Genomic DNA, 243,793 nt, shown 5'->3' on the forward strand with positions numbered 1-243,793 from the left:
GGAATGTGTGCTTCCTGTCCTACATTAGTATCTGTCATCTGAAGAATCTGGTTCCCAAAATAGCATTTGTGCTCCCCATCCCTCTAACTCCCTCTAACTTCATGCTATTTGGGTCTATAGATTCCAGTTTCCAGAAGGGAATGCTCTCACCAGAGGATAGAGCAGGGGTCGGGAACCTATGGCTCGCGAGCCAGATGTGGCTCTTTTGATGGCTGCATCCAGCTCGCAGACAAGTCTTTAATAAAATAATAACGTTAAAAATATAAAACATTTTCATGTATTACAATCCATTCATTTCCTACTGCTCATGTTCATGGTTGCAGGTGGCTGGAGCCAATCACAGCTGTCCTCCAGAACAACACCAAATTTTTATTGGATACTGTGTAACATACATGGGTCGTTGTATGGCTCTCAAGGAATTACATTTTAAAATATGTGGCGTTCATGGCTCTCTCAGCCAAAAAGGTTCCCAACTCTTGGGATAGAGTACGGGTCTCATTACAGTTTAAGCTACAGCTTTCTGCCAAGTCACTTCATGTTGCTCAGCACAAAAGACCAGAAGTCAGGAAAAGAAGTCACCATTTTAGCAGGTCTGGGATCCCGATCATTAGGATGAGGATGTCACATTACTAGAGGCAGGAAAGAATACATTTAGAGCCCATCTGGCCACAAGGATGCTTCTTGGTATTTTTCTGTACTCGCTTGATGGTAAGTGGACTAGAAAATAGCCATGGCCCAAGATGGGCATGGAGACCAGGTGTGCCAGCTAGACCAGGGGAGGTACAGACTAAGGGTGAGGGGACTCTAGGACGTGTGGCAGAGGAAGGACCTGAGGAGTATCTGTCCAGCCCTGAGACAGCTGCAGTGGTGAGAACTGTAGTTTATCTCACTGACCTTTTTCTTATATGTTTCCCACGGAAACCCAGAATCCTAGTCCACTGAACTGAGATAGGATGAACTTCCTCTGTGAAACCAGTGTGTCCTAGTGCTACTTGGGTGAGTTGTGGTGGGAACTGTGGTGGGCTACCCAGCTCCCCCACAACTGAGCATGCTCGCTCCTATAGCTTTGGGGAGCATTGGCTGCTGTTCCTCTGCAATGAATGACTCTCTGGGGGTTTCCATCAACAGAGAGAGTTCTCTTACCTCTGTTTGATGCAGGGGTAAAAGAGGCCTGATTCCCTTGCCTCATTCAGGACAACCCATGCAGCCATCTGAGCAGCAGAGGTCCTCCTCCGCAGCCTCTGTTACAGCCACGCAGGTGACTTCCTCCTCTGCCCAGCTGTGCCTTCTCCATTTGCTCATCAGTGATATTCCTGAGATCAGGTACCAAAACAGCTCCTGCAGCTCAGGGTCGGTATTCTTGTGCCTCTGACCTGAGACAACAGCTAACATCTATGGGATGCTTATTATGGGCTAAACACTTTGCACATGTTAACTCATTCAGTGCTCACCAAAAAATAATATTATCCCCTTGTGACAGATGAGGATCATTAGCTTTACAAAGGGTTAAATGTCTTATGTGAAGCCTAATATGATGATATAAAAATTAGTGTTAAGACAAATATATATGTTAGGTTAAGCCAGTGGTTCTCAAACTTTTTGAAGTCAGAGCACATTTAAAATCCTACAAATAACTGTAGACACACTCTATACAAATTTCTGAGAAATATGTTATAATAATTAAGTCAAATATTAAAGAAAAAATATAAAGTCCAAGAGTGCTTTTATGGTAATTAATGAAATAAATACGACAAAATTAAATTTATTATGACATTAAAAAATATTTTTATGTTACATTTTTTGAGTTATGCTTTTTATAATTTGTAAAAAAGAGGGGTTAAAAAATTAAAAAACAACAAAAAAGTTATCTTTTTATATCTATAGATACATTCTCAGTAAGATTTAGTAAATTCGACAGGTTCCGGCGTGAATGCGTTGTTTTTTCATTCTTGTGTTTATGAGAAACATGAGCCTGATGTGTCCTAGCAATTTCTTCAATGTTTGGGCATATATTTGAAAGACAAACTCTCATTTCCTTGTCAACACATTGAAGAATTCCTCTCTTTTTATTCTTAATTGTGTTTAGTACAGAAAACCCCCACCATACGTATCATCTTAATTTTACACCAAACAAAGGATAGAAGAAACTTGCCTCCAGTCTTTCCAGGGAACATGGGGGGCGTAGTATAAACAATCCAGTACTACAGTTTAACTTTTGCAACCTAATCAGGCAAGCAGACTATCAGCTTACAGCTAATTCCCCACACTTCTGTCCCCCAAAAGTCTAAACTCCAAAGACCCTGTTTGTTTTTTGGTCCCCAACAGGCACATATTTCTCTGGAATACCATAGGGCGCACCTGGAAATCTTCTAGGGTGCACCAGTGCACCCTGGTGCACACTTTGAGAATCACTGGGTTAATCTCTTAGAGAAATGTGGAATTCTACTGAGGTTTTTATTATCTGTAAATGTATAGGTCCTGGCCAGCTGGCTCAGTGGTAGAGCATCAACACGGCGTGTGGAAATTCCAGGTTCAATTTCCAGCCAGGGCACACAGGAGAAGCGCCCATCTGCTTCTCTACCCTTCCCCCTCTCCTTTCTCTCTATCTCTCTCTTCCCCTCCCACAGCCAAGGCTCCACTGGAGCAAAGTTGCCTAGGTGCTGAGGATGGCTCCATAACCTTTGCCTCAGGCACTGGAATGGCTCTAGTTGCAATGGAGCAACGCCCCAGATTGGCAGAGCATCACCCCCTAGTGGGCTTGCTGGGTGGATCCCAGTTGGGTGCATGAGGGAGTCTGTCTCTCTGCCTCCCTGCTTCTCACTTCAGAAAAATACAAAAAAAAATTGCAAGGGCCAACTGTTCTTATTTTGACCAAATTTCAGTATACAAGTTTAGTAAAAGGTAAATAAACAATGACTAGAAAGATGTTAATATCATATTTATTGACTATAATCTTTGTCCAATATTAATGTTCTTCAAATTTATTTTACCCCAACCCATAGTAAAAAATAGATTTTTCACAGTGACCTGGTATATACAAGTGCATGTGTGTGTATGTATGTATGTATGTATTAAAAACTGAAGCAAGAATTTTCAGTATCCAATACATACCCTCATTAATGTGACACACTCTGGCATTTTCTATTCTATTTGCATGTTTTGAGTTGGTTATTACCTACTATATTAGTTTCATACTAAATGATCATGAAGAACCGTTTGAAAGACACTGCCCAATGCTAAGAATCTTCACATGTATTTACTAATTTAATACTGATACAACCTCTTAAAGAACTTACCATTTTTATCATCCTATATTTTTTCTAAGGAGGCACATGTCTTAACAATTATCCTAGGCACCTACATGTCATAAATAACAGAGCTGGAATTTCAAAGGATTAAAGTACTAAATTGTTTTATATAAGTTTCATCATCTTGGTCAGCATGCAATATGCTTAAAAAGAAGAAAAAAGTGAAGATATGGAGGTGTTCTTGCCATCTATTTTCTTTTGCTTCTTGGACCAGCTTCACTGTCAGTTCCTGGGGTGAGGTCAGCACTGGAAAATCATCCCACACTCAGTGGAGGTGCCAGGAGCTGACAGTAAATGGTAACCGACCGCCGTTCCTTGTGAGAATTTGTGGAATTGAGTTTACGGCTCAGAAAGGCTGATCTTCCTCTGTAGTTAATGTGTTTCCTAATCCCTGTGCAGCAGGACGTGGAGGTAAAAATGGTGTTGTTTCTCATCATTCTAGTTTTAAGCACTGTTTCTTCTGCTCTTTAGAAGTGAAAGAACTATCAAGTCAGTCAATACTGCTATTGACTCTTTTCTGGAAATCAATAAAGTGAGAACATTTGCCCTGATGGAACTTGATGGAACTTAAGCGCTTTATTCACTCTGGAGTCTTACAGATAAATTCAAGCGAACTGTGATACATTCTTCGAGCATACGCTAGCTTTAGTTTGTATTAGCATTTATGGGAAAGGTAAATTTGAGGGACTAAATTTCCTTAATTGGTCCCCAACTTCTTTAACAACACGGTTCTTTTTTTTTAATCTTATTTTTATTAATTTTAATGCAGTGACATTGATAAATCAGGGTACATATGTTCCGAGAAAACATCTCCAAATTATTTTGACCTTTGATTATGTTGCATACCCCTCACTCAAAGTCAAATCGTCCTCCATTACCTTCTATCTGGTTTTCTTTGTGCAACACAGTTCTTATAGGCAACACCCTGATGCATAGAGCATCTTCCTCTGTGAAATTTTTTTTTTGTTTTCTACTATTCTTCAAATGTATATTTTACAGTGAAAAATGTATACCACGGTGGTTAACAAGAGCTCTAATTTATGTTGTTGTTTTTTTCAGTAGAGTGGTGAGGTGAGACAGAAACCAAGTTACAAGAGATCATGTAAGGAAAAAGAAAGAAAATTTAGATCAGTTTTTACAAAAAAAAATCTATAGATTCAATGTTACCTCGGTGAAGACCCAACAGAAATCATGTAAAATTGATAGTTTTTAAAAATTAATTAGAAAAGCAAAAGGCAAGAATAGCCAAGTCATTTCAAAAGATTAAAATTAAGGCCTGTGTTTGTTGGGGAAGGGGGGACAGTCGCTCTAGAACTATTCTTGAACATCAATGTGTTCAATCACCTGGAGAGCTAATGAAGGACACAGAAAGCTGGGGTGTTGACCGAAGTTAAGAAGACCCACACCTCTGTATTTTTACCCAGATTCCCAGGTGACTCTGGTACTCATCAGAATTTGAAAACTATGTAATATAGTTCTGCCAAAGCCAGGCGTTTATGGAGAGGTATTGCTTCCTGAATAAAGAGTCGTAATCTCTCTAGAATACACAACTTGGCTCCTTGCCTCCAGGTCCATTCTGCTTCTCAAGAATGTGGGAAGGAGACCAGGGAGTGCAGCAGCCATTGTGCCACAGTGAGGCAACAAGCCTGGGGGTTAAATGCTGCATCTATGGATGGCAGAGTAGAAATATGAAGAAAGACAGGCTTCCTGGTACTCTCTCTCTGGGTCACCGACCCTGCATGGTCTCCCTCCCAATCGCACAAGACAGATCAACTGCAGTCTGTTGAAGCCATTGCTCAGACAGACGATGATAGAGAAATGCCTTGTGTCCTATAAAACAAAGGGGGGGGCAAAGGGAAGTCTTCACAGGACACTCGGGCATTTGAAAGGTGAGGATCAGCTACCTAGAAGGAAGGAGGATGCAGCAGTCTCAGGGTTAAAGGGATCTGGAGTGAGAATGCTTGAGTCCGTGAGTTTCTGCCATGTACCTGCCTTTGTGTATACAGAGGCAAGTGGTTTAATCCTCCATGCCTCAGTTTCTGCATCTGTTGAGAACAGGTAATTATTGTATCTGCAGCAGAGCGTAGTTGTAAGCGTAAAACAGTATTGCTGGTGATGGTATTAAAACAATACTGTGTCCATATCATACAGCAGGTGCATGTAGGAGTCCCAGGGCTCGGGCTGCTGTTCTAAGACGTCCACTCCCAGAGGGTGATGTACATTGTGCATAACTGGCTGCTATCAGATTTTTCTAGATGGGTCTGTATTAATCAGTTCATTCACCCAGGATTAAAAAGGGCTGATCAAAAAAAAATGTACTTCCTTAGATTTGACTAAGCAATATACAGGTTGGAGTTTTTTGCAGCAATCAGATGCGGGCCGTCGACAGAGACCTGAGTGGAGCTGGTTTTCCTTCCGGTGGTTGTTTATCATCCCGTCCCACGCACCTTCCCTCTCTGTCACCTTCGCTCTGTTATCAGAGGCCTCCTCTTCTATCACCACTGTTCAGGTACTTCCTCTACTTAACTCACTCTGCCTCTCTGGGGCTTCCTTCTGAGGCCACTCCTGAGATTCTGTGACTTTGCTTTAAAATGTACTTGGAATTTTTGTTTGATTCAGGTGTGCAGAGGCCAGCAGGTCGGGGGACCGTTGCCATTGAAAGGAGTTTGCTCTTTACAATTCCCAAGAGAAAAGGGCATGCCACGTGATTCCGGGCCACACGGGGAAGCACCAGGGTGGGTCAGGATGCAGCAGGATGAGGGGAAGGCATGGGCAAAGCCTTGATTGTGGCTTTTGTGGGAAGAAATGGGTGAAGCAGGGTCAGCAGCTCAGGTTTTCCTCGTTTGAATCATTTCTGTGGACTCTGGCCTAGAGAGGCAGTCCCTAGTTGTTTAGCATCTAGCTCTGGGATGATCATCTGATCACTGGGGCACAAAAATATTGCCTCCTGGAGTGTAGAAGTCAGATAGAGGAGGGGGTTAGGAGTATGGCTCTGGGTTGGTTGGTTTGCCTATCAAAGGCATGCTCACAAGAAAGTAACATAATTTCTAGGAATCAGCTCACAGTGGGAGGGACAGCTTTTTCCAGGTCAGTGAGTACCCCCCCCTCCACCCCCAGATATCAAAGTATTATAAGATACAAAAAATAAGAACATGATTAATACAGACTTAGGCTTCAGTTTTTTTGACTTACAGTATTTCAATTATGTTTTAAATTTTCCTCTGTGCCATGTAAAAGTCCAATTCTAATAATCCTGCCGATAGATAAGCTACATACTGTTAAACACCGTTTTTAAAACAAAATTACTCTACTGTTCAGACTGTTTTGGCCAGATGTTGAGGGGTCTTGGTTTCCCCAGCAGCTGCCGGGACTTTCTTCTGTGAGCAGGCAGGCTTAGTCAGCGAAGTCTGACTAGAGAGATACTTTCCACTCTGCATTTAAATAAGGTGATCTGTGGTGCCTACAGCTAGTACAATTAGTCTAATGGATATCATTATTCTGTATCATGCACACGCCCAAATTCTTAGCATCTCACCATCTTGCTCTGAATAGCTCCATCTTCTTTTGAAAGTCATAATGTGTTTTAATAAACGGAATGGGTATGGCAAATATTAGGAGACAAGTATTTTCTCAGCAAAATGCCATAATTTTTTTAAATGCCCTTTAAGCTTCACTTTCTCCAGATTTGTAAGCACCCTGTGACTGTGAAACATGCCTGCCTTGTGTCCTAGTACATAACTCAAGGCTGACACATAGTAGAAACTCAATAAATACTTCATGGAACAATGAATACTGTTGGGGACCAAATAAGTAAACAAGGTATTTTTGCAGTCTGGACAGCGGTGCTGGGCCCAAACCCCACCTCATTTGCCTAGTTAACGAAGAGCTACACCTGATTCTCGTTTGTCTCACCCATGCTCTCCAGAGGAGGCTGGAAGCTAGTTTCTTATTAGGGTAAAGTAGATTTGGAGGGTATGGTGGGGGTTGTCTTTGAGTTGCCTCGGAAACTTAATTGAATTGCTGATGGACCACATTTTTTCTATGAATAAAAGTGGATGTGCTTCTGGGAGCGCGGTATTACGGCTCAGGAACAGTAGAGACTGTTTGCTGTGGCGTCCTCCTGAACCCATATATATATCTTTAAGTCCCTATCATTTATTTCAATTCCATACCTTTTCCCGTTCGAAGATCCCGTAATAGACTCGTCGTGATTGGACCACGACAGAATACTGAAGAACAGAATATAATTCATAATGTAAATAATGAATTAATGTAATGTAAATTAATGTTAGCATGAACATTAGTGTTTTTTTCAGTCTGTGAGGAAGAAATTTTTCTAGAATTCTGTTAAATTGAGTTACTAAAGTTTATGTCTCCATTACCTATAAGCACAGGAAGATATGTCAAGAATAGCCACGTTAACCAATAAAAAACTGTTAACCAATCAGCACTCTTAAATTATTTCTGCGAAACTCCCAAAACTTTCAAATCACAATCCAGTCAAAATTCTCAAATCACAACCACATACTAATTTGATCTTGGTTTGTATGATTTTGTAGTTTGTAAAGTGCTGCTGGAACCCTTGTGGACTCTCTGTAGGACTACAGATTGGTGCAGCCACTATGGAAAACAGCATGGAGGTTCTTCATAAAGTTAAAAATAGAACTACCATACACCCCAGTGACTTCACTTCTGGGTATTCATCTGAAGAAAATGAAGGCACTAATCTGAAAAGATTTATGCACCCCTATGTTTATTGCACCATTATTTACAGTAACCGTGACACAGAAGCAACCTAGGTGTCTATCAATAGATGAATGGATAAAAAGGATGTGGTACGTAGATATGATAAAATATTATACAGCAATTAAATAGGATGAAACTTTGACATTTGTGACAACATGGATGGACCTACATGTTTGTTTTGTTTAGACAAACAAAAACAAATACTGTTTGGTTTCCTGTATTTGTGAAATTTTTAAAAAGTGAATAAACAAAACAAAAGCAGACTCATAGGAAAAAAGACCAAAAGATGGTTGCCAAAGGGGGTGAGGGGGAATGGAGAAGAAGGTGAAGGGGAATATAGTCAATAATGTTGTGATAAGTTTGCACTGTGGCAGATGAGTACGAGGATTAGTGGAGTAATCGACATTGCATAAAGATGTTGAATCACTATATTGTATACCTGAAACTAATATAACAGATGTAATACTGTAGCATCCACCGGGTATGAGAACAAACGTCGGAGACTATCAAGAGTTAAGATGTTACTTTATTGGCCAGTTTAACCTGAGCAGGGGCGAACTCCCGAGATGTCCGGAGACACCGTGCTCACAAGGAGCTGCAAATGGGAGCCGCCCCTAGCGCTCACAGCTAAATCTTTTTATAAGCTAAGCAAGCAAGCCTAATACAGAAGCAGATGTGGCGGTAACCTATTTGCTAAGGGGGCTGCACATAGCATAGCAACAGGGGCTGGGGTCTAGCTCATTGGCGAATTCCAAACATAAACTTCTGATTAGGGTCTTTTAACCAATAGAATGCAAACGTTTGTCTTTTCTTTTTCTTTTTTTTTTTTCTTCTCTCTCAGCCTCCCAGAGTCCCTATCTGTCTCTGCTTCTTGAACAACCTTGGGCATGTTATTCCTAACAGAACAGGAGCAGGACCTGCTTGTAACCCTTAAGTTCCCTGTTCCATTAGTGCCCTGCTTATTTTCTGATCTTCTCTTGGTCCTTACAATACTATATACCAACTATGCTTACACACACAAAAATGACCTCACTTAATCTTCACAACCATCTTTGAAAGGTAATTAGGACAGTCCTCCGTTCCCATCAGCTCAAGCATCTACACAATCATGAGCCCCCAAATTTTGAGCCTCAAAAAAAGATCATCTGAAAGTAAATGGGAATGGGCTCTTTCTTAGGCTGCTGCACTCAGAAATCGCAAAAATGTCTGAAGCAGCTCAAATGATCCTTTCGAGCTCCATCTTATATACATATAAAATAGAAGGCTTTTGCTCTAAAGTTTAAATAATACACACAAACAGCCAGTAAGCGCCAGGACAGTGATTGAAGTTCAAATTACCTGCTTTTTTTTTTCTTCAACCGACCTGGTTGAAAGAAATCTGTCAGATTCCTAATGCAGTAATGAAATTGCTGAACTCAGGTTCCTTGAAGTCTTTGATGTAAGAATTGAGCCGTTTTGTGCCCTTGCTCCCTGTGTGTTTCTCTCCATAGGGATTTCCTGTGGTCCCATGCCCTCAGCTTTTCTCTACCTTCAATAACTTTTGCAAAGCAATCTAATAAAACCCTTCTCTGGCTCTCTGGCCATGAAAACCTTGTTTCACAGCGTTTGCCGGGTTCTGTTGTAAACCCTACGTCCACTGTCAATTTCAAGGATGTCTTTAACAATGGGATTACAAAGTTGCTAAAAGACTAACCATGGGTGACAGAACGAACTAAGGAGCATTTGTATTTACAAAGGCGATGCTACTTCCCAAAGTATAGTCCTACTGGGAGCATCATGTCACCTGGACAGGATTGGAAATGTAAATTCTTGCACTTCACTCCAAACTTAAGTCAGAAACTCAGGAATCTCTAGCTGAACAAGCATCCATGTAATTCGTGTGCACACTAAAGTTAGAGAATCACTATGTTGCATGATAGTGCAATACCTAACATATAATTGGTGTCTATATTAGACTTAGTTCTGCCTTAACAAAGCACCATAGACTGGGTGCCTTCAACAACAGACATTTATTTACTTTGCAGTTCTGGAGGCTGGAAGTCCATAATCAAGATATCAGCAGCTTTGATTTCATTGGGATGTCTCTGTTCTTGTCCTGACATCCTTGCACATGGCCCTTTCTCCCCCTTTATATTGACATCATCTTTTCTCTGTGTGTGTCTGTATGCTAATCTTCTCTTCTTATAAGGACAACAGTCATCCTGAATTATGGCCCCAGCCAATGACCTCATTTAACTTTAATTATTTCTCACATTCTTAGGTACTGGTAATTAGGACTTCAATGTTTGAATCTTGAGGTACACAATTCATCTCATAAGAGTGTCCAATAAATATCAGTTCCATAAATAAATAAAAATAAGATAGGAGAGAGAAACAGAGCCAATTCATTGCAAGGCAAAGACCACAATGCTAATCTAACTACTTCTAAATGTGGGCTTTATCTACTGGGTCAGTGGACAGAGAATGGTAGTTATTATCAAAAGTGCTCAGTATTATTTGAAAAATTTTGTACCAAATCATGTGATTTTACTTTGTATTAACTAATCTGTTTGCTATGAAATCTAGAGTTAGATACTTGCATTGAGCAATACTTGGCATACTTGCATTGAGCAGGTCAGGTTGATAGTTGGCATCATCATTTTAGTGCCCAAATTCAGCATAGCAATGACAGAATGGAGGCTAAAAGGGGCCTCTCTCTATTTGGTATCCTTCCTCTCACAACGTCAAGCAATGGGAGCTGCTTTGCAAGATTCATGTATAGCCAGAAACAGATACAAAAAATAAAAGTGGGAATCTAATACATTATCTCTTTTTTGATGTAACAAAGTCTACTATTTAGGGTTTGTGCTTAATTAATAAACTCTGATTTTGGAATATTTAATAATTCTATTTTGTCATATTTGTCCAAATGTGTCCAGTAGAGGAATTGAGGGTACATTAGTCTAAAAGAGACAATGTTGCAAACATATATTATACTTGATGTTGCATTAGCAATCTCCCATTCTGGAATTGTTCATGATAAAGTTATATTCTTGGAATTTTCCAGCATATTCTCCACCATTTATGTTGGAAACATATCTTTTCTCCTTGAATATAAAGAATCATTCTATGTTTTTGTGGCACTAATATCTTGAATATTTTCATATTTTGTAAAGAAGGAGGGCAAGTGTGAAAATGATCACTATTTTTATTTATTTTTTTATTTATTTATTTCTGAAGTGAGAAACAGGGAGGCAGAGAGACAGACTCTCACATGTGCCCAACCGGGATCCACCTGGCATGCCCACCAGGGGGCGATGCTATGCCCATGTGGGCCATTGCTCCGTTGCAACTGGAGCCATTCTAGCGCCTAAGGTGGAGGCCATGCAGCCATCCTCAACACATGGGGCCAACTCTGCTTCAATGGAACCTTGGCTGTGGGAGGAGAAGAGAGAAAGGAGAGGGGGGAGGGGGGAGAAGCAGATGGGCACTTCTCCTGTGTGTCCTGGACAGGAATTGAACCCAGGACTTCCACTTGCCAGACCAATGCTCTACGACTGAGCCAACTGGTCAGGGCGCCAATCGGTCAGGGCCATGATCATTATTTTAAAAAATTAAGGTAAAAGTAGTAAATGTCACACTATAATCCCAAAATTTGATCTGAGATGGCTTCAAAGAAAGAAAGTAACATCATCATTAGCAAATTCCCTAGGCAGAAGCTCTGACATATCACCTTTGATTAAATCTAATGCATCACATGTTCTCCGTAACTAGATCTGACAGATAGTTCCCATGGCATATCAGCCCAGAACCATTCAAATACTGCTAGCAGTGCAGCTTGCCTCTCTGAATTCAGGGCACCAATTTTCTCAAACAAGAAGGATAAAAGGTTTTCTGATTCTCCCTAGGAATTCCTGAAAAAGAACCATAGCATCCCAGAGGGGAAAGGGACATTGATGTTCCCACTTAATTGGGAGTTCCCTCTACACTATCCCTAACAAGCTGTCACTAGTCTGTGCTTGCACACTTCCTATGATAAGGCAATTGCCGCCTTAGCAGGATCCCATTGGAACCCTTTCTGCGCTATAGGGCAGCCCTAAGCTGCTGACTCTCTCACAAATTATAAATCAGATACTTGAACTCCATGGTCAGAATATTTAATGTCTTCCCTCTGAGTTAAAACCAAAAAATAAAAATAAAATAAAATCTCTAAATACCCCCAATAAAGAAACATAATTATGATACAATAGAAAATTTTAAATGAAAACAAATCTCTGTCTTGAACCTATGCCTTTTCATGCTATTGCCTTTGTTCTCTTCTATTATAACATCAAGTTTCCAGAAAAGAATACTGTACACTTAGTTTTACTTCCTTACTTTCCATTCATTTTGGAGGCAAAATTGAGTTTCCACCCCTCCAACAACACTGAAAACATTATCATCAGTCTTATTACTCTACAATTTCAAAACATTCTGAACACTTTTGATAACTCATTTTTTTTTTAAATTCCCTTCTCTCTTGTGTTTTTCCTGACACAATTCTTTATTTATCCTTACTCATATCTCCAGTTAATCCATTAAAGTACCTTTTTTTTGGACTGAAATTGCCTGTTCACTCCTTAATACTTACCCAAATGTAATCTTCTCTGTTTTCTTCTTATTTTTAAGAAGAAAATGGCCTTCAGGATATCTGTAAACCCCCTAAAATTGTACACAAAACTTTGTATCTTATACATGTGCATATTTCTAAAACTAAGTATATACTAAACTCTTAAAAGCTTCTTGAAATGAAGTTCTACATTGTTCTTTGACATTCCCTGCCCCTAGTATGCATCACTAGGTAGCCCCATTGATGTTTCACAAGTGCTTCAAACAGAACAGTACAAAGGCACATCACAATGTTACTGCCACTACTCAGTTTGCCTCTCGTACTTTATCTGCTGCCTTTATGAATTTTGAGTATAAACCAGGACTAATGCATAGTCCCTCCCCCTTACTCTCCAAATCCACTCCACTTGATGATGAAGTCCTCTCAAGTGGATTCCTTTAACATCTTCAGACTTCACCTCCTCTCATACCTACACAATTGTTTTAGTTCAGGATGCCATCATTCCTCAAGTCAATTACTCTAACAGATTTCTAACTGGTCTCCCTGTCCCAAAACTTACTTTTCTCCAATCCATTCTCTATAGTTCTGGCAAGGGTATGGAGAAATGTTAACCCTTGTACAATGTTGGTAGAAATATAAAATGGTGCAACTACTATGAAAAACAGTATGGAGGTTAAAAATTAAAAATAGACTTACCATATAATCTCACTTCTGGGTAGATAGCCAACAGAATTGAAATCATGATCTTGGAGAGAAATCTGCACCCCCATGTTCATTGCAGCATTATACACAATGGTCAAGAAATGGCAACAGGTCTCAATATCCAGACACGTGGATAATAAAAATGTGGTAGATATACAGTAAGATGCTATTAAGCCTTTAAAGAGAAGGAAATTCTGTTACAGGCAACTACATGGAGAAACCTGGAGGAACTTGTGCTAAGTGAAATAAGCCTGGAGAAATACTGCATGGCTCACTTATATGAGGAGCTCACACAGTAAAACTCAGAAACAGAGAGAGTAGTATGGTGGTTGCCAGGCACTCAGGAAGAGCGAAATGGAGAGTTGCTGTCAATAGATATAGAGTTCCAGTCAAGTACAAACTGGTTAGGCAATAATTGGTGTGAAAATGACTTCACGGTTTCATCTCATTAACATATACAGTGATTGAAAACTACTACAGGAATGTGAGAGTGTGTAAACTGCTATGTTGAATGGTTTGCAAGAAATGTTACTTCATCCAGTTAATCAGAAAACAGTACTCTAGTGCCATAGTTATAGGTCATAATTGGGTTTTTGAGTGGGTTTTGGAATGACGCTGCCTCTGTATGTGTGTTCAGAACACAAAATGAGAAGTATGCTTCTAAAGCATTTTAGAGTCCACAGTGAAGTAATGTTACTACAGTCACAGCAGCACAGCACGTCTCTAGAACTTATTCACCGGGTATTATGTGCCAATTGAACGAGAATATTATAATTTCATGATTATCAATCCCTTACCAAGTTTCATTTAAATGGATGTAAACAAAGATGTCATGAACCAACATGTACACACATCTTTGTACACCTTTCCAGTGATTTCTTTTTGATAAATCTCTTTTAAAAGAGATATTAGAATCAATCTTACAAGTCTTGCATTTTTGATACCTCCCATCATTGCACATATATACTAAAAGTATTTTACGTTTTTTCAAGGACCCACTTGGGTCCCTCTCCTTTCGGGAAGCTTTGTCTGACTACGACTCACAGCTACCCTTCCTTGCACTGAGCCCTGCAGCTTTGGGTTATAAACCTCCGTTTATTGTTCTGTTTCTCCTATTCTAATAGGTTTCATTTTCCAACTCTTGTGTAAACTTCTGGAAATTATGAATATAAATATATTTTCCTTGCTATAAACCAAACACAGTAAGAGTATTAAGACAAAATCAAGCTCAAGTAGAAAGAAAACAAAATTAATCTAAATCCATCTTTCTAACTGGCACCATTTGTTTCTATCCCTTTTGCCTTGCTTATTAATGCATTCCCTGGCAAAGGAAAGGTAAAGAAATTTAAAACCTCTAAGACAAAAGGTTATTTTAAAGGTTAACCAATCAATAACAGGCCGAAGTGCCTTTTCTCCCAAGTTTTATCCGCAGCTCCTGGGGAGAGGTCTGTGCTCACAGCCACAGTGGATTGAAAGAGAATGGGGTCTCCCATGCAGCCCCGGAGGGGCCACTTCCCATTGCCGGCCAGGTTTGCTGCCAGGTGAATGTGCACATTGCAGACCGCAGGACTATGAGGAAAGTGTCCCTACCCTGTCAGAGGGATGCGTTTAGTTCAGTTAGCCTGAATCCACGTGCTTTTCTTTTATACGGACAATTTTAAACATTACGCCGGAGGGATAGGTCCTCCAACTTTACTAAAATTCAAGATGCTAAGACTAGTGCTCCCAAGTAGGACATGGAATTGCCATTAATTGAAATGAGGGATTAAACTATTATATCATAAACTTTCAAACATAATATTTAAAAAATAATAATCTTGCTAAATGAATGCATAATGCAGGAGAAAACTATAAAATCCAAATATTGTATCTAAACTAGATTATTATTTAATGTTTTAAGAGTGTTATGCACAAGTCCTTCATTTGTATTTGAAAATGCAAGAATCTCAAATCACATCATTTTTTATTGGATCGACCTTTCAAGTTAAGAAGATTGTGAAATGACATTATTTTTGTCTGTAGTACAGTTTAAAGAAGGTTTGTGTGCTTTTCAGTGGTACAAGCACCCTAGCTGATTGCTTCTACATCCAGGAAATGGTGTATTTAAAGCCCATGGAGACAACTGCTGATAAGCAAAGCTGTTTCCTTGGAAACGTCTAAGCAGCCTCTGACAGCTTGCTGAACATCTGAAATTCACAATTGATCTCGGTGGCCTGTACCTAGACAGCTGACTTGGGAGGAGGGAGGGGTAGACATGGAGCGAAGAGCCCAATCTGTACATTAATTGGGCAGTAAGTTTCTCACTGCCAGTTTTCTTTAAAAACTCTATTCTGGCTTGTTTTATTATATATTTTGGAATACATTCCGTGACTGAGATGTTCTATTTAAAATTGCAAAACTTTAGTTTGGGAAATGATATTTTCTGGCTTATACTTTTAAATTAAATATGACTTGTTATAGCGCCCACTGAGGGTCGAGTCTCTCTGAAGTGTGGAAGCCAGTCAGAGTGCAGTGAGGACAGACCTTGAACATCACCGAAATGGACAACATTGACCACTGTCACCTATCTCCCCTAGAGTAAAAACCGAGGAATTGTTGGCATATTAAAACATGTTTGTTATGTATCTTATTTGCCTGCACTTTATCAAACATTGCCCATTTGTGTCACCAACATTGCAGAGCATGTGAAGAACACAGCCTTCAACCGTGAGTAGATGTGGGCACAGCAGCGTGCAGAAAGCAAGGCTGGGTGACGGCTTTGCCCCATGTTCTAACACAGTGGTCCTCAGAATACTGTCCCAGGACTAGCAGCGTCAGCATCACCCAGTGCAAATTTGCAGGCCTCAACCAAGACTTACTAAATCAGAAACTCTGAATAGTGTCCAGCCATTTGTATTCTAACAAGCCCTCCAGGGAATTCTGATGTAGACTCGATTTTGGGGTGGTTACATACACCTGAATTTTGTCATATGCTGCTGGGATGACTACCTATGGGTTGTTGGACATGTTGATGACCTACACTAAATATTATAGCGGCATCAGAACTATCTTGGCAGGGTATTGAAAAAGAGCTCAGTAGGCTCAGAGCAGTGAGCAAACAAAAGCATATTATTACATGAGCTCAGAGAACCTACAAGCTGTACGATCCTGAGGGAGTGAAAAACAGCAATGACTTCACTGAGTCAATAAGGAATGCATTAATGAGGGGACTCTGGCATTGCTGAGACTCTCAGTAATGTTTGTCCTCAGAAGCCAAGGTCGATGGTAGGATATGTTGCTATGAAACTGGGCTCTCTGCTGTCAAAGAAGCAATGTGGATGATGGTATTTTGAAACATCAGGGACCAGATATTACACTTACTCATCAGAGGCTAGATGCATATAATTAGTTTAACAGGCAGAAGATAGCATGGCGACATGGGGCTCATAGGCCGCTTAGGTTCCTAAGGGCAAGATGAGTTGAGCAGTCAACAAGGACATAGCATGACTTACACAAACCAAACTGATTCAGAGCTGATGAGCTGCTGCTACCTGAAAAAATCATGATCCCTCTTCCACTTCCCAGGCCTGGGCCAGTTTTTGGTTCTAGAGACCATCTGTTGAAGGGGAATCTAGAACCCCTTTAAAGAAAGATTGAATAACCCCACAGAAGGTTAAGATTCCCAAAATATTTCCCCAAAGCTATATCTATCCACTTACAAGGTGAACCATATTAGGGGAAGAACAATAATCAGTTCCTTTGAGGGCTGTTGTATGCAGGACTGGTGACACAAAGGGAACCAAAATGTCATCATAGCCCATGTGTTAAAAATGAAGACATGCAGAAGTAAGCTATGAATAGAGTCTTAGTCCATGTCCACATCATAATAGGTCCAGTAATTCCAAGGTTTGTTCTGTTGTCACATCCTTAGTCCCTGAATGTATAACTGGGTTGGATACTTGTAGTTGCAATACAACCCTCCCAGCAGATCCCAGACCTGCAGAATGACGCTCATCATGATAGCAATGGCCAAACTCTCCACCAAGATAGTAAATCAAAGCAATACCAAATGACAGGTGGATTATCAGAGATTAGTGCCTCTCTCAAAAATTTAAAGGCTTATGCCGTATAGCCTCTGCATAAACACAGGAAATCATGGCAGATGGTTGGGGACTACCATGTGGTAACCTTATTGGAGTTGTGGTGCCAGATGTGATATCTTCACTAGAACAAGCCAACTGGGTCTTTGGCACTGGTATGGCCAATTGATCTGGTAAATATATTATTTTTAATACCATCAGGAAGAGGATCAAAAGAAGTTCTCGCCAGCATAGGTCCATAGCAGTTCACATTCATTGTTTGCCTCAACTGTGTTCCTCCCTCGCTGTCGAAATATCATCTGAAGAGAACTCCATCATCTCAGTCCTGGAGAAAACATCACACTGGTCCATTACAATGTAGCTTTTTTTTTTTATTGACTACAATGTAATAAAAATATAGTAATTTGACCTTAAGATATTTGACAATTAAAATAAAACTGATTCAACAGACATAAATGAATGAGGAAGGATATTCTAAAGGGACAGCTGTGATTGACCCCGTAGTATTGGCTGCCTTCGCTGTGTAAAGAGTCTCACTCTAGTGAACTTAAATGAGACCATTTGAGCTGTGACTTTTCCACTGGAAACTCCAAGAGCCAGTATGGACTACTCTGTGTACTTTTTCTCCCCCTGCCACAAAGATTGGCATCATTCCAGATAGACACTGATCCATCAAGCTGGATCCCAGAGTGAAGGTGAGGTGGAGCAAAGTCATGATGGTCATTGGCCATGAGGGACATTGTTGTCGCAAACCAGAGATCTTGGGTGTCATTTGTTACACTATGTAGCCTAACCTCTCCTGACCAAACTAACATCCTTTTATGATGAAGTTCACAAAGAGCAACAGGAATGAAATGACCAACATAGCCACCATCTAATACGATTATTTCTGATAAAACCAAGGACTTCCTTATATTTCAACTAAAGAGATGATCAATATAAAATTATAACATGCCCTGAATACCTGCTGAAATGATAGATGATGTTGCAAAGTCATTACAAACACAAAGGAGCAGCATTCCTGAAATCTACAGAGTAGAGTTTAGTGGAGATACTGTTAGTTCTTCCAAAAATATGGCTTGGGAAGAAGTTGCTCTGTCCGACTGACGAAGAACATGTACCAATATTTTAAAGGCTTTTCCACTGAGTAGGAAACTGGTTTACCAGGCTCTTATCTGCTGGTGAAATCACTTCTTAAAACCACCTAATTCTGTTTTCTCTGATTATATAGTTTCAATATTACTTTCCAAATTAATATCTATGTTTCCTGTTGCTTACTAGAGAGAGAATGCATTGATGAGTCAATAAGAACATTCTGACTACGTGGAAGTCACATCTCATTACTAAGTTATGATTAGCATTCTGATCATAATGAAGGCAAAGCCTCTTTAAAGGTAGTGAAACACTTTACATATTTGGCTTCTATTCTTTCAGTATCTTCAGTCTTGGCAATCTCATTGCAAACTATTTATTATCTGAGGAAACTCTAAAATTTATGCCTCCAGCACTGACAAATTTTTCATGCTTTGGTCCTGGCTGATGTCTTGTCAATATCTCAAATGCATATAAAGAAATTTCATAAATGGTAAATAGAATGCTTTATCTCCCACGCAAAATCAATCCGACTTTTTTTTGTGTCATTGGCATCAACTCAACTTGATGACAGTCCCTCCCTCCTCTCCCTCCCTTGTTTCCTTTTATTCAAAATAGTAATGCCTCTTTTCCCACTCTTACTCATTTATGTCTGTTAAGTCAGTTTTGTTTTGTTTTTTTTTGTCAAAGATCTTAAGGCCCAATTACTATATTTTGATTACATTGTAGTCAATTAAAAAAAAAAAAAAAAAAAAAAGAGCTGCATTGTAATGGACCAGTGTGGTGTTTTCTCCAGGACTGAGATGATGGAGTTCTCTTCAGATGATATTTCAACAGCGAGGGAGGAACACAGTTGAGGCAAGACAATGAATGTGAACTGATTTCCTGGGTTTATGCAGAGGCTACACGGCATAGCTTTTAAAGTTTTGAAAGTGGTACTAATCTCTGATAATCCACCTGATGTTAGATAATCCCCTTGACCCCTTGCTCAAGCCAGTGACCTTGGGCTTCAAGCCAGTGATCTTTCAAGCCAGTGACCATGGGGTCATGTCTATGATCCCACACTCAAACCAGCAACCTCAGGGTTTTGAACCTGGGTCCTCAGCATCCCAGGCTGATGCTCTATCCACTGTGCTACCACCTGGTCAGGCTCCTGGTCAGGCTCCTGAGCATCTCGAATCAAAACAAACTAACAAATGACCCAATCCTTATGCTTACATCCCAAACTTTCCTTCCCTCATGTCTGCTTATTGTTTTCTTTTATTACTGCTTTCCTATCTTCCACATCTTCTTATTTTAATTCTCTATAAAAACTGCAGTTTCATATGGCAGATTAATTTCACACACTTTTAACCCACTACCACCCCAGCTGCCCAAATCCCACTGAAATGATACTATAAAATAGATTTAAAGAAGAAATTCTCAAGGACAGGGAGGACCACAAAAGAAGTGATAGCAAGATAAGATAAAGCCACAAAATGTGAAAAGTGGGAATTGGATCTGAGTGGCAACAGATTTTCAAAAGGAAGAAATACCGAAATGTAAATGCCTGCAGAGAAGGGGCCAAGCGCAAGTAAATTAATCTTCACTGCAGAACCTCAGAAAAGCCGGGGGACTGAAAACCAGGTGAGAACCAGGTGAGGGCTGGGGCTGGAATATGGGAGATGAGTCGGAAGTCTCTGTTATGAGAAGTTAGGTTCCAGATTCCAGCTCACCCCCTTCTCCTCACCAGTTAGGAGGCCCAGAGGACATGAGTAGTTTGTTACTATGTTGATTTTCTATCTTTAATATTTCTTTTCTATTCATTTGTTTATATAAAACTTCTTTCTTCTAAATCTTTTGAAAGTTACAAACTGTGTTTATTTTTTGCTCACAAATTTTTACCACTAAGGTATTCCCAAACTTTCTTTAACCAATATTCCGAGTTTAACATTAACAGGAACTGAATTGGCCCTGGCAGTTTAGATCAGTGGATAGAGTGTAGGCCTGGTGTGCAGACCCCCTGGGTTCAATCCCCAGTCAGGGAAGACATGAGAAGTGACCATCTGCTTCTCTTCCCCTCTCCCTCCTCCTTCTCTCCCTCTTTCACTTCTGCAGCCAGTGACTCAGTTGGTCCAAACATCAGTCCTGGGCACTGAGGATAGCTCGGTTGTTTTGAGCATCAGCCCTGGACGGGTGTTGCTGGGTGGATCCCAGTCAGGCACATGCAGGAGTCTCTCTCTCTATCACCCCTCCTCTCACTTACAAAAAAAAGAAAAGAAAAAATTCTTTTTTACTATCCACTAAAATAAAGAAGGGATTTTAGCCTATTTTAGTTTCCCCGCCAGAAAAGTTGTTATAACTTAGAACAACTCGGGGTTTAAATTATTTTGGAGGATTATGTTATATAACTTCTGTTTCAAGATTGCATTTGCATCCAGTTTTGCAACCTTGCTGATACCATGAGAATTTACTGAATGATTATAACAAGAAGTTACGTTCATATTATTCCACATTTTTTAAAGTAACACTTATTCATGTTAATGCATATTTCTTTTTAAATCTAATTTTTTTATTAGTTTTATCTCATTGACTCCTAAGCGGTTCTCAGTTGGCAAGCAGGCTGAGCCAGGTGCTGTGCTACTGAGTGTTTGCGGTGCAATCCTTGCGCCCTCTGAGTCTGAGGCAGGAAGAGCCAAGGCTCAGGACCAACACAGGCACTGTCACCATGTCGCAGGCTTCTCCAGGCGAGGGTTTGAGACTGTCACCATGTCGCAGGCTTCTCCAGGCGAGGGTTTGAGACTGTCACCATGTCGCAGGCTTCTCCGGGCGAGGGTTTGAGACTGTCACCATGTCGCAGGCTTCTCCAGGCGAGGGTTTGAGACTGTCACCATGTCGCAGGCTTCTCCGGGCGAGGGTTTGAGACTGTCACCATGTCGCAGGCTTCTCCAGGCGAGGGTTTGAGACTGTCACCATGTCGCAGGCTTCTCCGGGCGAGGGTTTGAGACTGTCACCATGTCGCAGGCTTCTCCAGGCGAGGGTTTGAGACTGTCACCATGTCGCAGGCTTCTCCAGGCGAGGGTTTGAGACTGTCACCATGTCGCAGGCTTCTCCAGGCGAGGGTTTGAGACTGTCACCATGTCGCAGGCTTCTCCAGGCGAGGGTTTGAGACTGTCACCATGTCGCAGGCATCTCCAGGCGAGGGTTTGAGACTGTCACCATGTCGCAGGCTTCTCCAGGCGAGGGTTTGAGACTGTCACCATGTCGCAGGCTTCTCCAGGCGAGGGTTTGAGACTGTCACCATGTCGCAGGCTTCTCCAGGCGAGGGTTTGAGACTGTCACCATGTTGCAGGCTTCTCCAGGCGAGGGTTTGAGACTGAGCACCCACACAACACAATCCTTTCCTAGGATTAAACAATTGCCATTTTAAAGTTCTGTTTTTATTGTGATTTTGCTGAATTCTCTTAGCTCTGGGTGTCTTTACTTCTCCAAGATATTAGCAGTCTAAAATCATAACCACTGATTTTGTTGTTCTCCTAGGGGGAAAAGCAGCTTGGTGTTATTAAATAAAAGGCAAGCTATGGAAAGAATGACTGGCCAGCAGTGTAAATGGAATGGATTTTTTTTAAGTAAATCAAGCTATATATATATTTATATATAATGCACTGAAGACATTTATTTTTAATTTATCATATAATGAATTCTTTTGAACAAGTATCACCAGTCCCTTTTTACATTGTTTCATATATGTAAACATTTAAAAAAATTAACTTATTTTCCAGTTCCCATTGACATACAATATTATATTAGTTTCAGTGATTAAACATTTATATACCTTACAAACTGATTAAACATTTATATACCTTACAAAGTGATTCCTTCCAGTAAGTCTAGTACACATCTGATACCATACATAGTTCTTACATTAGGATTGACTATATTCCCTACACTGTACTTTACATCCCTGTGACTATTTTTATAACTGGAAACTTGTACTTCTTAATCCCTTATTTTTATTACCATTTCCCCAAACTCCTTCCTATCGGGCAACCCTCAGTTGGCTCTCTGTATCTATGAGTTTGTTTCTATTTTGTTTGTTCGTTTATTTTCATGGTAACTTATCTCCAAACCATTGTGTTCTTCTTCTTTTACTATATGTTATATTTTATGAATGAAAAGCATAGTAATTCCTCTAAATAAAAGGACAAAACAATTACATTTACATTCTTAGGTCTTCTCATGGCTAAGTGAGCTTTTCACTACGAAGATAAGAATAAAGCAGATATTGACTTAAGTACATGAAGGGAAAAGAAGTCAGGAGCTAGGGTCTTGGAGGAAGGCATGAGGAGATGAGGGGTGGGGTGGCACATCTGACCCACGTAGTTCAAGAGACACATAAAACAACTCTTGAAGAGGCACCAAAGGCACAGCTATGGAAACTACTCCAAATTAAATGTCACACGTGTCAAACAAGAAAGCTAGGTGTAGGATAGAAAATAAAATATCGAGCCAAAATGACATTGAGACCAAGAAGCTGGGAAGAAGAGTGATAACAGGAGGACAGAGAGGTGTGTTTTAGAATAATCAATGAGAAAAGTTCATCCTAGAAACCCATACGCAGTATGGCTTCATTGATATGTATAAAATATACAACAGTAAGAATCGATTGTTTAGAAACAAAATTACACATGGTAAAACTTAAATAAATGTAAGGGTGATGGGAATTTTGCTTCCAATAACAGTGTATTAAGTAATAGCATATTAGCTATCCCTCTGCTAAGGGTAACTAGAAAAACTAGAAAAAATATAATTTTATATAAAGTTCAGCTTGAAAACTCTGGGCACACTGACAAGGGAAATATTGTGAGAAGATAGAAATTCAGTCAGAAAAATCTCAGCACATGAGCCTTATTTTGATAAGGGACCAGCAAGAAACACATGGCAAATATCAGTGGCATAATCGGTGAATGATCAATGAAGGTACAATTTACAAAGGTGTGGGTAGGATTAAGGGAAACCAGTGAGAAATGAGGACATACCTCAGGACTAACAACAACAGGTTCTCAGGTTGTTATATCAGCGATAACCCTAGAGGGGCAGGTAAAGGGAGTAGTCCCAGAACCTAGAGAGAACCGTAGGGAAGGGCTGCCTGGCCAGAGGTGGTGCTTACATAGAACATAGCTGCTGCTCACTCAGGGGCCAGCAGCAGAGGGGCTGACAGATTAAACTTCCTGACTACGTATTCCCTTCATCTTCCTGTACCCCGAAGGTGCCTCTCATTGTCTAAACCCAGCCAATACCCAGAAGAAAAGGAAGCCCACTCACTGATGCCACTTATAGGGGATGGATCTCTAAAGATACAAAGCAGGGTAGAAAGGAGTGGGAAGTGTGTCTAGTAGGGCAAACACAGAACAGCTAGCACAGTGTAGGGGGCAGAGGTGACAGGGACTGAGAGCTTGGACAAGATTTGAACTGCCTCAAGTGCAAATGGGAGAACAGTTAGAGTTCAGGACCTGCTGGGGAGCTTGTGACAACCCCCATATATTTGGAGTTCTTTCTAGAATGGTTAAATTTTAGAAATGAAGGTGAAACAAAAGGAAGCCACTTCTTGCATGGCTTATATACTAGCTTTGAGTCACCTGGGTGGCCTTGAAAATACAAGTCACTGAAATTGAATTAAGACCCAGAGTAATCCTTGTCTAGGCACCAGGAAAAGCAAGAGTAAATTCCTTCCAGTGTAAGACCACATTATACTAGGCCTCAAATTACTACTATAAACTGTTCTTCCATGTGATGTCAAGCACATAGTCCAAGATAATTGTACACATCAGCAAACTTTTAAAAATGTGTAATAAGAACCAACAGAAATATTAGCCAATAGAAGCAGACCCACAAGCGTTCTAGATATTGAGAATTATCAGGCATTGGCTTTAAACATAAACATACTTAAAACAACCATAAAGAAAAAGAGACGTTTAAAAATAAAAGCTCAGTAGAGAATAGGAAATTCTAAAAATTGAAAAACAACCATATAGAAATCCTAAAACTTAACAATACAATAATTACCATTAAGAGTGGGACTAACAGAAAAATTAGATACAACCGAACCTCACAAATTAGAGGTTCCTTCTTTCCACGTTTTTCCCTTCTTTGTCTCTTCTCCCTCAACTCATGCCTATGACCTACCTGGGGAGTTCCTCTTGACCAAGTAACTGAAGAAGCCTGGTTTACAATTGGGTCTATATATTGTTCTGGTGCCACCCAAAAGTGGGCAGCAACAACGCTACAGTCCCACTGAAGAGCAGCCCTGAAGGACAGTTGCAAAGGAAACCTTCCCCTGGACAGAACTACAGCAGTACTTTATGTCTCTTCTTTGTTTGGGGTGAGAGGTGGTCAATTGTATAGCTCCACATTCATTCACTGGCAGTTGATGATGGCTTTTCTGGTGAGGAACATGAAAAGAATGAGATTTGGAAAGTGGCACCAATAATTCTGGGAAAGAAGTATGTGGATGAACCCCTTAGGATGAGCCCACTGTGAAGATATTTGGACCCTGTGTGATTTCCTGCCAATGGGTTTCCACTGCAGAGTAGGTTTAATCAGGGAGGTAAAATGTCATGTTCGGTGGATGTCAGTCATCTTTCCCAAGACACGTGCTTCCTCTGTGGACCCATGAACAAAGTGGCCACGATGGCAGGGAGAGAGGTCATGTCTGGGCTCAACGAAATGGACTCCACTTACCAAATCTGTCCTAGCTAAAGCTACTCCTGAGTGCCTAATCCATCAAAAGGGGAGTTCAACCCTGAGTACCTGATACGGCAGCATGGAGGGACCAGCCAGTAACCTACTGGCAGATATATTACACTGTAGTGCTTCTGTTATGGAGGGAGCAGGCGTTCATTCTAGACATATACTCTAGATATGGATTGGCCTTCTCGGTCTGTACAGCTACCACCATAACTATCATCCATGGAGCCACAGAATTAGCTGGAAGATGAGATTGCCACCTGGTCATTTGGAGCTTTTTATGCCAATGACCCAACAGGCGTGAAAATGGTAACTCTACTCTTAGAGTGATTGGTTCTAACTTCCAGGGGGAAATCCAGTTGTTTCTACACAACAAAGAAAAGGAAGACTATGTCTAGAAGCAGGGCATCTAATAATACCGCTGTGCCCAATAATGAAGATTCGTGGAAAACTACAGCAACAAACAAGCCAGGGCAGATAGGGATTTGGACCCTTCAGAAATGAGTCATTCCACAGCTGAGGTGCTGGTTGAGGAGAAGGGGGATTATCATGAACAGTGGAAAAGAAAGCCAAACTTCAACTACAAGCTCAGGAACAATTAGAGAAATGAGAACTAGAGAAGTTCTGCATATTTTCTCTCTTCCTGTGACCTGAGTGAATTCATTTGCATTTGCTAACTATTTTCTTCTTGTATGTCTCAGGTCGTGTTTCCCTGACTCGTAATCTTGGCCCACCAAAGGTGGACCAGCTTTGGCCCAGAGCAACCCAAAGCTTTCACCACCAGACGTGGTGAGTTGCAGCCATAGCCTCTGCAACAGATCTGAATTGTAGCTTTGGGTGGGGCGGAGGAGGGTGTCCAAGTTCATTTTTCCTTAGGTTCTATCCCTTAGCTCTAAGATACTCTTTAAAGTTCTCTTTTATTTCTTCTTAGTATATAATATCCTGTTCATAATACTTAATATTAAATCATTGCTATTCAAATTTCTGTGTAATTTCTGTCTCCTGATTGGGCCCAGTTGATACAAAAGCAAATATAATGAAAGTTCCAATTAAAAGACAAAGATTATCGGCCCTGGCCAGTTGGCTCAGTGGTAGAGCGTCGGCCTGGCATGCGGGGGACCCGGGTTTGATTCCCAGCCAGGGCACATAGGAGAAGCGCCCATTTGCTTCTCCACCCCCCCTCCTCTCTGTCTCTCTCTTCCCCTCCCGCAGCCAAGGTTCTATTGGAGCAAAAGATGGCCCGGGTGCTGGGGATGGCTCCTTGGCCTCTGCCCCAGGCGCTAGAGTGGCTCTGGTCGTGATGCCCCGGAGGGGCAGAGCATCGCCCCCTGGTGGGCAGAGCATCGCCCCTGGTGGGCGTGCCGGGTGGATCCCGGTCGGTCGCATGTGGGAGTCTGTCTGACTGTCTCTCCCCGTTTCCAGCTTCAGAAAAATACAAAAAAAAAAAAAAAAAAGACAAAGATTATCAGGCTTAATTTTTAGTGTACTATTTATAAAAAATATTATATATATATATATATATATATATATATATATATATATATAAAACTTAAGAAAACAGAAAGGATGAGAAGACATAAAAATGGCAGAGATACACCATGTAAAAGAAAGCTGGAGTATTCATATCAATAGCAGATAAAGTCAACTTTCAAATAAAAGTCTTTTAAGATAAAATAAAAATATTTTTAGAATTAAGAGGGACACTTCACAATAAGCAAAAATTCAATCCACCAGAAAGATTATACTTTCTATCCACTTAATGACATGGTTTCAAATATATATAAATTAAGTAGACACATAAAAATGTCAGAAGTTTTAACTAACATCTTTCAGGAACTAATAAAACAAGTGTCGAATTTGGTAAGGATATAAAAGACTTAAATACAGAATTAAAAAACCTAATCTAATGGATATATATATATATATATATATACATATTATCTATACACACACCCCATCCAACACCTGCAAAACATACATTCTTTTCAAGAACACACAGAATATTCTCTTTTTTTTAATTTAAGTACAGTTAGCATGTAATAATAGCTCTGTTAGTTTCTATTATATAATCCAGTGATCTGACATTTATATACCTTACGGTGTGATCACCCCACTAATTCTAACATTCTTCTGTCACTATGCAAACTTATCACAATATTGACTATTTTCCCCTTCAACTTTTTCACTCATCCCTTCATCCTCCTCCCCTCTGGCAACCATAAGTGTGTCCTCTGTATCTGCGAGTCTGTTTCTGTTCTGTTCGTTCTGATTTTTTAGATTCCACGTAAGCAAAACCTGACTAGTCTTTCTCTATCTGACTCATTTCACTTGGTATAATACCCTCCAGGTCACAAATAACAAGGTTTCATTCTTTTTTATTGCTGTGTAATATTTCATTAAATATAAATATATACTTATATATTACTCTTTTACCCACAAGATATTCTATTTAACTTACCAAATTCTGGGGCAAAAAGCAAAACTCAAAGCATTCTAAAGTTTCTAAAACACACACAGTATGTTGAATGCCAACTCTATATACATCTGCAGACCTCATGCTGAAATCCAAAGTTGTATATCCAACTGGTAATGGCTGGAGTGGGCTTGTGGGAGCAGGTTGTGGGAGTAGGGAGAACCCTACTCTCTTCAACTCACTTTTAGTGATATCACATTGGTAGCTTAAAATTGGACATGGTGGGAATATTTATACCATGGAAAACAACAAGTCTACCCCCAGAAAAAGAGCTTTCTTCTTTTTAGTTGAGAGCCAGTTGTTAAGCATTACCAGTATACCAGTGTATCCGACCAGTCCTGAACCATCCCCATATGGATGTTGTGATGGCATCTCTACCTGTGTCTAAAACCAAACTCGTTATCTCCCCCCTTCAAGTTTCTGCATCCTGCATCTGTTTTCCAGTTGATGGCTTCACTCACCATCTACTTACATGAACAAAAAACCCAGTATCTGACACTCTCTTTTCTTCACGACCACATTTAAACCAGTCACCAAGTCCTCTAATGTTGATGTTCAAAGTGTGTCTCAAATATATTCCCTTTTCTCCTTTCTTCTGTAGCTTCTGTCACCAAAATAGTATATGATTTGTACATGTGCTTCTCGGGTTGTTATTCAAAATATTTAAAACTAATTATGACTAAGCTTGATTAGTCAGAACCGAAGTCAGCTGCAGGGCAGGACAGGACCCAACCTGTGTCTTCGGCACCAGGTCACAGGGCTGTGGGGCTGGGGACACAGGAGCTCAGGGCAGCGGTTTTTTTAAACAACTGGTAAGGTGTTGTTTATATATTGTAGTACCTTAAAAGCTCTACCAGTGTGAATCAGCCAAATGTTTGTCCTGAGTATGTCATGTATACCATGGAGATATACAGGTGATTTGAAGAGATACAGGTACAAACTTTGAAAAAATAAGATATGCTATGTAAAGTATGTATGATTGTCTCACCACTATGCTGTGCACCTTAAATTAGTGCAAACTAATGTTGAATGTAAACTTTAATTGGAAAATAAAATAAATACAATATATATTTTTAGTACACATTTAAAAAATATTATATGCTGAGGTCAAATTTGAAATATATATATACTTAGTATAAATTAGATAGATAGATGATAGGTGGATGGATGGATAAGATAGATGATAGATAGATAGATAGATAGATAGATAGATAGATAGATAGATAGATAGATAGATGATAGGCAGATAGGTTCCTGACAAACATTAGGAGAATGACAGGATTTTGGAAGTTATGGTCCCCTGCCTCCACTTTCTCCCCATTCCAATTTTTCTCCTTTGGTGCTGCCAGAGAATTTTTTCTAAAAACATATTTGATTCTTCCAATTCTAAAATTTAAATTGTTTGACACTTCTCCCTTGCTTGTGGAACAACACCCGAACTCCTTAACAAAGCAAATGGTGATCTTGCAAATACGGCTTCATGAAGTTACTTCTCCCATCTCACAGAACTTCGACGTGTGTGGCCACGTCCTTTTGAGTCTTGGTTCAGACACTCCCCAGCTGGCAAATGCCAACTTACCATTTAAACCTCAGTGCAAATGTCACTTTTTCTGTGAAGTTTTTCCCCAGTGCTTTACACAGCATGGACGGCATCTCCCCTTCTCTCCTGACACACTATTCACATGGCCATTTGGAAGGCACAGCACAGTGCCCTGAGGACCCCTGTCCTTCCCACTGCCTCTGTTGAGGGAACTTGATTATTGATGAGCAACCCTCTCCCAAAGAATGGGCACAACATATTCAAATTCTGTTAATTATGGCACAATGTAAGCTCTTAGAACAAAGAGAATATGAAATACACAGATCCAATAAGACAAAAAAGTTTATTTCTTTCCCATGCAATGGCCCAGGAATTGTAGACAAGGTCTAAGAGAGTAACTCCACCATTGTCGACATGCAGTCTCCATCTCTGCTTCCCAGTTGCCACTCCCTGTGATCTTCGTGCCTGCTTCCAGCAAGCTGGTGAGAGACAAGAAGAACAAGCGAGCTTCTTCACTGATAGGGCGTCAGGTAGAAGCTGCACAGGCCGCACCCGTTCACAGTTCGTTGTGTAGAACTCAGCCAGATGGCCCTATCTCATCACAGGAGAGCCTCGAGAGTGTAGTCATTACCCGGTCAGCAATGCGCCTCGTAAAAGCTGAAAGCTTCTTTTTTACTAAAGGAAACTGGGAGAAATGGATTGTGGGCATAAGTTATCAGCTGGGGCCTGAAACATGAAACACGCATTTCTCTATTTTACCTCCGGATCAAGCGTAAAGATAGAAGGTTTTATAGGAAAACTGTTGAATTGTTAGCCACAGTAAGGTTTCTGGTTACTCTGGTATTTTGGTCTCTTATGGACTCCTTTATTATTGCCGTTATTGCTACAGTTTATTCTGTAAAACCAGGTTTATATATTATCACAATCTCTCAGCCCACACATAAATCCTGCTATGTTATGGGACCTCTGAACTCTGGTCAGTTTGTGTGTATATTCCTTATTTATATAGATGAAAAAGTAAATTAAGTCAACCTTATTTTTCTTATTTTTGACTCCAATAGTATATACATCTTGCTTCTTCCTACAAATAATCTGTCTTCCAAAATTACAATTATCACATCCCTTTTTTAAAATTGTGTGCATAGCTCTAGAATTATCTACACGTTCTTACCTTAAAATGTTTAGCTGACTCATAACTTTTGCAACTTTACTTCATTTCAGAAAATGAGGCACTAATCCTGAGCAGGAAAGTATTGTAATCAAAGTATGCATTCAATTTTCTAAGCATCACTTATATTTTTCAAGCAGTGCTCTCTTGGGCATAATAATAAAATCTATCCAGCTTTCCATCTGGCTTCAAATTAATAAACATTCGCCTTCTGCACTGAGCAAGACTGCAGAGATGCTAGGGTTAAGCAACCATAATGAGAGACAGTTATGAATTGGAGGTGTTTGGCTTGAAGCAATAATATATTTGCATTTTGAATGAGAGAAAGATACCTTTGTTTTTTCTCTGCTGGGGGTTCTTCTTTCTGGATTACTGAGTATGAATTACTTCTAGAGGTTAAACCTGTCCCTCGGTGAATATTTGAGTATGATTGAGAGCTGCCTCGGTGAACCGGCTACATTAAGCACGTTCTCCAGTGCAAAATTAAATTTAAACTAATCACCTTTCATGATTCTCTGGATAACCACAAACTGCAGGCCTGCATGTCAAAGATGGCAAACCGGTCTCCCAGTGCCACCACCACGCTTTCTGTGCCATATGTCAAAGCAGCTGCCCTGCCCACCCCTGTTCCGCCCCGCCTCCTCGCTTCCGGGATTGGTGGTCAGCAAATTCTCGTGTCACAGAACAAAAGTTACTAATACAGGAGTGTTACCAGGCATCTTCTCATGCAGCCTACTAAGGAGGATTTGCCCTTGTCCCTCTCACTCTGTTTGTGTCTTCCACCACGAAAGGAGGAGCTGTGTGATACAGAAAACGGGTTCAGAGGAAAAGGACAGGCATATGTAGACTTAGGCTAGAAGTCACAGAGGGCATTTTGAAGAAGAAAATATGGGGACACTTGCGGTATATGAAGGCAGTATACGAGACAGGAAATTGGAGATGCTGAGAATTGAGTGGGGATTCTAAGAATCACGATGCTTAGGAAATAGAAGAATACATGGAAAAGACTTGCATTGCTTTGAAATTGTTTTTGTTGGCTGAAAATCTGTCGACTATAAGATCACTGGCACTGAGTGGAGTGGGTACTAGCTTTAAGGCCACATGCCTATTTTTCCTCAGCACCCTATATTACAAGCTTAAAGAGGAAGACCACCAATGTTGACATCATCATTTTTAAATATTTCATCTCCTGATTTCAGTATTCATCACTTTTTAAGTCACATTTTTAGATAACTAAGAGAACAGAGTCTCCCTTTGCTATATTGTATGTGGCGGTGGCATCCATGCTCAGCAACAGTGGCCAAATAGAAAGCAAAGAGTCGGGACCAGGAGAGAATTGGAGAAGCTCCATGCTGGTGGGTGAAGTGAGACCCAACCAGAGGGCAGTTTCACCTTCCTCGCATGATCCAGTGAAGCTCTCCAATATCTCTGCACTCCTTTCGTTTCTTTGTTGTCTCATGTCTGATCTCTGGAGCTCTTTTGAGAAATCCAAGGACTCTTGCAATGGGAACAGAATAGTAGAGCAGGGAAGAAGGACCAGAATTCACGATCAAGCAGAGCTGAGTTCACATGACAACTTGACCATTTGCTTCTTTCCATTGACTTGAAATTGAGAAGCTTTGGTTTTCTTGTCTATAAAATGGGATAATGATACTTACCAATCAGGGGAGATACCATGAATCACAAAGTGAGGATAATGATAGAGTCTGTCACATAGGATTATTTTGAAGATTAAATGAGATAGCAGTGATAAAGCACTTAGGATGATACCCAACCCATAATAAGTCCTAAGTAAAAGTTGATTATCATTAGCACATAATCATGTGGTAGCTTTAAATTTATTGTCTTTCTAAATCACCTTCCAACTCTTCTTTTCTCTCTGCAGCCTGGCCTTCTTCAAGGCCATGTGCTGAACCTAACCTGCCTGCCCAAATTTGTGCTGCTGCATTTCGGTGTGGTCAGAACCCATCTCAACCACCTGAGGCGTCTAAGGCATCATCCCGGATGGTATGTGTCCTGCCCAGCCAACAGTTTCTCACCCACATCTCCCTCGTCTATGTCTGGTCTGAACTCACACCTCTGCCCTGATCCCACTGAGTTTAACCTCTGAGAGATTAAGTTCAGGGTTTAATCAAAACATTTTCCTCCACATTTTAGCTCTGTATTCAGACCCCCTCCCCTCAAAAGAAAAATAAATTAAAACTAATCAAATGTTAACTTTTATCACATAATTTTCTAAAGACTTCTGAGAAGAAAGGAATAGGATTTTTTCCCCCTTAAGTCTGAAATATTTAAGTATTTTAATCTATTGCGTTCACCTTAACCCCGATTAGTTCCCCTGTATCGAGAAAGAGAAACCCACCAGGAAAAAGAGAAAGCAATAAAGCAAATAAATTTCAAAGTCTTACAATGGTCTATCCAGGAATCTTGTGCAATGTGATGCCACCGCCACTGCACAGGCGAGGAAACCGAAGGAGAGAAGGTGACTAAGCCAGCCCACTCGGACGTGACAACCTGGACTGGAAGCCCCAAGTGTCTTCAGAGGTCATTATAGTGCAAAAGGTGCCCAGCTGCAGACCCAGCCCCGCGCGAGGGTTCTTCTCCCCACGTACTTCCTCACTTCCTGTGACACTCACTGAATGTCCACAGCCGCCCAATAACTCTGTGTAGGAAGTCACATTGTATTGTCTCATACTTCCAGATTGAGGCGTTTATTTACCCTCTGGTGTGCCAACAACTTGTGCATTGAGTGCACATGAAAGGCCGGTGTTCTGAGTCATGGCTCAACTCAATTCCATTTACCAAAGTCCCAGAGACTGTTTAAAATCCCTGTTCTGGAGTTGCAACGATGAGAAGACAAGTTCCACGGAAGGACTTGCTAGGGGACAGCTGGAGAGGATCCTGAGCACGGGCTGATCAGCAGCGTTTCTCCATTTCATCTGTAGGATCACAGTGGATCCAAAGCGTCGAGGAGAATCACCAGCGAGCCAACGAGAACATCTCCAAGTGCATGGTCGTGCGACTCGTCCACCTTACACCTGCTTTCCTGCCAAGTGCAGTACCAGCAGATTCCATTCTGAACCAATACTTTGTAGAACAGAGAAGAGAATGGGACTATTTACTTTACCTGGACTGGGCGATTTTGCTTTTAGCATGCTTATTTTATCAGACTATCTTAACATCTTTGCCTGGCCATGTTGTCAGTAAAACCGTTCCTTTGGTTTTTCAGCTGACCAAGGTCTCTGATGGGTGGTCTCATCAGTGCTGCCCACCCAGGTGCCAGACATTGTTATGGGCACCCTTGAGGTTAGTCCCGGCCAGGTGATTTGGTTTGGCCAGTGCGATGTGTGCAGACATGAAGTGGGTCACTTCCAGCCGGAATGTGTAACTGTCTTTGATTGAATCTCCAACTCTGCTTTCTTCCCTGCTGCAGAGGGCTGTCAGCTTCTTAGAGGGTCACCTAAAACCACAGCAGGCGTACAGTGAGCAATAAAGAAACTCCTTTTGTGATATAGCCAAGGGATTTCCAGGCTGTACATTTACATAAAAGCATAGATAAAACAGCCTATCCTAATGCAAGAGGTTGTTACAGTTCTGTTTGTCTTCGGCAGAGAGGAGTGGAAAACTCCAGTGTGTTGGCTGGAACAGGTCAGAAGCCGGCTTGGTTCACAGTATAAGAAGGCCAGAGGAAGGCAGTCAGGACCAGAAGGACAGTTCAGTGGCATCTTCAGTGACCCAGCCTCCTCCCGCCTCCCGACTGTGCGTCTCTGGCTGTGGCATCAACCCCACGTGTCCCCCGCGTCCATGATCCAGGCAAGAAAGAGAGGCGAGGTTTGGTCCATTCCTTTGGGGAGGGGAGCCCTCCTCCGAGGGTTTAGCCTTTGCCTCATTGACTGGAAATGTGTGGTACAGCCAACACTCGCGGCGTGGGGTCTGGGGAGCTGTTTCTAAAGCAGAGGAAGAAAAGGAAAAGGAGGCTTGGGAGGAGCTGGTCCGTTTCCGTGTTTCTGCCACTATGTGATTATGAAGACCGGTGGGCCTTTCTGAGTAGCAACCAGTTGCAGATTGTTTTACGGGAACTAATAGCTCACACAATCAAATTGCAGGTAGAGCATTACGGAAGATACTTTATGTAATAATAAACTTTATGTTATAGCAATATATACACATATCTTCTGTTTTTGTGTGGCTCACCATGCATCCAATATCCTAGGCTCAAGACAAGCATCACAGATTTCCCCGTATGCTTCTAGTTATATTCAATTAAATCATGAACGGGTAAGAACAGGCCTTTCCCCACTGCAACTGCATTCATTTTATTTATTTGCACCAAGTATGGTAGTCTGGTGCAAATTTATGTGAGTGACAATTCTGAATAAGACAAGTGTCTTGTCAGACCCATGAAAACAGAAACCACGTTCTCTGTGCCTTTGGTCACCACCATAACTAATGCCACCCTGTACCAGCTGCATCACCAACGCTGGTGGGCAAGATGGTCAGACGGGTTCGTAAATGGGAATAGAGGCTATAGACTTTAAGATAAAAGAGCAGAATGTCATTTATTTGAATGATTTGTATTATTGCAAAATCTTATGGACATTATTCATAAACAAAGAAAACACATTGTTTCCTTGGTATCCGTGGGGAATTGGTTTCAGGGCCCCTGTCTGAGGATGCTTACGCTCCTTGTATAAAATGATGTAGTATTTGCACATAAACTACGCAGGCATCATCCTGTATACCTTAAATCATCTAGATTACTTATAGTACCTGATACAATGTAAATGCTAAATAAATAATTGTTATACCGATACTGTTTACAGAATAATGACAAGAAAAATGTCTGTACAGAGGCAAACATCATAGGGCTAACTGCATAGTACATATCAACAACACTAGAATATTTTTTTTGGAATATTTTCAATCTGCAGCTGGTTGAATCCAGAAAGCAGAACCATCAGATGTATAGGGCGTATGGAACAACTTCAACAATGCTTATTAAGTGCCAGGCAGGCATTGTTCTAAGTGATTTGCATATATTTATACTAACTCATTTACTTTTTCCAACACCTCTGACCATGTTTTTATGGGTAGGGTTGATTAATCAACCCAACCACATGTCTGAGAACAAGGGAATTTTTATTTCCCAAAGGGGAGTTAAGACTCTGAGTAACAGATGCTTGGGTGGAAGCCAGAAAGTGCCACCACACTCACAGAAAGAGTAACGTCACCAAGACTGAGTCCACATCTTCTGTCTCAGACTAACGAGCCTTCGCTCCATCCTGCAGGCCGCTTCCCGGAACAAAAACATATCTGATGAGTCACTAATACATTACTGTTCTTTCTCATTCATACAGTCAGTATTTCATTCTACTGACATTTATTGAGAAAAATTATTATTGATTTTTTTGTTTTGTTTTTTCATAGATGAGGAAATTGTGCCCCAAAAGCATTTCTCACATGTGGCACAGAGGCTTTTAGAAGAAATTCCTCAGTTTGCTGGAAGCCTCATGTTTTCTACATGCAATTGTTTTGAAGTGACTCCTCCAAACTCAGAGGTATGTGGAACATGCTGTTTACAAATGTGGGATTGATACTCGTCAGATATTAGGGAAAGACCACCATGAGTAGAGAGTCATTATCAGTTCACGCACTAGGCTACATTCAACTTAGCGGATAAAAACCTCCTACATTCTACCTGAAAATGAAACAGCCTCCCAGACTTCCTCTCAGTGTTTCCATGAGAAGCAGCCCTTCCTGTGAACCCCTAGGAGCTACTGCAACTTGCTACACGGCTGGAGAGGGCGGAAGGGGTGCTCCAAGCTCAAGGCATAAGCATGAAGAAGTAGTCTGTCCCTTCCCTCTCCCCTCTTTTTTATACATCTTTTAAAATTCTATTGCCAGGTAAGGAGAAGTGCAATGGGACAAGAATAAAGGGGGGTGGGGAAAAAACAACCTGTTAAATAAGTTTTACCTCTTCCTTTTATTTTCAGACCTTGTTCTTCCACAGTTATTTGTGACATACCTAACATGTAGTAGTCCCTGTTCCGCACAGGTGAACAAAATATGCCCCTGTGAAACCTAAGTTCTAATGGGCTTTATATTCTAGTGATATTTGGGGGAAACTGCCGGAGGTAAAGAGAATAACTGAAAAGCTGTGTTAAGGCTTTTGTGAGTCAAACAAGTTGTCAACAAGGAGTCTTCTCTATCCACGCCCCAACCATCACCTGTAACACGGTGGTATTCTAAGGAAATGGAAACAGTGCATCATAGATGCTGATATAAAAGTGTGCTTCAATGTCAGGAATTTCAAGTTTGGGTGAAGAGAAAATTAGAAATAAGTAGGCTTTTCAGTCCACATTAGGCCAACTCAAGTATTATGTAAAAAATAGTCCAAAGTCAGCAGTCAGAATTGAAGTGTTTTGGAGGAGAAAAAGATCATGTCAGAGATCACAATGGAAAGACGTCACCCAATAACAGAAAGCTAATACTGAATTACATCATGTAAAAATTACATTGATGAATTAGATTTCGGGGGAGTTCTGGCTCACTGTTAGTGTTCCTTAACAGGCTGTGTCTACTCACTGAAAGCTGATCAATTGCTCAGATCCTGTCCAGACCCTGTCAGAATCTTATTTTTGTTTTGAACAAATGCCTCATTCCACAGGGTAATTTAGCGTTATCAGTGAAGGAATTAACCAGATACATCATGGAATTTGTAACGAGCTCAGGAACTCTCGCTTGTAACACCCACAAACAAGACATCAGGTTGGGGTACAGGTTTGCTAATGATCATATGTTATTAATCACAAGGGACACATTTCCCAGATTTTAGAACTAGAAGACAAGAAGCCTTTTAATTTTCATGAAACTCTTTGGTAATAATAATCATCAAATCACTGTAGTTGTCATTATCACTAATGGGTCACTTTTTAAAACTATCACTTTTTAAATCTTCCATTTGATAACAAATATTAGAATCAGAATGATTTTATTTGACTTGTAGGTAATTTGCAAAGTAGTTTTAATGATAAAAAAAATTGTATCTCATCAACAACTAAATAATATGGTTTCATTTAGCCTGAAAAACAGAAAAATAAATGAAGACCCAATAACTATGCAATGCTTATATCCATTGCAGTTGTATAAGTAAAAATGGTGGAAAATAGAGGAAAAATATGCTTACCCCAACTGTACTAACACAACCACTGTCAACATTTCAGTGTAAGCGCTTTCCGTTTTTTTCATCTTCATATTCTACATATCTACCTACATTCAGTGTACATATAAAGTACAGATCCTGTTTTTAATTTACAAACATTATAACATAATCATTTTAAGGAACCTCCATAACAAGCCATACTGCATATTATTTAACAACAATTTTCTTAGTAAATTCTAATTTTTCATAATTATTTAACAATTAGGTTACTCAGCCAAAATACTTTGTACATATGTCCTATCATTTGAATTTTTTAGGAGACATCAGGAAAACTCTGTACAAGAATAATTTCTGGTTTCAAATTCATTCCAACAAATATTTTTCCCAAAAGTCTATATGATATACAGTGCCACCAATAATCATTAGGAATGGTGATTTCACCAAACATTTATTAAAATTATATTATTGATATTATTTAATTTTTTTGTTAATTTACAAAAGAGAAAAATAGTGTCTCTACATCATAAAATACATTTGTTATCAGTGAAAATAAATATGTTCCCATATGTTTATTAGTTGTATTTGCCCCTTTTTATTTTTCTGAAGCTGGAAACGGGGATAGACAGTCAGACAGACTCCCGCATGCACCCGACCGGGATCCACCTGGCACGCCAACCAGGTGCGACGCTCTGCCCACCAGGGGGCGATGCTCTGCCCCTCCCGGGCGTCGCTCTTTTGCTACCAGAACCACTGTAGTGCCTGGGGCAGAGGCCAAGGAGCCATCCCCAGCGCCCGGGCCATCTTTGCTCCAATGGAGCCTCGCTGGGGGAGGGGAAGAGAGAGACAGAGAGGAAGGAGAGGGGGAGGGGTGGAGAAGCAGATGGGCGCTTCTCCTGTGTGCCCTGGCCGGGAATCGAACCCGGGACTTCTGCATGCCAGGCCGACTCTCTACCACTGAGCCAACTGGCCAGGGTCTATTTGCCCCTTTTTAAAAACTAAGATGGAATTGATCATATCGCATTTTAAGAGTTTAGGTGTCCAGGGTTGATTTTCTATATTGTAATATGACTACCACCTTAACGTTAGCCAACACCTCCATCATGTCCAGTAATTATCATTCTTTTTTATAGCAAGAACATTTTATGAATTCTTGCATTAAGTGCTATGCCCACTGATCTATCCCACCCTTAGTGGTTTTACCTTAACCATTCATACAAGTTCTTTTTCTAAAGACAATATTTTCCTGACCATAAACACTTGGCAACATTTTCCTCAGTTTGATGCTTGCCTTTTGGTTTTGAATGCTTTAACACTCAAAAGATTTAGTTCTATGTTTATATAAATCTTTTTATTACAATGTTTGAGTTTTTTTTTAGTAAGTTCTTTATGTTTGCCATTTCTTTCTTTTTTCTTTTTCTTTAAGTGAGAGGAGATGAGATAGAGAGACAGACTCCCCATATGCACCCCAACCAGGATCCATCTGGCAACCCCCGTCTGGGGCTGATGCTCTGCCTATCTGGGGCCATGCTCTCAACCAAGCTATTTTTAGTGTCTGAGGCAGAAGCTTCACGAAGCCATCCTCAGTGCCTGGGGAAACACGCTCAAACCAATCAAGCCATGGCTGCAAGAGGGGGTGGGGGAGAGAGAGAGAGAGAGAAAGAGAGAGAGAGAGAGAGAGATAGAAAGAGAGAGAGACAGAGAGAGAGAGAGAGAGAGAGAGAGAGAGAAGGTAATGAGAAGCAGATGGTCACTTCTCCTGTGTGCCCTGGCCAGGAATCAAACCCAGGACATCCACATGCCAGACTGATGCTCTACCACTGAGCCAGCCAGCCAGAGCCTTTCTTCACATTTCTATAAAATATCATTTTAAACTCTAACTACTTGATTAAGTACAATTGGTGGTTCAGTGGTGCACTTCTCTCTCAGGTCCCATCACTTCCACGTGGCTCACTTCCTCTGCCCTGGGCTTTCTCCCCCTTTTCTTTATACTCTCTGTGCTCTGACCAACCCTTCAATGTTGGTACTTCTCAGAGATCTGCTCTAGCCTTCCTTTCTTTGTCTTGTGCTGCCTGGGCAGTCTTACTTATGCCCATTACTTCAGTTACTCCACTTTGAAATCCACAACTATCTCTTCGGACCCAAATGTCTATGTCAGAAACCCAGGCATCATCTTTGACTCCTTTCTTCCACACATTCTTGACAACCAGATTCTGTCTCCTAATTTAGCTCTGTCTCCTCTCCATCGCCACCACCATTTATTAGTGTTTGCTTTCATCCATACAGTTGCCTCCTTACCGGTCTTCCTGCCTCCATTCTTATCCCTTCCAAAACCTCCTCTTCACATCTAAAGGTGACCTTATTATCAAGCACATCCTATGCTATAATTTCCCTATCCAAAGTCAAATATTCATCAGCAGACCAATAAGTGATTATTACCAAGAATGATGATAAAGTCATGCAAAGGAGGTGCAGAAAGAGGGTTGCTTAACCAAGATTGAGAGGAGGGGTTCAAACCAAGGGAAAGAATTGATAAATAAAAAGAAGTCAGAAGGAGGGAAAGCAAGGAATTAGTCACAGAGGAAGCTGTCAGGATAGGTTCTTCTATCTAATGTGTATTTGAGGAGCTTACGCTGAGCCAGGCATTTTACCTATAATTACCTATTTATTCTTCACAACAGCCATTGAAGGGGGTACTATTATTAGCCCCACCTTAGAAGTGAGGAACCTTAGGAAAGGATATCAGAGACTGTGCCTTTAGGGAGTGGAAAAGCCAAATATTCTAATTCCAAGGTCCATGTTCTTAGACATTATGCAAAACTGCCTCTTTTTGTGTGTGAGAGGGGCGGGGTGGGGGGCATTGACAGGGAGAGAGAGAGAGATTGAAGATTGACATAGAAATGATATTAGGTATCCCAGTTAGATAGGCCATGAATCTGACAGTCAGGAATCCTGGCTATGACCTTACACTATTGTGTTAACTTCGGAATGATGACTAACATTTACATGTCTACATTTCAACATGGATAAAAATGAAGTTATTGGCACTTTCTCTTCTTGCTTCTATTCAGTCAGAAATCACCATATCATTAAAATTAAGTGTTATCAGATCTACTAGCATGGGTATCAGGAATGAGAAAAACTCATCCTCTTTACAAACATTTCAAACATTGTTCAATCTCCAAATGAATGGAGGAAACTTAATTTCCAAAGCCCTTGAGCGCTGCAATTCTTAGCATCTTATGCAACGTTGCTCGAATATGGAATCTGCTGTCTTTCTTCCTCCAGTTTTTAGGTCTACCGGATAACTCAGAGCTTCTGAATCTCATTGTCAAATAATCTAGCCAACTTCAAGAAGCAGTTTAGGGGGCTACAATACAAGTTCCTAAAATGAAGTTCAGGCATCTCAAAGAAAAGGTGTTTCCCACTGGCATTTTTGCCTGCCACCTTAGCTCATCAGTTTAAGGCTTGAACCTGAACCCTGCTGGACACAGACGCTGTCCATGGACTAGCCCCAGGATTACATATAGTCGGCCTCTGCCTCAAAGAGCATCAGTTTAAACCAGTGTGTCTCCCAACCATTAAACATGCTTCTTTTATTGAAATACAAGTTTGTAGAGAAACTTTGCTTCAGGGACAAAGTTAGTTTAAAGGTGTGAGAGTTTTCTTTCCTTCTGGAAGGTATTTTTTAAACTAAACTGACACTCAACCACCTACATTGTTTCTATAGCAATCCCTTATTAACCAAGGTCTCTGAAGTCCAAAAAAAATAATAATAATAAAGAGCCTAAATCCTCAGCCATCAGAAAAATTAAAAATTCTTATATTATATGTGAAGCCACATTTTTCCTGGTTACCCTTGCTTCAGTAATTTAAAATTATTGCTTAGTGATTGAGCATCCCCTTCTAAAGCTATTTTCTGGGAAGAACTGAGATGTGTGCTATGGCTCGAGATACTATATCAACATCTGAGAAGAAGGAAACTATGGATTTGGCTTCTTCTCCTCTCATTTTGGGAATCCATGTGTAGATCTATGGACCATTAATATAACTTATGCCATCGCTTCTCGGCCTTTTGGCTAATATCAAGTGTAGTAACTTATGCCTGCATCCTGTTAGACTTTTGTTTTCCATTGATTGCTATTTACAAAAGAGACCAAAGCAATTTGCAAAAAGGTAATGTCAACAATCTGAAAAGAAATGTCATAAAACAATTGAATGAAAATTAGGGCATTATGTAATAGATCAATATGAAGTATAAAAGCAAAATAAATCTGAGCATTTGGACAAGAAGTTAAAAACATTTAAGAGATGAGAACATAATTTTTCACCCTAAAACCATTATATAACTCATTTCTTAAAAGTGTAAGAGGGGCCCTGGATGGTGACTCAGTGGATAGAGCATTGGCCCAGCAAATGGACATCCCAGGTTCAATTCCTGATCAGGGCACACAGGAGAAGCAACCATCTACCCCTCCTTCCTTCCACCCCCTTTTCTTCCTCTTCCCACAGTCAGTGGCTCATTGGTTCAAGCATGGCCCCAGGCAGTTGGTCCCAGAGCACCAGTCTCAGGCCTAAAAGTAGCTGGGTTGATTCAAGCATCCACAGGGACAGAAGATGCCTAGTGGATCCCCATCAGGGTGCATGCGGGAGTCTGTGTCACTACCTCCCCTCCTCTCACCTAGAAACAAAAGTGTAAGGAAAATAAATACAAGGAGCAAATGTTAGTGACATTAGGCTGTCTTTCAGGATGAGATGACACACAAAGAGGGAGGAAATGAGCCTTTGGAAATCTGTTTATCATGGCCTACATTCACAACCATTTTCAAGAAGCTGCCAAGCACGCTCCATCTGGATGGCCCTCCCTATCCTCAGACCAAGGCAGAAGAGTATCATTTCAAGATTCCAGTTGACGAGGTGGTTCCCTATGGAGCTGGGTTGAAAAGAATTATTAAGCTAAGCCTGGACTCCCTCGGAAAGACCACTAGGATCAATTAGTGGTATCTTCCATAGATACTTAGGGGTGAGGGAGGAGTGATAAAAACATGCAACATATGTGTCAATCTTAGATGTCAAGGCATGTTCGGGGACAGGAGTGGAATGTGTGAACATTCTCATACGTGTCTTCTAGTTTACAACAGCATGCCATCACTGGGGTGTGAAGAACGCAGATACTCCTCTTTACAAGGCAACACCTCATTGCTTTTCAAAGTGCTTGTACTAGCTTGTTCTTTCACTTGCGATGAGGATCTTCCAACATGGGGAAATTTTTCCACATCTAATTGCTATAAGTGATGGAGATAGATTTGGTTACAGGCATATTGTCTCCAAAACGTCTTCTGCTGGCCTGATCTGTGATGACGCAGTGGATAAAGTGTCAATCTGGAACCCTGAGGTTGCTGGTTTGAAACCCTGGGCTTGCCCGGTTAAGGCACATATGGGAGTTGATGCTTTCTGCTCCTCCCCCTCCCCTTCTCTCTCTCTCTCTCTCTCTCTCTCTCTCTCTCTCTGTCTCTCTCTCTCTCTCCCCCCTCCCTCTCTAAAATGAATAAATAAAATCTTTAAAAAAAATCTTCTGCTTACAAATGGATCAACCACAGATGGATATATCTTTACATGACAAGACCTAAAGAAAAGAAACTTGCTAATGAGGTCTTGACTACACTTTAGGATATACCAGAGGTCCAAGTAAAGTTCTAATGGCAAGAGACCAATTTTGAGGTTTATGTTTACAGCTTATCACAGAAAGAACAAGAATTCTGGGTTTGAGGAAAAACTTTGAGCTAACCATCTAGTTAGTGTTGAATGAATCCAGTTTTAGAGAACAAATTGAACCCTGGCCGGTTGGCTCAGTGGTAGAGCGTTGGCCTGGTGTGCAGAGGTCCCAGGTTCCATTCCCGGCCAGGGCACACAGGAGAGGCGCCCATCTGCTTCTCCACCCCTCCCCCTCTCCTTCTTCTCTGTCTCTCTCTTCCCCTCCCGCAGGGAGGCTCCATTGGAGCAAAGATGGCCCCGGCGCTGGGGATGGCTCCTTGGCCTTTGCCCCAGGCGCTAGAGTGGCTCTGGTTGCGACAGAGCAACGCGCCGGAGGGCAGAGCATCGCCCCCTGGTGGGCAGAGCGTCGCCCCATGGTGGGCGTGCCGGGTGGATCCCGGTCGGGCGCATGCGGGAGTCTGTCTGACTGCCTCCCCGTTTCCAGCTTCAGAAAAAAAAAAAAAAAAAAGAGAACAAGTTAGGTACTTTGTACATTAACTACCAGTTTCTACCTTAAAGATTATTTGCTTTGAATGAAGGGGGCTTGGCATGCTTGAGTAGTTTGTGGATAAAGTGAAGCTAGCTAGTGCTCAGAAGAGAGAGGGAAAGCAGGGCTTTCAACTCCTGCTCCAGGAGAGTGTTTCTGATCCGTGGGTTGGGTAGACAGTTGCTCTATTTGAGGATATACTTGTTGGTTTGTTTGTGGTGACGAGCCACCTCTTTTTAGATTTACTAAATACAGTTTTCATCTAGGTCTGCAAGAAACAAGTGAGCTGAGGACATTTAAAAATGTTTTAACCTGAAATACATTAATAACAGACAAAAATGGGAAAGTTATTGACTATATTAATGGCCTCTCACTTATACCTTATATTTATAGATATCAACCTCTGTGTTTTTAAACTGAATCGGGACATTAACATCTCTTGACATTAGAGTAAAAATGAAATTAAACTTTTCTCAAGCCATTCAGTATAGCAGCTGTTTTCTAAATTGCTTCTTTTGTGTTGGTTTGATTTTTAAAATATTGTAACATAGGCTATAAAACATAAAGAACTAGAAATAGGCCTAAGGTGTATGCACTTCCCAAAGATATTAACTCTTCCATCTTAAAATGAGTTCCAAGTTTTGAAAGTAAATTGACACTCTTTATTAATCTCAATCTTGGAGCAACTTTAAAAAATATGTTATCTGGCTGAATTTATTTCATTTCAATTTTAACCTTTTTTTTTTTTTAATTCAGTAAGAGGAAGGGAAGCAGAGGCAGACTTCCACATGCACCGTGACTGGGATCCACCCAGCAAGCCCACTAGGGGGCGATGCTCTGCCCATCTGGGGCATTGCTCCAAAACTGAGCTCTTCTTAATGCCTGAGGTGGAGGCCATGGAGCACCTGGGGCCAACTTGCACCAATAGAGCCATGGCTGTGGGAGTGGGGGGGGGGGAAGAAAAGTGAGAAGGGGAGAAGTGGAGAAGCAGATGGTTGCTTCTCCTGTGTGCCCTGACTGGGAATAGAACCCGGGTACCCACATGCTAGGCTGATGCTCCACCACTAAGCCAACCAGCCAGGGCCTCAATTTTTATCTTTAGTGCAATTCAACTTTACATAAGACTTTGATTTTTACAAAGTAGGCTAGAATTCTTAACCTCTTGCATAGTTTGTAAATTGTTAAATTAAAAAATAATATTCCCTTAATAATTTCTCCTTAAAAGGTAATGTCAGACTGAGGGCTACTATTTAAAGATATGCTTCAAAAGAAACGTCCATAATTTTACTGACCTTTATGGTATCATATTCCCTTGATGTTCAGCCAATTATGTATTGTTTGGTCCAGGGTTGCATTTGTTTTGCTTTAAATGGCATCATTTGGTTTCTTCTCTTCTTAAGTTAGCATCAACAGCTCTTATATCCCCACAACAGCGCGTATATTCTTAGTGTTCGTGTGTGCATATGTCGTGTGTGGGGGGAAACATATAAGTCATCTCTTTCATATTTCAAGTTACTGTTAGAGGCAGGGTCATTACCCACATGTTTAAGTAGCTGGGGGCAGGTTGCACGCAGGCTGCCATAGAGCAGGTCCCAGACCTCAGCCTGCCTGGTGCCCACCTCCGGCTGTCAGTCATTACAGCTCCGCCTCTTCCTTTCACGCCGCTCTCACACAGATGACTCTGCCCCTACTCCTTCGAGCCTGCTGTGTAATTTGTCTTTGGCTTCATACAATTGCGCAGATAGGTTCACTAAAGGGCTTTAATCAGTAAAGTGCTTTTATCTCACACATCTTTTGACCAGTTCCACCAGCCACATGATACCTGACCTATTACAAAGAAAAAAAAAGAAAAAGATGTGAAGAAATCACGATCTAAATCAAAAGCATAGACCTATTCAATAGTTTTGATTCTGTTTCCAATGGCACTCCATTCAGAAGCCAATGATAAACGAGACAGGGTACTCAAGTGGCATGTGGTCATTTGTCACTCATTAGGTAGAACCTGCATCACACCTGTTACCATGAAAAGTTTCAGTTATAGAAAGTGCAATTCTGTTCAGCATGCCCCCTGTAACCTCACAGGGAGCCCTATGTAATGATTCTGAGCCAATAGGGTTGCTTATCAATTAGTAAAGCAAACCACACTCTGAAATGTGTAAACGGTCCTTTAAACTGGGCAGACAGCCCAGGAGTAGAGCTTCTCTGACTTGTTATTACCAGTGCTATTACCATTACCTTTTTCCTTCAACTATTCAGGCTTCCCCCATGCCTGGACTGGGTTCCTGCTGACAGTAAGGTGGAGCGCACTCATTAATCACTTTCTTGTCATTGTACTCTGGCAGGGGGCGGGGAAGGGATGCTCACTACTAAAAATAGAATGCCTTCTCTCTCTCTCTCTCTCTATCTCTGATAAACAGGAGGAAACTCTGTAATGAACATGTTGTCACGTCATGGGAAATTCTTTCTTTAATTGCCTTGGGAAGAAGCATATAACATTGGGGATATGTATCTATATATCATAGACATATAATACTGAAGTTCTAAATAGATACAAAATAACTATGCAATCGTAAACTCTCAGTTATGCTAATAATTTCCACGTCACAGGACACTGAATTTTCTAAGCAATTAACGTTTGGTACAAGAAGGCAGATGTTTGTTTTGATCATTTATGTACGTGAAAATGACCACCTGTGCATGTGTATGTGCACATGGAAACAGTTTTCTCTTCCTACATGTGCTTGCAAAACCTGTCATGCTGGGTCCCTCAGCTTCCAAGGGTTTCTAGAAGATTGTCGTCGCACACAAATCCAACGTAACAATGACATCACCAGGTCTAACATATTTTATAACTGAAATCACTGGTAAGGGCCGTCTAGTCCCAGGTCTCCGTTTTGTAAGTGAGGAGCTGGAAGCACAGGAAAGGACTGTCAGAGAGCTGGGTGTGCTTCCTGACCTGGCTCCTGGTGTCAGTTACGCCCTTGCTTCTGTGTCAGCTCACCTTGGGTAATGTGAGGTCTCATGGGGTGTGGGGGGTTATTCAGTGCTTCCTGATCAATCTTGCAAACCCTGCTCCACTGTACTATTTTAATGAAGGAGTGTTACCCCATTTTTTAGCTGAGTTGGAAAAGTTGGGTTAATTAGAGTAGACTAGTTAGTTAAGAAGAGTAGGGATTGGTATACAGGCTCTCTGACATCTAACATCTAAAAACAAGCAATATTATTCATTTCAAGTGCCTGATGTTTAACTCCATTTTTTTCTATTTTTTTTTCTGTACTTTTTTTTCTGAGGATCTGTAAAAATGACTATGTTTGCCTTCATACAGCTACAAGCTAAGGGCTAAAAGCATATCGGAGAGGCATGAATCTAAAGACACTACTTGGAATACTCCTCAGATGTCCTGTTCGCTCTCCCTGAAGGTCTCTGAGAGTCGTTCTTTCTAAGGCTGCATGCTTAGTGGGGGGATTGTCCTAGGACAAGTCCAATTATCTAATGTAACCAATCCATCCATCACTATCTCTCGACTCTACAAAAGGACATAGTAAAAGCAAACAACACTTATGGTTTTCAATGTAACTGGCCTGTGGATAAAAAGTGTCAGCTAATCAATTTAGTTGATATGTGTATAGGGAGAATGGCTTGAGGGAGGACATCCCGGCCCACTGTGTCACATGGTGAAGTCGTGTGGGACAGACTAGACAATTGCCTGCTATTTATAAGGCCCCATTGTTTTTGCAAATTATTTTCTTTATTTTGTCATCCTTTTATCCACCCTTCCTTTCATATTTTATCTTTTATGGCTGTTCTTTTCCTGCACACAGTATTCTCTTTCATGAAGCAGAGAAACCAAAATCTGGTGTATAAATTAGCCTCTCACGTTACCTACATTAATAGCTTCCCTTTGATGAAATGAACCAAATAGTGATGAATTTGGGAATCTAGGGTACATGGATCTGGGTTTGAGTCCTGATTCTGCCCCGAGTAAGAATAATCTGGGTGACCTGGGATAAGTCATTTGCCCTCCATGAGCCTGTTTTGTTACCTGTAAAACTGACTTCATCAACCAGAGTAATTGCACAACACAAAAAAGAGACTATATGTGACAGTGCTTTAGTAAAATTAAGTTCCATATAAATATTTTTAACACTGTCGGATTTTAATTAGTTTCTAACCTTGTTTCACATGACAAGGTAAAAATCAATGACTATTCCTATAGATTGCACTGTAAGATTTGTGTATTCAAAAAATTTTTGGCAACAATATAATTGAAGATAGGAAATTCTGGCCAAAGTCATGAGAAATGATTTAGTATTTGATCCTAAAACATGTCAATAAAACAAATCACTGTGGCATGGAACTCAATTCGTATCTTTGCTGATTGGTTTGACACAGAGCTGCTGTTACTGTGGAAAGAAGATCTGGCAGAATCGAAGATGAGGGGGAAATGGACCCAAGTGTAAATTGTATTTATAAAGTGTATCTGCCATCAAAACCTAGCTAAACTTCAACTAAGATGCATAGCACTCTCGGTTACACCATCTCATCAGCGCTCCCAGCCACTCGGGGTATTCTTATCTTTGTGTGTCTTATCTGATTGAGCGGAGCAGAAGGAGACGTTGTGTTCTGCTTCCCGCTGCTCTTTCTGACCTAAGTCTCTGGTCCAGGGTTGTCACTGTAAGGGGGCCCAGGCATTTGTCTGAAACATGAGGGTGTGTTTACTCTGTGGAGGGATCCTCAAGAGTCTCTCTAGAATTCATGTTCAAGGAGTTTCCAATCTTTGAACAAAATAAGTATTTTGGGATAGGAGAGTATCAACAAAGGTAAATGGCAGCCCACAGTTCGAAGGGAATGACGGGAGCGAAGTCAGACTTCACTACGATGCAGATTCAAATTCAGGCGCCCCAGCAGTGTGGCAAGGGGAGTGGGGAAGGTAAAAATGACGTTTGTGAAGAGGGAAAACATTGTTCATGTTAAATAAATCTCTCTATGTGTTTTAAATAATAAGTTCCATGAGTCTCCCTTGCCCTCATTATAAAGTTCAAACCCTTGTACAAAGCTTGATTCACTCAACAAGTGTTTACAGAACACTTACTGTGGGCCAGGAAGTGCCGAGACCTCAGCAAACACCGAGCTGCCGGGCCCGGTGCCCAACACCTTTCCTACATCTCACCCGACAGAAAAATTCCACACACCTATAAAGTTCCACAAGAGTCCACTAATTTTTCTGCTTTCATACCTTTGCTCATCCAGGAATGGCTTTCTCCTTCCTTTGAAATCTTTCTCACCGGTCAAAGCTTAGGTCAAAGGCACTGCCTTCGTACAGCCATGGCTAACCCATGAGGCCAACGTCCAAAGCACTTGACTACACCTCTGTCCTAGCCCGTCAGGACTATAACAGAAATACCACAGATTGCGTGCTTTATAAATAACAGAAAGGATCTCTCAGCTTTGGAGGCTGAGAAGGCCAAGATCATGGCATCAGCAAATTGAGTGTCTGGTGAGAACCCACTTTCTTATTTGGCTGTCTTGTTGCTGTGTCCTCACGCTGCAGAGAAACACGGAAACTCTCTGGAACCTTTTCTTTTTTTTCTTTTTTCTTTTCTTTTTTTCATTTTTCCGAAGCTGGAAACAGGGAGGCAGTCAGACAGACTCCCACATGCGCCCGACCGGGATCCACCCGGCATGCCCACCAGGGGGCGATGCTCTGCCCATCTGGGGCGTCGCTCTGTTGCATCCAGAGCCATTCTAGCGCCTGAGGCAGAGGCCACAGAGCCATCCCCAGTGCCAGGGCCATCTTTGATCCAATGGAGCCTCGCTGCAGGAGGGGAAGAGAAAGAGAGGAAGGAGAGGGGGAGGGGTGGAGAAACAGATGGGCACCTCTCCTGTGTGCCCTGGCCGGGAATCGAACCCGGGACTCCTGCACACCAGGCCGACGCTCTACTGCTGAGCCAACAGGCCAGGGCCTCTTTTTTTTTCTTAATAAGGGCACTAATTCCATCCATGGGAGCTCCACCCTCCCAAAGACCTCATCTCCTAAAACTATCACACTGAGGGCTAGGTTTCAACATCTGAATTTAGGATGGATACAAACTTTCAGTCTGTAGCAACCTCTATGATCACTTAATTGATAATCAATTAATAGACCAATTAATTCATTGGGAAGCATGAATAAAGGGAGGGAAAGTACATTCTGGAGATATGTTCACAGAGGATCCAACACTAATACTTAAAAAGACATATTCTTAAATTATGTTAAAATCTCATTTTTTTCCCCTCTGTTATTTTCTTGTATTTATAATAAGCACCTATCCTGGATCCTGGCAATTGGGAGTTCATGGCATAGTTTAAGTTATTATTACTCACTAGGATTCCTCACAAGGGGTAGTTGGTAGGGTTTCTTTCTTTTCTTTTCTTTTTTTCCCCCACTCATTTATTTCTGATTTCCAACTGTAGTGGGAAAAGTGCCTACAAACTGCTGGTGAGTCAGAAACTACACACTCTCTGGTAACATCCGGAAGAAGCCAAATACTGATGGAACACTACCATTTGCAAAATAATTGCTGTGATAGTGCCCAAAACTATGGTTACGTGTTTTGGCTTTGCCCTCTGTTTGGTGAGAAGTTGCTCTCCGTAACGGGCTGGGCTGTCTGCCCAGTCTGTCGCCCACAGACGAATTTCACTTCGCCTCCTCTCGCAGGGAGCACATGAGGCGTGTGCAGCAGCTCTCAGTTTCTGTTTTATAGAGAGCAAGGCGGAGATTTTGCAGAACTCCCAGGCACATTGGGGCAGGAGAGAGTAAAGCCATCGCCTTTAACCTAGATGAGGAGACTCTCTCCTCTGATGTCTTCGCCCCCGTAACTGCATTCCAAAAGAAAACAGAGGCATCAGTCACGGTTCATAAGGAGTCAGTGAAACAGAACCACATGATTTAAGCAGAAAGGGGATGTATTACAGACATTGGGTAGCTTTTGGAATCTCTAGGGGGATCAGGCTTGGAGCCTTGATGGCCAAATAAAATGCTCACTTGGCGGAGGAGCACGGCTCTAACAGACAGACACTCAGCATGTCTGGCATGAGCAACACGGGGCCCTGGATGCGCCTTCAGAACTTCCCCGTCTCCTGGTTCCGGAAGCCATATGTCTCTGGGGCCACCTTCCCTACAGTGGATGCTCTCAGCACCCGCTTCTGCCCATGATGCCTTCCCATTCTGTGCCTTACATGGTTGGCAGCACCTACGTCACATGCTTATGCCATAACTGCAGAAAGGCTGGAAAAGTTTGTTTCTAATATTTTCCATAGGGACCTGCAGACTCGTAAAGTAGGGAACTCTCCACAGTAGGCATCCTCAAAGGTGCCAGACCGCTAAAAAGAATGACAAATGTCCACTCCCTTGGTTTCCAGGCAGAGCTGGAATACCAGCCAACGTTCTAGCTCAGGGAGAGCAGGAAGGTCGGGAGGGAATGGTGCGTTTTCAGTCCTCTGCTTTCACTACGTCATGCCACTTGTTTTAGACTTACTCGCTGAGCGTCCTTGTGCAAGTTAGTCAACATGCTAGTCCAAGCCATCCACCCAGCTGGAGCCCCTGGTTGCATTCTTGCCCTCTAACAGCTCAGTTCCGTGCCCAGGTGAGCTTTTTCAAACACGAATCTGATGATATTATTTCCAAGCTTAAGACTTTCTGATGGCTGCGTAAGCACCTTACTACAGCCTGCAAGACCCTATAGGGGCCCTGGCTGGTTAGCTCAGTGGTAGAGCATCGGCCTGGCGTGCAGGAGTCCCGGGTTCGATTCCCGGCCAGGGCACACAGGAGAGGTGCCCATCTGCTTCTCCACCCCTCCCCCTCTCCTTCTTCTCTGTTTCTCTCTTCCCCTCCCGCAGCCGAGGCTCCATTGGAGCAAAGTTAGCCCCGGGCGCTGAGGATGGCTCCATGGCCTCTGCCTCAAGTGCTAGAATGGCTCTGGTCGCAACAGAGCAACGCCCCAGATGGGCAGAGCATCGCCCCCTGGTGGGCATGCCGGGTGGATCCCAGTCGGGCACATGCGGGAGTCTGTCTGACTGCCTCCCCGTATCCAACTTCAGAAAAATACAAAAAAAAGATAAAAATAAAAAAGACCCTATAGGAACTGGTCCCTGCCTAGATTCCCTTCAATGCCTCTAGGACCATCCTTCCCCCCATTAATTTCTCCTCAGCCCCACTGACCTTCCAACACAGGCAAGCTTGTCCCAGCTCAGGTTCCTACACTTGTGGTTTTCTCTACATGTAACGTTCTTCCCCCAAATAACTGCATGGGTGGATCCTTTTCATCACTCAGTAGCTTAAATGCCACTTCCTTAAAACCAGTTTTCCTCTCCAAACTGAACACCCCTTCCAAACTTTTTATATAATATCCTCCTTTTAAAAATCATAGTTCTTATCAATACCTAGATGATCTTAATTAGCTGTTTGTGACCTGTTCATTTTTCATTTACTCTACTAAAAAAAATAAGATTCATGTTCATCTCAGTATCCCCAGTGCCTAGAACTGTGCCTAGATAATTAACAAGCCTTACACTGAGCCACATTTCTGAGCTCCTAGCTCAGTTAATTCTTTCCATACCTGCTTAATTTCAGGCTTCTCCTCACCCCACTTCCTTGTACCCTAACTGGGTTTCCTGTCATGTGTTTGAGCAGATGGGACCTCCCACTTTCCTTGAAGCAGATGGTGTCCTCCATGGCTGGTGTAGGCAGAGTATCAGTAGACTGGGAGTTGATCATAGTGCACAGAGGGCTGTGGAGTTTGGAAGAAACTGAGTGGGAGAGTAGGGAAGAAAAATTAGAGATGTCAGGCTAGCCAGAAGTCAGGTGGGCAAAGATATGACAAAGATGGCTATGGATATAGGCTTGATAACAAAAGCTGTAGGTTTGCTGTCTGGCCAGGGCCCAACCTCAGCTGTCAAATCTTCCTGGAGGAGTACAATAAGAGAATCAGAAAGGGCTAGGCATGCAGCTCATGTGTCTCATCAAAGATCTGTTTCTTAGAGACACAAAGCAGGATTAGCTAAAACACCCATATGCTTGTTAATGCTCTCAAGAAGAGCTGGGGTAATCCAAATGGAAGAAGTGTGCATTGGGACTTGAATTATCCCAGCAATGTCTGTGTAATATGTGTTTCTCAGTTGTAGCTTCAAAAGAAGCATGGCATCCTTTTCCCTTCAAGTAAATTTCTATTCTAATTATTTCCTCTTAATATTTAGTTACACTGGCTGTACTCCAAGTCTACCTGCAAATGAGCCCGTCCTCAAACAGAAGACAGGCATCCACTGAGAATCCCTACATCATAGACCTTGACCTGAATGTTGTGATGAGTTGGGTAATAGTTTTCAGTCTTAAATACTTTCCTTTTAATTATCTGAAGTATCTAGATAATCACTTGCATTTCACTGCGCTAATGCAGAAATAGACATAATGTTGTGAATTATGGTTTGTATTACGACCTTTTACAATTTTATTAACCCGACTCAATCCCATACAGAGGTTCATTTCTACTCTCTAATCAAAGGACTTACCAGGGCTCAGGACTATAGAATGGCAGGAGATGAGTGAGCAGGCAGGGGAGTGTTCAACCTCTTCTTTCTTCCATTCTGCTCTTCATCTTCCTGACTAAAGGTTTCCACCCTTGTCCCTCCAAGCCATCTTTCCTCTCCCACTGGCTGCCTCCTCTCTCTCTTTCCCCAGGGCCAGTAATAATTATTCTCTACCTACTTGAAGAGAAAGGGACCTTCAGGCAAGCTTCTTCTCTGTTACTTAGGTAGAAGACTTGTTTAAATCATTGTTTCTACTTTTCTGGGAGCTGGTGGAGGGAGAAAGTCCTTTCCGGATCAAGTGGGAGAGAAGAGGGGGGAGATAAATGCCCAGGAGTAATCACATTATTGTGTGGAGAAATAACGTTGACATGGTTGCCAATACCAGAAACCATATGAGGGTACTTAGACAAACTGAGTTCTTTAAGCAGAACTCAAGAGTACCTGGGACTTGGAGACCTAAGCTCTGTCAGAACCCATTTTCTGCCTCTTGTCCCCTGCCTATGTGCTGTTGCATTTCTTTCCCACACCCCCCTCACTCTTCTCTCTTGCTTTCCAGCTGTTTCTTTCCTTCTGGTGCTTACTATAGTTCTTGACCTACTCTGACGCTCTGTCTAAACCAGCTTCCTGGGCTTCTCTGGTGTATATGGAAGAAAACTGACCATTGATGCCTCTTGGATTTACCTCTTAAGATCCAGCAACCCACATTCCCAGGCAAAGGACTTTGACAAACCCACCCTTGAACTGATCAATAGGGGGCGTGCTTAGTTAATGTTAATCATCATGGCAGCTGGAGATTGTCCTACAACTATGTGAAAGGAAGCCTCAGAGTGGTAGAGAAAAGGGACGAAAGACAAGGAGCACACATAATAAATATCTACTGTATCATTTACTAATAATACATGGCAAATTGTCTTCTTAACTTATGAGTATTACCAGTTGACTAGTGTGTTTCATCTCAAGTGAAAAAAAAAAGGAGGACTAGATCCTTGGAAATATTTGCAAATCTATCTAATCATATAGCAAAGCATTTCCAAAAATCTGTGTCAGCTACACACAATTAAAGAAGGGATCCTGCTCTTCCCATTTCAATTGTGAGACATTTCTTGGTGCTCCGTGTGGTTGACCATGAGATTAAGTGCCTTATTCTACATTTTTAACAGATAGAGCTTTCTCCAGTTACTGTAATTCTCATATCACTGAACCAGATGAGATTAAGGGAATTAGAAAATAATGATGCATAAAGTAAATATTAATGTTATTTTTCCATTCTCTGTCTGTCTTTCCTCAATGTTCTAATTTAAATGTCCATATCCTGTGGTGACGCATATGAACTTCACAGTACAAAGAAAGTAGTAGGTGCTCAATAAATTTTTGCTGAAATGAACTGTTTATCTCACAGGTGCAAAATGTCACATGACTGATCTGTCCATCTCTCCTCTGATGAAACAAGCATTAGGGGAGATAAATGTTGAAGTATAAATCAATATACTTGGGAAGTTCTTTATGGGTATTTCTGGAGTATTATTTATTACTGTCTTTGCAACTTTAGGCTGTGCAGGGTTTTTACTTTTTTCAGCAGTAGGTATGGTTCCCTTGGGGAAGTACTAAAAATAGTGTGCTCCACATATGGCTTTCTCAGTGTTATGCAGGTATGTGTGCCTTTGCTAGATGCAACAGCCTACCTGCTATTTTGAGTATATTCCAAGATCATTTGCCAGATACAGTCAATTCATTTTAGAGCATATTTTTGGTTGTTTTTTTTTTAAGCACCTTTTCTATGCTAAGTGCTGTGCGATGCCAATAAATAAAAAGCTAAGATAAATGGTTATGGTAAGAAAATGGTTTTGATTTTCACTCCTAGTGAACCCTCTTCATCTTTTCAAAAACCATGACTATTAAAACAGGCTGTACACATTTTAATTTGTGACTTGTTCACTGTTTGCTTCCAAATGATTTGTACTCCCCTCTCTGTCCAAAATCTAGAGTTTTTGAGAATTGAAATTTTCTCCCATATCTCTTAGTTACTTTTCTCATTTTAAAATAGCTTAAACTAAGATTATATGTGCTAGTGGTAAATGATTTGATTTTTTGTGTGTGTTTCTTGTTTTTTTCCTCCCTTGACTTTTTAACTGATATTTTTTCTGTTCCCTTCTTATGGTAGAGAAAACCAAATATTTTTAACTGAATTGTTTTTTTAAAAACTAAGATTTTAAAAATAAGAACTATGTTTTAAGAATAAGTAAACTGTTCTCACCATGCGTAGAGCTGTCTAAAAACCAGATAGTGAAGTGTGGCCACTAGCAGGGTAATTTGGTCACTCTAACCACCCAAATCTGACAAGGAACACATAAATAGGTTTCTGGAGGGAAAGGGGCCTTTCCTTAAGAGCTGAAATTAGTGAAGACATATGTCTAGCAGGAATATGAAGGAAGTAGAGATTTTGATACCTACTAGCTAACACAACAGTAAACTTTTCCTTGAAAGTCCATGTGCAATGCAACAACTGGCAATACCTTGAAAGCTCTCTTGGGACTCCTTTCAATTTAACAACCTCTCCGTATGTAAAAATGACTCTAGTGTATGGATAATTGCGTTGCCTAATGAGTGTCTGGAAGGAAGGGGGTCTTCATTAAAGCATTTCTGTGAAAACGCTGAATTCAGCAGAATAGAGAGGGTTCACCTCCAGACTGACTTTTAAGGTCTGACATATTCAGCAACTCGATATCCGTCAAGTACCATTTTGCTCTCTGATGGATTTTGCACAAAGTGCTCATAGCTGCTTTTAACACAGGTCTTTAGGTGCTATTCAGCTACATTTTACAATCTTGATCTGCAAACAGAGATTCAGAAAGGTCAAGTGACTCCGGATGCTATTCTTCTCTGCCCTCATTAAGTTTGCAGGGCTCTGCCCAAGACGTATCTGGAAAGAAAACAAACTGTGACACAGATAACACCATCCATCTGGGTCACTGCAGCAGTTCTTAGTGATCCATCTGCACCGATACAAGGGATACAGGTTGCGGACACTGATTACTGTGCCACGCCACCTCCACTCACCTCGACTTCCTCTCTTCTGAACTCCAGCTGGACCCACATGTCATTCACACATCCAGCCCTTAAACAGTCACAACTCTGCACTGTGGTTTAATCATTTCATGTTCGTTTATTCAACTGGAACACAATTATGAAACGCTTACTGTGAAGAAAGTACTATTCTAGGTTGATGTGTGTTTTTCTTTTTAACCTGACTCATGTCAATATCTCCATCTTATTCAAAAAGAAAAAAAAAATTTGAGGAAACTTGGTTTTCTATTGCAGTGAGAAGTCATTGTTCTCAGGAATTAAACCTAGGAAAGAAGCTAGGGCTTATGTGGTGTCAATAGAAATCGCCACCAATATTCTAGTTTTTTTTCTTCTCTTACATATAGGGTTGAGTTGAAATTACTCACCTTCTGTGAAGGTAGGTGTGCTCATGTCATGTCTTTTGGCCAATGAAATATGAGTTCAAGTGATGTATATAACAGCTAGGTGGAAGTTTTAAGGGCCAATAGGCAATTCACCACATTCTTTTGTCCTACTTTATCAATCACAGAAGTGTATGATAAAGTGTAGCTTCCATAAGCCAGGATGTCAGTGTGTCCACTACACAGAGCCCCCCTCCCTACCTTCATTGAATATGTAGCACAAGTGAGAAATAAACTTTTGCTGTATTAAACCACTTAAACCACTATGACTTTTAACAGCTTTATTGAGAAATAATTTACATATCACAAAATTCTCCTGTTTAAGAGTACAGTTCAATTTTTTCAGTGTATTTACGAAGTTGTGTAACCATCGCCATAATCTAATTTTAGAACACTTTCATCAGAACATCATTTAGAAGATTTCATCAAGAAATCTTATACCCATCAACAGTCATTCCTCACTTTCTCCTCACTTTCTCCTAACCCTTGGCCCTAGGCAATTACCAATCTACTTCTATTTACATATTCTGGGCATTTCACATAAATTGATTTATACAATATGTGTCATTTGGAACTTATTTCTTCTGAACATAATGTTTGGAGGGTTCGTCTGCGTTGTAGCATCTCTCAGTGATGTATTCCTTTTTATTGCGACATGTGTCGCATGTATGTACCACATCTTGCTTACTCATTCCTCACGTGGTGAACATCTGTGTTGTTTCCACTTTGGGGCATTTATAAATGGCATTACAAACATTTGTGTACGAGTGTTCTGTGGATATCTGTTTTTGTTTCTCTTGGAATTGCTCTAGAAGTGAAATTGCTGGATCATATGGTAATTGTATTTAACAATTTGAGGAGCTGCCAAACATTTTTCCAAAGTAACATTCATTCATTCACAACAGTAATATATGAAGGTTCCAATGGCTTCACCTTCTCATCAACATTGCTCTTTTCTGGCCTTTCTATTAGATTCATTCAAGTGAGTGTGCAATGGTATCCTACCATGGTTTTTATTTTCATTTCTCTAATGAGGAATGATGATGCACATTCTTTTTTGGTACTTATTCACCATTTGTAAATCTTTTGGGGGGGAAAATATTTACTAAATTCTTTGAGCATTTTATAGTTGGATTATAAAGAGATCATTATGTAATCTATATACAAGTCTCTTGTTAGATATGTAATTTCCAAATACTTTCTTTAATCTATGGATTGTCTTTTCACTTTTGTGATCACATGATTGCAAGAAAAAGGTTTTTAATTTTGGTGAAGTCAATATTTCAATTTTTTTTAACACTTGTGCTTTTTTGGTGTTATATCTAAGAAACCACTGGCATAGCCAAGATGACAAAGATTTACTCCTACGGCTTCTTGTCAGAGTTTAATAGTATTAGCTCTTTCATTTAATCTGTGATACATTTCAAGTACATTTTTGTGTATGGTATGAGGTAAAGATCCAAATTTATTCTTTTGCATGTTAACATATAGTTGTCCCAGAACCACTTATTAAAAAGATTCTTATTTCTCCATTGAATTATCTTGGCAGCTTTGTCAGAAAGTAATTGACCATAACTAAGGATTTATTTTGGGTCTCTTAATTCTATTCTTTCAATTCTATTCTATATGTGTCTATGTTATGCCAGTACCACAATGTACTAGTTACTATAGTTTTGTAATAAGTTTTGCAATCTGTTAGTATAAATCCTTCAGCCTTGCCACTCATTTTTTTTAGGATTGATTTGGCTCCTCTAGGTTTTGGCATTTTCATGAATTTTAAAAGCCTAGCTGGAATTTCAATGGGAATTGAATTAAAACTGTAGATCAGTTTAGGGAATATTGCCATCTTAGCAACATTGAGTCTTCTGATGAACACAGGGTGTCTTTTTGTTTATTTAGATCTTCTTTAATTTTTTAAAACAATGTTTTGTAGCTTTTAGTGTAAAAGTCTTGCACTTCTTTGGCTAAGTTTATTTTTAATAAGTTTTTAACTTTTTGAATGATATTGTGAATAAAATTGTTTTTGTAATTTGTGTATTGTTTAGTTTATACATGCAATTTTTTTAATATTGAGCTTGTACCCTGCAACCTTGCTGAATTCATTTTTTGTTCTAGCATTTTTTAGTTAGTTACTTGGGATTTTCTACATAGCAGGTAAATGTCTGAAAATAAAGATAGCTTTACTTTTTCATTTCCAATTTAATGTCTTTTATTTTATTTTATTTTTTCCTGATTGCCCTTTCTAGAACCCTTGGCACAATACCAAAGAAAAGAATCTCTGAGATTTTGACGTTGGTTGTAACCACAACGTAATGTTGCCTTTGTATCAAAAATGCAAATATTAGCAGGAACAAAATACATACCCATTTAGTAGACAAAATCAGGGAATGCTTTTGTAAGAGCAACAGGAGAAGATAAGTCTTGAAGGATGGAAGTGAAGTAATTTAGTATGAAAAATAGAAGGAATTCTGTACTTTGATTAAATCTGTAAAGGGAGAGTGGAGAAGAGTCAAGAAAGACAAGTTAGGAACAGAATATTTGTGAAAAACTACAGTGTAGAATTGAGAATGCAGACAGAGTGATCCACTTGGAGGGTCTTACAAAAGCCTAGAGAAGAACTAGCAAGTTCCAGAGCTAAAATGTAGTTAGTGCTTCCTGCTCCCAGATCTCTGCAGTGTTCATGTTTAGAGCTTCCGTAGTACTTATCTCCACCCACCCAGGCCTCCAGAATGCTCCGCCTTTAAGCTAGAGGACATGTATTAGCTACTGAGCACTAATCTTTTTTTTTTTTTTTTGTATTTTTCTGAAGCTGGAAACGGGGAGAGACAGTCAGACAGACTCCCGCATGCGCCCGACCGGGATCCACCCGGCACGCCCACCAGGGGCGATGCTCTGCCCACCAGGGGGGGGGATGCTCTTTCCCTCCGGGGCGTTGTTCTGCCGCGACCAGAGCCACTCCAGCGCCTGGGGCAGAGGCCAAGGAGCCATCCCCAGCGCCCAGGCCATCTTTGCTCCAATGGAGCCTTGGCTGCGGGAGGGGAAGAGAGAGAAGGAGGAAGGAGGGGGTGGGGGTGGAGAAGCAAATGGGTGCTTCTCCTATGTGCCCTGGCCAGGAATCGAACCCGGGTCCCCCGCACGCCAGGCCGATGCTCTACCGCTGAGCCAACCGGCCAGGGCCCATGAGCACTAATCTAATGGTGAGCCTTGTTCCTGGCCCATTTTGATCTCGGACCCCAATATTAGGAAGAGTATGGTTTTTCTACTTTCAAATCGCAAGATTGCCTTTGAGATTCTCTAACCTCCTTTTCTGCATTTTTCATGTTGCTCTAGCTCGTTCCTTACCCAGATTTTCTCATCTCAGCTGGACTGCCTGTGGAGTAAAACCCAAAGTCCTCAGCTCCTCCTGGGAGCCCTGCAACCCTTGTTGCCTACCGTACCAAATCAAGACAAAAGGACCAAAATGCCTCAGAGTTTTATTAATTGGTTTGTTTAATTTGGTTTGTTTTTACTAGTCCCTATGGATATAAACAGGAAGTAATAAACATGATCAAGTTTTAAAAATCTGACAGTTTTACTGTCATGATCCCCCCCCTATTTTTTTATTAAGTGAGAGGCAGAGAGGCAGAGACAGACTCCTGCATGCACCCCAACCTGGATCCACCCAGCAAGCCCCCTACCAGGTGATACTCTGCCCATCTAGGCCACTTGCTCCATTGCTCGGCAACTGAGCTATTTTAGTGCCTGAGGCAAGGCCATGGAGCCATCCTCAGTGCCTGGGGCCAACTTTACTTGAACCATTTGAGCCATGGCTGTGGAAGGGGGAGAAAAAGGGGTGGGAGGAGAGGGGAGGAGAAGCAGATGGTCACTTCTCCTATGTGCCCTGACCAGAAATTTAACCTGGGACTTCCCCATGCCGGGCTGATGCTCTACCACCACTGAGCCAATTGGCCAGGGCTATGGACCCCTTTTGAATTAAGAACTGTGCATCTAGCTGGGTTTCTATTCTAACAGTAATTATCATTATTGATTACCAAGCACTGTGCTTTAACAGGTTTACCATTCATCTCTGCAAATTAAGCATCTTATGTCCACTTCACAGAAAGGACACTGAGGCTTAGAGAAGAATATTTACTAGCTTGCAGCCACAGTTAAGTGTTGGTGTGAATATTGGAACCTACATTTATTAGTTCATCTCCAAAACTCACATCTAACCCTTATAGCTGACTGCCTTTCTATTCAATAAGTAGAGTTCATCAAACCCCTGCTCTTGTATTGTTGGTTGTGACCCTCTGCATCCATGCAATCCTTTATTCCAGAGTGCCAACTAATGTCTTCTGAGGTATGTACGTGTCTTACTGGGTTTCCTTGTGTTTTAAAAATCTCTAAAATGATTGTCATTTCATGAGATTTTTGTCCCACACAGACACAATCTTTTTGGAGTCCTGTATTGCATTGTGCACCCTGAGGACAGGGTTTGTCCTTGGAACACATAAGTGATTAACAAATGTTTGATGAATAAATGAACAAATACATGAAACGGATGCATATACGAATGGAGAAGTTTAATAGCTCATCTTTGCAATTGGCATTCACACCATTGACTGGCAATGTCATCCCATAGCAGAAGGAGAATGGAGTGGGGCATGGAGATTGAGTCCCAGCTTCACTGCTGATACACTCTGTGAGGACGGATGCATTACTTAACCTCACTAAGCTTCAGATTGTTCATTTGTAAAATGATCATAATAATACCAGATAGCATATGGAAGGCCATATGAGACACTGAGGGTAATGAATGCAACATAGAGTAAACATTCATTGAATACTACTTCCCTTCTTTTCCCTTCCCTTTAAAACAAGTGTTGCAACCCAAGTTTTCCCTTAGTTTCTTTGTCTTGCGCTGGTTCTCCTTTACCTGGGATTGTACTGGAATGCTACCGAGCATCTACAGATGGACTATATCATAGTGTCTGAAACTCAAATTTGGGGCTAGATTTCCTGTATTAAAGTCCAGGCTCCACCACATCCTAACTGTGTGATCTAGGTGAGTACCTTGCCCTTTTCTTGTCTCCGTCATCTCATCTGGAAAATGTGAATAATAATAGCACCTTCTTTTCAGGAATGACAGCTTAGAAATAAACAAGTTAATGTCTGTCAAGCTCACAGAATTATATCTATCACAATAAAAGGCTTTTAATGTTTAGTTTATTGTTGTTGTTATTGATGTTATTACTATTATTATTTCTGCTACTGCTACTATTACCATTACTTCAGGCACTTAAGTAAAAGAGCCCTACAGCGTTCTTCTTGGACGAAGGACTCTACCTGAATCTCCATCTACTTGATGTTTACTCTTGGATATCACACGTGCCAATTGTTTCTGTCTGAACTTGCTGAGTTGTTTGCTGCTGAAAGTTGTCCCCAAGTACTTGCAGTATGCAGTACCCTGAAGTTAGTCCATCCCAACTTCAGGATCTACTTATTCCTGTTTGTCCCATTTTGAGATACATAGAGTGCCACTCTTCCAAAGTTCAGTGGCCCCTAGGTCACTGAGTTGTGCGCGCGCGCGCGCGTGTGTGTGTGTGTGTGTGTGTGTGTGTAAATACAAATCAGCTCTGCTGTCACGTTTTCCCACTCCCGGCCGTAAAGCAGTCATTTCTCATTTCCACAGAGCAGCCCTTCCTCTTCTGATTCATTGTCTAATCTGCTGTGGTTTCGCCAAACAGAAACCCCAGTTTGTTGGGATTGTGTATATAGTACATTTGGGGAGACCCTGACAGAAAGCCTCTGGGGCCCCCCGGGGAGTCGAGGAGTGTCAATGTGTGAACACTAACATATAGTGTGGCTGCTTAGAATATGCTTTTTCAGCCACATTCCTACTCTTGGTTGTGGTTCAAGAGAGGGGAGCTTTATCAGGCATCTAAATCATAGAGAGATGGAATGTCATTCTTCTAATTTTATTACTAGGGATGCAAAAAGCATTCAGTTCATTTCTTGTCCATTGTAGCAAGTGTTCTGGACCACATAAGAACAGAAGAGGTGTGCTATGTATTTGCTGAGGGGAAGTGTGTGAGAGTTTGGACACTCTGACCTCTGAACCTGCCTGCAATGTTCAGAAAATCTGGCGCAGTCCAGGTCCAGATGTAGATAGTCACTTCCCCGGCTCCCCGGCTCCAGAGCCACAGTGAAGAACTGCATGGGGCAAAAGTGATGAACGTATCTACTGCCCAGTGCCAATGGGGCCGATGGTGACAGCCAGAGAATGGTGGTGGTGACGAAGACAACAGGGCTGCATGGCGGCGTTCAGGCCTCAGAGCCGTGTCCGTGCTCTCCTGAATGTCTGTTCTTGTGACAGTTCAGGTGGGGTTCCAATGAGCTGATGTCTTCTGGTCCCCTCCCTGACAATAAGGTTAATATCTAAGAATTTTGTGCTTAATTCCATCAGCACCAGTTTCACTGTTTTCAACCAAGAACTCTGTGTTGGACTGATGGGTAACTGCTTATATTTCTATGAAAATCATAGAAAGCAACCACTTGAATTCTAAGGATAGTTTAGACATGTATTAGATACGTTCAGTAAATTGTATTGTTCAAATCCTTATTAACACAATTATTCCAAGAAGGTGGCAAAATTCTATTTTGACTTACCACTTTCTACTTAGTCTTACTCCCCAGAGTATCTTACAACCTAGCAAGTAGTGTTTACTTCATCTTCAAAATCACTTATTCTCTTCTATAAATTTTATGATTTCAGGTCTTATATTTAAGTCTTTAATTCACTTTGAGTTGATTTTTTGTGTATGGGGTAAAATAAGGAACAAATTTCATTCTTTTGCATATGTATATCTAGTTTTTACTAACAACATTTGTGGAAGAAATTACCTTTTCCTCATTTTGTATTTCTTATTATCCTTGTTGAAGATTAGCTGACCAAATATGGGTGTTTATTCCTGGGTATTCTATATTATTCCATTGGTCTGTTTCTGGTTTATGCCAGTACCTTACTGTTTTGACTAATGTAGCTTTGTAATATAATTTGAAATCAGGAAGTGTGATACCTTCAGCTTTGTCCTTTGTGTTCAAGATTGCTTTGGCTATTTTGGATCGTTTCTGGATCTGATGAATTTTAGGATTGTCTTTTCTACTAGACTTGGCAATAATCTTTTGTATATCACACCAAGTACACAGGCAACTAAAGAAAAAATAAACAACTGAGATTACATCAAACTAAAAAATCTTCACAACAAAGGAAATGATTAACAAACCTACAGAATTCAAAAAAACATTTGTATATCAAATATTTCTTAAGGAGTTAATATTCAAAAAATAGAAGGAACTCATGTAACTTAGTAGTAGCAATAGTAGTGGTAGTAATACCAAGAACCCAATTAAAACACAGGCAGAGGACCTTAGAGATGTTTCTCCAAAGATGACATACAAATGACTAACAAGTAAATGAAAAGATGCCCAACATCACTAATCATCAGGGAAATGAAATCAAAACCACGGTGAGACATCATCTCATACATATTAGGAAAGTTACTATTTAAAAAACAAGAGGTAAGTGTTGGCAAGGATGTGGAGAAAGAGTATCCTTATACACTGTTGGTAGGACCTATGTCACTGGGTTAAAATCAGAATGAGTTGACATGCATGCAAGTGCTTTGCAGAAAACAGTTCTCCAAATAAGTATCAGATGATGAACAAGAGAGAAGAGGCTGTTCAAAGGTGCTGTATTTAGATTAATGTCATGGAGGGAGAAACAGACTTGGCAATCATGAAACAAAAACAAAACATTTAATTTAAAAATATAAAATAAGCTACAAATCTTTATTTAAAAACTTACTTTCTTCTACTTTGTGTGGTTTGCATAGAACTCTCATAGCAATGTGAGTGTTTAGGAGGTTGTAGAGACGGACTGATCAAAAACTATATTAAAAAGATTTGGAAGGGGGTGGCTATAAAGTTAGCATTTCTGAGTCATGAAAACATCAGTTAGCAATTTCAGAAAGGTGTAACTTTATTTAAACTCAGTCGCTGTGAATTCTAACATGCTGCAGACACCTCTGACTCAACAATCTCTGTTGGCATATTGTTATGCTGCCAAATCCTCACATAAACTGAAAATTTGCATTTTGTAAACAAGTAAGTGGGTTCCTGATGGTCTAGTTTATATCCTGAGCTGGAACTTTGGAAAGTGGAATCCTCGCGTGACTAACCCTGTATAATCCATTTCTCACATTATCAAAGCAGATTCAAATATTTATCACCCAGATGGGAGAGTCACTATGAACATTAATGTAATATTAAGTCTGAAACTCTTCTTCAAGTTTAGGAAACACAAACACACATCACTGGCTTCCTTGGCTAGATTTTATGAGATAGAGTAGGATGGTGTGTTACTTTGGTTGTCTGCATTACTAAGGACTCTATTTCCACTTCTATCCACAACAGGACAAATATGGAACACTGGGCCAAAAGCATTTAAGCCAGGCTATTCGACGTACACAAATGTGAGTGTACGTGCAGGCAAATAATGGTTGCGTGAGGGATCTTCATCTTCCTACTGCTGGGCAGAGTCAGTCACAAGGGCTGGTTATATGCTTTGTGATCAATCACCACCTCATCATCTAAACAGAATGAACTGGACACGTGCTACAACCATGCAGATGGGTGAAAAGCCATCAGCTATTGCAGGGAAAGGGCATAGGTGAGATACATTTGCTTATCATGGACTCTGGATCAGGCAACCTGCACATATATCACAAAAAGTGGTAAGAGGTGTTAGGCCCACACACCGGATACAGTAGGTTTAAATGAGAAACCTATTGAAGGCCTAATACAGTATCTAGCTTACAGATGCTCGGTATATCAGTATTACTAGACATCAGTTTTCCTTCCTCCTAAGAGTTGGAGTTCATGACCACAATGTTCCTTCTAGCTCAATGAGTAGGATGAACCTAGCAGTAACTTTACCTTTGAGCAACCATTTTATCAAGGACAGGGAGCATTGTTTTGTAAAGATAGGACACCTCTCTGCGGCCCTGTGGTCTGCTCATTGGGGTAAGGTACAGGATGGAGAAGGGAATACCTGCTTTTATAAAAATCACAATTACAGTCCCAAGCCCATTTTCCATGTATTGATACTTGATGCATTAAATTGTCCAACCAACTTCAGGGATGAAATGGGGCTGCCTGTGGTCTTACGAGGAAATAACAAGGCCCAAAGAAAACAAGGAACTTGGAAGTTTTGTCATCCAACCAACTTCTACAGGTTGGATGATTTTAGTCTGTGTGATCCTAAGGATATAGACCTCTTTCCTATTTGGAAAGCAGAGTGATAACCAGACTGCCACACCTGACACAGGCCTGAGCATCCATTTTCCAGGTTATTAAAGATGTCAGTCAGGGCCAGATCTGGGCAAAACTAGAAAATAGAGGTCATCCTGGATCCTGGCTCGGCCTTACTGGTTATATGACCTTGGACAAGTCATTTCTTTCTTTTTTTTAAGCCTTGGTTTTCTCATGTGTAAAATGTGTAAAATGGGAGTTGTAATAACATGTCCAATATTGACTGAAGAGGAGAAAATGTAGAGTGTTTTAAACAGATATAAAAACAAAGCTGTAAGTCTGGGCCTAACAGTCATGCCTGCTTCTTCCCTTCGCTTTTCAGTTTTCCTCACCTCCCTCATAGCCAACAGTTCCACTGGGTGGGAAAGAAATCTAGTTAATTCATAACAAAGTGTTAGCTCCATGGCTGACTCTTCCCTATGCCATCTGCATGCTAATGAATGAATCTCTGGCTTTAGGATCTCAATGTTCCCGAGAGACAGGATGGAAGAAGATAGAAGAATGTATGAATGTGTGCAGCGAGCAGGTGTGTGATTAAGTATCCTTTGAAAGAAACCGCCCTGATAACTCAAAGACAGCGGCCTGCTCTACCTGATTCAAAGCTCGCTGTGCAGGGAGCTGTTTAAAGCACCACCACACGGATAATGTGAACTTCTCTCTCTGCACCCCTGGTCTGCAGTGACACTGGCAGATGCTAAACTTCGGCCTGTCTAGAACAGTTAATTAGGTTATAGAGGCTGCCAAAAATCCCAAAGTCATCCTAAGAAAGTGCAACCCTTCGAGATCTGAAGTAAAGGTCAGAAGACGCTCTGAGTTTTGAGAGAGAAACTACTCAATAGATAGGGGACAGGGAAGAAACAAAGGAAGGTTGGTCCTTGGCAATGTGGCAACTCCGTATCAGTCTCCTATAAATATTGAGATCAGGCATGTGGTGGTCCTTGCTCCTTTCTGCAGGCGTAAGTATGGTATATTCATAGAGAATGACGCTGTCATAGATATATATTCATAACTGGTTCCAGAACGCTCAGCCGATACCTCGTGGGATATCTGGGGGTCTTTCAGAGACCTTCCTCCAGCTGGAGGACGCTCCCACCTGAGAGTAATGAGGCTGGAGAGGGAAAGGAGATAATCTGCTAAGTGGAATCAGTTGAACAACGTCTGGGTAGGTTCAGGGCTTCTTTATTGCTTGCATCAAATTATTACAAAGTAACAACTGCTGTCTGATCCCTGGTTGTCAGCGGAGAGACAGCTGTAAAAAACAAACAAACAAAACCCAGAGACCCTAATCCTCCAAAAAGATCACCCCAGAAAGTGCATGTTAGGGATGGGGTGGGATAACAAAATGCAGTGCCTAGGACTTCACTGCCACCAGCTGGCCCGGAAGAAGTGCAGGCCTGGAGGGGCCGCCTCCAGAAGCCCCCAGTGAGAGGGTGAAACTTACAGCTGAGCTGCCTTCACCCTGAGCCCACCCACCCTTTCCCCAAAAAGCTTCTCTTCCTCTCTAAATGTTCAAGAGCTCCTGCCCTAAAGCTCTAAATGAGGAGCTTGGAGAACAAACTCCAGTTAAGGTACCGAACACTCCCTCTTCCCTTCCCGTTCTGGGATTTGCTGTATTTCCGTAAGTGCAGTGGAGTGTGTCCCAGAGGTGGCAGTTTTACAGCTGGGTCCATCTGCATCTCACTTCACCCTGAGCGTGGACCAAACCCCTCCAGCCATCCGCCTCGCGCCGCGACCCTAGGTAGCACCGTCCTGCATCCGCTCTGGCCACGTTAGACCAGCGTCAGGGAGAACCATTTCAGCTTTGCATGGACTTGGGAAGCGGCCCAGGGCCAGCTCAGATCTCTCTCAGCCCGCCCCAATCCGTAGCCACCTGCATTTTGCAGGACCTTGCGGGGGGCGGCGCTCCCTGGAGCCCGCACCAGCCCGCCAGACCCAGGCGCGCGCGGGGAGGCGCAGGGCGCCCGGCATTTTCAAGGCCGGCGGGCCCGGGAGACGCTGGGCGGGCTGAATGGCCGGAGACTGCACGGCGCGAGAGCAGGAAGGACCCCTGGAGCCTCAGAGACCCCGGGAGGGCTCCTGGCAGAGATCCGCTCCCGGGAAGGTTCCGCGGCCACGCGGCGAAGAGCACGTGAGTCGCGCAGCTTCCTTATAAAACCCCCACTTGGCTGCGTGTGGAGAGCGAGAGAAGCAGCAGGACAGGGCGGCGGGGACAGTCCCTCCGAGACGCCCGCAGCGGCCCCGCGATTTGCTGCTCGGACCGTCGGGATGCGGCTCGGTGCGTGTGTCTAACTTCGAGGCCGCCTTCCCGGCACTTCGGCGAAGGCGCGCAGACGCCGGCGCGCGTGCGTTCCCGAACATGCTCGGGGCGTCTGTGACCTTTAGGAGAGGCGGCGGAGTGGGAGGAATCTCGGGCTAATTTCTTCTCTGTCCTCCGCCGAGGAGGCGCCGCGAGCGCTCGGGATCGACCTCGGCGAAGCCCGGCAAGCCCCAGGGTATCCGAGGCCCCCGCCCCCGCCGCCCTCTAAGTCGCGGGAGGCGGCTTCCGATAAACTCGGGACGCCTTTCGCAGACAAAGTTTCGTCCGCTCCCCTCGCCCGCTCGGTCCCGCCTCCCCCGCAGCCCCCTCCTTCCGCGGCGGGCGCGGGCGGGGACATGGCCGTGGACTCGGCGACAGGCGCGGGCGCTTCCCGGCGCAAAGAGGCGCCGCGCGCGTAGCCGGCGACACGCTGACCTCCGGCTCCGGCCGACTGCTTCGCCGAAGTCCGGCAGCGGGCGAAGGCGGACGCCCAGAGGGGCCGGCGGCGGCGGCGACCCAGGCCCGCGGGTCTGTATGGCCGCGGTCCCCCGGCCGGCGGTGTGCGCCACGGAGCTCGCCGGCCGCGCCTCGGGCTCGGAGCGGCTCTGAGCCGCGCCGGCTGCGGGCGCCGACCTCGCTGTGCCGCGGGGCCGTGGGCAGCAACCCGAGGAGCGGAAGGCGGCGGCTCTTCCTCCGAAGGGCAATGTGGCCGGCCGGTGCGGGCACCAAGCCGCCCTGCCCGCGGGACTCTGCGCTCCGGCGGGCGGCGTTCTCCGGGAACCTGACAGCCCTGCCTTCTCACCTTGTCCCCGCCGGCCGCAGCGTCCGGGTTTTCATCAGCGCCAACCCTGAAGGTAAGTCTCTCGCTGGGGTTTTCTGTCCTTCTGTCCGGCCGCGCGGCCGGATGGCACAGAGTTGCCGCAGCGGAGCCCGCGGCACCGTGCGTCTCCCGCGCTCCCTTCCTCCGGCTGAAGCCTTGGCTGCCCTGAGCGCGTGGGAATTTCATTTGAATCACTTTTACTCAGCTCGCTCATCCCATCCCCTCTGCCCGCTGACTTCCCCTAGGACAGCATCTCACCCTCCTATCGAGCTAAGAAACACCTCAGGCATTAGCGGATGCTCCTGAAGGTCCAGCTGGCCGCCGCCACCCCTTTCCTGTAGCGGCTTCTTCACGGTTTTCGCAGACGTCAGAAGTAACTCTCCGCGGTAGATTTCCGAATGGGGCATCGGCCTTGGCTACTTGTTAGGGCCAAGACGAAGTGTTCCCCAAGACTCGCCTTTGGAGGGGTGCGATGGTACCCTTTTTGCCCTGGGGGGGGGCCGAGGAGACTGTGAACTGAAGGCCCGCGAGGGTAGAGAGGAAACGTGCCGTGGGGTCCTGAGATCCGCTGGCGCTCAGCCAGGAGCAGGTTTCGTGGTGGAGCGTCTAGATGAGCCCATTTCAGCGGTTGGGTCCCGGGTTCGATCTCCCAGGTCCAGAACCTGGCCGCCTCAGTCGTGCACCTGCTTAAGTCTGGGCACCTGGTCGGCGCTAACTGAAAACTTGTTGATTTGTTACATTCAAAATTTCGGCGGCCGAGCTCTGGGTGGTGAATCCCCTGCTCATCACTGCGTTTTAATGATCAGTCCTGAATGTTAACTTGCATTCCCAGTAAGTGAAGATAAAGTAGAATGCATTTGACAGGAGCTGGATAAAACTGCAGGAATTGCGTTTTACTCAGAACAGGAAATGTTCAACAGTTTGCTGCGTTTTTAGGAGCCTGAAATAGACACGAGAGATCCGAAATGCACTTTCTTTTTTTTTTTTTTTTTTTTTTTTTTTTTTTTGCACTCTTAACAAGAGTGGGGTCTGACTAAAAGGAAAAGGAAAAAATAAAGTTGACAATCATTAGAGGGAACCATTGCAAACCCAGGGCTCTGCTTGCTTGTTAGAGCATGCAGAGAGGGCCAACAGCAACAAAAATTTCTAAAAAGCATTGTTTCAAAAAAAAAATGTTTTTTAAAGCACTAGCAGAAACTAATTCTAATTAGTCTTCAAAGGACCGTCCTTTTTAGGGAGGGCACCGGCTGACCTTTTATCAGTTTACAACTCACTTTCCCAGGATTTAATAAGCAGGTGGGGCGAGGGGGCGTAGAAAGGTATGGTACACTCTAAAACTCCTTTTATCTCAAATGTCTCCCGGGATTTTTACTTTAATCTGGATAGAGAAATCCATGGAGACAGCCTGTTGAAGGATAAAGAAAATCTGCAGCTTAAGTTTCCATTGTTTTCAAAAAGATTGCTAACACATTTTTAAAAGGAGAGAATTGTTTTATAAAATGGTTAGTCTTAAATTTTTCGGTTCTTCTGAGTTTGAGAAAATAATCTCACCAAAGTACTTAAATCCACTGATGTAGAACAAGCTAAATTAATGTTTTTCTTTTGATAAGTTGCTTCTAAAATACAGTAGAAAGTGCTAATATGATCAATAGTTATTTTTTGTGAAATTTGTAATTTCTAGAATAAAAAAGCAATGATAATTTAAATAGAGTCAGCTAAATATTGAATTAATCCTTTAGATTAATGTCATCTTTCTTAAGCCTGTTCACATGATCTTTCAAATTCCCTAGTTTCTTGAAAGAAAAGCTTTAGCATATATTAATCTTAGAGAAGCAAACAGGAGAGAGTTGCTGATCATGCCTTCTGGTCGCCTTTGGAGCTGGGCAGCTCGCACATTGATCTTAAAAGATCAGAAATGAGAGGCTTACCTGAGAAGTTTCAATAGGGGCAGGACCTCAAATTGTATCCAAATTGGAGAGCGGAGGGCATGTTGAATAGAAAAGACAGAGATGGGTATTTTTTAGAGCCTGAATGTGAAGACTTGCAGTCTTGGTAAATGCTCTGTCAGAGGCAGCATTTTACCAGGAGACCTTTATGGATACAGTTCAGGAAGCAAATGGTGTGTGTTGGTACAATCCAATATTAGATTCTTGGCCAATACTCAAGAGCCTCTCCACTGTCAAATTAAGACAGAGAACATTATCTCATGCTTTCCTTTACAACTAGAAATCCAATTTATGCTCTAAATAAAAACTGCTTTGTGTTGAACTCATAGCAATATTTTTAAGAACCCAGCCAGGGTCTCTCTCACAGAGATGGTTGTTTCAATAGGCACTGCTTTACAAGGTTGTGTGGAATTTCCCGTCAGTAATAAGGTAGATAAATGTTTTTAGAATGGAAAACTTAACTTTGCCATACAACTGCTGGTTCAGTATTTTAATTATGATCTCCATCCTCAACTCCAGTGATGATGGTGGACCAGAGAGCATCCTCCTATTTTACAGATGAGAAAACTGAGGCTACACCAGGTTATGCTAGTTGTCTGAACGCACACAGAGAAGGAAGCAAAGTAGAGCCTGCAGGGGACTCAAAACATCTCTCTTGGAACTCTTCCAACCAGGCTAGGTCTATGCTAGATTTCTGTGAAATATCTTACATCCATATAGACAAAATAAGATCCAGCCTTGGCCAGTTGGCTCAGCGGTAGAGCGTCGGCCTAGCGTGCGGAGGACCCGGGTTCGATTCCCGGCCAGGGCACATAGGAGAAGCGCCCATTTGCTTCTCCACCCCTCCGCCGCGCCTTCCTCTCTGTCTCTCTCTTCCCCTCCCGCAGCCAAGGCTCCATTGGAGCAAAGATGGCCCGGGCTCTGGGGATGGCTCTGTGGCCTCTGCCTCAGGCACTAGAGTGGCTCCGGTCGCAACATGGCAACTCCCAGGATGGGCAGAGCGTCGCCCCCTGGTGGGCGTGCCGGGTGGATCCCGGTCGGGCGCATGCGGGAGTCTGACTGACTGTCTCTCCCTGTTTCCAGCTTCAGAAAAATGCAAAATAATAATAATAATAATAATAATAAAATAAGATCCATATAGTGGCTAAGTGCTGTCCTTATTCTTGAAGCCTGACAGCCAGGAGAAACTGAGTACTAGGAAGGAAACATGGCTGTCGTGACCCACCTCACCTCCACCAAGAGATACCTTAGGGCAGCGGTTCTCAACCTGTGGGTCGCGACCCCGGTGGGGTCGCCTAAAGCCATCGGAAAATACATAATGCATATCAGGTATTTACATTCCGAATCATAACTGTAGCAAAATGACAGTTTTGAAGTAGCCACCAAAATTGTTTTTTGGTTTGGGGTCACCGCAACATGAGGAACTGTATTTCAGGGTCAAGGCATTAGAAAGGTTGAGAACCACTGCCTTAGGGCTATTCAAGAAAATTTCAGAATTCAGAGCCACTCATGGGCATGGTTCTATCCAGAAAGTTATCTATATCAGACCAGCCCCTACCAGTGAGAGAAGAAGCGTGGGGGAGACAGTAGCATCGCCCATAGCCCCAGCTTCATGGATCTTCCACTGTGATTAGCCTGCATTGTTCGTGACCGTACAGAGGAGAGGAGCCTCCGCCATTACCTTCCTGTCCGTGGAATCTGAGGGGGCCTGGTAAATAATATCCCTCTCCCCGTCTCAAGTTTTAACCAGTTTAGAATAAGGTCATGTTTTAGCTCAGGCTGCTATGACAAAATGCCATAGACTGAGCAGTTTTAACAACACTTACTTCTCACAGTTCTGGAAGCTGGGAAGTCCAAGATCAAGGCGCTGGCAGATTCCGTACCTGACTGACGAGGGCCTCTCCTTCCTGGTTGTCAGACGGTCATCTTCTCATTGAGCGTCAGGTGACAGAGAAAGTGAAGGAGCTCTGGTTTCTCTTCCTTTTTTCTTTTCTTTTGAGGATTCTAACCCTCTAATGGCGACCTCACCCTCATGACTTCATCTTAAACCTAATTACCTCCCGAAGACCCCCCTCCAAATATCATTACATTGGGGATTAGGGCTTCAACATAGGAATTTAGGGGATACAAATAACATTCTTCCCCTGCCCCCCAAAATTCCTGTCCTTCTCACGTCAAAATATATTTATTCCATCCTAACAGCTCCAAAAGACTTGACTTATTCCAGCATCAGCTCTAAGATTTAAAGTGCAAAGTGTTATCTAAATATCATCTAAATTGGATATGGGTGAGACCCCAGATGTGATTTGTCCTGAGACAGAATTCCTCTCCATCTGTGAACATGTGAAACCAGATAAGTTATGTGCTTTCCAAAATATCATTGTAGGACAGGCATGGGATAGACATTCTCATTCCGAAAGGGAGAAATCAACAGAAAGGAAGGATGAGGGGCCCAAGGAAACCCCAAACCCAACTAGGCAGACTCCATTAGATCTCAGGGCTCTAGGATAATCCTAGTTGCTTTGATGCTCCCTTTTGGGACCCACTGGGGGCAATTTAATTGTTGTTGTTCTGTGAGGAGGGAGTCACCCAGCAAGGTTCCGGGGGACTCTACTCCCAAGATGATGGTAAGAGGACATCCGTCTTGTTGAAACCCGGGCAATGTCCTCCCACACTTCTAAAATCAAGGGGCAGCCTTGATGATCTCTGCATCTCCTTTTGAGGTCATTCCTGAACAATCCTGAACATTCACAGCTGAGTAGTCCTGTATTCTAGTCCCATGCAGTCTAAGAAGTCTGACAGACTTCTTCCATTTCACCCTGCCTCTGTCTCCTTCGGTTCCAGCTGCCCATACTTCTGTTGGGGTAGTCCATGGTTCACACCTGTCCTAATTTCCTTTTTAGTGGTGGTTCTGCTGTGCTCTTAGTGTTCTCGTCAGAACAAGCTTTCTCACTTTGTGCAATATGGATAAGCTGAGAATTTTATAGACCTTCAGGTTCTGGTTTCCTTTGCCTAAGGATACCTTCCTCAATGCACCGTTGTCCTTAAGCGGTCAGGAGGATCTGAAGCACTCCTTCGAGGGTTTCTTAGAAATCTCAACTGAATACCCAGTTCTGCTGCTCACACGTTCTGCCTTCCACAAAACACAGAAACACAATTCAGCCAAATTCTTTGCTGCTCTATCAAACAATGGTTTCTCCGTTGTCTGATAACAAGTTTCTCATTTTTGCTTGAGAACATACCAGAATGACCTTCACCCTCCACAGTCTGCTCCTGATTATCTGTGCATTTTCTAAGAAAGATACTTCTACCACAGCTCTGCCCTCGTTTTTCCGAACCCCTCACCAGAGTTGCCCTTGTGGCATTCTTGGTTTTTTCTAGCCTGCACCCCAAAACTCTTCCAACCTCTGTCCATTACCCAGTTCTGATGCTCCGGTTTCCATGTTCTACTTCTCAGTAACAAAATCCATCTTCGTTTTCTAGGGTTGCAATAACAAATTACCATGAAATGAACTTTTTTTCAAGTGAGAGGCTCCTTCTTGCACCCCAGCCAAGATCTACATGGCAGTCCTGCCTGGGGCCAATGCTTTAATCAACTGAGCTATTTTTAGTGCCTGAGGCTGATGTGCTTGGACTAACTGAGCTATCCTAAGCAACCGGGGCAATGCTCCATCAAGCCACTGGTTGCAGGAGAGAAAGAGGGAGAGAAGAGGGAGGAGGGGAGAAGCAAATGGTCACTTATTCTGTATGCCCTGACCAGGAATTGAACCTAGGACATTCATACACAGGGCCAACACTCTATCCACTGAGCCACCAGCCAGGGTTGGGAACTGGACTTGAAACAATAGAAACTTATAGTCTCATGATTCTGGAGGTTAGAAGTGTCAGCAGACCCATGCTCCCCCTGAAAGCTCTCACAGAAGATCTTCCCTTGCCCGTTGCTAGCTTTGAGTGGCTCCTGGCAATCACTGGTGTCCCTTGGACTGTAGTTGCATCAATCCATTCTCTTCCCTCATTGTCACAGGGAAGAAGGCCATGGCTTCTGTGGTGGAGGGAGAAAGAGCACTCTTGTGTCTCTTCCTCTTCTAAGGACACCCATGCCATCAGGGGGACCCTACCCTTGTGACTACATCTAAACATAATTACCTCCCAAAGGCCTCACCCCAAAGTACCATCACATTTGGGGTTCGGGCTTTCAATATATGACTTTAGGGGACACAAACATTCAGTCCATAACAGGTAAAGTCTAAGTCAGACAGAAAAACAGAATATTGCCTCTATTACTGATTAAAACACGCCCTTATCTGTGATCTTTTGGGCCAGATATGATTTTGGTATCTCAAATTTTTTAAATTTAGGAAAAATGGTGCACATACTGCATATTATATGGGGTCTGAGGAATACCCTGAAATCAAATATGAAAGCTCTGTATAAAAACATTTGATTCCTTCTAAGCATTGTACAGTGGAACTTCCTGCAGTGTTAGAAGAGTCTTCATCTGTGTTGTCCTGTGGTAGCACTAATTACATAAAGCCATTGAAGTTTTAAAATGTGGCTAGTGTGCCTGACCTGTGGTGGTGCAGTGGATGGAGCATCTACTTGGAATGCTGAGCTCCCTGGTTCAAACCCGGGGCTGGCTCGGTCCAGGCACATATGAGAAGCAACTGCTACAAGTTGATGCTTCCCACTCCTCCTCCTGCCTTTCTCTCTCTCTCTGTCCTCTCTCTAAAATCAATAAATAAAATCTTTAAATAAAATAAAAAAAGAAATGTGGCTAGTATGACTAAGAATCTAAGTTTCTACTATTATTTCTGTGTAATCTATTTAAATTTGCCTAGGCACATGGAGTTACAGGCCACTGCACTGCACGGGACGCAGGGCTCTCGGGAGGAATGAAGACTGCAAGTAGCTCATGTTCCCAGTGACCAACATCTCATTTTACTGTCAGATAAATTGAGGCAAATGTTTTCAGTACTTTGAGAATTCTGAAATTGCAGGTGAGGGCTCTGCACTTTTATTGGGGAATGCGTCTTTTAACTCCAGACAAGCAGGCTTCCGGAACTGCACACTTCCCCTCCCAGTCCTTAGCAGCAATTCACGGGGCACAGACCTGCCCGGCCGCAGCAGTGGGCAGAGATTACCCCTTTAACATGTAAGCCAGGGAGGGCCAGGGCCTGACCAGGCAGTGGTACAGTGGATAGAGCATTGGACTGGGATTCAGAGGACCCAGGTTCAAAACCCCGAGGTTGCCAGCTTGAGCACAGGCTCACCTGGCTTGAGTAAAGCTCACCAGCTTTAGGGTCACTGGCTTGAGCATGGGATCATAGACATAACCCCATGGTCACTGGCTTGAGCCCAAGATCACTGGCTTGAGCAAGGGGTCACTCGCTCTACTATAGCCCCCCTCCCATCAAGGCACATATGAGAAAGCAATCAATGAACAACTAGGGAGCCACAACAAAGAATTGATGCTTCTCATCTCTCTCCTGTCTGTCTGTCCCTATCTGTCCCTCTCTCTGTCATACACACACACACACACACACACACACACACACACACACACACACACACACAGGGAGGAACAGGGAAGAATGACAAATTTACCTACAAGGGAGAACAGAAGGGGTGGCCTCTTTTGTGTTCAGACTTTCCTTCCAGATGCATCCATCAGACTGAGACACTTCTCCCCTGAGGAGCGAGGGGTGACCCTGGCCAGGGCTACTATATTCCCTCTCTGAGTGTCAACAGACGCTTGAATGGAGAATAAGACATTTAACACCTATTTTTCTTACACACACACCCTCCATGCAGATTTGTGGGGGTTGTGCACTCTTGTCCACAAGAACAACAATCAGATGCTCAGGCAGTTCCCACGTGGATTTTTTACTTTGCTGGTCTTTGCATCGTCCCTGAATGTCTTCCCCGTGTCTTTGCAGTCTCCCTGTAAAAGCTTATTCTCCTTTTTGGCCGAAGCCACAGCGAAGAGAGAAATGTTTTCCCGACAGCTGCTGCAGCCAGTGGCCATTTGCTTTAGCAAATGCTCCCAGACCGGAGGCAGAAGGATGTGCTGAAGAAACTCATAAGAAACCTATGAGCGGTCGCCATGGTTCTTACCTTTCCCACAATGTGATTTCCAAATATCCCTGTTTCGTTTTTTCAATTTTATGAGCAATCAGAAAAAATAAAAAACCCACAGTTGAACACAGCAGAAAAATATGTGTATGTGTGTATGTATACTCACAGCTGTGTTCATGCCCCAGGACCATCTTTAAAAGGTAAGAGTCTTAAAGGAGAACATCCCCAACTGCTGTTTTATGATAAGTGCAAGTAGGATATATATAATAAATGAGTTCTAAACTTGGAGGGGTTGTATATTTAGATCCTTCAGCAGGCATTCTTCAGGCAGGAAGAGAGTATTAGACACAAACACAGACAATGCCGGACAGCCTCGGTCTGGCTCCTCAGTCCACCTTTCCTGCTGTGAGGTCTTGAGCACGTTACTGTCCTCTTCTGTTCTCGGTGTATGAAAAAGGGCAATGATAGCACCTGCCTTGCAGGGTTATTGAGTAGACTAAATAAGCTAATAGATGTAAAGCACTTAAAACAGTGTTGGGCACATAGTATAGTGAACATTAAGTAAACGTTTACCATTGTTCTGATGATCTTTACTGTTATTGGTTACCACTGTGATCCAGACACTGCAGATATGTGAAAATGAATAAGGCATTTCCTGTCCTCAAGGAATAAGGTCTACAGAGGCCTGTCAGAACTCAATAGTAAAACAAAGCCACTCTGAATACTTCAGGGACCTAGGTGCTCTGAAACACCATTGTAAGGGTCTGAGGAGTGAAGGGGCATCGTTAGGCATTCAGGTGAATTGCCAAAGCTTTCACCCGGAGGGCAGGGAACTGAAGAAACCGCTGCCAGCATCACGGTTGGTGCTGAGTGGCTGACCAGCTTCTGCAAACACACATCTGCTGAGACCACAGCTGGTGGCCAGGAACTTCCCCGGCTCCGTTTGCCTCCAGACCTCACACAGCTGCATCCCTCTCACAGAACCAGATCGCGTGGGGACCCTGGCAATAAGTTCCACTGGGAACTTTAGGCTTCCAGCCCCTGTATCACAAGGGAGAGAATGAGTGGAAGTGGTGATGGATACTCAAAACCAAGACCCCGTACCCAGCCCAAGGGGAAGCAGAAACACACACTTGTTCAACTAGTAAATATGCGTGAAGCACCTGCTCCATGTGGGTGCTGTTCTGGTGCTTAGAAAACAAGCAGAGCTGCTGCCGTGGGGGTACATGAATCTGGTAATACATGCAGTGGGCACTGTGCTAAAGTACGAGCACAGCCTACAGAGACACTGAGGAGTGGGCCACCTTGGCGGCTCAGAGTGAGGGGCTCCTTCAAGGAATGGCTGGAGAGCCAGGGTGCAGACACCCCCTCCACCATGATCAAATCGGAGGCAGGCAGGGGTGGGTGAGGGCTCCACAGGCAGCAGAGGTGATTATTCAACAAAGAGCGTTTATTATCTTTATTATTCATTGCAGAGCTTTTGTCCCTTGGAATAACAGTGGAGCCAGTGTCTTGAGGTGATATTATCATTTGTCCTTGGAAGGTGGCTCATTTGCAATGACATTTAAAAGCATGACTAGGACCATATATAGGTATGCTATATATTTTATGGTTTAATAAATCATCAACAGTCTTTTTAATTTTTTCATCACACCTTGGCAATGACACCACTTGGCATTTTAAAGGGCATCTGGAAGTTTGTTCTTTATTTCTATTTCAGTGGTGTTTCGCTGGATATCATCCCCACCCCAAAGCTTAGTGGCTTAAAAGAACAAGTCACCATTTCTCACAAGGAATGTCTGGGAATTTGGGCCAGGCTTGGCCTGCCGAAGAGGGGAGGCTCTTCTGTTCCACGTGGCGTGGGCTGGATCACTCACCTGCCTGCCCTCAGCTGAGCCCGAGTCTGGCCTGGGTGGGGCTGGGCGGGGCTGGGCGGGGCTGGGCGGGGCTGGGCTGGGCGGTGGGAGAAGGGCTCTCCTGCAAGTCTGGACCCTGGGTTGCCCCTCCATGAGGGCTCGCTCACTCCAGCGTTTCTCTTCAAGAGTCTAGCCCAGGATTCATTACAGGGGACTGGCTTCCTGGAAAAGAGAAATGGCAGCTGCTGGGTCTCCTAAAGCCTGAACTGGGTAGTCCCAGAATGTCACTCTCACTGTGTACTGTCTGTGCAAGTCACAAGCTAGTCTAGATTCCAAGGGAAGAGAGATAGCCCCGATTTCTTGATGTGAGGAGAGGCATACGCATATAGGGAAGGGCAGGGATTATTGGTGGCTGACTTCAAAAGCAGCAAACTCCCTGGTCTGACCTGTGGTGGCGCAGTGATAAAGCATCGACCTGGAACACTGAGGTCACCGGTTCAAAACCCTGCACTTGTCAAGGCACCTATGGGAGTTGATGCTTCCCGCTCTTCCCCTTCTCTCTCTCTCTCTCTCTCTCTCTCTCTCTCACACACACACACACACACACACACTCTCCTCTCTAAAGTGAATAAATAATTTTTTTAAAAAAAGCAACAAACCCCCAATTACAGTATGTAGTTTCTTTTCTTTTCTATAATGCATGGAAAGTGAGTAAACTAGTAGCCTGGCAAAATGCTAAACTGCTGTTAATAATCATAGTTCGTGACAATAAGGGTAAGTTGTTGAGAATGGCATTGACTTCTTAAACGCACCCTTCTAGACCCTCGCAGATTGTAAACTGAGAAATAACACCAGAGAGCTTACAGGTGGGAGATCAAAATAGCCTGTTTTTACTGATAAAGGTAATTTGGAATGCTTTTGTGCTCCCTAATAATGAACCCCAGAATTAGACATGGTTCCCACTGCATGCTGAAGGGCCTCCGAGGGCCTGGCCCTGAGACGGAGCCCCGTGGAGAGGGCATACCTCGCACCCTCTGTAGACAGGTCAGTCCCGCAGGGACGGGTGAACAGAGCGTCAAGCTGGCTAGTCTTCCAATTCTCCTACATTTTCCAGTCAAATATGTCACCCTGGATGTCGCTCATCCTAGATCTGGAAAGGGCAAGTGAGGAGATAAGAATCCAGGAGCATTAGCCCCAGAAGAGTCCTCCAGTGAGAAGAAGAAAGACTTCTCCCCCAACGTGAATATTTATTTCAGTTTTGACATTTGTGCACAATGGAATCTTTTCATTACTCGGGATCCTTTAAATTAGATATATAGTTCGACATAACCCAAATGATAGCGTAGCCAAGTATTTAATATAAAGAAGAGAATACAGGGAGCTATGAGGTATGACACACCTTATACATAAAAGCAAGACCTATATCAAATAGCAGCAACATAATATTTTTATGGGGAAGTGCTTAGCGCAGCATTGGGAAAGTTCACTTCAGAAGCAATCAGTTGTTTTAAACCACTAAATTTTGGAGTAGCGTGCTATGCAGCAATAGACAATGGGAAAAATGAAGTGCAAATGCATGAACATCTTTTAAAATGAGAAAAGATGCAGAGGAACAGAAATCAGCTACAAAGTAATTGGACTTGATGAAGTTTAAAGTTCTATTCAACTCAACAATTCTTTTAAATTTGGCTCTTCATAGTAATATGATTTAAATAAATGTAAAACTTGTAGCAGGTGTATCAAAACTATACACAGGTGCTGAGTTATGTACAATCAATCGACAAGAAAGCCTGGTGGTACTGAGGAATAGGCACCTTTGTTTTACTTCATCAAAGCTTTAGCTTTTATATCATATTTTCTGTTGAAACCAAACAAGATTCATTCAGCAAATTAAAGGGTGTTGGCTAACGTATAATTAGAAAAAGGAGTTATGTGATAGAAAGTTAATAAAAGGATAAAATATGGCAGCTCTGGATGCAATTCAGATGGAATAATACCCACTTCTAATGAAATACTTTCTTGAAATCTCATTTTCAATCCAAAATATATCAAAGGCTTTGACATGGGTACACTCAAAGCAAAGAGCAAAGCCCAGATGTCAGGTGTCTTATTCCAAGAGTGATTACAGAATCCAACTCAGAAATGAAACCACAAGATTGAAAAGGTATCCTTCAGAATGCTTAAATCTGATCCATTATACATAGTGTCATTCAGAGAGTCTTGCCACTGAATATATTTCCTTCAGATCTTACTCTATGCATCAGCTGCAATACTTATTAGATAGATACCCTTTGTATACAACCGAACTCCTAGCTAGTTGGTGTGGAGAGTTACAAAGAAAGTCAGAGAGCCATTGTGCTGAATTTAGTCTTTAGACCCATCCATCCGTAAGGCAGGACAAGCGCAGCTACTAAAAATACAAACGCTGTGGTTGTGAAAGGGATGTTTACATGCGAAGGCCAATTAGAATAATTGGAATCAAACTGTCCAGTCTGATTCCCAGTCAGGCATGAGCTGGTCAAAGTTAGTCAAAAGGCAAAAACCAAGATGTATCAAATCTGAACAATAGACCTTTCTACTGGAGTGGCTGGTGGGGAGCTGGTGCAGCTGTAGGTGATGAGAGGAAGCCCAGATCCAATAGAGAAACACAGTCTTTGAAGAGAAAGCATTTGGTATCAGAGAATTGGCTTTCAAAGGTTACTCAGCGCATGAGCAGAGCACCTGCTGAAATTTAGTTCCCTTGAGTTTCAGAAGAAGAACTCGGGAATTTACTCAGATAATAATTGGAAGAGTTTGGGCAGGTGTAAAGTATGAAGGTAAAATAAGGATGTCGGCACAAGATCCCCGTCCTGGGGTGAGGGATGTGGGGTGGAGGCAGAGGACAGGGAGCAGCTGGTAAAATCAAGGCAGGATCTCAGCCCCTCGTCATAAGGTGGGACCGAGGCCCTGGGATAAGGTACAACGCTGTGGTCAGGACAAGAACCCAGGGCCAGAACTGCTGCCTGGGTGATTTGATCCGGAGTCCCAGGGGCTTGCAGAAGGTAATACAAGATATTTCCTGGCTGAGGTCACTCTTGGGTCCAGGACCGGGAACAACCAGCACTATAGGTGGCATGAAGTGTGGCTTCAGAATAAATGCAGAGGCTGGGCAGCAGGAATGGTTATTTGATAAAAATAAGGAATTCAGAACAGTATTTCAGAAATCAGAGTTGATTGTGCTAATTGAAGAGGGAACGTTCCATAGGGGGGAACTGTACAGACCGGAAGTCTCATTGCCTGATCAGTAGTGCCTGTCTGAAGTGTTTCGCAGCCACAATGCTTTGGGGCCACATCCCAGCCCTGCTGGGCGAGGACTGGCCTATGTCCTTGTTTGCAACTGCAAACACTGTTGGTGGAGGAATGAATGAGGCAGTGGCGGCAACAAAGAGCAAGAAGGCTGGAGTTACGTTTTTTTTGGCCAAGGCAGAGAGGACAAGCCAGAGTGAAGGAAGAACTTGCCCAAGAAGCAACCGGTGAGAAATTTTCTTGCCCAAATGACAAAACTAGTAGAGTCATCACTTTCTAAAGGGGAAAAATGTGTTGAAACAGTTGCACAGACTGAAAATCTACCTGTGTGAGGTAGAACCTGCACACTAGTTAGCTGCTGAGCAGTGTGTAGCTTCAACAGACCACGTTCAGTTGACAATATTCTACAAACTCTCCATTAAAACGAAGTTAAAAAAAATTACTGAGGTCACTGTTGGATGAAAAATGATAAAGTTAACCAAAGATATCAAATGTTAACTTGGCTAGTGGTGGCACAGTGGATAGAGTGTCAACCTGGAGTACTGAAGTCACCAGTTTGAGCCCAGGGTTGCCGGCTTGAGCCGGATCCTGGCACATATGAGAAGCAATTTGTGGGTGCACAACTAAAGTGGAGCAACAAGTTGATGTGCTCTCTCTCTCTTTCTCTATCTCTCTCTCTCCTTCTCCCCCTCTCCCTTCTCTCCCTCCTTTACTCCCTCTCTCACCCTCTCTCTCTCACCCTCCTCTCTCTCACCCTCTCCTTCCCTCCTCTTTCTCTCAACTGCTGAGAACACTGAAAAGAAGACATAAAAAGAGAAAGTTCCCTTTTAAGACCAAGGTCTCTATTCAAAAGCCTAAGTCATATCTATATAGAAAAGAAATGGCAAGAACAGTGAGGAGAATATGTAGGGAAAATGAAAAAAGATCCCGACCTCCTCACCTCCGAGAAGCTGCCGTTGAGAGGTATTTATCTGAGAGGTCATGGGGGAGGAGAACGTTCATAAAATGAGAATTTCACAATTTATTGAAGTCGCTGCTGCGCTGGAAATGTTATCAGGTGTGGGTTTTTTTGTCACGTGGCCCTTCATTTTTGGTACACCTGCCATTGAAAGGTGGAATCCATGGCTTCTCTCCTTGAATCTGGGCTCTCTGACTACTTGTGGCCAATAGGGTGCGTAAGAAGTGGCCCATTGCTGTTTCTGGGTCCAGACTTTTAGAAATTGGCCACTTCCACTTTCGGTCTTTTGAAGTACTTGTTCTTTAGAACCGAGCCGCCCATGGAGAGATCCCGGTGAAAGGAGAAGGAGCCATCTTGCCAGTGGATCTCAATAACACACGCACCGTACACAGTCGCGGCCAGCTGGAGCTGCCGCACAGAGACTGCCGCACAGAGACTGCCTTCCCACCGAACCGTTGGGCAGGTTTGGGAGAAACATGAATGATGATTGTTGTTTTCAGCCAATAATTCCGTTTTGTTGTGCAGCCATACATAAATTAGTAAAGTAAATATACGTGATAGTATTTTACTGGCTAAAATGAAACAAATGTGGGGATTAAATCTGGACCTGAATCACAAGATTTGTTTAATCTTGGCTAAAATATTTAACCACCTCAAGCTCCATTGTCCCTTCTAAAGATTGGCATAATAGCAACAACTTCACAGGGTTGTTGTGAGAAATGAATGAACTACTGTACATGAGCCCTACCTCGATGCCTGGAAGATGACAGGAACTCAAGAATTATAGGTTAGTTTGTTAAAGCCACAGGAGATAAAGAAAAGAGGTATGAGGGTTATAAGGGAATGAGAATTACTTGAATAACTTCATTTTTTTTTGTAAATTTTGGCATGAAATGGGTCATTATTCCCAAATTATGATACCTGTATGATTATGTATCCTTTTAGTTCGAGGGGAGTCCATAAAAGCATCATGTTTTTAAAAGTTGATTTAACAAATAAATATGACTTCAGCCCAGATGATAAGGAATTAAGTTGATAAATTTCATCACTAAATAATAGAGCAGAAGCTATTTATAACTTTTTAAAAGAAATTAGCCCCCCAAAACCTCTTTTAAAACCGTAGCAAGCTGATTTTAATAAAATGACAGAGAGAATAAAAATGTAAGGTGTGCTAAAATCATGTACTAAAAATCATAATTTCCTTCACACATAAAGAATCCCTTTAACAGTGCTTTAAATCTACATACGGATTCATATGTCATCTTTCTGACTACTGTTATTCTTTTAGACTTTGACACCCAGTTTGCTTGCCACAGATGTGCCAAGGAGCTTGTGGTTCTCACATTTATGTGAGAAAGACCACTCATGATAAAAAATCCTTCTTTTACCCAGAAAGGATTTCAGTACAATTGAAAAGTATTTCAGTACAATTGAAAGGATTTCAATACAAATCTCATGTAGGATTGAAAACTCTTTCATTCCAAGTAGCCATTATGGTAGAATGACCCAACTTCTATAAGTTGATAGTTCTCATCATGTGCCTGTTCTGGTTATTGTAAGCCCACATTCTATTGAGGAAATAATATAGGTGTTCCAGTAGATGTGGTGTTTGAGGTGGAAGAAGACGGAGATGAAAAGAGAAGGGAGGAGATGGGTGAATCAGCACATGGACCAGGGATAGATGGATCATAACTTGAACCTGGAAAGGGTTAATCGTTCATTTGTTCAGTGATTCTACTCTGCAAATCTGAGCATGGAGTGAAATGAGAGAGAAGACCCAAGAGTTTGGAAACAAAGTATTTGTTTCTTAAGTTTGGAGTCGGGTGCTACTTGACAATGGGGAGCTGTCTTTGTGCACTGTGGTTTCCTGGGTCACCGGTCACAGGCTCTGGAGATTCGGGCTGGGTCTCTACAACCATCCCTTTGGGCATCCAGTTGGCCTCTGGGTGAGGTCCTGTCAGCCTGGGGGTAAAGGAGTTGAGTATCCATACAGGCAGGAAGAGTTTGGGGCTATTGATGGCAGTGGGATTGGGAAATGACAGGGAGTGGAACATGGGGCACAAATTTTATAAACCAGAGCTGACCTTGGCAGTAGCAGGACCTGCAGGAGTACCTGGAAAGGCCAGGACAGCAAAGACTAACCCCACCCCATCCCCCATGTCCACTGTTGTTTCTCTTAAGCATCTTGACATTCAACAAGTATTTCTTGAGCACCTAATTTGTGGGGTACTGAATGTTAGTTACTTTATTATATAATACTGTAACATAAAAACAATATTGCCTTAAGAGTCAGCTTAAGATTCATGTATTGGGAAGAGGTTTTGTTTGTTTTTATTTTAGAGAGGGAGGAGGAGAGAGAGGAGGGGGGGGAGCAGGAACCATCAACTCTCATATGTGCCCTGACCAGGCGAACCTGGGGTTTTCAACCAGTGACCTCAGCATTCCAGGTCAATGCTTTATCCATTGCGCCACCTCAGGTCAGTCTGGGAGAGTCTTAAGAAAAAAAAATAATGCTTTGTTTCTACAAGGTGGAGCAAAAACAGGTTTGCAGTTGGGAGTCTGTGAAACCCAGAGCTTATTTTATTATTTTTCTTACCAACAACTATAAACCTGCTTTAGCCCCAACCTGTCTATAGTGCTCACAGAATTTAATCCTCATTAAGACATACAACAAAGGGATTCTTTGTTTTGTTTTTATTCTAACAGAAGGGAAGATTGAGGCTCAGGGTCCCAGAACCGGCCCCAGGTCACACATTTGGTAAACACGGGGCAGGACTGAATCCAGATTCTGGCGGTGTGACTCTTGGAGCAAAGGAAACCTGTGCCCTAGAAACCTGCTCTGCCATCCCCCTGGCACCTGCACTGCCACCCCCCTGGCACCTGCACTGCCACCCCCTGGCACCTGCACTGCCACCCCCCTGGCACCTGCACTGCCACCCCCTGGCACCTGCACTGCTACCCCCCTGGCACCTGCACTGCCACCCCCCTGGCACCTGCACTGCCATCCCCCTGGCACCTGCACTGCTACCCCCCCCACCCCCCCACTCCCCTGGCACCTGCAGATGCCTGCGGAGAGGGATTTACACGCACAGTTTAGGTCAGCAGTGTTAAAAGGGGTGCCCCCTCCACTGCTTACACACCCACTGGCTTGCCCCCGAGAAGGGGTCTGCTTTGATCCTACATAATATCAGCAAAGTGACACCTTTTTTCTTTTTCTTTATTTCTTTTTTTTTTTTTTTTTTTTTTGCCTCTTTGACATAGCTGAAATAGACTAATTTTTCAAAGAAAAAAGCTAAGGGAAAACAAAAAGATTACACATTAAGTACTGAGTGCTAAAATGAGTTTCAAATATATATTTTTAAATCTCAGGGGGGAAAAAACATTTGGCTAATCCCTAAATTTCCTTTCCCTCTGATAATCCCAGCAGGCACATCGGGGTGGCAGGCTCACAGCCTTCCTCTGCCCCGCTGATGCTCAGCGTTCTGGTCCCCTGCCTTGGGGGACTCCCATAAGCCACGTCTCCGGAATACGGCTCCCCGTTTTCTGCTGCAGCCACCACGGAAGGGGGGAGTGGGAAGATGATGATGTGTCCCTCCTGGGAAAGCAGGAGTCGAGGGATGAGGTCAGAAGAGGATTCTGCCATCAAACTAGACCACAGCAGTGCAGTTTTAAAATTTCCACATGTTGCTCACTAAAACAATGAGAAGCCAAATACTGCATGCAGGTCATATGGTCTAGCTGCATTGTGACTTTAGGACCGGTAGGATCTCTGTCACCGTCAGTAAGTTTCATTCTGTGTTCCGTTTCAATCCCATACAGTCAGGCTTGTGTAATAGTCCTACAGAAGTCGAAGAGGTGGGAGGGTTTTCTCAAGAGAACTTTCTCCTTGCTCTCTAATCGCATTGTGTGTGCGTGTTCCTGTCCTCGAGACGGCATGTGGTGGTCCGGGGGGCATGAAGCTGTGCATGTTCCTGTCCTCGAGACAGCATGTGGTGGTCCGGGGGCACGAAGCTGTACATGTTCCTGTCCTCGAGACAGCGTGTGGTGGTCCCGGGGGCATGAAGCTGTGCATGTTCCTGTCCTCGAGACAGCATGTGGTGGTCCGGGGGCATGAAGCTGTACATGTTCCTGTCCTCAAGACGGCATGTAGTATTCCTGTCCTCGAGACGGCATGTGGTGGTCCGGGGGCATGAAGCTGTGCATGTTCCTGTCCTCGAGACAGCATGTGGTGGTCCCGGGGGGTATGAAGCTGTGCATGTCCCTGTCCACGAGACAGCATGTGGTGGTCCGGGGGGGGGGGGCATGAAGCTGTGCATGTTCCTGTCCTCGAGACAGCATGTGGTGGTCCCGGGGGCATGAAGCTGTGCATGTCCCTGTCCTCGAGACGGCATGTGGAGGTCCCGGGGGGCATGAAGCTGTGCATGTCCCTGTCCTCGAGACGGCATGTGGTGGTCCCGGGGGGCATGCAGCGGACTGTGTTGTCTGTCCTGGCTCCCACGTCTGGTTTGGACAGTAGCACTGTGACTTGGGCGCTCTCTCTGGGACTCTCCTTTCTCACCTGGAGGATGAGGTGGGTGCAGAACAAGACGTTTCGGGCCTCTCCCAACTCCAGGATTACATTGTCCCGTTTCTTAGCAACTCCCAGCGGTCCCATTTTGTTTACTCCTTCCTGAGGAGAGGAAGCATGGGATGTAGATCTTTTTCCTGACTCTGAACGTGTCTACACCATCGTCTGGAAAGTCTCACCTGTCCTCGTTGGCTCAGGAGTGTGTTGGGATAGCAGATGGAAAAGCACATCCAAAACTGCCCTGTGCTACGGAAATGTACACTGTTGAGTATTTGAATGTGGAAAGTGTAAGAGAGCACAATAAACTTAATGGGAAGCATCAGGACTTAGAAACTCTTTCCGAGTGCTCAGTAGTAAAATTAGAGAGTGTAGGGATAAAATAAATACAAAGAACCTCTTTAGGTCTACAAAGGAGACTTTTAGGTTGATAAAATCGCTGGGCTTTGGGTAAGGCGGTTGTATATGAACTCCTGGACAGAAGGGACCAGCTCTCTCCCTCAGCTGTGTGGTACAGTCCATCGTGTGGGCGCACACAACACGTGGTGCATGCAGGAACAGCTAAGCGGGCCGGCTCCCCCCCCCCAGCTGTGTGGTACAGTCCATTGTGTGGGCGCACACAACACGTGGTGCATGCAGGAACGGCTAAGCGGGCCGGCTCTCCCCCCCCAGCTGTGTGGTACAGTCCATCGTGTGGGCGCACACAACACGTGGTGCATGCAGGAACAGCTAAGCGGGCCGGCTCTCCCCCCCAGCTGTGTGGTACAGTCCATCGTGTGGGCACACACAACACGTGGTACATGCAGGAACGGCTAAGCGGGCTGGCTCTCTCCCCCAGCTGTGTGGTACAGTCCATCGTGTGGGCGCACACAACACGTGGTGCATGCAGGAACGGCTAAGCGGGCCGGCTCCCCCCCCCAGCTGTGTGGTACAGTCCATCGTGTGGGCGCACACAACATGTGGTGCATGCAGGCACGGCTAAGCGGGCCGGCTCTCTCCCTGTGCTGTGTGGTACAGTCCATCGTGTGGGCACACACAACACGTGGTGCATGCAGGAACGGCTAAGCGGCCGGCTCACCCCCCCAGCTGTGTGGTACAGTCCATCGTGTGGGCGCACACAACACGTGGTGCATGCAGGAACGGCTAAGCGGGCCGGCTCTCTCCCCCAGCTGTGTGGTACAGTCCATCGTGTGGGCACACACAACACGTGGTGCATGCAGGAACGGCTAAGCGGGCCGGCTCTCCCCCAGCTGTGTGGTACAGTCCATCGTGTGGGCACACACAACACGTGGTGCATGCAGGAACGGCTAAGCGGGCCGGCTCTCTCCCCCAGCTGTGTGGTACAGTCCATCGTGTGGGCACACACAACATGTGGTGCATGCAGGAACGGCTAAGCGGGCCGGCTCTCTCCCCCAGCTGTGTGGTACAGTCCATCGTGTGGGCGCACACAACATGTGGTGCATGCAGGAACGGCTAAGCGGGCCGGCTCTCTCCCCCAGCTGTGTGGTACAGTCCATCGTGTGGGCACACACACACGTGGTGCATGCAGGAACAGGCAAGCAGTGGAGCTGAAAGGTTCAGACTCTGCAGTTGGAAACAGAAGTTTAGACCTTGCTCTGTGCCGTTTTCTGACTTGGTGACCTTAGACAAGTTGAGTTTTCTAAGATTTGCTTATCTCTCAAGTTGAAAATATCTTAGGATTCTTAGGAGGCTTACATGGGACAAAACCTGTAAAATGTTTATCATGTGCCTAGCGTGAATGAGCCCTTATTAAATGTAAGTAGTAGTATTATCATTATTATTAGCTTCGTTATCTCCTTACCTGGAAGATGCTGACAAGCAAGCTTGTAAAGAAGTGACATCGAGCCCGGGACAGTGAGCTGGCAATCATTTAAAAAATGAAAATACTCATCTCTCAGCAGTGTCTTTGTTGCCCACTCTATAGGAGAGAGACAGATGTGTGATGTGGTGATACAATTAGAAAATATCTATATTCTGTTTATATTAAGCCAAAACGTATGTTTTCAACTATCTGTTAAGCTTGACCTCTTAAGAGGTCACCATTATAAACATTTTAAAAACTGCCTGGGTAGAATTATCATCAAATATGTTTTCTAGCCACAAGAATAGTCATATTTTACTATGTTACTGACCTCATTTTTGGTCTTAAATTCACAACAGTCATTTAATAAATATTTATTAAAGGCTTTCTACATGCAAGACATTGTTCGGAGTCCTGTGGATATAGAATTGAACAATATTAAATAGCTTATTTAATTAGTTAAATAGTTTATTTAACATATGCCTTTTCCCTACTATCATGTCATTCATATTCTGATAGAGGGACCATAATATAAAAAAGAAAATAAATTATTTTTATAAAGTTAGTGGAAGTGATAATATGTACATATTGTGAGGAAAAATACAAGATAAGGAGGAAGAGTAATGGGCAGAGTTTCTCTCTCACAGTAATAGTGGTCAGAGGAGGTATGTCTCATAAGAAATATTTGAAAAAAGACATGAACAGAGAAAGGAAGGGAGCCAAGCATTTCTGCCAAGAAGTAAGTACAGAGAAGCCACAGTAAGTGCAAAGGCCCTGAGGCAGAGCATGCCTCAGGTGTCCACAAAGCTACAAGCTCAGTGTGGTGGAGAGTAGATGAAGAAAGGGCAGCTTTTACAAAATTTTAACCTTGTTCAACCAGCACAGATGCCGTGTGTAAGCAGCCAGTATAGTGTGTCTTTGCTGAGCATTAGCCTTGGTAGGAAATAAGATTGAAAGACTCATAGAGGCCAGATCCTGTGAGGCCAGTATGTTCTCTTTTTTTTAAGAGAGAGGAAGGGAGAGAGGGGAAGAGAGAGATGAAAAGCATCAACTTGTAGTTGCTTCACGTTAGTTACTGATTGCTTCTCATTAATTCAACTTACTTTTAAAAGTGAGACTTCAAAATTATTCCCAACGTTGTTAGAAAATAGATTCTGTCAACTTTTACTTGGGTACATATGTCCTGGTAGATTCGTTAACACAAATCTAACCTGTGTTTTGGGAAGTTCGGGAGGGTAGAAGGATGTGGAGCCCAGCCTGCATCTCCTGGCTACCCCAGCCCTGCGAGACTGAAATGAAAGGGAATGCGAGACACAGTAATTCAATCTTGCAAAGTGTCAGAGTGCCTTAAACCTTAGGAATAAGAGTCATATAAGAGGAAAAGCAACCTACTCATGTGTGACCTGGGTAGACAGAAAATCCTCTCTGAGGTGTAGAGGGTGGGGTCTCTGGGTACTGAAAAGTGGACCAGGCTGCTTCTTGGTATAGCTTCAAGTGAGTTTCCTGCCACACTTTAACCAAAGCTCCTAGAAACCTGTTAAACATTCTTTGAGAGGTGAAACTAAAGCAACGATTCGGGGGCCCAATATGAAGTTGAGGGGGTGGGGACCACCAGCACTACCCTGGCTATCAGTGAGGGCACAGTGGCAGCTGTGAGATTGATGGGGATCACCATCAGGCCCAGGTGAATGTCACCCGGGGCATCTCACAGCCCAGCAGCAGCTGGAGCAGCTGTGATGGGACCCCCTCAGGGACTACCGGGGGCTGCATGGTACAGTGTTTGCACATGGTAAGATCCCAGGGGACTTTGTATGTATGAGAATCTATAACAGCAGCAGGAAAATGTATGCCCCACAAGGAGAGTACGTAAGCCACATGTTTTGTAGCAGGATCTCAAGGTGACCAACAGTTCTACATTGCCTATTTTTCACTCATTCGTACTGTACATCCATTCACTCAAGAAGCATTTATGTGTGGCTGGAGCTGTCCACCATTTTCCTTCCACCAGTCTGGTTTGGATGCTGGGGGAGTATAAGTTACAAAAGCTTTCCAGATGTTAACAATAACAAAGTTAACAATTACAAAGTTAACAGAACTTTGTTAACAATAACAAAGTTCTGGTCAGGTAGCTCAGTTGGTGGAGCATTGTCCCAATATGCCAAGGTTGCAGCTTCCATCTTTGGTCAGGGCACATGCAAGAAGCAAACAATGAATGCATAAATATATGGAACAATAAATTGATGTTCTCTCTCTTCCTCTCTTCCTCTCTCTCTCTCTCTCTCTAAAATCACTATATTAAAAATATAAAATAACAGTAACAAAGAATTGTGTGGCTTTGGGCTCAGGAATCAGAAAGTGCTAGGTCTTGTGTTGGGTCTTCCCCACTTTGCAACAGTGTGTCTTTCTTCACTTCTCTGAGCTTTGGACTCCTCAGCGTTGAGGGGGCTAACAATAGGGTTTGACTTGTAAGGTTCCTATGAGAATTAATGAAAGAATGTCTTGACAGCACTTCGCACTATGCCTGGTGTGATAAACACATTAATGCTAGTAGTATGGTGATTCAGAATGGAAGAAGAATTATAGTCTGTGTATGTGAGTGAGAGAGAGTAAGAGAGAGTAAGAGAGAGGGAGGAGGAGGAGGGAAAAGGAAGAGGAAAAGGAAGAAGTTCATTTTGAATATTAATAGAGAAATTATTTAAAGACAAGAGAATGATAGACTGGAATGAGCTCTAAGTTATTTAAAACAAAAAAAAAGAAGAAGAAATGACTTTAGCAGTTGGGTTTTGGATGGTCACTGGAAGCAGCTGAAGCTTGCCTTGATTCCTGACTATTTACTGAGTTCCTGTAAACAGTGAGGTGACTAATACTTTCCCAGCATCCCTGAAACAAATAGCACTTGAAGAGAATGCTAGGCTTATGTCTGATGGACATTAACGTGGAGATTCTCAAATGGAGCTACAAGGCAGTTAATAGCCGTTGCTTTCAATCCACATTGAACTAACTAAACCATTTTAAACCAAGGGAGATTTTGGACCCAGACATCTTCCATCTGTGTACTGGCTCACCATTCTCACAGATATCTGTCAGCTTACTTTAGTGCCTGGTTGAATTCAGATGTGTTAGGTGACTGTTTTTTTTTAATCCCTTTCTGTATAACAGGAACACGTGGAGACTTTGTGTGACTTGCTGAAGGTGACATTGATGGCATAACTCTCACATGTCCTTAGCAGTTCAGAAGAGTTTTCTTTACATTTGGTGGGATGTGTGATTTGGGTAGTTTCTCACCCTTCAGTAAACTGATGTTTCTTGATTCTCCCCTCATCCTGGAGTTGTTTTCTTTATCCTTTTTAATTTCTGTAACCAGCTGACCTTTTTCCTAAATAGGTCATTTTGTTACACAGCCAGTAAACTCAGTGTTCTGGAGATTTTTGCCCAAGGATGTTGGGTGTATTTATATCTGGATGTGTCCATATGTCAAACAAATATTTTGATTTGTATTTCAAAGCTATTAGTAGTGTGGCACTATGAAATTCCCTGCTCCACACAATAAAGTAAAAACAAATGCCCTTAACATGTAACCAGACATTTTTAGAGGTTCAAAAGACATAAAAACGAAGCTTTATTCTACAATAAATAAAATCAGGAGCAAAAATAAATACAGGATCTATCCCTTTCTAATGTAGTTATATTCCATGTATACATATAATAATTTCTCATTTAAGTTCTAGAAAAGAATGGTCATATTTAGATGTATATATAGTATTTTTTAATATTATACATATTTAATGCTATTTTCTAACCAAGATAATATCTGCGAGGTAAAAAAATAAAATGTAGTCTTTTGCATAACTCTTCTGCCATAACAGTTATACTATCAAAACATGCTGGAGGGTGTTTGCAGAATCTGTAAGGTGGAATGAACCACAAAGTAGGTCTCCTAGCCATTAAATGCTTAAGTTGACATAAATTTAAATGTTAAAATCAGACCAAAATGAACTATTACATTTCAAAGTCCAGCTGATCTGTGACTTGACTGTAAATTTTTCTGCCCCTCCATAGAAGAGAAGCAGTAGAAGGAAAGGAAAGAATTCTTTGTGATGGTCATGATGATACTGAGTAATTCTATTTAAGAATAGGGTAAGAGCCTGACCAGGCGGTGGTGCAGTGGATAGATCATCGAACTGGGATGTGGAGGACCCAGGTTCGAGACCCCGAAATCACCAGCTTGAGCATAGGCTCATCTGGTTTGAGCAAAAAGCTCCCCAGCTTGGACCCAAGGTCGCTGGCTTGATCAAGGGGTCACTCGGTCTGCTGTAGCCCCCCGATCAAGGCACATATGAGAAAGCAATCAATGAACAACTAAAGTGCCACAACAAAAAACTGATGATTGATGCTTCTCATCTCTTTTAATTCCTGTCTGTCTGTCCTATTACTCTCTCTCTCTCTCTGTCTCTGTAATAAATAAATAAATAAATATAGGGTAAGATTTTTTTGTATTGAGATATAAACTGATACACTTCTAATAGGGTGACTTGAGGTGAATTATACAAACCAATGAAATTCAATTGATCCTACTCTGCACAGTTTCAGTATAAAGACACACTAGAGTATGAGACATGGGACTTACACCCGGGAGCTAAATTGACACTTGAAAAATTAGAGAGCATCTAACAAATATAAAACATTTGTATTTGTTTCCTGTTGCTTCTATAAAAAGTCACCACAATGATTGGCTTGTAACAACATGAATTTATTATAGTTCTAGAGATCAGAAGACTGAGTTCAGTTTCACTGAGCTAATGTCAAGGTGTTGACAGGCATGCATTCTTTCTGTACACTCGAGGGGAGAATCTGATTCCTTGCCTTTTCCAGCTTCTAGCGTCTACCTGCATTTCTTGGCTCATGGCCTCTTCTTTAATCTTCAAAGTCAGTGGCAAGCATCTCCACATCTCCCTCTAAGACCTTTGCTCCCATTGTCACATCTCCTTCCCTGATTCTGCTTTCAAAGTCACATTTCCTCCTTCCACTCTGATCCTTCTGCTTCCTCTAATGAGGACCCTCGTGATTATATTGAGGCTTTTCTAATAACCCAGAAAAATATCCCTATTTCAAGATTCTTGATTTAATCTAATATGCAAAGTTTAATTTGCCACACAAGGTAACATTTACAGGTTCCCAGGGGTTAGGGTGTAGACGTAAGTGGGTCTCACTATTTAGCCTACCACAACATTGGAAGCTTTAAGATGAAAATGTCTTTGCAGCCTTAATTTCAAGATTCTGTAATATGCCACAGTATCCTGTTCTAAATTTCATCTTCCACTAAACCTCTAAGTGCATCCTTTCTGGCTCTAGTCCTGTCCTTTTCCTCCTCCCTGCCTGTGTTTGTGAATGCTCTTGTGTCCCGTTCACTTTTCAGAATCCTAGCCACCCTTTAAATCAGTCGCAAATGCTCAGTTCTTCTTTTAGTATTTCTTATTTTTCCAGATGAGCCAGGATAATTTATCTGCAGGATAATTTATTGAGAGTTAAGCTCAAACTCTCTTAAGCAAGAACTTGAGACTTGATTAACTCAAGTAATTGAATTGTGTAAGGGCAAAGCAGGGGTCAATCTGGCCTAAAAATAGCTAGGATCAGTGTCTTAGTCTGCTCAAGCTGCTATAACAAAATATCATCGATTGTGTGGTTTACACAACAAATACTTAGATCTCAGTACTCCAAACGCTTGAAAATCCATTATCCAGGTTCCAGGAAACATGGTTCCTGGTGAAAGCCTATGTCTTGGATTAGAGATGGACCCTTTCTTGCTGTATCTCACATGGCAGAGACAAAGGGCTCTGGTCTCTCCTTCTCTTCCCAGAAGGGCACTAATCCCAACGTGGGATGACCTTCCAAAGACCCTACATCCAAATATCATCACATTGGAAATTAGAGCTTTAACATAGGGATTTTGGGGGGACACTAACATTCAGTCCATAGCAATGAGAACTGAGAACACCATCAGGACTGTCTGCTTGTTTCTGCTTCCCTCTGTATGCCTACCAGATTCTCTCAGGCCATCTTTTCTAACTTTGGCAGACATGGACATGGCCACAGGTTACTTGAAATTTACAATTTTATAGCTATAACCAGACTTTAAAAAAAAACTCCTGACGGAAAGACTTTAATTAACTTGAAGTAGGTCACATGTCTAACCCTTAGACAGATCACTACAGCCAAATGGTCATGTATTGAGGCTAAAGAGCAGGAATGAAGAAAACTATATTTTAACAGATGAAAGGAAAGGAAAGGTGTTGGGTAGAATAAATAATACTTGCTGTAGCCACCAATCTGGTATGACTTCTTGAACCTTGTTATATTCATACTGCTCACAAAATTTAGGGGATATTTCAAAATTAATATGAAGCAATAGAATATCCCCTAATTTTTGTGAGCAGTGTATATTCATTTTAATTTATATCATTGTTTTTTTAGAATTTATTTGTATTAATTTTAGAGAGTGAGGAAGGGGGACACAGGGAAAGAGGGAAGGGAGGGAGAGAAAGAAACATTCATTTGTTGTTTCATTTATTCATGCATTCATTGGTTGATTCCTCTATGTGCCCTGACCAGGGATCAAATATGCAACCTTGGTGTATTGAGACAATGCTCTAACCAACTGAGCAACCTGGCTGGAGCTTAATTTATATCATTCTTAATCACAATTTCTTGATCTTCTCAGTTTTCCTTTCATGGCATTGATTATATGTTATATGGATCATCATACTAACATACTAAATTTTTAAAGGAAATGCTTGTGTCTTTTTCATTTTCATCCTACCCCTTCTACCTAGCACCTGGAACTGTACAATACCGATAGTAAATGTGTTAAATTGGGTTGAAAAAATACGCTATAGAAAAAGAGCTATCTTAAGGCAGCCTCGGGTTAATTAAACTCAGGGCTAAAATTTTAGAGAAATGAAGTGCACTGTAGAGCTTAATAAGTTTAGAAAATGTCATAGCTTGAGCTGGGATTTAAAAGACAAGTGGAGTTTAACTAGGAAAGTCAAGACAGATAGCAAAGAGAGTGGGTTGTTACCGAATGCATGTGACCTTAAAGGACGTAGAGAGAAACAGATACCCAAATTCTAGGAAGAATTGTATTCTGATTCTGGGACCTCCTTCTACGACCCTGTTGGTAAAAATCAGAAGTATTTCATGTTCTCATTAATTAGAAATTGTTATTACACAATAGCAGTTTTACCACATCTTGCAATGATTCATTTAACCAGTCATTCATTTAATTAGTTATTGGGGGTTTGCTCTGATTATTTATGTGTAGTGGGCTGTCACTCATACTAAAGGAGACTATGAGTGCTCCAGGGAGTGTGGGGGAGGGCTGTGGGGAGAGAGTGTGGAGGGGGAACTGGAGGAGCGCCGTGCCACTTCTGGCAGTATTGATTCCTCTACATCAGGGGACCCCAAACTTTTTACACAGGGGGCCAGTTCACTGTCCCTCAAACCATTGGAGGGCCGGACTATAAAAAAAACTATGAACAAATCCCTATGCACACTGCACATATCTTATTTTAAAGTAAAAAAAACAAAACGGGAACAAATATAACATTTAAAATAAAGAACAAGTAAATTTAAATCAACAAACTGACCAGTATTTCAATGGGAACTATGCTCCTCTCACTGACCTCCAATGAAAGAGGTGCCCCCTTCCGGAAGTGCGGTGGGGGCCGGATAAATGGCCTCAGGGGGCCGCATGTGGCCCGCGGGCCGTAGTTTGGGGACCCCTGCCCTAGAGCCTACAGCTTTAAGAATTCTTAAGGACCTCTCCATCAGGACAAAAGAAATATCTTGAACCTCTAATGCAGACACCAGAGGGCCCTGTCCATTGTTTAATATGCCTGTTCTCTAAGAGATACACTGCCCATGAAAGTGAGAGGCCATGGGCTTTGGATAAAAGACTTAACCCAAGGATGCATCTCGCCACAATCTATAAATTGCAAAAGTTAAAGGCTCTAGATTTGAAATAATAAGAATGCTGGGATCGTAGTCCTGAAATACCTCTTGGTCTTAATGTTTTAAAATAAAAAAACACAAAGATTTGAGTTCCAATCAAATGACAGGAATCAATATTAATTATTTTTACAACATAATTAAAAACTAATTGATAAAGTTAAAATGTTTACTATTAAATAGGTCCTGTCTGGAAGGACTTCATGTCTGATGAGGGAAGGAAACACAGAAATAGAAAGTAACTGGGCCTGGTGAGAATGCTGAGAGCCGTTGGACCCAGTGCTGTGAGACCACTGCGCTGCTGCTTCCGGTCCTGAGTCCTCAAGCGCTGTCTCCTTTCTTAATCTTTTTCTACTGTTTCCTGCACCTGGGGCCAGTCTTATTTCCTATAAGTGTCCTCTATATAAAAGAAGATAGCTTTGTATTTTTGAAAAAAAATTTATATACTCCTTCTCAACCCAGAAACATCTAAACTACTGCTCACCACCTGTGGGGTGAAGTCTGAACTCAAGAGCCTGATTTGCCAAAACTTCCATAATTGGACATCATCCTACCAGCTACCTGATTTCTTCCTGTACCCCATCCTCACACATTCACATTTCAGTCTTAATGTCCGTCTTCTGTAGGAAGCTGTCCTAAATAAACTCCTAGGGAAATTATTGCTTAAATAGTGATTTTTAATCAGAGATCTTTTGCATTATGGCTTCCGTTATCTAATGTCTATGCCTTGCTCCCCAAATTCACTGTTAACCAATAAAGAGAGAACTCTGTTATAATCCTCTATTGATTCTGAGCACCTTGGACAATGCTTGGCTCTAAAGGCAACCGGTGAATATGCTGTATTGCAACACATAGCTTGAATGTTGAATTTAACAAAGGAGATTGACATATGGTACTTTCATTTAGTAAGGTCACTCCTTGGCATTGGTAATATTTTGTAATTGCTAAGAGCTTTTACTATTCAGTAAAGTAGTGGGTTGACGAGGTGAGGGAGACTGGAGCCCGGAAGACAAGCAGGTAGACAAGGCAAGTACAGTAATCAAGCTTGAGAGGCAAGTGAGAGGGCCAGAGTCCCCCAAACACCTAGCTTTGCCCGTCAGTATCCATAGTTACTTAAACGTTGCTTATTTGGCAAATGAAAATAAATGGCTTTATTTCCATTAAGTGATGAAAGAAGAGTCCATTTTGAACCTAATATGGTCAGAGTGAATTCCTGATTTGCCAAAGCAGTGACTTCTTTTTTTTTTTTTTTTTTTTTTAGAAAGGGAGAAAGAGAGAGGCAGAGAGACAGGAAGGGAGAGAGATGAGAAGCATCAACTCATAATTGTGGCACTTTAGCTGTTCATTGATTGCATCACATATGTGTCTTGACTGGCGTGGCTGGGGGCCTACATCTGAGTCAGTGACCCCTTGCTCAAGCCAGCAACCTTGGGCTCAAGCTAGCGACCTTAGGCTTCAAGCCAATGGCCATGGGATCGTGTCTATGGTCCCACAGTCAAGCTGGTGAGCCTGCATTCTAACTGGTGAACTCAGGGCTTGAATTTGACCTCAGCATCCCAAGTCGACACCTTATTCACTGAGCCACTACCAGTCAGGCACCAGAGCAGTGACTTTTAAGCCCAGTCTTTGAAGAACTTGTTTGACTTTATGAGATTTATTTTTATTATTATTATTTAGATGTGTGGACCTAAATAAAGTATCAATCTGAAATGCCAAGGTCATTAGTCTGAAACACTTGCCTGGTCAAGGCATGTACAACAAGCAATCAGTGAACAACTAAAATGAAGCAACCATGAGTTGATACTTCTCACTCCACCCTCCCCTCCTCTCTCTGTAAAATCAGTAAATAAAAACAACAAAGGCCCTGGCTGGTTGGCTCAGTGGTAGAGCGTCAGCCCAGTGTGTGGAAGTCCTGGGTTCATTCCTGGTCAGAGCACACAGGAGAAGTGCCCATCTGCTTCTCCACCCTTCCCCTCTCCTTTCTTTCTCTCTCTTTCTTCCCCTCTCGCAGCCAGGGCTCCATTGGAGCAAAGTTGGCCCAGGCACTGAAGACAGCTCCATGGCCTCCACCTTGGGTGCTAGAATGGCTCCAACTGCAACAGAACAACACCCCAGATGGGCAGAGCATGCTCCCTGGTGGGCATGCTGGGTAGATCCTGGTCAGGCACAAGCAGGAATCTGTCTGACTGCCTCCCTGCTTCTAACTTTGGGGAGAAAAAAAGAGGTGTATATTGATGTTTTTATAGGAATTAAATACAATGGCTTGTATTGTTGGCTAAAGAACATATAATTACATAACAATCCCAAATAAGATTTTTAAAATAAAAACTACACATATTGAATATGGTGATACCAGTTATGATTTGGTTTCATTCAGGACATTCAGTCTTGTCTCCATTCATGCTACTCTCAATAATTACACTTTTAATTACGGAGAGCACACGCCATGCAAAACTGATGTCTAGAATATTAAAGTAAAAAGTGGATAGTTAATCCACAATCTTACTACTACCAAAACTTTTGTGACCAATGAGATGCACAGATCTTAAATACACACTGTGATGAGTTTTGACAATTTATGGACTTGTGTAACCATGCCCTAATGAAAGTATAGGATACTTCCATTAACCCATACCTGAGTTCCCCACCTGTCGGTCTCCACCCTACATAAGCACCCCTCTTCTGATTTCCATCGCCTATGATTGGTTTCATCTTCGAGCTTCATTCAAATGGCATCATACAATAGGTATTTTTTATCTGGGTTCTGCCATTTATCATGAGGCTTTAGGGATTCATCAGTAATTCTTTTGTAAGATTTTCTAGATACACAATCATGTCATTGGGAAATAAGTTACTTCTTCTTTTTTTAGGTTTTAATACATTTCATTTCCATTTGTTGTCTTATTTCATGAGCTTATGGTACTCCAGTATAAGTTGAACAGAAATGGTAAGCAGATATTTCCCTTGTTCCCAATCTTAAGGAGAAAGTGTTCATTGTTTCATTATAAAGGATTATGTTAGCTTTGGGTTTTTTGAGCTTGCCTTTTAATCAAATTAAGGATGTTCTAGTTTATTTCTAATTTTCTGAGGGCTTTTGTTATGAATGGATTTGAATTTTATCAAAGCTTTTTTTTTTTTTGCATCATTTGAAATGATCATATAGGTTATTTCTTTTTAATTCTGTTATTGTGGAGAATTCCATTATTTTCAAATGTTAAACCAGTCTTTCCTTCCTTGTATAAACCTAACTTGATCATAATATCTTACCTTTTTATAAACTGATAAGTTTGACTTGCTCATATTTTTAAGACCTTCAGTCTGTGCTCATGAGGGATATTGATCTGTGGTTTTCTCTTCTTGTCTGGTTTGAATATCATTAGTGATGGCTTATGTTTCATTTTTTTTTTTTTTTTTTTAGCGAGAGAGAGAGAGAGACAGAGAAAGAGAGACAGAGAGAGGGACAGACAGGCAGGAAGGGAGACAGACAAGAAGCATCAGTTCTTCGTTCTGGCACCTTAGTTGTTCATTGATTGCTTCCTCATATGTGCCTTGACCAGGGGGCTGCAGCAGAACTAGCGACCTTGGGCTCAAGCCAGCGACCTTGAGGTCATGTCTATGATCCCACACTCAAGCCAGCAATCCTGCATTCAAGCTGGTGCGACTACACTCAAGCCGGCAACCTTGGGGTTTCGAACCTGGGTCCTTTGCATCCCAGTCCAATGCTCTATTCACTGCACCACCACCTGTTCAAGCCTGATGGCTTCTAAAATTGAGTTGAGAATTGTTACCACCACCTACATTTTAAAAAATAGTTTGTGTAAGATTGATTTTTTTTTTATTAAATAGTTGGCAGAATTTACTGTATTTTCCCATGTATAAGACGCACCTTAATTTTGGGCCCCAAAATTTGAAAAAGAAATGTATTACATAAAGTTATTGAACTCAAGTTTTACTCATCATAAAATTTGTACAACTCCTCAACAATCGCAAAAAAAGTGGGAAATGCAAGTAAAAATATCTACAACCACTGTATAAGACGCACCCAGTTTTTAGACCCCAAATTTTTCAAAAAAGAGTGCATCTTATACATGGGGAAATATGGTACCAATATACAATGAGCCAGTGTTTTCTTTGAGGGAACATTTTATAACTCAATTTCAAAAATCAGTACATATTTTCTCTTATCTTGCATGAATTCTCGTAGATTTAGGTTTTCAAGGAATTTTTCTATTTCATTGACATTGTTGAATTTATTAGCATAAAGTTGTTATATTCTGTTGTTATTTTATTAATAACTGTAGAATACTCAGGGGTAACCCTTATATATCTGATACTGATAATTTGAGTTATCTCTTTTTTCTTAATCAGTTGCTCTAATATTAATCATCTTATTATTATTAATCTTAATCTTTAGACAGTCTTTTGACTTCGTTAGTTTTCTCTGATTGCTTTCTATTTCATTGCCTTCTGCTCTTATTTCCTATGCTCTATTTATTTTGAGTTTAATTTAGCCTTTTCCTATCATCTTACAGCAGAACTGATTTTAATTACTGATTTTAAACCACTCTTCTTTTCTAATATAAGCGTTTGTGGATAGCATGGTCTGTCCTGGGGAATGCTCCACATAAGTTTGAGGAGAATGTGTGGTTCACATACATTGAGTGAAGTGTTCTATAAATGTCAGGTTGAGTTGGTTGATGATGTTTTATATCCTTATTGCCATTCTGTCCTGTTGTTCTATCAATTATTGAAATCTCCAACTAATATTGTCTGTTTTCCTTCTGTCAGGTTTTGCTCTGTTGTTAGGCACATATAGTTATTATTGTTAAATCCTCCTGATGCATTTACCCTTTTGTTTAAAACATCTCAATAGAATACCCATTGCTATTTACAACAACATGGATGGACCTTGAGAACATAATGCTGAGTGAAATAAGTAAATCAGAAAAAGCTAAGAACTATATGATTTCACGCCTAGGTGATATATAAAACTGAGACTCATGGACATAGATAAAAGTGAAGTAGTTATCAGGGGAGCAGGCTATGGGAGAGGGGACAGTGAAGCGTGGGAAGGGTGTAAAGAGGGACAAATATTTATATAAAGTGACAGAAAATGATTTGACTTTGGGTGATGGGTATACAATGTAATCAACAGTTCAAATGTTATAGAAATGTTTACCTGAAACCTATGTACTCTTATTGATCAATTTCACCCTGTTAAAGTTAATTTGCTAAATAAAATTAAAAAAATAATAATAAATCCTCTCACTTTGTATCTAGTTTTTGTCATGGAGTTTGTTTCTCCTGATGTTAATATAAGCACACTGGCTCTCCCAATGCTGCTGTTTGCATTCTATCTGTTTCCATGCTTTCACACTCAGTTTAGTTACAGCCTTGAATCTATAGTGCGTCTCTTGTAGACAGTATGTAGTTGGTTGCTTTTTTAAATCAAGTCTGATAACTACTGCCTTTTAATTAGAGTCTTTATACCATTCACATACAATGTAATAATATAGTTGGGTGTAATATAGTTCATTTTTTCTATTTTTCTATTTGTTTTCTATGGGCCTCCTGTCTTTTTGGTTCCTCTGTTTCTCTTTGACTACCTTTTCTTGTTTTAAATAAATACTTTAATTCCTCTGTGGTTTTTAAAACTGTATTGTAAAAAAAATTATTTTCAATGTTTGTTTTACTGATTTTACAGAGAAGAAGGGAGGGAGCAGGAAAGAGGAACAACTATTCCTGTATGTGTCCTAACTAGGGATCAAACCAGCAACCTCTATGGTTTAGGATGATGTTATCCAGTCAGGGCGTAAAATTTTTCTTAGTGGTTCTAGGGATTGTAACATACTTCTTATTTTATTCATGATCCCTTTCAGATTAATACAAACTTAATTCCAGTAAGACCAAGAAAATTTGTTCCAAAATGGCTTCATTCCTTCCACCTTGGTATTAATATTATTATGTGTAGTTGTATCTGTTTAAGTAATATAAATCCAATAAAATAGTCTTACAGTTATTGCTTTATATGACATGTCTTTTAAAAGCTTAGATTGGATTTATTTCTGGGTTCTCAATTCTGTTCCATTGATCTATATGCTTGTTCTTATGCCAGTACCAGGCTGTTTTGAGTACAATGGCCTTGTAGTATAACTTGATATCAGGAAGTGTGATACTTCCCACTTTATTCTTCTTTTTTAAGATTGCTGAGGCTATTCGTGTTCTTTTTTGGTTTCATATAAATTTTTGGAATATGTGATCTATATATTTAAAGTATGTCATTGGTATTTTAATTGCTATTGCATTGAATTTATAAATTGCTTTAGGTAATATAAACATTTTAATGATGTTTATTCTTCCTAACCATGAGCACGGTATATGCTTCCACTTGTTTGTATCTTCCTTGATTTCTTTTATCAATGTTTTATAATTTTCAAAGTACAAGTCTTTAGTCTCCTTGGTTAAATTTACTCCTAGGTACTTTATTTTTTGGTTGTAATAGTAAAGGGGGTTGTTTCCTTAATTTCTCTTTCTGACTGTTCATTGTTGGTGTATAAAAATGCCTCTGATTTCTGAGTATTAATTTTATATCCTGCCACTTTGCTGAATTCATTTATCAGGTCCAGTAGTTTTTTGACTGAGACTTTAGGGTTTTCTATATACAATATCATATCATCTGCAAATAATGATAGTTTTACTTCTTCTTTTCCAACTTGAATGCCTTTTATTTCTTCTTCTTGTCTGATTGCTGTGGCTAGGACTTCCAGGACTATGTTGAATAGAGTGGTGAAATGAGGCACCCCTACCTTGTTCCTGATCTTAAAGGGATTGCTTTTAGTTTTTGCTCATTGAGTATGATGTTGGCTGTGGGTTTGTCATAGAGGGCTTTTATCATGTTGAGGTATGTTCCCTGTATTTACACTTGGGCTGTTTCCAGATCTTTGCTATTGTGAACAATGCTGCCATAAACATGGGGGTGCATTTCTCCTTTTGGAACATTCTATGTGTTCTTAGGGTATATTCCTAAAAGTGGGATAGCTGGGTCAAAAGGCAGTTCAATTTTTAATTTTTTGAGGAATCTCCATACTGTTTTCCACAGTGGCTGCACCAGTCTGCGTTCCCACCAGTAGTACAGGAGGATTCCCTTTTCTCCACATCCTCGCCAGCACTTATTCTGTGTTGTTTTGTTGCTGAGAGACATTCTGACTGGTGTGAGGTGATATCTCATTTTGGTTTTAATTTGCATTTCTCTAATGACTAGTAATATTGAACATTTTTTCATATGCCTATTGGCCATCTGTATGTCCTCTTTGGAGAAGTGTCTATTCATTTCTTTTGCCCATTTTTTGATTGGATTGTTTGTCTTCCTGGTGTTGAGATTTACAAGCTCTTTATAAATTTTGGTTATTAACCCTTTATCAAATGTATTGTCAAATATGTTCTTCCATTGTGTAGTTTGTTTTTTTATTCTGTTCTTATTGTATTTAGCTGTGCAAAAGCTCTTTAGTTTGATATAGTCCCATTCGTTTATCCTGTCTTTTATTTCACTTGCTCGTGGAGATAAATCAGCAAATATATTGCTGCAAGAGATGTCGGAGAGCTTACTGTTTATGTTTTCTTCTAAGATGCTTATGGTTTCACGGCTTACATTTAAGTCTTTTATCCATTTTGAGTTTATTTTTGTGAATGGTATAAGTTGGTGGTCTAGTTTCATTTTTTTGCAAGTAGCTGTCCAATTTTCCCAACACCATTTGTTGAAGAGGCTGTCTTTACTCCATTGTATGCCCTTACCTCCTTTGTCAAATATCAGTTGTCCACCATAGAACTGTTCCAAAAGGAGAAATGCACCCCCATGTTTATGGCAGCATTGTTCACAATAGCGAAGATCTGGAAACAGCCCAAGTGTCCATCAGTGGACGAGTGGATTAAAAAGCTTTGGTACATATATACTATGGAATACTACTCAGCCATAAGAAATGATGACATCGGATCATTTACAGTAACATGGATGGAACTTGGTAACATTATACGGAGTGAAATAAGTAAATCAGAAAAAACTAAGAACTATATGAATTCATACATAGATGGGACATAAAAATGAGACTTAGAGACATGGACAAGAATGTGATGGTAACGAGGGGTGAGGGTGTGGGGGGGTGGGGATGGGGCAAGGAAGGAGAGAGAGAGAGTGGGGGGAGGGGAGGGGCACAAAGAAAACCAGATAGAAGATGACGGAAGACAATTTGACTTTGGGTGAGGGGTATGCAACATAATCAAATGTCAAAATAATCTGGAGATGTTTTCTCTGAACATATGTACCCTGATTTATCAATGTCACTGCATTAAAATTAATAAAAAAAAAAGCTTAGATTGGAAATTAGAAAACAATATACTCTCAGAGTGTTTTATATTAACACATATTATTAACACATAACCATGTCTAGTGTTCTACACTTTACCCACTGGATTTGAATCACTGTCTAGAGTCAGTTTCTTTTAGCCTAAAAGACTGTCTTTAATATTTCTTGTAAGGTAGTCTACCAGCAACAAATTCTCTCAGTCTTTATGTATGAATTTTGCTCTCATTTGTAAATGATAGGTTTATGGATATAGAATTTTTAGTTAACAAGGTTTTTAAATTCCTTTTTAGCATTTTGATGTTGTCATTCCCCTGCCTCTGGTCTTTATTGTTTCCGATGCAAAGTCAGCCAAGAATTGAAGAATTGTATTGATCCAATGCTGTGGGGGGGGATGGACCTGTTTTTCTCTTCTGTATTCAGGATTTTCTGTCTTTGGCTTTTAGTAGGTTTACTATGATGTGTCCAGGTGTGACCTCTTCATGTGTATCTTACTTACTTGCACCTCATTAAGTGCTGTAGATGCATAAATTAATACTCTTCATAAATTTGGGAAGTTTTATCCATTATTTTTTCAAGAATGTTTCCACCCTCGCCTTCTCCTTTCCTTCTGTCGCTGCCCTGTTTGTCAGTATGCTAACGTCTCACAGGTCCCTAGCCTCTGTTTGTTTATCTTTATTGTCAGCTCTTTGGATTGGGTTATTTCTGTTGCACTATATTCAATTTCACTGATTTTTTTCTTCCATTTCAAATCTGCTATTGCACTTTCTAGTGAATTTTTATTTCAATTATTGTACTTCTCAACTCCATAATTTTTTTTATAATTTCAGTCTCTTTCTTAATGTTGTCTATTTGTGCATTTGATGTTGTCATACTCTTCTATAATTTACAGTATTTATTTATTATTTTTGTATTTTTCTGAAGTGAGAAGTGGGTAAGCAAAGAGACAGACTCCCACATATGCATGACGGAATCCACCCAGCATGCCCATTAGGGGGCTGATACTCTGCCCATCTGAGGCGTTGCTCTTTTGCAACTGGAGCCATTATAATGCCTGAGGTGGAGGCCATGGAGTCATCCTCAGTGCCCAGGACAGCTTTGCTCCAGTGGAGCCCTAGCTGCGGGAGGGGAAGAGAGAGAGATAGAGAGAAAGAAGAGGGGGAAGTGTGGAGAAGCAGATGGGCACTTCTCCTGTGTGCCCTGGATGGGAATAAAACCCGGGACTTCCACATACCAGGCTAATGCTCTACTACTGAGCCAACCAGCCAAGGCCACTCTTCTATAATTTATTAAAAATGGTTTTCTTTACTTCATTGAACATAATTATAACATGCACTGGGAGTGAGTGTCACCCATCATTCCAAACCAAGTGAGCCTCTTTACTGCAGGAGAGAAAGTGCCAACTCCATGGCCTGGACATAAACTCTCCCTGTCCTGGTGGAGCCTCCATGGCAACCTTGTCTGGCCAACAGCAATTGTGAGACACCCATAATCATAAGTGACATTTTTCTTCAAATGTGCAACTAGAAATTGATGAAACACAGCTCTACCTGGTGAGAAAGTAGCACTTAAATGAATCCTGAAATGCATTGCTGCCTCTGTGAGGGAGGCAGAAGAGTTTAGATCACTCTTCTGTTCCCTGAACCTTCCTGAAAACCAGCACTCACTTCCTGGGCCACCTGTCAGTGGTGCAGCTTACTCAGCCCCCTGATGGCGTTCTCTGATTGTTACTGTTAAAGCATTAAGACAAGGTGGGACAAACCTGACTGGCTTTGTAGAGGCATTTACCCCATTGCACTTGGCTCTTTTGTAGAACATCAAGAATAATGGCCACCAAAAGGAAGACAGAATTCAAAGAAAAGTGAAAATAAGATAGAGAAATATACATGGTTAATGTCAAACAGTACTTTTAAATAGAGAAGATGTAGACTTCACTATTGTCCTTTTCTGAGTTCTAGCTGTATTTGTGGCAAGGAGCTTTATTATCCAGCTGCTTTTTAAAAAATGTTATTCCCTTTGGAAGCCAGAGTAAACAGAAATGGGATGAAAACTTTTGTGGAAACTCCTCCTCACCAAATGGAAGGGTAGATTTACAAACAACAGAAAGTGTTGTGTGATAATAAGGCACACCCACTGAAGAAAAAATAAGAAACATAGTAATTTGCCGTTCATTTTCATACTCCAGAGTGAAATCTCCAGAAATAATGTGTAAAAACAGAAGTTCATTGTAAACGAGCATCGATTTCTCATTCCCAAATGTGTTTTAAAATTGCTTTAACATCTGGACTAGGTTGCAAGAAATACACAGTGAAAAGTAGAAGTGTCTGTATTATATCTGTATTATCTCCAACCTAATTTATTTTACATTACATTTCCTGTTAACGGCATGTTTGTAAGTGTATTTAAAACTCTTATTCACTGAAAAAAAAAATCAAGTTAAGAGCAAAGTTTCGTTTGCAACATTTACTGCCTTGCACTCAGATTACATTATCACCTATGCCTAAATGTCAACATGGACAGCAGAAAACAATCAAACAAAAAGATGCCTATAAAAAAAGTGCCGAACAAAACCAAAAATTAAAACAAAACCAAAAAAAAGAAACAGAATTACCCATAAGTTATAGCAGAGATCTTTTCTGTTAAAGGAAGAATTTCCCGAAAGAGAAGAATGAATAGAGAAGCCTTTATCATGGCAGAATTCATGAAAAGATTCATAGACATCATTGGGGAGCAGTGATGGCAAAGCGTTTGGGCGGAGAAGAGGAAGAGCAGTTGCTGTCTGGCTGCGTAGCCAGAGGAGACGGGACAATGGCTTCACGGCTCTTCCCTCTCTATCTGGGGGACTGTGTTAATCAGAGCTCCAGCAGGAAACAGATGGCCCTTTCAAACTAGATTATTTCTACAGGGTTTAAGAAAGGGACTTTCCACAAAGCTGGGAGAAAAGTGGAGAGAAATGACAAGGAATAGGGCAGCACCCTGGTGCCAGCAATAACAGGGCTGTTACCACCCCAGGCCCAAAGGACCCGGAAACAAAGCGCATTTACGGAGGCATACAGTGAAGGCCCTTCTGGGGGGGACCTACAGGTCAGGCTCTGGCGAAATAATGACCCTAACTTTCTTTTCCTTTTTTTCCTCTGGCCGCGTGCCGTGGGTCTCAGTGTCCACACATCACCGGAAGCTGGGGGCCTGGGGTCCCTGTGCTATCGTTTCTGGAGATCGGTCTCCTGCTTGGGGAGAGAGCACCTGGAGAGGGGTGGGCAGTGTCTCTGGAGGGGAAAATGGAAGAAAGCTGACCAGTTGGCTGTTTTAGAATGCTGCTCTTACAGAACGTACGGTCCAGTGGAGAGACCTGAGTAAAAACAACTACAACAAAACATGAACACTCAAGAGAAGAGCGTAAATGTCCAGTGCAGGACTCTGAGCCACCCTTTTTAAATAAGGACTTCCCTCCCATTTCAGATAAACTACCCATGGGGTATCCTCCTGGGGAATCAGTGGCCCCCTCTCTTTTGAACCATACCAAGTATGTCTACCACCAACTGAGGAGTTTAGTAGAATTCTTTTTTTATTTAAGCTGTGTGCCATACATTTTGTTAAAATTGTTACCAGACTAACAGGGTCTGTTCACCTGCACACATCAAAGCCCAGTCAGATGCGGACAGGAATTCGCAGTGAAGAAAGCAGAGGTTTATTAGTTGAGGAAATGGCATTGAGCCCAGAGTCACAGGTGAGCTAATGCATGAAGCCCTGCTCTCCGATGGCTCCCAGGGGATGATTATTTAGGGGGAAAACCATCAGTCATGGTGGCTAAAGGACTTGGGGTTGTGGTGGGCTCCACTGACTGATCCGAGCCAGGGTAGGGAGTAGTTGATCATTGTATCAGGTCCTGATGTCAGCCATGGCATTGTTCTTTCTGGCTCATAAGGGTGTGGTCTGTAGGGTCTTCCACTTTCATGGGTCTGGGGCTAAAACACACTGAAGTCTGGATGCTACCTTTAGCTTGACCAATACTCTGTTTCTATAGTCAACGGACCTGAGGCTCAGCTGTTAAGACAATTTGATATTAACCAGAATCTGATGTCCAAGGGGCTTAATGATTAAAGAAGAGGGTGAATGGACAGAAAGGAGAAAGGGCCATGTTAAAGAAATAGTTTCTGTGTGGCTTCAAAAGTTGATAGTATAAAGTTGGAAAACTATAGACTCAATTCCAGACCTCCAAGTCTTGATAGGATGAGAGGAATAAAGGAATGTTTAAGCAATGTCTGGAAGGGCCCATCACGGGAGACCAGAGCAGGCAGGCAAGGAGGGTGGAGGACTGGGACCCATTTCTCCTCTTAAGTACTTTATACGTAGTAAGTCATTCTTCCTCTTACTAACCCATTGGGGTTCACTGTTATAATTCCTATTTTACATAGGAGAAAACTGAGGCACAAAAAGTTTAAATAACATACCAAAGGTCACACAAGAAATAAAGGTGGGGTTTGAGCTAGGCAGTGTCACTCTAGCCCCTCTCCCACTCTGACCATTCCAGGGGCCTCCTACCAATTCTCAACCCTGAAAGATAACAAAGAAAAAGAAGAAGAGTGTTCAGAAGAAGTATTGTTGGAAATACTAGCTATCATTTAATGAGGAATTACTGTATCCTCTCATTGTGTTAAGCACTTTTCCTTTTTTTTAGATCTTCCAGTGATAAATAATCAGTGTTTATTTAATCTTATCAAACCATCTATATTATGAAAAAGTTAAAAGCATGGTATAATGAATCCACTCTCACACCAAGTCTCTGTGAATACTTTGCAGTGGGCACCTTACAGCCATCATATGAAATCATTGAATGAGCTTCATCACTGCTGAAAATAGAATAAATATTAGTAAGAAAATAGTAACACCAATATAAACACTTTTTTCTTATATATTTTTACTCTACTATCTAATATTTTAATCATCATGGTTCATATTAAAATTTTAAATTATTTTATCCTACTTTATAGACATAAAAATCCCAGTTAATTTAAATTATTTCTTTTAAACAAACACAATAACAACCTAGTAGCTAAATCAAAGTAGTCTGGCTGTTTCTATTCTCATTTATTTTGCTCTTTAGATTCCACGTATAAGTAAAATCACATATTTGTCTTTCTCTGTCTGATTTATTTCACTTAGCATAGTACCCTCTAGGCCCATTCATGCTATTGCAAATGGTAAGATTTCACCCTTTCTAATGGTTGAGTATAGATGTATAGATGTATCAAACTTTTTATCCACTTATCTATCTATGTGGAGTTGCTTCCACATCTTGGCTGCTGTCAGTAACACTACAGTGAACATAGGATGCATATATTCTTTCAAATCAGTGTTTTGGGTTTTTTCAGACATATTTCCAGGAGTGGAATTGCTGGGGATGAGGGAGTGCTGGGTGAAAAAGGTGAAGGGATTAAGAACTACAAATTGGTAGTCAAAAAGTAGTCACAGAATATAAAGTAATGCATGGTGAATACAGTCAACAATACTGTAATAACTATGTACAGTGCCAGGTGGGTACTTAAATATTGGGAGGCACTTCGTAAAATATATGATTATCTAACCACTATGCTGTACACCTGAAACTAATACAAAATCAGGAGTGTAGACTGCAATTGAAAAATAATTTAAAAAAAAAATAGGGGTGGGAAATGGATCTGATACAAAGCATATATTTGCATAATTGCAATTCCAGTCTTAAAATTTTTTGCTTTTTACCAAAGCAGACACACAGCTGAAAATTCTGACAACTTGTGCATCACTAGAGAGTTGGCTCTGCCATCACTGTCATTGTCCTCTGTGATCTCCGTTACCTGTCTGTAGCATGTGACTGGGCTGCTATGATACCTCATTTTAGCCAAAAAAACAAAACAAAACAAAAGTAGTCTGGCTAAACAAAGCTTTCTAAAGCCTTTAACAACATGTAGGGTTACCCAGACAGGAAGAGACAGTTCTATCTTTTCCACGCATGCTCTGTCTTCGGGATTTCTCTTCCATGCACTCAGGGAAATGCTGCTTATCGCAGGCAGTATGTGGAGCAGCTATGCCTCCACCTTTAGTGTTCAATAATAAAAGTTAAAAGTCTCTCAATTAAAAATCACCAGCATATAATCTTGTAGAAGCCACAGTTCTTTCAATGAAAGACAGTTAAAAATAAAAGTTAAAAAAAAAAGAAGAAACCAAAAAACATCCCCAAGGTGTCCACTTGCATACTATTTCTTGCACAGTGAATGCAGTTTGTGGCTGTAAAAATGTAAGCCCTCTCCCTGTTAAGCATCAGTGATTCAGTGAGAGACGTTGACCTTCCAGTCATTCTGAATCCCTGGACAGGTGGAGTTGTAGAAATATTCAGGTACAGTTCCATCTTCTGTAGTCAGCATTTACTGGATTTGTATTGGCTGCAGCAGTCATGCTAGGCATGTTTGCATAATATATCAATAGCTCTCTGTTACGTTCTGAAGCATTAGATTATCCTCCTCTGAGTTTCGCTTGTATATCACTTACTGAATATTGTGGGGGTAGTTAAACCAGGAGTGTCCTTGGAGAAATTGCTTAACCTGTCAGTGCTCTCATATTCATAACTGTACAAATTGTATCATAGTTCCTCCTTTTACGGTTGTGAGAAATAAATTAATTGACAAATGTCAATGATGTGATTATGATAGGTATTTAATTAACACCCAGGATTTTGCATGATTACTAAATTATTTACATAATCTTACAGATTGTTAGGAAGCTATTCCTATCATTTTACTGTTGAGAAAACTGAAGCTCAGAGAGGTTTAGTAACTTGCCCGAAGTCACACAGCTAGCATGTGCTGAAGGCAGAACTTACATCCTTATCTGCCTGACTCTGAAGCTGCAAGCTGCTTGCTGTGCTGTAGTCGTATCATTGTTTACTGAACTTGCCTCAAATCCAGCCTTCTACAGTTAATGAAAAGCCTCTTCCCATCCAAAATGTATGAATTAGAATTCATATCAGTAATACTTTAATATGCAGCAGTCTGTTTTATCCAACTGGGGAAGCATATTAGGCTCAATAGAAATGGCTTTAAGAGAAATGCTCTATGAGAACCAACCATCTTTTTGACAAAGTAATTTCTAAAAGATAACATTTACATTCTCTTAATGTGTGTGTTTAATTTTTAGCTCAGTGTGCTTATATATTGTCCTCTGAGACTTCTCAGTGACACCAGGAGATTTTAGTTCTATCCTGTGGTAACTGTAGGTGAGGTTCATACACCTCTCTGCCCAACACCAGTGAGTGTCTGGTGCTCAGGATGCTTTGATAGCCTTTGTGGTTGTCCGTCCCCCAGAACCAAGGCTGCACATTTGTCTCTGCAGCTACTCTCCTTGTGTCCCTTCAGTGACCGGATGCCTGTGGTTGGGGGTTCTACACAGAAATGCAGGGAGCCTGTTTGCCTTGAGATGTCACTCTCAGTAGTTGTTTGAGGGAAGTGCCTCTCTCCTGCAACTCCGCAGTTAGACATTTACTTCTGTGTCTAAGATGGGTAGTATTGATTTAAAAAGAAGACTGGTAACTCTATATGACCTTGGATTGGATACCATATAATTGAACACTCCTTCCTTCACACAGCAGCCTGCAGCCCCCACCAAACATACTCATTTTACCCGTGAGTAACAGACGCCTAGTCAAACTACAGTAATTATTGGCAGAACTCGAATTTAGTCCATGTGTCTCCCTTTCCAGCCAACTTTACAGCAGATTATATATCTTTTAAGGAAGTAGATTTTTTATTTTGTGGGTTTTTATTTTAATGATCTCTGATACATGCTCCCTGTAATTCAATAACTTTTGGTTATTTTTCCAAAGCTCTAGAATTGTTAGGAAAAACACACTAGGGTTGCCAAAAAAAGTTTGTAAATAATTATCCTAAAAGTTTCTCCTACATATGAAATATGATTTCATTGATCTCTAAGACCTTCTGGTAATGTACAATATAATAAAATATTTATAGTAATATAGACAAGAACAGTAAGGCCATCCTGATTTATGATTTTTATAAGTCCCCAAGAATCAAATGAAAAATAATTAGGCATTGGTTTTAAACATTTATTTTTATCATATTAACTGATGCTGTTGACATGAAAGATGCTGTTTTCTAACATTTAATTTTCTTCGAGAAAGTGTATGTTTTGGTTTCATTTGAACTGGATACCAAATTTTCTTTAGTTAATTTATTTTTACTTTATTTGGGATTCTAATATTTGTCCATGTATTTTATCTTCACATTATTCTGTTGAAAGTTTTTTATAGAAGTTTACAGTAAGCTATTCTTCTGATCAAAAATTTACATGCAGAAAAGCTCAGAATGTAGGGTATTCTGTTTAACAGTGTCAACTATTTGTGCCATTCAAGTGATAGCATTTTTAAAAATAACTTTAGTATCAAAACTATGCTGAAAAGAATTTCACTGTGATTTTCTTTTTTGAAGACTCTTCAAATATGTGTGAGGACTTTGAAGAATCTTGGTTTTAGAACCATATCGACTGGCCTTCAGCCATATATGTGGAGGCGAGTCATGGAAAGGTATCTCCAATAGAAATCTGCAGAAAACAATATTCCTGTATTGTGTTGGTCAAACAAAAAGGATATAGAATTACAGAGTATCATTGAATGAATACCGTATTTCCCCATGTATAAGATGCATCTTAATTTGGGGACCCGAAATTTGGAAAAAAAAAAGTATTAAATAAAGTTATTGAACTCAAGTTTTATTCATCATAAAATTTATACAACTCCTCATCACTGTCAAAACTCCCATCCAGTTGCTTGTACTCACCTGTGTCTGATGACGAATCACTGTTTATATATTGCCTGGTCGCTCAGTTCCATCTATGACATTTGAAATGCCACACTTCTTAAATGCAAGTAAAAAAAAATCTACCACCACTGTATAAGACGCGCACAGTTTTTAGACCCTAAATTTTTCGAAAAAGGGTGCATCTTATACATGGGGAAATACGGTGACCGTTATTTTCAAATAAAAATTTTATTGCCATCTGTAAAAAAAATGTTAACTTTTTGATGTGACTGGATAAGTTAATACTTTTTATATACTCTTGTGTTTTATCTAGCATCAGTTTTGGAGACTTCTCTGTTCTTAGCGCCTTTGTTCACAGTGACAGCAGCGATCATGAAATCCCCCAAATAATCCTAGTGTTGAAGTATCATCCGAATTAACACTTGTGCTCATTGTGCCCGGTTTCCCCCACATGTCTGAGTTGGAAAAGCACGTTTAAATCTTTCTTGCCATGTCACGTGACCGTGACCTGGTCCTTACATTCTGGAGTGGGAAAGTACCTTGAGAAGATCCTAACTTCGATATTCGTCAAATGGAAGCGCAGTTCGCATTGAAGTACGCATGTGCAGAGAAAGTTACGTGGGGTCGAGAGGTGTCAAGAATTAGATTCAGTGATTGCGGCAGTAGAAAGAACGTGGGTCCGGGAGTATGTAGCCCAGGATTACATCATAAATTGACCAGTAAAATTTATTTGGGTAAGTTACTTAGTAACTTTTTTGTTTTCTCATGTGTGAAGTAGAGATCATGATACTATTTACCTGATTATTGTTAAGTGGAACAATATCAAAGTACCAAGCATTACCGAGGAGGTCTTAATAAATGTTAATTGAGTATGAATCTCTACTGCTTGCGTTCTCACAGAGCTTAACTTAGTTTCATGGCACTGAAAGAAAACTAAATCAGTATAAAGAAGGTAGTGTATTTTCTGTTGGATTCTTCATGTCAAGAGGAATGAAGCCGGGGCAAGGAAAATTAATTTCACACATTAGCCTTCTGCAAAGGCCTCCTGTTCCAGGGTCCCCTTAGCCAGCATCACTTAACCCCAGGTGAAAATGAATGTAGCCAGAGGGAGAAACAGTTGTTCAATTTATTACAATAGCCAAGCTATCAAATTAAACATGTTATTTATAGCGTTTCTAATTGTCAACCCCATTTATGTATTAATTTTTCAAGCTAGCTCATGCAGAAGTTTAATCAGCCACCCATTATTACTGTGGAAGTCTGGTGGTTGTAATGTGGCACAGAATTCAGGCATCAGAATTTCTTCTGCCTCCTCTGGCACCGTCCGCGTGCACAGCAGCAGGATGTGTGGAGACATAGAAATTGCTGTGAGCTGCCCGTTTTCATTTGTGACACCGTGCTAAACAATAGAACTAGATCAATGGTTGGTTTTCACAGGAGTAACTGAATTCTGCTGTTGGGAACATAAAGAATTAGGCGTGATCATGTTGGATAAATCAAATTTGTTATTTAAATAAAACCAATGTCTAGAAAAAGGTGAGAAAATTGTGCTGAATCATTAGTAATTGGTTCTTTGTGTTGTACTTATGTGAATCCCACATAGGTTGCAGGCTTCACTTGGTATTTTAGCTTTGCCTTATTTTCTTTTTAACCACTGAGGTGTCCTGTGATGTTTTGTAATGAATCTCTTAAACCAGAATTCAAACTGTTGCCCAAGTATCAATGAATTTTTGGACAAAAACCATCAACAAGGTTGCAATATTCCAACTTTACTACTCCAGGCAATCAGTTTGGATGATATAAATTGGAAAATTCCACATAACATCTGTATTTTCTCATGAGTCATCATCAGCAGTTCTTGTTTGTAATGTGCTTATACCACATATTTTCAAAAAAGGACCATTTTTCAAAAATAAGCAATTTACTGACTAATAAATGAATTAAGTCAAAGTGTTAATTTATTTCAGAAATTACAAGTGAGTATTGTTTCCTGAAATAATAGGGTTATTTTAGCCCCCCCTCCAGTATATTGTTTTGTAGGAAGGAATACTTTTGTAAATAAATCTATTAAGAAATGAATTTTTAGCCTTGGCTCAGTTGATTAAAGCAATGTCCTATTACACCAAGGTCACAGGTTTAATCCTCAGTCAGGGTACATATAAGAATCAACCAATAAGCCTGACCAGGTGGTGGCACAGTGGGTAGAGTGTAGGCCAGGGACTCTGAGGACCCAGGTTTGAAACCCTGAGTTTTCAGGCTTGAGCTTGGGCTTATCCAGCTTGAGTGCAAGATCACTGGCTTGAGTGTGGATCATAGACATGAGCCCATGGTCACTGGCTTGAAGCTCAAGGTCACTGGCTTGAGCAAGGGGTCACTGGCTAGCCTGGAGCCCCCTAGTCAGGGCACATATGAGAAAGCAATCAATGAATAACTGAGGTGCCTCAACAAATAATTGATCTCATCTCTCATTCTTCCTGTCTGTCTGTTCCTGTCTGTCCATCTCTCTCTCTCTCTCTCTCTCTCTCTCTCTCTCCCTCCTTTCTGTCTCTAAAACAAATAAATTAAAAAAGAAAAGAATTTTACTTGAGAGATGCTATTATTTTGATAGTTGCATTTTCCTTTTATTTTATCCTTTCCTTCCCCCTAAAGTGCATCACACAGAATCCCGTACGGTCGGTCATTACACGATGCCATTGGAACTCCCATTATAGTTCCTCAACATTTTTTTCTGTAATATAATTATATAAATTTTAATTCTGAAAATTTTTTTAACATGCAGAAAATGCACCAGCCAGATATAACAAATATTTTGCTATACAGGCTTCAGATTTCTTTTTGGAAGGAAGAAGTCATTCATATGCTGAAAACCTTGACCACCATGCCGCCTCCTTCACCAGAGGGAGCAGAGCATGAATTGGGGTGTGGTGGAGTCATGTATATTTTCAAAAGGTTGCAGCATATAGGTGTTCCATATATTGTACACAATGCGGTCTGTCAGAGTGGATTGTAACATAAGTTTACAAAATCAAAGACAAAACTCAGACACAGACAACAGCATGGTGATCAACAGAGAGAAGGGGGTTGGGAGGAGGTGGAAGAGGGTAGAGGGGGTATACACGGTGGTGGAAGGGGGCTTGACTTGAGGTGGTGAACACACAGTACAATACACAGATGATGTATTACAGAATTGTACCCCTGAAACTGTATAATTTTATTAACCACTGTTGCCCCAATACATTCAATTTAAAACAGAAAGAAAATCAAAGAAAATGATTCTTTCTGCCTTTGGAGGGCGAGCTCATTCACCAGAGTGAAGTAACAGTGGCCTCCTGCAGGCGCTGGTCCCTCCGCGGACTGCCAGTCCACGCCTGTTCACAGAGCCTTGGTCCAGTGTATGTCCACATGTGGCTACTCCCGTCAAAGGATAGCCTTAGACCTGAGACAGGAACAGAGCTGCCGCCTTGTCACCTGCTGACACCGTCCCCCTTCTGCCACTTTTCATCTCATCTTTGGAGGAACCGCTTCAAAATCATGATGAAAATCTGAACTCAAAGAAGGCCAGACCTTTGTCTGTTTTCTTTAGTGTGTCTAAATGGTTTCTGATGCATACTAGGAGTTCCATAGACATTACTGAATGAGTGAATGAGTCGATCAATCACAGATAATGAGAACTATTCATTTTCTGTTTTCTAATTTTCTTAGAATGTCTTCATTACTCTGTCCTAACTTATTATCCATGGTCTTAGTTTTCTGACTTTGCATGGCTGAAGGACTCTCTGGAGATAAGTTGGTGCTTAACATCTAAATGAGGCCAAGCAACCATTTTCCCCCAATCATTTTTCAAACGTACAGGAATGTTGAGCAAATTGTATATTAAACAATCTTAAACCTACCACCTAGATTCTGTGATTATTATTTTACATTTTAGCTTTATCCTATTTCTTTCTCCATCAGTCTTTTTATTTATATGCATTTCAGCATAAGTTGTAATTATCAGTATATGCCACCCTTAACAGATCCTGCCATGCATCTCATTCAGTATAGTTCTGAGTTACTTAGTGACAGCTCTTTTGCTTGTGTTTTGAGGTGAAACTTATATGCTATGAAATGTACAAGCCCTGAGTGTAACACTTGCTGAGTTTTGAAATACCTGCATCAGTATGGAATAACCCGTAAGCTAAATACAGAACATTTTTATCTACTGAAAGTTCCCGCATGTCCCTTCCCAGTCAGTCCCTGTCCCCAACCCCAGAGGCAACCACTGCTCTGATTTTTTCCACCATACATTAGTTCCAAGAAGCTAGTTATTAGCAAATGCCTTTTTTTTCTCATTTTAAAAAAGCATCGGTTGGGTTTGGCCATGTGCATAGATTCCCTGCCTGCACGTTGAGGGAGCGATCTATTTTCCATTTTTGCATCGGCATAATTTTCTGAGGATGTTATTTCTGCTTTTCTTCTAGTCATCTTCTGATTCCTTTTTTATAGATTAGCTAAGGGAGGAGGAAATTTGGTAAGTTAGATAAGCACACCATTTCAGAAATAAATTCAGCCAGCATTTAAAATTAAGGGCTTATGTTGTACCAATTACCGGGCTAGACATAGGGTATCAAGATGAATAAAACATGTCAAAGCCACAGTACAGGAGACTGACACATAAGCCAGTAACTATTCATCATTCCTTTCTTATGTTAAAGAAACATTTACTGAGTCTCTCCTATGTGTCAGGCAGTGGGGACGCCCATTATAGTTTCTCAACATTTTTTTTCCTGTAATTATGATATGCCTTCAGGTAGGATGTAGGTAGTCAGAGAAGGCTTCCTGGAGGAAATGGCCTCTAAGCCAGATAGCTCAAGGGCAGGCAGGAGTGTAGGGTAAAGGAGGGAGGGGTAGGAGTTAGAGTACAGGCATGTGGGAACAGCACAGAAAACCTCTGGCAGGTTGGCAAATTGGAAATAATAGAGAGCAAAGAGGAAAGTGACAAAAAGTGAGGGCTAGAGAAAGAGAGGGGGTAAAGCCAGGAGATTCTCGTCATGGACAGGGAGAGTATTTGACTTGTAGAGCCATATTGTTTTCACCTTCACACTCCAGATAAATTATTGATTTATTGGATGAGTTTTATGAGTGCTACTGTGTCAAAAAGGAACAATTCTAAGAGCCAGACTTAAGGAGCCCCCGAGGTAAGGAATGATAGGAAAACCTTCGGATTTAATCAGGATTTAATCAGACGTGTTAAAATAGGCGGCAGTCTGGTCTAGAACCCTGAGAACACAGCTACAAGGGATCACAGGGCTGCTTTGACCCAAGGGCTAAGTTGAGCCCTCTCCTTCAGAAACCCCAAAACAGCCCTGGGGGTGCTGCAGTGATAATCAGACTCATTAGCTGGCCTTCCTTGAGTAGTCAGTTCCACAATTTATTCGTTAACTAAATGTGGTCGAATTCTTACCTTCATATCGCTTTGACTTTCTTGCAGGATTTAGTAATTTTTAAGAAAATAAGTTGCCGTAACAGAAACAATAGTTCAATCTAAGGATTGCTGTGAGACTTAAGAAACTGCACCATTGTGTTCATCCTGGATAAGATTATATAGGGGAAAAAAAATCCCTCATGATTCAGCTGCTGCATTGAATTGCATGCTCTTGATAACATCTCCATTACCTTTTTGTAACTTTAATTTTAATTACATCAGTCTAGTGGGCTCTGCACAGGTATTTGGTTGTAGTGTAATGGATTTTTAAGGGAAAATGTTCCGTGAAAGCATTGAATATTTTATTTGAAAGCAAAAGCTAAAAGTATTTTTATAACATTCAATAATGATACTTTGGAAAAAAAGTAAAGTGAAAACATCCTTTAATGGATTAAAAGGAAGCCTTTACAACCTTTAGCTGTGAGTAATATTTAGAAGTTCACACTAATAATAATAATACATTATTCATAAATGCATTAGCACAAGAGGATAACCTTACTAAAAGTTTGTTTTGCTGTTTTTTTTTTCTGTGTAAACTGTATTAATGATCTTCATATGGTATGATATCACTAAGATTATTCTCCCCTTTAGTGATGATACCAGGTAAACACATCCATAAAGATATACTGCTCACAAAAATTAGGAGATATTCGTAAATGAATATGAAGCAATAAAATATCCCCTTATTTTTGTGATCAAAATTAGGGGATATTTCTAAATGAATATGAAGCGATAGAATATCCCCTCATTTTTGTGAAGAGTGTATAATGGTCAAGGTATTTAAACATCTCAAAACATTGAACTTAAGATACCATCTATTGTATACTTTTGGTATTGGTAGCACCTTAGACTCTTTGCTGGAATTATGTCATTTCTTAAAAATATGGGAAATATTCTCTGAATGTGAGCTGACTCCTTAGACACTGAACCCCTTAAACTGAACATCTATTTGATTGGGTTGTCTGAACAGGGTCACACAGCATTGGTTTTTATTTTGGGTTTTTTTAATGTTGCTAAAGATCAGATCTAACAATCCTGAAATATTTCAAGGGAATCATTTGTATATGAACCTTAGTACCGTTGATGACTTCTGTAGCACCACCTGGGAGGTGCACTCTCTTAGAACAGTGGTCCCCAACCCCCGGGCCATGGACTGCTACCGGTCCGCAGAGAAAGAATAAATAACTTACATTATTTTTGTTTTATTTATATTTAAATCTGAACGATGTTTTATTTTTTAAAAATGACCAGATTCCCTGTTACGTCCATCTAAGACTCACTCTTGACGCTTGTCTCAGTCACGTGATACATTTATCCGTCCCACCCTAAAGGCCAGTTTGTGAAAATATTTTCTGACATTAAACCGGTCCGTGGCCCAAAAAAGGTTGGGGACCACTGTCTTAGAAGATTGCTGTAGAGAGCTGGGGCCTGTAGGTCTTACCTGGCTCACTTCCTGTCCCCAAACTCCCAGCTGACCAGGGATCAAAACACTGATATATTCTGTCTTACATGGAGAACCAAACTGCTGTCTCTAAAATATCTATGCCTATTAAAGGATTAAATCTATTTCAGAAAATATTTTTTTAAATGACTAGTTGATACTGGTTAGTGTCCAATCAGTTGTTAACAGACGAGCACTAGGACTAAGATTAACACTATTGCTTCCTCTCCCTCCTCAGTCCTTTCCCTTTCTGAAATCATAAAGAAGATTATTGTTAACGTTGAACACTACATGCTCTACATTGTAGATATTTGTACCACTGTTTGCCTATCAGACATTAAACCACCTAACTGTGGGGCAGGGCTGATTTCCCAATTCCTCCGCACTTCCAGGACTGTGCCTTGCACAGGGCAGGGACACAATACATATTTGCTAATAATTTAATTCACTCATGATATCTAATAAATTCATGTTTGTTCCTAAAAGCAGTCATTATTGGAACTATTGTAATTTCTTCCTGATGTCTTCATAAGGATTTTTTTAGAGCAAAAAATGTTAACTTAACATTGCTCTTCCAATATGCCAGTTATTAATGAACACCTACTATGACATATGAATGTTTATCACTTTGGCATTTCATGTTGCCAAATGGATTAATTACCTTTCTCTCTAGCTGTGAACAGTACATTGCTTTACTTCCCTTTAGCACATATCTCATACATGTGTACATTTAGTTTATTTTGTAACCAGATGGTGAATTTTATGTTTATTTGGAGGATTGTGTTGATAATGTATAGTGAAAGAAATTTATATAAAGAATGAGTATTTGCTTTTACTAAAAATATTAAGGACTTTTAAGTGCTTTCTTATTAATATGAAAGAAACTTTCATCTAGTATTGTCTACCAGCTGTTGCAAACCATATATATACTGGTTAATACTTAACAAATGTCAAGTCTGGGACACTGTGCATTTAAAAAAGGAGAGAAGTTTAAACTTGAGAAAACCAGAGGAGGCCTGTCAGTTCTAAATTCTTCTCTGTTCTAAATTAATCAGAAGCACAGTTAAGAATTATCAGTAGGCCTTGACCAGTTGGCTCAGTTGTACACCATCGACCCGGCGTGTGGATGTCCTGGGTTCGATTCCCCATCAAGGCACATGGGAGAAGCCACTGTGGTTTTTTCTGTGACAAAAATGTTTTGCCTATCACAAAAAAATTGCTCAATTTGATTGGTTTGACTTGTGTGTATAGATATTAGACTTGCTTCGTGATTGATGAACTATACTGCTCACAAAAGTTAGGAAATATCCCCTAATTTTTGTGAGCAGTATATATATGGCAATCATTTGTTAGGACACCAAAGAAGAGTCAGCCAAAAAAAATCTGGTCAAAGAAAATATTAGTATTACACAGGTCTTAAAAGATTACTCAATCTAAGTACAGGGGTTCTCGGGTAAAGACACAGTTCAGTTCCTATGACAGTGACATAACTCAAATTTTGGTGTAAGTAGAAACACACCCTAGCCTAATGTAAACAGAACACTTGCGCTTTTCTAACAGTTCAAAACGGCTTAGGTAAGTGCACTGGGGGTGCCAACTCACTCACTCGTAAGCCACGTTACTGCGTATTCTTCCGCTGCGCCCAACCAAACTAGTTCACCCCCACGGTCTGTAAGTACGACGCTAACTGAGTAAGCCAAAACAGTCAAGTCTCAATTTTTTTAAGTTTTTTTTATGGGAGTGAGCATCGTGAACTCAAAACGTCACATCATATGTCAAGACTGTCATAACCTGAGGACTCCCTGTATTTCATAGATGCTTCCATCCTTGTAAATGCTCTGGCAGCCTGGGTTGGCATACCTCCAATAGCAGTGAGTGCATCTTTTAAAGCAGTTCAGTCAATCTGGACAGCTCTAACTCAGTGGTAGTCAACCTGGTCCCTACCGCCCACTAGTGGACGTTCTAGCTTTCATGGTGGGTGGTAGCAGAGCAACCAAAGTATAAATAAAAAGATAGATTTAACTATAGTAAGTTGTTTTATACAGATTTATTCTGCCAAACTTAGTGAAAATCTGACATAGAGTACTTGGTAAGTAATTATTATTATATGCTTTAACTTGCTGTAACTCTGCTTTATAAATTTTATAAAGTAAAGTTATTTCCCTACTTTATAAATCAGCATTACTGTGGAACCGGTGGGTGGTTAGAAAATTTTACTACTAACAGAGATACAATTGTGGGCGGTAGGTATAAAAAGGTTGACTACCCCTGCTCTAACTGGTCAGATTTTACTCATTTTGGATTGACACCATTTCCCTGAGACTTCTACTCCTTCCTCAGTTCTTATATTTCAGTCATCTTTGCCCCATCCCTGATTCATCGGCCTTGACTCTGCCTTTCTTCCTCACAATTATTGGATCCTCTTGTCTGTTATGGCTTGGGCATAAAATCTGGCTCTTATTTTCTTGGCCGTGGGTCTGCTCACGGCATCAGTACATCCCATAACCTCCAGCCCCTACCCTGCCTGGACCTTCATCAGCTCCTGGATTTCTGAATGTTTTGAAGGCATTTCTGGGACAACCTTTCAAACCTATAATATCCTGAATTAAATAGAATCTTCCCTCTCAGGACAACTCTCTGCCTAGTGACCACAGTCCATTTATTATTCTGCCATTTTCTAGTCTTCCAGATTGAAAGTATTATTTTCTTAACTTTTTATTTTGGTATACAAGCTATCCTCACTATTCACAGATTCCATATTTGTGAGCTCAGCCACTCACTAAAACTTATTTGTAACCCCTAAATCAATACTCACAGCTTTGGTGGTCATTCGTGGATGTGTGCCAAGGGGTGAAAAATTTGAGTCGCCCAATGTACACAGTTCTTGAGGTCAAACAAGGTGACAGTACTGTGCCTTCTTGGCTCAGTGCTCATGCTGTGAGCAAGTGTTCTTTTTGCACAGTCTGTTTAGTGCCACATCTTTCATATTGTTTATATTTTTTCTTGGTGATTTTGTGGTGTAAAATGACCCTAAAGTACAGTGTTCCTAAGCACAAGGAAGCTGTGATATGCCCTGAGGAGAAAATCTATGTGCTATATAAGCTTCATTCAGGCGTGACTTAGAGTGCTGTTGACCAGTGTTAATGAACCAACACTATATGTACGGTTTTTCTAATTTTTAATTTTTTTAGAGAGAGAAGGTGAAAAAAACTAACCTGCTGCTCCACCCACCTCTATGCAATCATTAGTTGATTCCTGTATGTGCCCCAACCATGGATTGAACCCACAACCCTGGCCTACTGGGACAATGCTCAAACAACTGAGCCTGTCCAGCCAGGGCTCAAAAATATCTTTTAAATAAGCTGTTTTTAAGCAGAACACCCATAAAACAAGGTTTTGTATTGATCAGTTGATAAAAACATGATGACTGGAAGCTTTCAAGGGTCCAACCATGTATTTCTCTTAGGAGCAAAGTTTCAGTATTCACTAATTCTGTTCACAGGAGCTTTATAGAGCAGAGCTGCTGCAAGTAATGAGAATCGATTGGAATTTCAGACTTACAGAAAAGTTGCAAGAAAAGTAATTGTTTTATTCCCTTCACCTAGATTCCCAGATGTTAATATTTTACCTTGCATGTGTATGTGTATACATACATACAGGTCTAACATACATGTATGTCCTTTTCATCTAAATGTTTTAATGTGTGTTTACTACATAAGAACACTCTCCTTTTTTTTTTAGTGAGAGGAAGGTATACTCCTGCATGTACCCCAATCCATCCAGCAACCTTTCTAGGGTCGATGCTCAAATATCAAGCTATTTTTAGTGCCTGAGGCTGATATGCTTGGACCGACCAAGCTATCCTCAGCACCTGGGGCCATGTTCAAACCAGTTGAGCCACTGGCTACAAGAGGGGAAGAGGGAGAGAAGGTGGAGTGGAAGGGGGAGAGAGAAGTATATGATCGTTTCTCCTGTGTATCCTGACTGGGAATCAAACCTGGTACGTCCATACACTGGACCAACACTCTATCCACTGAGCCACCAGCCAGGGCCAGGACATTCTTTTTTATTACCATGATGCAGTTATTGAAATCAGAAAATCCACATGAATTCAGGATCTCACTAGGACTCACCAGTTACTCCAGTAGTTCCAGATCCTGTGTGGTATTCAGCTTCTTGTCTCTCCAGCCAGCTTTAATTCAGTACGATGCCTTAGTTGTTGGCTTCCCTGTTTTTCAGTGTACATGAGTTATTTTGTAGACTCTGTTCGGTGTGGATTATTGTTTCTTCATGGTTAAGTTTATATGACACTGTTTTGGTAGGAATGTAAGTGAGGTGTTCTCAGTTCATGTTATCAGTAGGAATATGATGTCAATGTGTTCCATTTCTGGTCATGCTAACTGATTGCTTGGTGAAGGTGCAATCTGCCAGGTTTCTCCACTACAAAATTATTATTGATGTCCTCTGGCCCAAGACACACTGTAGAGTATACATGGTTGAACTGAGTTGGGTTTGTTGACAGCTCTAAAAGGAGCCTGTAATGTGTTCTCCTACACAAAGGTAATGTTTATGCAGTGGTTCTAATTGGTTTTTCAACTCATCTGCGAGAAGATTATAATGACATAAAAATTGTCCTCGACTTACTGAAGTATGAGGAGCATAACTGGATCATTTGTGTGGATCTTAAAATGGTAAATTTCCTGCTAGGACAACAGAGAGGTTTCATGAAGTATCCTTGCTTTCTGTATTTGTGGGACAGCCGAGCTCAGGAGAAACACTGGACACAGAAGGAGTGGCCGAAATGTCAAGCTCTGGAAGTAGGGATGCTAAATATTGTGAATGAACCTGTAGTTAAACAAGACAGGATCATTTTTCCCCCACTTCACATCAAACTTGGCTTAATAGAGCAGTTTATTCAGGCTTTGAATAGAGAAAGTGAATGCTTTCAACGTATTATTTCTGCTTTTCCTGCCTTGTCTTTCGAGAAGATAAAAGCAGGTGTATTTGATGGACCTCAAATTCGAACCCTCATACGTGACAAAGAATTTGCCAGGAAGATGAATGAGGGGAAAGCAGCACGGCAGTCTTTTGTGGCAGTTACAAAGAACTTCCTTGGCAACAAAAAGCAGAAAACTATGAACTTCTGGTTCAAAGAATGCTGTTGACTTTCTGTGACATTGGATGTAACATGAGCGTTAAGATTCACTTCCTGAACAGTCACTTTGATAAGTTTCCCGAAAATCTTGGAGCTGTTAGTGATGAGCAGACTACTGCTGGAGCATCAAACGGGATTGTCCTCAACAAGTACACAAACTCAGGAGCTACAAACGCAAATTTTTGCCTGAATAAAATTTAAATGTTTTACGCAAATTTTATGATTAAAATAAGTGTTTTAATATGTTCTATTTCAAAATTGTAGATAAATTCTGATGCAATCATATCTTTTAGTGTATTAGTGTATTTACTACATTATATAAATTATTATATTTTCACAAAGATGATGCCCAAGAAGACATTCTACTTCATTATGTTAAACCAGGAGTCCCCAAACTTTTTACACAGGGGGCCAGATCACTGTCCCTCAGACCATTGGAGGACCAGACTATAAAAAAACTATGAACAAATTCCTATGCACACTACACATATCTTATTTTAAAGTAAAAAAACAAAATGGGAACAAATACAATATTTATATTAAAGAACAAGTAAATTTAAATCAGCAACCTGACCAGTATTTCAATGGGAACTATGGGCCTGCTTTTGGCTAATGAGATGGTCAATGTCCGGTTCCATATTTGTCACTGCTAGCCGTAACAAGTGATATGACGCACTTCTGGAGCCATGACGCATGTGTCCTGCATCACTGGAAGTAAGCCACCACATACAGTACTCCGCATCCTGTGCTCTCACTGACCACCAATGAAAGAGGTGCCCCTTCCAGAAATGTGGCAGGACCCAGATAAATGACCTCAGGGGGCCGCAGTTTGGGGACCCCTGTACTAAATGTTGAAAATTTTACAATAAGATGAAAACCTAAAATCTTGAATTGCAAAAAAACTGTAGCTTACAGAGAAAAGCTAAAGTCATATTTGAGATCAGCACACTCGAATTAGGTAAGAACAAGTGTTTTTGTGGATGCAACAAAAATTTTGTTTTCCGGTGTATAATTTGTATCTAGGGAACAAGGAACAGAGCAAAGGTAAATCTGTATTTGATGAGGAATCAAAAGTCACTCATGTCAGTAGGGACAGGGAGATGTTCAGTCATTATTTTCCTGTTTTGCTTTTTTGTTTATTACTATTTTTTTCTATTTATAATTAATATAAGCATCCCTACTAAGGTAGGTAGATAAGTAGGTAGATGGGTGGGTAGATGGATGGAAGTACCAATGGATGGGAAGGGGAGAGCTCTTTCTTAAAATGGTAAGTTAATCAAGAAATGTAAAAGATGATGGAAACAGAAAATCATTTGCCAGCTGTAGTAATTTTTCAGGCAAGACTCTTCAGTGGACGCTCTAGCTAGTGAGTGAAAGGTTGAGGAGCTACAGTCTCTAAGTACTTCTGCATAAGAGACCTATCAATTACAAAGGAAACACAGTTAGATAAAGTAGAAATTTTTTCATCACTCTGATATGAAGACGGTGCAGGTGGTGGAGCAGCCAGCTTCACTGAGATGCTACTAGGTGAGGAGTATATACTCTATGGATTTAGTCCCAGTGAAGTGGATGGTATGGACGTTCTCTGAGATGTACAAAGGCTTGAAGTCGCCCTAGAATATGCACTTTATGTTTAACCAAACCAGTATTCAAACCCATATTACAGCCATATGATGCCATCTCTTTCTCATGTATCCGTCCCTCAATTTCCCTCGAAGTGTGTCTCCTTTGCACCCTTTTTTCTCCTCTGTAATCAGGGTCTGAGCTCTCTTCCGCTCATGGATGGATTACTACAGCCATTTCCAGGCAATCCTTTCTCTTCCGGTTTCTTCTTTGTCAAATCTGCCATGCGAAATGTTTCCCTTTGTACCTTCCTGTAAGATCACATTAACCATGTCATCACCTCGCCACTTCATGAAATCCAGACTCCTCATTTTCAAGACCCTCAGTAATTTGTTTCCAACACCAGGACTTATTTTCCTTGTTCCGTTAGGAAGTGTCACCCCCAGCCCTTTCTCTGTAAGGTCTTTTTCTCCATCAGGAAAGCTCTCTTTCTCATCCTACTCTTTCTGACTTCTACTTATTTTCAAGTCATAGCTTCCCTAAAATCTTTCTCCAAATTGGGACTCAGAATCAGATTTTTGTCTAGAATGTGCTCCAGGCAGTTTAATGTGGAATCATTTCCTGTTTCCCATAGGTACCTTCGTTTTTTGACTGTTGAATAGAGTTTCCTTTGCATTGGGGACCATGCAGTCTTTTCTTCGATGTCCTGACACCCCGCAGAGGGGCTGGGTTCATAGTGGAGTCTGGGTTCATCAGTGGGGGACTGGCTCATAGATGGAATACTCCAGGGCACAGGTCAGCCAGGTGCAGGTAGACCCATCAGTGAAGGGACAGCTGCTGTTTGAATGTGGTGTGAAAGACTTTTTTCTTTTACTTAACTGAAATGTAGGATGGATTGCTTTTGTTTTGTCTGTTCCTCTGTATGTATTCTTTTCTCTCCCATTTGATTATGAGAAAGAATTGCTATTACACTCCCACCCCCATTCCCAGCACACAAAGGAACCTCAAAAGACTTCAACTCATAGACTAATTGCAATATAAGCCCCGTACGTTGTATAACAACCTGCCCTACTCAATGTGCCGCAGACATGTCATGCTCTTTTTAAGCCTTCCTCATTTTACTCATGCCGTTACCTCTTCTAGAAGATATTTCCTCTTTTCTACCTAGCAAAATCATGTCTATATTTCAAATCCTAAGCTACTTGTCATCTTTTGTGTTAGACTCTCCCTGATCATCAGACAAAAGTAAAAACTCCTCTCTATGTGTTTCAGAATCATTTTTCTTATACCTATTCTAGAACTTAGTATGTATTATTGGGAATCCCATTTTTAGCTGACTGCCATATGGTCCCAATATATTGTGAGTGCTGAGGGTAGGGCTGCACCTTGTGTGTCTTTTATTTTGAAAGAAACACGATAGCAACCAATACATTTTCATGTGGAAAGCCCTTGTTGAGCACTGTATGCATGTGAAGTCACTCTACCAGAGTGTGAAATTCAAATGATATCTTATTTGAATGAGTAGATCTGAGATGCCACATGTAGTTCTTATTAAGTATTCTCTAAATAGACTTCCACATTAAAGGAAGAGAATAATTAGAGATGAATTACACTAATTTGAAGAACTTTTTTTCACCTGAAAATTACAAAGAAATTGAAAACTCTGAAGGCACAAATTTTGCATTGACTTCATTTACTGTGTATCATTTTATAATAAATGTGAACTATTTTTGAAAAGAAAAAGATCTTATTTTTTTATAATAAATCACACACTAAGCATCTAAGTTTCTAACAACATGCATGGTTGTAACATTAATATCTAGTTTAATGGCTATCCTAGAAATTTTCATGAGCAGACTGTACAAAGAATGAAGACATTCAATATATTATTATTCTCTGGAAAACACAAGGAACTAAGACAGTTTTAATTATCATCCCTCATTTACATGCTAGTTTTATCAAAAGTAGTAATTGGCTCTTAACTTCAGAAATTAAACATTATTTTATGCAAACAATTTTTTTCCAGCTTAGCTATATATTTATTAAGTTTTTGGACACCAACACTTCTGACATATCAAACTTTAAATTTGGGTTCAGTTTTCTTCTACCTAAAACATATTCTTTAGAATTTTCTTCTTAAAGGGAAGTGGCAGAAAACTCACCTTTTATTTTTCTAAACATATCCTCTTTAGCCCTTTTTGGTGAAAAATAATTCTGTTGGTTATTTAATTCTAAGTTGACCACTGGTTGTTTTTTTTAGTATTCCACACCACAGTCTCTTGGCTTCTACTGTTGATGGTAACATGTCAGCAGAAAATATACTTGTCATGATGTTATAGATAATTTTTCTTTTTTCTCTCACTGTTTTTAAGATATTCTCTTGCTTTTGGTATTTTTTTTTCACTATGAAATGGAATTTCTATATTTATATGGAATTCTTTATATTTATTATGCCTGTAATCTATCAGTCTTACTGAGTATGAGGACTGGTATCTTTCAACAAATCTAAGAAATATTCAGCCATTATTTCTTCAAGTATTACTTCTTCCTGATCTCTCTTTTCCACCCTTCTGGAATTCAAAATATATATGTTAGATTTTAGTATGTTATTCATATCTGTTACCCTCCCATGTTTTTCATTTCTCTGTTTCTTTATCATTCTGGATAATTAATTCACACTTGCTTGTCTGTTCACCTTTTCAGCTGTTTATTCCATTGAGTTTTGATTTAAATATTATTTTTATTTCTAGAGGTAGTACTAGGTTCTTCTTCAAATCTGCTTTATTGTTGGTTTCTTATTCTTTTTTTTTTTAAAGGACCTATGGCCTTTTTTTTTTTTTTTTTTTTTTTTTTACAGAGACAGAGAATGAGTCAGAGAGAGGGATAGACAGGGACAGACAGACAGGAATGGAGAAAAATGAGAAGCATCAATCATTAGTTTTTCATTATGCGTTGCAACACCTTAGCTGTTCATTGACCGCTCCCCCATATGTGCCTTGACCGTGGGCCTTCAGCAGACCGAGTAACCCCCTGCTGGAGCCAGGGACCTTGGGTTCAACCTGGTGGGCTTTTTGCTCAAACCAGATGAGCCCGTGCTCAAGCTGGCAACCTCAGGGGTCTCGAACCTGGGTCCTCTGCATCCCAGTCTGACGCTCTATCCACTGCGCCACCGCCTGGTCAGGCTGGTTTCTTATTCTTATTGTTTATTTAATGTTTACTTTTCTTCCCCAAATTAAGTAATTGTTTTGTTTTCCAGATGACTCCATGGTTCTTTTCTATGGATCCATTTTAGCTGTTTGTTTCTTTCAACTGGTTTTCATTCATGTTGTATTTCCTTGTGTATTTGATATTGGGGGGGTAATATTCCTTGGAATTTTTAATTTATAGGTGTTCTTCAAGTCTTCTATATCCTTGCTGATCTTCTGTTTAGTAGTTTTATCAATTACTGAGTATGAGAATGCTATAGAAATTTAGCTATTATTGGGATGTCTATTTCTTCTATTAATTTTCACTTTATATATTTTGGGGCTCTATTTATGAGTACACATACATTTATAATTGTTATATCATGGCTCTTTTTTTCTCTAGTAATATTTCTCTTTTTTCTAAGTGAGAGGAGGGTTGATAATGAGACAGACTCCCACATGCACAGCTGCTAGGATCCACCTGGCAACTCCTGTCTGAGGCTGATGTTTGAATCAACTGAGCTATTTTTAGTGCCTGAGGTTGACACACTTGGACTAACCGAGCTATCCTCAGTGCCCAGGGCCAGTGCTCAAACCAATAAAGCCACAGGCTGTAGGAGGGGAAGAGGGACAGAAAGGGGAGATGGAGATGTAGGAGGGGGAAAGAAGCAGATGATCACTTCTCCATGTGCCTTGACCAGGAATCAAATCTGGAACATCCATATGCCTTGTCCCTGAGCCAGCTGGCCAGGACTGTAATACATATTTCTTAAGAACCTCTTTTGTCTGATATCTATTCAATCTGCTTTCAGTTACTTTTTGCATGTGATAGTTTTTTATCCTTTTACTTTAAACTTATTTGAAATTTTAAGTCTAGAGTTTGTCACTTGTGGACAGCTAAGAGTTGGATATTGTTTTGTTATCTAATCTGACAATCTCTTCATCTGAATGTTTATTTCATCCTTATTTGAAGTAATTATTGATGTGCTTGAATTTATTTCTTCCCTTTTTAAAATTTCTTTTCTACATATCTAATGTTTCTTTCAGCTGTTTCCACTTTAGTCTCTTCTTTGTTAAATAGATGTTTTAGCATATCATTTTAATTCTTTTGTTGTTGTTTTCAGTGTTTTTTTAGCTATTTTTAGTGCTCTGAGTATTACAAACTATATCTTAGTTTTTTACACTTTAGATGAATACTAACTTAATTCTGGTAAGACAAATATTTTATACCACTATAGCTCCATTTTCATCACCTTTGTGTTATTATTGTCATACTTTACATATGTATGTGTGTGTTAAAATCCAACAATGAATGTTAAATTTATTGCTTTAATGCAATCTTATGTTTCTTCCAGAAGTGCATAAAAAGATATATTATATATTCTTTTATATGTACTTATTCATTTACTTTTTCCAATGCTCTTAATTCTTTCTGTGAATTTGTTATTGTCAGATGTCATTTTATTTCAGCTTGAAGGGCTCTTTTTATTCCTTAGTATATATCCTTTTTTTATTGATTTTCATTTATTGTGTTTACATAGATTCTGGTGTCGCCCCGAATGCACCCCCCTCCCCGTATTTCCCTCAACATCTACCTTGCCCCTCCCCATAGCACCCTTCACCTCTTCTTTTCAGGTTTATCCATCCTATCATCCCCTTTCCCTCTGTCCTCTTTTGCTCTGGTCCCTTGATCTCTCCTCTGTCTTAATTCTGTTCCTCGGTTCACATTGTTCATTGGATTCCTCAAATGAGTGAGGTCATATAATATTTTTCTCATTCTGCCTGGCTTATTTCACTTAGCATAATAGTTTCCAAGTCCATCCATGTTGTCGCAAAAGGTAAGGTTTCCTTCTTTTTCATGGCCCCATAGTATTTCATTGTATATCTGTACAATAGCTTTTTAATCCACTTGTCCACTGATGGACACTTGGGATGTTTCCAAATCTTCGCTATTGTGAACAATGCTGCCATAAATATGGGGTGCATTTCACCTTTTGAAACAGTGATATGGTGTTTTTGGGATATATTCCTAAAAGTGGAGTGGCTGGGTCAAAAGGCAGTTTGACTTTTAATATTTTGAAGAATCTCCATACTGTTTTCCACAGTGGCTGCACCAGTCTGCATTCCCACCAGCAGTGTAGGAGGGTTCCCTTTTCTCCACATCCTCGACAGCACTTATTCTGTGTTGTTTTGTTGATGAGCGCCATTCTGACTGGTGTGAGGTGGTATCTCATTGTGGTTTTAATTTGCATTTCGCTAATAATTAGTGATGTTGAGCATTTTTTCATATGCCTATTAGCCACTGTATATCCTCTTTGGAGTAGTGTCTATACATTTCTTTTGCCCATTTTTTATTGGATTGTTTATCTTCCTGGTGTTGAGTTTTACAAGTTTTTTATAAATTTTGATTATTAACTCCTTATCAGACATATTGTCAAAAATGTTTTCACATTGTATGGTTTGTCTTTTTATTGTTTATATTGTCTTTAGCTATACAAAAGCTTTTTAGTTTGATATAGTTTCATTTGTTTATTCTGTCTTTTATTTCACTTGCCTGTAGAGATAAATCAGCAAATATATTGCTGTGACAGATGTCGGAGAGCTTACTGCCTATGTTTTATTCTAAGATGCTTATGGTTTCACGACTTGCATTTAAGTCTTTTACCCATTTTGAATTTATTTTTGTGCATGGTATAAGTTGGTGGTCTAGTTTCATTTTTTTTTTCAGGTAGCTGTCCAATTTTCCAAACACCATTTGTTACAGAGGCTGTCTTTACTCTAATGTATGCTCTTACCTCCTTTGTCAAATATCAGTTGTCCATAAAAGTGTGGGTTTATTTCTGGGTTCTCAATTCTGTTCCATTGATCTCTATGCCTGTTCTTATGCCAGTCCAGGCTGTTTTAAGTACAATAGCCTTGTAGTATAACATGATATCAGGAAGTGTGATACCTCCCACTTTATTTTTCCTTTTCAAGATTGCTGAGGCTATTCGTGTTCTTTTTTGGTTCCATATAAATTTTTAGAATATGTATTTTATATCTTTGAAGTGTGTCATTGGTATTTTAATTGGTATTGCATTGAATTTGTAAATTGCTTAGGGTAATATAGACATTTAATGATGTTTATTCTTCCTACCATGAACACGGTATATGCTTCCACTTGTTTGTATCTTCCTTGATTTCTCTTATCAATGTTTTATAATTTTCTGTGTACAAGTCTTTAACCACCATGGTTAAATTTACTCACAGGTACTTGATTTTTTGGGGTTGTAATAGTAAAGGGGATTGTTTCCTTAATTTCTCTTTCTGACAGTTCATTGTTGGTGTATAAAAATGCATCTGACTTTTGAGAATTAATTTTATATCCTGCCACTTTGCTGAATTCATTTATCGGGTCCAGTAGTGTTCTGACTGAGACTTTAGGATTTTCTATATACAATATCATATCATCTGCAAATAATGATAGTTTTACTTCTTCTTTTACAATTTGGATGCCTTTTATTTCTTCTTCTTGTCTGATTGTTGTGGCTAGGACTTCCAGAACTATGTTGAATAAGAGTGGTGAAAGGGGACACCCCTGCCTTGTTCCTGATTTTAAAGGGATTGCTTCTAGTTTTTGCCCATCGAGTATGATGTTGGATGTGGGTTTATCATAGATGGCCTTTATCATGTTGAGGTATTTCCCTGTGTTCCCACTTTTCTGAGAGTTTTGATCATGAATGGGTGCTGGATTTCATCAAATGCATTTTCTGCATCTGCTGAAATTATCATGTGGTTTTTTTCCTTCCTTTTATGAATCACATTGATTGATTTGTGAATATTGTACCAGCCTTGCCTCACCAGAATAAATCCCACTTGATTATGAGGTATGATTTTTTTCATATATTGCTGGATCTGGTTTGCTAATATTTTGTTGAGGATTTTAGAATATAGGTTCATCAGGGATATTGGCCTATAATATTCTTTCTTTGTGTTCTCTTTGCCTGGTTTTGGAATCAGAATTATGCTCGCCTCATAAAAGGAGCTTGGAAGTCTTCCTTCCTCTTGAATTTTATGAAATAGCTTGAGAAGGATAGGAGTTAGTTCTTCTTTGAATATTTGGTATAATTCACTTGTGAAGCCATCTGGCCCAGGGCTTTTGTTTGTTGGGAGTTTTTTGATAACTGTTTTGATCTCATTTGTTGTAATTGGTCTGTTTAGGTTTTCTAATTCTTCCAGATTGATTTTTAAAAGATTATATTTTTCTAGGAATTTGTCCATTTCATCTATGTTGTCTAATTTTTTGGCATACAGTTTTTTATAGTATTTCCTTGCAATCATTTGTATTTCTGCTGTGTCAGTTGTTATTTCTCCACTCTCATTTCTAATTTTATTTATTTGAGTCCTCTCTTGTTTTTTCTTGGTTAGTCTGGCTAAAGGTTCATCTTGTTTACCTTTTCAAAGAACCAGCTCCTAGTTTCACTGATCCTCTATATTATTTCTTTAGCCTCTATATCATTTATTTCCACTCTGATCTTTATTATTTCCTTCCTTCTACTACCTCTGGGCTTTACTTACATTCTTTTTCTAGTTCTTTTAGATGCAGGGTTAAGTTGTTTATTTGAGCTTTTTCTAACTTCTTAAGGTATGCCTAAATGCTATGAACTTCCCTCTCAGTACTGCTTTTGCTGTGTCCCATAAATTTTGAGTTGTTATATGCTCATTATCATTCATTTCTAGGAATTTTTTTATTTCTTCTTTTATCTCATTGTTAACTCATTTGTTATTTAATAACATGTTATTTAGTTTCCAAGTGTTTGAGTATTTTTCAGTTTTTCTGTTGAGGTTGATTTCTAGTTTCATGCCATTGTGATCAGAGAAAATGCTTGATATGATTTCAATCTTCTTAAATTTGTTGAGACTGCTTTTGTGCCCTAACATGTGGTCTACCCTAGAGAATGTACCATGAGCACTTGAAAAGAATGTATATTCTGCTGCTTTAGTGTGAAAGGTTCTGAAGATATCTATTAAATTTAGTTGATCTAGTGTGTCCTTTAACTCTGCTGTTTCTTTGTTAATTTTCTTTCTTGAGGATCTATCTAGTGATGTTCGTGGCGTATTGAAATTCTCTACTATTATAGTATTACTGTTGATCTCTCTATATCCATCAAAGACTGCTTTTTATATTTAGGTGCTCCTATATTAGGTGCGTAGATATTTATAATGGTTATATCTTCCTGTTTGATTGCTCCCTTTATCATTATGTAGTGACCTTTATTATCTCTTACTATAGCCTTTGTTTTGTTTTGTTTTTTTGTATTTTTTTTTCTGAAGCTGGAAACGGGGAAAGACAGACAGACTCCCGCATGCGCCCCACCGGGATCCACCTGGCACACCCACCAGGGGCGACGCTCTGCCCACCAGGGGGCGACGCTCTGCCCCTGTGGGTCATCACCCTGCCACAACCAGAGCCACTCCAGTGCCTGGGGCAGAGGCCAAGGAGCCATCTCCAGCACCCGGGCCATCCCTCCTCCAATGGAGCCCAGGCTGCAGGAGGGGAAGAGAGAAACAGAGAGGAAGGAGGGGGGGTGGAGAAGCAAATGGGCGCTTCTCCTATGTGTCCTGGCTGGGAATCGAACCTGGGTCCCCCGCATGCCAGGCCGACGCTCTACTGCTGAGCCAACCGGCCAGGGCCTATAGCCTTTGTTTTAAAGTCCATTTTGTCTGATATAAGTATTGCTACCCCAGCTTTTTTTTCATTTCCATGTGCATGAAATATTTTTTTTCATCCTTTTACCTTCAGTCTATTTGCATCTTTTGTTTTAAGGTGTGTCTCTTGTAGACAGCATCTGTATGGGTCCTGTTTTCTTATCCATGCAGCTACCCTATGTCTTTTGATTGGATCACTTAATCCATTTACATTTAAGGTTATTATTGATATGTAGTTGTTTATTGCCATTTTATTCTTTAAAGCTGTACTCCTCTTTTCCCCCTTTGATCTGTTTACAACAGGCCCCTTAACATTTCTTGCAGCATTGGTTTGGTTGTAATGAGTTCCTTGAGTTTTTCTTTGTCTGGGAAGCTTTTTATTTCTCCTTCAATTTAAAACGATAGCCTTGCTGGATAAAGTAGTCTTGGTTGTAGGCTCTTGTACTGCATTACTTTGAATATTTCTTGTTATTCCTGTAAAGCCAGTAGCCGCAGCCACCATCACAGCTGCCTGGCCCATGCAGGTTCCCATTTGATTCAGACAGATGGTAATGAAACAATGGAGCCAAGAACTGGTGGGCAGTCAATTTTACCCTAGTTTGCACCTCACAGGCAAGAAATACACACAGTGAGAAAACATTTCCCTTTTTATTCAGGGCTCCCAAACCCACTGACTTATCCTTGTTTCCTAGAATCAAAGTTTTCTACCTCACCAGGCTTATTCAACTCTGTTTCCCATCTCCTCTCTGCACAAACCGGCTTCTCCTTCAGCACTCCACTATCTTGGCTGCTTCTCCTCTCCTCCATTTGGCCTTTCTCTTCTCTCCTTTCCCTGCTCTCTCCTCTAATGCTAATCTCAGGAACCTAGAGAGAGCAAGCTCCCAGTCTGCCCCATTTTATAGTGTAGAAATCAAAACCTTTAATCCAATATACAAACAAGGAAGTCTCTGATACAAAGTCACTTAGGGTGGGAAAGGCTTAGTCTTAAAACTAAGCCTTAGGGTATAACAACCCTGCCTGCTTACAGCCCGTCCCCACACGCAATGCAAACTATAAACAAGCAAACCTATATATCATATTTACAAAGTTATTTGACCAACAATTCCCTTCTGGCCTCAAGTTTTTCTGTTGATAAGTTAGATGTCATCCTTATGGGGGCTCCTTTGTAGGTAATAGCCTTTTTTTCTCTAGCAGCTTTTAATATTTTCTCTTTATCTCTTAGCTTTGGTATTTTAATTACGATGTGTCTTGGTGTAGATTTCTTTGGGTTTCTCTTTAATAGAATTCTCTGTGCTTCTTGAACTTTTGTGACTTTTTCTTGCATCAATTTAGGGAAGTGTTCAGCTATGATTTGATTGAACAAAGTCTCTGTCCTTTGTTCTTTCTCTTTTTTTTCAGGAACTCCTATGATGCGGATGTTATTTCTCTTCATGTTGTCACAGAGCTCTCTTAGAGTTTCCTCAGCCTTTTTGAGTCTCTTTTTCTTTTTGCTGCTCTGCTTCCATGCCTTTGTTTATATTGTCCTCTAACTTGCTAATTCAGTCCTCATCTTCATCCATCCTGCTTTTAAATTCTTCCATTGTGGTCTTCATTTCTGATGTTGTATTTGTCATTTCTGACTGATTCTTTTTTATTTTTTCAATGTCTTTTTTTATACTTGCTATCTCTTTATTTAGGTGTTCGTTATGTTCATCTATTGTTATTCTAATATCTTTGAGCATCCTAACAATCATTATTTTAAACTCTGCACTCGGTAATTTGGTTATATTTGACTCATTCAAGTCCTTTTCTAGGGAGTTCTCTTGATTCATTTGGGTTTCATTTCTCTGCCTTCCCATTTTGTCTGTGTATAAGAAAGGTGTGGAGTCCAATGGCTGTGGCCTCTGTGTTCCCTAAGTGTGATCTGTCTGCAGACCCGCCACCCTCTCTGCATTGCCTCAGGCGTTTGGGTATGGGCATTGCCAGGGCTGGCCCAGTGCAGCAGTCATTGCAGTTTCTGCCTCTCCTCCACAGGAAGGGCTGTGTTCACATGCCCAGGTCTACAAGCCTCGGCCAGACTCAGCCTTCACCGCACCCCCACAGGTGGAGCTGCACGCCATGCCAGGGCCACAAACCTTGGCACCATGGGCAGGGCTGCGCACCTATGCTCAGCCGCAGGTCTCCGCCTATTCCCTGGCTTTTGCCTTGCCCCCATAGGCAGAGCTGCACTCACACGCTGGCCACAAGCCCTGGCTCCACAGACCGGGTGGGGCTGCGTGCCCGTGCTCAGTCGCAGGTCTAAGCAGTTCCCTGGCTTTTGCCTTGCCTCTGTGGATGGGATTGCAGGCAGGACCGCTCTTGCTCACCCGGCCCACAGCCTTGTTGGACTGCTTTCATGCACCCCTTCTGCCCCTACTAGGTAAGACTGAGCTCATGCTGAGTCTCAGTTGTGGCTGGCCTGGCTTCCGCCCCTGCCAATGGGACCACGCTTTTGTGTCCTGCCACCACCCGCCCTCTGTCAAGGCCTCAGCAGTGTGGGTGGGGGCACTGCAGCTCAGACCCTAGCACTCAATACTGCATTTCTGAAGGCTTCCTCCTCCTAAGCGACTCTGCTCTGAGTGCCATGGGAGAGCTTGTTTGGCTGGTGTCCTACTTCTCTTTGCTGGTATTGCTTGTTCCAGAGGAAATATTCCCTTTAGATTTGGTGGGTGACTCAGCCCTAGGGGTTAGGGTGGCTGTCCCTCAAAATGTTTCTCCCTGTGCCTCCCTAGATTATACTCTCTTCCTGCTACTCTGGTTCTCTCAACTCTCCCAGTCTCCCAGAGTCCCGGGTGAGTGGTTGTGAAAGATGTTTTCTGCGCAGTTCCTTTAAGAAGAATCCTGGGTCTGAGAAATCTGTCTCTTTCTCACAAACAGTATCTTGCCTTGTTTTGCAGCTAAATACTGTCCATGTGCCTCTTCTAGGCTCTGGGGCTGCAGGCTGGGGCTTTGTTCCTGGGGCTCAGGACCCTCCCCTCTCCACTAAACTCTATTCCTGCCACACGAGTCCCTCCAGGCTGCCATTTGCTCCTGGGAGCTGGGCAGCCCCCTCCGTGTTTCCACTTTGCCTACCAGTGTCAGTGTGGCTTCTTCAGTGTTCCTTGGTTAAAGAGTCCTCCTAGTTTAGTCCAGTGTTGCTTTTCCAGATGATGGTTCTTAAACTTAAGTTGTAATCCACTTTGGTTCTGGGAGGTGGAAGTTGGTACATCTGCCTACTCCATCGCCATCTTGCCACCTCCCAGTATATACCTTTAATTAAATCTTTTAGCAACAGTTTCTCTTAGTATTTTAGAACTTGTAATGGCCTTATTCCACCTTATTTTTCAGTTTTATTGTGGTATAATTGAGAAAAAACTATACATATTTAAAGTGTAAAACTTTATGTTTTCATGTATGATATATTGGTTAATTACCACAGTCAAGCTAAATTAATATATTTATCACTTCACATAGTTAACATTTTTTCACTTTATTCTTTTTTTTTTTTACAGAGACAGAGAATCAGAGAGAAGGATAGACAGGGACAGACAGACAGGAATGGAGAGAGATGAGAAGCATCAATCAGTAGTTTTTGTTGCGACACCTTAGTTGTTCATTGATTGCCCTCTCATATGTGCCCTGATCGTGGGGCTACAGCAGACCAAATAACCCCTTGCTTGAACCAGCGACCTTGGGTCCAAGCTGGTGAGCTTTGCTCAAACTAGATGAGCCTATGCTCAAGCTGGCAACTTCAGGGTCTCGACCCTGGGTCCTCTGCATCCCAGTCTGATGCTCTATCCACTGTGCCACCACCTGGTCAGGCTATTCATTTTTTATTGTGAAGAGAACACTTAAAACCTGCCCCTTTGACAAATTTAAAGTGTACAATACAGGATAATCACATTGTTATACATTAGATCTCCAGAACTATTCTTGTATAATAGAAATTGTACCCTTTGATCAGTATCTCCCCATTTCCCCCTTTTCTCAGCCCCTGGCAATCACTGTTCTACTTTCTGCTTCTATGAGTTTAACTATTTTAGATTCTACATATAAGTGAAACTATACAGTAATTGTCTTTCTGTGCCTGGCTTTATTACACTTAACATAATATCCTCTAGTCTTTACTTTACATAGTTTTGTTAGACATAGCATTCTTGGTTGACATTTTTGCAGTACTTTGACTATAGCATGCCATAGCCTTCTAGTTTTCATTTCTTCTGATAAGAAGTCAACCATTAATTGTATTGTTTCTCTATATGTGGTGAGTCATTTTTATCTTTCTCTTTGGTTTCAACTGTTTGACTATGAGTCTAAGTGTGGATCTCTTACTGTTTATCCTGCTTGGGTTCTTTGAACATTTTGAATATGCAGCTTAATGTTTTCCATTATAATTTGGAACATTTGGAAGTTATTTCTTCAAAACGTTTTTTCTCCTTTCTCTTTCTCCTATTCTTCTGAGACTCCCTTTATATATATATATCACTATAATTAATGCTGTCCCACAGGTTTCTGGAAACTTATTCATTTTTCTTTAATTTTTAATCACAGTTATCATAAATTCTTTGAATATACAGGGTGGAGCAAAATAGGTTTGTATGGAAAATAATACAATACAATACAATACTGAGTAAATAATACAAGAATAAACTCTGTGTTTTAATATACTCACAACTGTAAGTCTGCTTTTGCTCCATCCTGCATATATGATAACTGTTTTGAAGTCTTTGTCAACTAAATCCAGTATATGAACTCACTCAGGAACAGTTCATTTCTCCTGAATATGTGTCACATCTCTCTATTTCTTTATGTCTTCCATAGTTTTATTTGAAAACTGGACATTTAAGAATCTAGAGTCTGATTTTTACCTGTGAGTGCTGGTTTCTAATTTGTTTCTTTGTGTTTTTTGTTTTTGTTTTTTTTTTGGTTTGCTTAGTAACTTGCCTGCACTAAGTCTATGGAATCAGTTTCACACTATGTGGGCTGCTGATATCTCTGCCCAGTTATCTGATGATGATCATGAAGCCTGGCTTCCTAGGAGTCACCCATTTATCTGCATAGCTTGGTGTTAGTCACAGATTTGTTAGAATTTCTTCTCAATAACCTCAAGCCAGTAAGAACTTCACTCTCTGCCAGTGGGTCTGTGTACGTTAGGGAACAAATGCAAAGTTTAGTCACTGTTTAAATGCATCCCATCTGTCACTTTCCACTAGGCCTGCTCGTGTTTCCGCTACCCGTGTACACGGGCTCAAAGTCAGCCAGGAATGTGTGGATAGCGTTTCAGTCTGCCTTGTGTTAGTGGGTAGCCTTCCCATCAGCCAGGAATTTGCGGAGAGCCTATCAAGGCCCTTGATGGCTGTTCACTTCCCTGATCTCCTTATTAAATATGGATGAAGCCACAGGCAAGCTGAGACACTGGACTTCCCCTTTTGTCTACCTCTGAGACCACTGCTGTTACTGACAACACAGATGGACATGGAGATTTCCCATGCTTGGATCCAAATGAAGCAAGTCCTTTCTACCAATGAAGTCATTGATATTCACAGCTTGACCTTCTCTAGGAGGAGGTGGGTAGTGTGGTTAGGAGGAGATGCCTAGGCAAGAAACCCACAGACTTTACTTTTCTGACCCAAAATTCAGCTGTTTTTCATGAATAATCACTTCCTGATTTGATTTATACCTTTAGTCTTTGGTTGGTTTACACTGCATTTAAACAGAGGCAGATTTAACAGCGGGCACACCAGGTGCACCTTCTGGGCCCCAAATTCTGAAGGGCCCACAAAACCCCAACTTTACACTTTTTTCTAATGACACCAAGTTTGGTTTCATATGTGCAATTTTAGCATTAGTAGTATATAATATTTTTAATTTATTTTAAAACATGGTTAACATGTATTTTTATTTTCCCTGTCTCTTTTTTTTAAGGGGCCCAATATTATTTTCTTCTGTGTCCAGGGCCTCAACCAACCTTAATCTGCCTCTGCATTTAACTGCTTATTTTGAACATATTGTTCAGTTTTATTATTGCTTATTGGGAAGAGGATCAGCTAAGCTCCCTACCATGCTGTACACTATCATATATGTTGTAACATCACGCCAGATTCACACATGACTATTAATGCTCTTGATAAATCAACTATTATTTGAAAATGACATTGGATTTTGATTTATGTTAGCTCTATAGTGACATTCATTCTTTGGTTGGATTTAATTAATATTTTCATTATAATAGCATCTGTTTGCTCATGCCTTTATTGAGTTTCTAACTGTGTTCTGGGGTCTGCTCTAATTTCTGTGAAGTAAAGATATATGAAAAATTCCTGCCTTCTATTGGTTCACAGGCTTAATGGGGGATACAAATAAAAATAAATAATAATAATACAGTACATGGTGTTACGTAGGGGTAAGAAGCCTGCCTCTGACTAGTGAGAAATTCACAAAGTGAGCTGCCTTTCACTGGGACTCAGAGGGTGGGGGGTCTGCCAAGCTAAAGGAATGCAATAGATATGGAATGCTGATCAAGGAGAATAGTGTGTGCTGCAACATGGTTCAGGTTCAACTCATCCAAAAAATACTCTGGAGGGTACATGGTGAAGAACAGGAGAAGGTGGCCTGACCAGGTGGTGGCTTACTGGATAGGACATCAGACTGGGAGACAGAGGACCCAGGTTCAAAACTCTGCAGCTTGAGCGTGGGGTCACTGGCTTGAGCTTGGGATCATAGACATGATGCCATGGTCTCTGGCTTGAGCCCAAAGGTTGCTGGCTTGAAGCCCAAGGTCACTGGTTTGAGCAAGGGGTCACTCATTCTACTGTAGCTCCTCGGTTAAGGCACATATGAGAAAGCAATCAATGAACAACTAAAGGAGCCGCAACGAAGAATTGATGCCTGTCATTTCTTTCCCTTCCTCACTGTCCCTATCTGTCCCTCTCCCCTCTCTCTGTCTCTGTCAAAAAGAAAAAAACAAAACAAATCATGAAAAGGTGGAACTTAGTTGGAAGACACATTTTTATCTGCTGAGTATTCTGGCCTTTATCCTCTGGGCCTCCAGATGCCAGTCAACATCTTCAGTGAGCAAATTGCTTTTTGCTTTTGTCTGTGATGAGGAGGGACAGATAACTAACTGGTCAATAAAATAGGAGACTTTTGGACTCTCTGGATTCAGAGACAGAGAATGCAAAAATAGAGAGTGGCCAAATTCAAAAAATGTGTAAATAAAATTGACAGGATTTGATGACAATGAAATAAAGAAGGGTGACTGTGGCTCCTTGGGCCCAAAAGGACTTAGAGGAGACAGCCTCTGGGAAGTCACCAAACAAGAAATCACCCTAGCCTGACCAGGAGGTGGTGCAGTGCAAAGAGTGTTGGCCTGGGATGCTGAGGACCCAGGTTCAAAACCCCAAGGTCACTGGCTTAAGTATGGGCTCATCCAGTTTGAGCACAGGGAAACTGGCTTGAGTGTGAAATCATAGACATGATCCCATGGTTGCTGGTTTGAGCCCAAAGGTTGCTGGCCTGAAGCTTAAGGTTGCTGGCTTGAGCCTAAGATCACTGGTTTGAACAAGGGGTCACTGGCCCAGCTGGAGCTCCCTGGTCAAGGTTCATATGAGAAAGCAATCAATGAACAACTAAGGTGCCGCAATGAATTGATGCTTCTTATCTCTCTCCCTTCCTGTCTGTCTGTCCCTCTCTGTCTCTATCAAACACACACACACACACACACACACACACACACACACACACAAGTAAATAAATAATAAAAAAGAAAGAAATCAACCTAAACAACAACAGCAGCAATCAGATAAATGCCCAGATGAGTGGCTGGCTAAGGGGACCAACTAAAGAGAAAGAACTCAGACAAAGGTGCAAAAAAACCCTGGAGACCAGGCTGCAATGACAGTTGTAAGCACGAGGGTGTGGTAGATTCTCAATACATTTTCTGAGCTGCCAGGAAGGAACAGACTTCTGTACTGCTCATGTCCTTAACTTTGGGTAAGGGAGGGGCAGGAAGAGGGTCCAATCCAACCCAACTATTTTAGCCACCCTTATTTTTAATAAAACTTTGAAATTAATCTAAACCCTTCTCGAAGTAGGATAATGGTATTGATTAATAATTCTTCCCCAACTAATGTTCTTCCTGTGGGTAACTCAGACAGACACTGCTCTTACACTTTCAACTCTGAAATCATTGAGGAATTATTTAGAAAACCACTCCTTAAAAACCTAACAGTGCTTCCGAAGTGTTAGTGTACCTTTTCTCAAAGCATTATGGAGCAAGGCAGATGTAAATGGGTAAATTGGCTATGTATGTATAAGAGTAAATGATGACATACTTTGTCTCTGACCCACCCTGTTTTAGGAACTCCCTGTATATGTGACATTCTGTGACTTAATTATTTCTGTCCATGACATTCTAATGTTTTTAATTGCCAACATCCAGATTTGCTGTCAGTATGAATCAGGCTTTTTTTTTTTTTTTTTGGTATAATGAAGCCAGCTTGTCTGTCACCCTTCATAATTAATCCATTTTATCTTAATTACTGTTCCATTTCCAGAGCCAATCATTATCCATTAAAAACGTAAGGGAAAATCTGAGTCATTTTTGTGATATTAGTAATTAACACGGAATGCCTTTCAGATATGGGCCCAGGCTCCCTTCCCATTCTTAGAAAGGTTCACCGTAACTTGGTAAAATGCATTACTATTCTTCCAGAAACACGAAAGCCAGAAATCAATATTTTTGTTCATTCATTCACCTCATGAAACCAACGTTCTAAATCCCATGGATTTATTTCCCAGAATTCCACTTAGTCTTGATTCTGTATCTATCCAGTGACACACTGTGATGTAGGAAGCCTTCCTCTTTCTGGAGGTAATTACAGGGAAGCATTGCCTGTCAGCTCATTTTTGTCACTGGCGCCTGTGTGGGTTTTTTCATTCACTCATTCTTTCACCGAACACTAATCACTGGGGACACAGCAGTGAATGAGACAAGAGAAGGTTCTGACTCCCCTTGAGCTCACGTTGCAGTGGGGAACAGAGATAGTAAACAAATACCAATAATAGTGATGAGTAATGTGCCGGGAATGTAAAGGGGGTGATGTGAGAGACAGTGGCGCTGTAAATGACAGGCTCAAAGAAGGGCTCTCTGAGGAGGTGACATTCAAGCTGACACTTGAATGGCGGGAGATGCCATCAGATGACTTAGTGTTCCTGGAAGAGGTCACAGCTCCAGCAAAGGCCACGAGCGGGGATGGAATCTGGAACCACATGAGCTCCAGTCCAGAGGGACACAACCCGCCCCAGGAAAGCGCTCGGGGAGGGAGCTCAAGGTAGGGAGCGCGGGCTTCCTGCCAAGTTCCACGAAGACTGCTGTAGGGTTTTCAGCGCGACAGTGATGTGATATGATTTACCCTTTTGAAAGATCAGTCTGGCTGCTCTGTGGAGAATGGATTGAAGGGGGCAGGTAGAGAAACAGGGAGACAGAGCCCAGACGAGAGACGACCTAGGCTTGTACCAGAGATGCAGAGAAATAACACGAGTCCAGGATTTGCATAGAGGTAGGTGGAGAAAGACGACTTATTGATGAGTTGGCTGTTGCAGGGTGAATTACAGAAAGGGATGAGTCTATTAAGGATAACTCAGGGTTTTCTGTTTCATAAATGTTCGGACTCCAACATTCCTTAACCGTTCTCTGAAGCTTACCATTTTCAAAGATTGAGTCTTTGCACAGGTGCATATTTTCCATGGCTAGGGCAAACTGTGACATTGGACTCTAGATTCAAATCCGAATTCTCTAATGTTGTGCTCCTGTGACCTCAGGTAGGTCTCTTAACTCCTCTATTTTTTGGCTTCCTTTTATAAAAAATAAGGAATAATAATTTTACCTACATCATCAGGTTATTGTCAGAAGTGACTAAGAAAACCCACATAGAAATACCAGCACAAGCTAGGCTCTAGTAGGCACTCAGTGAATGTCAGTAATGAGGTACTAGACTTCTGTCTCACCCACCTTACTACTGCAGAGTCAGGGCTCAGTACCTAGTAATAAGGGTTACAATGAAAATTTTAATTTCTGCTCCTTAGTTCATATTTTTTGTGTATTATTTTGATACTTTTCAAAAGAATATCTTAACAGTAATCCTTGTTTAATTATAGTCCCAACTTTGACATCTGATAGTCACTTTAAAAGTGACTTTTTTTGTTATTTGGGATTTAAACATCTGTAACCTTTTAGAGAGATTGTTAGGGATACTGTCAGTTTAATCATGAAGTTAGTGTTTTCAACTCTTCAAGCGGGGTGAGGGAGGATGGGCATCTAATCCCAAGGTTATGTAAATTGTGTAAGATCATGGAAGCGTAATATCCTGCCTCCAGCAGTGCCCTAACTGCACGTGGGCACGCAGAAATGCACTGCTCCTCAGCATTGCCTGCCTGTTTCCTTCAGACGTAGGTCCATGTTGGATCTACTGTTGGAAAAGACCCTGTGTGTTTGGATCATAGGGTAATCTAGAAGACCTTGTATTGAATCTTTGGTTTCCATGTAAACACTGGTCCCTGTCACTCGGTCAGGCAGCAGCTGCACTTCAGACTCCTGAGATTGGTTATTTACATCTCAAAATAGGCTTCAGAACAGCAGGAGAGCAGAGTAGGTCTGCATACCATATGGTTGAATTTGCATGGACAGATGTGCTTGAGAATAATAAGGAAATTCTTTTAAATTGGTTCCTTAGCTCTAAATGTGGCAGGCAAATGTTTCCTAGTCATGGCGGGGATTGAGATATATCGAGCACGTGGTACTTTTCATGAGCTAACACGTTAAGCTCATTTTTACGAGCCCTGTTTCTCGTCTTTCACTGAAATTTTTTGGGCAAGGAACAGTCTCTCTTTGCTGTCAGAATCTTGGCGTGTCGTCATTGATGCAGAACGCTGTCCAGCACAGATGGCCTTAGAATGCCTTTCTGTGCAAACCATTCAACATTAAGTGCATACATAGCCTGCAGCTCTTCTGATTTCAGGTTCTCTCATTATTCTTGCATTTTTTGATGACATGGAAAATAAAAAGTATTTTATTTCAAAACTTTTACAGTGTGGCACCTGTGAAACAATCCCCTCTCTGATATAAGAGAAGTCCCTAAGCTCAGGGTGGGAGATGTTACAGTGTTAAACTGCTAGCCATCAAATCTGTGGTATGTGGGTCCTGGCTGATTGGCTCAGTGGTAGAGTATCAGCCCCATGTGTGGAAGTCCCGGGTTTGATTCCCGGTCAGGGCACACAGGAGAGGTGACCATCTGCTTCTCCACCCCTTCCTGTCCCCCCCCGCCCCTTTTCTCCTCCCATAGCCATGGCTTGAATGGTTTGAGCAAATTGGCCCCAGGCACTGAGGATGGCTCCATGGCGTCACCTCAGGCACTAAAATAGTTTGGTTTCCAAGCAATGGAGCAGTGGCCCAGAAAGGCAAAGCATTACCTGGTAGGAGGCTTGCTGGGTGGATTCTGGTTAGGGTATATGTGGGAGTCTGTCTCTGCCTCCCTGCACTTAATAAAAAATATATACATAAGTAAAAATCTGTGGTGTATGGAATCTGCTAGCTTGGAGAGGGTGTTGGCTCCCACAGTTTACCTCTCCTAATTTTTACATTCATGTTTACATTCACGTTCTACTACATTTTGTAAAAGTCACACTATTTCTAAATACTATAGGAAATGTTAGTAGAGTTTGGATATTCTAGAAGCCAATAACTAAGTTAATCTGTGTGTTTGTGCGTGTGTGTGTGTGTGTGTGTGTGTTTTGAAATTTATATTTCTTGAGGCTAAAACACCTGATAGCTCCGCAGTTGTTTTTTTCTACCTAGTCCAGAGACAGTGGGGTCCTGGTGATTTAAGAGCTCCATGTGAGGGTCTGTGTGGCCATAAAGAATCAGCTGTGAAGTCTCAGCTCTGCCAGTGCACACAGGAGTGACCCATGAGGCTCCGTCCACCCTGCCGGCTTCTTGTGTGCACCTGGCGGAGCATTGCTGCTCCCTACGGTTAAAAGCTTGTCTCCCACCACAATAAAATATCCCCTCATTTCACAATGCAGCACCCCAGCTTGATTATACTAATGTTGTTTATTCCTATGCTTTCATTTCTTTCCAGAAATGTATCTATGTAGCCATAATTCATTTTCTGTGTGTTTTTCTCTATCACAGACACGGGAGCAGAAAGACAAGCACTAAGAGAAAATGTGTATCCTAAATTGAGAGAATTCTGCAGAGAAAATTATGGATTAGAATTTCAGGTAACTCTGATACTAATTTCATTTTTAACTGTGTCAGCTGAATAACTAATATTTGTGTTTGTTTCTTGTCACAACTTGGGTGCTATGTAAGAGGTTTTAAGCCCTGAGAAATGCTATTTCTGTAACTGTGGGTAAAAAGAAACACTGAAAAATCGAGATAAGACATTTACTCGTTTCTCAGGTTTTGCACTTTTATGGTCTGTTTCTTGGACGTTGCCTGTTACTGGCTTGTCTTACTCTTCGAACTGTGTTTATTTGCTTTTTTGACAATTTCCACTATAATCGAAAGGTGGAGGTTGTTGAGCACCTGCCTGTAAGATCTGGTTGCTAAAAATATTTTGCCATCTGAAAATTGGGACCAGCTTTCTCACAGGTGTTTCCTATTAGCAGTCAAGCCAGGCCTCCTGTCTTACCTTTTACTTTTATTCACAATGCAGAGCGCCCTTTTTCCTGAGCATTTTGGGGATTTACCATTTAACAAAAAATAATTATATCAGCCTTTCAAGAGACAGTAACTGTGCATGTCATTGCTAAAGCTTATGAAAACCCTGGCATTTATAGACACCGTTGATTTTGTCACATAAGAGAAAAGTACTTGAAATTTGGACATATCCTAGGCATCCAAAAATTGAAAAAATAAATGGCTCCTGGAAACAGGTAACATTTAGACAGAATTTTTTAGCCTCATTTACATTGGAAATCTTAATTCTCCAGTGCTATATCTTCACTATATGTTTACGCTGTTAAGTGAGGAATATGTATGGGGGGGGTCTGTGGAGTAAGAGTACAGAACGCACCCGTGTCAGTAGGAGAAGATTTCACCCTTCCTTTGTTTCCTCCTGTATATATATTTTATCTTGGTATACCTCGTGATGCCTTCTAATATGCTGCATAAAATACTAGAATCAAATGACTTCAGTCTCCATGCATGTGCCTTGAGTAGTTACTCATAAGGTACCATGGGCTTGGTAACTTATGAACCTAAATTAAATTTCTTGTTGTGGGACCTGGCTAGTTGATCAGTGGTAGAGTGTCAACCTGGCGTGTAGATGTCCTGAGTCCGATTCCCAGTCAGGACACACAAGAGAAGCATCCATCTTCTCCTCCACCCCTCTCCCTCTCACTTCTCTCTCTCCCTTTTTTCCCAGACTGTAGCCATGGTTCAACTGGAATATATTGGCCCTGTGAGCTGAGGATGGCTCCATGGCCTCCACCTCAAGCACTAAGAAGAGCTCAGTTGCTGAGCAACAGAGATGGGCAAAGCATCGCCCCATAGGGGGCTTGCCAGGTGGATCCCAGTCAGGGTGCATGCTAGAATCTGTCTCTCTACCTCCTCTCCTCTCACTGAATTAAAAAAAAAATTTGTTGTGAACTTAGCATTACCTTCTTCGAGGAATCTGGTTCTACTGATAACAACAGGGTCTCAACTCTTACAAAATTGTTGATCTGTCAAGATTCCCAAAGACTTGGAGACTTAGTTATTATAGGAAGAAATGTGTCCAAGCATATTAATCCCATCTTTGAGGGAGTTTGGACTTGCATCATTTTTATCAGTAGAAGGAGGAAGTCTCTGAGCTACAGAACAATATCCATAAAACACGGTATTGGTTAGGGTTAGCTGAGAAGAAAAATAGAGAAGTGTTTTCTAAATTATAGGTAAGCACAGGAGAAGGCGGCTAAAGCCAAAGGAAAACTAGAGCAAGCAAGGTTCATAGACTGAATTGATGGCCAGGCTCATTCTAGGCAGGTTCAATGAATCAGTTGACAAGCTGCTAGACAGTAGAGGAAACAGTGGTGGGCAAAGCAGACGTGGACTTCACCTGCCAGTCCCTCAGTTCCATGTCTAAAATGGGGGTGGTGACCGCTTACAGGTCTGAGCTTGTGTTTAGAATAAAATATGCAAGGTTGCATGTGCTTCCCAGCTTCTAAGCTTAACAGGAGCTCAAATAATATGATAACTAAACCTTCTAAGAATCTACAGTACTTCTCTGGTAGATTGAATATGGATCTCCATGAGGATGTTTTCTAGTTACGGTTCTTTTTTCAACTGCAACAAAATACAGTGCCAGAAGCTTCATGAAAAGAACAATTTTCCTGTATCCGAGTCTGACCGTCCTCCTTGGCTGTGCAGCGAACCCAGGAGAAATGAATCTCCCAGAGTTACTCAGACATCCCAATCGATTTCACGCCTCTTGCCTTTACTTACGTGGTTCTCTCCACCTACAGTGTTGTTCAGTCTCGTTCTCCCTAAATCCGACTTAGTCCTAAAACTCTCTCTGTCTGATCTTAACCCATCTCCTCCCCTCTTTGCCCACTGCCCTGCAGCCACATGTCCTCTAGCCGGGGGTCCTTGAACACTTCAAGTTCGTTCCCATGTAAGGATTTTGCCCTGGAGTGGCTCTGTAGGAGTAGCTCACCTCCTCATCTTCTTACTGTACGTCAGGTCTCCACTGAAATGTCACTTCCCTAATGGCCCAATCTAAAGTGCACCTCTGTTTTAGATCTTTGCCTTGCATGTGTCAATATCAGATATTTTTTCTTGTTTACTCATGTCTTGCCTTGCTTATTGTCTCCCCCCATCCCCAGATTACAAGTTCCACAAGAACAGGGACGTGCCTGCCTTCATGACAACTATTATATATTCTTGGTCCCAGAATAGTTCCTGTCACCTAGGACAGCTCTATAAGAATGTGTTGAATGAATAAATGAATGCATGAGCATGTGAATGAAGGAAGACTCGGCCCAAACATTTCTTGCTTAAGGAAGCCTTCTCTGATTTGTCATTTCTCCCAGAATATGCCTTGTACCCTTCTCTTTGACCCCCCCCCAAACTCCTGTGCATAACTCCTAGCCATTCATCCAGTTCACTCAAGACATATTTGTTGACCGTTGACCACATGTCTGTCAACATTCCAAGTGTTGGGAATACAAGAGCAAACCAATATTGTTGGGGGAGGCAGACAATAAATGATAAACTCCAATGGTAATAGATGCATTTTATTCAGTAAGTGTTTCTAAGCAAAGTAAAGCAGGATAAAGGGGTTCAGGAATACTGAGTCAGAGAAAGACTCAGTAATAAAACCACCTTAGAGGGGAGATCTGCAGAAAGTGATGGAGCCAGTCATGCAGACATCTAATGAGGGAGGTGCTAGGTGTAGGCAACCAGGGTCTCAGGTGGGAGCGTGTTTAGAATATTCCAGGAACAGTTAAAAAGCCAAGTGAAATGGAGTAAGGAAAATAATTGCAAGAGGTGACATCAGGGTCAGATCATATGGGACCTTATGGGCAAGATGAAGGAATTAGAATTTTACTAAGAAAGAAAAGAGTGACATTATATGACTTACATTTAAGAGATTTATTAGAGCTCTTTGAGGAGACTAAGATGAGGTGGGGAAGAATGGCAGAAGTGGGAAGATGATACAAATAAGAAGCGATCACAGCATGGACTAGAGCGAGCAGTGGAGATAAGGAGACATCTGGTTAGCTAAATTTTTTCATACCTGTCTGTAAGATACGAGAGTTCTCAGGACTGGGATAGTGTCTTACTCATCTTAATGATTTGTCAGGTATCTGGCACATAATTTAGGCCATTTAGTTAAATTATCAAACTAAATTGCTAGGATACAGAGTTACATTTCAAGCAGGACCACAACTTTTATCTATATGCCTGTATAGGAGGCTGTCTTCCATTATTTCCTTTTATTTTTTTCACTGAAACCAAGATACTTAGTGAAAATGCTGCCGGTTCTCTGGTCGTGAGAACTTCAGTTCTGTCTGTGATATATGTAGGTTAATTGCTCAGAGACGGAAACGACCAAGTGGAAGGAGTATCAGCCCCATTCAGAGCAGAGAACACACACGGCTTCAGAAAAAGGCAAGCTGTTTAAATTATGTCATCTGATTTGTAGTGTTCAGTAAGTGCCCTTGGCTATAAAGAAGAGGATAGAGAGGAAGAGCAAGGAGAAGAAATTGGAGAAAATAAAGACAAAATGGGACAAAAACAGGTAGCACAAGACCCACTATATACAATGGTTTGTATTTATACCCACAGGTGCCATCTGCGATTGCTTTCAGATGTTTCCTCTCCCTTCTTCCTAATGAGATCCTGGTCTAACCCTCATTGTTGCAAACAATTGGATGAACGAAAAGCATCTTAACAATCAGTTTTCTGCTTACCCCAGTTGGTTGCCAATCCTTGAGGAAGGGACTTGTTCTTATTCATCTTTAAGTCTCCATGGCCTGGTAGAACATTTGATGTTTGTTGGGGTTTCGTAAACATGTGTTAGGTAGATGTGTCTACACCATCAACTTGCGGGAGTTTTTCTGTACACTACAACAAGGTTAATCTCACTTAAATGCCATGTGGTCAACTCCTCTGCTTAGAAGCTTTTCCCTGCTCCCTGCTGCCTCCGGGGTCCCTCTTTACTGTGACCCCAGCCGTCTCACCAGCTTCCTCACCCACTCTTCCCAGAGTAAACACTCCGTTCTCAGCCTGTCCTCGGAGCACATCTTGCTGGTTGGACATGTCTGACTTGAAAATCTCCTTCTCTCTAGCTCTTTCAGTTCTCCCCCCTTCTCAGAAACACCCTTTCTTCTCTACCCCCTGTCCTTTAAAATACAGCTTAAGACCTCGCTTTCTCAAGATGTCTTTTTCAGTTCCCCAATATCCCCCCTGTTATTCCTGAACTCTTCTGAGTCCACCCACCCATCCCCCACTGGTCCCCTGAGCCCCCAGTAAACCTGGTTAGGGCAGAGAGCTCTAAAGGGGTTCTTGACTCATCTGGGCACTCCGTTTTGAAAGCAATTTTCCTTCGAGTCAAGCCACTCAACGGTCATTCCTTAAGAATACATTCTGATAGCCAACTTCTCTAGTGGGCAACTGTGTTTCCCTCATTTCATCTTAGTCACCAAAATTCATAAACCTGTTTTCTTCTCTTCACCTTCTAGCACCCTGTAAATCCCAAAGGCCTGCAGACTCTACCTCCCTAAATATCTCTCCAGTCTCTCCTGTTTGTTCTAATCAGTGTTATTGCCCCCTTGACTATTATAGCGGACACTCTGGGGTTCTTCTCGCCCTCCTCCTCTCCAGCATCAACCCCCTACCCACCTTGGCCACCTGGTCCGTCTCCCATAGCATCGCGGCAGTGGGGTTTCTGAAATACAGATCTGCCTGTGCCGTCTCCAGGATCCAGTCTGCACTTCTGAGCACAGCGTGCAGGTTCCTCTGTCCCAGCCCTGCCTCCCACAGAGGTCTTACCTGTTCCTTCTCCACAGGCAGACTAGTTCAGCCTTTCTGAACTACACTCAGTTTTCCCAAAGTGTTCTGTCTTCTCCCTGAGTCTTCACACTCACCGTGTCCTCTCTGTGGGGTACCCTTAAATTGCCCACCGTGCAAACTAGGAAAATTTCTACTCATTCTTTAAGAAACAGTGAATTTCCTGTTTAAGATTCCATAACGCTTCATTCTGAATCTTTAGTGGCATTGGTCATATTGTTTTTAATTACTTTTAAAATTCTCTTCACTAAATGAAACTCATAGAGGTCAGCAATTTTATTATTTATATCTTCATATCACCAGCATTATGTATAGTACCTGGCTCATACTATATACATAATGAATGTTGGTTGATTGAAGTAAATTTATTGAGTAAATGAATTAGACCCAGATGCTGAGAGTCTAGAACCATGCTACTCAAATGTATAATGTAAGTCACAGATCTGATAAGCCACAAATGTAATTTTAAATTTTCCACTAATTACATATTTAAAAGTAAAAAAAAAAGAAAGAAAAAAGTAAAATTTATTTTAATACTGTATTTTAGCCTGGCCTGTGGTGGTACAATGGATGCAGTGTCGACCTGGAACGCTGAGGTCGCTGGTTCGAATCCCTGGGCTTGTCTGGTCAAGGCACATATGGGAGTTGATGCTTCCTGCTCCTCCCCTTGTCTTTTTCTCTCTCCTCTCTCTTTAAAAACAAATAAAGAAAATGTTTAAAAAAAATTTTAATTAAAAATATTTTTTTTATTTAAGCCATTATATCCAAAACATTGTCATTCCAACATATAATCAATAGAAAACTTATTAAGGGGGGTATTTTACATTCTCTTTTCATACTAGTCTTCAAAGTCCAGTGTAAACAAGGTGGACAGCAGTAGGTTTTCAGTTGTGAGTACATAAAACAGCTCATGCTTGTATTATTTATCGGTGCTTGTATTACTCTTCGTACAGACTGTAAACCTACTTTGCCTGTGCCCTGTGTTTTAGACTCACAACACATTCCATCTGACTGGCCATGTTCTGGGTGCCTGGCATATATGACCAGTGGCTCCCTTGCTGGACAAAGCAGATGTAGACAGCAGTGGCCTTAGGGTAGGGCCCTGTTGACAGGTGAGAGCCTGACTGCCCGGTGACAGGTATCCAGCTGAGAGTGACAGAGACACAACTAGAGGAGTTACGGTGGGACTGGAAATTTGTTTGTACATGTAAAAAACAACAACAAAAAAAGATAATGATTAAAGAAATGTTTCCACATATCCTTTAGTAACTGTTTCTTCTGTCTGGTCATTTTGGGACATAGAATTAATAGGGTGCATAACCTGGAATAGCTAACGCGACCTTCGAAGTGGTGTGGGCTCGGGGCCGCGCAGCGGAGAGGCAGGGGACAGCCGACTGAAAGGACCGCCAGCAGCTCTCTGCCAGCTGTCTGAAGATTGAAGCTTGATTTGAAATCAGGAAAGGCAAGTGATGGAAACACTATTTCCCAGTCTTAGATGAACAGCCCTTGTCACAGTGGGTACCCATTGTTACCTTTCTGCAACTCTGCTAATAAATATAGCTTTTTAAAAACAATTTCCTCGTTTGCCCTTGCAATTAGGTGCACAGAGCCGGCCCCCGAGCAGGGACTCCCAGGTGCTGGCCCGGCCCTGGCTTCTCTCTCCCGCAGGCGAGGGTTGAAATCCCAGGCATAGAGGGGAGCGAGCGAGCGGGGGAGTGGAACCCGCAGGCCCCGTCACCAGGAGGACCTCGCATACCTGCTTTCTGCCTCACAGTGACATTGTGCTGTCACCCAAGAGCAGGCCAGGGGTGGGTGCTCACCCTGGATGAAGCCGCCTCCTTTAGTCTAGAATTGTCCCCCCCTTCACTTGGAGGTTCCATCTCTTTGTGTTTCCTGTGGCAGCACAAGTCCACAGCTGTCCACCTGCTTTGTTCCTCCCCGGACCCCCAAGGAGAGCTTTATCTTCTCTTCCCCGGGTGTCCATGTGTGAGTGACGCCCCATCAGCATCTCCAGCTCTCTGCCCTCCCTGGTTCCGTGCAGATAACTCTCTGGTCTTTGACAGCTCATCTACCGAAAACAGAACCCATCCTTCTTGCCCCTCTTCACAGCTTCTCGTTGGCTCCCGTTTCCCAGTTTTCCGGACTTTAAAATCCTGGTGTGTAATTCATCCACTCTTCACCCTTCACGACCTTGATCTTCACTGTCGCCGTCCCCGGTGGTTCCCTTGCCAGCGTGGTTCTCAGAAGTCTGCCTTGCCTTTCCATCCGCTGAGGCTCTGTCTGCACTCGGGCTGTCTTCTAACAGCTGAATGACGACGGCCACCCTTCCCAACCTTTTCTCACCCTGGGTGGTTTGCGTTCTGGTCCAGACTGGACACAGCAGCTCAAGTAATCTTCCTAAAGCAGTCTTTTTACCAGATTTCTCTCAGTCTGAGATGCCTGTTTTTATTTTTTCACATTTTTACATCTCAGAAATCAGGATTCATCTCGCCAGTAAGTGGTATGTCATATGTCACGATGTCATCGGCAGTGCATCTCTTTTCCTAGTGGAAAACACAACATCAGAGCAGCCTACAAGCCTACAACTGATATTCTGGATTCCATAAGTTACAGCACATTAAGTCATTGATGGGGTAGAGTGGCAACAGCATTTTCTGTTAGGATTCAATTTCCGGGTCCACAACTGACCAGTCCTGTGACACTGGGCAAGGCGCTTGATCTCCGGCACATAGTGGACCTCACTGTACCGTGAATGGGGCAGTGTTTCCTTTCCAGGACTGTTATGCGAATCCAGGGCAATAACACTAAGTGTCTGGTGCGGACGGCACTGAAGGAGCGCGGGGATGGAGACTTGGGCAGGGAGCCCGCGCCCATTTTAGACTAAATAAAGTAGCTCCATTCTCTCTGCGCATCAAAGTTGTAGGTTAAGTGAAATGATTTGAGCCTTATATTAGCTTGACCTTCCTAAGATTTACTGACTGGAACGATTACTCCTCTCACACTGAGGGTGCATTGTTAGTTGTGTCCACCTGCTTCTCTCCCATGCTTCTTTCTTCCCCCACCACTGCCCCCTGTCCTAAAAGGAGCCCAGACTCCTTCTACGCATAAGTTTTTCCCTCCCAACCGTCTGTTACTCAGGAATCTCAGAACACATTCTGCCTCCTGAGTTGCCAAAATACATCGATGACTCTATAATTGACAAGCTCCGTTGTGATGCCCTTGGCCCTTACCCCATAGTGTCAACTAATCAGCCCTCTTCCATTTTCTAGTAATCAGATGTACGCCTCTTTCTGAAGTGAAATGCATATTCCCTCACTGAGTCACACCTCATTTCACTCCGGCCAGCTCCTCAATTTGTCTAGCGCACTTCACATTTCGGTTCTGTCTGTCAAAGCCTGAGCGGGTCTTACCAAGTTAATATTATGTAAAAAATATTAAAAGCATGTTACATCATCTTCCTCCCATCCACGAGCCAGTTTACAAAAGGGGGGAAGGAAGGTGAATAGAGATGGAAGAAGGAAAGAAAAACATTATGTCACTCATCCTTGACCTTCAGTTGCGCCAGTTTATTGTAAATATTCCCTCATTTCTGCAGCGTGGACTGGCTCTTCTGTAATTCTCATGACTGACTTCCAAAGATGGCATTGTTCTTCCTTTACTTTGTGTGTATAGACAATCTTCTGCCTGACACTTATCCTAAATACAGAGCAGTGGCGTTGTGGGGAGGCCCAGCATTTACTGGAGGAGCTGTACTTTGCTGAATGTTTCGTTCTGCTCAATTGTGGCTGTCTGATGACCCCAACCCTGGAAATCACCCCCCAATAAGATGAATCCTTTATTAAGTAGAATAAAGGATCCCATTGACAGGTGACATTTAAGCGTCCCATTTGAGGACAGTCGCCATGAAACTTGACTCAAATTCTGAACGCGGGTTAGCCATTTCTTCCCACTCTCGTTTTTTATTTCTTATAAGAGGGAAAGGAGACCTTTTAACAGGTCTTTGCACTGGAAAAAGAATACTCATATAAGAGATTTACTTTGTCAGTAATTAATTATAAACTATTGAAAAGTAACCAAAAATTAGTTTTCTTTTACCTGATTTTGTTTCCTTTCAGCTTCCAAAATTGTGGTGCTATGACCTTATCTCCATATGGGCAGGCCACATCACACCTGTGGTGCTGGTCTGTCTAGAATCTGTCTTACCCTCTCTGAAGAACAGTCTGCTAGTTCAGACTCCTGTCTTTTTCCCTCACTCATGTCTACCCTAGCTCTCCAGGGGCAGGTCAAGGTGCTGGATCCCATGGGCTTTATTCATTTATTCATAGACTCCTTGGTTCTCTGCTCTGCACCAGGCAGAGTTGTGGGTGCAGTGGATACCACAGTGTTGAAAACAAACATGGTTCGCCATGGAGTTTATAGTTTCACAGAGAAGAAAATCTGAAACAGCAGTGACCAGGGTGATGCTTGCTGCAAATGAAGTATAGAGCTGATGTTGGGTTTTCACCCAGTCACATACCCTTGTCGGAGGTCAGGTGCCCGCCACTGAAGGAAGCTGGTACCTAGTGGCAGCCTGGCTAAGCGTCCTTTGTGCCATGGCCTTCTCCAGCTTGTTACATGCCACACAGATGAGCTGCGGCTTCTGGCTTGTAGCTTCTTCTCTTCCTCCAACAACTCCTGGTACCTTCTCTCTGCCTCCATGTTTATTAAGCCTTAATAGTCAGAGGTCCTGCCTTAGTTCATGGGTTAGTCCTTCCTTCCCATCACTGTTAAAGCTAACTCTCCCGAGACAGAGTGGCAACAGGTCGCAGCAGTTTGCTGATCTCATGAGGCATTGTCTGACCTCAGGCTATGAGACCCTCTTTCTTTCTGGTGTTTGTGTATGATCACTGGGGCCAGCCTCTCCTTCCTAGGCTTGATATAGGACCTGATTTTCTGAGAAATATGTATTTTAGTCATATCCTCATATAGCCAACAGAATAATGGCAGGTAGCTAGAGAGCTGCAATATTTACAGTAGTTCTAGTGGAAGTGTGGATATGGGTAATGTGGACCTGAAGAGGCTTTGGTTGTTTTGTTTTTGTATTCCATTAATCTGGGGAAAGTCATTCTAACTAGAGTGAGATTTACCATATCTATAAAGCATAACTCACCACTAGTCAAGAGTATCACAAACACAGTCTGAGGTGTCAGACTCCTCCCTCCTGTGAGGTGAACACTCCAGTAATGGGACCCAACCACTAAACCAACTTCAGATGACTGCTATCTTCACCGCTGTATCGACTTTGAAAGCTAGCCCATAGCACAATATTGTTGTTTCTGTTCAAATCTTTCTGAACCTGCTCTGTGTTCTTTTGAATGTTTTTAGTAGTGACAGATGTAATCTCTTTAAGAATAGATTTGATTGCCTGACCAGGTGGTGGTGCAGTGGATAGAGCATTGGACTGGGAAACAGAGGACCAGGGTTCGAAAACCCAAGGTCACCGGCTTGAGAGTGGGCTCACCAGCTTGAGTATGGGGTCACTGGCTTGAGCGTGGGATCATAGATATGACCCCATGGTCACTGGCTTGAGCCCAAGGTCACTGGCTTAAACAAGGGGTCACTCACTCTGCTGTAGCACACCCCTACTCCCATCAAGACACATATGAACAAAGCAATCAATGAACAACTAAGGAGTCGCAATGAAGAATTAATGCTTCTCATCTCTCTCCCTTCCCGTCTGTCTGTCCCTATCTGTCCCTCTCTCTCTCTCTCTCTCTCTCTCTCTCTCTCTCTCTCTCTGTCTCTGTCACACACAAAAAAGAAGAATAGATTTGATTTTTTTAAATGAGCTAAAGGTCTTTTCAGAGCCATGTTTTATAAAAGGAAAGGCCAGTAAAACAAAAGAGATAACATTTGTAATAAAAAACAAACTAACTATAAAGTGATAGGAGTTTTTTCAATACAAAATATGATGACTGCTACAGAGGAAATGCCCCAGGCAATGGCAGAGTCATTGGAATGTGTGTAGCTTCCCATTGTAATAACTTTGAGGAACAACAAAGTCAGCCCTATTGTCTCTGTGGTTACATTTTTGCTCTGCACTCAGTAGTGTCATATGGCATGGGAAAATTGAGAAGGAAAATATTTTGGAAATATTTAAATTTAAAAGCCCTTTGAAAGAGATGATAGGGTGAAGCCATTATGAATTCAAATTTGCCTGGGTTTTGTTTTGTCCTGAGGTAAAACATTAGGTTATTATTTGTTTCTTACCGTTTGATTTATTGTTTGTTCAGTTATCTTGGTATTTAAGCAATTATGTCTGATTTAAAGTGATTGAAATTTAGTAGGGCTTTTCTTTTGCTGGCTTTTTGTTTTCAGACCAATTCAGCACATTATATTAAGCATGATAAATTAGCATCCCTAAGAATATTTTAAAACAACTTAGATGGTTTTAAGTAAAAAAAAGATAAAATCAAATTCCTTTCCTGAGCTTTTATACCTAATGACAAAATTAGTAAAGGCACATAAAATGTGCTGTCAACAAGTTAGTATTCCAATAAATAGAAAATTAGATTCCAGTGTCTGTGGTGCCTGGACATTAGGCTAAAAGCTAAGCTTAATTTTTTAAGTCTATTATAAATCTTGTCTCATTGAGCACTTTGGGTTCCAACCGCTTTTTGCCAGTTATCGACCATGCAGATATATGGCACGTCTGTTTGCCCCAAATGGTGGTTTGTGTCGCACAAGTGAGATGCTCCATTTATTTATTTCCTCCCTGCCTTCACGGTTACCTGATTTTATCTTTTTTCATCATTTTTTTTTTTTTTTTTTTTTTTGCCCATAAAAGACATTTGGGAAGAAAACAGTTCAAGGGAGAAAATCTGGAAGCGGGAGAACATTGAAAGAAAGCCCCGGAGTAAGGAGATACAGAGTTATAAAGGCCCGGAGGGCAGCAGCGCTGGCCAGATTTTCAGGAAATAAAAGATGCACAAACCTATTACAGAAGACTCCCCTACAGAGCAAAGAAATAATGTGACGCTCAGGCTTCTATTTAAAAACGCAAGTGGCAGCCTTGTTTCGACTTTTACTGGGGTCATTTGGTCTGCAGTGAGATCACATTTAACTCTTTAATATGCCGGCACTTGATTTAAATTTGCGATGTTCTTGCACCCAGTTCTACTGTGAACAGAGGGTGTCAGGCCTGTAGAAAATCACAATGCAAATTAGATATGCAGAGTGTCGTCCAGGTATAACTCACTTCCCATCAAATTTGCCCATTTAAAGTGTACAGTTTTTACTATATTCACAGTTGTGTAAGCAATAGTCAAATCAATTTTAGAATGTTTTCCTCCCCCTAAAAGAAATTCTGTGCCCTTTCACTGTGACTCCCTAATTGCCCTATTCTTCTTCCCAGCCCTCAGCAACCATGAATCTACTTTTTGTCGCTGTGGATTTTTCTGTTCTAGGTATTTTATGTAAACGGAACCACAGGACAGGTGGTCTTTTGTGGCTGGCTTTTTTCACTTAGTGTTAGATTTTCAAGGCTCATCCTTGTTGTAGCATTGGATCAGTATTTTATTATTTTTTATTGCCATATAATATTCCTTTGTATACCATTTTATTTGTCTGTGGATCACTTGATAGACATTTAGATTTTTCTAATTTTTTGGCTATTATAAATAATATTGCTGTGAACATTCAGATTCAAGCTTTTGCGTGGACCTATGTTTTTCTTTCTCTTGGGTACCTCTCAAAGAGAATTGCTGGATCATGTGGTAACTCTATGTTTAACCATTTGAGGAACTCCAGACTGTTTTCCAAAGTGGAAAACAGCACTGTATACTTTCACCAGCATTGTGTGAAGGTTCCAATTGCTCTGTATCCTCAACACTTGTTATGTCTTTTTTTTTATTATAGCCATCCTAGTGGGAGTGAAGTTTCATTGTAGTGTTTATTTGCATTTCCCAGATGACTAATGCTATTGAGTATCTTTTCATGTATTTATTGAGAATCTTTATACTCTGTGAAGAAATGTCTGCTTAATTTTTGTCCATTTTTAATTGGATTGTCTTATTGAGCTGTAGGAACTCCTTATATATTCTGGATACAAATCCACTATCAAATATATAGTTTGCAAATATTTTCTTCCATTCTGAGGGTGTTCTTTTTGCTTTCTTTATGTGTCCTTTGAAGCACAAAAAATTTTTAATTTTGTGGAAATTCAATTAATAGTTTTTGTTTTGATTACTTGTACTTTGCTCTCATATCTAAGAATCCATTATCAAATCCAAGGTCACACAGATTTACTCTGTTTTCAAAAAACTAGTGTTTTATACTTTTAACTTTTTATGTCTATGATATATTTTGAGTTAATGTTTTTTATTTTTTGTATTTTTCTGAAGTTGGAAACAGGGAGGCAGTCAGACAGACTCCCGCATGCGCCCGATGGGGATCCACCCGGCATGCCCACCAAGGGACAATGCTCTGCCCATCTGGGGCATTGCTCTGCCGCAACCAGAGCCATTCTAGCACCTGAGGCAGAGGCCATGGAGCCATCCTCAGCGCCCGGGCCAACTTTGCTCCAATGGAGCCCTGGCTGTGGGAGGGGAAGAGAGAGACAGAGAGGAAGGAGAGGGGGAGGGGTGGAGAAGCAGATGGGCTTCTCCTGTGTGCCCTGGCTGGGAATAGAACCTGGGACTCCTGCACGCCAGGCTGACACTCTACCACTGAGCAAACCGGCCAGGGCCGAGTTAATGTTTTTATATGGAGTGAGGTAGGGGTCTAACTTCATTCTTTCACATGGTGATATTCAGTTGTTTCAGTATCATTTGTTGATAAAAACTATTCTTCATTGAATTGTTTTGGCACTGTGTTGAAGTCAGTTGCCCCCAGGTGCAAGGATGTGTTTCTGAATTCTCAGCTTTATTCTACTGAATATCCTAAAGCAAGTAGTATACTGTCTTAAATGTTGTAGCTTTATAGTAAGTTTAAAATCTGAAAGTGTGAGTCCTTCAACTTTGTTCAGTCTTTTACTGAAGATTGTTTTGGCTATTTATGGTCTCTTGAATTACCATATGAATTTTAGGATCATCTTGTCAATTTCTGTAAATAAGCCAGCCTAGAGTTTTATAGTGATTGCATTTAATCTACAAGTTTATATGGAAAATATTGCCAACTTAACAATATTAAGTCTCCCAATTCATTTATATGGGATATTTTTCAATTTAGTCAGATCTTTTATTTCTTTCTGTTTTGTAATTTTTCACATGTAAATTTTGCATTTCTTAAATTTATTCCCAACTTTTTTATTCTTTCTGATGCTCTTTTAAATGGAATTTAAATTTCTTAATTTCATTTTAGATAGTTCATTGCTAGTATAGAGAAGTATAATTGGGTTTTGTATATTGATCTGATATCCTATAACTTTGCTCAACTCACTAGTTCCAACATTTTTTAGTGGTTTTCTTAGGAGTTTCAAAATCCAGTTGACCTTTGAACAACACAGGTTTGAGTTACATTGGTACACTTATGCATGGATTCTTTTTCCAATAAATACTGTAAATATATTTTTCTTATAAATCATAACATTTTTTCTCTAGTTTACTTTATTGTAAGAATACAGTGTATAGAACATTATATATATATATATAATGTGTTAATCGATAGTTTGTTATCAGTAAGGCTTCTGGTCAATGGTAAGCTAGTAGTAGTTAATTTGGGGGCAACTCAAAAATTATATACAGATTTTTGACTGCATATGAGGGGTCAGTACTCCTAATTTCCATGTTGTTCAAGGGTCAACTGTACAAGATAATGTCATCTATGAATAAAGATAGATCTATTTCTTCCTTTCCTATCTGGATTGTATTTTATTTCTTTTTCTTGTCTAATTGCCATGGCTGGAAACTTCAGTACAGTGTTGAATGGAAGCACTGGCAGTAGATATTCTTCTCATATACCTAATCTTAACAAGAAACTTTTCAGTCCTTCTTAAGTATGATGTTAGGTAGTTTTTTATATATGCCTTTTATTCAGGTTGATGAAGTTAATTTCTATTCCTAGTTTGTTGAATGTTTTTATCATCAAGAAGTGTTGGATTATTTTTTCAGGTCTATAATTAATGATCAAGTTGTATTGTAATATGTGAACATAATAGTTTGCTTAAAGCAGCAGTTCTCAACCTGTGGGCCGTGACCCCGGTGGGGTCGCCTAAAGCCATCGGAAAATACATAATGCATATCAGGTATTTACATTCCGAATCATAACTGTAGCAAAATTACAGTTATGAAGTAGCCACCAAAATTATTTTTTGGTTTGGGGTCACCGCAACATGAGGAACTGTATTGTGGGGTCACAGCATTAGAAAGGTTGAGAACCACTGGCTTAAAGGCTTCTACACCTAGGTAAATGGAATTGGGTAATATTTTAGAGAGGAAATGAAGAGTTAATAGGTGAAGGAGTGTTGGATTTCATCATTTTTTTGTGTGTCTATTGATATTGCACATGTGGTTTTGTACATTATTCTATTGATATATGGTGTATTACATTAGTTGATTTTCTGATGCTAAATTAACCTTGCATTCCTGGGATAAATTCTACGTATTTGTTTTGTATAATTTTTTTATATGTTGCTTGATTAGGTTTTCTGGTATTTTTGTTGAGGATGTCTGTTTTATGTTCATAAGAGATATTGCTCTGTAATTTCCTTGTGATATTTTTGTCTGGCTTTGCTTCCAAGATTACACTGGTGTCATAGAATACATTGGGAAGCATTCTATTCTAATTTTTGGAAGACTGAAGAATTGGTATTAATTCTTCTTTATTTATTGGTAGAATTTACCAGTGCTTCCATGTGCAACTATACTTTACCTCTTGTGCAGTTTTTTTAAATTACTATTTAATATCTTCTTTAAAATGTCTTCAAATTTTCTATTTTGTCTTGTGTCAATTTATGCAATGTGTCTTTCTGGAAATTTGTCCATTTTATCCAAGTAATTTCATTCATTGGCGTACAGTTGTTCATAGCACTTTCTAATGTGTTCTTTTTAAGGTTAATAGCAATAGCTTCTTTCATCTCTGATTTTAGTAACTTGAGGCTTCTCTGTGTTTCTCTCTCTGTCAATCTAGCTAAAGTTCTGTCCATTTTGTTGATCCCCTCAAAGAACCAACTTTTGGTTTCATTGACTTTCTCTATTTTTGCCTTTTGTCTCAATAATTTCCATTGTAATCTATCATTTTTTTCCTTCTACTTGCTTTAGCTTGCTCTTTCTTGCTCTTTTTCTGTTATCTTAGATAGAAAGTTAGATTATTGATTTGGGATCTTTTTTTAATATAAGTGATTACAGCTATAAATTTTAAGTTCTGCTTCAATTACATCTCATTAGTTTTTATATGTTGTGTCATCATTTTCATTTATCTCAAAGTATTTTTTAATTTCCCTGTGATTTCTCCTTTGACTCATAGGTTATTTAGGATTGAATTAATTTTCATATATTGTGAATTCCCCAAATTTCTTTCTGTTATTGACTTCTAACATCATTGTATCATGTTCAGAACACATTGCAGTAGATGTATATTTATTTGACAGTTTTACTAGCACACAGCCAAAAATGTTTTGTTCTAATGTTCAGTATATGAATCTCAGTAATTGACAATTCTGTCCAATTAAACTTTCTATGATGGAGAAGTATTCTACGTCTCTACTTTCCAACGTGGGATGGGGTACTATTGAGCATTTGAAGAACTGAATTTTTAATTTTAATTAATTTATATTTAATTTTAAATAGACACAGCTATTGGACAATAACATTATAATTTTAGACATCCCCTTCCTTAGTATTGTGATTAAACCTTATAAAGTATGTTATAAGGAAGAACCCCCAATTCAGGGCTGATAGGATAAAAATCCATGGACTGGGCTAAGGGAATATTTTCTAAAGGAGTTGTTACGTCTCTACCAGCCATCTAAAAACTTAAATGCAAGTAGATAAAGACACTTGTGTAATGCCAATATCCCGTGTGGGGCCCCGTCCTGGGAAGCACAGGAAGTCCCCGGGCTCTGCTTGGAGTGCAGTAGAGACCCCGGGTCTGTGTGTCCTCTCACTGAGTGCATGCAGACTGTCGGGGGAGGGGGTCACAGGGTTTTGTTTCTGCCTATGGGAAACAAGGAAAGGAAAAGAAGAAATCTTCAAAGCTACCATTGGAAACATTTATCTTATGCAGATAGCAGTAGAGTAAAGGGAATAAAACCCATCCTGCTCTCCATAGCAAATTGTTCAAAGAGTGTACTTGTAAAAGTTTTCACAGACTCTCAGAATCTTCCCAGCTGTCTTTGAAGTAAGGAGATAGAAGCTCCTATTATCCTCGCTTCTTCGTAAGGGGTACCTTTCATAGCTTCCCAACGCATGATTTTCAGATATTTATTGATGAAAGCCAGACTGCTTATAGATAACACAAACATGCACAAAATGTCTGTCCGTGTGCAATAAACCATGATAGGAACAGGTTTGGGGGTGGGGGTCGTTTTAAGAAAAAATAAAATAAAAAAGAATGTAGGTGTTTAACTTCAGGTGAGTAATGTTAATGTCCACTGTTTTCCCTTCTGTATTAAGACAGTCAGTTGGTAACATACATTATTGTTTGTCTAAAATAATGTATAACCATATCCCAGCTGCTTTCAAACATTTTTTTTGAAGTCCTGTTACCATTTCAATATAATAAAAACCTGCACTGCAAAGCTTCTGACATTTAACATTTCATTTTCTCTGGGTCCACATCAGCCGGATGGGTAATCAAGAACATAAGAAATTATAATGTTCATCCCCAACCCATCATGGGATAAAAATAATAATAAACTTCCTTACGTGGATCTTAAAAATCATTTTTCCTTTCTAAGGGAAAAAAATGCTGCAAAGAGAAAAGTTAAAAGTCATGTTAGCTTCACATTGTGAATGACAATAAAGCCCATCGGTAAGTAAGATGTCCGCACAGGTGAATTAACGCTGCCTCCTCTGTTGGTCCTCAGGTCATAGATTTGTACTGGGGCGTCGATGAAGACGAATGGGACAGCCCCGAGCTCCAGAAGACCCGCATGAAGCTGCTGGAGGATTGTTTGAAAACTTCTGCAGGTCCATGTTTTGTTGTGGGTATAAAAAACTAATGCTTTATATTTAGTTTAGATGAATGTGAGAATTCTTGCTGATTGGTGATCTTATGTAAGGGGCTTTTAACATGGGGAAAAAAATACTTGCTTTTCTGTTTCTATTTACAAATTTTAAACTGTCTCCCGGCCTTCAGTGTGGGAACAAAAACCTCAGCCTTCCATCAGCAGCGATTAAATGGGAATAATTGGAAATGGTAAGTGAAGGGTTGACTTGGGTTTGACAATAATTTCCACAGTGCCAGTGACCAGCAATAAGGATTACTGTATCAGTCCTACAATAACTATCCTACATTTTCTTATACTGTAGAACAGGAGTAGTCAACCTTTTTATACCTACTGCCCACTTTTGTATCCCTGTTAGTAGTAACATTTTCTAACTACCCACTGGTTCCACAGTAATGGTGATTTATAAAGTAGGGAAGTAACTTTATAAAATTTATAAAGCAGAGTTACAGCAAGTTAAAGCAGATAATAATAATTGCTTACCAAGTACTTTATGTCGGATTTTTGCTAAGTTTGACAGAATAAATCTTTATAAAACAACTTACTATAGTTAAATCTATCTTTTTATTTATACTTTGGTTGCTCCGCTACCGCCCACCATGAAAGCTGGAATGCTCACTAGTGGGTGGTAGGGATCAGGTTGACTACCACTGCTGTAGAATATATTTAATCATAGTATGTCTATTTCTCAAAGTTAGAATTTCTGGCATTTGTTTTTAAGCACAGCGGCTGAAATGTAAAGGTAAACCAAATCCACCACGTCGAAACAAGGCTCTGTAAAAAACTTTGATTATGCACTGAGCTCCAGCTAGATATTCATTATAAGCTACAGAGTCAAGTGGCACGTTCTTACCAGTCCCTCATTATTTTCTCGACAATTCCCACTCCTCTGTAAGCACAGTGGTAGCAAGAGAAGGTCTGTCCGTGGTGGGTGATTAAGCAGAAGCTGCCTTCATTAAGCTTAAGAAAGCACCGTATCTTGAAGGCCAACGGATCCTGCCAGCTGATAGGGAAGCTGCCCGCTCCGCACAAGAAGTTTTGACTCTGAGTGATGATGGGTTACAATGACAGGGAATGCTGTGAAGAAAACATGCAATCATGCAATTAGAAGCTAGGTTCAATCTATCAACGAAAGTGCTTTTAATACACATTTGCTTATCCATCTATAGTCAGCTCCACATAGGATTAAGATAACAGGTAGAATCAGAAATCTGACCAGTTAATAAAATTCTTACCAGAGATAATACAGTGCATGGCAGCTCTATAGGATAATTACTGTCGGTATGTGGATAAATTATTCATTTAGTCACCAACTATTTGTTGAATGCCACCCTGTGCCAAGGGGCTTCTCTGAGCACTGGGGGTATGGTCAGTTGACTCATATAACATAGTCATTTTGTAGCCAGTTTCATATGATTTAACCTTAAAACTGACCATAGAAGATAAAACTGGCTGCTTCATGGAACTTGCATTCTTATATAGCGGGTCAGGGGGGAGAGCTAGCATAAATCAAAGGAGTAAGTAAAAGAAATGAGGCCAATGGTGAGCAGTGCACTGGAGAAAACAGAAAGGAAGGGGAGGGAGGGAACAGCCGTGAGGTGAGATGGTTACTGTCTTCAGTAGAGAGCTGGGGAGGCCTCACTTACCCGGTGAGGGTGACTTCGGAAGGGAGACAGGAAAAGCGGTAGAAAAGAACCAGGTGCCTATTCAGATCAGAGCCTTCCAGGGAGAGGAGTTGGGAACATGATTGGCATGTTCAGGGACCAATAAGCAGGCTAGTATGCTTGGAGTAGGGAGAACAAAAAGGGAGAGGTGTGGAGATGCCACTCATATCATGGGCCTTATCGTCTCAGAGTTGACTGTAAAGACTTTACTTTTACTTTGTATGAGGTGAAAAGTCACAGAGTGTTGGAGTGTTTTGAGTGGAGGACTAGTGATCTGACATATTTTAAGACCCATCATGGCTGCTGGGGTAATTCTGCAGATGAAATGAAATTATAGGACATTCACGGTATCTCATATAGAATAACTCACAATAAGTGTTGGTTGTCGTTTGCTGTTGTGCAATCATTATTACCTCTCATAGCTGTCTAAAGATGAAATCACCTGCCTCAGATTATAATGAGGGTGTCATCAACAAAGTTGCCATTAAAGTAAAGAATGAAAACCACTCTGGCAGGGAGCAGTGCTGTAGAAGAGATCCAAATATTGGCAGGCATGTTTGAATGATTCCATCATGCTCAGAAAGCCAGATCTGGGGCAATAGAGCACTGTGTGTTTGCCCCAGAGAATCTTAGCTGCTCTGATCTCCATGGCTCTATCGTGATCTAGCTTCAGAAATTCAGCAGCAAGAGAGACCGGCTCCCTCTTTTATCATTCTGTAGAGTGTCATACTCAAACTAATCGAAATTAGTCATGGTCATTAATCCCAACACTCTGCTGGTCGGGGGAAATGAATAATTTAAAGACATTGCAAGTTTGTGCAGGTTCTGAGAGTAAAGGTTAACTGGTAGAACATCAGTAACAACTTTACTGAGCATAAACAAATCATTTATCCCTCTTCTGCTCCCTGTTACATGTTGAAACTCAGGGCAACCACAATCAAACCCTGTGGATAGAGCTAGGATTTTTCTCCCCAGTGATGTGAAAAACGTAAGGCTTATATCACTGCTTTTAAGGGGGAAATGCTGCTCTTATGGCCTTTCTCGTTGTAACTATGGTAACAGTGGGCATACAAGTATCACAGGTGAGCTCTAATTTACTTGCCCAGTACTCCCTTGCGATATTTCTAGAAGTCATGATGACCCCCTGTGTGCTGCAAACGTGGCATATTACTCCACCTGATGGTAAAGTCTTTGGTGAGAAAGTTCACCACGACTGAATGAACATGTTTTTATATAGTCGTCAGAAGCCTCACCGATACTAGCTCTTATATTATAACAAATCAGTTCAAAACCAAACAAAGCTTTCATTTTAAGTATCCAGGGACTTGGGGCCCAGACAGGAACTTGGACTTAATTAAATGTTATATGTGCTTGACTCTTTTCAATTTCATTTCCTAAAAGTTGTTCCTTGGGACTGGCCCGAGGTCCTTAGACGCCTGCCGGCTGTGTCCCCCCTCTAATCCTGGACAGCTGTTTGAACACGTGATTTTTAGTCATGAGGAGGAAAGAGTGATCGAGTAAGGTGCCCAGACGTGTGTCCAAGTGTCACTCTTAGAGAATTAACGCACGAGACATTTTAGACATCATCTCTACTAAGGGAAACAGATGTTGTAGATGTGTGTGAAGGAACAAACGCCCAGTGGGGGGGGGGGGGGGCCGAACTCTCCTTTCACAGCCTGAGTTAAAGCCCGGGTCATGACAGGGCAGGACTAAACAGGTTACACAGTTAAACTAAAAGTAAAGGTAACTGTTGAATAAATATCAGAGGCTTTTTGTGGCGTCTATGTAAGAGCTCTTTGTAAACTATCAAGGGCTACACAGTCATTAATTATTAAATTATGATTTAAGTTATTTCCAATGAAAACAAAATGTTTTTAATTGTACTGGACATTTATGTGATACTAGGAATTTTTCCCTTTGAAAATGTTGATAGTCTAAATGTAGAGAGTATTAAGACTTAATTCAGACAGTCAAAAATTAAGGCCAAATAAAGGGTTTTGAGTTACCGTATTTTTCGCTCCATAAGACACACTTGACCATAAGACACACCTAGGGTTTTAAGGAGGAAAATAAGAAAAAAAAATATTCTGAACCAAATGGTGTGTTAAAATATTTAATAAAATATACCAAAATAATATTTCAACAATGTAAATACAACAGCAGTATTCACAACCATTAGCACTGTTATTAACAGCTGAGAAGAGACTTTAATGTTCAAATACTCTTCTAGTCTGGGAACTCACAACCGCTAAAAGAAATGAACGTTGGCTCCATAAGACGCACGGGCATTTTCCCGTCCACTTTTAGGGGAAAAAATAGTGTGTCTTATGGAGCGAAAAATTCTTAACAAACGTTATAGAGTATGAATTTACTGGAACACTTAGTAAGAACTTGACCTGTCCCCAAGGAGGGCTTTTGACAAGGATTTGGACTCACACTTGATTCCAAAGTGACTATCTGCTTCTCCTCTTAAGTGCAGAGAATTGCCTCAGTCTTCACGAAGAGTGGAAAGTACAACAAATCTTCCCCACCAACCTGTCCCACCCACCTGGTCCATTAAAAAAAAAAATCTTTATGAAGGGTGAGAGGGATGTTGCCTTTTGGAGAGAGCAGAGTCCGTGTAAATGCCAACTACCACATCACATCCCCTCCTTCTTTGTAAGATGTGTTTAGGGGAAAAGGGGTTTTCCTCTTGCCATCCCTCCAAATTTGGAGTGCCCCAGAAAACTTGCCTCTGCAGTTTGAGCACTGACCCTGGACCTTGAGCAAAATCCTACCTGTTACCAGAAGTTGATAAAAGCAAGTGCTGTGCTGGCTTGAAGAATTGGAGTTCCAAGAGCTTGGTTATAGTAATGGAAAAGCTCCTCATAGGTGTGTATGGGCTCCGGGGGCTCCAGACAGTATCTCACTACATTCCCTCAATCCACAGTGTAGATAAAGTAAAGGTTTACTGGGGGCAAAGCACTGGCAGACTACCCCAGGAGAGCCAAGCCTGGCCCATGCACCCAGTAACAGGGGCACTACTTACCACTGCTGGAGACAGGTAAGGGATTCAGTGACTTGACATTCAGAGGGGTATCCACCATGTCTTACAGTCAGGATAAAGAGAACGCTGCCTGCAATATGTTTTGACAATTCCCAGAAATCACAGGGAGTCAAAGCCAGTATAGCATCCTCATTGGGACTCACAAATCACCAATATAAACAGACATAATGTGTCAGCTTGCATAGAGAAGTAGCCAAGACCAAGAGTGGAAGTACTGCCATCATTGTCACCTGAGCGTCAGCAGACACCACTGCAGACTTACAGCTCTACCTTCAGTACACACACACACTCTGCCCTCACAGATGACATGGGACAAAGAGCAGGCCATGCTTTTGACTACCACAGGCAGCTCCTGGCAACTGCACTTGAGATCAGTTGAAAAGTGCGAAGAAGGAAGCTGCGAGATCCACATTTTGGAATGACCTAGATTTTAGACCAGAAATATGAAAACCTTTAAGGGATTGGTCTGAGAAATCTATTATTATGCAGCAAGTTTAAGTTTGTTAACTAATCACAGAGTAAAAACAAGACCAAGCAAAGTCCCTAAACATTTCCTGGTAAACCCTAAACCATTCTGTATTTGTACATCACTGTATGACACTACTGAATTAAAACCACGGCATATAAATTAGTTTCTTATCATGCAACCGTGTCACCAATCTCCATCAGAGTTAAATTATGCTACTAAAGAGTTCAGACTCCATTTAGGTTCTTACTTTAAATAATGTTCAGTTACAGACCCTGACTGGTTGGCTCAGCTGCAGAACACCAGTTCAATTCCCAGTCAGGGCACGTAGAAGTGACCATCTTCTTTTCCACCCCTCCACCCCCCTTTTCTCTCTCTTTCTAGCTCTCTAGCCATGGCTCAATTTGCTCAAGCGGCTTGGCCTTGGTGCTGAGGATGGCTCCGTGCAGTCTGCCTCAGGTACTAAAAATAGCTCAGTTACAGAGGCAATGAAGCAACGCCCTAGATGGGCAGAGCCTTGCTCCATAGGGGCTTGCCAGGTGGATCCCAGTTGGGGTACATGCAAGGGTCTGTATCTCTGCCTCCTCTGTCTCAACTAAAAAAAAAAAAAAGGTAATTGTACAGTGAGAGTTCTTAAATCACTGAATTTAAAGAAAGAATTACACTGTTTTTTATAACAGTTGAACTTTGGGAAATATTTCATTTTATCCACAATCCAGTATGTATAAGATTGATTTATCCTTTTAGGTATACTAAATAAATACACATGAAAAATTAATACAAGTAATTCATCTTGGTTTGACTTTAACAAAATGTCCAAGTATTTTCTATGATTTAGCTTTTACATTCATAAGTACTCATCAAAATGTACTAAAATGGGAAAATAGTCATTGATTTGAACTGCAAATTATCTAAATCTATATATTCAGTCCTTTATTAAAGATATAAATAATCTAAAACCTCAGATTTTCCAAATATATTTTGCTTGTAATATCAAGAGAGACAAAGGCTTTATGAAGATAAATGGACATTTCATAATAATAAAAAGTTCAATTCAGTGGGAAGATGAAATGTTTCTATATTTAAAAGCATCCAATAACATGGCTTCAAATTACATAAAGAAAACTTGTTAAAACTAAAAGAGAAGTAGGCAATTCCACAATTATAAAGATCTTTAGAAAATTATTTTAGTATTTGAGTGAATAAGCAGAAAACAAAAATCAGAAAATATTTGGATTTAGGTAACATGGTTTATTGACATTTATAGACTGTTATAACCAATAACTAAAGACTATACCTTTTTTTCAGTGACACAGAGAACATTTGCTAAAATATAAAGTATGATTCATCCATATGGTAGGAAATAATGCACGCCTCAACAAATTTCAAAGCATTTAAATCATATTAAATTTTTGCTCTAACCTCAATGAGATTAAAAACTAAAAAAAAAAAATCCTGAAAAATAATAACACAATTTCCAAATATGTGGAGTTAAGTAATATAGTTCTAAATAAACCACGGGCCAAAGAAATATTACCAGAGAAATTAAAAAATGTGTTTGAACTGAACTAAAAAAAAAAAAAATACAACATATCAAAATATGTGGGATTCAGCTAAAGCAGTACTGCTTAGAGAAACACAGAAGAAAATGCATAGTTTAAACGTGTATGAGAAAAGAAGAGAATTTGGAAACTCATGATTTAATTGTCCATCTCAAGAGGCTAGAAAAAGAAGAGAAAATTAAACCTAAAGGTATCAGAAGAAAAGGCACATTCATCAGAAGCAACAGCTTTTAAAACGCTTTCAAAGATTCTGCGTACTCTAGTATTTGTGCACTCTAAGGATCAGAGCTGATAGGACTCCAGAGTTAGAAGGAGCCTCGAGATGATCAAGTAATGAAGTAGTTAAAAATCCTACATGTCATAAGGTAAAATTTGAGACCCACATAAGTGAAGCAATTCAGTATTTTCTGCACTCTTAAATATGGCTGGTGCTGGGCTGAGCACTTTTCATGTATCGTTTCTTAGGCCCTTTGAGGCCAATATCGTCCCACTCTGTCAGTGCGGAGGCTGAGACTTGAGTCGTTTCTGTAATTTGCCTGAAGTCTTAAAACTAGTGAGAGTTGGAGCCAGGATTCCAACCTAGGTCTCTTTAATTCCAGAGTCATCATCTTCCTACAACAAGACCCTAAATAGTTTAATTAGAGACCATTATGAGGTTTAGAACCCTAGTCCCTTCCTCTCAGTCTATTACTTCTTCCACTAGAAAAGTACAAAAATTGTACCCTGATGCCCTGTTTCAATTTGGTGGAATTCTTTCATATACAGGGGAGTTAGGCAGCTGCAATCATTGGTGTAGCGTGCAATGTAGTTTTCTCCAGTGGGGAGTGAAGCTGTGTTGCCCCAGGCTTTATTAAGATTGCTTAGGCCAGCCATTCAATTCTATGATAAACTTCAACTTTTTCATCTATCTGTGCTTGGAAATACCACACATGCAGATTGTGAAAACAACATAAAGATTTCATCGATTTTTTTCCCCCCTCATGCTGTATCTACTCACAGTACGAGGTCCAGGTCTACTGTACCGAATCGTCAGGTCTCCGTGTGGGTCTGGAAAGGCACATTATGCAGTGGGGTTTGTTTTCCTTTTTATTGAATTTACCGGGGTGACACTGGTTAACAAAATTAAACTGGTTTCAGGTGCACAATTCTACAAGACTATATACCATATTGTGTGTCCACCACCCTAAGTCAACTCTCTGTCTGTCACCATTTATCCCTCCATTCTCTCCTCCATTTCCCCCCAACCCCCAACTCCCACCCCCTGGAAGTCACCACACTGTTGTCCATCTGTGTCCATGAATTTCTTTTTTCTTTTTTTTTTTTTTTTTGCCTTTTTTGCTCAAACCCCCAACAGCTGTCAGCCTGCTCTCTATGAGTCTGTCTCTATTTTGCTTGTTACTTCATTTTGTTCGTTAGATTCCACATATGAGTGAAATCATATGGTATTTGCCTTTCTCTGACTGGCTTATTTCACTTAGCATAATGCTCTCCAGGTTCATCCTGACTGTCCTTTTTTACCGATATACAGTGTTGTTCAATAAAAAAAAAACAACAGCAAATAGTTGTAGTGACTATCACGTGAAAGACTCTAGTTCTCTGAACAATACCTGAGTACTCTGTGCTCATAGGTACAAAAGTGAATAACATTTATCTCTGTACTCTTAAGCACCTACCTAAACAGAGAGAAAGATATGTACGCACTCAAATATGATACAGTTTTGACCAATGCAATAATATGGTGTTATACAAGTGCTATGGGAGCCAAATGGAGACAGGGATCCTCCATTTCATTCTGACTCCATTATTCTGACTCTCTGGGTCAGAAAAGACTTCAGAGCAGGGTTCTCAACCTGTGGGTCGCGACCAGGCGACCCCTGTGTTTTGGTCGTTCAACCCCCGCCGGGGTCGCGACCCACAGGTTGAGAACCGCTGCTCTAGAGGAAGTGAGTTTGCACTGATCTTAGAAGAACTCAGGGCTTCCCATCTATAGTTCAAAGGCAGGGCATGTGAGGGTGTCTTGATTGTTCAGAGACCTGAACAAACCTGTTCCTGAATACAGGGTGTTGGAGAAAAAGAGGCAAAAAATATAGTTTGAGGCCAGACCTTGTGAGTTTCAGCTTCCACTTGTCAGCAAGGAGGAGGATACTGTTCAGATTTGTAACTCCGGCAGGAGCATTGTAAAGAGAGCAGAGGTGAGACGCCTAACTAGGAGCCCAGCTAATGTCATGATCCAGGCAAAAGATAATCCAGTGTGGTGAGAGATGAAATGGAGGAGTGGGCACAGAGGGGAGACAATTAAGAAACAGAGTTGATGTCGACTCTTAGAGTGTGGGGGTGAGGAGCAGGATGCGCCGAGGGCGATGGTGTTAGTGCCCGGGGTGTGAGCTCTTCCGTCCCTCCCATATACACACGAGACACCTATTGTGGAGTAACCTACATTCCAGTTTTCAAAACCTAATTGTTCGCTCAAAATAAAATCTTTTCGCCCGTAAGAATGGGTCATATTCTTCATTACTGACAATCTCTGTTTTCTGTCTCATTCCTTCCAACTGGGCAGGAAGGAAGGAGAGTGAGATCAGTAACCAAGTGTGAATGAGGATCAATTGAATTGCAGCATCCGCGTGGACCATTACAACTTTGTAAACATTTCTCTTACTGGCTTTTACTTTTCTTCTTTAAGGTATCAGAGACCAATCAATGTTTTAAATATCTGTCACGGACCAAATGCAAATCCAATGCTGGGAGTGGAGATCAAAGCAGGTGTCTTCTCAGCTCAGAAATATGCACAGACATGGGACAGTTCTGTAGGACTTCTCTATTTTATGGCTCCTGCTGTATCCTCAGCTGCCCATAGCAGCCCCAGAAGGACCCGGAGGCCCCTCTTATTCCTGCTCTTTCTCTCCCTTTCATAGCAGCTGAGATGTTGGAGGATGTGAGACATAGTTGTGGAATCACCTTAACTCATGACCCTTTTCTCACTTTGCAGAACCACCTTCCCAGTCATTCTGCAGATAGAGACTCAATGACTGAGAGAAATTTAAATATTTCAGCATTGGGGGGGGGGGTGTATGTGTGTGTGTGTGTGTGTGTGTGCACGCTTGTGTGTGTGACAGAGACAGAGAGAGGGACAGATAGGGACAGACAGACAAAAAGGGAGAGAGATGAGAAGCATCAATTCTTTGTTACTGCTCCTTAGTTGTTCATTGATTGCTTTCTCATATGTGCCTTGACCAGGGGGCTCTAGCAGACCGAGTGACCCCTTGCTCAAGTCAGCAATCCTAGGCTCAAGCTGATGAGCTTTGCTCAAACCAGATGAGCCCACACTCAAGCTGGTGACCTCGGGGTTTTGAACCTGGGTCCTCTGCGTCCCAGTCCATGCTCTATCCGCTTGTGCCACTGTCTGGTCAGGCTCAGCATTTCTATTTATTTACACATATATCTCTGATTATAGAAGAGGTAATAGTTTTAACTATTTAATTTTAACTTGGGGAAAGGGAATCTGCTCCTTTTTACTTAGTTCAGCATTTACACATGGTCTGTTTTACAAAAACATAACATTAATAATGAGTGCTCCCAGTTTTCTAAACCTATCACTTAGATTAGTGTTTCTAGACTAGAATCAAATACTCATACCCCTAGCAATATTACACATAATTTAAAATGTATCTCTTTAAGAAAATGTTTAACTGTAGTGCTTTCCCTTAACTGTAATAGAGAGGTAACCCTGATTAACTAATTATTTGGAAGCAATCGCTTCTTAATAACCTATAACAGTCTCAGAGAAGTACTGGACTCAAGTCTTCCCAAAATGTGGCACATGAGATAAGCATAAAAAGAATCCAGATTAGTCATTAAATTCATCTCTAAACCTCATTTCTTCAAGACAGGAAGATTAACGAGACTAACACTTAATTATAAAATGTTCAGCTAAGCCTTAGTGTTTATTAGTTCTATAACTATGTTATCTGACATGAACAAACCTACAGATTAATGTTTTAGTCTACCTGTGGACCATACACAGGGTAAACTGAGGTCTTGCTACCTCTTCCCCATGGACTATCACACTTACCTTTACTTTCTTATTAATCTTAATCACTGTTTTCTTTTCTAATATCCTCTTAATATATGACCAAAATAGACTGTAGCATGGTTCCTTTAGTGAAGTTCTGATAGGAAGCAGTTCTAGTTTATTTTTATCAATGATGTGATAATAATTTTTGCTTTTATTTTATTATTATTATTATTATTATTTTGAGAGAGAGAGACAGAAAGGGAAAGAGAGGGTGAGAAGCATCAACTCAGAGTTGCTTTCATTTTAGTTGTATATTGATTGCTTTTTGTATGTGCCTTGACAAAGACAAGCCAGTGTCCCCTTGCTCAAGCCAGCAACCTTGGGCTTTTCATGCCACCAACCTTTGGGCTCAAACTGACAAGTTTTTGGGATCATGTGGACAATTCCCCCCCTCAAGCCAGTGACCCCGTGCTGACGAGCTGGTGCTCAGAGCTGGCATCCTCAGGGCTTTGAACTGGTGACCTCAGCTTTCCTGGTGGAAGCTTTATTCACTCCACCACCACTGGTCAGGCTTTGCTTTCATTCTTCTTAAATCGAGAAGAAGAGTTGATCAACGTACAAATGGACAGAGATCAAAGGCAAAGAGCAATCCAGATATCCCGTATGTTCACCAGCATCAAGGTTGGGGGTGGGGGCAATGCTTTTGAAAAACATTCCACACATTAAGAAAAAGAGAATAAGATCAAAGTAATATATCTGAAAATGATTTTCTACAGGAAACAAAAGTCTTTTAGAAACATGTTGGCATCACAGTAGCATGCATAAGACTCTTTTGAGGCTAAAAATCATGTATGGTAAGAACAGACTAATGTTGAAAAAAAACAGCTGAATGGTAGGGATGGGTGACTTACAGAGAAAACCAAGAATAGAATGAACGCAGTAAAAATCAAAGCCATTGGTACAGAGAATAAACATGGTATGGTTTCTCAATATGCAGAAGAAAAAGATGAAAAATAAAAGGAAAAAAAATAGCTATAGAGGTCAACAAATGGAATCCAATCCTAGAGTTATAGGTGTTTCCAGGGAAAGTACTACAGTCAGAAGCAATAATTGGAGGAAAAAATTCTGGGCAAATGATTTTTACTAACAATAAAAACATGGATCTTTGACTAATCTAATAAAATAGGGGAAAATACATAGAAGCAAAATTATGAATAAAAAGGTGATTTAGCCACAGATACAAAAATAATAGCTGCAGTGACATTAATCCATGGCACTGACTAGGTACCATGTGTCTAGGTTACATATGCAAATGTTCAACTTTTATATCACAAGTAAATGTTTAAAAGGAAAAGAAAACACTACGTTAAACTTGATGCTTAAAAGTTTCAAAGCAGGATGATATGAATACTTTTCTGAGAAGTGTTAAATACCAAAATAGATTGAAGTAGATTTGGATACATTGGTAGTTTTAGAAGAACTTGAAAGTTCACCGAAGCAAAACCTCAAAAATAAGCTTCCCCTGGCTTTCAAAAAGTTGGCAAAGTAGTATTATCTATGTCTTCCTCTAAACCAGGGGTAGTCAACCTTTTTATACCTACCACCCACTTTTGTATCTCTGTTAGTAGTAAAATTTTCTAACCGCCCACCGGTTCCACAGTAATGGTGATTTATAAAGTAGGGAAGTAACTTTACTTTATAAAATTTATAAAGCAGAGTTACAGCAAGTTAAAGCATATAATAATAATTACTTACCAAGTACTTTATGTCAGATTTTCGCTGTTTGGCAGAATAAATCTTTATAAAACAACTTACTATAGTTAAATCTATCTTTTTATTTATACTTTGGTTGCTCCGCTACCGCCCACCATGAAAGCTGGAACGCCCACTAGTGGGTGGTAGGGACCAGGTTGACTACCACTGGTCTAAACTTTCAAGGATCATGGGGTGAGGCTGAATAGTTGTTCCATTGTGAAGACAGACAAAGATATAAAAACCATTTTACTTTTTGAGCTAGCATAATCCTGACCCCAACCTTAAGACAGTACAATAGTTAATGCTCCTTATTGAGTTTAATATAGATGCAAAATGCTTTATAAAATTAATAAACCAAATTCAAATAAGTTTAAAAACTAGCTGCCATACTTAGATTCTTATCCCAGAAATGTAACAAAGATTTATTATTAGACAGTCCATTAATAAGTAAATCAATGTGAAAAATATGTTAATCTCAATTGACGCCAAAAAAACTCAGTTAGGACCCATTTCTGACCAGTGATGAATTCTGTAATTCTAGCAATAGCTTCTTTCTTTATAGTTTAAGAATATCTAGCATATGTTAATAACCAACTTTGTGATTACTATAAGCCTGCCTATTATAAAATTAAAGCTGACTGACCTAAATTTGGAAATTACAGATGATTACAAAGAAAATTCAAAAATCACTCATAATCTCACCATCCAGCGATAGTCACCGTTAATATTTTTATTTGTTTAAACTTGTGCCAAGCCCTAAACGAAGTGTGTATCCGTGTGTTTTTATTTAGTTTGTTAAGAATCTCCTGCCTCAGGTATTACTGTTGTAATCCCCATTTTCCTGGTGAGACTGACGCCTAGGCCAAGGTATAAACTCAGGCAGCATGAGTTCCACATGCTGGAACTCACTTCCTTAAACCATTGTGTTCCAATGGTTTCACTTGGAATTGAAATTCACTTCCAATTCCATTGTAGAATTCACTTCCTTAAACCATTGTGTTCCACTGTCTCTTCAGAGAACTTTGCTCCAGTATATTATCATAAGCATTTAACAATGATACATGCTTTTAAAATATGATTTTAATCATATTCTAGCATATAAATGAACTATATGTGTTGCCTATTTTTAAATATGTAGGTCACTTCTGATTATTATAAATATTAATACATTCTAAATTTTCATTTTAATTCAAACTGCCTCTTTTTTTGAGGATACACTTCAAGATGCAGAATTACTAGGTCAAATTCTTGAATATCTGTGAACTGTCCTGATTTTCTTCTTGTTCTGTCGATTTTGCAATTTGTGTTTCTACCCAGATATGAGATTGCCCATCTCATAGCTACCTCAGCAGCTCTGACTAGAAACTCTGTGTAAAACTTTTGTACATTTGATGGGTGAAAAATGGGTATCTTACCTCACCTCTTCAGCTACTGATAATGGTTAAGGACATTTTCATACGTTCATTAGCCATTGGAATATTGTTATGTGACTTGCCTGTTAATTCCTACCTCAAAAAAGCAGCCACAGCTAGTTAAGAACAGTCATTTTTGTCAGAGGCTCTGGACCTTCCAAATTTTAAGAAATAGAACATTTAAAAAAAGAAGGAAAAGGCCTTGGCCAGTGGCTCAGTGGTAGAGTGTTAGCCCAGCGTGTGGATGTCCTGGGTTCAATTACTGATAAGGGCACACAGGAGAAGCTACCATCTGCTTCTCCACTCCTCTCCCTCCCACTTCTCTCCTCCTCTCTCTCTTGTCTACCCACAGCCATGGCTCAATTGGTTCGAGCACATTGGCCACATGAGCTGAGAATGATTCTGTGGAGTCTCCACCTCAGGTGCTAAAAATAGCTTGGTTGTGAGTATGGCCCAAGGTGGAAAGAGCATCAGCCCCAGATGGGGATTGCTGGGTGAATTTTGGTTGGGGCACATACGAGAGTCTGTCTCTCTATCTTCCTTCCTCTCACTTGGAAAAGAAGGGGAAAAAATAGATTTAAAAAAAGGAAGGAAAAAAGAAATAGAACATTACTGTACCAGATACATTGTTGTCACACGAAGGCTGACATGAAAAGTCATCTTAAAATCTAGGCTAATCTTGATCCCAGACACCTTAATCTCTTCAGTTTAAAGTAAGAATGAAAATAATAATAATAATAATAAAGTAAGAATGATAGTAATACTTCATTGGTTTACTGTCAATAATAAATAATATATATATGCAAAGCACTTAGTATACACATAGAACAACAACAAAAAAATGTTTAGCATCCAAATAGTAATTATTTTAACTATTGCTCCATGCTTTCCTGTCACGTACTTGGAGCTCTGTTTAGACTTATTTTTAAAGTTTGTCATGTACTTATCATTCTCCCACAGTAGTAATGAATTCTCAGAAGGAATTTTTATCTTTGCCTCTGTCTGCAGTACCTAGCACAAAGCCTGATATGAATTAGGAATACATATCTACTGTATCAAACTGAATGTGAGATTACTTCCAAAGGACATTTAGAGATTAGATGTCATGATTCCATCTAGCTAACCTCTAAAACATTTTATCACTTTTCTATTGCAAATTTTTTAAAAATAAAAATCAAATTTAGGTTCTCAAAGGCAGCTTTTAGAGTTTGAACTATTTGGTCTCCACTTTCTTTAGGACAGGCTGACTTACGGGCTAGTGCCATACAGGCCCAACTCTAGAGCAAATGCCAAAACAGTGACCACCCCAGGGACAGTGTGATTTGATGAACAAAGATGACATAACCATAGAGAGAACTTGGGCAAGTGGAAAAATACCCTCTTTCTTCTCTTTCCATTGAAAAAGAAATGTGTTTTCAAAAATATCTCCCAAAATGCCCAACCAGGTGGTGGCACAGGGAATAGTGCATCAGCCTGGGATGCTGTGGACCCAGGTTCAAAACCCCGAGGTCACTGGTTTGAGTGTGGGCTCGTTGGACTTGAGCATGGGCTCACCAGCTTGAGCGAGAGGTCGCTGGCTTGAGCGTGAGATCATGGACATGACCCCATGATCGCTGGCTTGAGACCAAAGTCTATGTCTTGAAGCCCAAGATTGCTGATTTGAGCCCAAGGTTGCTGGCTTGAGTCTGGGGTCACCGGCTTGAGCATGAGGTTGCCAGCTTAAGTGTGGGATCATAGACATGATCCCATGGTCTCTGGCATGAGCAAAGGGTCACTTGCTCTGCTGTAGCCCCCCCCCCATCAAGGCACACATGAAAAAGCAATCAATGAACAGCTGAAGTGCTGCAACTATGAGTTGATGCTTTTCATCTCTCTCCCTTCCTGCCTGTCTGTCTTTGTCTCTTGCTTAAATATATATACTGCTAACAAAAATTAGGGGATATTTCAAAATGAATATAAAGCTATGAAATATCCCCTAATTGCCTGACCCAGTGGTGGCGCAGTAGATAGAGCATCAGACTGGGATGTGGAGGACCCAGGTTTGAGACCCCGAGGTTGCCAGCTTGAGCACGGGCTCATCTGGTTTGAGCAAGGCTCACCAGCTTGAGCCCAAGGTTGCTGGCTCGAGCAAGGGGTCACTTGGTCTGCTGTAGCCTCCAGTTAAGGCACATATGAGAAAGCAATCAATGAACAACTAAAGTGTCGCAATGAAGAATTGATGCTTCTCATCTCTCTCCCTTCCTGTCTGCCTGTCCCTATCTGTCCCTCTCTCTGACTCTCTCTGTCTCTGCCACAAACAAAAAATCTCCTAATTTTGTGAGCAGTATATATACATATATATGTGTGTGTATATAAGTGTGTGTATATATATATTTCCCAATGTTTTTTGTAGTAAAACCAAAAATGAAACTCACTAATAAAGTTTTTGAAGACCTCAGAAGTCAACATGGTTTCTTAAATGTTTTAGACCAAAGTTATTACAAAAGATCAAGGGAAAAATATTTTCAAAATTAAATAAAGCATATTTTAGGCTAGAACAGCTTTTTATACTAAAAATATAAACTTATCAAGCTGATTTTGGTTATGATGGTTGAGAAGATAAATTCTGCGTGGCTCTCTCTGTCCTGTACCCACCCCCAACTCGCCCTCCAAAACATCCGTGCCCGTGTTTGCACCATATCCTTATTAACTGTCATTTTGCAAACCGCTAACAGCAATGACTTTGGTTTGGAGAATGTTAAGTGTGTTCTATCATTATGCTCCTCTATCCTGATGTCTGAATTGAAATAAAGGACTTCTCCAGCAGTTATTTTTAATGGGCATGTTGAAGCTCAATTTTATTACCTAAGCTTTCTCAAAGAGGAGAGCAAAACACGGGCCAAATAGTCCGAACCACAGGCTCTCGGTTAAGGAAGTGGGCAGTGAGACGGGGGGCCGTCCAGTTTGTTTATCTGTCATTCATGTTGGATGACAGTCCACAGTTTCAAGAAAGTAGGAGGGAACTGCCTTTCCCTGTCTGCCGTGACTGATGCCAGACAGACGAACCTGGCCAGGGTCTCAGCACTGTTCTTGGGCCTCTTATGCAATTACTTTTCTGTTGGTTCATGTGGGGTTTTTTTTTTGCCTCATTTCCCTGAATATGTTTTTTTTTTTTTAATTTGAGTAACCTTTGAGTCAGAGGGACTTATTATTTGGTGACTGTTGTAAAAGTGTTTTCTTTTGATCCGTCTCCTCTGCGTCCTTTCTAAATGTAATTTTATAAATCATTTTTAAAAACAACAACAGCTAAACAGCCCTCTCTGTAATGCTGTGCTCAACAACTGATTTCTTTAAAAATAGAGGAATTAAAAGAATTGGACACTTTGAAGAAATTCACAAAGACTTTTTTATTGTTTAAAAGCTAAAGGAATGGACATTTGTTTTTATGGTTTGTCCATTAGAAACTACAACTAATGGAATCATTTGATTTCATTTGTTGTTGAGGCTACAAAGGTGGCAACAATTTCAACTCACATTTTAAAACTCAACTTTCAGACTAATTGTATAAAGGAACGCTAAAGTTTGGCAAGTGCTTGCTAATTAGACTCCTCTGTACCCTCTTCCTCCCCCAAAAAAACCCATTTCACTCCAGTCGTCTGAGTAATTTCATGGAAAAACCACACAACGGGGGTCATGAACTTGCCCAGTGTTTTGTTATAGTTAAGGGTCCGGAAACGGCAGCACTTTCCGGTCTGTTCTGCAGGGTCTTCACAGGAAGAGTTGTGAGGGGCAGAGCTAATGGAGTCAGTCAGACACTTATGGAGCAAAGTTTTCATATGTTCATCCATTTGAGGACAGCGCTGTTGCCTCCACTTCACAGAGCAAACCAAGGCCCAGAGAGGTTCAGTGGATTGCCCAGTGTCACACAGTAAGAGAGGGAGCCGGATTTCAAACCCCAATGTTCTAGCTCTGAGGTCCGTTCCTTCTTGTACCATGCTCTTGTGTCTCACAAAGCACCTTTCATAATATGTATTTTCACTTAGTCCCCTTCGTCGACCCAGAAGAGATTAAGGTTTTATTATCCTGTGTGTTCACTCAAGTAAACAGACATAGAAGTAGGAGGCAGACGTGAGTGACCAAGGCCACTAATAACTGCGGACATTGTCTCAACCCCAGGCCACCTCATCTTCTCTCATGCCTACCTATGTCTCTCACAGAGGTTTTGTTTGTTTTTGTTTTGCCAAGGAATATTTTTTATTCAATGAAAACATAAACTATCTCTTCATAAGACGAATGAAGGCAGAAACTACCCGGGTTGAAGCTGGGTGGATGAGACTTGTAGACGTCTTTCCTTGGCCCGAAGTTTCCATTTCAGCCCCGGAATCCCCTAACAGCTCCATGGAACACAAGTGGGAGTCCATTGTCTTATCCTGTGGTGTCTTTCAAAAAGCTAAAGAACAAATTTTACCAGAATGACCTGAGTGGTCCAAGGGGAATTAAGATGAACAACGGAAAGGCCAGAAATGACTGGAAACAGGAATAGCACAGAAGAAAAAGCAAGCTTTTTGTAGATGTTTAAGTCAGGAATTAAATTGATCTTCTTGCTACTTGAGAGCTTCAGTCTGTTGTTTATCTGCGAAATGGGAATAAAAATTGATGCAGTTTATCGAGCACTTCTAGTGAGCCAAGGACTGAGCATTCTCTTGTTTAACCTTGATAGCAACCCTGTGGGTGAAGGTATTGGTATCCTTAGTTTATAGACAAAAACAGTGAGGCTCAGAGAGATTAGCTAACTTCCCCAAGGTTACTAGGCCGGAAAGTTGCAGAGTTTGAATTCAAAACAGTATCTGTTTGACTGTAAAGTCCTGTCCCTAACCTGCATACAGTTGGGAATGTAACATGAGGCACATAGTAGGCAGTCAGTAAGTGATAGATTTTATTTTGAAGAGACAGCCTATTATTTAAGAGTATGGACCTGAATTCACACTGTCAGGGTTTAAATATCTGCTCTATTATTCATATAATGTGTGACCTTGGACAATTTTTTCAATCTTTCTCGTCTTTAATTACCTCATTTATAAAACTGCACCTGCTATACAGTTTTTGTGACAATCAAGGATATACTGGTTACTTAACACAGAAATGACCCACAATGTGAATGAAATACAGCAGGTCCTTCTGAATAACGTTGTTGTGTTGTGTTTTTTTTTTTTTTTCACTGTCGTTTTGGTATAATGTTGATGAGATGCTGTGGGAATTTCACTCTTGTTTATATCAATTAGCCTACGGTAAAATTGGTTTCATACATTATACATTATACGTTCTGCCACAATTCCAAGGACCTATCGACTGTGTGAGTGAGGAGTTACTGTAAATGCTAGTTGCGATTATTATTAGGAACTGCGTGCGAGGGAACCGTGGGCAGGAGACTAAAAATAGCACATTTTATAAGTAGCCTCCATTCTCTTATTTTGTTTTCACCATAACTTTTATGAAGTGATTGCTACATCATTTCCATTTTATAAATGATATTTAGAATGTTTATAATCTATCCTAATCTCGTTCTGACAAACTGATTAAGATAGACTTTCCACTGTCTTAATGGCGTTCAGGTACTTGGGATTTAGCAAATTAGGAAAACGCCCTTCTTCTCCCTGCTTAGATTCAGAGCCCATTGTAAGCAGGTTGCGGGAATCAGGTAGATGGAAATTGAAATGTCACCATTTTTATGATAAAGCTGTTAGAGAACATGGCTTAGATTTGATGCCAAGCAATGTTATTAAATCTTTCCTGAGACAGAATGACCCACCCAGCGCCAGCCTAACCCCCCACCGCCTACCCCAGGAAGCCTGTTCTGTGCAGGATCGGAGCCAAGTCAGGACTTTCTGCATGCAGACAGACCCCAGAAGGACACAAAGGCTGACTCGGTATCCGTTTTTTCTGCCACCACACCAGTCAGATAACTGACTCCTCCTCTCCGGGGCAGTGTGAGTGAAGGGGAAGAATGTCTAGGGGTGCCACCCTGATGGAATCCCTCCAAATAGAAACAGCCAAGCAGTATGTACGAATCCCATTTAACATTCCCAGACTTGCACCAACTTCACTGGGTTCTACCTTCGAGACTTTGAATCATCCAGGTGTGTGACCGCCCCTTTCAGGTGAGGAGATGAACCTCCATCCGGGCAGGACTGGTCCCAACTTCATGAGGCCCCTCCCCCACACCAACTACTGTTTCTTCGGGTTTCCTCCCTGGACCATAACTAGGCAGCATTCATTTTGTCCCCAGACAGTTCAAAAAACAGGTCAGAGATGTACAGTTGTGAAGTTAACACCGAGGCCACTCTGAACCTAAGTCTGAGATTCAGTCTGTCTCCTGTTTCCCGTCCCACATTATGTGCAGCCACATGGCAGGTTGGTGATGATGAGATTCAGAGACAGTGTATAGCTGTTCCAGTAATGAGATGCTAGTCGTATAAACCAGTTCTGTATTTGAATATAAATCTCATCCCATCATTAATGACACAGGGAGAAATTAAAATTCAAAGGTTCACATCCAGAAAAATTAAAGTACTAAGTCAAATTTCAAAGTATTGAAAATAAAATTCTCTCGCTTTCGTTGGATAAAATTTTAAAATGTAAAGTTCAAAGTTGATCTTCAGTTTCTTATTCTGTTCAGTCTCCGTCAGAGACCTTCCTGGTAGCTGGGACAAGCTGGGGCTGTCCTTTTCTGGATGGCTGCCACAAAGTGACTACCATATTCCCCGTGTATAAAACGCACCTTAATTTTGGGGCCCGAAATATGAAAAAGAAATGTATTACATAAAGTTACTGAACTCAAGTTTTATTCCTCATAAAACCCATACAACTCTTCACCACTGTCAAAACTCCCATCCATTAGCTTGTCCTCATCTGTGTCTGATGACCAATCACTGTCTTCAACAATGAGCATAAATACAAGCGTGAAAAAGCGGGAAATGCAAGTAAAAAATCTACAACCACTGTATAAGATGTGCCCAGTTTTTAGACCCCAAATTTTTCGGACAAAAAGGTGTGTCTTATACATGGGGAAATACAGTATTTTCTGTGTTTCCAGAGAGGATAAAACTCAATGCTCAGCATAGTGCTGGCCACACACACACACACACACACAATTTAGAAAACAAGCCAACCCCAGGCCCCAGAGAACGTAGCTCAGGAAGCCTTATGTTCCCCAAATCCATAGTTCGTGTTGCCAAGAGACTTGGTAGAAGCAAATGAAAGAGAATCGACAGGGAAAGTCCTGGACGCCAGCAGGTCTGTGTGTGCACAGTGTATCTCGAGAGAAGCGTCCTCCCGGGTGTGGTAAACAGAATGCCAAAATCAGTCACCTCGTGGGAGTTTCCTTTCGACTGAATCTAGGCTCACAGGTCACAGTCACTGGATTTGCTCCATTATTGTCCTGCCCGTTCCCATGTGGTATGTCTCAGCTTGTCTCTGTCTTGAGTTCTCCAGCAATTCCCTCAGGGCCCTGGTCAACAAACCGCGGCTTGCGAGCCACATGCGGCTCTTTGGCCCCTGGAGTGCGGCTTTTCTACAAAATAACACATGCAGGTGCTACCTCAATAAGGAATGTATGTACCTACCTATATAGTTTAAGTTTAAAAAATTTGGCTCTCAAAAGAAATTTCAATCGTTGTACTATTGATATTTGACTCTGTTGACTAATGAGTTTGCTGACCACTTCCTCGGGGCATGGGAAACATCCGTGTGCCTCCTGCAATGGCTCTGTCACTTGAAAACTCACCTAGGAATTCACTGATGCTTTCCCCTGTATTTTCTCATCAGATCTTTCCACCTATGTAACGGACCCGGTCATCAGAATGTGGGTCCCCACTGTGGGCTCTGAGAGTTTTTATGTGCTTGCAAAAGTATTCTGGATTCTAGCATCTTCTAGGGTAGTAATTCCAGGTTGCTTTCTGAGCTCATGGCTTCAGTCCTCTGTTGGGTTTTGTTGGACATCAGTCACTCTTTCTGATCACATATCAGCTCAAAGGTCTCTTTTTTTTTTTTTGGAATGCACAGACTTGGGTACCTCTTTTGTTTCACAGCTATCTCTTTAGGTCTTCAGAGATTTTGTTTCTCTTTAACCTGTCTTTTAAGATGCCTGCCTTTCCCTCGAGGAAATCTTTCTTTAGCTTTTAATCAGTTTGCCATCTTTATTTTGTTCTCAATCTTTTCATTGCTCCTGCTATGACTATCAGACTGACGTGTATTTTTCAAAGCCCTGGAGTTCTCCCTTCCTTCCCTGATTCCTAGTAACAGGCCTTTCAGTTTGCAGTAATTTTGCTGAGTTGTTCTCCACTTTAACCCAAGAAGATGGCCAATTCTGTTTATTTATTCTCAGTGTGCTACCTTTCCTAGGTGACTCTTGAGAGCTTTTGACGAGCATGTAATTACAAGAGGTCAAGCCATATTTCATTCTCTCTTTGGCCGTGAATAGCTCTAATGATTGAAAGCTAGAACCTCCCAGTGTTCTGCAGCGCACTTGGCGCCCAGCTCAGTCTGCTCTTGCAGCTCCCAGCCAACAGGCGCAGCCGAGAAACAGCAGCAAGAAGTCGTTTAGCTCCAGAATAGCTGAGAGGCCCATACCCAGAGGCGATTAAGGTCGGTTGAGGCCCTGAGCACAGAAGAAAATATTGGGCCCCTTAAAAAAAAAAGAGAAAGACAGGAAAAGTAAAAATACATGTTAACCATAGTTTTAAATAAGTGAAAAATATTATGTACTATTAATGTTAAAATTGCACACATGAAACCAAACTTGGTGTCATTAGAAAAAAAAAGTGTCAAGTTGGGGTTTTGCGGGACCCTTCAAAAGTCAGGGCCCAGGGCGCGCGCACAGAGGCGGATTGAACAGCGCCCGCCGTTCAATCCGCCTCTGCCTATACCCAAACAAACCCTTTCCTTTTCTTGGCCTCCATTATGACTGCTTTCCAAGGCTGGCAACTACAGTCCTGCCTACATGTAGTTATCTTCTTACCCATACAAGAACAGCCACTGAGCCGTAGATAAAGTCGTCCTAATCCAGAGAAAGAATCCCACAAAACCCATACTTGCCAAAGCCTGAAGCCTTCTGCTTGGCCACATGAACTAAAAGCCAATGGTAAAAACCAACTGCGTGGCACAATGTAGACACCTGCCAATGACCAAGAGTAAAACCCATAACCCCACACTGCTGACCCTAGAGGTCCAAAGCCATGTGCCTTGGACAAGTGACAGCCCTCTCTACTCTTGGTCTATTTCTCCAAGTTCCCACCTGACCCCCACTGGACATCGGGAATTTAAAGAGATCAGTAAATAACCCACCTCTTAGTCCTGCTTAACTTCTGAACCAACAGAAAGATAAACACAGGAGTCAGAAAATTTTAAAACTCACCTTTTCTGTCAATCTAGCCATTGGGAATTGCCACCCACAGCTGGGCAGCCTCAAGCCTCCCCCAAGGGGGCCCTGTCCCAATGCAGGCAGCTGCTCAGAGCAGACTGCGTTCTCTCCTCTCCAACAGGTAGATACCAAAAAGAGATGCCCAGCTCCATCTCCCAAAGCCTCTGCGGTCATTCGCCCACCCTGGAGAGGTGATTGAAGAAGGGTAAAAAACAGGAGTTGTTACTCTAACAGGGTTCCCACCACAAGGAAACACCAGGAACACAAAGCAAGTTCTACCCTAACACCAAGCCGAGGAAGATGTCCATCAGGAAAGCACATTCTTATCCTCAGAACAAGGGCAGGAAACACACAAGCTGGTTGTATATGATGTTATAACATAAGATATATGATGTATACGTGTACACCCTTATTAAATGATGGACATTAATTGGGAACGGAGGCATTTCTGATATTATTAACAAGAACAATAATAATAGCATTTACCAAATGTTAACTGCAGGCAATGAACTCTGCTAAATGTATTCATTAACTCAGATGTACCTGACCACAAAGTTTGATCTCTTCACTATGGGACCATTAATTGTTGTCTAAAATGGAGTTCGCTAAAGAAATAATTTGAGGATTAAATGAGGTTTTCTAATAAATCTCTAAAGCCACGGCCCGCTCCCCGGGAGCACGCCCTGCCCAGGCTGTGAAGGAGCCGCCACTCGGGAGCTCGGGCAGCGGCATTCTTCCCGCCATGATGGCGAGCAGGGATTTTGTGAGATTCAGTCCGTCTGTATACGGGAAGCTTCCCAGGGATCTCCGCAGCTACACTGCATGCATGTTGTCTTGAAAATAAAAAGCAAACCTAAACTAAACCACAAGTCACAACAAAACATAAATTCCAAACAAAAATACACTGACATAAAAACTATAATGCATTGAGAGGTGCTGTCTTAGCTGGAAAGTTAAGCATAGAAATTCATCGTCTTTTTCACAATTTCTGGCTGCCCGTTCCTGCCAAACCCCTGAATGGTAGAGTGTCTCGGGCCTTGGTGCAAGGTGCCTCCTGACCTCCGCCTCCAGGCAGGCTCTCCAGAAGGGGTCTCAGTACCATCTATAGGCTGCTGGCTCCCAAACATGCAGCTCCAACTCTGCCCCCTGCTCTGAGCTCTGGGCTGCCCCCCTCTACCTGGAGAGCTGGCAGACTTTATGTATCTAGAGCAGAAGCTTTTATTTTACCCTTCACCCTCCATTTCCCCAGTCATTAAACGCGCCACCATAAACGACATTGTTCAAGCAAAAAACCAAGACATTAACCTAAATCAGCACTTTCCAGTAGAAATATAACATGAACCACCTATGACATTTTACACTTTCTGATAGTCACATTTAATAACATTAAAAACAGATGGAGTTTATAATATATGGTACTTATAATTAATATATTATAACTTAATCCAACATACCAAAAATATTGGCATTTCGGCCCTGGCCGGTTGGCTCAGCGGTAGAGCGTTGGCCTGGCGTGCAGGGGACCCGGGTTCGATTCCGGCCAGGGTACACAGGAGAAGCGCCCATTTGCTTCTCCACTCCCAGCCCCCTCCTTCCTCTCTGTCTCTCTCTTCCCCTCCCGCAGCCAAGGCTCCATTGGAGCAAAGATGGCCCGGGCGCTGGGGATGGCTCCTTGGCCTCTGCCCCAGGCGCTAGAGTGGCTCTGGTCGCAGCAGAGCAACGCCCTGGAGGGGCAGAGCATCACCCCCTGGTGGGCAGAGCGTCGCCCCTGGTGGGCGTGCCGGGTGGATCCCGGTCGGGCGCATGCGGGAGTCTGTCTGACTGTCTCTCCCCGTTTCCAGCTTCAGAAAAATACAAAAAAAAGAAAAAAAAATATTGGCATTTCTACATCAGTGTAAAAATTAAGATACTTTACCTTTTTGTACTAAGTCTTTGGAAGCCAGAATGTATCTTACACTCCACAGTGTATTTCACATCTCATTTCTTACTAGCCATATTTCAAGTGCTCAGTAGGTGCCTATGGCTGGTGGCCACCATATTGGACAGTCCTGTCTTAGCACTGAGCTTCATCTCTCATTCTCCCAATCAGATCCATCAGCATGTCCTGTTGTCTGTATCTTGAAATATATGTAAACCATACACTTGCTTGTCCATCTATGATCTTCTCATCTTTCATCTTCTAAAGCAGTCTTCTACTACTACAAACAGCTCCACTCACACCTCCAGACAGTTCTCCACCCAGCAGCCAGAGTAACGGTCTTGAAATATTCTTGTAACAAATATTTATTAAGTGGGTATATGCCAGGCTTTATTTTACTTGTTAGATACAGCAGTCAAATAATGGTGAAGAGAAGCTTATCCACGTACAAATAATGTTTCTACTTACTAACTGAATGATCATGGGAAAGTTGCTAGCTAAACCAATCTGTGCCTTAATTTTCTCATCTGTAAAATGGGAACAATAGTAGTATCCACCTTTGGGGTTGCTGTGACCATCCACTTAGTAGATATAAAGTGCTTGGTACATAGAAAATGGTTTTTTGTTATTGTTGTTGATTGGTTTTAGAGAGACGGGGGGTTGAGAGGGAGAAAAGCATTCATTTGTTGTTCCACTTGGCTGTGCATTCATTGGTTACTTCCCATATGTGCCCTGACCAGGGATTGAACCCACAACTTTGTTGTTTTGGGATGATGCTCTAGCCGACTGAGCCAGAGCCAGAAAATGACACTTATAAAGTCACTCTACAGGATTGAATTTTGGATGATTGACTTATTTTTAATGATTTTGATTTTTTTATTGTGACAAAATATATATAACATAAAATTTGTCATTTTGACCATTGTATAATTCAGTGACATTAATTACATGTATAGTGCTGATCCCCACTAGCTAGCTATTCCCAAAACTTTTTCATCACCCCAAACAGAAACTTTGTACATATTGAACATTAACTCCCCATTTTCCTCTTCCCCACCCCCCGGTATCGATTACTGACTTTTCAACTTCCATTACAGAATCTATACCTAGCTGAGGAGAGACAGTCAGTAAATAAGGAAGAAATCTAACATAATGTCTGCTACTGCTAATGCTAAATGCTGATGGAGAATGGAAACCCCGTAAGGGGGTGGAGGACAGGGATGTTATTACTGATGATCAAAACAGACCTCTCCAGAAAGACTTTTTGCCCAAAGTGGGACGTGAATTGAAAGAGTTGGCCTGACCTGTGGTGGCGCAGTGGATAAAGCGTCGACCTGGAAATGCTGAGGTCGCCGGTTCGAAACCCTGGGCTTGCCTGGTCAAGGCACATATGGGAGTTGATGCTTCCAGCTCCTCCCCCCGTCTTTCTCTCTGTCTCTCCTCTCTCTGTCTCTCCCTCTCCTCTGTAAAAAAAAAAAAAAAAAAAGAGAGAGAGAGTTGACCATGCAGAAGTCCCACCTAGTCCCTCTCCTGTTGAGAACCTTCGCTGGGAACCCCCTGCACTTTGAATAAAACCAGAACTTGTCAGAGCCTCTGCCTCAGGCTCATCTGCCTCTCCCTGTCTACTGTTCATTCTTCCTCTTTTCTTTAAATCTGCGCACTTTACAACCTGGGTTCAAAAAGAAAAACAATTTTAGTGTGCTTCAGTTTTGGACAAACCTAGTCTCTGTGGAAGTGTTACGAGCCTTCAGTCTCCGACATTTGTCCTTAGAAGCAAGAGCCCAACAGGTTGAGACTTAATGCTGCTTCTGTCTCTTTGTAACTTTGTGACTCGAGGTCAGACCCTTCCCTCCCCTCCACTGGCTCCACGGGGACTTTTCCTCTTCCCCACCCCCCGGTGCTGTGTGTCCAGTGCTGATCATGTCACTTTAACGGTCTGGCTCTCAGTTCCTGCGCCTGGATACAGGATGAAACACCAGCCTCCTAAGGTGGTGGTGGGGGTGAAGGAGCCAGGGTGACACACGCCAGGCTGGGTCACATCTTTCGTCAGCGTTTGCTACTGTTAGTATAGCCGTCGCTTTCCAACAGCCACATGCCTTTTCTTATAGAACGACTTTTTGTCTGGATATAAATGAATAGTAAATCATAACACATGTTTGTTTTTACTTTGCAGAGTTTAGAATCTAGAGTTGCACTTACCAGTCTTTAAATGTGACGGTTCCACCTAGTGGCCAAATTGCCATATATAGCCTGTGGGTAGGGTAGTGTGTTTCAACCTGTGGGTCGTGAATTTTTTTTATATATATAGAATAAAATAGAAGAGAAAAAGTCAGAGTGCATAAAAGTTCTCTTTCTAAATTTAACAAGTACATTCCACAGAATTATTTTATTGAAATATTAAAACATACTCGTGTGTGTACTTAGACACAATATGAAATGCTTTGTCTGACAATGGGCCATCTTAGGAGCATTTAGAAGTCCCTGGTCTAGGAAACGTGGTTTATTGTGAGCCAGGGGTGAACACTGGGCTTAACCTCAGTGGAACATGGAGATTGCCTGGGTAGTTTAAAAAGGAAAAAAAAGGACCTGGCCGGTTGGCTCAGTGGTAGAGCGTCAGCCTGGCGTGCGGGGGACCTGGGTTCGACTCCCGGCCAGGGCACATAGGAGAAGCGCCCATTTGCTTCTCCACCCCCGCCCTTCCTCTCTGTCTCTCTCTTCCCCTCCCACAGCCAAGGCTCCATTGGAGCAAAGATGGCCCGGGCGCTGGGGATGGCTCCTTGGCCTCTGCCCCAGGTGCTAGAGTGGCTCTGGTCGCCGCAGAGCAATGCCCCGGAGGGGCAGAGCATCGCCCCCTGGTGGGCAGAGCATCGCCCCCTGGTGGGCAGAGCGTCGCCCCTGGTGGGCGTGCCGGGTGGATCCCGGTCGGGCGCATGCGGGAGTCTGTCTGACTGTCTCTCCCCGTTTCCAGCTTCAGAAAAAAAAAAAAAAAAAGGAAAAAACAAAGTCACTACTGCAGCTTTGCTCCTCCTTCTGAAATCCTGATTGATTTGGTCTGGGTGTCACCTGAGCATCAGGATTTTAAAAAGCGACCTAGGTGGTTCCCGGTGCAGCCAAGGTTGGGACTTACAGTCTTAGTTCCACAAAAAATTAGAACTTGGAAAAACCTCGGGGATGACGGGAAAGCCTCTGAGTTTCGAACAGGAGAGTCTTAAAGATTTGCCCGACCATGAAAAAGAAGGAGGTCTTACCTTTTGCGACAACAGGGATGGACCTGGAAACTATTATGTTAAGTAAAATAAGCCAGGCATATGACTTGACTCATTGGAAGAATCCAATGAACAATGTGAACTGAGGAATGGAATAGAGACAGAGGTGGGATCAAAGGGACCAGAGGGAAAGTGGAGAGAGGGAAGGGGGATGAGAGGATGAGATCAGAGAAGGGAAAGAGATTGGTGAAGTTATATACACATAACACAGCGTTATAGAGAGCAGGACAGCAAATCCTGGAGGGAAGGGGGAGGCGTTGCAGGGAGGGGGGAATGGGGGGTGCTGAGGGGAACATGGAGGAGGGGCAATGCATTGGGGGGGACACGAGAATCTATGTAAACATAATAAATTTAAATTAAAAAAAAAAGACTTGTTCAAAGCCATCCTGGTAGTTAGTAGAGAAGCTTCGTGAAAGGCCTTGCTGGATATTGGGGAACCTGTCAGAAGTTCAGGAAGTGCTTCGTTTCACTGCTCGGGGAGCTTAGGAAGAGGAGGGAGGGTAAAGTGGAGACTATATTCCAGTCTAATCAGTTTTCCAAGTTATAAATTGATTTTTGTATTTCGATAAAATAAGTTGGTGGAACTTATCTGTTATATTTTTATTTTGAATTAGATTTTCTGTGTCAACACAAGCTACAGCACTGATTTTTTTTTGTTTTCACAATCTCTGGTTTGAGGGTATTGGCCACCCACATCCCTGAATGCAATGAGATAGCTTCACCTTCCTGTTCTTTTTCTCTGCGTAACTGCATTTGTATGTGAGTGATGCTTCCTTTCTCGCTAATAACTAGGAAAGCCCTTGTGACTGTCCATCAAAAACCCCGCTGTGAGGGTGAAATGCTGTAGTGCTCGTCATCAAGAACTCTCTGACCTACAGAGAGGGAAGACACACATGTAGATTTTCAGGATTGAAGGGTATAAGAATAAAATAAAGCAGCAGAATATGAATGTGTTCATTCTATGTAAACGTGCCCAGAGCCCGTGGAAAGGGTGCCGTGCCCGGCCCCGAGCCCTGGGTGGGTTGAGATTAAGGGAAGTGTTCAGAGGATAAATTTCAAGAGGGAAGAAAGCCAGGGATTTAGGTCTAAGACAAGGCTTGAAATAATGTTAATTATCTTGTTTAAGTTAGAGTCAAAAACCTTTTAGTAACGGAAAAGAAGCAGCTTTGGGAAGGGATTCTAGTCGGTATGAGAGAGGGAAAGAGAAGGATTTGGTGAAGACGTATGACAAGGAGGGATGGTGTAAGGGTTTCCAGTGTTCACTGATAGACTGCCAGAGCCCCAACAGAACTTCGAACTAAAAGCCCATTGTCCTCATTGCCCAGTGGAGCTGAGACACAGACCCCGGGCCAAGGTGACCCCCGCTGCCCCAGCCCGAGTTCTCGCCGCCCCCTCCTGTATTTTGCTGGGCCATCCTGGGCAGCCTCACCTCATCGACACTGAGAAAATTAAGAATATCAGTGTGTTCTGATACCTATCTTCATCAACAGAAGAATGTTCGTCTGATCAATTAAGATATGAATGCGTGAAGGTAAAATCAACCTCTGACACCTATATGCCTACGAGGATATTACATAGGTGTGAGCCTAACAAGCGCCCATAAAAACTAAAGATTAGCAGGGGTCCCCAAACTTTTTACACAGAGGGCCAGTTCACTGTCCCTCAGACCATTGGAGAGCCGCCACATACAGTGCTCCTCTCACTGACCACCAATGAAAGAGGTGGCCCTTCCAGAAGTGCGGCGGGGGGCCGGATAAATGGCCTCAGGGGGCTGCATGTGGCCCGCGGGCCGTAGTTTGGGGACCCCTGGACTAGAGCATAAATAATAACACAGATTCATTCAACAATTTAAACCGGGTCACTTAGGTCAGGGTTTCTGACCCTCAGCTCCATGACCATTTTTAGGTCAGGTCTGTCCAGAGGTCTGTCATGTGCATTCCAGGGCGTTGAGCAGCATTCCTGGTCTCCACCCACTAGACACCTGCAGCAGTCCTTTCGCCACGACCTCCAGGTTGTGACGTCAAAACGTCTCCTGGGGGGGCGGGGGGAAGAATCCCAGCCCCCTCACTGTGAGCCCCGAATGTAGGTGATGTACGAGTGTGTGGGAGTAGTTAGCTCACGTGAGCCCCGAATGTAGGTGATGTACGAGTGTGTGGGAGTAGTTAGTTCACGTGAGCCCCGAATGTAGGTGATGTACGAGTGTGTGGGAGTAGTTAGCTCACGTGAGCCCTGAATGCAGGTGATGTACGAGTGTGTGGGAGTAGTTAGTTCACGTGAGCCTTGAATGCAGGTGATGTACGAGTGTGTGGGAGTAGTTAGTTCACGTGAGCCTTGAATGCAGGTGATGTACGAGTGTGTGGGAGTAGTTAGCTCACGTGAGCCCTGAATGTAGGTGATGTACGAGTGTGTGGGAATAGTTAGTTCACGTGAGCCTTGAATGCAGGTGATGTACGAGTGTGTGGGAGTAGTTAGTTCACGTAGAATTGGCGGTAGCAGCGAGCAGGGAGTAGCCTGTCTGAACTGGGCTATCTCCGTGTGGTTCAGTCTGAGCTCAGCTTTTGCGAATCGCTCCGGCAGAGCTCTGCGCTCAGCAGGGCACCCTATAAACGGCTCTGGGGGAGAAGCCTGACCCAGCACCGGACAATTTATTCATTTTAGCATGTCTCCACCCGTCTGACTCATCTAACTCTTCTGAAAGTCTCCTAAAACTGCACGAACGGGTCTCCCCGTTGCACAGTTTCCAAGTCCCAGGGACGAGGATGTCTGTGAATGTTGTGGACACTTCAGAATCCTCCTACCCCAGTTTGGTCCGACATAAAAATCCTTTCCAGCCACATGCAAGTAAACAGCCACCCCAGAGCAAGCTGTCAGTCAGTGCCCCTCAGAAGGCACTGGCCGCGGCCCACGGAGCCACAGGAAGTGGTGGCCGCCGACAGGGGGGCCACGCCGTGACTGGTGGGCCTCTTTCTTAGAAAACAAAGAGTGCTCTTTAGGCTGGCAGGAAACAGCCGGAAAAGAGACTCTGACCTTGATTATAATCAAATAAAAGATGGGATTCAGAGAAAACTGTCTTCTGTGCTATGAATAAGCATCATTTTGTTGGGCTTTTAATCACATCTTTTCTCTGCCAGAATCATCTACATTACCAAATTGACAAGAAAAGCAATTGACCCTCATAGCAAACTTTTGGAAGAGGTTCTCCAGGAATTTTAGTTGTTTTTTTTTTTTTTATAATCAAGACCTTTATTTTTTTCCTGGGCTCTGTATCATCATGAGAAGAAATGTCTGAATGGGATAATGAGTGGAGAAAAATCATAATTAACCAGTATCACTTGAAAATTTCCAGAGAAGATAGTCGAGGCATATTTTTTTAAATGCAAAATGGATGCAAATACTGCCATAGACCCCTTCACGGCCCCTAGCGTCTCCTAAGAGGGAACTCTATAATAAGTCTTTCTGTCAAGATGCATGAATTCCGTCAGAAGCTGAGTTCTGCACAGCAGCTGCCTGTGCTGGCCCGAATCTGGGGTCACTGGCTTCCCGATTCCTGTCTGACCCCCCCTCCAGGCTCCCGACGTAACCCAGCTTCCTCAGTCCCTGCCCCTGCTGTGCGTCTCTCTCAGGACACTGTCTGTCCTTACGGCTCAAAGCCACGAGCCACTTGAGTTGGTCTGTTCCTTCAGTCGCCAGGCTGGGAGGACAAGGTTAACCTATGAACACTGATTTTTTTACTTTGGTAAAGAATTATGAAAAGAATGGTCCTCCAATGGCAAAGAACAGCCCGCCAGGCTGGGAGGACAAGGTTAACCTATGAACACTGATTTTTTACTTTGGTAAAGAATTATGAAAAGAATGGTCCTCCAATGGCAAAGAACAGCCCTCCAAACATGAGTATCACTCCTTTTGAACATCTTGTAAGAAAGAAAAAAAATGGAGTGGGGGAAGAGAAACATTTGATACAAATATGGAAGCCTTTGCAGCTCTAACCTGACTGATATTCTCCATCCCCTCAGAAGACCACAGTAAACGCCGAGGTCCATAGAGACTGTCACCGCATGGCTGGCTGTCTACCACCTGCTTTCGGTCTGAAATCCTAAGTTGTCAGTTAAGTTTCCTATGTATTCTTCTGTGTTATTTTCACATGATTAGAGTCTCGAGCGAGGGGTAGGGGGTGGGGGAGAGAGCAAGGCTTTACACAGGAGGTAGTTAAGTTGGTTAACACCAGAATGGCTGCACAAAAGAGTTATCGATTCAGACAAGCTGGAAAAAAAAAAAATTCAACCTGTTGCTTTGTATGATTATACCACAACAAGTGATAGAGGAATTCCCCAGAAATAGGCATTAAGTACAATTAATAATACTCATACATTAGGAGCAGACTACCTTCCACTCACTGAATTGGAATAGGGGCTGCCTATAAGCCATAGCACTAATATTCTGTATTTCTTGCAGTCATCACTGATGCCTGTTTCTGTTTTACTAACCTGAAAGCTAGTCCGACTGTAGAGAAACAGGAAGACTAGAAACTGGTGCCTGCAGTGGAAACGCAGCCAGGTGCACCGGACCTTTCCGTCTGTCCTTGATTGGAGCATTTAGTTGGAACACTGTACAGTTTGGCCCGTGTTCCTCTGTTGGGAGCCTTTGCTTTAATTCGCGACCCAGACCTCACCTTCCTCCTGGTCCTCGGTTGACAGAGATATAGTGCCCAGACATATATCTGGGCCACAGAGCATTCCCAAGTGTGTGCTAAATCAGGGGAGTGGTGATGCGTGCTCAACGCAGACGGGGCTGGGTCTTTTCAAGTCCGCACGACCAGGATACTTAAGAGAACTGGACTCAACTGAAGACTCACAGAAGGAAAGAATTTATGTGATTGCATCATTGCCTTCAAACGTGCTCTGCTGGCTCCTCCCGCCGCCCTGGAAGCTCTCTCAGCCAGACACCTTCAAGACCCAAGTTCATGTATTGAAACAGCCAGGCGCGTCAACATCCGAGTGTCCACTTCACGATGAGTGTCCAGTGTCTGCCTCTCCGTGGTTCAGCCTCGGGTCTGGAGTGGAGAAGGGTGCCCGGTCAGTTCTTGTACCCTTCCTCCGTGTTCCTCCTTCATCCCACGCCTCGCCTTGGGGCCCTCAAAATGCTGCTTCTGGATCCTCTGGGTCATTCAGAGGAACAACAGCCAAGAGAAACTTGTCCAAGCCTGTCTGCCGTCTTGCACCTCCTCGTGTCTGGTCCAAAGGCTGGCCCTTGCATGGAGCTCAGCGTGAGGTCCCCTTCAGTGAAACCTCCACCCTGACATGAGTGATACGGTCTGACTGTCCTCTTGGGAGGTCCAGCCCGAGTGCTGCCCACGCAGCCCACCTCCTTTCTTCCTTACTGGTGGGGTCCCCACCGTGGCATACAGCCCTGTCGGATGAAATCGCATCAGGATGTCTGGAGCCTGGCCACCTGTCATGACCCCAGTTCGTCTGTGGGACACTCATCCGTCCTCACCCCGTCCCACGCCAGCCTCTGCAGGCGCACCCGCCCTCTGCCTCCGAGGGCGGACCCAGCAGGCTGTTGCCTTCACATTTCTCCAGGAGGGAAGCGAGAGCCAATCCCCCAGCTCCTGGGCCACCCCTTGCGTTCTCTGAACAATCTCTAAGTGTGCTCCACCCCCAGTGTTCACTGGGGAGGGTTCTGTGGGCTTCTTAAGCTCGACAGATCTCAGTGGGGGTGGGGGAGGTAATGTGGTCTCCCCAGTCTCTATAGAAAGCACGTCCCTCCCTGCATCGGGATGGGGGTAGGGACAGGGGTGGGGAAACAGCATTCACTCTGGGGAGAGGGAAAAGCAAAGCAGACTCTCCTTCAGCTTCCTCCAAGAAATAAATCTCTTTCTAGTCTCCAGCCTTCCGTTGTGTAGACTGGAGGTGAGGGGTGGGGGAAGGTCACAGGAACAAGGTAACCACCTGGCAGCTCCGCTTTACAGCGCTGCGACAGCCTGGGGCCCTTGCTTCGGGCTTCAGGGGACATCCTGAGATTTCAGGAAGAGCCCTTGTGGTGGTTAATTTTATGTGTCAAACTGACTAGCCTACATACCCAGGTATTTGGCCCAATACCAATCTAGATGTCACTGTGAAGGTATTTTTAGATGAGATAAACATTTGAATCGGCAGGCTTTCAGTAAGGCAGATGAGTCTTCCCAATATGGGTGGGCTTCATCCAATCAATTGAAGTGAAACAGACAGGTCCTCCGAGGAAGGAGGAAGGCTGCCTGCTGACGGCCTCCAGGCTCGAGCTGTGACATCTGGTCTTCAGGGGTCTCCAGCCTGCCTGCAGATTTCAGGTGCTCCAGCCCCACAGTCACCTGGGCCAGTTCCTTACAGCGCAGAGATACACACACAGGTGCACACACCCCCTCTCTCCCTCCCTCCTATGGGTGATGTTTCTCAGGAGAACCCTGATGAACACAGCCCTCTTTTCACATCAGCTCTACAAAGACTCGGAACTTGTTTTTGTCACTCCAGACACCATAATCTCATCTCCAGTCATCAGTGGACTTTATCAGTTGCAAACATCTGTTACCAGTACTTGGAAGAGTTCTTCCGCTGAGAACTTTATGAAGCAATCAGAAATGAGAATAGTATATAATTGTCTGGCATGTAATCGTACACATACACTCGCCATCTGATTGGGACATTAGTTTCCGAGTTGTTTTCTTCAAAATAGGGGGTTAAATCTGTCACAGTCAGCTCCAGATTGCCTCTTGTGTCTCTTAGACCCTGCCTTCTCCTGGGTGCCCACGCTACAGTGAGGGTGATTTCAAAACCTTTATTTCTAATTCCCCAACATTCTCAGTTTCCACTTCCCATGTGCTTAAAGTTCACTGCAAGTACAGAGTATTTTCATTAGATGTAGTTCAAAGAAATTGCATTTCTTTGGTGCCCTTGGCCAAATGCTTGCCCCTAGCAACCTGTTTCCCTGGGAACGACCTCTCTCTCTCTCTCTGCATCTTTCCTTCGCTCTCTGTGCACTGCCTCTGGGCTCTGCACCAGCCACACTGTGGCCAGAGAAGGTTCTCATTGTGTGCGCTCATTTGGTAGAAGTGTATCTCTCAAATTAAATACAGTTTAAAACCAGAGTTCCCGTTGCCCAGGAACGTGAACCCGTGATTAAAATGGTATCATTTAACTGCACAATTGAGTGAGTTGCACAATCTCACCACCACTGTTTCTAATTGAAATAGCTAATATTTACTAAATGCTTAAGGTGGTCCAGGCACTGTTTAAAAGCATTTTGTTCAAAGCACTAACTTTCTATACCTCCCGTTACAATAAATCTCTTTGCTACTAAAAACCATTCTCTCGGCCCTGGCCGGTTGGCTCAGTGGTAGAGCGTCGGCCTGGCGTACAGGAGTCCTGGGTTCGATTCCCAGCCAGGGCACACAGGAGAAGCGCCCATCTGCTTCTCCACCCCTCCACCTCTCCTTCCTCTCTGTCTCTCTCTTCCCCTCCTGCAGCCGAGGCTCCATTGGAGCAAAGTTGGCCCAGGCTCTGAGGATGGCTCCATGGCCTCTGCCTCAGGTGCTAGAGTGGCTCTGGTTGCAACAGAGCGATGCCCTGGATGGGCAGAGCATCGCCCCCTGGTGGGCATGCCGGGTGGATCCTGGTCGGGTGCATGCGGGAGTCTGTCTAACTGCCTCCCCGTTTCCAACTTCAGAAAAAAAAACAAAACAAAAACATTCTCTCCAGGTCAGCCTGTTGTTGGTATGAAGCGAATGTCTGACCCAGTCCTTCAGGTTGCCAACGTGGTTTGCCTCTTTGGTCTCTTTTTCCTGAATTAACTTCTTTAGCCTTTCATAAAAATTCAGTCTCCATGCTTTTACTCAGGACTGGAGCTTCACAGCTGCTCTCTCTGGGTGTGGTCCCCACAGCAGCGGCAAGGTACCATCTGGGAGCTGCGTGAACATACAGCGGCCCCCTGCTCTGCAGGGAATGCGTTCTAAGACCCACCAGTGGATGCCTAAAGCCGCGGATAGTACTGAAACCTGTACATACTGTCTTTCCTGTATGTACCTGCTGACGATGAAGTTTAATTTATAAATTAGGCACAGTAAGAGATGAGCAATAACTAATAATAAAATGGAACAATTAAGTTATGTGAATGGGATTGGTCTCTCCCACAGTATCTTACTGTACTGTACTCACCTTCTCACATAAAGGAAGCACTTTATGGCTTCTCTTTGGCATATTTGAATTGCCAACATCACTACTCTTGCACTCTGGGGCCATTATTAAGTAAAATAAGGGTTATTTGAACACACGCACTGCAGGACCAGGGCAGTCTGTCAGATAACCCAGATGGCTACTCAGTGACTAATGGGCGGGTAGCTGTCCCAGCGTGTATACGCTGGACAAAGTGATGGTTCATGCCCCAGGCTGGCCGAAGCAAGCTGGCAAGAGATTCCATCGGGCTGTGTAGAACGGGGCACGATTTAAAACTTATGAATTATTTCTGGAATTTTCCATTATAATATTTTCAGAACACAGTTGACCTGGTAACTGAAACTACAGAATGCAAAACTGAGGTTCAGGAGGAGCCACTCACTGTCCAGGTTCTCTGGTCCCGCCCCAGACGTACAGATTCAGAAGCTGTGGGGCAGGATCCCGCCGTCTGTGTGAACGGCCCTCACTGATCCGGGGGTGGGTTCACAGTTGAGCGCCACTGCACTGGGCTGTCCGCTCCCCGGCCCTCAGGCCCTTTCCTGTCTCCCCTGTTTCCTAAGTCAGGAAACCAGAGCGAAGGCAGAGTGTAGACAGTGCGTCCCCGACAGATTCAAAACCTGAGAGCTTCCACAGCCTTGGAAATCGACGGAACCTAAACAGATACACACAGGCAAATTGCTTCTTTTAAAATCCTTTCCCATTAGTCTGCCTTCCCATCCATTCTAATACTCCTGGTGTTAGTCTCCAAATGCGTTTCTCTCTGTCCTATCTATCTTAAGTAATGAAGAAGCTCAGAGCTAACAGCTCAATTTCCCCAGCAGTCTTTCCAGTGGGAAAATAAAAAGAAATTACCTTCCCGGATTGTGCTTTGGGGCTTCAGGCTTGCTGTTCAGCACAGATTTTTCCATTCGCCTGTGGCCGTTAACCAAACTGCAGTGGGGAGGACTCGCCAGACTTAGTCCAAATATTGGAGGGACGGCACGTATTTTGCCCTCACCCGAGACAGAGTTCCCAGTCATCATCAATTCACTCCAGAGGGCCATTTTAAGAATAAAAATAGTCCTGAGTCTTGCCAAGTTTTTAGAAAGTCGACTAAAACCTCTCAGACATTTCAACTTTGTGACTAATTGTCTGTGTCCTTGCTCTTGACAGTGGCTGACAAATGGGCATTTTATGGAAGCCATGATGGAGCGCCTTGCTTTTACTGAGACTATTTGCGCATTATAAACAAAATGCAAAGTGCCTGTGTTTTAATCTCAATCAATCTGCACGGCTTGAAATGAGGTTTGGAAAAGCCCGATAGTCTTTCCTTAAAGAACAATGGTTATACTTCTTTGTTGTGGTTCTGTGGTTCTTCCAGTTAAATTATGTTTAAAAGTGAATTTAAACAGGAGTAATTTGGCAGGAAGGAGCATTAAGGCTCAGTGGTATGTGTGATCATTAATTGACATTGTGTGGTTATTTTGTAGAAGACACTGATATTTGCCAAGAAGAACAAGTGAGAAAATCACTCTCTTAATAATTATACACACAACCACACACATACACGCACACGCATCAATAAACCAGTCATGCAATTAGAGATCATGTCTCCCAGAAGAACCCACAATGTGTATTTTGTGGGGCTCTTTTTTATTTATCCAATCACAAAATCTATATCCTCTCTCCTTCTTGGTATGCAATCTCATTTCCCCCTCAATTGTGAAATAAGGACCTTTACCCTGAACCCCCTAACTGCCCACACTCATCTCCACCTCACAAATCTCCTCACCTCCATTGCACCCTGTTTGCCAAGCGTCTCAGCAGGAAAAGCCGCTCTTCAGAGACACCCCCTTGGCCAGGGCTGCCCCAGGATCCTCTCTGCTGGAGCCCCGTGTGTCTGCAGGGAGCCGTGGGGGGTGGCAGGAGCAAGGGACAGCTGCTGTGTAAAGGCCTGGCTTACCATCTCCAGCCTCATTGTCACAGTGGTAGTGAGGGCAGCAGTTGTCCTTTGTAGGCCCCAGCGGTGGCTTCCGGACGGCGACTTAGACCAGGGAGGCTACAAAGGTAAAATGCAGTGCAGCAACACTGAGACCCCCCCCCCAGTGGACCAGAAGTCCCCCCTCCAGCCTCCCAGGACTCTTCTGGAGGAACCCGAGGGTTCTGAGCTCCACAGAAGGTTGACGCAAAGCCGGGTGAATGTCACTCTGAGGCAGTGGTTTGGACTCTCATTCATCACCAGCTGTCAGAGCCAGGAGACGTGGATGGCGAACACGTCCCCGTACTCAATATTTTCCATCAGGAAAGATGATCCTCTTCAAATGTAGATCCCTTTTCATGAAAACCACTTAAATGCATTTTTAAAGTACTGGGCCAATTTAGCACCATCTAAGGAGACAGAATATTAGGCAGGCTATTGGAAAGACTTACGAATGTGGAACCCCACTTAGGGATTCGGCGTATGTGGAAGGAGGCCTCCGTGAGCCCAGGCCTCCATAGCGGGTGCCCGTTTATAATGCTGCTGTCGTCATTTAGACAGTAACACTTCACAAGCCAGCTTTCCCGCTGCCCCTCCCTCGGGCCCACAGTGCGCATGCCAGGCCTGTGTGCTCTGCCCCCAGAGTTTCTTCTTTCAAAGGAAGAAACTTCCCTCGGAACCAGGGCTGGACAGGAGGCCTGAGCAGTTCAGCCGCCGTTGTGGGGCTCTCAGAGCCGCACTGAAAGGCCTCAGCAGGAACTCTGGGCACAGAGGGAGTCCTGAGAGAACCCTGAGCCCCGCTGGCCAAGGCTGACCCAGGCTGACCCCTGCCAGGCAGCAGGCCGGCAGTGGGAGCCCGCTGTGGGCCAGGCATTGTGCGATGCACCCGAGCCTGGGTGAGAAGCCGGCCAGCAGGACAGGAGGGGCTGCAGGAGCCAGGCACTGCGCCTGATCGGAATTCTTGTGTTAAGTCTGGCATTAGAAATTGGGTCTCGGCCCTGGCCGGTTGGCTCAGCGGTAGAGCGTCTCGGCCTGGCGTGCAGGAGACCCGGGTTTGATTCCCGGCCAGGGCACATAGGAGAAGCGCCCATTTGCTTCTCCACCCCCCCCCCTCCTTCCTCTCTGTCTCTCTCTTCCCCTCCCGCAGCCAAGGCTCCATTGGAGCAAAGATGGCCCGGGCGCTGGGGATGGCTCCTTGGCCTCTGCCCCAGGTGCTAGAGTGGCTCTGGTCGTGGCAGAGCGACGCCCCCTGGTGGGCAGAGCGTCGCCCCTGGTGGGCGTGCGGGTGGATCCCGGTCGGGCGCATGCGGGAGTCTGTCTGACTGTCTCACCCCGTTTCCAGCTTCAGAAAAATACAAAAAAAAAAAAAGAAAAAAAAAAAGAAATTGGGTCTCGGCATGGGACATGTTTACATGTTCAATATAAGCTGATGCCGTTTCCACTGAGTGCCCTCAATATTTGCTAGGTTAATAATGGAATATTTTGTATGGTACTTTTTCTAAAAGCAAAAAAGAAATTGGAAGAATCTAAATGTCAGTAAGAAAACCAGTGGAAAAAAAATGGGGGATATTCTCATGGTGGGATATTCTAACTATGCAAAGGAATAAACTAAATCTACATTGGTCAACGGATTCATGACAAAAATGTAAGAATAAAAACAATTGTAGAGTATGTTTCATATATAATTTGCATAGATTTTAAAATAAAATGCCTACATATGTATATTAGTATATATAAAATACAAATATAGACCAAAAGGGTATGTAGCAAATTTATAACTTGTGCATTTTGGGAAAGAAAGTGGGAATCAGCCTGGATTTGCAGGTCAAAGGGGAATTCGACTGAATCTGTTAGGTTTTATTTCTTTTATTTAAAAACTGTATGTTGACTGACCCGTGGTGGCGCAGTGGATAAAGCGTCGACCTGGAAATGCTGAGGTCGCCAGTTCAAAACCCTGGGCTTGCCTGGTCAAGGCACATATGGGAGTTGATGCTTCCAGCTCCTCCCCACCTTCTCTCTCTGTCTCTCCTCTCTCTCTCCCTCTCTGTCTCTCTCTCTCCCTTTCTCTCTCCTCTCTAAAATGAATAAATAAAATTTAAAAAAATTTAAAAAAACCTGTATGTTGAAAATGAATGGAGTCTGTGACAGTAAAGGTAAAAGGAACTGTGCTCAAGACCAGTACTCTTGTCAATAAAAATGTTTCCCATGAGTGGAGGCCGACAGCCCTGCTGTGAGAGTGTACTGGAACTGAGCAACCAAAGAAATGAACGGCAGATCGTGGGCTCCAGGTTTCTCATGGCTGGTGTTGAAATGCACTGGTCAGCTATAGGAGGAGGCTAGAATGACGCATGTGGTGATGGGTTGGAGTTGGAGATGCTTGATGGAGTTTATAGAGAACTCACCTTTAACTTAGTAGAGATTATGTGTAAGAATAATAATACAGAGCACAGAGGGTTACTCACCTACAGAAATATTTATAGATATGTACACATACACAGGTTAGTATTCGCACATAAAATTCTTTGCTCTGTCAGCTAAGAAGGCCTGAAAAAAAATGACCCTGGAGTAGGAACCAGCACCTCTAGCACTCAAGTCCTGGCTTCTAATACCATTCTCCAATAAAAGGAACAGGGCTCTTTGGAGAAATGAGTGGTTCTGGGGCTAGAGCAGGAAATACCCCAGAAGGACCTAGAGCATTTGCAGGGGCAGAAAGTAAATAGTTCTTCAAAAAAGAATTACCAAAACCATGGGGGAATGTCAAAGGGATCTAGGAGCTAAAGAAAAGAGCTTCCAGTGACCAAATCTGAAAGAATTTGAACACAGAAAAAACTAGCATTGGATCATAACCCAAAATACATATTCATGAGTCGCTACTGATAAATTAATAAATAAGGGAAGAAGAGACAACGCTTTGGGGCAAAATAATTCCAAAGGATGTAGATACTCCACCCCTAAAGGGGCAGCCTAACTTCCAACCCTTGAGTGTGGGCTTCACATAGTGACTTCCTTCTAATGAGCACAGTGCTGACATGGGGAGGGGGTGAGGGAGTAACTTTACTTACAGCAGAGAAACACAACAAACGCTGCCTCAGCCAGGTGATCCAGGTCAGCATCAACACTCATACGTTAGGTTGACAGTCGGTGCCCTTGATATGATGAAAATGCACTTCACCTCTATGATCTTTCTCCCCCAAACCCACTCACTCCAAAACGTCCGGCAAATCCCAATAGGGGACAGCCCACAAAACACAAGACCACTGCTTCTCAAAGTGGTGACAGTCATCAAAAAGCAAAAAGACTAAGAGAACATCATAGCTAAGAGGATCCTCAGGAGAAACGACAGCGACGTGTAATGTGGGGTCCTGAATGGCGTCCTAGAACAGAAGGATACTCATGAAAAACGGTGGCAATCTGAACAAACCGTCGGCTGTAGCTCATCCTGATGTGCCGGTGCTGGTTCAACTATTGTAACACATGTTCATCCCAATATTAGATGTTAGAAATGGGAAACATCGGTGGAGGCGCGGTGGTAACTGCGAACTTCCAGCGCTATCTGCTCAGTTTTTCTCTAAGTCTAAAATTGTTCTAAAAAATAGTCTATTGATTTTTTTTTTAAGTCGCTTAGGAAATATGGCCAAATGTTGAGCTGTCAAGCTGGGATGTGGGGACAGAGTTGTTTATTTTATGCTTTGTATGTTCTCTATTTTTTTTTAGCTTCTCAGAATTAGAAAAATAGAAAGTTGAACAGAATTCTTTCCCACACATTATGCGAATTAGTAATTATGTTGGACAATTTTACTCTCAGTTTTCTTGTTTATAGTAACACGAGTAAAAGTCTCTTATAGAATAAGGCAAGGATTTAAGGTAAAAATTGCTGAGCTTCTGTGGACACAAATCTTTAGGCAAAAAGGTAGGGTGGATTTGTGAAAGAAGAATTTTATACCTACTGCCAAATTATATACATTCTCCGCAAGGTTAGAGCCATTTTTGTTGGTACTCTATGTCTGAGAGCGCCCATTCCCTTGCTGCCTAAACACCGCTAGGCACTATTATTTTTCTCTATGATTTTGATAAGCAAAAGGATTTTATTACATGTGTTTTCATTTGCAATGCTAGAATTGTTAATAAAGTTGAGCATTATTATTTTTCATGCTCACTGGCATTTGTTTTTCTGTTTCTCTGAGTTCTCTAGTCATGTCCTTTGTCCATTTTTCCATCGGCTTCCTAAGAGCTCTCTATAAGTGTTTTGAATATTATCATTCTTTTCTCTCCGGACTCCTGTGACACCGTTCCCCCGCCTGCCTCTGGGCCCACATCAAGGTTGGCGCAACACCTGTGAAGCAGCATAAAGCGAGTTATGCCCGCATCTGAGGGCTGCCCTAGAACGAAAGCTCCAAAGGAACAAGGACCACGACTGTCTTGTTCATGTCACCAGCTGCCCAGGCTCGCCTGGGACTTTCAGTGCTCACACTGGGACAGCCCCGAGCAAACCCAAATGGTTGACCATCCTACAAGTTAAGTGCTCAATAAGTATTTGTTGGATTACATGCATGATGGCTTCCAGGACTACTTCCCAGCCTTTTGTCCTGTAGCTCTCTGGATTTCTCACAGCTGCAAGGAGAGCACCATGTGAATAGTATCACTTCTAATATGTCCAAAATTATAACCACTTCTCACACACACACACACACACACACACACACACACACACACCCCTGCTCTTTGGTATTTAGTTTCTCGGTGAATATTTTTTTCTAGGACTTTAGAATTCCCATAATCCTGACACATCCTGCAGTTCTCAGTCTTGTGAGGTAACTGGCCGGGGCTAGGGTTATATTCCGTACTTTGGACCTGATGCAAATTAACTTCAAACCTCTGAATGGTTCCACTCCCTGTGGTCTGTTGCCCAATCTTTTCACCCTTATGGTTGCTTTCTTAGTTTTGATGTTTCTAAAGAATAATATTTGTGCTCAGTATTTTACAAGTAATGAAACTTCCTTACAGATACAAGTATCTTACAAGCTGTGAAAATAGCAGAATGATAATGATTGATAGAATTTTAAGTTTAGCAGTGGGTTTAGGTATGTACATTTCTTAACCAGAGTTAAATCATGAATATCAGCTTTAAGAAAAGGTAACATTATAATTTGATCATGAGAAAGCTGAGACTGTCAAACAAGATTGAATCATCAACTTAGTTAGTCTGCTGTACAATTGAAACTGACAAATTATTTCATCTATGATTTTACCCCAGGGGTTGGGAATCTATGGCTCACAAGCAAGATGTGGCTCTTTTGATGGCTGCATCTAGCTCCCAGACAAATCTTTAATTAAAAAATACTAATGTTAAAAATATAAAACATTCTCATGTATTACAATCCATTCATTTCCTACTGCTCATGTTCATGGTTGCAGGTGGCTGGAGCCAATCACAACTGTCCTCCGGGACAACACCAAGTTTTTATTGGATAATGCGTAATGTACACGGGTCGTTGTATGGCTCTCATGGAATTACATTTTAAAATATGTGGCGTTTATGGCTCTCTCAGCCAAAAAGTTTCCCGACCCCTGTTTTACCCCCTTAATATATCTTATGATGAGCTACCAAAAATACCAGATCTTATCTTGACAAAATGTGCTTCATTTTGTTCATCTTCGTGCTTGTATTCGTCATCTTGGGCTGCCATAACTATATGTGGCTGACACAACAGAAATTTATTTACTAACAGTTCTGGAGTCTGGAAGTCCAAGACCAGGGGACCAGCATGGTCAGGTGCTGTGAGGACTCTCTTCTTGGCTTGAAGGTACCTGCCCTCTCTCTGAGTCCTCACTGGCAAAGAGAAGCCTGCTGTCTCTTGTCATTTCCTCTTCGTATGAGGGCACCACTGCTATCAGATGGCTCCACCCTCATTTAACCTCTGTCACTTCCTTAAAGGACCCGTCTCCAGTACCGTCACATGAAGGATTTAGGACTTCAACATATGAACTCCAGGTTTGGGGGACAGGGGAGAGGACAAAATTTAGTCCCTTCTATTGCTGGTCTTCTTTTTGAGAATGGTTGAATTTAAATTACTTGATTCCTGCAAGCATGGTTATTAACACACCGTTAATACAATATGCTTTATTTTTTAAAACTTCTGTTTCACATGTGGGATGTCAGCTGCCCCTAAAGCACCTCCTGTGTCCCCTATAAAGATTAACTCCATATGTCGGTTGCTGTTGTTGCAACTAACACAGTTAACTGGACACGGTTCTTTTAAGCCTCTTTTCTCCACCCATGGAGAGTAGAGTTTGTCTTTGTCTGACCATACATTTTATCACCTTCTTACCACCTGTAAGCAACTGTCTGCACATTCATCACCTCCTTTCTAGCTTCTGTTTCTCTTTTTTCAATTAAGAGATATTTTGTCCCCTTACCTATCTATCTGGCGGTACTTCTCAGCATGTATTTCTGTTATCCGTATGTATTGTTTGGGGATGCTGTGTATGTATGTTTCGGTATAAATTATGTTTCAGTAAAGTAGTAGCGCCTTATATCTTTCAATTGCTGTACATTTCAGAGTGCTTTCACCTAGGGTAACTGTTTAATTCTCACCATAAGTCAGAGGAGATATGTGGCCAGATAAATAAACAAGACAAAAGTAACATGTCCCTTCCCAAGCAGAAAAGCTGAGATTCGGCAGGGAAGCGAGTCGTCAAGGTTACTCCTAACATCTTGCCATTTCCTAACCTCAGAATAGCCTTTCTTTTTCAGTCGATTATTTGTGTGCAGGAATGTATGTCTTTGTCTGTATATCCTAGTAACAAAATCTCATTTTTGTGGCATGTGAAACCCAAGCTCACTATGTACAAATTGTGGGAAATGGGTGGGGTTTTTTTGTTTTTGTTTTTTTTTTGCCTGTAGACAGATGCCAGTAAGTACCTAATGTTTATATACTATTAATTCCATCACAGATAGCTGAACATTTGAATGAATTGGAATAAAAAATACTGAACTTTATATGCTAAATATGTCTGTTAATATCCATCCTTGGCAACCCTCCATATGAGAGTGCATCTCTTAATGATTGAGAGATGAACATTTTTTTTAAAAAATATTATCCTTACGTCTGTTGGTGCCAAAGATATAATCTTTCTTAAATATCTTATCCAGACCATCTTTATGGAGGACATTACTTACTTCTAACAGATAATGTTTTAGTCACCTGCCATTATTTCCCAATTTATTTTCATATCATCCCCTATATTACCACAGTTCTTCAGAGAAACAGAACCAATAGGAGATATATATACATATATATGATTAAGATTATATGTTTGTGTATGTATAAAAGATATGTTTATATATAAAGGATATGTATTATATATGTACAAAGAATACACATATATAAACATCTAATATAAAGAATTGGCTCATATGATTCTGAAGGCCAAGAAGTCCCAAGATCTGCCCTTCGTGAGCCGGAAACCCAGGAAAGTCAGTGGTGCAGTCCCAGCCTGACGCACCAGGGGGCGATGCCGGAAACCCGGGAAAGTCAGTGGTGCAGTCCCAGCCTGACGCACCAGGGGGCGATGCCGGAAACCCAGGAAAGTCAGTGGTGCAGTCCCAGCCTGACGCACCAGGGGGCGATGCCGGAAACCCAGGAAAGTCAGTGGTGCAGTCCCAGCCTGACGCTGAAGCCCGAGCCCCAGCATTGCCCGTGGTGGGGGTCCCAGTCTGAGTACAGGAGGCCCGTGCCCCAGCTCATGCTGTCAGCCACAGAAAGTGAATTCTCCCTTCCTCCACCTTTTTGTTCTACATATCCAGGCCCTCGGTGGAGTGGGTGATGCCCACCCGCGCTGGAGAAGGCAGTCGGCTCTGCTCAGTCTGCCGATTCTGGTCGTCTCTCACAGGCCTGCCCAGAAACGATGTTCAGCCACATATCTGAGCACCCCACGGTCCAGTCAGGTTGACACAGACAATGAACCGTCACATTCCCTTCTCTCCATTTACTCCTGCATCTTGTGACACATGGAATACAGTTTGAGTGATTGAGTTGCAGTTCACTTCTAAATGACCTTATAGTATGTTTGTATTTAAACATTTAAGAGTCGGTTGTGAGGGTGATTCATGACTTTGAAAACCACTCACAGAAGAACATGAAGTGCGAGGGGGCAGGTGCAGCTGACCCTGGGCTGGTTCCATTGGTATTACCCCACAGTAGAGCTCTGGCTACCAAGACTGCTGTGAGCCCCAGGGAATACATCGCGACCATCTTTGTCCCTCCACCCAACAGTAAGTCAGATGAAAAGTGTGCCACCACCCAGAGCCATAGCATTGAACAGGCTGTAGTCCTTATCAGCAGCACGCCTGGAGGGGTGCCGAGCTCAGACTGCATGGCCACATGGTCCTGCCAACGGCACTGGCTACAAGATCCTTCACAAGCAAATGAGTCATCTGAAGTCACTGCCAGAAGGGAGCATAGCACAATAACCTGAAGAAGTAGAAAGAGGTACTGAATTAAGCCCCCTATATCCAAGTACTGGTACTATTCTGTCTTCTTAGAGAAGTGGTCTTGGGCAAGCCCGTTGTGTCTATGAACCTTGATGTCCTCTTCTGCAACTCACACTACTTCACAGAATCGTGAGCACTAAATGAGGTTACAGATGAGGGAAAATTATATATATATTATATAACAGATTTTGTTTTACTAATAAAGGGGGAGCTTACAGAAAGGAATAGTCCCACCTGCCTTACTGTAGCAGCCGGGTTAGGGAGGAGTAGGGCATTTACTAAAGAGGATGTGTCTCAGCTTCTTATAGCAGCAGTTGGTGGCGGGGATTTCTCCTTTCCCTTCCACCTGCTCCCATGAGTGATGGCTCATTAACAGCAGCCCAGGGAGCACTTGCCTACGTCTCTGCAAAGAATAGCATCTATAACCCCCAAAAGACTCTGCCCTCACTCTTTCCTGACATCCCACCACAGAGCAAAGGCAAGGACAAATTGAGGTCACCGACACAATGGAGAACGCTTCAATCCCTCCGTTCTGTTTGCTACAGTAAAAACTCCATTCGATCAGACTCAGACCCCAAAGGAAACCAGAGAGTCTCACGTTGCCGGCCAAGGCAGAACTAGCTGCACATAAAGAGCAGAGCGGGGAGGGGGGGGGGCAAGGCAGAACTAGCTGCACATAAAGAGCAGAGCGGGGGCTGGGGGAATCACTGTTTAGCCCAGTGGAAAAGGAAAATCAATCCAAGGGTTAGAAAATGTTATCTCTAAGCCTCTGGAAGCAGTGGCTTGAATGTATCTATATCAGCATATAAAGAAGGAAAGGAAAATACAAAAAAGCAAAGAGTCCTTTTATATTTAAGTTCCCAGTTATAATGAACTCAGTAGGTCAAAAAATATTTGTTTAATTGAGGGAAACTTCATGTAACACAAAATTAACCCATTTGAATTGAACAACCCAGAGCCAATTAGTACATTTATAACATCGAGCTGCTGCCACCTCTTTCTAGTTCCCTGGCTTCTGGAAGTGTTACTCATGTTAGAATTTGCCTGCAGAAACTGCAGTTGAAAACATTGCAACATTTTCTTAGCTTTTTCATCCATCTGGGCTTATCTCTCAGGTTGTATTTGCGTACTCAGTTAGATTATTGTGTTTTACCTAACTGATATGACATATCTCCATTGTTTCGGAATCGGCCAATTTAAAATGTTTTCACGCTTGACTAGGTAGGTAGGAAAGGTGATTATGGATTTCTACAGAGAGGTGAAATCCCATATGTTAATGTTCATAGGTATTGACAGAGTTTAAACAAGTCAATAAAAAGTTGAAAGTTATTTCAGACATATATATTTCCTCCACATAGGGTCACACAGGCAGACTGATCAAGGGTATAACTAATAAATATGGGCCTAAATGTAAAATCAAATATAGTCCCTGCGCTCTCCCCCAGATTTCTCCTATGAACTGATAAAGTTGGATTAATAAAGCAAAAATGAGCTTCTTGAACAATGAGCTCAGGAGGATGTGGGAAATCTTACTCTCTTTTGGTGGGAGTGAATGTTCTACAGAGAAGGATGCCTTCTTGCTCAGTTTCTGTGGCTGCCCCAGGGTCATCCAGGCATATCCCCCATGGCCACGGAGCTAAGAAATGGGATGATTAGGAAACCAAGACTGGCCTGACCTGTGGTGGCGCAGTGAATAGGGCGTCAACCTGGAACCCTGAGGTTGCCTGTTCAAAGCCTTGGGCTTGCCTGGTCAAGGCACATATAGGAATTGATGCTTCCTGGTCCTCCCTCTTCTCTCTCTCTCTCTCTCTCTCTCTCTTTCTCTCTCTCTCTCCTCTTTCTCTAAAAAAATGAATTCAAAAAATTTTTTTTTAAAAAGGAAACCACATCAAGATGACTAGACTGCATCTTGCCACCTCCACTCGTACTTCTAGCCTCTTGCACTGGGCCCGCATCTCCACCCCTGCTCTGAGCCATTGACCGTAGGAGCTCGACTTTACAACTGAGTTGAACTGCTTCTATCTCTACATTGACTCTCTCTGGCCCTGGTAAATACAGACATGCTTTGCAGGTTACCTTAGAACTACAACCACACAGAACCCATAAAAGTCTTCCTGAAAGATGTAGTAGCAAACTTCTCTTTTGGTGTTTCTCCTTTTGCCGTTTCTCACAGAGTAAGATAAGACTGACATAGGATGCCTGAAAAGTAACTGCTTCATGATTTATGAGCATCCCAGCTAAAGAAAGAATCAATAGGAAAAAAAGGCGTGGGGAGAAGAATCCAATAAGTAACTTTAAGCCTATAGCACATTATTGCTTTTCTGGAGTTCTATATTACCACTTTATACATAGTAGGCGCTCGATTTATTTTTGTTATTTGAATTAGATGAGGATATTTTTTCTTCTTTGGCAATCTCTACAGAATATTTGCCTTGCTATATTGATCAAATAATTATAGTATTTGGTGCCAGCTCTTCAACTCAAATAAATAATTATTTTTAAATAGACTTCGATTTTTTTAGTGATCTGCTGCATTTTCTATCCTGCTCCTTCAGTGCTCGCTGGCCATTTCTCATGGGACCATGTATGCATTGCCTGTCCAGAGCCGTGGTTCTCAAATTCTAGAAGCATTTATAACCTCATTTTAAAATCCATATTCCTAGGCTCCCTAACCACAGTGTCATTTAGGTCTAAAAAGAGATCTAGTAACCTATATTTCAACAAGCCCCCTGGGTAATCTAAGTGCAAGTAATCCATGGAGCATATTTTAGTAACTGACCCACAGACTTGACCCTGCCCTTGACTCTGAGACCTGCCTCATGTAGAGCAGAGAGAAGATGAAGAACCAGCAGGGTGTCCGTTGCTAGGGCAGGACTGACAGATGCTCTGCCCTGGGAGCAGCTCTTGTTTAATTAGTCCCTATTTTGTCTTCTTTCCCACTTCGTGTCTTGGTAGCTGAGTTCATGATCTTCCTGGGCTTTACTGGCTGTGAGACAGAGAACTGTCAATTACTAAGTCCCATATTGAATATTTTGCCTGTCCGCAGGTAACCATGGCCAAGCTCCACCTCTGTGCCTTTTTGGATTCCTCTTGTGGCTACTGTTTAGAAGTCTCCTTTTTACCTACTCTGCCCCTGTGGCCTTGCTAGGTGGCAGTCAGCCCTGACTGAGGATGCTGGCTACCCTTCTCTCGAATTAGCCAAGGGTTATGGGATAACCGCGAGGCTGGCTACTCTAAGAAGCCCATCTCCCTCCGTACCTGTGGCAGAATGAGAGGCCATGCATACATGCTCATCCACCCAAGTTTAACACAAGAGATTTTAGAAGAGGAACGGTTAAAAGTGAAAAATGATTCAAAACAACATTTTTGTTGCATACAATTTTTGTCAAGAATAGCCCAAAGCAAGTGCAGATTCAAATAAAAGTGATTTTAATTAACCTTCACGCTGCTGCACTGAGTTGGAGTTTAGAACACACTTATCTCGAAAGAGCCCTCGTTAGGCCCTCATTTACTGTGCTGACATAGTGCAGACCAGTGACTCAGAGTTCCTCCACTCAAGTCCCTTCCGAAAGGATGTCTGCAGCTAAAGTTGTACCTCCCCCCTGCCTGGTCATTGAGGTTCCTACTGAGGAGAACTGAGCTCAGAACAGTGAGTTCAGTTAGGCCCAGTCCCCGTCCGTAAACCAGTTAGGGGAGCTGGACTGTGTCCCAACGAGCCAGGGAGGGCATGGCCCAGCCAGAAATGTGTCTAGACAGTACCTGCTCCAACACTACAGGCTGAACTGAGCATTGCCAACACAACTGGCACCTTCCCAGATTGTTACTTTACCTGTGAATATAAGAGGGAAGGAAGAGGACATCAGACAGGAAGAGGACAGATTCGGATGATTTCTTCCTCTGTCTTGATTTCTTCATTTATTCAACAAATGTTTTTAATTATTTTCTATGTGCTAGGATGAAAAAGCTCTGGCTTCTGCCCTGACGCAGTTTACTATCTCCTAGCGGAGTTTAGGTCACGAGTGTATATGGGACACAGATCTCTTTGGGGCTATATTTTCTCACCTGCATGCGGGAGATGGGAAGAACCCCGTGGACGTTACGGAGATGGGCAGCAGAACTGCACCGAGGAGGCCAGAGCGCAGCTCACACTCCGGTCACAGTTCTTGGACAAGCTAGGCTTGAAGGTCATGGTAAAGGTGCTAGTTAACAGAGGAGAAAGGAGGAAGTTGCCCACAAATTAAACAGAAGTCTTCCCACGGATACTACAGGCAGACACACTTGCCTTTAATAGTATAGATTTGTGTGAGAGTTCTACATTTCTATTGCACATGTCATTGAAGATTAATTGAAATACCAAGTGTTATTAAGCTGTATTTTCATTAGCTTCAACCAGTGGTTCAGGCATCTGGTGGGCTTGCTAGCACACAGAGCAGTACCCTATCTCCAGAGTCTCTGACTCTAGGTCTGGGACGAGGCCTGAGTACAGAGAGCATATCGCTGGGTTTAAAATTTTTAATGCCTGCTGTTTTTCTCACTATTAAATACTACATTGCTCCACCCAAAAGTTTCTTAATAAAAAAGGAATAAATTCATAAAACAGCCTAAGTAAATTTAAAACTACCTACTTAAAGATAGACATTAATCTTGCTGAGTATTCTTATAAAAGCACTCTTGTGTACATGTATGTTTCTGTATAAACATACATGATAATCATATACGGTGTGTCCGTAAAGTCATGATGCACTTTTGACCAGTCACAGGAAAGCAACAAAAGAAGAAAGAAATGTGAAATCACCAAATAAAAGGAAAACCCAGTTTCTGTAGGATGATGTGGCAGCATGTGCGCATGCACAGATGATGATGATGTAATACCGTGTATACAGTGGAGCAGCCCATGGCCATGCCAGTCGAGATGTGGACAGTACAGAGGAAAGTTCAGTGTGTTCTGTGGCTCGCTAAATTCAAATCCGTGACCAAAGTGCACCGCGAATATTGGCGCGCTTATAACGAAGCGCCACCACATGGGAATAACATTACTCGGTGGGATAAGCAGTTGAAGGAAACCGGCAGTTTGGTGGAGAAACCCCATTTTGGTAGGCCATCAGTCAGGGACGAGTCTGTAGAGGCTATATGGGATACCTAAGAAGCCCTAAAAAATCTGTGCATGAGCCCACATCGAACTGCACTGAATAGGTATGAAACTGGGAGAGTTTTCCTTTTATTTGGTGCAGATTTCACATTTCTATCATCTTTTGTTGCTTTCCTGTGACCAGTCAAAAGTGCACCATGACTTTACAGACACACTGTATATGAGACTATATATGTGAAGCATTGGAATCATCTTATACATACTGCTTTATAACTTACTTTTTCACTGCGTTAATATAGTTCTGTATTATAATTTGGAACATTCTTTGAATAAAGATTCCATAAAATATTTCAATGTTCTTTGCAAGGTACTTAGAACTGTTATACAATTTCTTTACTGTTAAAACAAGTTCACCATAAATATTTTGTTGTCTTTATGTACATCCTTAATTATTTTCTAAAGATAAATTTCCAGAAGAAACATTGCCAGGTCAAAAGTTCTATATTTGAGGCTTTTCATATATATTGCCAAAATATCCTGACAGGAGTATTGAATCAGTTCACACACCCATTGGCACTATGTAAGTATTTTCTCATGCTTTTACACACACTGAGCATGTTTTTTCTTTACCAATTTAATAGAGAGAAAATGATTCCTTGCTCATTTTTCAAATTGTTTTCAGTTACCCGGGGGTGGGGTGATAGTAGCATCACATTCAATGATTTCATACTTTTTTCATTTGTAGCTGGGCAAGTCTGGGGTTTAAAAACCATACTATTAACTCTTTTAACAGCATATCTTTTGTTTCAGAGTTTACATGTTTGCTATTTCATAGGGTCCAGCATATGATGGTTCTGTGTTATGAACAAACACTCAAAATCTCAAGAATAGAACTCTTATTATATTATGTAAACTGTAGGAAAATCAATTTGCTACAGATTCTGTAGTTTGAATTTGTCTATTAAGATATGCAATCTCATGTCTCAGTATGTGAAGAACTTAATATAATTACAATATAATTGATTTTATTTTACTTATAAAATAATCCATGAGAGGAAAAAGTATCCACTGTCATTAAAAGAGAAAGCCGATGGTACCATGTAATTGTAGTCGTTTTGTTAGTGTTTATTGAGTGACCACAAGATGTGAACGCTAAACTGAACTTTCTTGGTGATACACTAAACTGAACTTTCTTGTTGATACACAGGGACTATTAGGGGAAAAATATGGGAACATCCGAATCCCCGGAGAAGTGGAAGCCTCGGAGTTTGAGATGATTTTGGATGCTGCCGTAGAGGCAAAGCTGGAGACCAAGTTACTGGAAGAGTGGTACTGTCGCGATGAGAACTCGGTGCCTGCAGCGTATTACCTCAGGCCCAAGTCAGAAGTGCTGAAAAGCAGTAAGAACGCAGTAAGTTACTTTCCTCTGCAAAGCATGTGTCTGTCCATTACTTTAAACCGTTTATCTCATCCAGGAGTGGTAGGCTGAAAGTTATTCTGCCTTGGGCCCTAAATTTCCTTTTAACAACAAAATCCAAAGCTAAGAACTCTTCCAGTTTTTGACTCCCCCTCCTTTTTTTAACACTTCAGACTTTCCTTCCAGGGTCATTTCCTTCTACCTAAAGTACATCTTTTGGAAGTTCCACTAATGAAGGTCTACTGGAGATAAACTCGGTGTTTGATTATCTGAAAATATTCTTATTTTTCCCATTTTGCTATATTTATGTCTATTTATTCTGATTAATATATGTCATGCTAGTTATGTTGGTGAATTCATGTATTCTAGCAGTTGTGGAAAATTCTCAGCCATCATCTGATTGAATAATCTCTCCTCTGTTTCCTCTGTTCTTTCCTTTTTGCTCTTTAATTAGATGTGCATTAGACCATGTCAGTCTGTCTTCCGTGTCTCTTATTCCTCTTTCACATTATCAGTTTAATTATCTCTCTGTGCTTGTTTGTTTGTTTGTTTGTTTGTTTATTTAAGTGAGAGGAAGGGAGGTAGACTCCTGCATTTGTCCTGACGGGAATCCATCCAGCAGCCCCAATCTGGGGCCAGTGCTCTGCCCACTGAGGCCATATTCACAATCAAGCTACTTTTTTGTGCTTGAGGCAAAGACTACACGAAGCCCTCCTCAGCACCTGGGACCAACATGCTGGAATCAATCGAGCCATGGCTGAGGGAGGAGAAGAGAGAGAGAGAAGGGGGAAGGGAGGAGAAGCAGATGGTTGCTTCTCAGTGGTCAACACTCTACCACTGAGCCAACCAGACAGAGAAACTATTTTTAAAGATTTATTTATTCATATTTTAGAGAAGGGGCAGGAGGGAGAGAGAGAAAGAGAGAGAAAAGGGGGGCAGGAAGCATCAACTCCCACATGTGCCTTGATCAGGCTAGCCTGGGGTTTTGAACCCATGACCTCAGCATTCCAAGTCTAAGCTTTATCCACTGCTCCAACACAGGTCAGGTCTTTGTGCTTCTTTCCAGAAGGTTATTTTATATCTTTTTTCCAGTTTACAAAGTTTTTCTTCAGCTGTGTTTTATGCATTGAGTTTTTAAGTTACATAGTTGTACTTTTACTTTGTGAAATGTTTTTTTGTTTGTTTAGTGGGATGGTCTTTTTTAAATCTACCTAGTTTTTATAGTTTCTTATTTTGTAACTCAATATTTTCCCTTTAACATTTCATACATAGTTACTTTATACTCTTAAATCTTATGTAAACTCTTGAAGTGAAGTTGATTCATGCATGAGTATGATTGAAACATCATTGTCCCCTCTCCAACTTGGTCCCTAAATATATCTACTATGTGTCGCCTGGAACTGAATGAAGGAGGAAGAGAAGATGGGTGGGCTTACTCATTGCATGGAGTGTTTAGAGAGATTGAAAAGAAGGCAGAGATTCCATCCCTCTTCCAAAGAGAACAGCCTTGATACATGAAGCACTAGGTAGCTGTAAGAGGAGAGGAGCCTTGGATTAGTGACAATTCTGCATTTAAGGACCTGTATATTTGTCTTTCTGACATTTGACACAAAGTGTTTGTCAGAGAAAGTGGAGGTTGGGGGGCTGGATGAAAAAGGTGACAGGATTAAGCAAAGAAAAAAAAAGAGACACCAGTGACAGATGACAGTGTTAGAGCAGCAGGAGGAGACAGGGTGGGGTGTGAGGGGATGTAGAGGAGGGTAGACGGGATAGTGATGCAGGGAGACCTGACGTGAGGGGTTGTAGAGGAGGGTAGACAGGGATAGTGATGCAGGGAGACCTTACGTGAGGGGATGTAGAGGAGGGTAGACGGGATAGTGATGCAGGGAGACCTGACGTGAGGGGATGTAGAGGAGGGTAGACGGGGGTAGTGATGCAGGGAGACCTGACGTGAGGGGATGTAGAGGAGGGTAGACAGGGATGGTGATGCAGGGAGACCTGACGTGAGGGGATGTAGAGGAGGGTAGGCGGGGGTAGTGATGCAGGGAGACCTGACGTGAGGGGATATAGAGGAGGGTAGACAGGGATGGTGATGCAGGGAGACCTGACGTGAGGGGATGTAGAGGAGGGTAGACAGGGATGGTGATGCAGGGAGACCTGATCTGGGGCGGTGAACTCACATAAAGAGGATACGTTGTAAAATTGTGCACCTGAAACCTATATAATTTTATTATCTAACATCACCCCATTTAATTCAATCAAATTTTTAAAAATAAAGCATTCTCTCCATGCAATATGAAATCAGATCAGATTCCCTGATTTTTCTTCCTTCCCCTCACTGCATTTCTCAAAGTAATTATTCACAAGAGTATTGCTTCTATGGGGGGGCACACGGAGTAAACCCCCACCATTCCCCTGTTAAATGTGCCACGGATAAATGTGGCAGCTAGTAAATGTAGCTACCAAAACTCATGCTCCCTCAGGAAACGAGGTTGGTGGCAGTGGCTTGAGAGCACTTGCTCATATGTTGCTATTTCATTGGTTTCAGTTATTCCGTCTTCATCAGATGCCATGATCCTCTAGGGAAATTTGAATTATTCTCTAAATGCCACATGATATTTTAGCATAAGCAGTTGTTAAATAAATGAGTGTATGTTTTGTGTGTGTGTGTCAAACTAATATTCCAATTTTCAGCTGTGTTACTGGGAAATTTTCTGATTCTCAGTGTTAATTTAATTTCTACAAAAATAGTATTGTCATCTACTCGAAATGTTTGCCTGAAGTGATTACCGAAGTTGTGTAACATGTCTCTTAAAATATCTGCCAAGTCATACATCCATATTTTAGGTGCATTACATACAGTTCATAATTATTGCCAATTGATTATAGTCGTAAAACATTTGTAAACATTCTGGAGAAGCAGGAAGAGAAGGGAGATTTGTTAATGGCTTTGACTAGAGGAGGAGGAGCACATAATGCTGATGTGTGTTGAGCAACCTATCTGGAGCCAGGGAGGGTCTGCATGGAGCCACTAAAACTCTCCTAAGAGCAAATAGAAAGAGAGTATGGTTGGAGGAGCCATGAAGAATCATCAAAGGTGGGATTCTCTTACATGTGGTTGAGCCATTCACGTTGTACTTCAAAACTAGAGGGGAAAATTGTACTCCATTTCCTGCACCATCAGATTTTATTGAGCCCTGTCAAGTATACACCATAAAATTGTTATAATTATTACCTTTACTTTCTATTTTGGGGCAATATTACAGGTTTTGTAAATATTGCATTAAAATATACTTTGAGGCCCTGGCCGGTTGGCTCAGCGGTAGAGCGTCGGCCTGGCGTGCGGAGGACCCGGGTTCGATTCCCGGCCAGGGCACACAGGAGAAGCGCCCATTTGCTTCTCCACCCCTCCGCCGCACTTTCCTCTCTGTCTCTCTCTTCCCCTCCCGCAGCCAAGGCTCCATTGGAGCAAAGATGGCCCGGGCGCTGGGGATGGCTCCTTGGCCTCTGCCTCAGGTGCTAGAGTGGCTCTGGTCGCAATATGGCGACGCCCAGGATGGGCAGAGCATCGCCCCCTGGTGGGCAGAGCATCGCCCCTGGTGGGCGTGCCGGGTGGATCCCGGTCGGGCGCATGCGGGAGTCTGTCTGACTGTCTCTCCCCGTTTCCAGCTTCAGAAATGAAAAAAAAAAAAAAAAAAAAAAAAAATATATATACTTTGAACAAAAATGAATGAGGAAGATTTTCATCAAGGCTCTAAAAATGTTACTTTCTTGGTAGGCAAGCCTCCTATTTTATTTCCTAGAGGATCATAAACACAAATGAGGAAGAAACAACAAATGACAGTTAAATAGTAGCATAAGAGCACCTTTAACTTTCTCTCCTCTTTAGAGAATACCAAAAAGATGATTTTGTTAGGACATTTGTATCAAAAATCAAGAGGGAAGTACATGATATAATAAGAAAGCCCAGCAAACAAATCCTGTGTGGATTCACACTCTTGTGTGTTGACTTGGGAAAGGTTACATACAACTTGGCAGTCATTTCCAACTTTTAGCATTAGTGGAAGTATTAGGTGAGATGTTATTTGTTAAGCAGCTTTCACAGTATCGGCACATAATAAACCTTCAAATAATAATAGTTCTTTAGCTCTTAAATGTCAGTTTTTCTTTGATGATTTTAATACTAATATCTCATTTTCATATTTCCATAGATGCAGCCTTCTGCCAATGCTGAGAACGAGAAGAACTGGCAAGAGATATCAGACGAGATAAAAAATATATTTAAGACTGCTGTAAAACTGTTACATGAAAAGGGGAAAATGAAATACAGCCAAGCTAAGAGGTTCCTGTTCTCAGGTAATCTTTGTACATTCTCAGTACGCTAAGAAATAGATAAATAATAGATGCATTCACTGCTTTTCTTCAGTGGCTCTACAAACTTAATTTTATTTACTACCTGGTGAAATTTGCTTTCTCTAAACATTTCCATCTCCTGGAAAGACCAGTGTTCTTTTTGTTTTAACTCATAGAAGAGCCTTTACTTAACTTGAGGACTTCGTGAGAAAATGGGATTTCTGAAAGCAGTCAGAGGAGGCTGGACACAATAGACCAGACTCTGCCATTGTTCCTCAGTTGAACTGTTCATTCATTCCGTCAGTCAGTCAGCCACCCGGCAAACATGTACCAGGTCTATACTGTGTGCCAGGTACTGAGGATACAACAATGAATGGGAAGGCAAGGTCTCTGCTCTCTTGGGATTTATTTATTTTTTTAAGTGGAGAAAAATAAATGATAGGAAAGTAATCAAAAATTGAACAAGATCATTTCAGAAAGGATTAAGTGCAACATATGAAACAAAATAGTAATAGGATGATAGAAGCTGATGGAGAAATGCATGGGTCCGGATTTAGATGGCGTGGGAGGAGGAGATGACATTTGAGCTGAGTGACAGAAGGATTCAGAGCCAGCAGTGTGGCATTTGTTTTGAAAGTAAAGAATTAGTGAAGAACAGGCAACAGTCGTTGTGCTTCCAGATGGGTTTTATGAATGAATGGCAAAGCGTGTGTGAAAACCTAAAAGCCATTCAATACCGTTCTCCCTGGACCGTTCCAGCTCAGAGAAATTATAAATAATTTTGACAAATTCGTGCTGTCAAAGCTGTCAAAAACTAGGTCTTATTTTAGGTCCTCCTGAAAATACTAAAATTGACAGGAATAAGTATCATCTTTAGAATATACAGCTTAACAAACGTCCTTGGTGCTTTGGGAGCTTTTCAATCCATTTTTGAGGTTCCTGTTCTTCATCTTCCTTGAAGGCAAAACCACCTTGTTATTGTTGTTTTTAACGTGCCCCAGGCATGAAACAGTTCTGGCCCCCAACACAGGCATCAAGCCAGGATGAACCAAGGACTGTACATCTGCTTTGCCCCAATGATAGAAGAGCAGCACTGCCAGTCAGGTGTCTCCTTGCCCGTTGACAAGGGGTTAAAACCACCCTGTTTTAAAAACATGCTGTGTTAAGAAAAAGGTAATACCCAGAGTAAAAACTTTCTTAATAAGAGACACCAGTTTGGGTAAAGTAGTCTCTCATTTAGAAACATAAAGCTCAAATGTGCAAATATTTCATCATCAAATACTTTCTCCTAATTTTCTCCATAGTAAAGAATTCTGTTCACATGGGTATGTAGGAAGATAAATAGTATCATACTGTGTAGTATAAACTACTACAGGTGGTTTGTTTTCTGCTTGGGGTTACATCCTTAAAGATATACATGCTCAGAACAATTTTATTTATTTTACATTTCAAACTTATTTTATAAGACCATGTCTGCACAATGAAAATTGTTAGAGAAGTACCCACTCTTAGAAATGTATATACAGAGACCCTGGAACAATGTGAGGTTAGGGGTGCCGACTACCCTGTGTAGTCAAAAATCAAGAATAACTCGATACCTCAAACACTTTAACTACTATAGCCTACTGTTGACCGGAAGCTCTAACAATAGCATAAATACTCGATTAACAAATATTTTGTCTGTTATATGTATTATATACTGTATTCTTTTTTTTTCTTCTTTTTTTTTGTATTTTTCTGAAGCTGGAAACGGGGAGAGACAGTCAGACAGACTCCCGCATGCGCCCGACCAGGATCCACCCAGCACGCCCACCAGGGGCGACGCTCTGCCCACCAGGGGGCGATGCCCTGCCCCTCCGGAGCATCGCTCCGCCGCTACCAGAGCCACTCTAGCGCCTGGGGTAGAGGCCAAGGAGCCATCCCCAGCGCCCGGGCCATCCCTGCTCCAATGGAGCCCCAGCTGCGGGAGGGGAAGAGAGAGACAGAGAGGAAGGGGGGGTGGAGAAGCAAATGGGCGCTTCTCCTATGTGCCCTGGCCAGGAATCGAACCCAGGTCCCCCACACACCAGGCCGACGCTCTACCGCTGAGCCAACCGGCCAGGGCCTATATACTGAATTCTTACAAAAAGTACGCTAGAAAAATATGTTAATAAAATCATAAAGATAAGAAAATACATTTACAGTGTTGTGTGTGTTTACTGAAAAAACCCACCTATAAGTGGATCCACGTAGTTCAAACCCATGTTGTTCAAGGGTCAGCTGTAGTATATTTTGTAGTTTCAGAAATCTTGAAAATATGAATACTAGATAGAATCTGGAAAGGTGTACTGTTTATATTTAAATGTAATTTTCTCATCACTTCCAGTTTTACCTTTTTAAATAACAGGAGAGGAAGAGAAATAAATTAGACTTCAAAATATACCCTACGGCGAACATCAAAATTGAGTGGTGTTAGGGATAATAGACGAATGTGTCATGAGTGATAGCTGCCAGGGTTGGGCATCTCCTAAAGCTATCTTTGCCAGATTTTGTGACTGGTTCAAGTTTAGGAGATTGAGAAAAGTACTGTATAGTATTCTAGTAAGGAGAGGAGAAGTTTATAATATTTATAGACAAGTTAATATCGGAAATTATTCATAAAAGTCTCCTAAAATCATGAGGATACACTTTGTTCTAAAAATAACTCTACAGAGTCAACTTAGTCACTGATGACTTGCTTATTCGGGTTTATTTATTAAGTCTGTACCATCAATTAGGCACTTAAATATAGCCTCTTTTTTCCTCCTGAGCCAGCTTAGATGGGCTCTACCAACTTGCTTTGTCTGTCTCTTTTTTTGTTGTATTTATTATCAGCACTCCTGGTTGACACACTCTTTCTCTAGAGGTGATAGCCATGTCAGTTAGGTTACAGCTGACTTGTTTTCTGGGAGTCAGAGGTAACAGTGCATCTCTCTGATTATCATACATTATGTATAGATATTACAGTTTGGCCACTTTCTCCACTTTCTTTCTCTTCATAATACATAGAATGTAGCACGCAGCTAATCCAGCGTGCCCTGTAGCACTTTACACAGATGCTTGGGAAAGACATTGCCCCAGGCTGGCTGCTCTGTGCAGGAGCTCAGAAAGTCGAGATTTCTTGCATCTTTCCTAGTCTACACTATAAGAAGTTCCTACTTGCCTATAAAAAGAAGATTAGATATTTGTGGTATAGCCTCCTTTAACTGGCCTCCTTAACCAAGTGCTTGATTATAACTTTTTGTAAAACAAACCAATGCAAATGACACAACTCACTCAACACTGGTGGGTATAAACATGTTTTTTTACTTAAGTCACAAATTTTGATCAATTAGTATTGTAAGGTATTTTTCCCCACTGAGGAAGAAGGAAGGGCGTAGCCACAAAGTGTGGATAAGCAAAAGCTTTATTTAGTACAGCGTATCCTGCCCCACGAGGTTCCCTGGTCCCGGGGCCAGGGGCCAGAGAAGTCGCATGGATGAAACCACGTGGGGGATATTTAAAGGGTCATCTAGGGTGGAGGCGAGTTGATATGATGTGACAAAATCTCACTGGCTGGCAGACAGTCGCTCTTTTCCAAAGGACTTCTGGGAAGTTTCTTTTGGTGCGTATGGATGTGGGCAGTTCCAGCCGAAGTTCCCGGGTCTGGTTCCTCACGTGACCTTCCCCCATTGCCCGTCGACCTTACAAGTATCATCAGTGAAGAAATATTACCATGGGAGTCCCACTAAAAGGCATCATTTAAAAATAAAATGCCTACCTTTCTTAATAGTTTCTTTATAGAATACATATCTGTTTTAGGTTTTGCTTGATGTTGGTGTCGTGGCCAGCACATTGAAATGTTTGCAGCTTACGAATAGCCCTGTTATTCAGAGCTTTAACCCCGCCCCAGGCCTCCATCAGATCTCAGCACAGCGGTCACCTCCTTTAGAAGTCCTTCCCCGACCACTCCAAGTGGATTAGGACCCCACACACACACGCACACACACACACAATTGTTTGCAGTCATTGCACCATGTTTTTCTCCTTCCTGGAACTGAAAACAACCATGATACATTTACATGTGGGATTCTGGGACTCATGGCCGCTGTCCTCCACTGGATTGGAAGCTCCACAAAGGGGTTTTTTTTTCTCTCAGCACTGTCTGTTTTCTCTCACCACTACATCCTGAGCAACCAGCAGCATGCCTGGCACATAGTAGGTGCTCAGTAAGATCAACAGGAGGAATGAAAGCAAAGGGGGAGGGAGAGAAGGAAGAAGGAACGGAGGGCAGGCAGCCAGCTTTAGAAGACAGCTTGTCTTACAGCTCATTTCCATTGGTTTATTTCTTTCATTAATTTTTATTTTTCTTCCCTAAAATCATGCACAAGTGATGTTTTATTATGACAGATCCAGTTTTAAATGTTCCTGTGGGGACGTGAGTGATGTATAATGTACATTAACTTGTATGGAAGTATGTGTATTGCAAGCCAGAACATGGTTTATCTTAGAAGAAATAACATACCAACTCATTTTTCTGTACCTGTCCTGATGGATATAATGGGATTGAACAGTGATGTGGATAATTCAGATGGATTAGAAGTCAGAACATGATCATATTTTAAACACACTTTTATATTTACGTGTATCTGTCTGGGGTACACTGCACCTGCAACAAAATGAAGCCACGTGGAAAGGGGAGACTGACCAGGAAGCAGTAAACTAGATCCGTCCTTTGGCCTCTTACTCATTCTTCTCTGGCCCCCGCTGATCCCTGCCCCTCACTCTTAGAACCCTGAAGTCCAAGAAGAGATCTAAGGAGTAACTGAAATATAAACTTGGTATGTTTGCTCTCTTTGCTTATGTTCAGTCTCTCCCTCCAACTGGGGGAGGAATTAAAGACTTTTTTTAAAAACCTATTGTTCTGGGTTGCAGGCTGTGTAGGAAAACCCAAATAGGAAATTAAGGAATTAAGAAACTATTCTATATACAACTCTGCTCCAACCTCTAAGTACAATAGCCTAGCCCTGGGACGCGAGAGTGAAGAGCTGGGGGCATGTGTGTTGCTTCTCTGTTTCAGGCAATAAACTTGTCTTGCTCTCTTTCAGCTATAGAGGACGAGTTTGACTTCGCCCTGGGAAAGCAAACTCCAGCATTCCTAAAGAAGTGCGTCTGCTACATTAGGAAAATTGCTAACATCGAGCGTTTTGTGAAAATCCCAGAGATGGGAAAATACGTAGATATAACTGGAACAGAACCCAGGATTGTTCGGGACCCAGAAGCCCAAGAGAAGCTGATAAAACTCAGGGATGAATTTATTCCTACCATTGTTGCATCATCTAATCTCAGAGTATACACATCCGTGACTCATTGTGACATGAAACTAGGCTACTCCCAGGAAATAGAAAATCATTACATAGAAGGACTTGGTAAACAATTTTATGAGGATATGATTGATATAATTCAGGCAACGGTACAACAGAATTTTGACACTGAAACTGACACACTCTACGACGAAATTCTCCAGCATTCGTCATTATGTAAAACATATGCCTCTTTCTACGAGTACAAATGCGAATCTCTAAACATAGTCCATAAATACATTCTTCCCAGCAAGACTGGGCACATCAACCCACTTATTATATACGGTGGACCGTGCACTGGGAAGACACTTCTGCTAGCGGAAGTAGCAAAGAAGGTAAAAAGCCTCTTCTTTTACGTGTATGTTTGTGAAAACTTTTAATTTTGGTACAAGATAAATTGATCGGATTCATTTCCGTTGTCTGTGTTTACTCTTTGAATTATAATTAGTCTTTCCAGATGGACACGTTGGTGTTTCTCTTTTGCTGGTAGAAGATATATTGAAAGAGTAAGGCTCATGGGGTGCAATGATAAGACAGCTTTATTTTTTCTCCCATTGGGCCCAGCCTTCATTAGAATGCGAACTAGTGCGGTTCTCACCATGCTTCTTATCCCTCAGTAAGGCAAGCCCTCCAGTTGCTTCTAGACATGAAAGTCTCAGTTCAGCAATTAGTATTTCTAGTCTAAGACGGTAATTAAAATCTCAGTCTACATTTCTCTCCCCCAGCTGCGGCTTACCATCATCAGCAAGGTGTCTGCAGTGGTAGATAGGGACATGGCCGTCTTTCCTTTTTCCACATAGCACATCTTCCCTGTCCCAAACCCCAACCTCACTGATGACCCCTCGAGGGCTGTGGTAGAGGATGTAGGAAAGGTAAGGTGGCCAGAAATTCTTACCTGGCCAGTACTGCTCTGAACTGGGCTCTGCACTTTCTGGTCTTGGCAGGTGTTTAAAGCTGCTTCCTGCCTCTTCGGAGACCCTCTCATGGTTTCCCCGAGTTCCTTCCCCTCCCACTTCCCTTGTCCTTGCTAAGCATCTCTTTGCTACAGTTCCGTAGACACAGAGGAATGCATCTTTTTCTAGCTTGTCACTTCCTTGGCTCCTAGATATTCAGCAACGCACTTCTAGTGTCTTGCTACCAAGATCCTCTCCAGAGCCCAACAAACTCCCTTAGGACAAGACCTGGGAAAAACAGAACCAATAAAAAACATGTCAGCTCACTCTTTCCAGTGGCTCACATCTGGGACATGGGAGACACCCACGCATTTCTTTTCCCCTGAGAACTTCCAGCCCCGTCACAGCCTCTCTTCATCACTCCTCCATCCCAGCAGCTAGCTGGCCTCAGCCACTCCACCTCCACATTTCTCAGATGTCATCAGACACAGATGGCCATGTCCCCAAGCTCTAGGGGACCCCTGTAAGCGGTCCATTTCTCTAGCTAGAAATGAGGCATTGGGCATCTCTCAGCCCTCCCCTTTGGGAGTAGGGTGGTGATACAAAAACCCCACAGCACTCTAATCTCCAGCCTCTTTTGGCCTCTCAGATCTCTTTTTTTAGGCTGGAGGTGAGTGGTCCACTAGAGTTAGCAGAACTGGTTCTCACACCCCCTTTCAAGTCCTGCATGAAGGTCTGGAACTTCACCCTCAAATGTGGTATATTTTGACTTCTCACCTCAGTCTAAACTGGACTAAACTAGTTTCATTTTAACCTTCTCTTACATTGATATCAAAGTCTAATAGTTTCTCCGTCATCCTGTTGTTATTTCAAATATGTATATCATTCTTCCTATGGTGACTCTTTTCTTTTCTTTGCTTTTCTTTTCTTTTTTTTTTTACTGATTTAGTGAGAGGGTAAAGGAGAGAGAGAGAGAAAGACAGGACCATCATTCTGTTCCTGTAGTGCCCTGATCAGGGATCAAACAGACAACCTCTGCACTTTGGGATGATGCTCTAGCAGTCTAGCTAATTGAGCTATCTGGCCAGGGCAGGTTACTCCCTTAAGACCAAAGCTTTAACTTCATGAACATTATCATAATCTATCATGTGCTGCACAATGTCAAGTAAGTCATTTTAAAGACAAGAATAGGGATGGTTGTACTGTACCTTATGCAGGGTATAGGTTCCAATATAAACTCACAGGTAAAAATCAGGTAATCAAATTTACTCCTAAAAAGTCCTATACACACACACACACACACACACACACACACACACACACCATATATATATATATAGAGAGAGAGAGAGAGAAAGAGAGAGAGAGAGAGAGAGAAGCATCAACTCATTGTTCCACTTAGTTATGCCATTTATTGCTTCTCATATGTGCCCTGACCGGGGCTCGAACCGGCAACCTTGGCACTCTGGGGCAGTACTCTATCTACTGCGCCACCAGCCAGGGCACCACTTTACCATTTCTTCATGTGCTAAGCCCAGCTGCTGTATTTCTTCTTGTGTTAATTGATACAGCATGAACACTAGATAAAGTGGCTGGCTTACATTTAGGGGACACATTGCATCCAAATGCGTGTGTACACATGTGTGCATGTGTGTCTTTGAACAATAATTTGTATGTGAATCTTCAAACTGTAAAATTATTCCAAATAAGCAAAATAATAGCATTGTGAGGGGCACATGGGAGCTGAAATGAAGCGGGAAAACAGCCACAGATTACCGGATGCCGTTTCACACTCCCTCGGGGGCCTGTTTCCTTGTGGAGGGGGCAGGGGAAAATGGTTGGAGGGCAGAGGCAAATTTAATGGTAGGCGCACCGGGCATGCGCTCTGGGCCCTGACTTCTGAAGGGCCCCGCAAAACCCCAACTTTATACTTTTTTCAAAGGACATCAAGTTTAAGGGGCCAAATATTTTCTTCTGTGCCCACATCCTCAACAAACCTTAATCCACCTCTGTTGGAGGGGCAAATATTGTTGGACTTGGCTGAGTTGAATGTGCGTGTGATGCAATGCCACGTGCTCTATCTAGCATAGAAGGTAAATGGTCACATGGGGTGTGCCGATAGGCCAGAATACATAAGCACTCCAGGGGGGGCAGTGTGGCGATGGTCAGGTTGATCAGCCGGAAGGGACTCTCTGAGCTCATGCTGTTCAGGATGTTGTGTCCAACTACCAGAGTGTGTCTAGTCAGAGTCCAGGACTCTGGTCCCCAGAAGAGCCTTGCCTCTTTCCAGGACCTCTGCTCTACCTCTTTCCTGGGCAGCTCTGCTCCCACCACCATCACCAACGACAACCTGTGCTCTCTGTGACTCTGTGTCCCTGTGAGGATGCAGACAGACAGCTCATGTTAGTCTCACCGTTATCTCCGATGTACCCACATTCCCATGGACACGAGCTCAGGATCGGAGGGCTACTCTCTACAGATACCGCACATTCAGCAACACGTGTTTGGGAGGAGAGAAGATGGTGCATATGATCATCATAAGCAACCCACGGGAACCATGAATTAGGTTGTCTCTGATTTGCCACCAAAGGCAGCTGTTGGTTGGTAGGATGACCTCCTCTGGATCAGCATCAAAGGTTGGGGCTAAACAACAACAGTGAATGCTTATTTGCCCTAATAGCTCATTCTGAAACTGACAGTGATATATCTCCTCTAAACCGATGTATACTCTACCCCGAATTAGCTCTTGAGGAACAAAGTTTCATAAACTTCCTAATACTTTCTTTTCTACAGAGTATCCTTGGTGAATTGCAATGATTACTAAAAGACATTATTTCTCTAAAAATATACATTGGATTATTTTATACGTTGATCATGTCCCTTTTTATTCTTGCCTGTCCAAACAGAAATGTTTTATCCCTTAACTCTACATTTGAGAGATAGAGTGCACACATACAAGAATGAAAGTCAAATTAATTTCTTCAACTTTGTCAGTAACCATTTAACTCTGAGCAAGTATCCAGCCTGGACTGCAGTTTTCACTTCTGTTAAGTAATACTGTAATTCTCATGTTCCCTACAGAGAGATAATGTAAGAATGATAACTCCTTATTTATATAGCAAATAGTTATAAAGCACACATTTAGCAAAAGTTTTTTAACCAGCTCTATATAGATTTTTATGACAATGATAAATATAATCATAATGATGACCCTATAGCATCATGATATAGTAAAATATCTCTGAATCATAAAAGATTATATTCAGTATCATTTTAGTACTATTTTTATTGCATTCTAATTAACTAGAAATTTTTTCAGCCATATATGGTATTACGTGATCCAATAATGAAAATATTTGATTCAATATAATGTATAAATTGTTATTTAATTTATTCACCAAACAAATACTTACCGAGTACCTAATATGTGCCAACAACCATTCTAGGAAATGGGATTCACTGTTTAAAAAATGACTGTACTAGATACTCAGATTTACTGTTTATGAAATACTTTGTAACTTAGAATACGAGCTAAATGTTGCCTTTTTGGTTGAATATCACTACTGTCACTATTTTATTACCTTTAGTAGAGTGACCCTGAGGGTCTCGCCTATAGATTTTAGTGCATAAACTTTGTGACAGCTCTTTGACTTTATCAGAAGGTTTTTCCTCTCATGGTCTAAACTACTTTCTGCATGGCCAGGGCTACCAGAAGTCTGACCTCTGGAGAGAAGAGATGCTGTAGTCTATGCCCACATGAATATATATTACCATTCTAAACATCACCTTTATATTTTAGGCTTATGGCTGGCTACATGAAGACACAGGACCAGAATCTGACCCAGTGATAGTTGTCCGATTTCTAGGAAGCACAAACATGAGTACTGACCTCAAGACTCTCCTGCTGAGCGTTTGTGAACAATTGGCAATTAACTACCGGTGTCTAGTTCAGAGCTACCCTAAGAAGATTCACGACCTCCGAGACTTATTTATAAACCTTTTGAATGAGTCTTCATTGCAGAGACCTCTAGTGATAATATTCGACGCCCTGGAGCAGCTCTCAGAAAGTGACGAGGCCAGGAAGCTCTGGTGGCTCCCTGCTCACCTTCCCCGCTTCGTACGGATGGTCCTCTCCACACTGCCCAACAAACACGGGATCCTGCAGAAGCTAAGGTGCCTTATCCACGAAGAAAACAATTACATCGAGCTGATTCCCCGGGACAGGAAGATGTGCAGCCAGGTCCTCAAACACCAGCTGCTGCGAGTCAAAAGGAAGGTCACATCGGGCCAGCAGATTTATGTAAACAACGCACTCTCCAAGTGCACACTGCCCATGTTTGTGAACCTGACCTTCAGGGAGGTGAGACATTGGCGATCCCACAAAGATGTCGATGAATCTTCCCTCTGTGTGACCGTCCATGAAAGTATAGAGCAGCTCTTCTGGTCCTTGGAGAAGAAGTGCGGTCAGAAGCTGGTGTCCAGGGCTCTCGGTTACATCACCATGGCCAAGATGGGTTTGAGTGAAATGGAACTGGAGGATGTGTTGGCTCTAGACAACCGTGTTATGAATGAGCTCAACGAGAACAGCAGGCCCAGCAACCCCCTGAGGGTACCTTACCTGTACATCGCGAGGCTCAAAGAGGGTCTCGGTGGATACTTAATAGAAAGGCACGTGAAGAATGTCACCCTCCTGGTCTGGGCCAACAGACACCTGCAGCTCATAGCCCAGAAGCTGTATCTGAAGGATGACAGTGACTTACATGAAATGCACACCATCCTGGCAGATTATTTCCTGGGGGTCTGGTCCGGGGGCAGGCGGAAGGCTTTTTGCCTCAAAGACCCCTACTTGAATGGCTGCCTTGACTTGGACAGCGGAAGCCTGCTGGAGGAAGAAAAGCACTTCATGGAACAGGCTTCTTTTGACAGACAAGCCCCGGACCAGCCCTGGGTTTTCCAGTGTAATCCGTTGGAGCCGGACATCTTTTTCGTCAATCACCGGAAGATGTCTGAGCTCTTGTACCACCTGACAAGGTGTGGGAAGAACGATGACCTGCTTTACGGCATCATCATGAACTTCAGCTGGCTCTACACCATGATCAAAATCGGCCAGTTCGACAAAGTGCTTTCAGACATCGAGCTGGCGTACAGCTACTCGCAAGAGAAGGAGCTGAAGTTCCTGGCCAACACCCTCCGCAGCATCAAAAACAAGGTCACTGCGTTTCCCGGCTCCCTTTCAGCGGAGCTGCAGCAAAGACTGCTGCCCGTCGTCAGTTCCCTGCCCAAGCTGAGACACCTTCTTCTGGAGTGTGACAAGGACGGGCCCAAATACTGCTCCATTGTGCCGCTGCATTCGTCCATGGATGTGACGTATAGCCCAGAGCGTCTGCCCTTGTCATCTAGTCACCTGCATGTCACCGAGATCCTGCCTACCTGCAACCCCAGTACTGTCCTCACAGCTTTAGAAAATGGTTCTATCAGCACATGGGATGTGGAATCTCGCCAACTACTCAGGCAAATCACAACAGCCCAGTCTGTCATCCTGGGCATGAAACTCAGCGGTGACGAAAAGTACCTTGTGGTGGCTACGACAAATAACACCTTGTTGATTTATGACAATGTGAACTCTTGTCTCCTGTCTGAAGTGGAAATCAAAGGGACCAAGCATGGCAGTGGGTCCACCTACATCAATGGGTTTACCCTGTCTGTCAACCATGCCCTCGCGTGGCTCGAAGCCAGCAAAGACGTCACTGTCATCGATCTGCTCTATGGATGGCCCCTTTACCAGTTCCACTGCTGGTACGAGGTGACGTGCGTCCAGTGCTCTCTGGATGGAATATATGCTTTCTGTGGACAGTACCTAAACACCACCACCATTTTTCATTTAGGGAGTGGAGAAAAGTTATGTACGGTGACATCCGAATTTTCAGGTGGGTTTGTGAAGTTTCTTCTTATCTTGGACACGGCTCGAGAAATGGTCATGGTAGACAGCGAGGGGAGCCTCTCTGTTTGGAATACCGAGGACATTTCCAGCCCCCAGCTGACTGATGACTTTGACTGCCGGAGAGAAGACAGCGAGGTGGTCAGCATTGAACTGTCGGAGGACCAGAGTGCAGTTCTGATCTGTAAAGCCCTCAGCATCGAGCTCTTAGATACCGGCCTGTGGAAGGTGGCTGAGAAGTTCAGAGCTAAGCACAACGAACGCTTCGTGTCTGCCGTGCTGTCCAAAAACGGAGACTGCATCATCGCGACCATGGAGAATACCTCCGCCGTGTTCTTCTGGAGGCGGGACACGGGGCAGTGCATGGCCAGCTTACAGGAAGTCTCAGGTACCATAGTGAAGCTGGTGAAATCCAGTCACCACAATATGCTGCTCTCTTTGTCCACCAGTGGCGTTCTGTCTATGTGGGACATAGATATAATCACGGCTATGTCCAACATAGATAAGACTGGAAAACCCATCCAAAGTCTGGTGTTACCTGCGAGAGGGGAAATCATCTACTCCCTCGATGGCTCCGACTGTGTTCATAAGTGGAACTTCAGTAGTGGGTTCATTGAAGCAGTCTTCAAACACGAAGGAATAGTGGAACACTGCGTGTTGACGTCCTCTGGAGACATCATGGTGACATCAGATGACAAAAGCAGCCAGTACGTCTGGCACACCAACAGTGGGGAAAACCTCTTCCGAATTAACGGGCAGAGAATATCTCAGCTGCTGATTACACACAATGACCAGTTTGTGGTCTCCCTCTGTGAGGAAAACGCCTCCAGGGTTTGGAGACTGGCCACAGGTCACAGGGTCTGCAACATTCTGACCACGTTGCAGAATGCCTTTATAACCTCTGCCAATACCTTCGTGGTAGGAATGACCAAAAGCAAAGTGCTGGCAGTCAGTCTGTGGACGGGGAGTATCACCAAGAAGTTTTGCTGCGAGGATGGCACCACCATCGTGAATTTTAAACTGATCCCCGACTGTCCTGACATCATCGTGTTTATCACCTCAGCCGAGACAGTGAATATCTGGAGCCTGACAGATGAAGTGATCTGTCGCCGTGTGCAGCTTCCAAACAACTTCCTGAAAACCTTAGAGGATTTTGAAATTTCTCCCAATGGAAAGTTAGGCATCATATCCCGGGGAGATGAAAATATCAATGTGCTCGATTTACACAGTGGTAAATTACGGGTGGTTCACGCTGCTGGGGTCATCTGGCGGCAAAGGTTGTCTAGAGACGGTCGCTACCTGGTCTACATTTGTTTCCGGAGCGGGGAGGAAGAGGATGAAAACGGGGCGATATCCAGTTTAATTGTCATGAGACTGGCCGACGGCAAAAATATCGGTGCTTGTTCCCTTTACAAAACACCAACTTTTCTCGCCCTGTCCCAGAGGCACCTGCACATCATCGTGGGGTTCGACGACGGGAGCATAGGGATCTACACGGTGGTGGATCGCGTAGATGCTGCCCTGAAAATTAAAATCGCCACGTCAAACAGCAGACAGATATTCAACAGTGCGACACAGACAGCCAGGCCAAAGTGTCACAGCTACTGTTTCAAAGTGTCCGTGGACTGCTTATGGAGAGAGTCTACTGAGGTCTTTGCAAGAGACAGTCCCATCACGGTGAGTGACTCCACTGAGCCCAACGAGGCGACCCCCTCCAAGAAACACAATTCCTGCTATGACCGGATGTGCTCTGCCCTAGAACCCAGGGGCCACAGCTATGCCCCTGACAACTGACCAAAAAAGTTTAGCTTGCTCCACAGAAATACACAACACCCGTACAAAAAAGCGTGGGGGTGGGGTTAGTATCTTCTGTGTCCCAAATAAACGGCTCATTTCTTAAAAGACAAGAAAGATGCTGGAGTTCCCAGGTTAATTATTAACATGCTCATGAAATGTACAGAAATGTTAAATTGGTTTTAGGTTTGCTTTTTTTGTTAAACTTTATCCGGGAATGAAGTCTTGTGACTTTTCTAGAGGCTTTGTAGAAATCATATTTATATGGCTACATCAACAGGGGGTTAAAAGTAGTTTTAAAATTGTGGGGAACGAAGCGACACACGTCATCCCATTGGTCCAGATGAGAGAGGCCAGAGAGACCATTGGGGCTGTAAACAGTTTTATAGAAATAGGTTGAAATTGTGAACACAAAGAGCTGTTTGACTTCAAGTGATTGTGTGGCCATAAGTAAACACAGCCTTAATCTCTCCTTATATTTTACAATCCTGACAACTGTGTAAACCCAGTCCGCAGATGGAAGGCCTAATGGTGCAAAATCGTGTAACAAAAATGACCGGATGTGCTCCCAGTTTCCCAAGAGAAAGGACGTGAAAGGTGAGGCCACAGACTGGACTGGGACAAGAACTACCTACCACTGTCATAGGGCTACTGGACACGGAGAGTCAGTCTTCATGAAAGTACACTTGTGGCCAGGCATGCCAGGGATTCTGTAGAACGGAACATAAGCTTTTTTAAAACTATTTCCTGGGCTGCAAAAGAACACATTTAATAAGAACCCACAATCTTTTCATGTCTTTTTGCAATGCCTACTCATGCTGAGTGTAAAGGCTTACAGAAAGGGCATTGCAGATTTGGTCCGAACACCTGTTCATTTCTATCACTGTACTAACAAAAGTCTGCGTTGTTCAGTCGGTTGTATGGAAGCATAAATTATTTCCCAAATCCCTGCAGTAAATCTTAATAGAAGGAAAGTTTTCTCGACATGCCATCTACGGAACACTGATGACATTTGCCTTACTCTCATTCCTCCTCTTTCCTGTGTAAAACGCAGACAGATGACCAAATACTCTGGGACAAACTGAATATGCCTGTCTTTGTGCTAAAATATTCCGTGAATCTTAGGAGTGTCCAAGGGTTCTTTAATGTCCCTGTTTGTAATCACTTTCTTACTTCTACCCACTATACGTATGCTTCTTTATCTGTCACCCTTTCCGCTTGAAGACTCTTCGGAGACTTTTCTAGTCTTCTTTTCAAAGCAGAAGCTGTGAAATATATTAAATCTTTTATTAAAAAAAAGAAAAGAAAAGAAACTAAACTTATTTAAAAGAAAATATTACATCCCGAAAGGGGAAAGTGATTTTTCTTCACATGGCATGTCCTTGGATAACTTTCTGAAGGGTGTCAGTCGTGGTGGTTTGCTTTTATTTGGGGGTGGCAGTTGTGACTTAAGTAGGTGGAATAATGAATGAGGAACTGAGTCACGTCGGGTCCAGCTCTGCCATGAACTCATCCCATGTCCGTAGACAGACTGTTAACCTCCCTGCTGTATTGTTTTTGCCACGTGCAAAATAGAAGTCATTGTAGTATCTGCTACAGCCCTCCCAGGGATGTTGGGGAGCGATGTAAGAAAAAAAAAATACAGTGACATCTTGATTATTGAAGCTAATGGGAGAGACAAAGTGATCAAACCTATTGGGTATCTAAGTCAACTGCATTTCACTTTGGAAAGAGATGTAATTCAGACAGAAACACCCCACTCCATGGTGAAAGTCTTTTTTTTAGTAGGTTCCTTCTGGTCTGGCTATAGTCAGAAAGGTGGGAGCCCAGAGAAGCCCAGCCCGCATACAGATCACCTGGAATTTATCGTATGAGTCAGACCACACATCTTATTCCTGTTATTATCAGTTGGATGGCCATTCCACACATTTCTAAGAAATAAATGCGTAGATGGATTAAATGTAGTGTGTGAATGTTGTATGTAACAGCCAATAGAGTTTAACAAGTGACTTGAATGATTTTTCCTAACTTGTTTGCAACTGATAGCTCATATTGAATGTTTTTATGTAAACTTTGTATTGTTGGGGAGAATTACCCAATCAGAGATTATATTTTCATAAATGTTACATTTAGTTAAATTTTGTTACAGAGTTGTTACACTAGGAAATTATTTCAGTCTTCAAACAATATACAGTCTTGTGTATGTAGTGTTTGTATGAATAAAAGATGAACTATGTTGATTTGTGTGGTGTTTTTTTTTCTCCCAACTTAGGCAGATGTAGTTAAAGATTGAAAGTAATAATAATAATAATAATGTGTTTATGCATACTGTACACCAGGCACTATTTTTGGAGTTTTGCATGTACTAAGCCATGTAATCTTCACAACAGCTTTATGAGTTAGGTACTGGTAGTATTCTAAATTTACAGATGAAGAAATCTTGAAACACAGGTACAGGGAGAACAGCTGAATAGGACAGCAGTTGGGCCTAGAGAATTCAATGTCTTTTTTGTCAACTTTCTCAAAGCACATAAAAATACAGCATTGAGTATCCAGTAGGCACTTTCTGATAATAACCTATAAGATAGTTTCTAACTGCCTGACCAGGCAGTGGCACAGTGGATAGAGCATCAGACTGAGATGCAGAGGACCCAGGTTCGAGATCCCGAGATCACTAGCTTGAGCGCGACCAAGGTAACCAGCTTAGACCCAAGGTCGCTGGCTCAAGCAAGGGGTTAGTCGGTCTTCTGTAGCCCCACGGTCAAGGCACATATGAGAAAGCAATCAATGAACAACTAAGGTGTCGTAACGAAAAACTAATGATTGATGCTTCTCATCTCTCTTTGTTCCTGTCTGTCTGTCCCTATCTATCCCTCTCTCTGACTCTCTCTCTGTCTGTGTAAAAAAAAAAAAAAAAAGATAGTGACCAGGCTAGACTCTGAAGATCACGGGAGGTCTTTGCAAAATCTCAGGATTTTCAGGTGTACCACAATAGTTGATATAGTATTCATTTAGCAAATATTTATTTGGACATGCATTTTGACAAGAATACAAAGGTTAATAAAATAGCTTATGCCTTCTAGGTTTTCATAGTCTTAACAGGAAAACAAATAAGAAACAAGTTCTGTGTGGAAGTTCAAGGACAGTATGCTTCCCTCTGGAGCCAGGGGTAGAAGTGAGAAGGATGATAATCAAGGAATCATCCTACTCATACATCCCCTACAGGTGGGAGACCAGGGGGTGTTTTCCATGTGCACTGTTCCACTTATCACCTCTTGGATGTGAGACTCACACACATACACAGTTTTTAAGCAGGTCAGCAATGGGGGTGCTTAAGTGATGATAATTAGGAAATAATCAGGTGAAACCTGGTAGATAGTTTCATGAAACAATTATTCTCAGAGAAACTAAAATCAAGATGTTAAAAAAATAATTGAATTATCCATCAGGTTTATTGCCTCCATCTTCATGTGACTGAGATTGACTTCTGTCTAATAACCCTCTGAAAATGACTCCACTACCCATGCCAGGGAATTCCATCTTGGATTCTAATCTAAATTCACTATGTTGAAGGTAAAACCATATTCTCTCTCCGCTTTCAAAGAAAATATAG

General features: G+C 41.8%; 1 protein-coding gene across 1 annotated transcript; it reads left to right on the forward strand.

Moving 5' to 3' along the window:
• The first annotated feature begins 68,440 nt into the window (after nucleotides 1-68,440).
• On the forward strand, nucleotides 68,441-242,337 carry NWD2 (NACHT and WD repeat domain containing 2). Its single transcript, XM_066387666.1, has 7 exons — nucleotides 68,441-69,352; nucleotides 149,676-149,764; nucleotides 168,043-168,159; nucleotides 221,633-221,836; nucleotides 226,054-226,198; nucleotides 231,301-231,890; nucleotides 236,248-242,337. The coding sequence occupies exons 1-7, from the start codon at nucleotides 69,202-69,204 to the stop codon at nucleotides 240,178-240,180; spliced, it is 5,229 nt and encodes a 1,742-aa protein (XP_066243763.1). The 5' UTR covers nucleotides 68,441-69,201; the 3' UTR covers nucleotides 240,181-242,337.
• Nucleotides 242,338-243,793: the final 1,456 nt, after the last annotated feature.

Source organism: Saccopteryx leptura, chromosome 5, assembly GCF_036850995.1.
Source record: "Saccopteryx leptura isolate mSacLep1 chromosome 5, mSacLep1_pri_phased_curated, whole genome shotgun sequence".
NCBI lineage: Eukaryota > Metazoa > Chordata > Mammalia > Chiroptera > Emballonuridae > Saccopteryx > Saccopteryx leptura.

Coding starts and splice junctions, on each gene's coding strand:
- NWD2 (XM_066387666.1), top strand. CDS start 69,202: ATGTGGCCGGCCGGTGCGGGCACCAAGCCGCCCTGCCCGCGGGACTCT. Junction 226,199..231,300: donor TAAGAGGTTCCTGTTCTCAG/GTAATCTTTGTA, acceptor GCTCTCTTTCAG/CTATAGAGGACGAGTTTGAC. Junction 231,891..236,247: donor TAGCGGAAGTAGCAAAGAAG/GTAAAAAGCCTC, acceptor TTTATATTTTAG/GCTTATGGCTGGCTACATGA.